This window comes from Diadema antillarum, unplaced genomic scaffold, assembly GCF_040938485.1.
Source record: "Diadema antillarum isolate AM-2024a unplaced genomic scaffold, OU_Dant_1.0 scf00000005, whole genome shotgun sequence".
In the NCBI taxonomy this organism is placed as follows: domain Eukaryota; kingdom Metazoa; phylum Echinodermata; class Echinoidea; order Diadematoida; family Diadematidae; genus Diadema; species Diadema antillarum.
In genome coordinates this window covers 737,526-983,577 of record NW_027270894.1, presented here as the reverse complement: position 1 = coordinate 983,577, position 246,052 = coordinate 737,526, and the positions used below count along the sequence as shown (strand labels likewise).

At 38.1% G+C, this 246,052-nt stretch overlaps 4 protein-coding genes across 4 annotated transcripts; 1 reads left to right on the top strand and 3 right to left on the bottom strand.

The window, feature by feature from the left end:
• Positions 1–24,987: 24,987 nt before the first annotated feature.
• On the top strand, positions 24,988–39,496 carry LOC139712440 (spondin-2-like). The gene is made up of 5 exons (XM_071624294.1): positions 24,988–25,007; positions 25,326–25,522; positions 36,205–36,413; positions 37,797–38,196; positions 39,171–39,496. The coding sequence occupies exons 2-5, from the start codon at positions 25,327–25,329 to the stop codon at positions 39,494–39,496; spliced, it is 1,131 nt and encodes a 376-aa protein (XP_071480395.1). The 5' UTR covers positions 24,988–25,007; position 25,326.
• A 5,129-nt stretch (positions 39,497–44,625) lies between these two features.
• LOC139713801 (lysyl oxidase homolog 2B-like) lies at positions 44,626–69,287 on the bottom strand. The gene is made up of 13 exons (XM_071625542.1): positions 69,162–69,287; positions 59,061–59,495; positions 58,552–58,706; positions 56,910–57,103; positions 55,558–55,750; positions 54,520–54,703; positions 53,776–53,930; positions 49,487–49,645; positions 48,859–49,012; positions 47,986–48,217; positions 46,236–46,485; positions 45,479–45,590; positions 44,626–45,055 (listed from the first exon to the last, which is right to left on the bottom strand). Exons 2-13 carry the CDS (start codon positions 59,488–59,490, stop codon positions 45,042–45,044), a joined length of 2,232 nt encoding a protein of 743 aa, XP_071481643.1. The 5' UTR covers positions 59,491–59,495; positions 69,162–69,287; the 3' UTR covers positions 44,626–45,041.
• A 4,625-nt stretch (positions 69,288–73,912) lies between these two features.
• On the bottom strand, positions 73,913–99,959 carry LOC139714188 (uncharacterized). The gene is made up of 10 exons (XM_071625937.1): positions 99,899–99,959; positions 99,502–99,540; positions 97,424–97,456; positions 96,790–96,819; positions 94,232–94,261; positions 93,040–93,393; positions 86,691–86,705; positions 81,019–81,201; positions 78,203–78,424; positions 73,913–76,174 (listed from the first exon to the last, which is right to left on the bottom strand). Exons 2-10 carry the CDS (start codon positions 99,515–99,517, stop codon positions 76,098–76,100), a joined length of 960 nt encoding a protein of 319 aa, XP_071482038.1. The 5' UTR covers positions 99,518–99,540; positions 99,899–99,959; the 3' UTR covers positions 73,913–76,097.
• Positions 99,960–113,301: 13,342 nt separating this feature from the next.
• LOC139713697 (signal recognition particle subunit SRP72-like) lies at positions 113,302–245,791 on the bottom strand. The gene is made up of 17 exons (XM_071625437.1): positions 245,660–245,791; positions 244,028–244,145; positions 240,069–240,189; positions 239,254–239,319; positions 238,651–238,728; positions 237,741–237,881; positions 236,885–236,997; positions 236,360–236,417; positions 234,682–234,813; positions 233,541–233,669; positions 232,794–232,866; positions 232,111–232,271; positions 230,897–231,000; positions 230,268–230,345; positions 119,337–119,521; positions 114,686–114,842; positions 113,302–113,580 (listed from the first exon to the last, which is right to left on the bottom strand). The coding sequence occupies exons 1-17, from the start codon at positions 245,772–245,774 to the stop codon at positions 113,415–113,417; spliced, it is 1,995 nt and encodes a 664-aa protein (XP_071481538.1). The 5' UTR covers positions 245,775–245,791; the 3' UTR covers positions 113,302–113,414.
• Between the last annotated feature and the right edge of the window lie 261 nt (positions 245,792–246,052).

Below are 246,052 nucleotides of genomic sequence, written 5' to 3'. Positions count from 1 at the left end.
GCATAACCTCTACTTCCTGTCATGACGTAACGTCTCCTTCCGCCAATCAAAACTGATTTTTCCACATACTATTTTAGTACTTCAGTTTAAAGGGTAAAGAGATATTCCAACTTCCTGCTCCCGTCAAGTTCATTGGTAGTCTTTTTGAAAGGCTCTCACGCTGTTGCCAGTGAAGCAAGTCGAACAGTCGATGCCGAGCGCGTCCTCTTGCTGGAGCCTTAATGCTCCTGGCCGATGGCTTGTGTCCGTCTGGCTTGACGGATCGTTTGCTTGCTTCTCTAGCAATTACGATACAGTGTCTTTGAAAAAAGGCTAGATCACTGAGGAGAAGAAAACCCAAAGTGCGGTATGACAATCAAGCATGTAAAGTCTCGCTCTTTGGCCCTCTCTTCCCGTATGATGAGCTGATATTTGATATTACAGATGACTTCCCACCATCCATTTGAGAAGCTGGGAACCTCAGGACCACATCACATGACATCACCTCATAGATCCCCCATCCCTTCCACCTGGTCCCCTGACTACACCATCCGCCTACCCTGTGCCCAGGGATACGGTTGCCTTGGGTCCTGCTGAGACCACCCCAGTGCTCGGATAAATGAATTTGCGGCAGCCGTAATTCCAAAATTTAGACACTGTTCAAGCCGACTACACCCCGCCTGGCGCTATGTTTCGCGAAATTATCCCAACAGTTACAATTCCTGATTGTGGTCCAGATTTTCTCGTCCCTTCGAATCCAAGAGGAAACTAGAGATTGTAATTTGTCATTACTGACAAATTAAGGTGATCCGATTTTTTTTTTCATCAATGATTCGAGTCCTGATCGCAATAGGCATGACCATACAGGTTTCGTCTGTTGCTAAAAACGTTGGCCGTGTGATGTTTGAATTCTCGTTTAGAAAAGGGAGTCATATCTGCCATCTTTGGTACCAAATTCCGTATACACTAGATAACGAAGATACAACAACAAATACATATGACCTTTGACCCACCTTTACACTCCCAAGATGGCATCTGAGGAAAAAGTGGTTATTTTGTGAAATGATTCTTGCGACATCGTCTATACGTGTGCAAAATATGGGAAAGATAGGACAGGAATTCGCCAAGATACAAGATGAAACATTTATGACCTTTGACCCTAATTTACATACCCAAGATGTTGTCCGATCAAGTAGTTGTTATTTTATGAAATAATGTACGTGACATGTACTAGGCATGTGCAAAATATGGGATTGATAGCCATTGTTGTTGTTCATCTATTGCACAGAAAGTAGTAGAAAGAAGAAAAATAAAGAAAAAATTATGTTATTTTATAGAAATTTGAAGGAGAAGCATAAAAAATCAGAAAAAGATAAAGTAAGGAAAGGGAGATTAAGATTAACTAAAGAAAAAGAAGAAAAAAAGTGTTTAAAAAAATTTAAAAAAAATATTGGCAGGAGTGAGCCTCGAACCAGGGACCTTAGGGTTACGAGTCGGATGCGCTACGCAATGACCTATTTCATTCTCCATAGGCCCTGTGTATTAAGCAAAATGACGCTGCATCGAAGCCTCGTGCCATTTTCAACCAAGTTTTTCGAATTGATGCCGACATCGTATGAAAAAACAAAAGGCACACTTACGGTAGCGTAAAGTCTCAGCTATAACATATTAAAATCTGGGAGAAATTTACCGAAGCTTAAGTGAGCTAGTGCTCGATAAAGATAGTCATGTCAATTTTCATTTCCAGAAAAACTGCACTCCCATAGAGATAACACGTAAACTGGTCAAATTTGACAAGATTACTTTTAATCCATTTTTACGAGGTGATACCGTTATCCAATCAGAACATTGTAAGTTTATGTTTGAAAGAACATTAAATAAACTACATCATACTGAAATCTGGGTGAAAATTGACAAAGGACTAGTGAGATACGCTCGAATGAACTTGAAATTTGATGACGTCATTTTGAAAATTTACTTTTTTTACTTTATTAAGAAATTTGATATCTTTTAATCATTTTGTCAGCGTTGCCAACCCATGAAATGACATGTACAACTCATCAGTTTTCAAAATATGTATAGAAAATGGGGGGTCACGGTCCATCCTGACGAGTAAAATCGGATTTAAAATTGGCAGTTTTTTTGGCATAGTTGTACTGCATATCGCCATTGACGCGCGCGCGGAATTTCAACTTTGACGGGCCCGTATGACGTCATATTGAGTCGGATTGACTTGAAACTTGGTAGAAATATTCCTTGACATTTCAGGCAGCCGATACGTGTGAAAAAACGGGAAATTTCTATTGCATATAAGCTGTGCGTGCGTATATGCGCGCGCGCGTACGCGTCCGTCCGATTTTTTCAATTTTTCAAAAAATGCTCCAAATGGTCTGAAACGTGTGCAAAAAAAAATTGAGCTCGATTTGAGCATACAAATATTTCAACGCGCGCGTACGCGCACGTACCAAGAGAAAATGTGAATTTTGAGAATATGAGTAGAATGCGCATAACTTGAAATATATGTGATGTAAATTTCATTGAAAAACTTCATTCCATTAATGAGATATGACTGAAAATGTGTTTTCATATAATGACGTCATAGTGACGTCACGGTCGACTGATCACTTTGATTTTAGTTCGATTGCCGTCTTTGGGACACGATACATACATGGTATAAGTTTGAAATTGATAGGCAGAGTACTTTCTGAGCTAACCTCTGCACAACTTTTGGGGAGAAATAAAGAAAGAAGAAGAAGAAAGAATCCGTACAGATACAATAGGTGATCCGAGAGGATACTCGGATCACCTAATAAGTGCATTGCGGTTTCGCTAATTTGAGTCAAATTAATGTTCAATATGACCCATTAGTTTAGTTTTATATGCCAGATAGAATATCCAGTGTGTAAGTTTCTGATACACCCGCGCGATTCACTTGCGGGCCATCAGCAGCTACAATCATACCGTTTATCTTCAATCCGCAGACAATACAACCCGATTCCATTGGCGACGCAGCGACAGACGCATTATACAAATGAGCAATGACATAGAGATAGATAGATAGATAGATAGATAGATAGATAGATAGATAGATAGATAGATAGATAGATAGATAGATGGATAGATAGATAGATAGAAAAATATATAGATGGATATTATAGATATATAGGTGGGTAACTAAGAGAGGAAGAGAGAAAGATAGGGTATTACTTTGCTTCATTTGGTTTAATCATTCATTAAGTTTCATTTTCGGTGCTATAGTCCAGTCAATGATCAAGTGCTGTTTCCCTTGCGAGCTCTGCTTGAACATATACCGTTACCAGTCGTACAAATAAAACAACAGAGTGACGCCATATTATGCTGAAAACATGGTTTTATAAAATAGAACATTTTATATCGTATTATCAGTGCTATAACCGTACAGGACAATCACATAAAATTACACGAAAATTAACGTAAATGTTCAATGACATAGTGATTTGAAGGATGGCTAGGATGAATTAATTTTTTCGTCAAATTAATATGCTTTGCATTCATTGGATTCATTCTCTTCTTGATTGATCTTAGTGCTTAGTGATCGATATTGGAAACTGTAATCATGAATATAATTTTCGTAACGATTATCACATTGCCTTGTGACGTAATAGAAATTTGACGGTAAGCAAAATAAAAAGGTGCGATGTTACACTTAATGCTCGGGTCTAGGACTGACGGGTGCATTTTTCATAAGCATTGGTGATAAGACAGTCAGTTTTCACCCCATGCCCAAATGGTTATCAATGAATCGCAGACACACAATGAAAAAGAGTTTTAATCCTCTTGTGATATACCCATCCTATCCAATTATCGGCATACACTCTAAGAAAGATAGTTTCAACTCTGCACCTTTACCAGTGTCACACTGGGAGCACCAGTCCTTTACGGGTGTAACTTTGCACCTTTCAGACCAGTGAGCACCTTTAATCATGTAAGCCCAAGGGGGCACATTGTACCCCCTACCATATTTTCATTTGCCACTCCTTCGACCTTAATTCAATTTAAGCCAAAATTGGTGACTTTTCCTGAAATCTTATTGTGAATATTTTGATATGATAATAATATAGCTATGTTTGATATTGCTGATTGCCATGGCAACCGTGAACTGACACCATGTCAGTCAGATTTTGCGTGTTTTTTTTTTCTGTTCCAATTTCGATTAACAATATAATAGTGGAAGGAATGAGCATTTATTTTCTTGTCTGTAATTTGCTGAAGAGGCAAAATAATAAGTAATTATAATGGTTGTGAATGGCCCTGAAATTATGTTAGTGTGCATTCATCCTATAAGGATTAAAGTATTCGAACGGCTTTCTGGTGGTAAGACTGATTACAGTCGATGAAAAGAACCACTGTATTGACTTAATAAAGGTTATAATTGACAAAATGGAATATCAGTGTTCTTATGCGAGGCATAACGTATCCCGCGTGTGTGCTGGATAATTGAGTTAAGGTGAAGAAGCTTTAAAACCACCGCCGCAAATTGAAAGAAAACATTGTCAGAGCATGAGAGGATCTCGGTCTCTTTATTTTTTTTTTCGTCTTCGCGAGTTTTACCAAGGTAAGGTAACGTCAGATATTACAGGTAGAGCGAAGAATTCAAACCAAGCTCTGCTGGAAAAAAAAATCACAAAACAAACAGAACAACAACTAGAGATTGTAATTTGTCATCACTGACAAATTAAGGTGATCCGATTTTTTTTTATCAATGATTCGAGTCCTGATCGCAATAGGCATGACCATACAAGTTTCATCTCTGTTTAGAGACATTGTCCGTGTGATGTTTGCATTCTCATTTAGAAAAGGGAGTCATATCTGCCATCTTTGGTACCAAATTCTGTATACACTGAATAACGAAGATACAGCAATGAATACATATGACCTTTGACCCACCTTTGCACTCCCAAGATTGCATCTGATGAAATAGTGGTTATTTTGTGAAATGATTCTCGCGACATCGTCGATACGTGTGAAAAATATGGGAAAGATAGGACAGGTATTCACTAAGATACAAGATGAAACATTTATGACCTTTGACCCTAATTTACATACCCAAGATGTTGTCCGATCTAGTAGTTGTTATTTTATGAAATAATGTACGAGACATGAACTAAACATGTGCAAAATATGGGGGTGATAGGGCGTGTTTTTCTTGAGTTATTGCAAAGAAAGTTGCAGAAAGAAAGAAATATCTCAATACATAGAAGATAAGCTTTAATTTCAACCAATTTTTTATCGTCATCCCGACATCGTATGAAAAAACAAAGGAAATAAAACGATAGCGCAAAGTCTCAGCTACAACATATTAAAATCTGGGAGAAATTCACCGAAGGGTAAGTGAGCTAGTGCTCGATAAAGACAATCATGTCAATTTTCACATTAAAGAAAATTCCCTCCCATAGAGATAACACGTCATAACGAAGATACAAAAAGAAGTACATATGACCTTTGACCTCAAATTGTACAGACAAGATGGCATCTGAGTAAAAAGTGGTTATTTTGTGAAATGATCCTTGTAACATGGTCTTTGCGTATGCAAAATATGGGAAAGATAGGACATGTATTCACTAAGATACAGGGTGAAACACTTATGACCTTTGACCCTAATTTACATACCCAAGATGGTGTCCGATCAAGTAGTTGTTATTTTATGAAATAATTCACGTGACATGAACTAAACATGTGCAAAATATAGAAGTGATAGAGGCCGTTTTTCTTGAGTTATTGCAAAGAAAGTTGCAGAAAGAAAGAAATATCTCAATACATCGAAGATAAGCCTGAATTTCAACCCAATTTTTTGACGTGATTCTGACATCGTATGAAAAAACAAAGGGCACACTTACGGTAGCGTAAAGTCTCAGCTACAACATATTAAAATCTGGGAGAAATTTACCGAAGCTTAAGTGAGCTAGTGCTCGATAAAGATAGTCATGTCAATTTTCATTTCCAGAAAAACTGCACTCCCATAGAGATAACACGTAAACTGGTCAAATTTGACAAGATTACTTTCAATCCATTTTTACGAGGTGATACCGTTATCCAATCAAAATATTGTAATTTTATGTTTGAAAGAACATTAAATAAGCTACATCATACTGAAATCTGGGTGAAAATTGACAAAGGACTAGTGAGATATGCTCGAATGAACTTGAAATTTGATGACGTCATTTTGAAAATTTACTTTTTTTACTTTATTAAGAAATTTGATATCTTTTAATCATTTTGTCAGCATTGCCACCCCATGAAATGACATGTACAACTCATCAGCTTTCAAAATATGTACAGAAAATGGGGGGTCACCGTCCATCCTGACGAGTAAAATCGGATTTAAAATTGGCAGTTTTTTGGCATAGTTGCACTGTATATCGCCATTGACGCGCGCGCGGAATTTCAACTTTGACGGGCCCGTATGACGTCATATTGAGTCGGATTGATTTGAAACTTGGTATAAATATTCCTTAACATTTCAGACATCCGATCAAAGTGAAAAAACTGGAAATTTCAATTGCACATGAGCTGTGCGTGCGTATATGCGCGCGCGCGTACGCGTCCGTCCGATTTTTTCAATTTTTCAAAAAATGCTCCAAATGGTCTGAAACGTGTGCAAAAAAATTTTGAGCTCGATTGGAGCATACAAATATTTCAACGCGCGCGTACGCGCACGTTTTAAGAGAATATATGAATTTTGAGAACATGAGTAGAATGCGCATAATTTGAAATATATGTGACGTAAATTTCATTGAAAAATTTCATTCCATTAATGAGATATGATTGAGAATGTGTTTTCATATAATGACGTCATAGTGACGTCACGGTCCACTGATCACAATGATACATTAGATTTGTCGTCTTTGGGACATGATGCATACATGGTATAATTTTGAAATTGATAGGCAGCGGACTTTCTGAGCTAACCTCTGCACAACTTTTGCGGAGAAATAAAGAAAGAAAGAAGAAGAAAGAATCCGTACAGATACAGAAGGTGATCCGAAGGATACTCGGATCACCTAATAACAACAAGAACGACAGCACAAAACAAAACGAAAGTTCCTTTGGGTCTCTCAATCATCTCTTTCCCCGGAGATGTGCGGAGAAGTGGGAGTGGTCATGGTGATACGTCGTGCCGGACAGTAAGATCAAGTCATCAGGGACTCTGCGTGGTCTCTATTTAGGTGATCCGAGTATCCTCTCGGATCACCTTCTGTATCTGTACGGATTCTTTGTTAGGTGATCCGAGTATCCTCTCGGATCACCTTCTGTATCTGTACGGATTCTTTGTTTTTCTTCTTCTTCTTCTTTATTTCTCCTCAAAAGTTGTGCAGAGGTTAGCTCAGAAAGTGCATTGCCTCTCAATGTCAGACTTATACCATATATGTATCATGTCGCAAAGACGACAGCGCAAGTAAAATCATAGTGATCAGTCGACCGTGACGTCACTATGACGTCATTATATGAAAACACATTTTCATGCATATCTCATTAATGGAATGGAATATTTCAATGAAATTTACGTCACATATATTTCAAGTCAAGCGCATTCTACTCATATTCTCAAAATTCATTTTTATCTCAAAACGCGCGCGTACGCGCGCGTTGAAATATTTGTATGCTCAAATCCAGCTCAAATTTTTTTTGCACACGTTTCAGACCATTTGGAGCATTTTTTGAAAAATTGAAAAAATTGGACGGACGCGTACGCGCGCGCACATATACGCACGCACAGCTAATATGAAATAGAAATTTTCAATTTTTTCACACGGATCGGATGTCCGAAATTTCAAGGAATATTTCTACCAAGTTTCAAGTCGATCCGACTCAATATGACGTCATACGGGCCCGTCAAATTTAAAATTCCGCGCGTGCGTCAATGGGGATACACAGTGCAACTATGCCAAAAAACCGCCAATTTTAAATCGGATTTTACTCATCAGGATGGACGGTGACCCCCCATTTTCTTTACATATTCTGAAAGGTGATGAGTTGTACATGTCATTTCATGGGCTGGCTATGCTGATAAAATGATTAAAAGATATCAAATTTCTTAATAAAGTAAAAAAAGTAAATTTTCAAAATGACGTCATCAAATTTCAAGTTTACTCGAGCGTATCTCACTAATCCTTTGCCAATTTTCACCCAAATTTCAATATGTTGTAGCTTATGAAATGCTCTTTCATAAATGTAATTAAACAATTTTGATTTGATGGCGACATCACCTCGAAAAAATGGATTGAAGGTAACCTTGTCAAATTTGACTAGTTTACGTGTAATCTCTATGGGAGTGCAATTTTTATGGAAATGAAAATTGACATGACTATCTTTATCGAGCACTAGCTCACTTATGCTTCGGTGAATTTCTCTAAGATTTTAATATGTTGTAGCTGAGATGTAGGGCTATCGTAAATGTGCCCTTCGTTGTTTCATACGTTGTCGGGATCACGTTAAAAAACTTGGTTGAAATTAAAGTTTATCTTCGATGTATTGAAATATTTCTGTCTTTCTGCAACTTTCTTTGCAATAACTCAAGAAAAACAGCCCCTATCACCTTCATATTTTGCACATGTTTAGTTCATGTCACGAAAATTATTTCATAAAATTACAACTACTTGATCAGACGCCATCTTGGGTATGTAAATTAGGGTCAAAGGTCATAGATGTTTCATCCTGTATCTTGGTGAATACATGTCTTATCTTTCCCATATTTTGCACACGTAAAGACCATGTTACAGGGATCATTTCATAAAATAACCACTTTTTGCTCAGATGCCATCTTGTCTGTGCAAAGTGGGGTCAAAGGTCATATGTACTTCTTTTTCTATCTTTGCTATGACGTGTTATCTCTATGGGAGGGAATTTTTTAGATGTGAAAATTGACATGACTCTCTTTATCGAGCACTATCTTACTTATGCTCCGGTGAATTTCTCTCAGATTTTAATAGGTTGTAGCTGAGACTTTGCAGTATCAGGACTCGAATCATTGATTAAAAAAAAGATCGGATCACCTTAATTTGTCAGTGATGACAAATTACAATCTCTAGTTTTTCTTCTTCTTCTTCTTTATTTCTCCTCAAAAGTTGTGCAGAGGTTAGCTCAGAAAGTCCGCTGCCTGTCAATTTCAAAATTATATCATGTATGCATCATGTCCCAAAGACGGCAAATCTAATGTATCATTGTGATCAGTCGACCGTGACGTCACTATGACGTCATTATATGAAAACACATTCTCAATCATATCTCATTAATGAAATAGAATTTTTCAATGAAATTTACGTCACATATATTTAAAGTTATGCGCATTCTACTCATGTTCTCAAAATTCATATTTTCTCTTAAAACGTGCGCGTACGCGCGCGTTGAAATATTTGTATGCTCCAATCGAGCTCAAAATTTTTTTGCACACGTTTCAGACCATTTGGAGCATTTTTTGAAAAATTGAAAAAATCGGACGGACGCGTACGCGCGCGCGCATATACGCACGCACAGCTCATATGCAATTGAAATTTCCAGTTTTTTCACTTTGATCGCATGTCTGAAATGTCAAGGAATATTTATACCACGTTTCAAGTCAATCCGACTCAATATGACGTCATACGGGGCCGTCAAAGTTGAAATTCCGCGCGCGCGTCAATGGCGATATACAGTGCAACTATGCCAAAAAAACTGCCAATTTTAAATCCGATTTTACTCGTCAGAATGGACGGTGACCCCCCATTTTCTTTACATATATTGAAAGCTGATGAGTTGTACATGTCATTTCATGGGTAGGCAATGCTGACAAAATGATTAAAAGATATCAAATTTCTTAATAAAGTAAAAAAAGTAAATTTTCAAAATGACGTCATCAAATTACAAGTTTACTCGAGCGTATCTCACTTATCCTCTGCCAATTTTCTCCCATATTTCATTATGTTGTAGCTTATGAAATGTTCTTTCATTAATGTGAAAACAACCTTTTGATTGGATGACGTCATCGCCTCGTAAAAATGGATTGAATGTATCCTTGTAGAATTTGACCAGTTTACGTGTTATCTCTATGGGAGAGCAGTTTTTCTGGCAGTGAAAATTGACATGACTCTCTTTTTCGAGCACTAGCTCACTTTTGCTTCGGTGAATTTTTCCCAGATTTTAGTATGTTGTAGCTGAGACTTTGGGCTATCGTAAGTGTGCCCTTCATTTTTTCATACGACGTCGGCATCACGTCGAAAAACTTGGTTGAAAATGGCACGTGGCTTCGATGCAGCGTCATTTTGCTTAATACACAGGGCCTATGGAGCATGAAATAGGTCATTGCATAGCGCATCCGACTCGTAATCCTAAGGTCCCTGGTTCGAGGCTCACCCCTGCCAATATTTTTTTTTTCATTTTTTTAAACACTTTTTTTCTTCTTTTTCTTTAGTTAGTCTTAATCTCCCTTCCTAACTTTATCTTTTTCTGATTTTTTTATGCTTCTCCTTCAAATTTCTATAAAATAACATATTTTTTTCTTTATTTTTCTTTCTTTCTACTACTTTCTGTGCAATAGATGAACAACAACAATGGCTATCAATCCCATATTTTGCACATGTTTAGTTCATGTCACGTACATTATTTCATAAAATAACAACTACTTGATCAGACACCATCTTGGGTATGTAAATTAGGGTCAAAGGTCATAAATGTTTCATCCTGTATCTTGGTGAATACATGTCCTATCTTTCCCATATTTTGCACACACAAAGACCATGTAACAAGGATCATTTCACAAAATAACCACTTTTTGCTCAGACGCCATCTTGGGTGTGCAAAGTGAGGTCAAAGGTCATATGTACTTCTTTCTGTATTTTCGTTATGACGTGTTATCTCTATGGGAGGGATTTTTTTTTAATGTGAAAATCGACATGCTTTTCTTTATCGAGCACTAGCTCTCACTTACCCTTCGGTGAATTTCTCCCAGATTTTATGTTGTACCTAAGACTTTGCATTTTGCATCTTGGTGAATACCTGTCCTATCTTTGCCATATTTTGCACACGAATATAGACGATGTCGCAAGAATCATTTCACAAACTAACCACTTTTTCCTCAGATGCCATCTTGGGAGTGTAAAGGTGGGTCAAAGGTCATATGTATTCGTTGCTGTATCTTCGTTATTCAGTGTATACAGAATTGGTACCAAAGATGGCAGATATGACTCCCTTTTCTAAATGAGAATCCAAACCTCACACGGCCAATTTCTCTAAACACAGATGAAACTTGTATTGTCATGCCTATTATGATCAGGACTCGAATCATTGATTAAAAAAAAAAATCGGATCACCTTAATTTGTCAGTGATGACAAATTACAATCTCTAGTTCTTTATTTCTCCCCAAAAGTTGTGCAGAGGTTAGTTCAGAAAGTGCATTGCCTATCAATGTCAAACTTATACCATATATGTATGGTGACCCAAAGACGACAAATCTTGTAAAATCATTGTGATCAGTCGACCGTGACGTCACTATGACGTCATTATATGAAAACACATTTTCATTCATATCTCATTAATGGAATGGAATTTTTCAATCAAATTTACGTCACATATAGTTCAAGTCAAGCGCATTCTACTCACATTCTCAAAGTTCATCTATATCTTAAAACGTGCGCGTACGCGCGCGTTGAAATATTTGTATGCTCAAATCGAGCTCAAATTTTTTTTTGCACACGTTTCAGACCATTTGGAGCATTTTTTGAAAAATTGAAAAAATTGGACGGACGCGTACGCGCGCGCTCATATACGCACGCACAGCTCATATGCAATAGAAATTTCCCGTTTTTTCACACTTATCGGCTGTCTGAAATGTCAAGGAATATTTCTACCAAGTTTCAAGTCAATCCGACTCAATATGAGGTCATACGGGCCCGTCAAAGTTGAAATTCCGCGCGCGCGTCAATGGCGATATACAGTACAACTATGCCAAAAAACTGTCAATTTTAAATCCGATTTTACTCGTCAGGATGGACGGTGACCCTCCATTTTCTGTACATATTTTGAAAGCTGATGAGTTGTACATGTCATTTCATGGGGTGGCAATGCTAACAAAATGATTAAAAGATATCAAATTTCTTAATAAAGTAAAAAAAGTAAATTTTCAAAATGACGTCATCAAATTTCAAGTTCATTCGAGCGTATCTCACTAGTCCTTTGTCAATTTTCACCCAGATTTCAGTATGATGTAGCTTATTTAATGTTCTTTCAAACATAAAATTACAATATTTTGATTGGATAACGGTATCACCTCGTAAAAATGGATTAAAAGTAATCTTGTCAAATTTGACCAGTTTACGTGTTATCTCTATGGGAGTGCAGTTTTTCTGGAAATGAAAATTGACATGACTATCTTTATCGAGCACTAGCTCACTTAAGCTTCGGTAAATTTCTCCCAGATTTTAATATGTTGTAGCTGAGACTTTACCCTACCGTAAGTGTGCCCTTTGTTTTTTCATACGATGTCGGAATCACGTCAAAAAATTGGGTTGAAATTCAGGCTTATCTTCGATGTATTGAGATATTTCTTTCTTTCTGCAACTTTCTTTGCAATAACTCAAGAAAAACGGCCTCTATCACTTCTATATTTTGCACATGTTTAGTTCATGTCACGTACATTATTTCATAAAATAACAACTACTTGATCGGACACCATCTTGGGTATGTAAAGTAGGGTCAAAGGTCATAAGTGTTTCACCCTGTATCTTAGTGAATACATGTCCTATCTTTCCCATATTTTGCACACGCAAAGACCATGTTACAAGGATCATTTCACAAAATAACCACTTTTTACTCAGATGCCATCTTGTTGTTGCAAATTGAGGTCAAAGGTCATATGTACTTCTTTTTGTATCTTCGTTATGACGTGTTATCTCTATGGGAGGGAATTTTCTTTAATGTGAAAATTGACATGATTGTCTTTATCGAGCACTAGCTCACTTACCCTTTGGTGAATTTCTCCCAGATTTTAATATGTTGTAGCTGAGACTTTGCGCTATCGTTTTGTTTCCTTTGTTTTTTCATACGATGTCGGGATTACGATAAAAAATTGGTTGAAATTAAAGCTTATCTTCTATGTATTGAGATATTTCTTTCTCTCTGCAACTCTCTTTGCAATAACTCAAGAAAAACACGCCCTATCACCCCCATATTTTGCACATGTTTAGTTCATGTCTCGTACATTATTTCATAAAATAACAACTACTAGATCAGACAACATCTTGGGTATGTAAATTAGGGTCAAAGGTCATAAATGTTTCATCTTGTATCTTAGTGAATACCTGTCCTATCTTTCCCATATTTTCCACACGTATAGACGATGTCGCGAGAATCATTTCACAAAATAACCACTATTTCATCAGATGCAATCTTGGGAGTGCAAAGGTGGGTCAAAGGTCATATGTATTCATTGCTGTATCTTCGTTATTCAGTGTATACAGAATTTGGTACCAAAGATGGCAGATATGACTCCCTTTTCTAAATGAGAATGCAAACATCACACGGCCAATGTCTCTAAACACAGATGAAACTTGTATGGTCATGCCTATTGCGATCAGGACTCGAATCATTGATAAAAAAAAATCGGATCACCTTAATTTGTCAGTGATGACAAATTACAATCTCTAGTTGAGTTTGAGGGGTCTAAGTTCGCCACCGCTGGTATGCTGGCCGCACGCCAATTCCTAGATAACGGACCACTGCTGATGGAAATCGATCCTAAGTGAATCCGCCACTGTCGAACTTGGGGCGCTTTCTGACATCCATGGACATTAAAATTACCGTACGCAGTATAAACATGCAACGAAATGGCAAATTTCATACACATTGCCCTGCAACTCGGCAATCACAAGTTAGCATTTTAACTACATATAGATATGCCCTGCTGCAAAGTGATGATTACGTAGCAATTGAAACTTATTGGCATTTTAATACGAGTTGGTAACTCATATGGGCGTTGCCACCGTCAGGTAAGCTTTGCACACTTTGTTAATGATGTCCTCACTTCCCCAGCAGTTTTTAAAAGTAGAGGTCAGGTCTTCTCAGTGTACATACTATGACCAAACTACACACAACGATACACAACATACGGTCATGATGACACATCAGCATATGAAAAGGAGGGATACCCGAATGATATTGACGCTCAAAAACTGAGTGAGGCGCTGAATATCTGTATGTCTGTGTATTCACAATAGAAAGCTCGCTGCAGTCAAAATTTACTGTTTTTGTTAGCTTTTAAAGATTAATGTACACAGGAGAGCAATAGATTTACGATCCGAGAAAGAACTAAACGAAATGGTGAATTCCAATTGTATACGTTTGTCGCCTATCAACAAATCAAATGGAGAGTAAAAAAAAAGGTTAAAATTCATAATGAGAGAAAGACAAAAAGGTCCTAGATACTAAAGCAGTTCAGGTTTGCTGTGAATTTTCTTTTTGCTTTTTAAGTGCAACCCATTCTTATCCGCTATATACCAACTTATATCTCCCCCCCCCCCTAGATACTTGTCTCCATCTGTACAATTTCTGGCTACCAAATGTTTTGACCATTACTGATGTTTGGTGTCATCTAATACTCATAATGTGATCGACATGACACTTGACCAACAAAGGCTTCAATTTTTCAATTCAATTCAATTCAATTCAATTCAATTCAAACTTTATTTCATTTTTCGAAAAGAACATGAACGTTTCACTTTCTTTGTTAACAGAGAATAAGGTTACAAAATTATAATCAAAACAAAGTAAATTGAGAAAACATAATTGTGGAACCATGGGGTAACAAATATGTTGTAATGAAAATTGACTGAAGTGATATAGGCGATATAACATTACACAAAATATCGAAAAATTTCTGGACATCTCCTTCATAGGTCAACGACCCTGCTTATGCAATATGAGCCGTCCATATGTAAAATGAGAGATGGGGTTAAGGAGTCCTGACGCCACGGTAAAAATTGACTTCCTGTGGCGAAAGTAAATCAATCAGACATATTATGTTCGCATCTGATTTTTTTCTCCTTCAGATTATCATTGTATTTTGTGAGGAGGGGATAAAACCTTCGGTGACTCTCTGTATTCTGTTTGAATAATGTCAAGATGTGGGAATTGGCAATAAGATCTTGTTAGGACTGTCCTATCACACGCGAAATATATTCATGGCAGCTCAAACATTTCGCGGACAGCATCAACCGAAGTTACACTGAAAATGATCTATTTTATATCAGCACTAATCACTGTACATGGTACGCGGTTTCAGCACTGCTCTACCTAAAAGCACTGTCATTATCACCGCTAGATAATTATGATGATGATGATGATGATGATGATGATGATGACGACGACGATGATGACGACGATGATGAAGCTGGTGATGACGATATAGATGATGATGGTGATGGTGATGGTGATGGTGATGGTGATGATGATGGTGATGGTGATGGTGATGGTGATGGTGATGATGATGATAATAATGACGATTGTAATGATGATGATGATGATGATGATGATAATTTGCAGCATTCGGATGGTGCCATATATCTGTTTAAAAAAAAAAAAACATTCAAGGAGGCAGACTCCTTGAATTAGAAATTGAATGTCTGGTATAAGTGATGCTTGTAAGTGCTCCACGGAGAAATGATAGGAGGGAGTCCCATACATTCGAGAAGCAGTAGAGGAAAATGACCGGTCTCCATATCCCTTGAGATGTGTCATGGGCATCTGGAGAGTAAGGCCAGATGAACGAAGGCTAGGACGAGGTTGACGTCGCTCAATTCGGATGACAGATGTCCTGGGGCCTGACCATGAATGACCTTAAAAGTGAGCAGTTAGATGGGATCTTGAAATCAATTCTTCGTTATATGGGAGCTTGAAATCAATTCTGTTCTTGACCGGAAGCCAATGTAGCTTTGCCTGGACAAGGGTGATGGGATCGTATACTTGCTCAGCCCAGTGAGCAGATGTACCGCTGCATTCTACAATGCTTGAAGTCTGTTTCTGATATCCATGCTGACACCAAGATCACAAGGGGCATAGTAGATAAATTTAAGGTCTTGTCCATAAGCGTTTGCAGTGGGAATGATTCAAGCCAAGGATATCGTGTCTACGGAGTCCGGAGCATCTTCCAGTATACCACAGTGGTCCAAGTATACTTGGGGGTATTTAACGAGCAAATTAGAATATCTATTGTAGGACACTTCCCGGCTAGGATTAATTCATTTTTGAATGTTTCTATGTCTTCACACCGAAGACGTATTTAACATTTATTAGAAATGTATACAGTTACAAGCGAGTTGGCTATAAGTAGTCATTCTGTGTAAATTCAACGACTGGTGAACAAAAATCATGTTTTATGTCTACCTATTATACAAATAGTTCAAGCAACTCAAAGCAATCCTCAGTAATACATGACAATATCTTATACTATAAACGGATATTTCTGCTTCATCTCCTTCTTCTTCCCTTTTCTTTTTCTTCATCTTCATTTCTTCTACTCTTTCTTCTCTTTCTTCTACTTTTAGTTTTCATCTTCATCTTCCTTGTTTCTTGTCCTCTTCTTGTGTAATTTCAATCATTATCATCATTGTCCTGTTGTTGTTGTTGTTGCTATTACTCACATATCATTGTTATCGTTACTTATAGCAAGAAAAGTATTCGAAAGCGGACGCGCTCCCAACTAAACGCATTATTCTGGCAAATCCGGGAAAGTGGGGGGGGGGGGGGGGGGGGGGGAGGGGGGAGGACTTTGTATGAATGATAATAATCATGGTTCCAGTCGACGCGACGCGATGCGCTTCCCACTCTTTCGGTACGAGACAGGCAAGTTGAAGGGCAACTGGCGTACACATTTTGCTCAGTACGTATTGAGACGATTAAATCCTCCTCGCGCTGAAACAAAGAAAAGTCTTGGCAGAATGAGAAGAAAGAGAACATCAGGTTCCTGTGGTGCCCGATGTAGTGTAATTCCTATGGGTCTACTTGGAATCCCCCACACAGAAAAAAGGACGGTAGTTAACGAGCCCAATGAATCAGTTATAACCCGCCGAGACGCCCCGCTATTCCAAACCAGGCACCCCTCTCACACAGGACCTCGAATCCTCCCGCTAATATGACCCGTTCGTCGGTCTAAAATGCCACACAAAGTTGATAATATACCTCAACGTTTCAATTTGAAACACACAAATAGACGGAAGTCGATAATCATGAGCTACTCTATTAAAATCATTAGTGCTATTAGGTAATCACGACGCACCGATAATTTCGATGTGAAGGTCACTGTCACGATATAGACAATGAATCGTCCTTCATCCTTCATTTCGTTCTTCAAATGCATAAAAGCATTAGCATAGAATGCTTGGCAAGTCGCACAGACTCATATTGAAACCGGTAACCTACTTTTGCACGTCAGCCAACTTGACACCAGGACAAAGAGTGAGCATATAAATTGACACACAATACTTTTCTTTGTATGTCCTCATTTCTTCGAAGGAGACACCAAAAGGGCAATTCCACGGCAGCCCATAAATAGACTCTATCGGATCCAAGACAAGGTGTTTCCTTTTATACGCAGTTGACATGACAGACAATTGTCTTCCTATTAAGGGTGTCGGTTAGGTGAAGACGACGTCGCAGTTCGTAAAACGGATGGCGTCATCACCAACATCCTGATTCAGCCGCAAACTAAGAACCTTAGTGTTCTTCCTTCATTTTTATTTCGCAATATTATGACGACATCAGAAAGTCGATACGGTCACTGAGAAGTAACAAGTCTCATGCCTGTGGATTACTAATGGGGGATGTCCACCAGACCACAGAATCGACAAGGAAACAATAGGCTGAACCCACATGATAGAAATATCACGCACTTCTTAATATCATTATAATGTCGAAAAATAATGAAGGGATAGCACTTTTAACGTAGTACAATTTTTTTTTGTCTACATTTCTACTGTTCGTTGACTATACCTCATTGCTGTCTCTACGAAAACAACAATGAAATTTTCTTCTTTATCATTCTTCATAATCAATCCAGCTTAGCGGATGTTTGCTGCAGCGCTTCGTGTTATCTCAAGATAATTGATTGTACAGGAGATGAGTGGGTGCACGTCTTCTTCGAAATTTGTCCGTGGGAGAATCCTCCTTTCATGAGACCATGGATGTTCATAGGAAATGTGATCCACTACTGGGCATAAACATCCTGATTTCGTCATAACGCTGGAGGCAACCATGGGCTATGTTTTCACTCACTTTGAATTCGCGACTTGACAACAGATGACGTTAGAATTCTCAGTCACAGGTTACTCCCCAGAGCTATCTTTCCCCAATCTAAACCGTTGAAGAAAACGAAGCCGGAAAAAGTGAGGCATACAACGTGCTTGCATTAAACAAAGAGGGAAATTTCATGCATCGGATACATTTCCTTTGATACTTTCAACGAATTCACAATGGTAGAGTTCCAATCATCATCATGGGTTTCAAATCCTCCTCACTCGCAATATGAAGTCGATATCAAATTTGAAATTATAGAAATAAAAAAAAAAACACACCCCGGTATATAGTTAACGGGATTTAACTAAAGACAAGTTACCATATTTTGTAAAGTCAGTCACCATGAATAATTTCTTTGGATCCGAAATGCGATGAAAAAATCATGAATTTTGAATTCATAACGGGCAAAATGTGATTTTGTGTTTATGTTTAGTACTTACGATATTTTCCTTACATTCCAACTTCTTTAGGGATTATGTTACGTTCTGAGCATTTCATTAAGCTGTCCCAGACAGTCTGGATATATTTTGAATGTCTGATAATGTTCAGCATTCTTATAGCCAAGTTAAGAATAGAAAATAATATTACAGCAGAAGCACGTTGATAGACACGTGCACCAGCCTACTTAATCGTTTCGAAAGTGTCTAAATTGTTTGATTTGGGGTCAACCGACGTCTAGCATGAGCTGACGTCACGATATACAATATCACAGCACAATTATTATTTTGCTCATTCTTATTTTTCTCCTTCCAAGAGATCGGCACTTTCTTTTGATGCAGTGACCCGAAAGGGCATATTTCATAAAGAAGTGCCGTCAACTAAACATTTTGACAAAGTAGAATGGTGAACAAGGTACAGTGCATCCTTCACTGTCGAGACGCTAACCTGCATTAACCCTAACTGTGCTAGGGACTTTGGAGAGTGCGTACAATGCTATGGCAGTTTCCTCGCCAATCGGCACTCAAAACACACACAAAAGGTTAAGTCACGAGGTAATGCAAGTCATGGCAAATTATTTTCATGACCTGATTGCCCACGTGAATAACTGGCAGCGATATTACTATGGAAGTGCATGTCCAAGTCAACGCACTCTGAAACGTCTAGACCAACCATTTCCACGCAGTTTTAAGACCATCGTTGGAATTGCAAATCGATGGCCCAATTTAGCACTTCTCTGCGTGGAGGTTGTTCTATTGTTTAGGAGCACATGTCATGTAACTTGGTTATCTGTCCAACGGCTTCTTTAAAAGAGATTGTACTAGTTGATAGTTGAAGATACTTTACTGTAAGCTAATCTGACATAATCTGAAAACTTGAAAAGGATACTCTTCTCGTTTTTATTTTCTTTAACGATTTAAGCATCTCGTAAGAATTGCTCAAGCCTATCGCCCAATTTAATTCTGGTGCACACCTTGAATATGTCGTCTGAAATCTTCCCCTATGAACTTCCGTTTTAACAAGGGATAAACCACCGTATGTGAGCGGAAGTTATCCTCCGCACTCGCAGGGAAACTCCCGATCGTTCAGCAATGATTCCGTCATAGGGAGACTTCTTACATAGAATGGGACCTGCATTGGACTGTAGGTGTTTCAATTGATCATAGTTGATGGTGAATTTCTTTTCTTGTGTAAAACGTTATCATTGTTTATAGTGGTTGAACTAAAGATGGAAACATCATGATCGCTAGCCAGGATACTTAAAGCTAATATTGTTCATGACCCACAGCCGATATTGTTTGACGCCGACTGCCGGGGGGGGGGGGGGGAATTATATATATATTAATATTAATGGTATCTTTATTCAACAAATCATTGATCGCAGCCTGAGGCTGAATTACAAATGATTTTACAAAAGTGAGAATATACATACACAGTATTAAATAAATATACAAATGTAAAATTACAAAATCAAAATGACACGCAGGATCACACAAAACAAGAACAATTCGAACAAGAAACTCTCAGACACTGCATACACAAGAAATAATGAAAATTTGAATTGACATGGATCATTGACCCTAAAGTTTCCAAAATAATCACTGCCAATCAGTACATGAATATTCATTAAATTCCATAAAATTACATTATACCTTAAACCATTTCCGGGTATGAGAAAAAAAATTATATCATTTTCACTTTATGTTTGACCTTTAACCGTAATATTTCCAAAACAATTTCTGCCCACCAATACATACATATTCATTTAATTCCATGAAAGTTCCTTGAACCATTTCCCAAATATATATAAACAAAATTATTTTCACTTGGCGTTTGACCTTTGACCTCAAGCCCCCCCCCCCCCCCCGGAAAAAAAAAATTAAGTAATACGAATACACACTAAGTTTCAAAATATACCCTCCAGCATTGCACAAGCATGGGAAAAACAAAGAAAAAGAAATGTACATTTGGCCTTCATCTTTAACCCTAAAATTTCAAATATATTATATATAACATAACATAAACATAAATATTCATTAAGTTACATGAATGTACATTGTACCTTTAACCATTTCCGGGTATGAGAGGAAAAAAATATAACATTTTCACTTTATGTTTGACCTTTAATCCTGATATTTCCAAAACAATTTTTACCCATCAATACATATATATTCACTTGACGGTTAACCTTTGACCTTTGACTTCACGGCCCGAAATATTCTCTCAAAAAACATAATTACACCTCAGGTCATTGATATACAAAACAGGTTTGAAATCAATTTAAAAGAATGTTTGCCATGACAACGCTTTTTGTGACCAACACAATAATCATACCTTTCACATTCACATTTCAATACCGCAATGTACACCAACTTTAATTTCAGTTACTTCACAATTGCCTATAAAAAAAAAATCTCATACAACTATTTCCCTATTTATTGTGAAGTATTCAATAACCCAATAAGATATGGAATTGGGCTTCTCTTGTACCTTTCTGTTCTACACCTCACAGTGGGATATTGTGTTGACCTTCTTAAAGATGAAGAGTACCTGGTCTGTCGAGGTGCTGGTAACCAGTGCCTGAATTGTTGTGACTTTAGCAGTGACTTGGCAAATTTGCAGCATACATCATGCCTGCGAGCCTCAAGAGACTGAAGTTGCGTTATTTCGAGAGCATTGAGATAAGTGCCATAGGATTCGCCTAAGATCATTCGTAGGGCTCGTTTTTGCACCCTTTCAATTTGGAGTGACAGCTGTTGTGTAAGACCCGGATGCCACACCGGGACAGCGTATTCAACCAGGGGTCTGATGTAACCTGTGTACACTTTTAACAAATCTTTCATTGGAAGTTTATAAGATTTCAATGATCTTAACATGAACAATCTCTTACTAACCTTTGACAGCATGGCACTCACGTAGCTGTCCCACTTGAGGTTAGACTGCACAAGTACACCTAGGATTTTTACCACATCCACTTCAGCCAATATTGGACAAGAGATAATATACATACTTTGTTTTGAGAGTCTCTGGTTAAAACTATGGGCAGATGTGACTCTAAAATAGTACTATATTTGGAGTCAACTCTGATCATAATTTTAACCGGAAACTTTTTAACCGGAACAAATTAGGCAGAGTACATTTGTTTTATATTTGGTATTTAAAAAATGACAAAAGAAGGAAAAATGTGAGGGGATGCTGTGAATGTGTGGTGGATGCGATGTTGTGGAGAGATCCTACAGTGACCGCGTGAAGCAGTGTACGATGTCAGAATTGCTTTGTGATGTCACAGTTGCATTGTTAGGTACGACGCAGCACGCGATGTCAGAAGTGTTTTGTGGTGTCACAATTGCACTGTTATAATCATACATTTCACGAAGTGACATACAAAGCAGTGCGCGATATCAAAATTGCTTTGTGACGTCACAATTGCATTGTAAGAAATAATTGTTACATTTCACGAGATGACCGACGAAGCAGTGCGCGCGATGTCAGAATTGTTTTATGATGTCGCAATTGCACTGTTAGAAATAATTACATTTCACGAAGGGACATACAAAGCAGTGCGCGATGTCAAAATTGCTTTGTGATGTCACAATTGCTTCGTAAAAATTCTTACATTTTTCATGAAGTGACTGACGAAGCAGTGCGCGATGTCAGAAATGCTTTGTGATGTCACAATTGCATTGTTAGGAATTGTATTTCACTGAGTGACATACGAAGTAGCGCGCAAAGTCAGAATTGTTTGTGATGTCACAATTGCTTTGCTAAGAATTGTCAAATTTCACGGAGTGACATACAAAGCATGTCAGAATACCTTTGTGATGTCACAATGGCTTTGATAGAAATTGTTACATTTCACAGAGTGACTGTCCGAAATAGTGCGCGATGTCAAAACGGCTTTATTTCATAATTGCTTCGTGACGTCATTTCACAAATAGTGTACTGTTTAGAAAGGGTCGTCATGAGCAGTGACGTCATTTCCGAAATAGTATAGGGCTATTCAATAGAGTGTCAAACAGGACCACGTTCTGAAATGGTTGAAATACATAATCCGCGGAGCTCTTTTAATAAATGACTAAAGGAATAATATTTGATCCAAAATATAAAAAGATAAACATTGTTTCTGATATGCACTATCACCCACACTAGACGAAATGGCGACATCCTATATAAAGTTTATGAAATATATCAACCCAAACAGAACAGAGAAATGTTAGATACTATTTCATTTTTCCCTTTATGTAACCGACATGTAAGTGATCCCCAGACTAATCATTGTTGGTATTATTAATCGTTACAGAGAGAAATTTCTCCTCCATAAACCTCGCCTCTTCCTTTCTCTCTTCTCTGGTTCCAACTCCTTATCAAAATGATGAACACCTCTTACGGATACAAGTATCATATATATTTTTTTTTCACTGGAAGAACAATCAAAAGAAGAACAGCTCATAACTTCTCTTTAAAGACGACACCAAATGCTCTCTTGTCAACCTTTCACCTATTCCATCTCCTTCAACCTTCATCTCGTCATGCATGCAAAGATCTCAGCATCACTCAAAACCTCACGCCAATTCCAAGTTACAACCGATAGTCATTCATGGTGAGATCCCTTCGGTCTCTTCTCTTTCTCTTCTTCATTCCCTCCCTTTCCTCTGCGTCTGTCTTCTTTCCCTCGCCCTTCATTCATTCACTCCCTCTCCCTCCATTCCCTCCTCCCTGTCACAATTATGTCATAGGGGGGTCTCCAACTTCGCTCCCAGGTACGCGAGGCGGGGCAGGGACGTCCAAACCAAGAAGAGTTGCCGGTCGAGTGCATGCTCTGTCAAAACGCAAACTATGCACGTAGGCGTTGATGCAATCAATTAATTTCTTTTCTATACCCTAGTAATACAAAGAGAAAGGTGCGATGTGGAGCTCATTAACTCGTCAAATTGACGTCACTTGACTCATTAGTTGTGAACGCGGGCTATGGCGTACTTAAAAAGGTCATCCGGTGGGGCATGCACGAGGGGTGCGTGCTCCGCGCTTGGAGAAACTCCAGCGAACGATACTTACTGTGTAATGACTGGAAATTATCAACTTGAAGGTCTAGGGCACCGCATGCGGTCTATATACCGGCGAAGTAGGCACTGACTGAGGTTTTGTGACATTTGATGAAGTTCTGCCGACAGTTAATGCGAGGGGAGGTAACCAGGGAACGAAGTGCGCGACTACCCGCCAATTTACCGGGGTGAGAACATTCATAGTGGCCTTGCCATTCAGCAGACCACAGCGGCAGAGCATGTGTTTCTGCTTAACTTTGGAAAATTAATGTGATGCTGTAACTTTCTTTGCCGTTGTCATGGGGTCAAAGTATCGAAAAGACCTCATATGTATCTTATATTGTGTTGATGTGTAGAAAAGGGCAATCTTCAATACATTCATGATAAGGAGAGTGACAGATAAAGAGAGAGAGAGACAGACAGACAGACAGAAAGAAATAAAGAAAGAAAGAGAGAGAGAAAGAGGTGTTTAATTCTGGAGAGGAACTAAAGAAAAAATGCGAAATAATAAATTAGTAAACGTGCAAAAGTCGCAAATGAAATGAGGTGACGACGTAAATACAAACTTACTCACAGGTACAATTTTATCATCGTCACATAAACGATTAACACACGCAATTGGAAGTACCATGGGTATAAGTTTTGTGAGAAGACGAATTCAGTCAGTTTGTAAAATATGCAGAAGAAAATAGGTCACGTAGAAAAGAAGATATAGTGAAACTCCTCAAAAGGTCGGGTGGCATAAATGGAAAGAGATGAAACGAGAAACAGAAAGAACCACACATCAGAAAGGTTACATTACATTCAAACGCCATCCACGGTCTCAGTAGAAGAGGAACTAAACAAAACTCTGGTATCTTTAAACAAGTCTACCTCTCTGCACCCCTGATGTGCCGATCAGATGGCATACGATCGTGTGGCTGGGTTTGATTTCCCGCCTCCCGTCGCCACGGCAACCGTCCCCGATACATATCAAGCCGGACCATATGCACCCGCCCGCTTTCCATTTCAGCTTGGTGGAGATCGAGACATAACTTTTTTCCCCTCTCCCTCGTCGGTATACCAACAAGAGGATGCAAGTAAGGAGTGGGATACGGCGAGACCAGCCGACGGATGGTATATAAAGTCATGATTCGCCTCGTTTCTCTTCAGACCAGGTACAGACACTCTCTGGATTCACATTTCCTGTCACAAGGTTGATTGGCTCTCGCTTTTCTCAGGCCGTCTAGCTCTCACAACTTCATTTCAAGGTAGCACCGCGTTTATACAAATAAACTATCTCAACATTTCCTTTTTTCAACAATCATTGTCAAATAATGTACAGCATGTTTCACTATGGTAACAACATATACTTCGAAGTTTTGGTGGTGTTCCCCTCATCATCATCTTACATATTTACTCGCTTTCTCTGGTTCATTATATTTTTGATCGAGAAATATGGGAAGGACCTGAGACATACTCAATATCGTTTATCTGGGAGGGTTTTTTTTTTTCTCGAAGATTATACAAACTTACCTAGTAAGTTTGATTTTTGTCATCTCCTTCACTTTTTTTGTTGTTGTTGTCAGGATGATCCCATCGACCGTTTCGTTGCTCCCGGCATGGTTCTGTTTGGTGAACTTCCTGAGGGTTGCGAGTGGAGCGTGCACGAGCAGCGAAATCACAGCAACCTATGACATGGTCTTCTTCGGTGACTGGAGTAAAGGGGCATTCCCCAAACAGTATCCAACATTCAGGAAGAGTGCTCAGTGGTCGCCCCTAATGGGTAAGTCTCTGAAAAAATACACCCCAAACACCCCCAAATAGACCAGCAATTCACTACTGAATTATAAGAAATCGTAGGCAAGCTGAAAGCCTCAACATCCCTGAAGAAGTTTACCGCAGAGTAATTCTGCTACGTTTTGTTGTACTGACTTGTGATGTTTTCCGTGACTGTTACGTCGGTTTATAATCCACCGATACTTGCAAGAGCTCTCTTTGGAAGTTACGTTTAAGAATGTATGCTCGGACACATTACGGAGTCTGGAGTAATGTTTCAGTTATCCATTCTTATTAAATTAAGTCACTCTTTTGAACAACAACTACTTTTCATATCAAGTAGTAACCATTGTAAAACTTCATATGTCTTCCTTGTTGCTCTGCCTTTATTCGGTAAAGCGTTTCCAATGGATAGAAAGTAATGTGCCCCTTGTTATCAAGAGGGCATTATCTGAATGGCGTATATTTAGGTAGATATGTCAGTAGTCTTTCTCCTTTCAAATGAATTAATTACGTAGTTTGTTACCTAAGGACTCTATACACTTTGGTATTCTATAGGGTCTTATCACTGACCCTGCATTGATTCATCTGATGACAGAGTAAGTGCTGAAGTATTACCGCTTATCAAGCGGAATAACATGTCAATTTCAACGTGGATAACATTCATTTTGATATTCGATGACATGGAATGTCCTTTCACTTTCTTTCGTTTTTTTTTTTTAAATCCATATTGCCTCTTCACTCAGAATGTCTTTCAGCACATGCAGTGAGTGAGTGATAAGATTCGATTAACTTGTAATATTTGCTGTTGAGTGCACAAATGGGGGATACGTGTATTATAGATCAATCTATGTTGCCCATGCCATCATTTTTACTGAGACACGTGTGCCATTATTGTAAAACCCAAAGTCATCGACATAAATCACGCCACCCGCTGACATTTGGACAAATTAAGAAGTCATATACATGCAGACGAAGCTTACGCTCCAATTTCAGAAAGTTTTGGGTCACCAGAGGCAGGGCGCGTGTGCTTTGTTAGTTCGGCAAGTTGTCCCGTTTCAGGTAGGGTGGAAGGGGGCCCTCCCACGTGTTCTACGTCACATGTCGCAACCGCCCCTATCAGCTAATTTCTGATCAAACTGTCTAAATATTGGCCCTCGTCATCCGATGAGTACCTCATTTAACATCTGACCCCTTACTTACACCCGCTTCGAAGATCAAAATTTCTCTGTCGTCTTTGCACTCTTTGCCCTCTATCATATTAAAACGAAAATATAAAAACAGAACGAAACATCTCCACCACAAATAAAAACAAAAACAAGAAAATCCACCCTCCACAAAGACACGTAAAAAACGTTTAAAGTGTGGTTAGGACGCTCTACCTGCTCCAATGGGAAAGACAGTAGCAGCAAACATTTAGACTTATGGAGCTGGTTGGATATCAACTGCATACTTTAGGGTGTTTGGGTTATTCGTTTTCTTATTTGTGACCAATTCCGCAAGCCCTTCTCTCCGTGTTCGCTGAAAAGCACTGTAAAGCTATTCAAAATCCATGTGGAAGTATTTAACAATTTCCGATTTGCATGTAACAATTTTCGCCTAAACGCGTTTGACTCTGTCAGCAAATATAGAATACATACATCTTGGTATAAAAGAGAAACCTATTTTGAATCCAAGACGCATGCCTATAACAAGCTGTCCTAGTGGACGATCAATTCAAGTTTTTCCACTAGGATGGTGGTTGTAATTTAAAACCTGTGTCTCATTTAGACCACCATTTCAAATTCAGATCAGTTCAAATTTCGGCTAAACGAAAGCCACTACATACTGGTCTTCACTTAAATCAAGATTGGAACCGCAGCGTAAATCGGGTGTTTAAATCATGGTTTGAATTGAAATCGCCTCGAAATTACGGGTCGAGAGGTTAACTGCTCTCATATCAACAGCGACAGAAAGCAAGTTCTACTGTGAACTGATTCATTATTTATGTCCCTGTTTATAAATGGAAAGAAAGTCCCTAGACATAAAACGTCTCTAACAGTTCTTTATCTATCATGGAAGTGTTTGTGTAAAAGAAAAATATGCATATCTTTAAGCTTAAACACATTTTAGTGCTCTATTGCGCGTTCGACTCTCCAATAAATCAGATTAGTCCATGAATATTCGTTAAAACATTGAACGCTTTTTGACAGCATGCATATCTATAGGTTTATTCATAGCATGAATATCCCAGGAAGGTACCAAATAATGTTGACATCAACAATGATTATAAGAAATGATAATATAGCACACTTTGATGTCGCAAAGCGCATACACCCATCCATGAAAGCAGTGTGCTTTAAATTGCTCATGGGATTATGAAGGCAGAATCTTTTCTTCTAACTTGGATATCAACCTTTCGACAGATCCTAAGAGCGCATTATCTGTTAGAATAAGTTATGTCTGTATGTTATTATCATTATACTCTAGAAAGTAATTCAAGGTGGACTTACACAAGATTTCGTGCATCGTGTATACCTGTTGCATAGCAACATCTTATCCCCTCCCCCTTTTTTTCTCGCCATGACAAACCTGGTCAAAGTGAGGAGTAAAAGCCGGTTGTTATACCAACGACGTAGAGAATTTTCCGTGTTGAAATTTGAGCGTCACGCTTGAGGGCTGGTAACCTCCTCACCCCCCATACTGGATAATGAGTACAAATCGTTACTGGTGTCGGAAAATTGTCGACACAACATTTTGTCAACCGCAAGATTTTTGAGATGCGATATTACCCGTCTAAAGCAATCTCTTTCGTAAAGTATCGTGACGAATATGGTGGGCCTCGGGGTGGCATATATTTGTCTTTGATGAAATGAAGCCTTCACGAAATTATAAAAATCCTGCTTTCTAGAGAAAATGGGGTCGTAATGTTTTTACTCCCTTCTTTTTTATCGATGTTAAAGTGTATATTCTGTCTTGAAATACATTATCCTCCAATTAAGTATCTTTGGAAGATTGTAAACTATTATATCAGGATACTCAGCCGGTAAGTGCTACGACTACCAAGTTCGAAGGCATTAACTACATTAAATGTGACACGTGACTTTGACGTCACCTCGAAGGGCTGATACTTTCAATACTGTAAACAAAAACATGAGGCAGACAGGCTTTTGAGTGAGCATGGGTTCATATATGCTCATGTGTGACGTGTAATGGGCACAAACGCACAGATAGGTTTGGGAGTGAATGCTACCGTGTAGACGCCATCACCAATGAGACCCTGTTAAACGTCGTCACCAAGGCGATCGGTTGCGACGTTGCCACGCCCCTCACTGAATCTTGTCTTCCGCTGTCATCTCTTCGGCTTTGATAGGGATATCATTGTGACGTCGTCGAGACGATGAAGCGTCAGTAAAACGTCAGTGACAATGTGCACATTGTTCATTCACGGTAGATTGCACTTCTCGTTTCCATGCCCGCCGGTGCCGCTTCACAACATTATCTTGCTAATGGTGCAAAACAGAGAATGCTCTTCATCTGCGATGTCAACAATGAAAACGCTAAAAAGAAATACTAGTAGTCATTATTCTTAAAATAATAGCAAGATATATCATTGAAATCACAAATGTCTGATTCCAGGTGCACATATTTGATAACCTAGATATCTTGAACGGAGACAACCAACACAGTGTGTTGATTGGCCTACTTACATTGCAGTTGTCATGACGCTTGTGATAGTTGCCTTCATTTCAAAAAAATGGAGAGGAAGGAAAAAGGCCCTCAAGACAAGAAAAACAAAATCTTTCGGCAATTCCTTTCTCCCAGTATGCGATTTAACTCGTTAAAAAGAGGGCACTATATAGGATATCAAGGAACTTTTTGCAGATAAATAGACCAATTTCCGAAATATAACTGAAAGGGTCAGAAACTCTTTTGAGACGTTAGTTTCTGCCGTATACCGAACGAGGTCTTGCCCTGAGGTGACAAAGTCCTATACAAGCTCCCAAAGCCGACCAACTGAAACGAGACTGACAGACAGGCATGGATAAAAATTTCCCCTTTTCTATAAAGCTGACCAGCACCTTGAAGTTGCGGAGGGTAGCCCTATCCCGGTGTCCCTTTAACCTAATCCTGTCAGGGGTCCCCTTGCTACTCGTCGTGACGACCGGCGGGCCCGCCGAGCGACCTGCCTTCCCGAGTGGTTCAGGATGTGTCGTGCTGGGAAATCAAACCAGGCGCGCTGCGCTATCGCTGGCTGTCGGCAAGAGAGTTGTCTCGTAAAGGAGATGTAATCCGAGAAAATCGGGGGGAAATGACATGAAAAAAAAATGAAAAAAAAAGCGAGAAACAAAACGATAGAATAAAGAAGAAGAATAAACTATAGGAAGAGACAGAGGGAAGATGAAATGTGATGATGAAGGAATTGGTCGCTCCCTGGTCTTTGACGTGTCATAGTTGATATTGTTTCTTACAGGGAATTAAAATAAAGACGTCTTCCTAAGTGGTAAAACAGGGACAAATTAACATTACTATTCATTATATATCTCTCTGAAACGAATTTGCAGATAAACCGAAGGTCTGATCTGCAATAATGTGATAAAAGTCTCATTGGAACAGGGAATTTAGTAGATCTCGGTCTAAAGAGATCTGCTATGAGCACAGGGTACAAAACCCTTGAGTCGTATTCACGGAATAGGAAAAACTTACGTGGACACTGATTGAGTGGGCAGGCTTTCTGTGAAGAAGTTTCACAGTCCTCAAGCTTAACACATCTTATCCAGAAACCATATACATGTGGTTCAGTGTTGTATTCTGGTTTTTTTTTTATTTTTTTTCTATTCCTTGTTAGTGTTTCATAAGTAGGGGGAAAAAATGAATCATTTGAGCCTTGTTGAAGTATGCTTGCTGGCGGTTGCATAATTTTCGAAGCTTCTTTGCTTTTGGATTTATGACTGATTCTAAAAGTGACTTTAACCAGTCATCCATGTGCCCCCTACAAGAAGCTGCCGTCACATTTCGGACCTTCACTCAAACAGTCGAAGGCAATACTTAACTCAGCGTCTTCTGTCAGAACCCATCAAGGTGACAAGTAACATCAAAGGTTCGCTTGTATCTTGAGACGAGAGAGCGAGCGGAACGGGAGTGAAGAGAGAAGGGGGAGGGGACTTGTGGCGGAGACTCCAAGTAACATCCATCAAAGGGTCTCATGAAGTTCATACTGAACTCCTCACACCAGAGGGCACATTGACATATTCGTTAGGAACCACTTTTCGTTGGGTAATATGTACAGGGAAGAGATGAGCTTTGGTCCAAACTGTGCTTGTAGATGGTGGCCGAAGTAGTTTTGGTGGAGGTTGATATTACTCGTTCCCAAGATGCGAATTCACAAAATACGCGTCAACGTGGGTACCTGTATACTTGGCTGTGTTCGATCAAACAAAAATCCTCCGCTTCAACGCACTGAATGTTCGATTTCTCGAAAACAGTATAGTTGCTGAAATTCCTAGTTGATCAATCAGAGACGATTGTCACTTCACATCACTGACAACAAAGTTTATCAAATTGAGGATATTGCTGAATAAATCCAAATATATAATTTGAATGGTGGTAAATACTGTCCCCCAAAAAGTTCAAGTGTGTAAAAACAACAACAAACGAGTGAATATGAACTCAAATTGATCATTCTTGCGTCGATATTTTTTTCTTATTACAACGACTGATTGACAAATTGCCGTACATCGACGTGAATAAACATCGATTATTCAGTGTTTCAGTAGTACTAGCCATGATAACAAAATTGTCGGCATGCATACTTGGGTTGGTCTCGAACCAACAACCTCCTGATTGCTGCATAGACAGTCGATCACGTATCCACTGGACTACCGAACGTCCTTCTGGTAGCCAGCGATGGTCCGGATACCTTATAGCAGCGGGTACTGCGTATGTGTTCAAGTTGATTATTATGAACATCATTTCCTCATTAGCAGTAGAAACTAATACTAAACAAATACCAAATTTATAACTTTATTGGTGTATTAGGAGAACTAAAAGAACAAATAATGAGTTCGATGTGTGATTTTGAAAATCCCTTGGGCGACGAAATCCAAAATTAGAACGTCGAAGATCTTCCCTTTTAGTGCCATAATCTCATGATGCATTGTCTCATATATCACCCCGTCAGTCCATCGCAATGTATTGCAAGACGATCTGAGAAAGCCGATGCCAAATTTCTCTAGTCGGCATGATTGAGCTATATACATCCAAGACGTCACGTATCTGTTATATGACACGCGGATGCAGGTTAACGAAAGGTTTATTGTTAAGCGTCTTGATTTTTTTTTTTTTTTGGGGGGGGGGGGGAGGGGGGGCAGGTCACGTCTTAAACCCTTTCTATGTCTAGGACTCTGGACAGTATGTACTGTACTCTTTGTCTTCTGTGCCAATCGTCACTCAAAGCACATGGAATCAATTTTGAATCTATATGACACCGACGTCTGAGAAGAGTTTAACAGCTGGCAATTAAGTGAAGGCTAGATCTTCCTAAAGGTGCATTTATTTCGTTCAGTTGCCCCCTGCTCGCCTTCCAGCCTGTCATAGAACAAGTACATAACATACAGCACATCCGTTTTAGTTGTTCTGGCGGGTGACAACGAAAACCTATGTGCCCTCCCCCTCTCCCTAACTCCCTCAGCCTCCCGCCTTTCCCACCTCGTCTTCTAGATTTCTAACGTCGACCCGAGGCTTGAGGTCTGTCTTCACTCAACTTCCCCTGACCGTTCGAATGTCAGGGTGACCGACGGCCCAAGGCGATAATCACTCCAATTAGAAACCTTTCGATCTTGAACTCCTGACTCTCGATATATTAATCGTTGGACCGGACTCGCGTGCTTTCCCAAGCGATCTGCTCGTAAATGTCGCCTGCGTCCTTTCTACATGAGTTGCATTTTTCGTCGGTCAATTTCGCACCCGCCTTATTCTTCAAGAGACTATAGGCTTTGGTAGGAGTTTGATCGTTAGCTCTCCACGGAAACGCACGATGTTCCACAAAGGAGTAGAAACTTCACTATGAAATCTAATTTTCCCCTAATTTAGCACATACTCCCACGCTTTAGTCTATCCCTACAGCTATAACGCTAAAGCCTGGGTTTGGAGGGGAAAAGGGCAGGTAATGGTTTGGTCAAAACGCACTCCTTGTCACGAGGTACTACACGTAGCTCTGCTCAGCAGGCAATAAACTGTATTATAAAAAAATACTGAACCTGACCGACTGCGCAGAAGCAGTCATCTGATACCACTGAGTCTATTCTTTCTTTGAATGTGCACTCCCACGCTTTAAGATATCCTTGGTTATGGTTTGGAAAGAAACGGTAGATAATAGTCTGGCCAAAACGCGCCCCCTGTTACCAGGTCCTACATGTAGCTCTGCTCAGCGGGCAATCAACTGTCAAAAAAGATACTACTGGCCGTGACCGACGATATGGGAGTTATGGGATTCCACTATATACTTTCTTTGAATTTGTGCATGTTGTACAATAAAATTCCCATGCCTGCCTTTATACTGTTGTGTGTTGTCCGAAAATGAAGATTGATACATGGAGCTACAACACTGTTGTAGCTCCGTGGTTGATGTAAGTACGTAATTGTAATCCTACTATGTCACTCCGCAGGTTTTAATTATACGTTGACCGTAGCCTGCGGAGTGCTGGTGTACAACGAGATGTCCATTGGCCTCTATCCTCGCATGCCCGTGATTGTGGTGGTTTCATGCTGGTCTATCTGTTGAGATCGCAATCCCTATAGCACTCATTAGCAGCATATGTCATCAACTCTAACATGAGATCGGGTGTAGTTCATGGTTCAATACTGATATTTTGTGTCTTGATGAGTGTCATTTATTAGGACTACATGTACGAGGATGACCACGAGAGGATGGGACACGAAATGTTATGACTCGAACGTTATGGTGTTCCTGACCAGGTTTGCTTTGGCTGTCGGAGCAGTCTCCATAAACGCAGCCCCACTCAGTATTCACAACACGATGACTCACTGAGTGAAACTCGAGACTCCTCGCTGGAAGTAATTCTCAATTACTGGCTCAAGGTGATCCAGATTTCCCGGTGGTACTTCATGGGGGAAACCATGGCAACCACTTGGCGCTTTCTCATGAAACCTGTCGAAGTCGGATGCGAGACCAGGAGATGCCTGAACTCGGAGGGAACGAGAAAAGGAAGAAGAACTTCCTTTTTAGTTATCTGTGCAGGGGCCCCACACAGAGAATATAAACACTTGTCCCCGCTTTCCCGCGGCTGCAATGCCGGGTGATTTAGCTTGCTGATTAGCAAATGGTTTTTGAAGTGCCCGACGAGAGGCGGAGGGTCCAGGAGGCACGGAGCGAGCGCTTTTCTCCGCTCCCTGCACGATGCCATTTCCAGAATGAAATTGGCACTTGTCTACAGCGCCGGGGTCATGATTACGATCACAGTGGGTCGTTTGACCGGGACTGCTGTCCATTATAACATGCTTCGCATAAAAAAGAAAAAAATTGAGGTTGGTGATCTACTTGGGTAGCGTCTTGACAGACCACGAGGTCTAACATTCGCAAACTATAAATGCAAGTCTGTTTGGGAAAGTTTGTCGAGGTTAAGCCACCTTTGACAATACCACGTAGAAGGCAGCCCAATCTATACATCGATAAAAGTACCGTATCGGTTTGTTAGAAATGGTATATGGCTCCCGATCCAAGCTATGAATAGACATATGAATACATGTTAGACGCCATAAAACTATACACAGTACCTTCGGTGCGTTACAAATTGGCTGCAGTAGTCAAGGGAGTTCTGGAAGTCAAGTGAAGATCACTCCAAGGCGAGCGAGTCTGGGACTTCGTGTAGCACCCCCATGATTCCTAGCTCATTCTTCAAGCTCGTCGACAGTTTTTTTTTTCCAGGACGATTGCTCTAAGATTGATAGTGCATGCCAGTAAGCACACTGTAAATAAGTATATATCCTTAAATGGTCGGAGTGGGGGGAGAGGGGGGGGGGGTGTAATAAACCTGTTTCGATGTCGGTGGTGTCAGGTAAGGTAATGGTCATCATCAGTGAAGTCGAGGTCATGATGCATCAGTATCAAACAATTGATCTGTCTGGTAAGATGTTCCACCATTGATTGGACGTCAATGAGAATTAAAGATAACAACATCGACTGTACCTCCTGAAATGGCAAATGGCTCAACGTTGAAAATGACAACTTATGTTGGAACACGGAGCTACTAGCTCAGTGGTTGCAATTATCTATCACTCTTCAACTATAGTAGACTTTGAACATCTAACAGTCCCGGTATGAAATAAGTCATGTTCTCCAGCTAAAAAGTTACATAGGGCTAGACCACATTATTGTGGCCTTGTTTCATTTGCCGGTGGCATAATTACAGATGTCGAATGACATATTCGTGTCGTATCAAACTTCGAGGGCGTCTTTTTGTTTTGTTTTTTCTGTGTGCGAGACGCAGAGTGTTAGTACTGTCCTTTCACTTCATTTTGAAGATTTCCGGTCATTGTGAGACACAAACACCGTTTTATCCTGGTCATCCAGTTAAATGAATTAGACTTCAACACCCCACATGTGACTACAGGCTTAATATTCCAACCTACTTTGTGGCAGTTACAGAGATCAGCTGCAAAACCTGTGGCAAGGCCGTCAGTAATAATATCACACGTCGATCATAAGAGACATAAGCGCCTGATCCATTTCTTGTTGGCATGTCTATTAACTTCCGGTCAAGAAAAATGAATCAACAAGAACTCAGAGCAGGAAGAAAAAAAAAGAGAAGCTCTGATGGTTACAACAACACTGGGGTCAGTTAGAAATGGGGTCAGACCACCGCAACAAGGGTCACTTTCTCAGGACAATCAACATTAGGTATCGGTGTAAATTTCGTGATCTGGGTGTCGAACACCTCATTACACGAAAAAGTAGGTGAGTGTGTTCATTACAGCTGACACATACTGCGTAATACGGTAGTTGCCTGTAAGGTTCCTTGGACACAATGACAAACTAAGTACATAGGAACCGTTTGACGCAAAATCTTCACACATTATTATCATTATCAGCCCCATCATTTTGGATTGAACAGCATTATGAAGAAATCGATTACTTTAAACTGATTCATACCGGTGTTTGCAGTGAGATGTTACCATCCAATCTTGAAGAGCCGACGTGTCAATCAGCGCTTCACCAAAATCACCACGAGGTTGTGACATGCCAATTATTGCTCTCGAGAGCTGTACTGAAATGAAGAACAAACACTAAAACATGACGTCGTATTACTCATAATTCTACAATCTAGAGTAGGCGTACATGGTACAGGTCGTGAATCACAGCACTCAAAGGAGAAATTGCATCGTACGAGTTCGAGCTCACAAATCTTACCCAGGGCAGATCGACGCATGATAAATCGATTTAGTATCAATTTAGTGCCTGAAAAATTTTCCTGGTCTCGTCAAGAGCATGCGGCTGCGTTAAATCTTTTACCCTTCTATATCTTCATACTGCGGTATAGACCTGTACATGCATTACTTAATGGCCGACATTTCATCTGCTAAACTTTCTTGACGATGGTAGAAGCACAAGTGACCATGCATACAGTGTTGACCCGGAAGTATTGATAGCACAGTGTTCATGAATTCAATAACTCTGTTCTGTCCCTCCAGGCGTGGTCCACAACAGCCGCTTCACGATGTGGGAAGAGAACCGCGTGTCCAGCGATCCCTTTGCTCACTTCGCCGAGGGTACGGACTTCGGCAGTCTCCGGCGGGCGTTCTCCTCTCCCGACGTCTTCACGACCATAGGCAGCGACAGGATAACACAAGGTGTAGGGACGTCATCAACGCAGTTCAGCGTCAATCGAGAATTTCCCAAGGTGCGGTTTCGCGTCGACTATTTTTGATGAAGGCGCCGTGGCAATGTGCCTTTTCTACGTCAGTAACTTGCTATGATAAGAGCTAGGTACAAACTACAAAAACAATATTGGCACCCACCTTTACTGCAAATTCGACCTGTTGCTAGTCGGGTAATTGTGTTAATATAATGTAGGAGATTTTCAAAGCAACATGATGATTCACATCTACATGCAGGTTTCTTGTATCCGTGCAAGTAGGTCTAGCCGGCACAGACCCTGATACAGAGTGAGAGCAGAGTAAAGATCAAATGTTTCACTTCACACTGCCGTGTACAGTTTACTCGTGTCGTGAAAATTCATCACAAGTGATGTGACACATTGCCAATCGTACTAGTAATTATGCAATTATTTCGTCGGCGTCACACACTATCCTTATCAACGCAATAATAATCTAGCCCATTACCTGTTTTATGTGAGTGTGTGGCAGCAGTGTTTCTACCTTGTATATTCGTGTACGTGTGCTGGTTTTGCCTCATCGGCGTGCGCTCGGTTTATCGCGCTACAATGTATTTGAATAATTGTGGAAATGTAGATATTTTAAGGATCAGTGTATAGATTCACAAATTCACAATCTTTCATTGAAATTTGAAGCTCCGAAACATTCTACTGTTAATCATAGACTGAAACCATAGCTCTTTAATGCCGCATCCCCTAACGATTAAAAATAAAACAAAACTGCAGGCTGGTGGACGGATGCTTATCTATTTCCTTCATCTCCTCCTAGAACAAGAAAAAAAAAAACAACCACACAAACAATATGCATATGCGAGTAAGCCTTTCTGCCTTATGTGTTTCGTTTTATAAATATAGGAACCCTACAGAGACGCTGCACCATCGTACCTGATGTAAACCCCAGAGTGCCAAGTGCTAAACAATACAGCGATTAACAGATTAACGAGGCCCGTATCCACTTTTTCAATTCATTCATTTGGAAAAGAGACGGCGGTGACATAATGGCACACCTGTCCCCCGTCATTTTCCGCTCCACGTCATTCTCTTGCACCTGGAATACCACCCTGGTTGCAGGATTCGCAACACTTCGACGGTTCGAAATGATCAGAAATAATGATCTGGTAATAAATTGTGTGTAGGCGTGGGAGAGCGCGCAGAGGTCAAATCCACGGGGCGAACAGATGCATCGAACTGTTCTAACATCAAAGTTCCCTCTCCCTGTCTCGCTCGTTCTCTCTTTTCTTCATAACTCTCTCATCGTGTTTCTTTCTCGATGGGACTCTTGTTTTGTTGCCTTGGCTACAGCATCATCGAGGTCTCGTTTCATTCTTTTTTTATTCGGCTAGATCGTTTCAATTTATTTCTTTGTCTTTCTGTCCGATGGTTTCACAGATGTCCTTCGCTGTCCGCATTGACCCAAGTCCAGACTGGTTTGTGGGTCTGTCGGGCCTCGACCTCTGCCAGAACGGCGAGTGGCTGCAAGAGTTGACCCTTGACCTATATCCCTACGACGCCGGAACCGACCAAGGGTTCATGTTCACATCGCCGGACTACCCCGAGCCGCACCGCCGCCCGATCACCGAGATCACGTCGAGCAAGCCAAGCCATCCCGCCAACTCTTTCTACTATCCGCGCCTGGCCCATCTGCCAAGGATTGCTCACGTCACGCTCAGACGGGCGCAGAACGCCCAACCTGCCTGGATGACGGTGCTGCGAGACACTGGTATGACGGTCAGCGAAGAGGGCAGCAGAGAGGTTTCGAAGAGCGACAAACAGAGGGGCTCGTCGAAAGGTAAGCAGATTATTACAGTATTTATAACTCTATCCCCAAGGACGAGACAGAGTAACGTCATTTTCAAATTTCAGTGTTTGCGCCATTTGATTATTATCTCTTTTCTTCCATGTTCTGCCAAATTTTGAGGACTAATACCAGAGCTGTCTTACAGCTGCCTCAGCCCAAGCACTGGGCGAGGTGAGAAACAGGTCCCGGAGGCGTTTTTTTTTAAGACGGCACAGATTGGGGCATGGCGCGTGTTAAACCTATGGGAAAAACGTTGGGTTAGGGTTTTTGGTTATGGTTAGGGTTAGGGTTAGGGTCAGGGTTGGGGTTAGGGTTAGGGTTAGGGTTAGGGTTAGGGTTAGGGTTTGATGGTTAGGGTTAGGATTAGGATTAGGGTTAGGTTTAGGGATAGGGTCCCCAATAAATTTTTAGTTTCCCCAATCTGTGCCGTCTAAAAAAAACACGCGTCCCGGAGAGAACATAATGGCCACCCCCACTCGGATTACCCACTGACCCTCAGTGGGATTACCAAGGAATAAGATCTTTCACGCAATTGTTTTGCATTACAGAGGAATAAGATCTTATACGCAAATGTTTTACATTACAAAGGATAAGCAATCATTCATATTTTAATAGTTTCAAATTGTAAGATTATCAAGAAATTTAATAAAAGAGTAGACTTGGTGGTAATAATGTACCTCAATAACGGCCATGTTGTCAAGTTAAAGCTTTATGAAATAATTGTGCAGGTTGAAGTCAAAATAGTTTTGATACGTGTTCTAATGGTATCAAATAGTGCTCGATACTAAATTTGTTTTCAGCAATTGGATTTTGGGTCGTAAGGTTTGGATAAACTTAATTCCCATGACTACCCGCTTCATTCATATTGCACAGCCTACACATCATTCGGCAAGCGGATCGACGTCTTTGCCCGGGTGCTTGAAAATTGAAGTTGTGTTTGTGTTTTGTTTTTATTTCAAAATTAGATCCAAAAGGAGGTGTAATCCCTACGGACGAAGTCCTGACCCCACTGGACTGCGAAGTGACCAACTGGGGCGCCTGGAGCCCTTGCGACCAGACCTGCAAGGTGGGGCTCAAGAGGCGCTTCCGGATCGTTCTGCAGCAGCCGAAGAACGGAGGAGCGGCGTGTCCAGATCTGGTAGACCTGGTCATTTGTGATCAAATGATGGCGCTATTGAAACCGCAGAAGAAGGCATGCGCTAAGAAACACATCGCCAAGGAAAAGAAACGCTACATGAAGCAGATCACGAGGAATTTCAACACCAAGGGCAAGAGAAAATACATCTTTTAGACGCGCAACGAACGCGATAAATTTTAGTCGGGAGAAATAAGGAGTGGTGGGGGGGGGGGTAGAAAAAAGAGAGAATTGAGACAGTGTGTGAATGTATATGACTGTGTGCGTGTTGCAGAGGCTCATCACATAAGCTCGGGAGTTGACAACTATTACAAACATCATAATGAGCAGAATTTGTGTAATTCGAGCAACTGGCAGTGTGCGAACATTATGTGGGAAAAGAAAGAAGACCCAGCAAATTCGAGTTAGAGAAAATGTGAAGAAAGGAGTAAGAGAGTGTGTGATGAAGAGAAAGGGAGGGGCGGTAGGAGAGGGAGAGATAGAGAGTGTGAATCTGTAATCATGCGGAAATATAAGGTCAGATAGACTGACTGATATAGTGTGTGAGACATTATACTGTATAACATCTTGAGCTTCCGGAGTAGAATTGTTTGAACGCCTCGACATCGTGGAGACATCGTGTATCTGAAGACCCTGACAATCCACAGAACTCTTTACTTTGTGACGTCAATACTATCTTGTTTCCTCATCCACACGAGTCATTTACCTGTCATTTCTGATCGGAAGTTAGCAAAACAGCATGCAGTCGAGCTGTTTAGAGAGGCTGCCTGTAAGATTGTGGCGTGGGTTGAAGTTAGGATATACAGTAGTGACCTACTGGTTCTAAGCACTGAACTGCACGACTGTGTGTTTACATCATTTCTTCAGGACGAGAGATGCACATTGAAAACCACAGAAGCAGACACTCTGATTAGATTATTTGGTGCCGACAGCGATAACTGAATTGATTTAGCAATTTTGTACGACATAAAAACATGACTAGCTCGAAACACTGTTTTTGACAGGTAGCGCTCATCAAAACACGAAAACCTTATGTAGTATTTTGTGGGAATGCTGCGTTCATTAGCTTTATCTAGATTCGCGACGCAGGTTCTCACCACTGCCTAGCTTTACTGCGCCCTTACGACCTAAAGGCCCGTAACAAATCTGCTCTTAGTCGCGTGGGTTGATTCCATGTGTTGTTATTATATTGAGAAGAAATCTAGCGACTGTATCACTTATATTCATCGTTTTGAATCTGTGAGCCTTATGCAGCATCAACATAGCATTGTCTGTGATCTTCTCAAGAGTCATAACTGTAGACCGAAGCTCGCTTGAAATGGCACATGATTTTGGCTTCTTTTATATAGGTGGCGTGGACACCTGCAGTCTGTACGGAGACCTTGATAAGTGCCTAGAGGTTGCATTTCGAGTTCCGTCTGTATTTGCATCACAGTTATGTTGGCTTATAGTTGGGAGCCGGCTAAACTTAACAAAAATCGACTAGATTATAATCTGTGGTATAATCTGTGGAACAAGGGCATCAGCTTTTTTTTACGGGAAGGTTGCATGGAGAAAGTATGACTGTAGCTGAAGAAAATGGGTCTTAATTCTGAGTTCTCGTGATTTTATTGAACTCAAGTGCAAGTGCAACCAAGTTGAAAATTACAGATGAAGATGAAATGAAATAATATACAGGAAGATGAAATGAGATATACTTTGTAGAATGATGCAGTTGATGCACATGAAATTAATCTTGACGCAAGAATGCTTTAAGAAGCACTTCCACGCCTGAGTTTTCGCTTTGACGCGGGAAACTCTGAAGCCAAACCATGTGCTTTAGGATCTGTATGCATTCGGCACATTTTGTTATGTATGTTGGTTTGACTGACAGCGAGGGAAAAGTAAATAATTAGATCAGCCACAACTGCATAATGTGTTAAAAGCGAACATTACGCATTTGGGAATAAAGAGTTAAGACTCTGATTTTGTAGGAAGTATGAGTTTGGGAAGAAAGACATTTAAATGAGAAGTAAGTAAATTTGCTAAACACCAAAGATTTTCTTTTTTTCTCTTTGAAATTTTGAAACAGGAATTTATAATAATGTGTTGTCTCATTTGCAGTATTAAATAAATGTGGCTATAAAGATGCGAGTATTGATAACATGGAATGCATTGGGGGAAACTGTGGTGACAACAATATTAAAGCTATGTATATAATGCCTGTAATATACGAAATACGTCTAGGAAAATGAGATTAATTTATATTCTTTGTAAATCTTGTACAGTGTGTTTGCGTGTCCGTATGTCCGTTGCACTTGAAAAGTGAAGCCATAGCATATCATTTGCAAAGTGAATGTAATAAAGAGAATGAAATGCCAAAAAAGACGCGAATTGATGGCCTGTCTCATTGCTTGCTTGTACATTGTGTATGTATGTATGTGTGTATTGTATGAACGTGTGTATGAACAAACTATAATTTTGTGTGAACAGACATACACACATACAGTGCATGTATGCAGAACACAAAAACGATGCATATAATTATATACCTCCATACATTCGTTCATTACACATACATGCATACACCCTAACATACACACACACATACATACACACATACATGCGCACATACATACATAGGCCTACATACATACACATTTTCAAAAATACATTCACACTTCATATATACATTTGTATAAACATGCATAAAAGATTGTGATTGCGCGCGTATGTGTATGAGAGTTTAAGGTAAACGTTGCAATGTCTGGCTGTGCGCTATATACTATAACTTTATGTTTTTATTAGTGAAAGTGTGTGGGTTGTCATATTCGTATAAACGTCGTCGTATTTGAGGGAAAATTAAGCTCTAATCCCTCCAGAGTCTCGACACTTTATATCCATTTACGCAGTCTTGGGAAAGATGTGTCGAAATTTGACAGTAACGGACGTCAACCCGCACCAATATCCTTCAACAGATATACAGCATGCATGTATCGATGTTGACGTTGCGATATAAAAATTCGTACTTTTCTATTCCAAATTAAGAGTGAGTACAACAGCAAAGCGGGCGATGTAAAGGCAAAAGATGCTTTAAAAAGGTCAGGGTAAGACCTCCTTTATTCAGCAATTCGTTCAAATGTTTGATAGCATTCGTTTTAAAGTAGACTATATAGTTCAGTTTTCCAGAACACAACATCATGATGATAAATGCCTTCAGCATGCACCATTTGGTGCTTGCTGGGCGGAAGCATAATACAAATCTCCTTTCAATTTTTAAGAGAAATTATTTCTTGGGCGGGAGCACTTTCTCCTTTTTTTTTCTTATCTCGTTTACATCAACACGTTCACTTTATTGCAGTAGTGATACAATTTAGGAGAACCACTTGATTATGAGCAAAAGTGACGTCGATCAGCAAACGACAAGAACAACCCTAATTTGTCAATAAATTTGTTTGTCGTGACTTGAGCTACACTCCAAACTCACACTAAGACAGTGAACAGAAAAACAGAGAACACAATCCAGAAATATAGGCTAAATGAAAGCCTTTCAAGAGATTTTTTTTTTGCCTCTAAAAATGTTGACAGCATCGGAGAAGTCTACCCTAGTCATCACATCCCACACAGTTGCGTCAGGAGAAAACGCACCCAACGATCAACCCCAACAATATACGGCTAACACATGGCTCAGCACATGCCACATAATTGCACGTGGCAGACCATGCAGTCACTGCGTGTCGGGGAGTAATCGCAGGAGCCGCGGAATCGGGGTGGGGGGGGGGGGGGGGGGGGGAGGCTGGGGAGGTGGATACCATTGACCCCTGATCCCTGCACTAAAAACGTTCAGCGGCCCTTGTTCGGTATATGATATTCATCCCGGTAGACTGTATCTTGTCAGGACTGTCTATATTCACACGTCAGCATCTCGACAGACGATATACTCTGGTAGGTTTATATAGAAGAGATATCGAATTTTGCTTTTGAAGGAGCCTCCTGACGCAGAGTCAGGGAGATATGGTTGATCTTCTCAACCCAAAAAGGAGGGAAAAGAAGGCCAACAAGGAAAAGAGATATTACGAAGAAGAAGATGAAACGATAAAGAAGACGAAAAATGACAAGATATTATGTGGAAAAGAAAAAGTAAAGACGAATAGATGTCGAAAAAAGATACTGTATATACATTTGGAAGGAGAATTACAAAGGAAGAAAAAGACGACGAAAAAAAAGACAAAAGCAGGGAAGGGGTAGAAGAAACAGAGAAAAAACTTACGGACTAATGAGGGGAGGCGGTATAGAGAAAAAGGAGGAGGAGAAGAAGAAGAATTTGGTAGGATTAGGAAATATGAAGAGGAAGAAGAAAAAGAAGGTGATGATGAAAATAAGGGATTCTGTGCTCACTTCAGAACAGGACCGATAGACAGCCCCCTTCTCCCGCAAACAAGATGAAGATCTAGGATTCGAGGAGGGGGGTAAATTTGTCCCCTTCATCCAGAACACCAATCCCATACATGTCCCCGGGACCTTCTCAGATTACACGGTGATATTCTCCTATTGATATTCAAGTCGCACACGCTGGGCGTGTCGCGTTACCGAAGACATACTAGTAGATCGCTTGGATGACGTGAAACATTTCCTGAATCATTAAAGGCTACGCCGCACCTGGGAGTTTGCTATTCTTCTGCCCTCTGGCACCTTCCCTGGTGACACAAAGCCTCAAATGACACCAGCATGAGGTAGATTATGTGGTTGGGATGAATGATATCGTTGTGGTGTATAAGAAGTGTCATAGCAGACGTTTCGTGATGTACAGAACATACTCGATCTCGGAGTACTGAAACAAAACCTAAGTCGAAGTCAAAATGCTACAAATATCCCGTTATCCAAAATGTGAAAGCCAACGTTGATCTCAAGAAAACAGAGCAAAACGTTTGCCTCTCTATCAAGTGTAACATGGAAAATAAAGCAACATTCTAATGGGAAAAAAATTCATACGAATTTGCAAGGCTGAATACTAACAACCATCTACAACATTAGAAACGTTTGATGAGGCAAAAACCATGATTTGCAGCACACACCGTCATGAATATTGAGGCATGATAATGAAAACACAAATGAACGATATACTATCGGAAAAAATAATTCTAATGAATCTTGCAAGACTTCGTTCCAAGTTATTATCCTTCTAGCAAGTTCCACATATAGTTTTGATTATGCGGACATCAGGTACAATTCCGAACATGAACGAGGACTTTAATAAATTGTTTGCTTAACTTAAGTTGGCAAGATACACAAGACAATATAAACAGAGCCCATCTCAGAATACTTCTTCCGTGTACACAAATGCTATTTCTATATCATTATACTTTGTCTTCCATAGCAGTACATTGTATATAAAACTTGCATTGACAATCATTACTTGGCAAGTATGTTGCATATTCAGCACTCAGAAGGAACTGCTCTGTGCCGTGGAAATGCTCTGATATCAACGACTTTTAAATAGTTTGATTTTCTTTCTTTTATTTACAAAACATCTTACAAACAGTGGCTTTATACAATTTACACGCTAATACCGTGGCTAGTACGTGGAGGAGTGCACGGTGAAAGTGGAGAGAATGTTCAGGTATTTACAGGTACCGTTGACTGGTTCAGTAATGACGTCAGTCACTGGCAGTGGTCATAGGTTCGTCGTAGAGGGCGTAACGAAACAATCGCGTCTCGAGGGTTATGAGTCGTCAGCTGTAAATGAATGAAACACACGTAGATATAAGAATCTAATTTACAAACAACAGAAATAACACAACAAAATAACATAAACAGATCCAACATGAGACTAATTCTTCAAGAACGGAGATAATGAACATGATTATGGATCGTATAATAACGTCAAGCAGATAAGACGGGAAGGAAAGAGGAGAAGAAGAAGAAGATAAAAAAGGAAAGGAAGAAAAGGAGAAGGTTAACAAGGAGAAGCAGAATAAGATAAAGGATGGAAAGAAAAAGAAGAAGAAGAAGAAGAAGAAGAAGAAGAAGAAGAAGGAGAAGGAAGCAGATGAGGAAGAAAAGAGACCCTTTACGAGATTAGTTACAATGGCACCTCAGACCATAATTATAAAAGCTAATTGTGTCAAAGGACGTTACAACTCTATCTCTCTCACTCACCATAGCGACAACGTGTGACTCGGGCACGATACACGGAGATGTAGAGATCACAGACAACCTCGTTGTTGGTGTAGTCCGTCTCGCCCACGAGATGGTCAGGGTTGACGTCAATCTACACGAAAACGATGACGATCAAAAAGCTGCACGCTCTGCATCACTACATACTATGTGCACAGATCAAACCGTAAGTTTCCTAGAGCACTCAATACTTTTCCCCTCCCAAAACACACTAACATTACGTAACTGGGCGTAATTTAGGAGTGACACAAACGAAGACCATTTTACTGTAATACATAAGTGACGAGACGGATAAAGTAAACCTTATTCACTGACAGCGACTTCTCGAACTTCACAGATTACCGAGAATCTGCAGGTCTGTCAACACTACAACGTTATTATGTGTGCTTAGTTTACAGTAGGGCAGACGAGAACCTGACCAAAGTTTATTACGCAGGAGGAAGGTACGATATGACTGACATAAAGATTTCTCAACCTTGTAAATCTTCGTTACATTATTGCGCTTTTGACTCCATTAATAGGACTAATATAGATAAAGAAATCGAAGTGTATTATAGACCTATGCATAGCATTTTCATTTTCGTGAACAAAGTAGAGCATGTCTTTCATTCAGTGACTTGTAATGAAGTTTCTCCACAATATTACTGTTACAGGTGAGTGGTGGGTATCTGTATGTCTTAATCACATGTATCTTACACGAGAAGCGATGTACACAATTCTTGCTAATCGTGAGACTCACCCTGAATACGTACGACCCCGACGGTACTCGCGTGATGTCGATCCACTGGCAGTCGAGGTCGTTGCGGTAGATGTCGACGCAGTTGACGCTGATGCCCTGCGCGCCGGTGTCGCAGTCGTACAGCTTCTGCGCGCCGCTGTCGCAGTACACGTCCTCCAGACAGAAGCTGGCCTTGTGGCCCTCCGCCACCCGCTCTCCTTCGTGGTTCAGGAGATCGTAGTGCGAGAAGACCTCCATGCTGTGAAAGTGTCTGCAAACACACAAGGAAGAACATCAGAATATTCCACCTATAAGTCAGTTCAGAGTTAACTCATGAGCATATTGATAAAAAAAATGATTATTTTTTCTCAGTTGGTCAGGTGTTTCACTCGTTTTCAAAGCGGCATAATGCTTACGCTTGCCCCACGTCACGGAATTCGTATTCAAAGAAAGAACGAACTTGCGTACATAGACAATGGTCACCTGGTCTGCTCATGCATAAAGTGGAGGTTTTTTCTTCTACTGAAAAGCTCCAGGTAGAAAAGATAAAAGGAATCCATCTTCTCTAAATCTGGGCTGCCAACATTCGCACATCAAGAGCAAGGACGTTCCAGAGAGAAGTCATGCAAGGTGATACTCGTGTAGGCCTAGTGCATGCATCTAAATGGCACAAAAAAATAATGCCCTAATCAGGGAGACAGTTCTGCTCTCTCGTTTGGACAAGACAAAAATAATCTCAGCTGGCAGGGTGCCTCCAGACCGAGACTTGGCATCTCTGCGCACAAACGTAAAGAGCTCTGAAGCAGAATGTGTATAAGCAACCACTGTTGTTCACGACGCAATTTGCAGTAATCAGCGACATCTTAAGTTTTTTCAGCGTCTTATACATACACATACAAAGTGAAGATGAGGATGGTAAAGTTTATAAGGAGGGGTAAAAGAGAAGATGGAGGAAAAGAAGATGAGTAGATGGAAAGAAAGTTGATTTTTTTTAGTAAGATTATTTATTAAACAAAAGAGATTATTTATGTAAATAAGAACAGAGATGTGAATAATTGTATTTTTTGTTGTTGTTGATGATAAAGGTCAATTTTATTGTGCAATAGTTCATATTTCTAATGTATGTTTGTATATTTGAATGTATTCATGATGATCCTTGTAAAATGTCCGCAATTCAGCCTCCTGGCTGCAAGAGATGTTATTTAATAAATACCTTTCAATCAATAAAAATACCTTTCAATCACATACATACATACCTGTGATGTAGCATATTCTCCTTTTAGAAATGCTTATGATTTAGTAATTTGCTCTTCACATTATCACGATGCAAATGAATCATATTTTTAAACAGTAAAATCGATTTCATCTTCATCAAGTATGAAACAAATACGCGCAACTAAGAATTCACAGCATAAGTGGAAAAGGAAATTGAGGACGTTTAAACGGTTCCAAAAAATTGTCACCATAATCTTTAAAATTTGTTGTTTCGTCATCATCATCATCATCATCACATTTTACAGACATTTTGTGTTCTTCTTATTATGTATAATACAGAAAGAGTAAGTGTATGGAATATAAACAAAGGTGTGGGGCAAGGAAACAATGCAATACCAGCATAAAATCAATAATTGATTTCTAAGAGATACATACAGGGACTATGAAATAGAGAGAGAAAGGAAGCAGGCTATTAAATGGATTTAACCTGCTGACGATGTTAGGAGCAATTTATCATTAGGAAATTTGACGGCCCGATGACTATCCTCGCCTTTACCTGTGACAGGCGTGCCACTCCCAGCTCGACCGGCCGAGCACGGGGAGGAATTCTTCAGTGCCCCGGTTCATAATGGCGCTGGAGAACCTTAGCAGACGACGCACGCCCCTGACGTCCTCCGCGGAAGATAGGCAGCCCTCTTCGGCCGCGCACTGGAGAAGGTAAGTCGGCCAGTCCTGCAGGTAGACGGACGACTGAAGGACATGTACGTCTAGCAGCACGTCGGGGAGAACTGCGCAACAAGACACAGACACACACACATACTTTGTGAATGTTCAGTCGGGGTAAAACACATAGGAAGGTTTCACGTTGTCATCAGGCATAAAAATGTGGAAGAGATGATAAGGTTAGCACGTTGAGGGCGCAGTGAATAAAAAAAAAAATGTGTGCCAGCTTGCGTAATGCATACAAAAAAAAAACACACACACACACACAATCAATGTTGGATTAAATCGAGATAATCTGTCCATCTCACCGTGCTGAGAACTTGAGAAGAAATAAAACAGAGAGAGGAAATTGGATAATAAGACATATATAGGCAGACGGGATGATGGGATGACAAACACTCGTAATCTGAACTAGCAGAAGTGATTCTGTCGTGAACGCAATCAGGCTGGATCTCCTATTAAGGAGGCATGAAAAGAAAATACAGTTTTCTGATTATGAGGAAAAGTAGACAACTAGACAGAAGAAAGAAAATGAGTACAGAGACTTGTCTAGGCAGCATGACAAAAATGGGAAAATTTTGACGACGATAGGACAATGTAATCAACACTTGAAATTGGTAACTCAAGTATTATCTGCACGAGTGGAAAATGAATTCGACAACCTAAGAAAAGAGAACGGAAAGTAAAAACGAAGACTAAGACTTACTATTTGTGCACAGAACACCCGCCTTGAAGTCGCTCGTACACGATCTATTCGATGTCAGTAAATACGGACACTCCAAGAGCGATCTCTCTTGTCCAGTACAGTTCAGCTGGGTGATGAGAATTGGCGCGGAGGCACGACCCATGTACCGCGTACTCTACAATAAAATGAAGAAAGTCGAAGGATAGATGAAGAACGCAATAAGAAAACGTAGTACTCGGAGAACATTTCAGTTCACAAGCTACCTACCGGAATGACCAACCGAACGACATGTTACCAATACATTGATTAACATGGCTATGATAAGTCTCCATGCTTTGATGTCTTTATTTTCAGCTCAATTAGAACAACAGGTGCTTTGATTAAAAATCTCTCAACGACGCAGGTTCTTCGTCATAGCACGAATTTACCTATTCACTACTCTGCCATTACTGCCAGGCTAAAACACCACGTTATCGGACTTGAAAAACAGAATTTTAATTCATCTTGTAAAATCAACATTTATGCAATGCACTATCCAAGCGTCGTCAGGCCAAAACATAGAGGGAAGACGCATCATATTCCTGCTTGGTGTGACTTGTCTATAACTTTCCTTAGAATGACAGACTATCGAACGGCTTTATCGTCTCACCTTCATGGGTTGATGGGCGTAGCCGAGGCCGAGCTGTCTGCAAGCCACCATAGAGTCAGCCATGTCCCAGCTGGGTCCGCCGCACACGTGACCCCACACGCCGTTCAGGCGTATCATGACTCGGCCTTCGGTGTCGAAGCGACCAGACACAAGTCGAATCTACATGGGTACGAAATTTCACGAGAGATACATGGTTAGGCGAGTCAGTGGCATAATTACGTCATGTGCAGCAGTAGACAAGATCATTCCCATCATGTGCAAAACAATAAGCACGGTTTGACAGACTTGATAAAGTAAGTCTCTAATCCTGAACGATCGAACTTCTAGAAAAGGGTAAACTAAGGGTTTAAAAATATTCTTCTTTCGCTCATTCTCCTTTTCCTACTTCTTTGTAGTATCATCATACTTAGTTGTGATAATACTGTAAGGCCAAGTAAAAAAAGAAACCAGTTTCTCGTCCTCGCGCGCATCGATTTTGGCCGCCGCATCGATTTTTTTACTATTTACTATTTTCAAAATGGCGCTGAAAATACCAAGAAATTCATAATTTTCGTCCCAGCCCGCTCCCCGCCCGCATCGATTTTCAGTTGCCGCATCGACTTTTTTGATATTTACTATTTTTTCGGCCGCCGAAAAAAAAAATCAACAATTCACCTACCAATCGTGATGTCTTATTTCTAATTATGCCTTGCGTCCTCTACTTAGCTGTAGTACTGCTGTAGCTTCAGTAGTACGTATGTAATAACGCATGCATTTCACACTGCGAGCTCGGCAAGAAGGAATGACCCTCAAAGCAGTTGAACTGTAGTTGGATGGGGGCGGGCCTGGGCTGTTGTGATGTACAGCGCACTAGCCACTCGGTACGTCGTGATGTAGACAGGACGTTGAGCACCTTCTGTACATTTCTCTCGTGCTGTTGCCCGCTTCATGTGCTGCTAGATTGATTGCGCAATGCAACCACAAACCCCGTTATAACGAGATCCGTGGGACCGGCGATATTACCTCGTTATAACCGGTACCTCGTTATAACCATACTCATTAAAAACAAAGAAAAACATAAGCATGACGTCATATACCCATCAATGAAACTTAAACATATCCTTTGCGTTGTTATTACACAATTATTGAGCGTTATTATTGAGAGAATAAAGGGAGATTATTTGTGAATTAGACGAAGAAATAGAGGCTGAAATGATAAGTTAATTCTTTATTGTAATTCTTGATTGTTAAGCTTTTTCTAAACACCAGCGCAAATATGGGGGCAAATATATACTGTAGAGTAACATACAGGCCTTGTTTACCGTAACTTGCTAGGTATTTTTACGCTGTTGGTGCCCACCGGGAATGCGATGATTTCATGAATCATTTAGGCTGTAATCTTGTACACAATCATGTACAATGTATGACCGTTGCGCCCAAATGGATTAAAAATGCGTTCTTTATTTTCTTCCGAAAATCTCTTCGCGTTTTGTACGACCGTTCTTGAAAATATGTGACAGGATTGAATGTGGGAGGTTGTTATCCTGTTTACGCAAATCTGTACCAGATCTATTCAAACTAATAAATGCGTTTGTTTCTTTTTCTGATTTAGGTTAACATGCGTCATTCAACTTTTATTACGCTGCTGTCACCTGGCGAGATCGCGATGATTTCAGAGTAATACGTGCGTTGTTTACCGCTAACTTGCGAGGTATTTTACGCTGTTGGTACCCAGCGGGAATTCGATAATTTCATGAATCATTTGGCTGTAATTTTATACAATGTATGATCGTTGCGCTCGAAGGGATTAAAAATGCGTTCTTTATTTTCTTCCGAAAATCTCTTCGCGTTTTGTACATCCGTTCTTGAACTGTTGAATGCGTTTGTTTCTATTTCCGAGCACCGATTAAGTAGGTTAACATGCGTTATTCAACAATTTTTACGCTACTGTCACCCGGCGAGATCGCGATGATATCATTCATTATTTCGGCTTTAATCATACACACTCATATTTAAATTATCATTCGTTAAATGATAATGAACACATCCAGATCTATTCAAACTAATACATGCGTTTGTTTCTTTTTCCGAGCACCGATTAAGTAGGTTAACATGCGTTATTCAACTATTTTTACTCTACTGTCACCTGGCAGGATCGCGATGATTTCACTATTTCTGCTTTGATCATACACACTCATATTTAAATTATCATTTGTTAAATGATAATGAACAAATCCAGATCTGTTCAAACTAATAAATGCGTTTGCTTCTTTTTCTGAACACCGATTAAGTATAGGTTAACATGCGTTTATTTACTCAACTATTTTAACGCTACTGTCACTCGGCGGGATCGGGGCGATGATTTTATTATTTCGGCTTTAATCATCCAAACTCATATTTGCTCAAAACCAGCAAAAGAACTGGAAGTCGGAACTAAAATTGGAAAGGATATAATGATGAGTTGCACACGCATTCCAATTGTCCATTTTTGGTCAAATTTTATTGTCGCTACATGAAAAGTTTTTGAATGCGTTATCTATTTTTTTCTCGTTGCGATGTGGTCTGACCTCATATCACGCACGCGTTTCTCGCGAAAAAGAAAACCGAATGATTATGTTTAATAATTAGTAGGAACATCGGAAGGTGTTCCTGTGTCTTATCGCGTGATTAAGAAGAAAACATGGAAGGAACGGTTCTCTGCAAAACGGGAAAAGACGTGGATAGCGAGATTTCGGTTTCCAATGTTTCATTTGTCGCGTGTTTGAAAGCGGCAATTTGGTCAAGAAATGGAACCTCGTTATATCCGATCAAATTGCTTATGTTTTTCTTTATCATGATTTACCGATATTGTCCTCGTTATAACCGGAATCTCGTTATAACCGATTCGTTCTGCCATTACACGCAAAGGAAAACGGGACCGACGCGATCACCTCGTTATAAGCGGTTCCTCGTTATAACCGAACTCGTTATAACGGGGTTTCCCTGTAGGAGAGAAGACCAGCCAGCCAGCATAGCATGCGTTCTGGAGCTGGAAAAAAAAAATCGTGGAGTGATGGAGAGAACCGATCTCAAGCGCACGTGTGCACAGCTAACGGCTTTAAATAGTAAATATAATAGTATTCAGCTGGTTCGTATTCTGTCTTTCAGTAAAAAGGAAATCAGGTGATTGTTTCACAGGGTTGACAATTGGCAGTACTGTCTGCGGCATTTTAAATTCTTGAGCGAATACAGCTGTAAGTTTTCATATGAGAAAAGATCTCACTCAGTAAGTTTGTGTTGTGTTGAAAGGCAAAAATAATGCTATGCATTTCCAGAGATAATGGTTGGATTCGAATAGGTTCAACAAGTGATGCATAAATGTGTATATTTTATGTTTAAATTCCATACCATTGATATGACTGAATGAATACAGTCACAGTGTAGTTAAATTGGTATACTTGTCATGCATAAACAGCAATATACGCAGATTTGGTATTAAATTGTGCATCACTCAAATGATAAGTGGTTTATATCACACATATAAACACATATTGCTTTCATTTTGACAATCCTCGAAAAAATAGTAAGATATCAAATAGTAAGGACCTCCCTCATCGCCTTGCTCAAAAAACCCGGACGAGAAACTACTTTCTTTTTTTACTTGGCCTAACATTAAAGGGGCATTCCAGACGATTTTCATAATTTCACATCATGTAGTACATAAATCAACAGCTCCATGTATAGATTTGTGGAATTTATTGTGGTTCTTGAGCAGAGAAACAGTACTTTGAAAAACTTTAAACAAATTACACTGAACAAAGATGATGACACAGTAGACTCACATATTTCAGAAATGTAGCAGTGTAATTCCATTATAATACCGCTTGCTTGCGAGTTCACCTGTGTATAATCTATGCATGCCATCTTCTTTTGTTGTGCTTCCTTGAGCCCCGACTCATGCATTCTTATGGTGACCCTGCCATGTCATCATCCTTGTTCATTGCAATTTGTTATAAATTTCAAAAATATTCTTATTCTTCATCCCAGTTATCATAAATCCTGAAACTCTGTCCTCAGTATAACTAATTCATAGTTGTGCAAATGTAAAAATCTGAAAATCATCCGGAAGTCTTCTGTATGTATAAGTGATTATATAACAACAACAACCATAGCAGTGGTAGTAATGATATTTAAAAATATAACAATAATGATAATTCTTAATATAATTGATATTACATTATTATCATTATCATCGTTGTCGTCGTAGTCGCTCTCGTCATTGTTGTTTTAACTGTTAGTGTATACTACAAGAGGATGGGAATTAAGTTCACCTCGTCTTTGACACCCAGGTCTGGTATATTGCACCTGATGCCCAGATCCTGAGAATGGTCGCATTTACTGCGATTGAACGCCCCATGACTACACTCCATGATGGAAGATTCGGTTCCCTTACACTCCACGTCCCATAGCCAGATGGGACCCACACCTGTGGCAGAGGGTGGGGGGGGGGGGGAAGAGAAAGAACGATATTGAAAATCAAAACCGCTTGGTCCATCCAAGAAAGTACCTCCTTGGTCATATAAGGTACCTCCTTGATCAAATAAATCAGCTTGAACTTGGTCACGTGATACATGATGAGACCCACGTGTCACAGCAGCAGCTACCAAACAGGAACAAAATTATATTTTCCCAATTCCAGATACCCGTATGAAACATCACAGTTCGAAACATGGTAATTTTACTCTTCAAAAGTTCAACTAATAAAACAATACATGACCAGGCACCTCTTTTCACTATCAGCACATTGTATTCCGAATATAATCTGAATAAGGTGTAAAATCAAATTCTTTACCTATAAATTTAGTAAACGAAAGGGAACAGGCGAAACTAGACAAACAAGAGAACAAACCATGATTCAACCCGGTCATCTTCGTGGAACTTCCATCTCGTCATTTGCTGAAGTTAGTGTTATTTACTTTTCTCATGATTGCGTCTTTGGACGACTTAAGAAAAGAGCATCACTGTTTTTCTATGACATTTAGAAAAACGATGTCATAATTTCACCAAACCCTCACCTTGTCCAAAACCGCTCGCGTCTTCGATGACCTCTGACGCCGTGCCAAATCCCAGCTGTCGACAAACGACGGTAGCCGCGTCGAGATGGAACTCGTCCCCGCACACGGTGCCCCAGTGGCCGTCGTGGAAGACCTCCAGTCGACCCTCGCCGAACTGCGCGCCGGCCTTCAGGCGCACGTCTGGCTTTTCCTGCGATGACCAAACAGCGCGTAATATATCAAAGTAAAAATAACATTGTTGTTGTTTATACCGACAAGAGTCTCGAAAACTTTTATAGATGGCAGCCTTGAACATTGTAATGTTTCATCCCACGTGACAACAAATGGACATGTATAATACAAGTATACTGTAATGTTCATACTACCAGACCACAACCTACACCCCATCTTCTAATAACATGTTCTATGTTCACATTGACCACCAGGCTTTCCCCCTCACTAACTTCTACTGATAACACAATCCTCTCTTTCCGTTCTCAGCTGACCACACAGACTAACTGTCTCCACCTGATTGACAAACAAACCCAAACAAACTTGTTAAATGAGCTCCTACTGCAGACTGTGTACATACTCCCAGTTTCAACAATAGAATCTCACTTATCCTCCCAACTACCACTGAGTGAAGTTCCTGTCCATTGCCTCTGAGTATCCAACTATCTGTACTCTATAGTAATATACACGCAGCGATACAACAAAGATAACGTATCACCGAAACATTACATATACAATTACTCAAATTACATCTTTGACTATAGCTCTCCTCATCTTACTGTACAGAGCAGGGAGGTGGAAGAGCTGGTTTCTTCTCTATTGCCTCCACCAAGGTGGCTATTTGCTTGCGGGCGTTTGTTTTTTATTTGTCTGTCAGTTACAGGGATTTCCTATCTCAACGGGGAGGTGGAAAGGAGCCAATGGTGCTTATTTCTCCCGATACCGATGGAGGGTAAAATCATGATTCACATGCGATATTGTAACGGTATGTGTCACACGTAGGTATTTATTTCTCACCATCTGCGAGCTTGGGACCGTGCTGTTTACAAACGGAGTGACGGCTGGTTTGGGCGCGTCCATGACCAAATGACCACGCTCGCAGCTGACCTCCACTGCGCGCATCGACTGGCATTCCTTGTGTGACTTCATCACCGTGCGCGCGCAGGCACTGACGTTGTGTTCCTTGCCGGTGCATGAGACTTGAGTCATTAGCATGGACTTCTTTCGCTGTCCGGCTTTGCTGCAAACGAAATGAAAGACCGAATTTGATATCAATATATTATGAACAGTGAGTACCATGCTTTCCTTTTCTACAACAGCATAATTAGCATAAAAAACTGAATTGATTAGAAATAAACTCTTATTACTATGTCTCAAGAGTGTGACATTTAAAGGAAACCAAAACCCAAAGAGAAATGTGGATTGAGTGAAAGCAGCAACATTAGTAGAACATATCAGTGAAAGTTTGAGGAAAATTTTACAATGCAAAAGTTACGCTTTTTTAAAGGGATGGTACAGTATTGGTGGAGATGAGAATTGGGCTTTTAACTTTTTTGCGAGATACCAAGAAAACACTTATGAAATAGTACAGAGCATAGCCTTTTAAGAGGAATTCAAAGTTTATTTAATGAAAATCAGGTTTGGAAGTACTGAAACATCCAAAAACAGAGTAAAACAAAGCGATCGTAATAAAGTGTGGGTCCCACACTTATTAGAATTGCTCTGTTTTGGATATCTCAGCCATTTCAAAACCAATTTTCATCAAATAAACGTTGAATTCCTCATGGAATTACATGCTCTTTCATATTTCATAAAAAGTTTCTCATTATCCCACCAAAAATGTTAGAAACCTGAAATTATGTCTCAACCAAAACTATACGATCCCTTTAAGTTCTGGTGTTGGAACCATGCACTGGATAAGGAGACTACTTGAGTTTATGACATCATGACATGTGTGGACAACGACAGAAAGAAAATATAAAGAAATTCAACATGCTTGCACTTTTCTAGAGTATTGAAAGAGCACTTGACTAACCGCTTTCAAAGCAGGGGGAATAATTACTATGTCAGTATCAAGTTGGGGGAATGTGTAATTTTCATTAAAAATGATTTGTGTGTGTGTGTGTGTGGAATTCTCGTTATTTTTCATGACATCGAGAGAAGTGCTCTAATATTCGCTTTGATATAGCAAATATATAATAAGTTGCCTTCCCCTTGTGTATACGAAAAGAAAGAAATGTGTATTCACTGGAATATAAAGGTACATAAAACTTTACTTGATATACTTATTAATTACAACTGATTTATATTCAAACATCAATATTTGACAGTCACTCTTGACACCTCCCCCCCAAAAAAAACACAAAAACAAACAAACCAAAACAAAACAAAAAACTCACTTTGGTTTTGCTGCCTGCGCACTGAGTGCGTCCTTGAATCCCAGGCTTCCGCACAGGACGCGTGCGTCACGCATGTCCCATCCGTCCGAACAGATTGTCCTCCATTTTCCGTTCATGAGCACCTCGGCGATTCCTGACGAAATTGGGTGTGGGGTGGAGTCCCCTACCAGTCGGAACTTGTACTTCTTTAACCTCTATGTAATTACAGAATAGTAAATTGCATACTTGCTTAGACGTACTTTTGCGTTCCACAAGCAAGATGCGACATCAATTACTTTGATTATACTTCACTACCGTTCATATTAAAGTCAATATCATTCATATTATAAAACAAATAGTGCATGCTTCTACGAAGCAGCATTTTAAACCTGTACGCTTTCTATATAAATGCATTGATGCACCTCTCAAAATACAGCGCTGTGCTGTGCTTGGGCTTATAACGCATTTAGCGAGCTTCTGTTCTAACAAAGTGCAACAATGAGCATGCAGTATCAAAGTTCACTGTAACTAGGTCAACTTCAAAGAGGATTTCCATTGCATCTCTGTTCAAGGGTAACAACTTTCCGATTGGTTTGCATTTGAGTAGAAAGTCATTACCAATCATTCGGCAGCTCTATTATGGTGCTCCCTTATAAGTCTCGGACGAATGATCATTGCAACCACGTAATGAACAGCGCGGACGACGAAATTTCTTCCTATAAATTCGTGTCAAAGAGAGAAATTTAGTGAGCTATTTGAGCTTATCCATGAGACACTTATGAGGCGATATTGTACCTTTATAGTTTATTTGCTCACGCGATTGTGAATATAGTATAATAACAGCTTTCTTCATTAAAAAAATAATGCCTCCCGCACCCTTCGGGGGGAGGCATAAGAACAACTCATGACACTTAACAGTACAAGTATCTTTTTTCTGATCACTCTCATTTTACTTTGGGAAACTTCCATATGTAAGGCATTCAGGACAATTTGGCAGGAAAAACATTGAAGGGTAGGAATTTCTGAACTTCGCAGATTTCATGACAACAATGGCTTTCTATTCTGTCATTTGAATACAAAGAAAATTCACCCTTTTTTTTGGGGGGGGGGGGTCGTGTAAAACTTTCAACATCCTATAAATCTCCTCATTTTGTGTGTATGTGATTTCAATTTATTCATTGAAATACACATAAATGCGTAATGATATACGGCATTGCAGTCAGTTTCCACGTGACTCTTCAAGGTGCTAATAAAGATCAAGGTCGCAGCAGAAGAAGAAGGCGATGACGAAAGAGAAGACGAAATTTGGAAGGACAAGGTAGAGAAGAGGAAAAGAAAGAGAAGGAGAAATAAAGATTATGGACATGAAAATGGAATGCAAGAAATACTAAGAGGAGAACAGAATGAGAGATGGTTAGAAGGAAGAAAGAAGGGAAGACGTGAAAGAAGAGGAAGAAGAGGAAGAAAAAAAGGTAGAAGATGAGAAAAGGAGGAAGAATGTGGAGATGGGTAAGAAGAATAACATAAAATCGATCAAGACGATGGAATACTAGAAAGAGCAAGTAAACAGGAGGAGGAGGTGGGGAAGAAAAGGACCAAGAAGAATTCACAAATGATGATAAAAAAAAGAGAAAAACCTCTTCGTGTCGGTATAACTTCTTACTTTTTCTGGTGGCGGGGCTTTCCTCTCCTCGTGGCTACATCTGATGCCTACATCCTCGGAGTGCGAACAGTCGTTGACACCGATGGGGTTGTGCTCGCAGGCCAAGAGGTTCTTCTCCGTCCCCAAACAGCTTATCTCATCGAGCAAAATCCGACCTGGGAGAGAGAGAAAAAAAATTAACATATGCATCGTATTCATGCTCGACACAGTCTGATGAAATAACAGCTACTACAAAGTAAGCGATTAGGCGCAACCACATGCATCAGCATAGAGGAAAATATATCTATGTATCTATGTGTTTTTTATCATGACGATGATAATAATAACGATGCGTTTGTCAATAGCATTTATCATGGCCTTCATCACAGACACATAGCCACCATCATTACCATCATCATAATAACAACGTATTTTGTTTCAGATTTTCTTGATATTGTATACTATCTACTTTTATGGCAGAAACCCTAGAGTTACTGTGTAATTGATAAAAGAGAAAGTTATGTACCCACCTGTTCCACGACCAAACTCGCTGGCTCCAAAAAAGTACTGCATCGCCTTCTTGTACCCGACCATTCGGCACACTACGTTTGCCGCGGTCATGCTGAATCCGTCATCGCACACCGTACCGTACGGCCCTCCGTGTATCGACACCTCTACTCTACCCTCCCAGGGAGATCGTCCTGCCGCCAGCCTCGCCCGAATCTTGGGCGGACGACGCGTGGTGGGCTCCGACGTCGTCGTCGTCGTCGTCGTCATCGGTGACGTGGTCGTTGGATCCTTGGTGGGCTTGGTCGTTGGTTTTGACGTCGACTCCACCTCATCCGCAACTTTTGTCGTGTCAGGGGCCGAGGTGACGTTGTTAGGGAGGCAATTTGTGCCGACAAGGGCGAGGAGGATGAGGCCGAGACAGAGCGGTACTGAACCTACAGAGATCTGCATTGTTCCTGCAATGAAAGAAAGGCAGACTACAAGTCACAAGAGGAAAATCTTTCTTATCCTCAATCACGTCATGCGATAGATTCGATTCCTTAGCTGTACTTTTGCATCGTTTGAAAAAAAACAAATCAAATTTCCCACTTTTCATATTCTCCCAGTGTGTTGATTTAGCCTCCAGTCTCTCCAGCCTCTCCAGTAGTATTCAGAACGGCAAACTAATTTTTCACTCGACCCCCCATGTGCTATATAATTTCAATATGTTCCCTTATTATGTACGATTTCCTTTCTCCGTTTTCCTTCCCTTGTACTCCGCTTCTTTCACTTTTTTCCTGTTTATCCTTATTCTGCGCATTTTCTCGTTCTATTAACTCCTTCTTCTCCCTTTCCTTCGCCTCGCTGTGTTTTTGTCCTCGATAACAACAACTACTACATCATTTTCTTCTATTCCTTCTTCCCTTCTTCTCTACATTCTCTCCTTCTTTTCTTGATTCTTTTGTTGATTCTTTCTCCTACCCTTTCATTTTCTTCTTCTTCTTCTACTTCTTCTTGTTCTCCTTTTTCCTCTTCTTTTTTTCTTCTTCTTCCACTATACTTCTCGGTCTACTTCTACTTTCTCTGCTCCATCTTCTCTGTGCTCCTGCGACAATATTGCTCAACTTTTATTTTCCCCCAGGGACTTAGGGTTAGGGTTATAGGGTTGTGATATGGTTTTAGATTTAGTTCATTGCAGTGGTTTATTGTGAGGATTAGGATTGGGGTTAGTGTTATGTTTGTGGGTATAATTTATGCGCAAGTATTTCATGGGTCATGGAACCCCTATGTACATCCTTGTGATCCCCACAGCAATACATGTACTATGATCAGAATGACACATGCAGACTTCGTCCCCGCTGTCGCAAAATCACTGAAATCACAACCCAACCATATACACGTCGACAAATGAGTACTAGCACGTTGCTCCTCCTCCTCATTACTCTCTAAAAAAATCGAGTGAAAATATTCACTCTAAAAAGAGTGAATACAAAAAAGAGTGAATTTCGAGTGAAATTGGAGTGCATTTTGAGTGAAAATGTTCATTTTCACTCATTTTGGAGTGACGTCAGGGATCACTCCCAAATCTTCGAGTGATCCCTGACGTCACTCCAAAATGAGTGAAAATGAGGATTTTCACTCAAAATTCACTCCAATTTCACTCGAAATTCACTCTTTTTTGTATTCACTCTTTTTAGAGTGAAAATTTTCACTCGATTTTTTTTAGAGAGTAGTCAAGGATAGCATGGACTTGTCAAGGTAAGATATACCTAGCTCGGGCAGACGATTTTGTGAGTTGAAGGTAGCGCTCGTCGTCTTCTTTCCCCCTGCCGACAGCGGAGACGACTGCACGGGTGCGTGACCGAGACACCGTTTAAGATACCGTCGGTGAGGGACCCCTATGACACACGGTCAAAGGGCAAGGGTCCCTCCAGGCTGCCATCCGTGGAAGGCAATCAATTTCAAGGTTTGATTCCTCCTCGCATTTCTCATTGTCATTATACGACGAGTGTTGTGCGACTCGACAAGAAGACATTCAGTTTACGACAGAGGTAGTATCATACCATGTCTCAAGACACTTCACAATTCACCGTAGGGCTCGACGGCACATCTCCATATCTATCTACGTGTATTTTACACACAAGTTTGTGAATATCTACACACATCTGGGGGGGGGGGGGGGGGGGGCGTTCTTACGTTCTTACATGATAAACACAAACGTACATATGAGCAACTTTGCAGGTCCGACTGAGTTGAGGATCACCATTAAAGTGCTTGTAGATTATACAACCTAAAGGTATACAAATCATGAAAGAAATGTTAAGTCTACAATTTAGCTGCTTGCAATCAACCTCGAGGATGTATTTTTTTCTTCTTCTCTGTCTTTCTTGCCTCTCGCACACAATCAAGCATGTACTACAGAGAGAGGTTTGATAAACAACAGAACGTGCACATAACCCTGCACACTTTTTTCGTTATCCACAGCAGAGACATTCGTAACCTATGCGAAAAATAGGAGCTCATGGGCAGAGATGGTAATAAAAAGTGGCAGGGCGATTGTGAAGAAGAATGCGGTGATACACTTTCGTCATCAAAATGGTATCAATTGTTGCAAAACAGGACGCCCATGTACTCACCTTTCGACCCCGACTACCTACTTTCTTGGTCAAAACGTCACGTAAAACGGGCATAGAAGGGACGGTCATCTGCTCTTGCGAGACCAATGTGCTGGAGCTCTCACACCGACGGGGAGAGAGGGCAGTAAGAGAGGCTTCGCTATAGGAGCTCCTCGTTGCGTACGTGCGAAGTGTCCCAACGCTCTGAATTCTGATTTATGGACTGTTTATCAACTCCTGAGTCTTAAAAAAAGTTTCTTTCGTGCAACTTTCCTTGTGTTTTGTTTGCATAAGACTTAAAATTAGAATTTGCGGACGGATTTCAGTAAAACTGGTCTGGATTTAGTTTCAACACCCACGCGTCTAGACCTGGCGGGAGAACTTTGAAACCTGCTTGCCCCATTTCAATGCGGCGTGGATCTGCGTGGCGTGGGATCACAGATGTCCAGGGGAGGGAGGGTTCCCCTTTTGTTTGGGTGTCTCACGTTCTAATTACAAGCACGAGATTCATACCTTTGAGTTTATGTCGCAACAAATGGCTGCGGCGGTTGCCATAGCAACATTCAGCAAATAACCACAAAGCAGAGGGGAAAATAGAATTAGCGTTTGTCAGCACTGGTGTAGTAGGGCCATGCATCTGGAAGTTACACAGCCTTGAAACTTTTCTGGATATCGAACATTTTGTTTGAATGAAACAAACTCTAAATTTGGATTACTTCAAAAAAAAAAAGACTCTGTATGGAAATCGTCCTCTGCACTAACAACGATTGTCAGCCCCGAAAGCAAACTCTTACTCCCCCCCCCCCCCCCTCGGAATTACATTCAAATTCGATATCACTGCATTCCGCAGCTTTTGGGTGACAATGATTGGATCAAAGTATCCCATTTGTTCTCTAGCACTCAACTCGCGGGAGAGTCAGATCCATTGAATTTTTCACGACCCCATGACGCATGCGCAGAAGTGCCTCCATGATTTCATATATTTTGCTGGAACGAAGTGAAGAAATCAATGCTCTACATCTCCGTGAACATATCCAAATATATACTAGTATATCCAAGTAACGAAAGGCGCATTCCGCAGGCGTTACACAGACTTGACCTGACCTATAATTGGACTGCCATTCGCGCATGTTTATAATCGATATATGGTATGCCTGGAAAAGTGAAATGTTTTGTAACTGAGAAACTCCTGCACGGAAACAATTTTATCCGATGTCAATCAAACATTTTCTCCAGCGTTTTCCTTTTCATCAAGGAAATAGAGAAAAAACTTGCCAGCCCACCGCAGACATACCACCCTGCTGCGTTCCAGTTTTGTCCTCTAAAGTAGCGAAAATATTTATACCGTTGCACAGGAAAATACTCAGACCACCATCCTATCAAAGGCAAATGTGGCATGATGATTTCATCTCATTTGCATGCAGGCATGGTCCACTAGGGGGTTGGAGGATTTACGCATTCTACTAAAGATTGCACTAAAATATAGCAATAGTTGTGTAATGTTAAAAACAAAACCAAACACAAATAAACTATTAAAACAATCCCATAAAAAGCAGAACAAACTTAGAATCAAATAAAACACATAAATATAGGAACAACAAAAACAAAATATTGAAAATAGTAACAAACAGATCATTAAACGCGTCTTTGTCAGGTAGCAGAATAAGGAACACATTATTGATTGACGGAAAACACACTTTGCTTACAACACTCGCGACCCGTTGAGCACAATATTCTACACAGTGGTATCAATCAATAGAGTAACATCAAAACAAAGAGATCTTCAAATATCAAAAGAGGTTTTTATAAATATCGGTCTCAGATAAAACGTTGTGGAATTCGAAAGTTAGACAATGACGTTCTCACGAAATTGAAATACTCGCATTAAACCGACATGTAAATTAAAAAATGTTATGTCGCCATGGCCTAACAAGTCTCATATTCCCCCACACAAAAATCTCCACTATACTTTCCTCTTTTTGACAATATGAAAGCAAACGAAGGCAATGTTCCCTGTATGTATCAAATACTTGTTTTGTTTCAATGAATGGTGACTTTAAGCGGGAAAGATCTGGTCACTTAATCATTGTCTAAACCCGTTTTCAATGCCATTATCGTGCAGAGACGAATGCGAGAGTGGTAAAGTTGATGATATTATGACGTCAGCTAATTTGAACATGAGGTTGCGACCAACACCACGATTCGGTCTTAAAGGAACTATGCAATGCAAATGCATGTTTATTTGTGTTATTCCCTGATCATCACTATTGTGACCAAAAATAACATGTAAATATATGCAATATATCTAATAATACACGACAGTTAGGTGGAATCTCTGTAAAAAGCAAGGTCACCTGACTGTTCCCAAGTTTGTTTGAATACACACACACACACACACACACACACACGCACAAATATAAATACATAAAACCCATATATATATATATATATATATATATATATATATACATATATAATATGTATATACATATAAACACACACCAACTAATACACAGAATAAACAAAACAACACAAAACAAAAACAAAAACATAGCAGTTATTGAATAGGTGTGTTCTTGAATTCCTACCACCGAAACAAACAAACAAACTACAGGTATATGAGGGCTGCAAATTTCCCTTACCGAAATCAGGGTGATTAAAAGAAAATAAAGTGTGATACATTTTTCTTGCGTGTTACATGTATCTCAGCAGTGAAAAAAAAAGAAATAAAATAAAACAGATATATATGAAATACATACCCCGATAGATGAAAATATATTTAAATAACGAAATAACTAACTCAACAAAAAATTAATATCTGGAGTCGGGGAGATTTTTGTTAAGGATATGGGAAGAGATTATAATCTAAGTTTCCAGATAGCCTCCTGCCGAATCGGGTAGCTTTGCACCCTTGCTTTATGTATTACCTAAAGCCAAGGGATAATTTGTGAGTTTATGAAGTCTTCATTTCGTCTCATAGACATACTCTGGTTGCTACTGACATAACTAACATTCGTAAAATTATGTGGAATTTCATAATTCCTGAAATATCTCATCGTATGTTGAATTTTGATGAAACCATTCTGTTTCTTTTGATTTCCCTTAATTCATTTGCGCCGACTTGGAACTTCATTTCAGTGGCAAATAGGTCACAAATAACCACAGATTCACAAACACTGGAAGTGGATCTAAAGGTGCAGAGAAAGTGTTCCCTATACAGGAACGCCATAGTGGATGGTGTTACAAAGTAGAGATTTTGAGCAGTGATACGGTGAAGCTGATATGTTGCTTTAACTCTGCTGTTTATCTTGCCCACATTTAGAGTTGGAGACTTTTGGAGTAGCTTCCCATTCAAGCGAGTGAAAGTAGTGCGACGGTATACAGAAGACCCATCGCAGGTTTGTGATGACAATTACATATCAAAACACCAATTCGGCTGCAAGAGCTGCAACAATTTTATAGCCGGAAGTGAACACCGGAAGTCAGAGGAGGAAATTGTCAGTACACGTGCGGGGCTGTGCGGTGAAACTTACCTGCTACAGAGCCGTCTCGAGTATATAGGCATGGAAAGTTCCATGGCAACAGAGTGAAGATAATCCAAACAACGCTTTATTGATGTACCAGTTCCTATCAAGTAGACAGGGCATCAAATGGCGAGTGGAGAGGGTAAAAATCAACCCCAAAACTCATCGAGGCATAACAAAGGTGTTCTTCCGACTCTTACAACATAAACTTACACAGAATCAAGACAGATATAAAGAAGAGCATAAGGTGCAAAAGTTTGAAAAAATAATAGACCCACAAAAACATAGTACGTATATATTGTGTGTGTGTGTGTGTGTGTGTGTGTGTGTGTGTGTGTGTGTGTGTGTGTGTTTACAATGTTACCCAGCTTTTAGATTGAGGTCATTTCGCCCATGAGGAGAAACTATTCCTGTTTCGACAATTTTTAACGAGTGGAAAAAAAATATTGCTCGAATATCAAATGTATATATTTCAATATGAAGAGTTTTGGGTGGGAAGAACACCATTTAATGCAAATTAAGGCCGATTTATTTCATAACAATGATACCACTACTTCTACTACTACTACTATTACTACTACGACTACTACTACTACTACTACTACTACTACTACGACGACGACGACGACGACGACTACTACTACTACTACTACTATTAATACTACTACTACTACTACTACTACTACTACTAATAATAATAATAATAATAAGTAATGATAATAATAATAATAAGGTCTTCTTTGTCCCTGGTAGCCCTTTCAGTGTTGCCATTGCTCTACCAGAGGGCCCTGCCATTATTACTATACCCTGGCATTGCCAGGTACCCATTTATAACCTGGGTCGAGAGGGACATGGTGCTATGGGTAAAAACATCTCGTCCAAGGAAGTAACCACTGCAAGGGAATCGAACTTGGGTCCTTCGATTGGGAATCGGGAGTCTTATCGACTATGCCACAACGCCCCCACGATCGTCTTGTTCTCGTGTTATTTATCGCGTCCTTTCTTTTCTTCTTTCGGTCTTCTCTTTCCCTCACGTCTTCCCTTAATGTCTATTTTCATCTCCTTCGACTCCTTCTTCTTTCATTAGAAGAATATTTTCATGAGGAAACCGGGTGTCGGGGTGGGACAACAAACTTTCTACAAAGTCCCTCTTTATACCAAATAAGATGTATCGTCAACCATATAATATCGTCTATCTATACACATTACTCTTTTGCTTAAAAAAAAGAAGAAATATATTATGTTATGTTCTGTGAATGAAATGCAAAATGAAAGCAAATTTGAATTGAAACATTCAAAGTGCTCGCAACATTAAGTTTGAATCAAAAAGTTGCGAGTGAAGCGACTTATTAATTTAATCATATTCCTGCTCAGAGCACAATTCTACATGTATATCATGTTCATGTTGGCTTATATAAATAAGATCAGCTTTAACAGAGACTATAAGCTTCAATTACAACGTAAATCGAACCCCAAATAGGAATAGTTGTGCAACGTTTAACTTTCGCCAATTTTTCGCTGACTATATAAGGCCTAAGTTACTTCAAAATATGTATTTTGGAGGTCACTTTGTTGTTAATACCATGGCAACTGTTATACATTTTTGGTCCTTGTTGTCTAGATTGGTTAATCTATGAAGAATAGACTGAAACATAGATATGGAATGGCAATCATGCACAGGTTCGAGAAGAGAAGTCATGTCCATGACTTGAGAATGACCTTTCACGTTCGTTTTTCGTCTTCGCTGCACACAACTATTCACGACTCTTTATAGACTACCCGCGGCGCTATTAATGTCGTCGCAAAACTGCAGGCCACAATTCTTCCTTTGGAAATAACTTGAGTTTCAACGGAGTTGTGGTTTAACGTAGGTCCTATATAGCAGAGAGCAGACGACATCATCCCGAATAAACTTTGGTAGAACATCATAGTTCGCGCAGGCATCATTCTACAGTTTTTTAGAAATTACATCTTTCCAAATCTATTTTGAAAATTATTATATGCCGCCTTCTATCAATTGTCCAGGAGGAGACCCATAAACATTCTTGTGAAATTCATCGTTTTAACTCGGTAGGATTAGAGCAAAACACCTAATTCTTCATTTTTACTTGCCAGGAAATCCAACATTCTCAGGAGCATAATAGATAGAATCAAACGTAAGTGGGTGAACTAAGTGTACCCTGAGGAAGACTTATCGAACAATATAGGCCTACACAAGGACAGGAAAGCCACCTATCTTCTTGATACGAGGTAGTGCATTTTCTGCTCTTCAAACCTATCATCGTAAATGAAAGACAATTAGTATATCGTTTCAAACGCCCATGACGACAAAGCAATAGTCGTCATACACTACAGGAATTCCTCTTTTTGGGGTGTCTTGGTACTTCCTATAGACACGATGACATGATTGTGACTTCTAGAATAGGGTCGATGACCCCCATCCACCTGCTCTTACCATACTAGGGGTACCTATCTCTTTCTCGATTTCCCTTCATATTACATAATGAGTTGACGATACTCACACCGACCCATGACATTGGATGGCAGTTTCCTATCATTATAGCATTAGACGACTGGCTTGGAAAGACTAGCCACCCTTATCGCATTAAATGGCATACCAATGTTATCATCACTATCACTGTTCAGATTCACATTGCATGGCTACTATGCCTTCATCTAATGTTATCAACGTGATTTATCAATCATAGTCGGGGCATGGTTGAGTCGAGTTCATTGTTTGGTGCAGGTGTAAGTGATATCACCATCGTGCATGGTGATATTAAATTGTGAAACTTTTTTTCCCCAATATGAGACGTTGCATCAGTGAAATAACGCTCAGGAAATGCATAAAAATGCCAAGGTTTTAATTACTTCCTATTGCAAATCGTGTACACAGTACGCCCTTAGACAATAAAACTGTATAACTGTACGTATATTGCGACAAAAAAAAATACATGTATATGAATTGCTATAGATTAATACACCTGCTATTAACAGAGTAGCTGCATTACCCTCCGCAGAGAATCACACCCTCTAACCATCCCCATACGTTGTAGTGCAAGGAGGGAACTCTTTCAGATATAACATGACATTAAAAAAGATGCAAGTTCTCTTCCGCATGCACTGGCCCAGAGTACAAGAACGAGGATCTAACCATGACCATCGAAGCCCTCTTATCACGAAATGACACATCAGATAGATGAGATTATGTAGTACATCTGCAATAAACAGTAGCAAGGAGACTGTCGTTATCGACATAACACTCCGTAGGCCTACTACCAAACGTACCTGTTAGATAAGAAAAAGAGGTAAATATGATAATCCTCCCAGAATAATAGATTTAAATATAAACTTTATTTTACTTAAGACTTTGTGTGCTGATATTCATCACCTATCATTTGATGCCCAGATCCATTTTACACCGTTATCAATATGGCAATCAATCCCAAGTATTTAAAGAAAAAAAAATTACTATATAAGTGTCTTATTTGACTGGCTTGGCTTCCCGGATTTTAGGGCCAAGAATGAGTATTTGTCAATCTTCAGAGCTCGCCCAGCGTCAATTGACTAACATGCTTCCATCAGTTTCATTGGGCTATTACAACTACCCTATTCTCTCGGCGTCCGTCACACGGCGACAAATATTCACAGTTCAAATCGTGTAAATCCAAGGAGTTCATTTACCTTGGCAAATCTTGCATACTTATAAAAGATATCTTACATCGAGTGCAATCTATACCCGCATACGAACGGACAGATGAGGGTCGGTATATTCTGCTTACGTCTGCACTCGCTGTTTTAGTAGTGATATTGCGACAAACCCCACTGATGTACATGCGGTACGGTCTGTCAGCCCGGTGCTGCACCACATCGCGTTTGCTAAAACTGGGTCTTCCTTCTGTAAAATGTCACTAAAAGTTCATCGAAACAGCAAGCGGCTACAAGAGAGGGAGGGAGAGGCAGTATAAGCTATTCTCGACCCAAAAGTAAATGGTATACTTACTGGAGTGGTTCTCCTAGTTTAGCTCTCCGGTGCGGGCAGGTATACAGGTTATATAGCGAAACAAGCGTGGTACACTGGGTGCTCAGATATGCCAAGGTCCTAGACAGCTCTATCCGTGCTTTCCGGACTGTCTTACCCGACGTGCTGCCGAAAAGTGACTACTTTTTATCTGAAACTAAATGAAAGTCAGCGAACACTGTCACGTAGCACTCGTGTACCGCAGTGGTACCTTGTAATTGCAGGAATTCGGCCAGCCCACACTTGTTTCGTAAATGGCCTCGTGGAAAAAGAGGGGAAAAAAACAACAAAAACGAGAAGAACGAAAAAGACCGAAAGTTCAGTCCTTGCTGTATCTTTGCACGTTGCGCGACTCTACCCTACTTGCCAAAGATCTACCGCACTAATTATTGAACGTTATCAACAGCATGTCTTTGCAAGGGCAGATCATATATAAATTATTCCTAAACCAAGAGATGAAGCATTGCTTCAAAGTTCAAGCTTTTCCCAAAGCAAGCTATGAGAGCCGTAAATGAATGAGCGAATTTTCTTCCGGGGAATAGAACGTATGATTGTGAAAAGGAATCGTGTCCTTCTGCAAAGCTAAACGAATCTATAAAATGTCTTCCGTAACTCGTTGAAAGTTATATAAGAGAGTTCGTTCCTGCATGTGTGTAGACATGTGACTAAATAACTCACTGGCTTGTCTCAGGAGATTTGTATTTTTATAACAATATGTCTAGAAAGGAGGGGCCAACGTCATCTACTGACACGATCTTATTTGTTTGGTCAGAGGTCATCATTTGCACTCAACCCCCCCCCCCCTTTTATAGAAATATACTATGTTCGGCGTTGCAAATGATATTCATAAGATATAATATATGTAATTTGCAAATTCCTAAATCTGCAAATTCCAAAGTAATAATCCTTCCTTTGATTGGTGGAAGTTACAACATATTGCAATTCAAATGGATATCGAATTGATACTTCTGCCTCTTCATCATCTTTTTTTAAGGGGGAGGGTGGGGGTTTTAAAAATCTTTTTCTTTGTTTTTATATACTAATCGTTAGTCAATAGTAACTACTACCTATAGTAGTAGTACATGTGTGTCAGGGTATTGTTTTAACAACCTGAAGTTAAAGGGATGGTAGAGCTTTGGTTGAGACCTAATTTTAGGTTTCTAACATTTTTTGGTGAGATAATGAGAAACCTCTTATGAAATATCGGAAAGAGCATGTAATTTCATGAGGAATTCAATGTTTATTTGATGAAAATTGGTTTTGAAATGGCTGAGATATCCAAAACAGAGCGATTCTAATAAGTGTGGGACCCACAATTTATTACGATCGCTTTGTTTTACTTTGTTTTTGGATGTTTCAGTCATTCCAAACCCGATTTTCTTCAAATAAACTTTGAATTCCTTTTAAATTGATATGCTCTGTACTATTTCAGAAGTGTTTTCTTGGTATCTCGCAAAAAGTTAAAAGCCCAATTCTCATCTCCACCAATACTGTACCATCCCTTTAATCGTGACCAAGTTTGACAAACTTTTGGTTACCCATGTTCATGTTCTCTAAGATTATTCGATTTTTCATACTTACTTTTGTGATTTGTGGGTTTTTTAACCAATAAAAAGACTGGGATATGAATTTGATGCTGTGAGGAATGAGACAAAATTTGTCAGTTCTGGCTTTAAAAGTTTTAAAGAGACTTTGTTTGAATCCTCTTTTGATATAAAAAGGGGTCTGTACCACGGGGTAGAAACTCTTCTTAAACCATGTCAATGGATCTGATGTTAAATGTCAGAGGATGTAAACAGCTTATTTAGTATTACGTCACCATGAAAAATATGATCTCCATATTTCACATTCACGCACACACACACACACACACACACACACACACACACACACGGTGCAAACACAAAGACAAGCACACATACACATCTGACAAAAACAAACAAATAAACATACATAATGATAAACACAGAAATACGCTCACACAACGGATATACAATTTTGTACTAAATATTATTATCTGATTATAGGGACATCGAAATTGCGACATTGCTATATCTAACTTTCTTCTTCTCTTTTTTTTTCTTGTGTTTTTTGGGGTGGAAGATGAGGCTCCTGGCAAGTCTTCGGAGACATAAAAGCAAGTGGATCAACCCGCACGTATTTCTCAATCCTCTGTCACCCCTAGGGATCCACCGGAAACTTTCGTCAATTGTCAACAAGCAAAGAGGTCAGCCGAACTTGACATTGTACAAATCCGTGTCGGTTTCCGTCAATTATCGCCATTGCCCTGCGACACACCGGTAGCCTGGCCCGTTGCTTCGCTCTCCCACCCCGTTCACTTCCCCTCAGCTGATAATATAGGAAATAGCTTTAGATAGATACGTATGCCCTACAGCTGCGTCTTACTTGACATAATTTTAGTTTTCGAGCAAGTTTATAGTGGCGCTGTTTGAATAAAATTACTGGAGAGAAAGAAAAGAAAAAGAAGAGTAAGAAAAAGAATAAAAGAAATAATATGAAGCAACAGTTGAAAAAGCGAAAGGAAGAAGGATGAAGAGGAGGAGGAAGAAGAGGAGAAGGAGGAAAGACAATGCGGATTTGCGTGAAAGGAAGAAGATGAACCGATTGGAAGAAAAATTGATAGTTATACCAGGGCTCGACATTAGCGGTAAATTTGGTGGCCCGATCGGGCAACTAGGATTTATATTGGATTGTCACTTTTGCTTTTATTTCGGGAAACCAAAATGTCAGATTTAAGGATTTTAGTGCCCTGAACGAGCCACCAGACAAAAAAGTAAATGTCGAGCCCTGGGTACATATAAAGTCAGTAAACATTCGAATCATCTCTCTCTCTCTCTCTCTCTCCCTCCCTCCCTCCCTCCCTCCCTCCCTCCCTCCCTCCCTCCCTCCCTCCCTCCCTCCCTCCCTCCCTCCCTGTCTGTCTATCTAGATATCCATCTATATTGTATCTATCTATCTATCTTCCTTTCTATCTATATATATCATAGTTATATACATGTACGTAATCTTATTATGTATTCGTATATTGGGAAGTGTGTGAGCTTGTCTTTATGTTGGCAACTTCTGTAAAACAGCATTATATATAATAAAGTGTCATATTGTGCTCATTATGATAATTATCATGATTATGAATGTAAACAATGATGATAATCAAGACACCTATAATGATGTATATAATTATCTAAACGTAGTGCATTTGCTCTCTATTCTCGGTGCATTTAACCTGCCGGGAATTATGTATTCAAAGAATAAGCAATGCATCCTCACTTCCTGCGGCAGGGATTTTCAGCTCTTTGAATTTCAGTTTCTTGCATATAGACATTGCTATATCGTTTGAGGTTCACGAACAAAAATGTAAAACTCAACTCTCTTTTTTTTTGTTTCTCGAATGATCGAATATTACATCAATACAATAAAGTGTGCATGCGGAACTTACAGCTCTTCATCTGCAATCGTGTTCTTTCATCCTTTCTTTCATTTTTTTCATTCCTCAGACTGAACAAAGATTCCACTCCAACACAATTATATGTTGATCATCAAAATATACCGATATTTAATCAAGAATGTACTGTAAAAATTCAATCAATCGCAAACACAACCAGGCAAATGTATAAGCAAGATGATATAACATTAATGAATGGAATTATTTCTTTTGATAGAGTTGCTTTATTGAAAGAAAGACAGAATTTTAATGAGTACTGATTTTTCGTCTGAATTATCTACCACGAGAAAGTTATTTACAATGAAAGAGCTGTAATGAGAGTAGAGTTGAGACTCAAGAGTAACACTGAGTCGTATTGCTTGGAAGAAATAGAATAACAACAGCCAGTTCGTTATTAGCGCATGTGTACATTTCCCACTATCGTTTTAATATGTCCGTTGGGAGCTTCATGGTTTTTAAAGCAACATGATGGATAACTTTTCCGACTGAACAATGGATGGAGTTCATGTTCAAACAGAGAAAGAACTTGCGTAAAGCCAGGTGACCAGAATGGCCCGTCTATATTAACACTGTGGGAAGCATCCATTTCATTGTTTTGCGCTGAATACATTAACATTTTCTTCCCATAAAAAACTGCATTCACAGTCACTAAGGTACTGTATACCGCGGGATTTCACGCGTTAAGTCGTAATCTGAATTCAAAATACATCGCGAAATACATCGAGAAACTGCGAACTGGCTTATCGTCTCTTTTGTGCCACAGTTACAATTAATACATGCACGAACGTTGAGGGCGGAGTATATATACCTGGACCCAATGACCTGTGATGGGCCAATGGCATCCATAACGTAGATAACTCTGACCGAGCCAGTCATATTATTATTATAATACAGATGATCTGGCACTGACCTGGGCCCTGTTGCATAAAAAAGATGCAGTCAAACATAAGTCCGAAAATCAGAGGCAAGTCAGGTATCAGCCAATCAGAATTGAGAATTCAAAGATTTATGTCTGATTTTCTGGCTTATGACTATTTTCTGACTTATTTCTGACTCTGACTATTTTCTGACTTATGTCTGATCTCAAGTTTTATGCAACAGTGACCACTTATGGAGTAATTACACAAAGCGGATATGCCGGTGTACTCTAACCTACTGAATATTCACAATATACAACATAGTAGCGTGAAAGAAGGAACACAAACTCACTCCCAAACATACAGCCGGAAAGAGAGAGAGAGATCTCTCAAAGAGTAGAAAAAAAAGCTTACGTAAGAAAACATTAATTTTCAACACTATGTATCGGTACTTATTCTCGTTAGAGTTTGCCTTTGATATGCACATTATTTACAATGCAGATGATTAAGCATGATATTGGACCACCGACTCGATAATTGACAAAATATTGCAGCTAAAACATTGAGGTGTGAATTGTCTTTAATTTGCTTCCCTATACAAATAAAATTTTAAAGATTCCAATTGCTCATCTATAATCAAAAAAAAAAAAAAAAATGTCGTAAAAATGGAACCACGGGACTCGGAACCTGTCATCTACTGCTTTTTTTCCCCGACATGTTTGTTAAATTATAGATCAGCTGCGATCTTACAAATTTCATTCGTAGAGGGAGACAACTGAAGAAAATTCACACCTCAACCTTCACCCCTCTATATTCTCTTGCTTTCATCTAAAATATTGTTTGTGACATAATAATTAGTTGAAAAAAGAGACAATCCTCAAAGTTACTACACACACTGCGGATTCTAAACCTGCTTACACTATTAAAAAAAAAAATTACCATAGGTATAGATCACCTTTCTTCATGAAGGAAATAGAGTTACATTCTTATATAGTATTCTAACAGCAAAGCCTAGTATTTCAGATCTAAAAAACGGCAAACGAATCAAGGAAAAGCAAATCATCATCTAAATTTAAAAGTGATTTTTTTTTTCAATCTTCGTTAGAGAAGAAGAGACAACTTCCAAGAAGCAGTTGGAAATAAATAATATCGGACGGACTGGATGAAAAAAAGGAAGGTAAATGAAAATACGAAGCAAGAAGAATAAAATCCTCCCGTCGGACAATAAGACCAAAAAAGATACATTTTCCACAATACAGATAGGGCAATTTCACTCTTTCGCAGAAGGAATTACCTTAAAGCTATTAGAAAGCAAATGATTTAATTCAAACTGCCGTATTTCACCGATGATGAATTTCTTTCTTTTCATGTATTTTAAAGAGACCAGACAAGATATCATACACACTAAAACGAAATCTCTCAATATTCCATCTCGCATGACCCATAATGATTTGATAATTCATATTGGCTAAACATTGCTCTTGCTCGTCATTCATTCATACATCTTTGATGAAAACGACCAATGATCGAGACCCAACCACATATACTAAAATATCAAGTACTAGTGATATCACTGTTCATAGTGTAATATTGACATAGACGTCAGAATTCTCAGTATAAGAGTTATATAACTCTTCCTAAGAATTACGGCGTCTTGTTGATATATTCTTCACTCAACTTGTTTCAATGTACTCAAAAAGTGATTCTAGAGTACTATAGAGTAGGTTTCTGTCAGCTTTGTTGAAGGATGATTAACCTAAAAAAGTTAGAACTAGTGAAATGACATTGTGTGTCGTATATGCAAATTAAGATAGGCACCAACAAAGTCACGTGATGCAGTATCTCGGTATGCCCACGTGACATTACATAATTTGTCACAGCGACATCCAAAAAATATCAGTCTTTACATACACATCCTATATTCGCTTTAATTTTTACTGGACAGCTGCTTCGTATTCCTTCTCTCTCTTTAGTTGTTGATGTTGAAAACATCCTTTTTCGGGGAAAATCATCCTTCAAAGCATCATTCGAAACACTCCCCGCCAAAATGGATACATTTTACGAGCTGCAACATTGAGATTAACTACGTATCCTCTCGGTAATCAACACACACTCAAACTGCACAAGCGATTGTCTGGATCTTGTCTAGTTGTGACCGTCAGTCTAGAAACAAGTGTAGTGCTATATGGTTCCAGTCTTAAGATGTTTATCGTCATAATATGTTTCGCAAAAGTCGGGTGAATTTGCGAATCAACCAAAACAGAAAATTACAAAAATAAACAAATATGGCCCAAACATTGCTAAAATACGATTAAAGTGAAAATTTTCAGTAGTTTGGAACACATCATTTCTTGGAAATTCCTTCATCGCCTTCATAAGCACATTTCGTTTTTGATTTCTGCTGTATATGTTTACCCCATTATCATAATGTAAAGAAACAGATTTCAAAGTCTGATGATTTGACAATTTCTCCAAAAACGCCCTTCGTATTTCTATTCATTATCATATTTTCATACGATTTCATCCCCCCCCCCCCCATTACCTTTCTTATTCCGACCAAGTGCATTTTTGTTTAAGTACAGGTGAGGAAACACGTCATCAATAAACAGACCATCGCGAGATGAAAAGTGCGAGCGCCACCAAGAGGCAGGAGACAGACAGGGCGGAGGCAGCAGCTGTTCAAAGAGAGAGGCCATGATAATAAAGGAATAAAGATATTAGCATCGATTTTTAGAGTCATTTGACATACAGCAAACGAGACAATACCAATATATGAAGACAACACGAGCCAACTCAAACAGTCTCATGTAAGGTCCAATCTCCTCTATTGGCATGTTCCCATATAGAATATGATAGCTTCTCATTGTGCTATTATACAATCGTTTCAGGAATGAATTCGCCTTGTACCAGGATGTGATAATTACTATAGGAAATGCCATCCTCATAACATCTGACGAACCCCCATTTACAATCAGTATATGCCTAACCCTAAATTCAGCATGTACATTTATTTTGAATAGTATTGGAATAGGCTGCTGTTATCCTCCAACCGTAAAAGTGTTATGATACTACAAACTTGTTGCAGTATATCATTTCATTTAATTTCATTTGCTTTACTTTTCATTTCCAACAAAATCATTAATAGCCACAAAACGCAGTATAAGTATATGAATGCGATATATTTCAAATATTTACATCTGTAAGTGATTGTTTGATAAATCTAATAAAATTGAAACTAATTCGAATGGAATCAAGTTAGCTTGTATCATAAAGAGGAAGTTGGAAATGGAGGGAACCGAAAAAAAAAAAAGCTTAGCTTGTACACAATTGCAGTCCTGTCAGAAAAAAAAAAACACTGTAAGCAAACACAATTCTATGGCAAGATATTACAAATTGGCTGGAAACATGCAGAAAATAATTATAGAGAAAGCAGTTGATTGGGTGCGCTATAATGATAATGATGACAGTAACACGGACTAGCTCTTACATGATGGGCGCGTTACAATCCGTAATTTAAAGGGAATTCCAGACGATTTTCATAATTTCACATCATGTAGTACATATATCAACAGCTCCATGTATAGATTTGTGGAATTTGTGGCCCTTGAGCAGAGCAATCTATACTCTGAAAAACCCAAAACAAATTACACTGAATAAAGACGATGACATACCGCCTCACATATTTCAGAAATGTAGCAATGTAATTCTATTACAATACCAGTTGCTAAACAAGTTAACCTGTGTAGAACTTATGCATGCCTTCTCCTTTGTTCTGCTTCCTTGAGCCCAAACTCATGCATTCTTGTTGTGAGGCTGCCATGTCATCATCCTTGTTCATTGTGATTTGCTATAAACTTTGAAAACATTCCTTTTCGTCATCCCAATCACTACAATTTCTGAAACTCTGCACCCAGTGTAACCAATTTATTGTTGTTCATATGTAAAAGTCTGAAAATGATCCGGAGGTCTCCTTTAAGAACATGACGAATTGTCCTTCAGGTGTCAAATTTGTTTGCTTCTTTGCTTTTGAAATCATTGTGTCGTGTCGATCAGAAGTATTTAGATTACGTAGTGATGTAAACAAAATAACATTAATAACAACCACGTTTGTATACTATGAAAAGTAAAATAGTTATTGATTATACAAATGCATCCTTTATTGTGATTAACTTCCCACAAATTTTTCATCTCAATCCAAAGGCATCATGAAATAGCGCCGATAAAAAAAAATGCGGTCTAAAAAGAAATCAACTTCAAAATAAAATATTAACTTGAAACTATAAAACAATAACAACAGAAATGTTACATACAACAGAAAACTTAAAACTGAAAAAAAAATGATACGAATTATTCAGATTATAATTGCAACAGTATTAAAAAAAATAATGACAGCAACTGAAAACAGGAATAATGTGATGATGGTGACAATAATAATGATCAATACAACTGTGATAATGATGAAAACAGTAATGATTATGAAATAAAAAAAAAAATGACAATAATGATAACAACGACAATCATGACGATAACACAGAACAACACTAAAAAGTTAAGAGAAGAAGAGAAGAGAAATTATCACAACAATGATTGTAATAAAAAATGAATTCCGGAGGATAAAATAACAACAAACAAACAAACAAACAAATAGATAAACAAACAAAAACCACGAAAACGTGAAGATGGCGATAACGAAGTTGACTCACATTCGCATGTAATGGTGTCACACTGAGTGTCCGTGCTGCCTTCGGACGACAACATCCACTCTGCGTCGTCGTGTGGCTCGACCCGGACGCAAACCTTGGTGAATTCGTTGCAAGTGACGTCTTCCAGGTTAAGGGTCACGTTCAGCATCGCGAAGTTGAACGATTCTCCTGTACCGAGTCCCTCCGATACATAGGACTCGGGCACTTCTGCTTCGATGGGAGCTATATCACGTGACAGGAAAAAAAGAGTACACACATACACAATAAAAAAGAAGCGATAGAATAGTAGTGCTAGTGTGAAATTATTGGATGTCTCCTAAAGATTACTTTAGACAAAAAATAACTTTAGTGTTAATGTAACTATTGTAGGAATTGCCAATGATGTCCTATGTAATATAAGGTTTTGGGGACAGGCAAATTATCGTCATGATAATTATATATACATTACACGTGAAATACGGTAATAAATATATACAGTATTTCAATATGTTCAATTGTAATTTTTCCTAATTTCTGATACCTTCTGCTTAACTTCATCCTTAGTTCATTTGCAATGTAAACGGTGAAGTAACAAAAACACAGCCTGTAACGAATTCCCTGTAAAATTGTGCTTTTGCATAATCAACCGTCATTAATTTCGCTTTGTTGAAAATAGATGTCCTAGAGGTTTAAACTCCCTTTGCGACATGACTACATTTCTGTCACATAGAGAATTCATTACTCATGTCGTTATCATAATGGCTGATCATAATATACTACCCATCATTCATTATGAAATATAAATCAATACCCCGTTTAGATAAGAGGGGAGCTTTACCTCTTTTGGCAAGCCGTATTATGGCAAGCCTTATTATGTTAATGGCCCTAAATACATTGATGTTTGCTAGATACCTTTGGTCAATTTGTCTCCATTGTTTCAACCTGACAAACGCGTTGCATTATGGATGACAGTCTAAAGTCTGCTCAATTATCCCCTCATCGATGCTAGTGTGGCTCCATTTCAAAATAAGTCAAAGTTTAAAGGGGCACATGAAACATATTCCCTATTTTTTTTTCTTGCTCGTGAACAGACTAAATTGAACTTCACGAGTGATATTGGCAAACCAAACTGATATCAGAGGTTTTCTCTGACCAACACTAGTCTCCGAGCATGACTCTCTTATCTTGTCCTGAAGTAATAAAGCACATTTAATGTTGACAAAGTATACTGTCTCGGGTCCACAGGATTTGCCGCATTTGTTCGCACGTTTGCGTCTGTCGGTGTACTTGAATGTGTGCATTTGCGTGCGTGTGCGTTTGTCAACACGCAAAGATTGTTGAACTTCAACGTGAACCCCTCTACAGCTGCCAGTTTTAAGCGTATCCTTGTTTAAACACACGTCTGTTTGAGCTAAATTAAAGACAGTGCTAGCTAGAATTCGATTGATATAAATTGACATTTTAATTTATTTCAATATCTAATAAGTTGCAATGCGCAGAACTCTTTGTCTCATTATAAGATATTGAAAAGTGGATAAACGCTTTTTTTGCACAGAAGTCAAACGGTATCAGCTGAGATTAAATTTTTAAAGGCAATTGAAAGAATAACCTATCAAGGGAAGTCTGTGTTTGATCCTTGAAAAGCATGCAGAAAAAAAAACAACAACCTAGGTTTGCATTCGTAAATCATCTACACATCAATTATAATGATTGATGCATAAACCTCGAATAAGTGTTATGTTATGATCTCCCTATGACTGCGACAGATTTCTAATTTGCATGTGACATGATGATTGATGCGGCGCCCAGCGATTTGTTTAACCAATTATTTGTATAATACTTCTCTTTTTCCGGTAACCGAAGCCTCTTTGAAGGCATTTCTTCACCTGATTTAAATGACACTGTACATAGAACAATGCAGGTGTCGTGTTGCGGTATAGCTGGCGTATTTCCTCGCATCATAAACACAGATGAAAACATAGCACACTGCCACGATAATCTATCACATCTATAAAAGAGAGACGGCAAAACTTTCCCGCCTGCCGTCATGACGCCTAACTCTCTGCGTGCCACATTCATCCCGTATTCATAAGTTTGTGTGCGAAATTTGTGCACAGTTGACTTATTGGCACATAATGGGTTAAAAGTATATACAGATCGAGCTTCTGCGAGAAATATCCCCCTAGAGCTAAGAATCTGTAACCTCTACCAGTTTTCCTTCTTATTTTATCAGTCACAATGGTAATTACCGTTTTTGATTAGTGCAATGGGGGCCTGTTTCATGAATATTGATCATAAGAGTGATTTTACCACTATAGGATTCAAAATGTTACGCTTGGTCTACTATTAAATCTGTGTTTTAAATCAATTGTTATTGAATGGGCCCGTTTTTCTCTATCCGTCTCGGATCATCAAAATAACTTCATAATGCTAGTAAGAACACGTCGAAAAGAATAAAATTTCTGGCCGTGATGATCATCTTAAGTTTTATTTGGGCTCTTCTTAAGGACCCCGTCATTATCAACCCGCCATTGAAACTAAAGATATATTCTTTAATAACACCAAGTTTTCACTACGCATTCCAGACTATTTTTACGATGCAGAGAGCTACTTGACGCACCGATTATAATACATGGGGGTGCCATTTTATTTTTTATAGGTTGCGTCCTCGTTTAATCTAAAGCTGCTTTCCAACAGGGACGTTCTCCTCGGGGAGAGAGGAGAACGTCCCACGCAATCGTCGTCTCAAACGTCCGCGTCGCAAATCTAAACCTCCTTAATGTCAAGTATGACATGACTTTCCAGTCGTTTTAAAACCGACCTTTCGTCATACTTACTGGCCAGCTCTGTGACGTCATCGTCGGCTGCGAAGACGAGAAACTTCCAGTTGCTCTCCCCATCGACGATGGTTCCGTTCACTACCGATACTGTCACCGATGACGTCACAAGAGCCCCGCCTCCGACCGTTATTTTCTTGTCGTCAGGGTACGTCACAGTTGAGCCAGTTACTTCTAAGGTAACTGTATATTTGCGAAGAGAGAAATACTGAGTATATAGGTTAGGTTTTCCCATCCATTTTCGCACTTTTGTCATTCAATTTCAAAGAATTGTTATTCAATTTCGTCCCGAGAAGAACGTGGAACGCAAATCCTAACTCCAATTTCGTCAATTGTCACTGTAATTCGTTTTTCGTCAAACATTTTCGAAGACATAGCATTCAAAATCGTCAATTGTCATTCAAATTCATCCCTCCCATTGACGGATCGCAGAATGTGAAGATCAAATTCGTTTTTGCTAACACAATTTAATGAATTTTTCATTCCAATTAGCCAGATGGTGTCGTATGCGAAACGGTACGTCTGTTTGTATAGGTTTTCCCATCCATTTTCGCACTTTTGTCATTCAGTTTCAAAGATTCATTATTCAATTTCGTCCCCGAGAAGTACGTGGAACGCAAATCCTAACTTCAATTTCGTCAATTGTCATTATTGTCATACGCATCGGGCTGATGTGAAAACGCCTAATGTAATTCGTTTTTCGTCAAACGTTTTCGAAGACATAGCATTCAAAATCGTCAATTGTCATTCAAATGCACCCCTCCCGCGGACGGATCGCCGAATGTGAAGATCAAATTCGTTTTTGTTCACACAATTTCATGAATTTTTCATTCAAATTAGCCAGATGTTGTCGTATGCGAGACGGTACGTCTGTTTGTATCAGGACACTTGTGTGTATGTTAACCCTAAATGTAAAATGTGAACGGTTACAGAAAAAAATACATGAATGACTGGGAAATCACACCGGATAGAGATATGAGACGAATATGACTGAAAATTTAACGAAAATGATTGACAAAAGACGAAATCGATCCTGCTGTTTTGAGTGCTGCGAGTGAGACTGACGAATTTGAACTGTAAATGACGAAAATGTATGCTAAATGACTAAATTGAATGGACTTTATTTGAAAATGAACGACGAAAGATGAATTTAAAAGTAAGATTGGCCTATTCCCGACATCCCTCGACGAAATTGAAGTAAAAATTTGTCAAATTGAATGAAAAAAGTTTGAAAATGAATGGTAAAACTTATATATTATTAATTTTAATGATTATAATCATGATTACAATAATTTTTATGATTTTATCATTATAAAAATAAAACTGTTAATAATTGTTTTTATTACTGTCAATCAATTGCAAAGAGAAACATTGTGTAATAAAGTGAGATTCATATGCATATTTTTTACATTCATACGAATATATTATGTATACAGTATTCATACATATTATATATAATTTTCTTCTTCATCAGTGTTGTTTAAGTAAAGAACATTATGTGAGACTTGTTACGTAGATTAATTTTTGCTCGATGTGACATTATATATTCTTCTTGTCGTGCACTAAATTTAGCTGCATTAGTGAACGGGTGATAGGGAATTTTAAATGCTTTTGACTATAATTAATGAAACACGCGATGTATGGCATATATCCTTTCCTAGATTAAGTGCAATTCTGTTTTATTGGAGCGGAAGGCCGAGGCAAAACGCCATCGGCCTTTGGGCTGATACTCATGCATTTTATGTGCACATAATGTAGTACCTACATGTTTTAGTGCATTCAGAATCATGCATTATTGATATCATGCCCAAATACACGTGCAGACATGCATACGACTAGAGTATGTATATATATATATATATATATATATATATATATATATATATATATATATTGACATCAAATCTTGCACATTAATAGACGTGGCTGGTGTTGGGTAGCACCCCTTTAATCATCGAGCTTTCGGGCGAAAAGCCCTTCTTCAGGATCTATACAGTCAATGACAACAACGTATAAATAAAATCAACCTAGGTATAAAATCATACTAAACTCAACTAGCCTCATATACTATACATTTCAAAATATACTCAACACAAAACATACCTCAATTCAGCGCATTTTATAACAAAAAACAAATCAACATACTATTACTAAATACAATCGCAAAAACAAAACTTACTGTGTTGGTGCTGAGTGTGGTCTTGTAGTGTTGTCTGTGTGAAGATTGTGGTCGGGTGTATCTTATATGTATTTGTGTATATGGGGGGGGGGGGCGTTCCTGTACTAAGGCTCGTTCTCAATAATCAATCAAAAACTACCAATACTCAAAAATTTTCACCATCCAACAATACAGAAAAACTCCCAAATTACCATTACAATTTCTACATATTAATACACCTCTTGTAATACATACAAACATACATATCCGCATACATAATATAATTTATACACATGAATCTATTTATCCAAATACTTACATACTTACAACCACGTTACTTTAACTACAGTTCAACTTTCCCAATTGAGGTATGTTTTGTGTTGAGTATATTTTGAAATGTATAGTATATGAGGCTAGTTGAGTTTAGTATGATTTTATACCTAGGTTGATTTTATTTATACGTTGTTGTCATTGACTGTATAGATCCTGAAGAAGGGCTTTTCGCCCGAAAGCTCGATGATTAAAGGGGTGCTACCCAACACCAGCCACGTCTATTAATGTGCAAGATTTGATGTCAATAGATTTACTGTTCTTGCACCGCCCGCCATGTTGTGGTTAAGTCTTTTGATGCCAGTATATATATATATATATATATATATATATATATATATATATATATATATATGTATGTGTGTGTGTGTGTGTGTGTGTGTGCTTGTGCGTATTAATGTATTCACACATAGAGACACACAAATACACGCACATGATACAAACAGAATGGACACGTCCCATCTGAGTATATGTCAAGTTTGGGAGCGTTACAAGAAAGTTGCAATCAATGATTGCAAATCCCCCAAATCAATTGCAAATCTTGCAATTGATTGCAACTCGACTTTCTTGCAACACCCACTCAGCCCTTAGCCCTTAGACACCACCTTCGTTTGATTTATTTATTTTTGGTGGGGGAGGAGGGGGACCGACTGCCATCTTCCATAAGAAATATCAGATTTTCTCTGCAGGGTTAGTAAGACATAGGCCCTAACACGCATATATGCACCCATACCCATACCTACATTATACATACATACATATATACATACATACATACATACATACAAACACATATAGCATACACACACACACCCACACCCACACCCACACACACACCACACACACACACATAGCATGCACACATAAACACACCCACAAGTGTGTGCACACACATTCACACACAAACACAAAGTACACAATGCCACATCAACGACGCCATCCTCCAAAATAGCCCGAGACCGAACCAGCTGTTTCCATTATTGATTGTTAAAGCTTGTTCTGCTGGGTATGAGGGTTGGCATATTAATCACACGTGACAGGTGAGAAAACATCAGACCTTCCATCATAATCTTCAATTTCTAAAGTTGTGAGGGACTAACATTTAATGGCAGTGAAGCTGTTTAAACGGCCATTGCTTTCCTTTAAACATCGCATCAAAAAGCGTCGTAGAAAACTAAACATTCTAGTATTTTTTGATACTATGCTGTCATTATTATCTTGCAGGAAACCTAGGGGTAAAAATATTTTCTTATATATTTGGAGAAATTGTTGATTTTTGCTCTACAAGGGACCCATATGCATACGAAATGTGTGACATGACGCTGTGATAACACGATTTCAGTTGGGTAACGATGAAAATGCGAAATATTAGCCAAAAGGTACACCGACAGCATTGCAATCTCAGAGTCTGATTGTGGTTGCTGGTTTATAATGTTTCATAATCTATTATGAATTGAGCCATAGCTGTAGTCATCGATCTTCCGTGCGAGAGTTCCTCTGTGGTTCGTTTGAATAATAAAATGATTCCAGTTGAAGGGAAATCAATTTATAATGAAAATGTGCTGTTGACAAAAAAAACAAAAATGTCTGGACTGGAGCATATAAGACTTGATATGAAAGGGGATTTAAAACCGGTGGCTTATTTTCATGTTAGAAATATGAACTATTGATAACACTTGAGTATTGAAAATGAAATGTGAAGCATGCACTGTCCCTATGGGCGGAAAAGGAAGATAGAGCGTTCAGAGTCAGATAAAGATATAAGTGATGATGAAGTGATTTTTATGGAAAATAGGAGGAAGACCTCTTTACATAAGACTACTTCCAAAGGCGTCTACTTTACATTAGTGAAGAAAATAAGTGTTCATTTACCAGCGAAAGCAAAAGTGAAAAAGCTATATTTTCGTGAGCTTTCCTGAAAAAAAATATCTTCAGTATAAGACATGAAAGAAGCACTTTGAGTTCCACTTTGAGAGATTTTCAATTCAGATTACTGCTTATAAAGCTTATAAATAATAATTTACCTTATGTCATAAAGAGGTAGAGACCAGCAACATATATTTTATACGCTTGAATTTGTTAGGGACGTACAGGAAAGGTGCGGTACTTTTTTATTATGTTAATTTACAAAATTTAAGCCAGGAAGATATTCAAGTTGGAATTGATTTAATCAGATTAAGGAAAGTTTCGATTAGCTTATCATTGTATTAATACTGGTGAAAATTCTTCTTCTTGTTTCTACCTTACATTCGATTAGAGGCCATAGATCAAGACAGGTCCGATGAAAAAAAAAACCACATTGGAATAATTCGTTGCTGCTTCACTAACAAAAAAAAAGGAGAATTGAACAGCGATTTCTTTAAAAAAAATGTTTTTCTAGTGTGTTGCGGTGAGTGATGTGACTGCTGGGTATGTAGAAATATGTGCATGAAAAAATATGCGTCTGTAAATGTGGAATATAATGTCTGGGCAGGTTTCGAAAGCTTATATGAGATTATTGTGTTTTACTTAGTATGTATGAATGATTTGTAACGCAAAGTAAACCATATTATGTATTTTCAGAGGCCGTCATAAAAATCAAGCTTCTGCTGATGACGGTGTCCTTCATAAGTTCCTAATAATTTGATTGAATAACTAACCATCCATTTGTCATGTTTATAACCACAATTTACGTATAATTAATATGTTTTATGATTGACATGTATGCATGATAATACATACATTGTCCAATATAACTATGATTAATTTTGTAAACTTGTTTGTCACATTATATTTACTTTGTCAAAATGCAGAAACAGAATGAAATAAATTCAAAAATTACTTTTGAATAATTATACGGTGTTGTATTATGTGTTTTGATGAAAAGTACCAAGAGGGAAATGATATTTTATTGGCAGTTTGAAAAGCTATAGTAAAGTGTCCCTACTACTCACCCGTGCTGAAAAGTATAAGCTTGTGACATTTCTCTTTGGAAAACTTAAGTATCTGACTAAGTAGTTTACGTGAGTGAGTGTGTGTGTGTGTGTGGGGGGGGGGGGTAGGGAAAATGTAAGGCAAGTTCATAATGTGGGAGTGGAAGGTGGGATGAATATGTTTCTAATTTTTGAAATTTGATTGCAAATATGCAGAATGAATATGTGTTAACATGCATGCAGATTCCGAACATTAAAACAAAGGTACTTACCCTCATCCAAAACAACTATTATGTTTATTGGAAATAGAAAAAATAAACAAACAAAAAGGTATGAAGATACTCATTACCAAGCGCTAACATCACTGTACAGTTTATCATATATTTTTATGTCCTCCTTTTTCTTTCGTGTTCTCTCTCTCTCTCTCTCTCTCTCTCTCTCTATATATATATATATATATACATATGTGTGTGTGAATATATATACATATATATATATATATATATATATATATATATGTATGATTTGTAGGAAAACAAGACTAGTTACAAAGGGATCGCTGCGAGTTATTTCATCGCAGTATATGCCTTACTTCAAAAGATTCAAAGGGATGATATAATTTTAGTTGAGCTGGAGCTTCAGGTTTCTAACTTTTTTGTGAGATAGTGAGAAATTTCTTTAGAAATATGAAAGAGGAAATAATTCTAGGAGGATTTCAAAGTTTATTCAATGAAAATCGGTTTTGAAATTGCTTAGATATCCCAAAACCAAGAGGTCCTAAAGAAAGGTGGGACCCACCTTTTATTAGGACCACTTTGTGTTAGTTTGTTTTCGTACATCTCAGGCATTTCGAAACAAATTTCCATCGATTAAACTTTGAAACCCCCTTAGCTCTTAGTATGCTTAGCTCTTAGCCCCTTAGTATGCTCTTTGATATTTCAAATGTGGTTTCTATTTATCTCCCAAAAAGTAAAAATCTGAATCCCCATTTCTCAACCAAAATTATACCATTCCTTTAAAGATCCTATATGAAGGGAATAAATGTTCGTAAAATTCGTTTGTAGATGAAATATATGTTGGTAATTGACCAATTATGCAAAAAGTTTGGCTCAAATCCCCGCAAGCATCTAGATATCCGCTATTTGCAAGTCCCAAACATCCCCCTCCCTCCCCCTCGAAAACCAGCCACAGTACGGGACTCCAAAAGTTGTGACGTCACGCCAGGGTAGTTAGAGCCACGGGCCCCGGATGCTCTGTAGAAAAGCATTTGGCATCGGGAAAGAATTTCTGTCAATTTTTTTTCAAAGTCTGAAATCTCTGCTATTTATACTTTTGACACCAACTCTTTACTGTTTGTCTACACTTAATAGTATTATCATGAACTGCTTCTTCTCAAACAATTATTTTGTATTACTATGATCTGCAACAAGCCCAAATTTCACACAATTATCACAATTTTCTCCTCATAGTTTTGGTGCGAAAGTAGATCCGGTCGGCCGTCGGTCGGTATGACGTATCACCTCGCAGCTCGTATCGTATGCATTGTACGTACGTACGTGCGGTTCACATTTGTATCATCGTAACTTTTTCATAGCGGTTCGTTTCGAAATTTCGCGTCGATCAATTTTGAGCTTTCACTCCTTCCGAAAATGGCCGAGAACAGTGAGTTATCAGAGTGATCTTTTTATGGACTTTGAGGAGTACGTTAGTGAAGAGGAATGAAGCGACAAAAGCAGAGAAGGGGACGAGAATATAGACGAGGACGATGGAAGTTGGGAAGATGTAAGCTGGGGAGAGGACGATGGAGAAGTGGGAGAGCAAGGTGCTGTCGACGTCAATCCAGCCGGGGAAGCAGCGGCAGGGCCACGGGTGCCGCAACCCTATTGTCATGAGCCGCTGCCTTTCGATGGAGATGGAATGGCAAACGACGGGGATGCTCCTCGTCTCGATTTTAGACATATTCATTAAGACATATTTCAAATTTCATGGCGAAATGATGTTTCTATCTTGAGAAATTTAACTTTGAAATCACAGCAATATCACCCCATTTTTTTACGAGCACGCATGAAAATGTGACCCAAATCATGTTTGCAAACAACGCCGAAAAGCAGCTTGCTGCATTCGCGTGTGGATCTCCAGCGATCAGATAATGAGCGTACAGCGGTTAGAAAATACGCGTAACAAGCGCAGAAGCCACTCCCCCTATGTGTTGTCATACCCTGTGTGCGCTGCGTGCGTACGTACGTGCTCGGTATTCAGTTTACATTCGATTCACATGTACCGTATTGAGCGCCCTACAACACGTACGAACCCCGCGTATGTATGCAGGCGCAGCTAGCTAGCAGCAGCTAGGCAGCCCCGCCGGTAAAATTCGGGGAGCCGAGCGGACGAGAGAGCATCGCGATTGCAAGCCAGGGCAGCCGGCATGGCGAGCATGGTTACGTTCGCACTTTGGCTAAGCGGACATGATTGTATTCACAACCGACTTCTCGGCTTTATAGTGCCAGTGACTCGAGCATCGCGAGTGCACTTTCGAAATATAAATGCCATATAAATGAACAACGATAAGATCATAACCAATCCACAAGTAAACTAATAATAGTAGACAGAAATTTAGTCTGGTTGTTTTGCAAGACGTACGTGATTTGTGAGCGTGACTGTATCCGATATGTACAGTACAGGGTGCGTGCTATGCTGTGATGCGTGTTGTAGGCCTATAGGAGCTATCGCAAGCGACACCAGCCCAGTTTCCTGCCTCGATATGCACATCATACACAACACATACACACACACACGTAGTGACACACACACACAGAGGTAGCTCTTTGCTGGCAGCATCTGGCGTCCGCACCGTACCGCGCGCTGGCACGTACAGAGTCGCATCACTCGCGGATTAATCTTTTACGCGGGACGTTATTTTTCCAACCAAAATAAAACTAAAAAAGTCCTCTCAAAATTCTAAATTTTCTGAATATTATGTGATGTATCAAAAAATCGTTCACTAGAACATTTTTTTCTAATAATTCTTAAACAAATTAGAACATAAAATCCATCATAAGAGAGCGATATGACGCAATTTTAAAGCTTTGACAGCACTGCATTTGCGTGGACATAAGAGGGAATACCCTTACGTGACATCATAATCTAGGGGTCTTGACTCAACGGGGAATAAGGCTTCGATATTTTGACGAAATTTGAACGCATATTCCTCAAAAACCAACCTTTTTAGGGGTTTGAAAGATGTGAGATAGGAAAGTATGGTTAATAAGCCTTTCAAAAACACAAACAGTCCAGTTTTTGGCGATCGGCTTCTTATGTGAACTTTAAGCTTTCATTTCTGTGACCGTTGTAATATGACTTGCCAACTTTGATAAAAACTAAAATTTTGTAATTTCTGGTTTTATCCTTTTTCATTGCTATCTTGATTTCTATCTTTTTGAACGAAGATAAAACTCTGTCACTTTCAAGTAAATTTTGTGCATCATTACAAATGCAATTCGCAGGTGCCAGAAAAAGGAAAGTACATAAGACATATCGCGGCGCTATCGTCTTTATGTTGATCTGATTACAGTGACTGCAATTGTTTGCATGAACTTTACCTGAGTTAAACACGTAGTATTTAATCTGATGTTTATGGGCGCTGGCAAACATGTTTCTCAGAGAAACCGAAGGCTGGCTAGCAAATATGTCTCTCGAGGAAACCAAGAGAAACGCGTTCGCTTCTCGTCGCCAGCGGATACGGACAACAAATCTTAAACCTCTCATCGAAAAATCAACATTGACATCATCTTATTATTTGACTGACCCCACCCCAGAAGTGGGTTATACTGATTGACAGTGACTTGAAAGAATTACACGTGTTGATTCCAAGTAAACTTAAGGAAGATCTCTCTCTCTCTCTCTCTCCCATATATATATATATATATATATATATATATATATATATATCCCTCTCTTTCTCCCTCTCATTCTCTTGTCCTTCCATCTACCTTTTTTATGTCACATTTTTCTACTCCGTCAAAGATAAACTATTTTTCAATACATAGACGATCAACAGACAGATGGATATATTCAGACAGATTGATCAATCTATTGACCAGTATGTCGCTGTTTATATATAAACAAGAAGAGAGATGGATGGATGAATGAATATACGAAGGGATAGATGGAAAAAGAGAGTAGGATGTTAATGAGATATGAGTCCTTGCTCCGCTTCCCTCTGCAATCGTCAATCGCTTTTGGTGGTGTATGTCATGTCCAACTGATATCCGAACCTCTACGTCAGCAAATACATAATTGAATAACTGTGCCTTCAAAACATCGACTGGCGGTGGCTGAGGGATGATCGTTCTAGAGAGGAGATAACTGAACATAGGGGCCCTGAGGTAAAAATCTTTTCTAGATTCAGGGGAAGAGGGCTGAGACTGGCGGTGTTGACATCGGATATAAACGTGACAATTTAATTCGTTGGGGATTTACGTTGTATGTGTGTGCGCATCAGAGAATGTCGCAAAAAGGTTTCTTATGATGATTTCTTCCTTTTTAAACAAAGTGTTAATGATTTTTCCCTTTTTGTATGGGGGGGGGGGGGGTGGTGAGATTAAAGTGGTCAATGCCTACAATCATGATATGGTTTCTTCTTATCCTAAGCTGAATTATTCAAAAAGTTTTAGACAATGCTTGACACCTCCTTTGAGGACCCTTTTTGTTTTATCAAAATGATACACACATGTCTAGACAGATAGAGTAGATTTCCATTGATCAATTATTATTGTACAATACTAAATGTACAGTATAGTATGAGCAGTTGTGAGAACAAAAACAGACAGGTCTGCATTACATTAAGTGTATCAGGTAAGGGTGGCCTTTGGTAATTTTGGCTTGTTGATAGGCAAACCTGATCACCGTAGTAACACAACACTCTATACCAATTCTTTCACGACAAGAGTGCCGAGTAATTCCTATGCAAAATGAACCTGTGATATCAGGCTCGCCTTTGGACTAAAATATAGATACGTGTTTTCTCAGCCAAAAGAAATACAGTTTGCTGGAAATATCCTTATCTGTGACCAAACTGTCCGAACCCTTATTTTCATGCAAAATTGTCTTCACAATGGAAAAAATGCTGATGTTTTTCCTCTCGCACCTCGAACTTCTTGTTCTCATTTCCTGTTTCATTTTTCTTCTTTCCCTTCATGTCGTCTCATCATTCCTTATCTCTTTCCTTTTTCATTTTCCCTACCAAATTATCACAATCATCTTATTATGAAATATCACACTTTTCCATAGCTTAAACTCCTCAGAAGTAAACCCTTAAATTGGCGAATCTAATGCCCGACACCATTTGGGCAAACGACAGCACAAAGAGGTAAACCGCGAACTCTTGAGCAAGTACGAGGTTAAAACGCCCCGATATGAAATAAGGTGTAGACAAATAAAAAACATTCGCGTTATTGACCGTTGCTACGGCAACAACAGATGTCGATGCGACAAGGATATTTATTCTTTCCCCTCTTACAAGCATTGAGTGACGTTTTAGACCAGTCGGCAAACTCCTTCAGACACATAACACAGAAGCACTCCACCATGAGAAAAGGGCGGAAATAACTCTTACGGTAACCAAGAGAGCATTCGAATCGACGAATAGAAAGATTGGTGGAGAAGACGGAGAGGAAGAAGAGGAAGGAGGAGGAGAAGGAAATCAGGAAAAAGAAAGAGAAAAAGATAGTATGAGCAGAAGGAATAAGAGAAAAACAATGCCGACAATAAATGAAAAAAATCTTTATTCCCTAGAGCCGATGGATTAACACAGAAGTAGGGCCTACATCCCAAACAGGTGTAACATTATACACAACCAGACTGTAGTAGCGTGGCTATAGCATTTATATGACTGAAATGGTAACGCTTAGTCAGAGGATCGTTCATTCAATCCAGTGCAGGATTAAATGAGACTTTAACAACATGAAAATTACAAGGATAAGGGTCCATCTCGCCATTCAAAGGGGGAAAAAATCCAGCAACAATGGGAGTGTATGATATTCCTGAAAATTCGCATTTCTATTACATGTGGCGTCTAGTGTGTTGACGTCAATCTACCGAACCTTCCAGATTCGGAGATACTGAACATGCTGAGTGTTTATCATCTGCTTAATTCACTTTATCTTGTAGAATTGATGTTACAAGAAGAATATACCGAAAAGGTAGGTGTTTAAATTTGTATGACCCTATTTTGTGTAGTAGATAAGACTATACTAAACAATATATATACATATATATATATATATATATATATATATATATATATATATATATTGAGCACGTTAGCTATGTGGAATTGGCGCATTATAAGTACCCTGTATTGTTGTTATTATTATCATTATTACTATTATTATTATCATTATTATATATATATATATATATATATATATATATATATATATAGATATATATATATATATATATATATATATATTTATATCGTTTTCATTTCCAAATGGATCTTTCAAATAACATCACACGACACTTGACGTTACTATTGTTTACTACCACTACTACTGCTGCTACCACTAAATTACTACTAAAACGGTTCTAGTTCCACTGCTACTACTACTCGCGACTTACCCTCTTCCGTTGTCATGACTACGGTTGGGATTTCCGTTCCCGGTGTTCCCGGTGTTTCTGTGGTTCCTGGCTCTTCCGTTGCTGCCGTTGCATCCGGGTCATTCGTTGCTCCCGGATCTTCTGTTGCTCCTGGTGTTTCTGTCGCTTCCGCTGCTTCTGTAGTTGCTCCCGGTGTTCCCGGTGTACCCGTTGTTCCCGTCTCTCCACCACTGGTGGTAGCAGCATCCGTGATCCCTGCTCCTGGAGTCCCGGTAGTTCCCGTACCAGTTTCATCCGTTCCTGTGGTACCGTCGGCGTCAGTAGTTGACGTGGCAGGGTCGTCAGTGTTTGAGTCTGTCGTTGGATTGACGGCACCTGTTCCATGTAAATGGTGTATAGAGGCAGTGACCAGTTTTATCATACAAATTAAACTTTTTCAGTAGTTGATGACATGAAATGAAACAGCATTAATATGATCTCTCAATATCATTGTTTTACATGATGAGTAAATCTGACATTACAGCATGTTGAAGTTTAGGAACACCTAATTGTGACATATTGTTTGGTTGACATGTATACGGTATAGAGAGATATTTTCAGTATTCCCGCAAAATGACCCGAGGTCCGAGCAGAGTTGTTCCGCCCTCTCTTTCGCCTCGTTGTAAAATAAAGTACGATCCTCACACGATCGTTTGTCAAAGTGTACTTTCTACTTATACACGTTAAAACTCATGTAGATCAACCATTGACCTACCACGTGCTACCTTCTCAATTTGATACTGGGTCAAATAGCAAGATAGGTAATTGGAGGTGAGGATTCTCTGTTTCATACATTTCCTTAAGCAGTTTGAAATTTGTTAACTACTATGATTATATTGGTCATGCAATATCAGATATTACTAGCTTATTATATCATATCATAATATCATATCATATCATAATTATATCATATCATATCATGTCATGTCATGTCATGTCATGTCATATCATATCATATCATATCATATCATATCATATCATATCATATCATATCATATCATATCATATCATATCACATCATATCATATCATATAATATCATATCATAATCATAATCGTATCATTAGAAAGCATATCATTTCATGCAATACGATACATTTTATCACAATGAAAAACAACGCGTGAAGGTAGACAACTAAAGAAAGTGGCAGGTGCGAGTAGGGAGTGATAAATACCTGGAGTAACTGTATTTGCAGGTGCAGTAGCTAGTAAGTGAGACACAAAAACAATCAATTAACGAAGCGAAAAACAGAAATGGTATAATCATCTTTTAATACCTTGCTGCTGTTTTTGCAAATAATCGCTGTTAAATCAAGAAAAAAAAAATACCGTCAACAAAAGACGCGAAACCAGCTTATGAATATAATAGACACAACATAAATGCACAAAACGCTGCCAACATTATGAGACAACTAATCTGATTAGAGAAATTAAAGCCTTCCAAACAAAAAACAATAATTGGGAATGCATCCTACTTAATAAATTCATTGTAAATAAGTTCGTTAGTAGTTATATCAACTGACTGCTTCGTCGGGGGTATCACATATTCTTTCGTGTGATATATCTTAAAGAGTTTAATAAAAGGGAGAATGTGGTAATTGGAGAGGAATTACATTAATATCACTTCCAAGAATTATATTTGGTGGAGTGATAAGTGACAAGGAATGGAGTGAATAACATGTTGAGGGATGAACAAGCTGGATTCAGAAGAGAGCGAAATATAAGTAAACAGAAAGTTACATTTCGTAACATGATGGAGGAAGCTGCAGAATGGCAGTTTACTTTACAGCATGTTACAATTTTGGACTTTGAGATGGCGTTTGACTAAGTGCATCAAGATGGAAAAGGGGCGCGACACCCACGAGTTATGCAGCCCACGAGTTTGACATTGGAAAAAAAAAAGGTCTATGAGTCATACAGCCCGAGCGCGTCACTTATACGCAGAAAGGCCCATCCCTCGACAGCAGCTACATAAGGCCCATGAGTCTGACCCTAGACAAACAAGGCTCACGAGTCCGAAACTAGGCCAAAAAGGCTCACGAGATCGACGCTGCGAACATAAGCCCATACAGTGATGTAATGTCGGACTCGTGAGCCTTCTTTGCCAAGTGTCGGACTCATGGGCCTTATGTAGCTGCTATCGAGGGATGGGCCTTTCTGCGTCTTGTTGACCTAGTGTCGGACGCATGGGTGGTCGTGGGCCTATTTTGCTTGATGTCGAGCTCATGGGCCTTGTTCATTAGTGTACAGCTGGTGGGCTGCATAACTCGTGGGCTGTACTATTACTCATGGGTTGTATAACCCGTGGCCCGTATGCCATGGTGAAGGACTCATGATTTGCACCTGTGGAATGTAATGGCCAGGTTTTGAATTCCATCAAAAATTATCCAAATGATACAGATTTTGTATGAAGACGGGGAATGAACTGTATTAGGAGAAGGAGAGGATTCTGTATGGCTCAAGGTAAAAATAGGAGTGACGCAAGGTGACGTCACCTCTGGTTTTATCTCTCCGATAGTAGTGAACAGGACTGTGGATACTACAAAGTTCAAAGTAAATAACACAGGGATCTGGTGGAAATTTGTTACAAAATAAGAAGATTTGGAATTTGCCGATGACATTGCATTTTTTCACCAAACATTCAACATATTATGCAGTTAAATGTATCGGAACTAAATGAGTTTGTAGGTAAAACTGGGCTCACATCGAGGTACATACCGAGAAAATAGAAATAGGCCTATGCTGAGAGGAAAAAATGAATCCAACAGTAGACAGGCAGAATAGATACCAGTAGTCGATAATTATACGAAGACGATCACTTTACTTACTATGAAGCGCCAAAGTAAGCAAACAAGGCAGAGGAGATGATCTTTTACAAACAGCAGAATTCAAATGATAATAATGATAATAATAATGATAATGATAATAATAATAATAATAATATTGATAACAACAATAATTGTTATTGTAATAATAACATTAATGATAATAATAATTATAATCATAGTAATGAAGATGGTAATTAATAATATTAATAATAATAATGATAATAATAATGATAATAATAATAATATAATAATAATGATAGCAAAAGGGGAAATTATAATGCCCTTTACTACTCAGTGTGAGTGCTCAAAGTCATGAAAAAAATTTAAGATCAATTATGTTTGTCATCAAACTCAAGAAACTGGATTTCCTTGAGATTCGCTCTAAAAACCAAGATAAGACTATTGAAATCACTCGGGCCTACCAGTCTTGCCATATGGATGAGAGAGATGGAGAATTTAATGAAACTGATAGCAAAAAGCTGGACATATTTGAATTTATATGTTTGTTATATATGTTATATGACATATCCAATGATGACACACTTTAGAAAACCTACATGTCGAGGATCAGTGATAAAGTCAAAAGCAGGAGATAGAAATGGATGACTGACGGACACTGCATGACAGCCCTCACATGGGTACCAGAAGGTAGAAGAAAAGTATAGGGCGCCCTATAGGACAACATGGAGACGAATGATAGAGAAGGAAAAGTAATGAAGTCAATGGGATGGACATTATGGAACGCAGCCAAGTCATTTTTTTGTTGTTGTTGTAAAGACAGGATACACTGAAGAGATAACTTTGTAGCCTTATCATGGGCCACATCATGTCCAGAGAGGATCGATAGATATATATGAAATAATTATGTATGTGAATATATGAAATACAAAGAGTGGTAGGTATACCTCCTGCACCTGTGGTCATAAGTTCTGTGACTATAAGTAGTAATAAAAGCACAAACATGCACATACAAAAAAAAATGTATCAATAAAAGAAACGAAAATTGACGACCGTTGAATTATTTTCTGTAATAGCCTTTCTTCCCTAATGCTCTTTGACGAGCTGGAGCTAAGACTTCGTTCTGCTACTGTGAAGTATACTGCCTAGGGGAAAAATCACCCAACAACAATAAAGAATGCACAAAACAAATAAAAATGAACATTATAAAGTATAATAACATAAACAAAACAAAAGGAAACAAAACAAACATGCAAGAGTCTACGAGTATTTTGCACAGAATATCAACGATTTTCAAACCTTGCGCATATTTCAGGAAATACAAAACAAAACATGACACAAAGCCAACAAACCAGATCGACAACTACAAGACGAAAAAATGCATTTTTGTAAATTAGTACCCAAGATTGCATTCACGAGAAGAAACAAGAAAAACAAACGAAACATTAACACTTGCATTTTATTCCTTTTCATTGCGTTGCAATTTAAACGCATAGTATATGAGGGCAAGTGGAAAGATTTCATGGCAAAAATTTTAAAGAAACAGTTACTTTTAATTAAAAAAAAATTCATGAGATTTACCTGTCGAATCGTCTGTTGTACCTCCCATTGTGCCTATTGATAAAGATATAAACATGATAAATAAATGAATGGCAAAACTCACGCAAATAATTACGTAAAGGAGCATTTTCTGAAATGGACTGTATTTCTCGTGGCGTTTTTGACCACTTTTTACATGCATAAATTCTTGCTTCTGAGTTACCATTAAGTTCCATGTTGGTAAATGACAAAAGCCAAACAACCTGGAATCGTTCGACAGAGGATATTGATCAACGTACAAATATCAGTTTACGTAACTTACGATTATAAATGCACTCCTATATAAACGGAGCAAAACATTACGATACAAAACAAAAGCAAACAAAGAAAAGCAGAGAAGGGAACCAAGAAGAACGTAAAACAATATTTTGGATTTATAACTTAACCTTTCATACACCCAACAAAATGTGGAAGTCGAATCAAATTTATTATTCTCTGGGCTATGTAATTTGACAGCCTATCTGACAAGAATCATGGAGAAAAACCTGGCATTAATTTTGTACCTAATTCATTTCTCCCCCTCTTCTAATCATATATAAAAATGTCATTAATTTAAAGTTCATGCGAATCTTAAATTATTCTACGTTTTTGTTATATTCTTTGTGCAAAACGCTTATACAGTAGAATGCTGTCCATTATTAGGTACAATTTGTTTCGAAAGCTAACTATTAAAATCAGACTGCAGCTTAAGGTGGTGGTCTGCAGTGTTTGTCAACGCAAACCTTTTGTATCTTTTGACTCTTAAAAAAACAAAAACCGTTACAATTATACATGTGTCCTATATCAACATTGACTTATCTGTACTTTGCATTGTTCGTTAAAACTATACACTAGTGCTAAAAATTGCAATTATGAATACAAAATTCAGCTTATATTAAATTCGACTGTATGTTCAGATGCAATGAGAATGATGTTACATTAAGAATTGATTTGCAAAAAGGAAAGAGAATGATTCGTATCTATTGTGGTCGTATCAGGGGCATCTAGTAAGCAAAAGCAAAACGAAAATTAATCAACGGAGGATAAAATATTCTGATAAAAATGTTCAAATCAGTAAATCCTTTTCTTACAGACGATTTATTCACTTATGAGAAATACTATCGATCAATGTTGCTGTAAACCAAGCCTACCGCGAAACGCAGAAAACATTTAGAAGAGCTTAGTAGAAAATGTGGATGGCCTGCAATATAAGTCGGCCTGCAGAACTGAAACTAAAGACTAAAAACAACAACAATAAAATCACACTAAAACAAATGCGAACGAAAGACAAAAAGAATGATGCAACAACAAATGATTATTATTCTTAGTAATTTGAATACTTTTATGCAATGCAATGCAATGGATTTCTAATTTTCTTTTTTTTAAATTCATATTACACAAAATAAAAATTTGTCTTTGAATGTCAGTCGGGAAAAAAATTAATGGAGGAAGCTTTAATTCATTTATTATAGCATTCTCCAGAACAAAACTGCATTAAGATCGAATGTATGGAAAATAAAACCACAGATTCTAGTACCAGTTGTCACAGCAGTTGTGGCTGAATCGGGAGCTAGTGATCAAATATGAGATAGAGATGGATTAACTTGGCCCAAAAAAGGGGCGGGTGATTTATTTATAAAATACAATTTTCATTTTGATACTCTTCTTTTCCCTCGAGGGGTTTTAGTCATATATGATAAAATCATTGCAGGTTAAAGCTGTATGCTAATAAGAAAATATCTTTAAGACGCCAGCAAGTATTAATAAATGTTGATTATTCTAATCCATCGGCTAGCTAAATTTGTTAAAATGAAAGAAATTAAGGGAAGAAAATAAAACGAAAAACTAATAAAGAATTGAACAGTCAATAAATCTATTATTATTTTAACAATTATGTTTATAAAATACACACAAAGTTGAACTTGATTTATTATTGTCAATTTTACGTTATCGGTTTTTTTTCCATCGACAGTGTGGTCGATGTGGTTTGTTAGAATTCTTGGTATAGTGGTCTTTAAAATGAAGTTTTGTTTAAAGTTCTCGCTGGTTAAAAAAAAAGGAAAGAAAAGAAAAAGACTGACCAGTATTTGACGTCATTTGTGTTGTTGCGGCGCCGTCGGCTAGTCATCAAACATAGAAACAAATAGTCATCACAGGCAAACATATAAATAAAATAATTATACGCTGCAACACACATATATACGTATACGCATTGAAGCAACGGACGTGAATGGAAAACAGCAATACATAGCAGTATCAGAATAATCCTCTCGTACGATGGAGAAAAATAAGTATGGACCCTGAAAATCCTGGCAATTTCTCCTTTGTAAAAAGTGTGAACACAAATCAATACAAATTGCGCTGATTTCATGCGAAGAGATATACCGAGCACATCATTTCATAGAAGTTTGCAGAATAAAGTTACATTGAAATCTTTGTTTGGAAATACCAACTTATTCACAGTTTAGTCATACGTACTTGTCGCAGTGGCGGGAGTGCTGTCGGTAGCTAATGACAAAAAACACAAAAATGAAGACGAATCAGAGGGAAACACATACACAACAATATCATATGAAACACCAATGTAGATTGTAGAAGAACGCATATAATACTTTACGGAACAGAAATAGTTATCTTTTCTGACAAGTTTTTCTGTTTGTATTTTTTTTTTACTGAGAGAGAATTGGAATCATTAAATTAAAATCTGCGTGGTGAAACAAAAAAAAAAGAAAATGAAAAGAAGCTGAATTACACATATATAAAAATAAAATTACAAAAAAGGTAAAACAACCCTTCGCAGCTGGGGCAGATTTAGATGGAATTTATAGTTTTATATTCCATACTGATGAGTATGATGATGATAATGATGATGATAATAATAATGATAACAAGCGTGAACCTGTAGTGCACAATTACTGCAGAAAAGATATGTGCATTGTCGCAACTTAAGAATATCATCAGCGAGAAAAATGTTACGTAGAAGATTGCCGAAAGAAATTCGTTTTCAGAAATGTTTGAAATGGCTATTGAATGACTCTAGGCAATATCCATTCCGTCTGATGGCATGTCAAAGATTATTCCAAAGCGTTAAATTGTGCAGCAAACAACAATACTCGGGCAGTAAAGGCATGATTTACCATTTGTAGACGAAATAAAATCCCATCATTAGTGCTTCAAAACAGTTCTAAAAAGTGAGTTAGGGCTAGAAAAAAAAACAATATAAAAATTTGAATTAGTATAATCAATGTTAAGTATTGTTAAATATACAAGATGTGAACAATGGTTATAATAAAGATGTTTCCAAACTTAATCGTCTGCAGTTACGGTTTATTGAGAAAAGTAGTGATATCTCCTTATATTTCAGGTTTTATCGCAAAATTCTTATATGATTGGATGTTTTGTATTACAACTGACCTACACATGTGCATCAAATGTGATTTCTTGAACATTTTTTTTAATCACTGCTCCCAATGGTAAACAGGACCTTTAAGTATTTCACCTGTTTCAATTCAGCTGATTACGTCTTCATAATGGACACTACATTTGATTGGTTTTATTTTTAATGTTTGTGTGTGTGTGTGTGTGTGTGTTCAGAAAATTTGCCACAACTCCTCCCAAATTTATCATGACGTTTTAAAAGTTTTGATGCATTGAACAATTTGTACTCGAGTTTTTTATCACACAAGCAATAACCAGTTCCTATCATAAATATTTCATACTTAATGAATATCAACCATCTTCATGAATAGTGTAACGACGTCACTGAGACAGAGTTCGATGGATGTCGGAGCCACATATTTACAGCAACATTAAAATTTCGTACTTAACCCTTTCCGTGCCACTGACTTTGGACAGTGTGTATAATACTATGGGGTTTTCTGTGCCAATCAGCACTCAGAGCACACTGAGGGTTAGTTCGGTCTGAGGCTAAATGAGTGAATGAGCGAGTCCTATGCAATTAATGCCATCAGCTAAAATCATACTTTATGAATAAGTACGAAGAGCAACGATTAAATATTTACTGCTACGTTCAATTTTTCCCCCTGCATCATGGTCAGAAATTATCTTCAATTTCAAATACTCGCAAGTAACTGCAGTCCATGACTGAATTTAGTTCCAGAGCTATATATCTGCAGCGAAATTAAAGCAATGAGAGAGTGTGAGGGAGGGTGTGTGTGGGAGGGGGGCTATATCAAGTTCTTTGTTTCTTAATTCTATTGCTATGGCTACCGGGTATGACTGCAAATGTCTTGATGTGCTAGACATAATCAATTTATATTTCGATTAGATTTTCATTAGGCCACCAGATCCGTAGGAAGGCGTATCTACTGTATTCTGATGACATTTTTGGATAAAAGAGTTCCAAAACAGGTACAATTTTACATTAAATACTACATGTACCTTTTCATGTAGGGTCATCATAAGAATTATAAATTTTTTGAATAGCCATTGAGCAAAAAAAAAAAAAAAAAAAAAAAATATATATATATATATATATCTTCGCTTAACCAAAATGTCAAACTTGACTACTTGTCATGTGTAACATCACGTTTGGTCAGAAGCAAAGTAAACCAAGTACAAATCTTGAAATGCAGTTAAAATCGTATATTTAGCGGAGTGAGAAATTAATCACTCTTCACAAACAAGACGAGTTAAACTGCCTGACGGCGCCCCACGTATGGACATCCCTTGCCTGCAGCGATGGTAGCTAGCTCATGAAGGACTAATTCATTCCAGTTCCATCTACCGACTCACTAATACTCACTTTGGGACAAAACAACAGGCAGCACTGCAAATATCAGTAGCAATATTCTAAAGAGCTCCATTTCTCCGTTTTGTTTTAAAGTCCTCCCGCGTAGACCGTTCCTGATGAATATTAATCCAACTGAAAAACCCTTGTAGTTTCTTGCGTGGCAGCTTGGCGTGGTGGTTCTGAAGACCAGATAGGTACGATCAACCGATCACGATGATCGCTCTAGATGTTCAAGCGACAAAATATCGGATCGTGACACGAAATCAATGCGCCACATTAAGCGGGGTGTTCCCATAGCAACAATCATTGCGGAGCTGCATACATGACATTGGTTCGACGGGTGTCTCTCCCTCCACCCCCCCTTCTGATAAGCACTATTTTTTTCTAGATCGAGAGATATGTTGACTAAGCCCTGGCGTGCATATTCTATTTGTTGTTGTTTTTTCCTTCTTCGTCGACATTGGACTTGATCAAATTTGTTCAAATTCAGGCGGAGGGAGGCTGTCGGGGTAATTGGAACTGAGACAAGCGTGTAAGACAGCATATTTGAGCTGAGGTCCTCGCATCACCGTGGTGATAACGTGGCGACTACGAGGGATCTTACATGCTTGGTCCCCGTAATGAGGTTTCTTTCGATCAAAATACATAATTATCATGCAGCCAACTCTGACAGGTGATTTTAAGTTCTCAGCTATGCAAGATGAGATTCACATTAACATGAACTTCACTATTTAGCTTTGGCAGGTTTTTTTTTTTCTTTCTGTCTGTCTTATTTTGTTTCTTTTTTTGTAAATATGAAAACAATTAACGTAGGATTGCGAGGAATGCAGTAACAACTATAGCAGGCATCGTCAAAACAAATGCGTTACTCTTTTTAGTATGCAGTATTTATGATATGAGAGACGAGTTTAGCTTGTGTATGATCATACATGTTTTCTTAAGTTGAAACTCGGGAAAGTGATTAGGTGGAATATTTGCAGGTTTTACCTAAAACACAGTGAATAAATGTGTAACTGAAAGTTTATCTATACTGAACAAAATGCAATGAAAAACTGCAAAATCACGAAAATAGACGGGAGAGTATCTTGTCAAAAGGCGAGAAAGAGATAATCTCATTAAAAATGATACAGGGAGAAAAAGATGGCTAAGACTTATAGTTTACAGAGCGGATACAGTTCTGTTTTGCATTTCTCTTTTTCCACATCCTTTCATTATGTAATTAGAGAGCTGTACAAATGTGACATCGAGTCATGCTTTACCAATTAACATGTTCATGGATACTTCAGAAAAAAAAATCGAGCGATAACGATGCAGGGATGAATTAATTTGTGTGCTCGTGCATTACAGGCATTCCAATACAGGACATTCTTCAAATAGGATCTTTCAGATTCCTGCTTCCCAATCATTGGATATCACCTTGAATAAATGAGGTACGATGAACATAGAGATGCTATACGCAAAAGTCGACATTGATAATTAAAAAGGGAACGACAAGTTTTCCCTCATTTCTGATTACTCCCAACTTTACGGAAAGAAATCCATGCAAGGATGATGATGATGATGATGAGGAGGAGGAGGAGGAGGAGGAAGAGGAGGAGGAGGAGGGGGGAAGGAGGAGGACGAGGAGGAGGACGATGACGACGAGGAGGAGAAAGAAGAAAAAAAAGAAGAAGAAGAAGAGGAGGAAGAGGAGGAGGAATTACCCTGTTGTAATGTCCTGTGGTACTGTCCTGTGGTACTGTCCTGTGGTAATGTCCCAAAATACCACAGGACAATTCCTGTTGTACTGTCCTGTGGTACTGTCCTAAAATACCACAGGTCAGTTCCTGTGGTACTGTCCTGTGGTACTGGTCATGTGATACTGTCCTGTGGTAATGCTGCGTGGTACTGCCCTGTGGTAATGATATGGGATACTGTCCTGTGGTACTGGTCCTGTGGTACTGTCCTGTGGTAATGTCCCAAAATACCACAGGACAGTTCTTATGGTACTGTCCTGTAGTACTGGACCTGTGGTACTGTCCTGTGGTAATGTCCTGTGGTTATGTCCTGTGGTACTTTCCCGTGGTAATGTCCTGTGGTAATATCCTGTGGTACTGTCCTGTGGTCTTGTCCCAAACTACCACAGGACAGTTCCTGTGGTAATGTCCTGTGTTACTGTCCTGTGGTACTGTCCTGTGGTACTGTCCTGTACCACACATCAGTGCCTGTGCTGACATATGTTTGTGTTGTACATGTGTGGTACTGAAAAGTACCACAGGGAGTACCACACGAGCCTGTGACACAGTACCACACAGTTCCTGTGGTAACACATATTTGTGTGGCACATTGTGTGGTACCGACAAGTACTACAGGGAGTACCCTACAAGCCTATGGTACAGTACCACACAGTTCCTGTGGTAACATTGTTGTGTGTGGTACATTGTGTGGTACCTACAAGTACCACAGGGAGTACCACAGGACTTTTTTGTTAGGGAAGGGAAGGGGGAAAGGGAAAGAGGTGACGAATAAAATAGGAATTGAGAGAAGGGAGGGAATGTTTACGGGGCCAGGAAATAGGGCATGAGGAATGGAGGATGAGAAAAAGAAAGGTGAGGTTATTGGATGAGAAGAGGAGTGGGGGGGGGGGGGGGGGAGGGGGAGAGAGAATGGGAGGAAAAGTGACATCGGGAATCAGACTTTCTACGCACGGGAAAGGAAAGGGGTGTAAGAGAATAGGGAAAAGGGCAAAAACAAAGTGAAAAGAAGGAGGGAGGGAAAAGAGAACGAGAATGGCAAGGACGACGGGAAGAGATGCGGGAACGGGAAAGGGAAAACAATTGAGGAGGGAAAAATAAAACAAAAGGGGAGAGCTGAAGACCGTGACGCCACGGGAGTGGAAAAGTCATTTCAGCCTATGCGTTTCAGACACGTGCATGAATAAATCGCACGACATAACAGGCACCAGAAGACAGGCGGGTTTATGTCTCTAGTGGGTTAATGATATTAAGATACTCTATATACTGAATCTCTTTTTACAACCTTGCTGTTGCATAGATACAGTGTTTATTTACCATCACAATTCGTGGTGGTATGTTGATTCATTCAGTGACGTAAAAGTGGTTCAGGTGCCTAGGCTATAAAGGCCACACAACTGGGCTTTGTAGGATCATAAACAGCTGATATTGATTTTGAAGCGTTACGTTTACGGTCTCCCTTTTGGTAAACAATGGATTCAAATTTTTGCAATCTTGCGATCTATTGTCGTTAATTCGTGTATATTATCAAATTGTTATTATGTTTTTTCTATAAAGCTATAGATCGGGAACCGCTAGCTGTTAATCTAGTTCTGATATGATGTTGTAAACGATTTGGCGATGCCTGGTATTCCTGTTTTACTGAGTCCTAACACATCACTATATACCGAGACCCCCACCCCCAGCGTTTTCAAAGATTCCAAAGGTTGAAAAGTACGTGAGTGTGAGTCACGTGTGTGTGTGTGTGTGTGTGTGTGTGTGTGTGTGTGTGTGTGTGTGTATCACGTTTGTATACATGGAATGAATTTGCATAAGGTATTTCTCTGTATGCTAAAGGTATACTGTTTACCATCGCGAGCAGTGATTAAACAAGAATGTTTGAGTAATCACATTTAATGCATAATATAGTGACTAGGTCAGTTGTATAAAGAAAAAAATCCTACCATATAAAAAATTCGCAATAAATCCTAAAAAATAAAGATATATCACTAATTTTCTTAATAAAAATAATGATAGATGGTTTATTCTAGAAGCAATTTTATTATAACTATTGTTCACATTTTGTATATTTTACAATACTTAAATTGATTATACACGTACTGATTAAAATTTTTGCAATGATTGTTTCTATCCCTAACTTGCATTTAAGAACTATTTTGAAACACTAAAGCCGGGTTTTTGCTTAATCTGCAAATGGTAAATAATGCCGTTAAAGTGATTTAGCAAACAAGTGCGAATATAGCTGCAAAATTATGTTTATATTCGTTTCATTGTAAACATGACGCAGATATCTAACGTAATTGAAATAAAAAATACCATAAAATAAAAAGAAAGAAATACAATGTATGTGTGTTTTTAGTAAAAAGATTTCATTCATATTTGTTTCGCGTGCTCCTCGACAGGATATATGGTATGTTTGCATATTTATTTTGTTTAGTAGAATATTTGCACATGTTCATCTGAACATTCAAGCAGAATGTTCAAGTGTAGGCCCTACTCCTTGACAGGATATTTATTCCGTATGTTTATTTTGTAAATTTGAACATTCAAGTGGAATGTATAGCAAATGGATAATATCGAAATAAAATAAGGATAGTGAAAAATGTGTGCTCTTTGTGTGTATGTGTGTGAAAAAGTGCGTGTCGGAAACGCATGAGTATATGATAGGCGAAATAGACAGATATAATCATAATGTATCATGAATCTGCGAGTGACGCAAATCAAATATATATAATCGTCACCATGGGCACGATGAGTAATCTCAATACACGGATGTCTTTGCCAAGCATAGCTTACTTTCGGTATGCACGATTTTATTAGGGTACATTAAAATCGTGGATGGATGCTCGCACTGCAATATCCACTCAACAATGGGAGAATTACAGGACGCGTAGATGGGTTTGTGCCCCCCTTCAATCTTTGATAGATTTCGTCCTGTTCTTTTATTACTGCTTTTGTTGTTGTTGTTTTTTCTTTGTTTGGTCTTATCCAGTGAAAATCCCAATTAATTGATTTTTCCCAGTTTCAGTTTGGACCACAAATGAATTGGAGTGATGAATTGGCGATATCTCTGCGCCAGAGCGTCCAAGCTTAATAATATATGATTTTTTTTCTCTATCTCCTTTCTCCCTCTCCCTCTCCCCCCCCCCCCCCCCCTCTCTCTCTCCCTCTCTGGCATTTTCTATCCCCTCCCCCTCCTCTCTGTTTGTTTCTGAGTTTTGCTGATTTGCACTACCAGCAGGTGTGACGAAATCAGAGTATGTGGACACCGTGCCAGCAATTCGATGTTGTTCTTCGCAACAACAAAAACACGAAACAAAGCAAAACGAATGATATCTATCCCAGGTAGCAACGGCAAGGCGGAACTAGCGACATAATGTATGCACCATCAGCCACAATGGCACGACATTGAAAACATGATAAATTCATGATAGGTGCAGCTGTTTTTTTTTTCTCTCGCAATTTATCCCCTTTCCGTAATCATGCTTTTTCTTTCATGTCCGGACGCGCACGACCGCCATTTCGTTGCTACCCAAACATTCTCTACGAATGATTGTAATGCAGTATATGATTGTAATGCAGTATACATAATTATATAGGTCTACTTCCTACTTCACAAGACATCAGCAATAACGTGGCCGAAGTCATGCGGGTTTGATAGGCACCGTCCTGTGTTTTTTCCTCCTTCGACCTCTAAATGAATCCGTCAGTCTTTTGTGTTGCGAAAAAAAAGAGAAGATTGACATTAACTTTTCAGTTCATGGACAAAGTGTGCAAACACAGCTGTTGTAGCAGTGTGGATTTCATGCCATGTCATACCAGGAGGAATTTCAACAACGGAAAAGTAGTTCCTCTCTCATGTACTATAGATATATACCTGTTAATTACATCGGCTGTGATATCAGATTGTTTTGATAAGCTTCAAATTAATAATGTCACACATACATTCACAGTTATAATAATGTTACTACCTACATGTACATACCTATCTATCTATTTATCTATCTATCTATCTATCTATCTATCTATCTATCTATCTATCTATCTATCTATCTATCAGTCTGTCTGTCTATCTATATGTATGTATGCATGTATTCATGTATGTATGTATGAATGCATGTTTGTAAAGTTGCATGTATGTATGTATGTATGTACAGCTGTATGCATGCATGAAGATAGACGCGAAGCATACGCATTGCGAATCACGTACCTCACGATTAGAGGTTGAGCATAGTCTGTTCGCTTTTGTCCTTGTTGTTTGTATGTTCTCACTGAAGTTACAGTGGCTGTAATGACTCGTAACGTATGGTGAATTAATTTATGAGAAATGCTTTCACTGACAAGTTCTTTCATCAACATGCAGGCAGTATGTAATTCATCAAGGTTCGAATTCACTGCAAGCACTGATCAGGTCTATATAGGCTAACATGCTGGAGGTGTTCCATGCATTCCGCTGTTTTTCTTCTATTTCCAGTGGTCCATTTCATGAAATCATCACATAAAAGTCTTTACATAAATCTCAGAATGGCCGACGTCGCTCATATGTAGCTATGAGAGACTTTCAACGTAGACCAAAAAAAAGAGTAAAATCCATTTCAGGAAGTCTGTCGTAAGGCTAACATGTTGGAGGTGTTCCATGCATTCCGCTGTTTTTCTTCTATTTCCAGGGGTCCATTTCATTAAATCATCACATAAAAGTCTTTACATAAATCTCAGAATGGCCTCACTCATAATTCTGTAGTCACTCATAATTATGTAGCTAAGAGAAACTTTCAAAGAGAAGAAAAAATAATTTCATGAAGACTCTCATTAGAGTGTTTTATGGGCAAAAACTGACCCCAGTTTAATTTGACACATTGGAAGCTAACATGTATACTCACTTCTCTTCGAATCAGCTCATTTTTTTTTTTTATAGAAAAAATCTTTTCCAAGTATAGACATTTTTTTATTTACTTTCTCAGGAGTTGAATTTTTGCTCTGCTCACCTCACATTTTGTCAACACGTTGCAGATTCCATTTAGGGTCTTGCCATCGGGCTCTCTGAATTCATCATTAGCAATTCCACATTCTACTTCGTTTCCCTCTCTTCCTCTTTCCCTCTACCCCTCTCTAACCTTCTATGCAGAGCTTGACGGCAGGCACCAAATGGCTTAATAGTTGTACATGTTACTTTTTGTGTCTTACTGATCATATCCTGGTGAAAGTTTTAATGCAACAATAGTTCATAGTATATATACCAAAGTAGGCTGTATAATAATGATGGCTCGGTCACAGTAAGTTCATATTAATGTATAGTTTGTTTGTTTTTCTTCTTCTTCTTTTTCTTCTTCTTTTTTATTACATAAAATTTGGCAACCTTACATCATCATTCTGGTCTTATCTTCTATCCGTTCTCCGTTTCTTTTTCACAAACACTGATTACTCGGGGCTTACAGCCAAACAAGCTAGCTTTCATGTAGGTCCCGTCATACTTCTCCTTGATCAACCCCATTTCGATTTCGATTTTGACCAGTTATCATTACATGTAATTACTGTGTTATCACCATGTATATTGTTTGTTTTCTGCACATTGTTCACAAGGTAAAAGAACTTGTCTGGTTTCTGTTGTAATGTTCATAAATGAGAAGTATGAAAATAAATGAATTGAATTGAAATTCTGCTGGCCTCGAGAAATGAAGTGGCTTTAATGACATTAAGCCGACTTTATCAACCATTTCATTGCTGCACTATGTTGACAAACCATGGTTATTATTCTACTAAGTGACGTACCGTTTGCTGCTGATTAATTTTCTGAGATTAAACAGCATGCTTACACAACCATACACACACACACCATGTTCTTAAATGTGCAGGTAGTATAATATAGTCACATACTGCATGACACGCTCACGGTCATAAAGTTTACGGTGCGAGTATTCTCGTCCTGTTTTTAGAATAGCAGCACGTTGCCGTTGACACATTAAACCGAGGCGGTAGTACGCGAGTTCCATGTTTCAACTAGATTCGAGTCCAGAACACAGCACAGACAAAGTGCAGGACTTTTACTACATGCAGCAGAAAGCAATAAAACGTGTATAAAGAGATCTCACGCGGCAAATATTTGATGTATCCAACATAAACAACTTTTTTTTTTTTTTCTGCTATCCAAGGGATTTTTTTTTTCTTTTTCTAACAAAGACGACCTACATTATAACAAAGTCCTCAGACCCGGCAGTTTTCTTTCATTATGTCAGAATTTTGTTAAAGCTGAACAAACAATGCATACATGTATAAAATGTATAAAGATATAAACGCTGTATACACTGTATATAATCATCTTGGGATCTGAATCTTCATTTCCTTGCAATGAAATTTCGTTACAACCGTATTCTTTTTAACTGATATGCACTGTACATGCATGATAATACCAGGCATGACAAAAACATTCCTGGATCATGTCATGGACTGTTGCATACAGTATGTCCCCAGAAAAATTGCAATCATTTCTGCATTGATAACTTTCAAAATGATGAAACAATCTGAATGCTATTCAGGACATGAAACTACAATGTATAACTTCTTACCTACATCTTGCAGAAAACCCTATTCGATTTGATTGAGTGGTCACAGAGAAATAGGGATCGTTGCAAAGCATGTCATGTGTCCGTTCTTCCAAGTTTAGGACTCGGATGTTCTTGCCATTTTGAAAGGTTTGAGAACAGTAGACAAAATTTGGAGGGAAGAGATTCCTGACATGCTCTACAAAGATCCCAATTTCTCTGTGACGATTGAAGCAAATTGAATGGGGTTTTCTGGAAGATGGACATAATAAGTTATACATGTAGATTCACACGTTGAAATTGCATTTTTATTGATTCACCACTTTTGAAGTTATTATTGTAGAAAGTCTGATTGTAATTTTTTTTTTTTTATTGGGGGGGGGGGGAGGATATACGTTACATCACAAGTTTAAATACTCATAGTGGTTGTTCTGAGCAAATAACAAGAGACAGTGCTCCTATATACACTGTACTGTGGTTTGTCATCATGTCTGGGACTGCCGCTATTAGCTCGAGGGTCATTTCCGGATCCTGGAGCGTCAGTGACACTTGCACACACCAAAATTCGGTCTTCTCCAACATCAGGACTCAAATAAAGCATTAACATAACAAACAAAATATCTTCATTTCCAGGAAACATTTGCCGTCATTTTATTGACTTATGACTTTAACCAATATCCTTTTTATTTCCCAAAACAGTGCATAATGATCTGATTGCGTGGTTTAACAAGTCACACTGAGTGGAGCAAGTGTAAACATAAATGACTTGAACGTATGATACTCTCTTTGGGGCAATGTAAATTGCACTACAGTTACACCTGACTTAGCAGGCACCCCTGTGTAGTAGCCACCTGCTATAAGACACCACCACAAACTTTGCAAGAGCTAGTGTTAAGCACCTGGTGGCGACCTTGTGCATTGCAACCACCTGTCTACAATGGCCACCTGCTATATGCAGCCAGTGCAAACTCCCAAAAGAGAGAGAGTATGTGTAAAAGGCCTTGCATATAATGTTTACCATCTCACAATTCCAGTGGCCACCTACCAATTCTTGCACAGGCATTAAGTCCTCATGTACATGTTTGGTGGCTGCACACTGCAGATTTGGACCTGTTTGAGCCACTGTGCTAATTACTATTTTTCCTGCCACAGCTTGTGTGTCTCAATTAACACCCGTTTGGGATGAACCAACTCTCTACACTAACTAACACAAATGATATACTGTAGGTGACTCCTGTTGCAACAAAGTCCACGGGACCGGCAGAGTTTTTGTTATATAGAAATATCATTATAGCCAATCAGTTAAGTATATGAGATAATACATAGATGATAACTTCAGGACCTGAATTTTTACTTTGTTGTAATGAGGATTTCGTTACAACCATGTTCGTTTTATCTGACAAACGGGAGTTCACTGCACTCTTATGCACTTATTCATTTCTGAGATATGACAGGTTGTAACATCTTTACTGTGTCCTTTTTGCATTCATAAAACATACAGCAGAGACATGTGCTTGGTGAATATCATGGATTTTATTTGATCACATTAAATTGATCAGATAACTTGTCTGTTATAGTCACCTGTGTATAAAAGCCACAATCTATGTGTCCACTGATTGCAGTACACAGGCTTGACTATACCTATATCTTATGCAGTTGGGCATTTTAACACTTGAAAATGCAAACATTTGCAAGACAATTTTCCACCAAGATGACTTCGAAAGTATGCTTGAATGGACGATAAAGAGTTTAGTTTTACCGATGACATTCATACTATGTATTAAAATGAAAGCAAAAGCACAGCATAAAGACACCCCCTTTTGCATATGTTTAAATAAAGCATCTTTCATGAGGCTTTTCATATGTATGAATTTAGTCAGTGGTTCAATGTTTTCTCCATTTCATGCTGGCTGCTATGGGCCTTTGGGTGACTTCTTATCATATTTACTGGACCCAGATATTGGAATGATCTCCCTCTAGATATCACTTCTTCCTTATCTTTATTCACCTTCAAACGCAAATTAAAACAGTTATTACTTAGTGGATACACACTACCAACTTTTAGCAACCTTTTTATGCTCCCAGTCTTTTGTCCTTGTCCGCAGCACCAAGTTATTCAAGTTATTTCATGGTACCGATACATCTTTTAATAATATAGCATTTTTGTTATTCAAACACTGCGATTTGTATGCAGTCTGGTTTGTGCGATATCTATGTGGTTCATTAGTTTATCATAAAATCAAACAGCACACAGATATACCAGTGAATGATGAAAACCAGCTAAAGAAAGAGAACCCTGTAGTAATATGGATTTGACAGTTTGGCTTTTATAAACCCTGGAATATAATGGCCAAAAAAAAAAAAAAAAAGAGGCAAACAAATCGGATAAATCTCTCCACACCTATGCAACATTTGCAATTTTATTGTGGCGCTATTAATTCATTAGACTCAGAAGTCACTGCTTAGTGTACCATATCACGATGACATGCAGTAAAACAGTTTGTATTGACACATAGGAAGGATACCAAAATATCTTTAAACAGGATATCCTTGCAGGGAAAAAGTCAGTTTCAAACTGTTTTAATCACTTGACATAACATGATTGACAATAACTTCTCTTCCAGTTTCTCCATGTCCCTAAATTAAAATATATTGGGAAAAGTCAAAACAAATAAAACAAATAAGACCAAGACCTGAAAGTCAAAAAGTGACCTCTTCCTTTATCCATGAATGATGTATCTTTATCAGTCAACATCTGCCTAAAATTTTGGACACTTGAAGAAAGTACAATAAAATCTCAGGAGAGGTACGGCTGTCATTAATCTCCAACAATTACTTTATGATGGCAATTTTCTGCTAACATTGAGAAATGGGAAAGAGTAAGTGAAGAGTAGACTTAAAAGATAAGAATATATTGATGGAATATATATCTGTAAGACCAGGACATGATGTGAGGAAAAAAGGGATGACTACCACTTTCCTCCTTTCTTCTTTGGTTTCCTCTTCTTAGCACCAGAGGAGGAAGGCTTCTGTTGGCGAGGCGGTATGGCCGCTGAGGGTGACGCGGTTGTGCTGCTGTTGGCCTGGGAGCCAGGCCGGGGAGAATTGGGTACGCTGCTCGGTTTGCTGGCATCCCTGGTGGAGAGAAGTTGGAGGAAGCCATTAAAGAGATAAAGTGCACTCTCATTATAACGAACACGATTATAACATAATTCTTATTAAACAAGGTTAAAATTCGAGTCTCAAAATCATAACTGATAAATCTTTGCATACTTTACTGTTTGGCTAATAAGAAATTTTGATATCACAAACGAAAAGTAGTGGTCTCCAGGACTTAATTTTTACTGGACTTGCCTATATTTCAATGGAGCAACTATCTGTCATACTTTGATATGAAATCTACTAGTGACACATACCTTTCTCTCCTTTCTGTTTTCATGAGTCACATGAATTAATGGCGTAAATCCTATCATTTAACTCAGCATGTGCCGGAGGAAAGATATTTATACATATATTTTTTCTTTTTTCTTTCATAACATGTCCCCACCCATTTCACAAATACAAAGAATCAATCGTTTCAATTTCAACAGATGAAAATTTTGAATTAGGTAGCACTCATGTGCAAAAATACATAGATAGCCTACACTTGAATGCATTCTTTTTTCAGAAAAATTACAATCATCTCTCATGACCATTACTTTAAGAACTTATGTTTATGAGATTGTTTGAATCAATCTTCCTAAAAACAAATGCAAATACGAATCACGCTCTTCAGCTACTTGCAACATAACTTTTAGTTCGTTTCTGAAATGAATGAGACTCTGCAAATATGGTCCGAATCTTCAGTTTTTTATTCAACAATCACACTATAAAATTCCTGATTCCACCGAAAAAAACCCCTTAAACCACGTTATACCTTTCTTAACTTCATTAACTTACTGTAAAACCCCCAATTTTTGCATGTATCAAACATTTGCAAATTTTGCTAGGAGCAAAAGTTTGCAAAAGTAAAATGCACGCAACAGATTTTTGTGAAAGTATAATGCACACAAAAGATCGCATCAAAAGCCATTGGCAATGTGCAAAATTTTTGTATCATGAAAAAGGTTGTCTGCTTAGACTTGTAAAAGATTTATGCCACTAATGTATCTGGTTTGACAGTATTGTCCACATGCAAAGAGCAAATCTCATGGGGGTCTGATGCAACCCATTGAAAGGGACAGTGAAATATGGGACTCACATCTCTCCTGCTCCTCCTGTGGCTCCCTGCGTGCCCTTCCCCACACCACCCTTCTTGTCTCGACGTCGCTTCCCCTTGAAGTACGACCTCTCCCTTATGGGCAGCCACCGCTCGGGGTCGGGGGTCACCGAAGGGTCAAAGTTCTTGGGCAAGTGGGCTGGAAAGAGCAGCAACATGAAAGTAGTGGGAAAAAAAATGAAATGGCAAAAAAAATAGTTTGCTAATAGGAGCTGTCCACTGTAATTTCATGTGATGCAATAATCACAGCTCTACTTTCAAAGGTGCAAAACAAGGTAATTTTGGGTTAAAAATACTGCACGAAACTAGCAGTGATAAAAATGTCCTACTCACAGACTTACGAACACCATTGCCCAAATAATACATATGATTTATTAAAAAACTTGGACCTTTGCAGATTTCATTCTGTTCATGATACATTGGACGCCTAAGGAGTCCTTATAAAACTTTCACAAATGTAACTTCCAATTATGTGCATGAATGTAATATGGACAATTCTTGAAAATTGCTTTTACAAACTCTGAAAATAATGCACACCTTTTTTTTTTCACGAGCACCTTGAAAAATATAAGCTTAGAGGAAAAAAGGACAATCGTCATGGTTACTACACATGCCCCTCAAATGATGCGAGCTTCCCCCCCCCCCCCAAAAAAAAGCTGACTGTTTGAGCGCACCCTGGAAACAACCTCATTTATTTTGAATTGTGTTCATAATCTTGGTTGCAAATGCAGATATTATTTGGACAATAGCAACATCAAAATGGTGTGGATTAATCTGGTCTTGCTCCAATTCCATGTCAAAGTGGTGTGAATGTCATCCGCACAATTGATTTTATGAAAGGCAGGGATCTCGCCAGCGTATATCACCCTTGTCGGCCCCGACAAGCGTGCGGTTTGAAGAAGCAATTGCCGACAAGGGTAAAACTTGCCGACAAGGGTAACACCACGCGTGAACTTGCCGACAAGGGTAACTTGCTTGACGAGCTAAGTTCGGACCAATTTCTCGCCTTTTTCAGTCTTTATTATCTGGCTAGAAAAGAAGCTAGATGTTGAAAGCAGCAGCAGTTTACATACTTATACAAGTGCAAAAATTTACCCACGCAGTCATCGCACCTATCACAACAACGCGGCTCAACAGAGCGACGTACTAGCTGATACCAGGGAGGTCTCACCTCCCTGCTGATACACACCACATCACACACTTGCTCACTCACATGCGCTCTTATTTGGGATTCACACACACATGCACAAGCACCCAGCCGGCCATTTACAGCCGCCTGTGCGTGTACAACGGTACAGTGTATTGTGAGAGGGAGAGAGAGGACGGAAAGAGAGGGTTGGAGGCCGAAGGAGGCTGAGGAAGGCTGACACGTGCTGCTTGTTGTCACGCTTGTTGTCGGGTTACGCAAAAACAAACGATATGAAATGCATGCCCCCCTCCGCCAAAGGTTGTATTTTTTTTTTTTTTTGGCTGCTTTGGTTTGTTTGTTAGTTTGTCTGCCTGTCTGTCTCTTTTTTCGCAAAATAAGTCAAAATTTGGGAACAGATTAGGATGAAATTTTCAGGAACAGTTGGTTGGTAAAACGGCGCAATGAACAGATGATTAAATTTTGATAGTGAGCAGGATTTATAATACCACCGAAATTCACCGCCAGGATCCAGGATCTTTAGACTTTGTTTCGTATATTTGAAAGGATTCCTATCAATTCTTTAGGAAGCTGGCCATCGGCAATGACGCAAAATTAGATGCGTTCAAAGCATTGACCCAGAGAGAAAATTAACTCCATTTTTCGTTAAAAAAAGAAAAGAAAAAAGAACTTGCGATGGAGTTAGCAAATGCAAATTGTTATTTAGGTTTTGGTAGTTTCAGTCGGTTATTTTTTTTTTTAATCTAAAAAGCCATGCATTCCATTTTAGCCTTTTCAATTTCTATGGATTTGTAAACGTCATTCGTGAATATTCCATTTTCCTTCTCCGGGCCGAAATTTATAGTAATTCTGTCATGATGGTCTTTCAAGTTCAACGTATACGTAATGCTCCACGTGCTTCTGGCTTGGGTTTGTTAAAAGGTGGGTTAGGGGGCCTTCACGGGCAGAAAATAAATGATGATCATTCATCAATGTTCCCAGTTGGTTTACATGCTATGTACACGCTGTTTACGACCACTGAAGCAAGGTGGCAGTACGCGCGACATTCTTTATCTGACACCTGGCTTTCGTGGAAATTTCATGGAAATTTCCACAAGCCATGATATCAAGTTTCCCCACTGCTTGAGGTCGTGCTTTTTTTTATTCTTCATTACGAACATCAATTTGTTCAACTTGAAAAGTGTAGATAATTTGCTTTGAGGACGTGTTTCTTTCTTCTTCTTCTTTTTTTTTTCATTGCAGCATCGGTAACATTTTGTTTTGTTCATCGTCCCTGCATGGCAGGGGTTCATGGGAGGGGAACGATAGGAATGACTGGGGAGAAAATAAACTGAAAGAAGGAAGCATCTTTTGAGCGAGCTGTCTTTGTTTTTCTCTACACCAGCATCAGTTATCGCCACCAAGATTCATTTTTTTTTTCGTTACTCCGACAGATTAATGATAAAATGATGCTAGATTCTTTATTCTGAAGGTTCGTTAATCCAAAAATGATTAAGAAAAAATGTCCGTTCATTTCACGACGAAATCAGTTTTGTTATTTCGAACGTTCTGCCAGTGAAATTTCGGAATAAAACGACGGCACAAAACAGCGTGTTTTCGTACTCTAAGGGTCTGTTATTCCGACAGAAGTAGTAATGATGAAATAATAAATTGTAGATTCTTTATTCTGAAGGTTCGTTAACCGAAAATTGAATAAAGAAAAATGTCCGTAAATTTCAAAACGAAATCAGTACGTCATTTCAAACGTTTTGCCAGTGAAATTTGGGAATAAAACGACTGCCCCAAAACACTCAATTGCAGTTTTCTTACTCTGAGGGTTCGTTACTCCGACAGATTAATGATAAAATAATGCTAGATTCCCTATTCTGAAGGTTCGTTAATCCAAAAAATGATTAAGAAAAAATGTCCGTTCATTTCACAACGAAATCAATTTTGTTATTTCGAACGTTTCTGTCAGTGAAATTTCGGAATAAAACGACGGCACAAAACAGCGTGTTTTCGTACTCTATAAGGGTCTCTTATTCCGACAGAAGTAGTAATGATGAAATAATAATAGATTCTTTATTCTGAAGGTTCGTTAACCGAAAATTGAATAAAGAAAAATGTCCGTAAATTTCAAAACGAAATCAGTGCGTCATTTCGAACGTTTTGCCAGTGAAATTTGGAATAAAACTGCCCAAAAAACAGTTGCACTTTTCTTACTCTTAGGGTTCGTTACTCCGACAGATAAATGAAAAAATAATGCTATATTCCTTATTCTGAAGGTTCGTTAATCCAAAAATGATTTTAAAAAATGTCCGTTCATTTCACAACGAAATCAGTTTTGTTATTTCGAACGTTTCCGTCAGTGAAATTTCAGAATAAAACGACGGCCCCAAAACGGTTACAGTTTTCTTTTACTCTGAAGGATCGTTACTGCGAAAGAATAACGATATAATACTTTAGATTCTTAATTCTGAACGATCGTTAATCGGAAAACGATAAAGAAGAAATGAAAACGGTTACAGTTTTCTTACCCTCAGGGTTCGTTACTCCGAAAGAATAATGACAAAATAATACTCTACATTCTTAATTCTGAATGACCGTTAATAGAAAAATTATAAAGGAGAAAATATTCGTTTATATCCAAACGAAATCAGTTTTGTTATTTCGAATGTTCTGCCAGTATAATTTCGGAATACAACAACGGCCCCAAAAGGGTGTTTTCTTATTCTGAAGCAATCACGATGATAGATGATAGATTCCTTTCTGAAGGTTCGTTGACCGGAAAATAAAAAATAAAAAATGTTTGTTAATCTTCGAACGAAATCAGTTTTATTTTGAACATTCATCTGTAGTACCGACCTTTGGTGTTGTTGTTGTTTTCGATTACAAACCTTCAAAGTACTCATGAATCGTTTCATTTTATGATTAAACAAACCTTCGGAATAATGACCATCATTACATTTTTGTATGATATCTCTTTGATGTCACGGCCAAACTACCGCAGTATACCCAGAAAGGAAAGTGCAACCATGTCCCGAAAGTTCTCGATCGCTTCTCGCGCATCTGCATGCAATAGGCCTACCACGTGGTCGAGCAGACGGCGAGAAAGCAACACGGCGCGCGTAGTTGCGATGCAGAGACGGCTAATTATTGCAACAGTGAAACAGGAAAGGCCTAAAAGAAATCGGAACCTCCACCATCGGCACCTACTTCTCTTTCATTTATTATTTAGGAACTGCCGCTAACAAAATGTATGGAGTTTCTGCATTGTGTCTGTGAGAATATGCCCCTCACAACGTTCATTACATCTCCGTGAAAATGTCGCATTTAGTGGCATTTTAGCGGCGATTCATCTGTGTTGTATTGAGCATTAGCGAAGGCTTCCGCGCTTCGCGTACCCACCCCCAGAACAGCGCGCATAAATGCCGACAAGCGTGAAGAAATTCCTGGCGAGAACCCTGAAAGGGGCATCAATGATTGAAGGACACATTTCAAACTCACGCTTTCTCTTTCTTTTCCTTTTCTTGGTCACCTCCTGGAGTGAGGCTGCCGTCCCTGCCTTCTCTGCCTCCCCTTTCCCAGCCTTGCGGAGCTGCCGGGCGCTGAGAGAGAGGGGCGTGCTCTCTAACACGTCTACATCAACGTCCCCAGACAGCTGGGCTACTGACGGGAGTTCCAGGCTTAGTCTGATTCACGGTAAGTCTTGGGTTAAGGAAAAATCCCTGACAGCACTGCATCACTATTTTGTAAAGAAATTCAGAGTAGACCCGAGTGTGTTGCACTGCAAAACACTGAATGTTTTGCTGCATGGAAATGTTTGCAAATTCCATGCTATGCAGATTAATCACAAAAACAAATGTGATTACCAGGTATATAGGAAATATTTACACATATCAACAAATGCTTTTGTCTGCAAAATTATAACCAAATGTACATGCAATCAACGAAATTGGCCTGGCATGGAAAGTCAGTCGAGTGGAATGTTTCCACTTTTACAGTGAAGAATTCAGAGTGTTGCAAGGATGCCAACTTTGAAAATAGCTCTAGAGTATTCTGTATTTTCTATAAACTGTTCTGTAAATTGAAAGGGTATACAGAGATACTGAGAATTAAAGGGTACTGCCATTTGAAAGGGTCTACAAAAGAGCTGGGAATGAAAGGGTTATAGAAACTGTTCTGCAAAATGAAAGGGTAGAGAGAGGTACTGAGAATAAGAGGGTTAGTACAAGGGTACTGCCAACAAAGGGTACTGTCTACAAAAGAGCTGGGATTGAAAGGGTTATAGAAACTGTTCTGTAATTTGAATGGGTATACAGAGATAATGAGAATAAAAGGGTTATTGAAAGGGTACTGCCAAATGAAAGGGTTTACAAAAAAGCTGGGAACGAAAGGGTTATAGAAACTGTTCTGTAATTTGAAAGGGTATACAGAGATACTGAGAATAAAAGGGTAATTGAAAGGGTACTGCCAAATGAAAGGGTTTACAAAAAAGCTGGGAACGAAAGGGTTACAGAAACTGTTCTGTAATTTGAAAGGGTATACAGAGATACTGAGAATAAAAGGGCTATTGAAAGGGTACTGCCAAATGAAAGGGTTTACAAAAAAGCTGGGAACGAAAGGGTTATAGAAACTGTTCTGTAATTTGAATGGGTATACAGAGATAATGAGAATAAAAGGGTTATTGAAAGGGTACTGCCAAATCAAAGGGTCTGCAAAAGAGCTGGGAACAAAAAGGATATATAGAAAATGTTCAGCAAAATGAAAGGGAAGAGAAAGGTACTGAGAATAAGAGGGTTAGTACAAGGGTACTGCCAAATGAAAGGGTCTGCTAAAGAGCTGGGAATGAAAGGATTATAGAAGCTGTTCTGCATATTGAAAGGGTGTACATAGATACTTCAATTTGAAAGGGTATACAGAGATACTGAGAATAAAAGGGTTATTGAAAGGGTACTGCCAAATGAAAGGGTTTACAAAAGAGCTGAAAATGAAAGGGTTATAGAAACTGTTCTTCAATTTGAAAGGGTATACAGAGATACTGAGAATAAAAGGGTTATTGAAAGGGTACTGCCAAATGAAAGGGTTTACAAAAAAGCTGGGAACGAAAGGGTTACAGAAACTGTTCTGTAATTTGAAAGGGTATACAGAGATACTGAGAATAAAAGGGCTATTGAAAGGGTACTGCCAAATGAAAGGGTTTACAAAAAAGCTGGGAACGAAAGGGTTATAGAAACTGTTCTGTAATTTGAATGGGTATACAGAGATAATGAGAATAAAAGGGTTATTGAAAGGGTACTGCCAAATCAAAGGGTCTGCAAAAGAGCTGGGAACAAAAAGGATATATAGAAAATGTTCAGCAAAATGAAAGGGAAGAGAAAGGTACTGAGAATAAGAGGGTTAGTACAAGGGTACTGCCAAATGAAAGGGTCTGCTAAAGAGCTGGGAATGAAAGGATTATAGAAGCTGTTCTGCATATTGAAAGGGTGTACATAGATACTTCAATTTGAAAGGGTATACAGAGATACTGAGAATAAAAGGGTTATTGAAAGGGTACTGCCAAATGAAAGGGTTACAAAAGAGCTGAAAATGAAAGGGTTATAGAAACTGTTCTTCAATTTGAAAGGGTATACAGAGATACTGAGAATAAAAGGGTTATTGAAAGGGTACTGCCAAATGAAAGGGTCTACAAAAGAGGTGGGAATAACATGATTATACAAACTGTAAAGCAAAATGTAAGGGTGTACAGAGGTACTGAGAATAAAAGGGTTATTGAAAAGGTACTGCCAAATCAAAGGGTCTGCAAAAGAGCTGGGAACGAAAAGGATATATAGAAAATGTTCAGCAAAATGAAAGGGTAGAGAAAGGTACTGAGAATAAGAGGGTTAGTACAAGGGTACTGCCAAATGAAAGGGTCTGCTAAAGAGCTGGGAATGAAAGGATTATAGAAGCTGTTCTGCATATTGAAATGGTGTACATAGATACTGAGAATGAAAGGGTTATTGAAAGGGTACTGCCAAATGAAAGGGTCTACAAAAGAGCTGGGATTGAAAAGGCAATAAAAAATGTTCAGGAAAATGAAAGGGTAGAGAAAGGTACTGAGAATAAGAGGGTTAGTACAAGGGTACTGCCAAATGAAAGGGTCTACAAAAGAGCTGGGAATGAGAGGGTTATAGAAACTGTTCTGCATATTGAAAGGGTGTACAGAGATACTGAGAATAAAAGGGTTGTTGAAAGGGTACTGCCAAATGAAAGGGTCTACAAAAGAGCTGGGAATGAAAGGTACAGTTAAACTCGCCTAAGTCGACATCGCATATGTCGAATAATCGCGCAAGTCGATGATTTTAAAAAGTCCCGATTTTTCCCCATTGACTTACGTGTATTAATTCACTCCCAAGTCGAATTTTGTAAGTCGAATACTCGCCTAAGTCGATGAAATATCCAAGAACACTTTTACGGAAAAACCATTAAATTCACTGTGCCTAAGTCGAATACGATTTTATTGTGCAATAAATCACTGTCAAAATCATGAGACGCCAGTTTTTGTTTACATAAGAACTAGCCCGACCAGACAGGTGACAAAAAAATGATCTAAAGTATCAAAATTCAAAGCGATCGCATGCGATTGTTGAACTCTCTTCGTGTTTGGAGGTCCGCTGGTACAGCCCTGTCGCGCTAGCGCTACGTACGTACAGCGACTGGGCTGTGTATATTTGTGCGTACAGCGACTGGGCTGTGTACAGTCTGTGTATGTTAGCAGTCTGCGCTGTGCAGTGGATGGATGAAGCTGCTGAGTTTTCAAAGCGGAAAGTAGGGGGAAAGTTACGGGCACGGGTAAATCAGAATTACACCTCTACACGCATTTCAAGCGACGGTATGGTAAACTGGAATCAATCACTGCTCAAATATTGTTCATATTCACTTCCCCAAGGTTTAACAAGGGTGTAAAGTAATCGGACCTGTGCCAATACTAATGCACTGTCCATGCAAAGTTAGCCGCGGCCCTGCCGGGCGACCCGTGCTGCGGCACACCTCTCCAGCTCTCGGCTCCAGAGTAGACAACATACATGTACATTTATACATTTATGTGTGGTGTAACTGTTGTTAAGTAGATTATTTTCGACTTACGCACAGGTCGAAAATCGCCTAAGTTGATGTGTTTTGCTCAGTCCCGAGAAGATCGACTTATGCGAGTTTAACTGTATACAAAACTGTTCTGCATATTGAATGGTTGTACAGAGACACTGAGAATAAAGTGATTATTGAAATGGTACTGCCAAATGAAAGGGTCTACAAAAGATCTGGGAATGAAAGGGTTATAGAAACTTGTTTGGAAATTGAAAGAGTGTACAGAGATACTGAGCATAAAAGGGTTATTGAAAGGGTACTGCCAAATAAAAGGGTCTATAAAAGAGCTGGGAATGAGAGGATTATAGAAACTGTTCTGTAATTTGAATGGGTATACAGAGATACTGAGAATAAAAGGGTTATTGAAAGGGTACTGCCAAATGAAAGGGTCTACAAAAGAGCTGGGAAAGAAAGGGTTATAGAAACTGTTCTGCAATTTGAAAGGGTATAAAGAGATACTGAGAATAAAAGGGTTATTGAAAGGGTACTGCCAAATGAAAGGTTCTACAAAAAAGCTGGGAACGAAAGGGTTATAGAAACTAGTCTGCAATTTGAAAGGGTATACAGTGATACTGAGAATAAAAGGGCTATTGAAAGGGTACTGCCAAATGAAAGGATCAACAAAAGAGGTGGGAATGAAAGGGTTATAGAAACTTTTCTGCAATTTGAAAGGGTATACAGTGATACTGAGAATTAAAGGGTTACTGAAAGGGTACTGCCAAATGAAAGGGTCTACAAAAGAGCTGGGAATGAAAGGGTTATAGAAACTGTTCTGTTATTTGAATGGGTATACAGAGATACTGAGAATAAAAGGGTTATTGAAAGGGTACTGCCAAATGAAAGGGTCTACAAAAGAGCTGGGAAAGAAAGGGTTATAGAAACTGTTCTGCAATTTGAAAGGGTATAAAGAGATATTGAGAATAAAAGGGTTATTGAAAGGGTACTGCCAAATGAAAGGTTCCACAAAAAAGCTGGTAACGAAAGGGTTATAGAAACTGTCCTGCAATTTCAAAGGGTATACAGTGATACGGAGAATTAAAGGGTTACTGAAAGGGTACTGCCAAATGAAAGGGTCTACAAAAGACCTGGGAATGAAAGGGTTATAGAAACTGTTCTGCTATTTGAAAGGGTATACAGAGATACTGAGAATTAAAGGGCTATTGACAGGGTACTGCCAAATGAAAGGATCAACAAAAGAGCTGGGAATGAAAGGGTTATAGAAACTGTTCTGTAATTTGAAAGGGTATACAGAGATACTGAGCATAAAAAGGTTATTGAAAGGGTACTGCCAAATAAAAGGGTCTATAAAAGAGCTGGGAATGAGAGGGTTATAGAAACTGGTCTGCAAAAATGAAACGGTCTACAAAAGAGCTGGGAATGAGAGGATTATAGAAACTGTTCTGTAATTTGAATGGGTATACAGAGATACTGAGAATAAAAGGGTTATTGAAAGGGTACTGCCAAATGAAAGGGTCTACAAAAGAGCTGGGAAAGAAAGGGTTATAGAAACTGTTCTGCAATTTGAAAGGGTATAAAGAGATACTGAGAATAAAAGGGTTATTGAAAGGGTACTGCCAAATGAAAGGTTCTACAAAAAAGCTAGGAACGAAAGGGTTATAGAAACTAGTCTGCAATTTGAAAGGGTATACAGAGATACTGAGAATAAAAGGGTTATTGAAAGGGTACTGCCAAATGAAAGGATCAACAAAAGAGCTGGGAATGAAAGGGTTATAGAAACTGTTCTGCAATTTGAAAGGGTATACAGTGATACTGAGAATTAAAGGGTTACTGAAAGGGTACTGCCAAATGAAAGGGTCTACAAAAGAGCTGGGAATGAAAGGGTTATAGAAACTGTTCTGTTATTTGAATGGGTATACAGAGATACTGAGAATAAAAGGGTTATTGAAAGGGTACTGCCAAATGAAAGGGTCTACAAAAGAGCTGGGAAAGAAAGGGTTATAGAAACTGCTCTGCAATTTGAAAGGGTATAAAGAGATATTGAGAATAAAAGGGTTATTGAAAGGGTACTGCCAAATGAAAGGGTCTACAAAAGAGCTGGGAAAGAAAGGGTTATAGAAACTGTTCTGCAATTTGAAAGGGTATAAAGAGATATTGAGAATAAAAGGGTTATTGAAAGGGTACTGCCAAATGAAAGGTTCTACAAAAAAGCTGGTAACGAGAGGGTTATAGAAACTGTCCTGCAATTTCAAAGGGTATACAGTGATACTGAGAATTAAAGGGTTACTGAAAGGGTACTGCCAAATGAAAGGATCAACAAAAGAGCTGGGAATGAAAGGGTTATAGAAACTGTTCTGCAATTTGAAAGGGTATACAGAGATACTGAGAATTAAAGGGTTACTGAAAGGGTACTGCCAAATGAAAGGATCAACAAAAGAGCTGGGAATGAAAGGTTATAGAAACTGTTCTGTAATTTGAATGGGTATACAGAGATACTGAGAATAAAAGGGTTATTGAAAGGGTACTGCCAAATGAAAGGTTCTACAAAAAAGCTGGTAACGAAAGGGTTATAGAAACTGTTCTGCAATTTGAAAGGGTATACAGTGATACTGAGAATTAAAGGGTTACTGAAAGGGTACTGCCAAATGAAAGGGTCTACAAAAGACCTGGGAATGAAAGGGTTATAGAAACTGTTCTGTAATTTGAAAGGGTATACAGAGATACTGAGAATAAAAGGGTTATTGAAAGGGTACTGCCAAATGAAAGGGTCTACAAAAGAGCTGGGAAAGAAAGGGTTATAGAAACTGTTCTGCAATTTGAAAGGGTATACAGAGATACTGAGAATAAAATGGTTATTGAAAGGGTACTGCCTCATGAAAGGGTCTACAAAAGAGCTGGGAAAGAAAGGGTTATAGAAACTGTTCTGCAATTTGAAAGGGTATACAGAGATACTGAGAATAAAAGGGTTATTGAAAGGGTACTGCCAAATGAAAGGTTCTACAAAAAAGCTGGTAACGAGAGGGTTATAGAAACTGTCCTGCAATTTCAAAGGGTATACAGTGATACTGAGAATTAAAGGGTTACTGAAAGGGTACTGCCAAATGAAAGGATCAACAAAAGAGCTGGGAATGAAAGGGTTATAGAAACTGTTCTGCAATTTGAAAGGGTATACAGAGATACTGAGAATTAAAGGGTTACTGAAAGGGTACTGCCAAATGAAAGGGTCTACAAAAGAGCTGGGAATGAAAGGGTTATAGAAACTTGTTTGGAAATTGAAAGGGTGCACAGAGATACTGAGCATAAAAGGGTTATTGATAGGGTACTGCCAAATAAAAGGGTCTATAAAAGAGCTGGGAATGAGAGGGTTATAGAAACTGGTCTGCAAAAATGAAACGGTCTACAAAAGAGCTGGGAATGAGAGGATTATAGAAACTGTTCTGTAATTTGAATGGGTATACAGAGATACTGAGAATAAAAGGGTTATTGAAAGGGTACTGCCAAATGAAAGGGTCTACAAAAGAGCTGGGAAAGAAAGGGTTATAGAAACTGTTCTGCAATTTGAAAGGGTATAAAGAGATACTGAGAATAAAAGGGTTATTGAAAGGGTACTGCCAAATGAAAGGTTCTACAAAAAAGCTGGGAACGAAAGGGTTATAGAAACTAGTCTGCAATTTGAAAGGGTATACAGTGATACTGAGAATTAAAGGGCTATTGAAAGGGTACTGCCAAATGAAAGGATCAACAAAAGAGCTGGGAATGAAAGGGTTATAGAAACTTTTCTGCAATTTGAAAGGGTATACAGTGATACTGAGAATTAAAGGGTTACTGAAAGGGTACTGCCAAATGAAAGGGTCTACAAAAGAGCTGGGAATGAAAGGGTTATAGAAACTTCTGTTATTTGAATGGGTATACAGAGATACTGAGAATAAAAGGGTTATTGAAAGGGTACTGCCAAATGAAAGGGTCTACAAAAGAGCTGGGAAAGAAAGGGTTATAGAAACTGTTCTGCAATTTGAAAGGGTATAAAGAGATATTGAGAATAAAAGGGTTATTGAAAGGGTACTGCCAAATGAAAGGTTCTACAAAAAAGCTGGTAACGAAAGGGTTATAGAAACTGTCCTGCAATTTCAAAGGGTATACAGTGATACGGAGAATTAAAGGGTTACTGAAAGGGTACTGCCAAATGAAAGGGTCTACAAAAGACCTGGGAATGAAAGGGTTATAGAAACTGTTCTGCTATTTGAAAGGGTATACAGAGATACTGAGAATTAAAGGGCTATTGACAGGGTACTGCCAAATGAAAGGATCAACAAAAGAGCTGGGAATGAAAGGGTTATAGAAACTGTTCTGTAATTTGAAAGGGTATACAGAGATACTGAGCATAAAAGGGTTATTGAAAGGGTACTGCCAAATAAAAGGGTCTATAAAAGAGCTGGGAATGAGAGGGTTATAGAAACTGGTCTGCAAAAATGAAACGGTCTACAAAAGAGCTGGGAATGAGAGGATTATAGAAACTGTTCTGTAATTTGAATGGGTATACAGAGATACTGAGAATAAAAGGGTTATTGAAAGGGTACTGCCAAATGAAAGGGTCTACAAAAGAGCTGGGAAAGAAAGGGTTATAGAAACTGTTCTGCAATTTGAAAGGGTATAAAGAGATACTGAGAATAAAAGGGTTATTGAAAGGGTACTGCCAAATGAAAGGTTCTACAAAAAAGCTGGGAACGAAAGGGTTATAGAAACTAGTCTGCAATTTGAAAGGGTATACAGTGATACTGAGAATTAAAGGGCTATTGAAAGGGTACTGCCAAATGAAAGGATCAACAAAAGAGGTGGGAATGAAAGGGTTATAGAAACTGTTCTGCAATTTGAAAGGGTATACAGTGATACTGAGAATTAAAGGGTTACTGAAAGGGTACTGCCAAATGAAAGGGTCTACAAAAGAGCTGGGAATGAAAGGGTTATAGAAACTGTTCTGTTATTTGAATGGGTATACAGAGATACTGAGAATAAAAGGGTTATTGAAAGGGTACTGCCAAATGAAAGGGTCTACAAAAGAGCTGGGAAAGAAAGGGTTATAGAAACTGTTCTGCAATTTGAAAGGGTATAAAGAGATATTGAGAATAAAAGGGTTATTGAAAGGGTACTGCCAAATGAAAGGTTCTACAAAAAAGCTGGTAACGAAAGGGTTACAGAAACTGTCCTGCAATTTCAAAGGGTATACAGTGATACTGAGAATTAAAGGGTTACTGAAAGGGTACTGCCAAATGAAAGGATCAACAAAAGAGCTGGGAATGAAAGGGTTATAGAAACTGTTCTGCAATTTGAAAGGGTATACAGAGATACTGAGAATTAAAGGGTTACTGAAAGGGTACTGCCAAATGAAAGGATCAACAAAAGAGCTGGGAATGAAAGGTTATAGAAACTGTTCTGTAATTTGAATGGGTATACAGAGATACTGAGAATAAAAGGGTTATTGAAAGGGTACTGCCAAATGAAAGGGTCTACAAAAGAGCTGGGAAAGAAAGGGTTATAGAAACTGTTCTGCAATTTGAAAGGGTATAAAGAGATATTGAGAATAAAAGGGTTATTGAAAGGGTACTGCCAAATGAAAGGTTCTACAAAAAAGCTGGTAACGAAAGGGTTATAGAAACTGTTCTGCAATTTGAAAGGGTATACAGTGATACTGAGAATTAAAGGGTTACTGAAAGGGTACTGCCAAATGAAAGGGTCTACAAAAGACCTGGGAATGAAAGGGTTATAGAAACTCTTCTGCAATTTGAAAGGGTATACAGAGATACTGAGAATAAAATGGTTATTGAAAGGGTACTGCCTCATGAAAGGGTCTACAAAAGAGCTGGGAATTAAAGGGTTATAGAAACTCTTCTGTCATTTGAAAGGGTATACAGAGATACTGAGAATAAAAGGGTTATTGAAAGGGTACTGCCAAATGAAAGGTTCTACAAAAAAGCTGGGAACGAAAGGGTTATAGAAACTGTTCTGCAATTTGAAAGGGTATACAGTGATACTGAGAATTAAATGGCTATTGAAAGGGTACTGCCAAATGAAAGGATCAACAAAAGAGCTGGGAATGAAAGTGTTATAGAAACTGTTCTGCAATTTGAAAGGCTATACAGAGATACTGAGAATTAAAGGGTTACTGAAAGGGTACTGCCAAATGAAAGGGTCTACAAGAGCTGGGAATGAAAGGTTATAGAAACTGTTCTGTAATTTGAATGGGTATACAGAGATACTGAGAATAAAAGGGTTATTGAAAGGGTACTGCCAAATGAAAGGGTCTACAAAAGAGCTGGGAAAGAAAGGGTTATAGAAACTGTTCTGCAATTTGAAAGGGTATAAAGAGATATTGAGAATAAAAGGGCTATTGAAAGGGTACTGCCAAATGAAAGGTTCTACAAAAGAGCTGGGAAAGAAAGGGTTATAGAAACTGTTCTGCAATTTGAAAGGGTATAAAGAGATACTGAGAATAAAAGGGTTATTGAAAGGGTACTGCCAAATGAAAGGTTCTACAAAAAAGCTAGGAAATGAAAGGGTTATAGAAACTAGTCTGCAATTTGAAAGGGTATACAGAGATACTGAGAATAAAAGGGTTATTGAAAGGGTACTGCCAAATGAAAGGATCAACAAAAGAGCTGGGAATGAAAGGGTTATAGAAACTGTTCTGCAATTTGAAAGGGTATACAGTGATACTGAGAATTAAAGGGTTACTGAAAGGGTACTGCCAAATGAAAGGGTCTACAAAAGAGCTGGGAATGAAAGGGTTATAGAAACTGTTCTGCAATTTGAATGGGTATACAGAGATACTGAGAATAAAAGGGTTATTGAAAGGGTACTGCCAAATGAAAGGGTCTACAAAAAAGCTGGTAACGAGAGGGTTATAGAAAGAGCTGGGAAAGAAAGGGTTGTAGAAACTGTTCTGCAATTTGAAAGGGTATAAAGAGATATTGAGAATAAAAAGGTTATTGAAAGGGTACTGCCAAATGAAAGGTTCTACAAAAAAGCTGGTAACGAGAGGGTTATAGAAACTGTCCTGCAATTTCAAAGGGTATACAGTGATACTGAGAACTAAAGGGTTACTGAAAGGGTACTGCCAAATGAAAGGATCAACAAAAGAGCTGGGAATGAAAGGGTTATAGAAACTGTTCTGCAATTTGAAAGGGTATACAGAGATACTGAGAATTAAAGGGTTACTGAAAGGGTACTGCCAAATGAAAGGATCAACAAAAGAGCTGGGAATGAAAGGTTATAGAAACTGTTCTGTAATTTGAATGGGTATACAGAGATACTGAGAATAAAAGGGTTATTGAAAGGGTACTGCCAAATGAAAGGTTCTACAAAAAAGCTGGTAACGAAAGGGTTATAGAAACTGTTCTGCAATTTGAAAGGGTATACAGTGATACTGAGAATTAAAGGGTTACTGAAAGGGTACTGCCAAATGAAAGGGTCTACAAAAGACCTGGGAATGAAAGGGTTATAGAAACTGTTCTGCAATTTGAAAGGGTATACAGAGATACTGAGAATAAAAGGGTTATTGAAAGGGTACTGCCAAATGAAAGGGTCTACAAAAGAGCTGGGAAAGAAAGGGTTATAGAAACTGTTCTGCAATTTGAAAGGGTATACAGAGATACTGAGAATAAAATGGTTATTGAAAGGGTACTGCCTCATGAAAGGGTCTACAAAAGAGCTGGGAAAGAAAGGGTTATAGAAACTGTTCTGCAATTTGAAAGGGTATACAGAGATACTGAGAATAAAAGGGTTATTGAAAGGGTACTGCCAAATGAAAGGTTCTACAAAAAAGCTGGTAACGAGAGGGTTATAGAAACTGTCCTGCAATTTCAAAGGGTATACAGTGATACTGAGAATTAAAGGGTTACTGAAAGGGTACTGCCAAATGAAAGGATCAACAAAAGAGCTGGGAATGAAAGGGTTATAGAAACTGTTCTGCAATTTGAAAGGGTATACAGAGATACTGAGAATTAAAGGGTTACTGAAAGGGTACTGCCAAATGAAAGGGTCTACAAAAGAGCTGGGAATGAAAGGGTTATAGAAACTTGTTTGGAAATTGAAAGGGTGCACAGAGATACTGAGCATAAAAGGGTTATTGATAGGGTACTGCCAAATAAAAGGGTCTATAAAAGAGCTGGGAATGAGAGGGTTATAGAAACTGGTCTGCAAAAATGAAACGGTCTACAAAAGAGCTGGGAATGAGAGGATTATAGAAACTGTTCTGTAATTTGAATGGGTATACAGAGATACTGAGAATAAAAGGGTTATTGAAAGGGTACTGCCAAATGAAAGGGTCTACAAAAGAGCTGGGAAAGAAAGGGTTATAGAAACTGTTCTGCAATTTGAAAGGGTATAAAGAGATACTGAGAATAAAAGGGTTATTGAAAGGGTACTGCCAAATGAAAGGTTCTACAAAAAAGCTGGGAACGAAAGGGTTATAGAAACTAGTCTGCAATTTGAAAGGGTATACAGTGATACTGAGAATTAAAGGGCTATTGAAAGGGTACTGCCAAATGAAAGGATCAACAAAAGAGGTGGGAATGAAAGGGTTATAGAAACTTTTCTGCAATTTGAAAGGGTATACAGTGATACTGAGAATTAAAGGGTTACTGAAAGGGTACTGCCAAATGAAAGGGTCTACAAAAGAGCTGGGAATGAAAGGGTTATAGAAACTTCTGTTATTTGAATGGGTATACAGAGATACTGAGAATAAAAGGGTTATTGAAAGGGTACTGCCAAATGAAAGGGTCTACAAAAAAGCTGGTAACGAAAGGGTTATAGAAACTGTCCTGCAATTTCAAAGGGTATACAGTGATACGGAGAATTAAAGGGTTACTGAAAGGGTACTGCCAAATGAAAGGGTCTACAAAAGACCTGGGAATGAAAGGGTTATAGAAACTGTTCTGCTATTTGAAAGGGTATACAGAGATACTGAGAATTAAAGGGCTATTGACAGGGTACTGCCAAATGAAAGGATCAACAAAAGAGCTGGGAATGAAAGGGTTATAGAAACTGTTCTGTAATTTGAAAGGGTATACAGAGATACTGAGCATAAAAGGGTTATTGAAAGGGTACTGTCAAATAAAAGGGTCTATAAAAGAGCTGGGAATGAGAGGGTTATAGAAACTGGTCTGCAAAAATGAAACGGTCTACAAAAGAGCTGGGAATGAGAGGATTATAGAAACTGTTCTGTAATTTGAATGGGTATACAGAGATACTGAGAATAAAAGGGTTATTGAAAGGGTACTGCCAAATGAAAGGGTCTACAAAAGAGCTGGGAAAGAAAGGGTTATAGAAACTGTTCTGCAATTTGAAAGGGTATAAAGAGATACTGAGAATAAAAGGGTTATTGAAAGGGTACTGCCAAATGAAAGGTTCTACAAAAAAGCTGGGAACGAAAGGGTTATAGAAACTAGTCTGCAATTTGAAAGGGTATACAGTGATACTGAGAATTAAAGGGCTATTGAAAGGGTACTGCCAAATGAAAGGATCAACAAAAGAGGTGGGAATGAAAGGGTTATAGAAACTGTTCTGCAATTTGAAAGGGTATACAGTGATACTGAGAATTAAAGGGTTACTGAAAGGGTACTGCCAAATGAAAGGGTCTACAAAAGAGCTGGGAATGAAAGGGTTATAGAAACTGTTCTGTTATTTGAATGGGTATACAGAGATACTGAGAATAAAAGGGTTATTGAAAGGGTACTGGCAAATGAAAGGGTCTACAAAAGAGCTGGGAAAGAAAGGGTTATAGAAACTGTTCTGCAATTTGAAAGGGTATAAAGAGATATTGAGAATAAAAGGGTTATTGAAAGGGTACTGCCAAATGAAAGGTTCTACAAAAAAGCTGGTAACGAAAGGGTTACAGAAACTGTCCTGCAATTTCAAAGGGTATACAGTGATACTGAGAATTAAAGGGTTACTGAAAGGGTACTGCCAAATGAAAGGATCAACAAAAGAGCTGGGAATGAAAGGGTTATAGAAACTGTTCTGCAATTTGAAAGGGTATACAGAGATACTGAGAATTAAAGGGTTACTGAAAGGGTACTGCCAAATGAAAGGATCAACAAAAGAGCTGGGAATGAAAGGTTATAGAAACTGTTCTGTAATTTGAATGGGTATACAGAGATACTGAGAATAAAAGGGTTATTGAAAGGGTACTGCCAAATGAAAGGGTCTACAAAAGAGCTGGGAAAGAAAGGGTTATAGAAACTGTTCTGCAATTTGAAAGGGTATAAAGAGATATTGAGAATAAAAGGGTTATTGAAAGGGTACTGCCAAATGAAAGGTTCTACAAAAAAGCTGGTAACGAAAGGGTTATAGAAACTGTTCTGCAATTTGAAAGGGTATACAGTGATACTGAGAATTAAAGGGTTACTGAAAGGGTACTGCCAAATGAAAGGGTCTACAAAAGACCTGGGAATGAAAGGGTTATAGAAACTCTTCTGCAATTTGAAAGGGTATACAGAGATACTGAGAATAAAATGGTTATTGAAAGGGTACTGCCTCATGAAAGGGTCTACAAAAGAGCTGGGAATTAAAGGGTTATAGAAACTCTTCTGTCATTTGAAAGGGTATACAGAGATACTGAGAATAAAAGGGTTATTGAAAGGGTACTGCCAAATGAAAGGTTCTACAAAAAAGCTGGGAACGAAAGGGTTATAGAAACTGTTCTGCAATTTGAAAGGGTATACAGTGATACTGAGAATTAAATGGCTATTGAAAGGGTACTGCCAAATGAAAGGATCAACAAAAGAGCTGGGAATGAAAGTGTTATAGAAACTGTTCTGCAATTTGAAAGGCTATACAGAGATACTGAGAATTAAAGGGTTACTGAAAGGGTACTGCCAAATGAAAGGGTCTACAAGAGCTGGGAATGAAAGGTTATAGAAACTGTTCTGTAATTTGAATGGGTATACAGAGATACTGAGAATAAAAGGGTTATTGAAAGGGTACTGCCAAATGAAAGGGTCTACAAAAGAGCTGGGAAAGAAAGGGTTATAGAAACTGTTCTGCAATTTGAAAGGGTATAAAGAGATATTGAGAATAAAAGGGCTATTGAAAGGGTACTGCCAAATGAAAGGTTCTACAAAAGAGCTGGGAAAGAAAGGGTTATAGAAACTGTTCTGCAATTTGAAAGGGTATAAAAAGCTAGGAACGAAAGGGTTATAGAAACTAGTCTGCAATTTGAAAGGGTATACAGAGATACTGAGAATAAAAGGGTTATTGAAAGGGTACTGCCAAATGAAAGGATCAACAAAAAAGCTGGGAATGAAAGGGTTATAGAAACTGTTCTGCAATTTGAAAGGGTATACAGTGATACTGAGAATTAAAGGGTTACTGAAAGGGTACTGCCAAATGAAAGGGTCTACAAAAGAGCTGGGAATGAAAGGGTTATAGAAACTGTTCTGTTATTTGAATGGGTATACAGAGATACTGAGAATAAAAGGGTTATTGAAAGGGTACTGCCAAATGAAAGGGTCTACAAAAGAGCTGGGAAAGAAAGGGTTGTAGAAACTGTTCTGCAATTTGAAAGGGTATAAAGAGATATTGAGAATAAAAGGGTTATTGAAAGGGTACTGCCAAATGAAAGGTTCTACAAAAAAGCTGGTAACGAGAGGGTTATAGAAACTGTCCTGCAATTTCAAAGGGTATACAGTGATACTGAGAACTAAAGGGTTACCGAAAGGGTACTGCCAAATGAAAGGATCAACAAAAGAGCTGGGAATGAAAGGGTTATAGAAACTGTTCTGCAATTTGAAAGGGTATACAGAGATACTGAGAATTAAAGGGTTACTGAAAGGGTACTGCCAAATGAAAGGATCAGTACTGCCAAATGAAAGGGTCCACAAAAGAGCTGGGAAAGAAAGGGTTATAGAAACTGTTCTGCAATTTGAAAGGGTATACAGAGATACTGAGAATAAAAGGGTTATTGAAAGGGTACTGCCAAATGAAAGGTTCTACAAAAAAGCTGGTAACGAGAGGGTTATAGAAACTGTCCTGCAATTTCAAAGGGTATACAGTGATACTGAGAATTAGAGGGTTACTGAAAGGGTACTGCCAAATGAAAGGATCAACAAAAGAGCTGGGAATGAAAGGGTTATAGAAACTGTTCTGCAATTTGAAAGGGTATACAGAGATACTGAGAATTAAAGGGTTACTGAAAGGGTACTGCCAAATGAAAGGGTCTACAAAAGAGCTGGGAATGAAAGGGTTATAGAAACTTGTTTGGAAATTGAAAGGGTGCACAGAGATACTGAGCATAAAAGGGTTATTGATAGGGTACTGCCAAATAAAAGGGTCTATAAAAGAGCTGGGAATGAGAGGGTTATAGAAACTGGTCTGCAAAAATGAAATGGTCTACAAAAGAGCTGGGAATGAGAGGATTATAGAAACTGTTCTGTAATTTGAATGGGTATACAGAGATACTGAGAATAAAAGGGTTATTGAAAGGGTACTGCCAAATGAAAGGGTCTACAAAAGAGCTGGGAAAGAAAGGGTTATAGAAACTGTTCTGCAATTTGAAAGGGTATAAAGAGATATTGAGAATAAAAGGGCTATTGAAAGGGTACTGCCAAATGAAAGGTTCTACAAAAGAGCTGGGAAAGAAAGGGTTATAGAAACTGTTCTGCAATTTGAAAGGGTATAAAGAGATACTGAGAATAAAAGGGTTATTGAAAGGGTACTGCCAAATGAAAGGTTCTACAAAAAAGCTAGGAACGAAAGGGTTATAGAAACTAGTCTGCAATTTGAAAGGGTATACAGTGATACTGAGAATTAAAGGGCTATTGAAAGGGTACTGCCAAATGAAAGGATCAACAAAAGACAGTGATACTGAGAATAAAAGGGTTATTGAAAGGGTACTGCCAAATGAAAGGGTCTACAAAAGAGCTGGGAAAGAAAGGGTTATAGAAACTGTTCTGCAATTTGAAAGGGTATAAAGAGATACTGAGAATAAAAGGGTTATTGAAAGGGTACTGCCAAATGAAAGGTTCTACAAAAAAGCTGGTAACGAAAGGGTTATAGAAACTGTTCTGCAATTTGAAAGGGTATACAGTGATACTGAGAATTAAAGGGTTACTGAAAGGGTACTGCCAAATGAAAGGGTCTACAAAAGATCTGGGAATGAAAGGGTTATAGAAACTCTTCTGCAATTTGAAAGGGTATACAGAGATACTGAGAATAAAATGGTTATTGAAAGGGTACTGCCTCATGAAAGGGTCTACAAAAGAGCTGGGAATTAAAGGGTTATAGAAACTCTTCTGTCATTTGAAAGGGTATACAGAGATACTGAGAATAAAAGGGTTATTGAAAGGGTACTGCCAAATGAAAGGTTCTACAAAAAAGCTGGGAACGAAAGGGTTATAGAAACTGTTCTGCAATTTGAAAGGGTATACAGTGATACTGAGAATTAAATGGCTATTGAAAGGGTACTGCCAAATGAAAGGATCAACAAAAGAGCTGGGAATGAAAGTGTTATAGAAACTGTTCTGCAATTTGAAAGGCTATACAGAGATACTGAGAATTAAAGGGTTACTGAAAGGGTACTGCCAAATGAAAGGGTCTACAAGAGCTGGGAATGAAAGGTTATAGAAACTGTTCTGTAATTTGAATGGGTATACAGAGATACTGAGAATAAAAGGGTTATTGAAAGGGTACTGCCAAATGAAAGGGTCTACAAAAGAGCTGGGAAAGAAAGGGTTATAGAAACTGTTCTGCAATTTGAAAGGGTATAAAGAGATATTGAGAATAAAAGGGCTATTGAAAGGGTACTGCCAAATGAAAGGTTCTACAAAAGAGCTGGGAAAGAAAGGGTTATAGAAACTGTTCTGCAATTTGAAAGGGTATAAAGAGATACTGAGAATAAAAGGGTTATTGAAAGGGTACTGCCAAATGAAAGGTTCTACAAAAAAGCTAGGAACGAAAGGGTTATAGAAACTAGTCTGCAATTTGAAAGGGTATACAGAGATACTGAGAATAAAAGGGTTATTGAAAGGGTACTGCCAAATGAAAGGATCAACAAAAAAGCTGGGAATGAAAGGGTTATAGAAACTGTTCTGCAATTTGAAAGGGTATACAGTGATACTGAGAATTAAAGGGTTACTGAAAGGGTACTGCCAAATGAAAGGGTCTACAAAAGAGCTGGGAATGAAAGGGTTATAGAAACTGTTCTGTTATTTGAATGGGTATACAGAGATACTGAGAATAAAAGGGTTATTGAAAGGGTACTGCCAAATGAAAGGGTCTACAAAAGAGCTGGGAAAGAAAGGGTTGTAGAAACTGTTCTGCAATTTGAAAGGGTATAAAGAGATATTGAGAATAAAAGGGTTATTGAAAGGGTACTGCCAAATGAAAGGTTCTACAAAAAAGCTGGTAACGAGAGGGTTATAGAAACTGTCCTGCAATTTCAAAGGGTATACAGTGATACTGAGAACTAAAGGGTTACTGAAAGGGTACTGCCAAATGAAAGGATCAACAAAAGAGCTGGGAATGAAAGGGTTATAGAAACTGTTCTGCAATTTGAAAGGGTATACAGAGATACTGAGAATTAAAGGGTTACTGAAAGGGTACTGCCAAATGAAAGGATCAACAAAAGAGCTGGGAATGAAAGGTTATAGAAACTGTTCTGTAATTTGAATGGGTATACAGAGATACTGAGAATAAAAGGGTTATTGAAAGGGTACTGCCAAATGAAAGGTTCTACAAAAAAGCTGGTAACGAAAGGGTTATAGAAACTGTTCTGCAATTTGAAAGGGTATACAGTGATACTGAGAATTAAAGGGTTACTGAAAGGGTACTGCCAAATGAAAGGGTCTACAAAAGACCTGGGAATGAAAGGGTTATAGAAACTGTTCTGTAATTTGAAAGGGTATACAGAGATACTGAGAATAAAAGGGTTATTGAAAGGGTACTGCCAAATGAAAGGGTCTACAAAAGAGCTGGGAAAGAAAGGGTTATAGAAACTGTTCTGCAATTTGAAAGGGTATACAGAGATACTGAGAATAAAATGGTTATTGAAAGGGTACTGCCTCATGAAAGGGTCTACAAGAAAGAAAGGGTTATAGAAACTGTTCTGCAATTTGAAAGGGTATACAGAGATACTGAGAATAAAAGGGTTATTGAAAGGGTACTGCCAAATGAAAGGTTCTACAAAAAAGCTGGTAACGAGAGGGTTAAAGAAACTGTCCTGCAATTTCAAAGGGTATACAGTGATACTGAGAATTAAAGGGTTACTGAAAGGGTACTGCCAAATGAAAGGATCAACAAAAGAGCTGGGAATGAAAGGGTTATAGAAACTGTTCTGCAATTTGAAAGGGTATACAGAGATACTGAGAATTAAAGGGTTACTGAAAGGGTACTGCCAAATGAAAGGGTCTACAAAAGAGCTGGGAATGAAAGGGTTATAGAAACTTGTTTGGAAATTGAAAGGGTGCACAGAGATACTGAGCATAAAAGGGTTATTGATAGGGTACTGCCAAATAAAAGGGTCTATAAAAGAGCTGGGAATGAGAGGGTTATAGAAACTGGTCTGCAAAAATGAAACGGTCTACAAAAGAGCTGGGAATGAGAGGATTATAGAAACTGTTCTGTAATTTGAATGGGTATACAGAGATACTGAGAATAAAAGGGTTATTGAAAGGGTACTGCCAAATGAAAGGGTCTACAAAAGAGCTGGGAAAGAAAGGGTTATAGAAACTGTTCTGCAATTTGAAAGGGTATAAAGAGATACTGAGAATAAAAGGGTTATTGAAAGGGTACTGCCAAATGAAAGGGTCTACAAAAGAGCTGGGAAAGAAAGGGTTATAGAAACTGTTCTGCAATTTGAAAGGGTATAAAGAGATATTTAGAATAAAAGGGTTATTGAAAGGGTACTGCCAAATGAAAGGTTCTACAAAAAAGCTGGTAACGAAAGGGTTACAGAAACTGTCCTGCAATTTCAAAGGGTATACAGTGATACTGAGAATTAAAGGGTTACTGAAAGGGTACTGCCAAATGAAAGGATCAACAAAAGAGCTGGGAATGAAAGGGTTATAGAAACTGTTCTGCAATTTGAAAGGGTATACAGAGATACTGAGAATTAAAGGGTTACTGAAAGGGTACTGCCAAATGAAAGGATCAACAAAAGAGCTGGGAATGAAAGGTTATAGAAACTGTTCTGTAATTTGAATGGGTATACAGAGATACTGAGAATAAAAGGGTTATTGAAAGGGTACTGCCAAATGAAAGGGTCTACAAAAGAGCTGGGAAAGAAAGGGTTATAGAAACTGTTCTGCAATTTGAAAGGGTATAAAGAGATATTGAGAATAAAAGGGTTATTGAAAGGGTACTGCCAAATGAAAGGTTCTACAAAAAAGCTGGTAACGAAAGGGTTATAGAAACTGTTCTGCAATTTGAAAGGGTATACAGTGATACTGAGAATTAAAGGGTTACTGAAAGGGTACTGCCAAATGAAAGGGTCTACAAAAGACCTGGGAATGAAAGGGTTATAGAAACTCTTCTGCAATTTGAAAGGGTATACAGAGATACTGAGAATAAAATGGTTATTGAAAGGGTACTGCCTCATGAAAGGGTCTACAAAAGAGCTGGGAATTAAAGGGTTATAGAAACTCTTCTGTCATTCGAAAGGGTATACAGAGATACTGAGAATAAAAGGGTTATTGAAAGGGTACTGCCAAATGAAAGGTTCTACAAAAAAGCTGGGAACGAAAGGGTTATAGAAACTGTTCTGCAATTTGAAAGGGTATACAGTGATACTGAGAATTAAATGGCTATTGAAAGGGTACTGCCAAATGAAAGGATCAACAAAAGAGCTGGGAATGAAAGTGTTATAGAAACTGTTCTGCAATTTGAAAGGCTATACAGAGATACTGAGAATTAAAGGGTTACTGAAAGGGTACTGCCAAATGAAAGGGTCTACAAGAGCTGGGAATGAAAGGTTATAGAAACTGTTCTGTAATTTGAATGGGTATACAGAGATACTGAGAATAAAAGGGTTATTGAAAGGGTACTGCCAAATGAAAGGGTCTACAAAAGAGCTGGGAAAGAAAGGGTTATAGAAACTGTTCTGCAATTTGAAAGGGTATAAAGAGATATTGAGAATAAAAGGGCTATTGAAAGGGTACTGCCAAATGAAAGGTTCTACAAAAGAGCTGGGAAAGAAAGGGTTATAGAAACTGTTCTGCAATTTGAAAGGGTATAAAGAGATACTGAGAATAAAAGGGTTATTGAAAGGGTACTGCCAAATGAAAGGTTCTACAAAAAAGCTAGGAACGAAAGGGTTATAGAAACTAGTCTGCAATTTGAAAGGGTATACAGTGATACTGAGAATTAAAGGGCTATTGAAAGGGTACTGCCAAATGAAAGGATCAACAAAAGAGGTTGGAATGAAAGGGTTATAGAAACTTTTCTGCAATTTGAAAGGGTATACAGTGATACTGAGAATTAAAGGGTTACTGAAAGGGTACTGCCAAATGAAAGGGTCTACAAAAGAGCTGGGAATGAAAGGGTTATAGAAACTTCTGTTATTTGAATGGGTATACAGAGATACTGAGAATAAAAGGGTTATTGAAAGGGTACTGCCAAATGAAAGGGTCTACAAAAGAGCTGGGAAAGAAAGGGTTATAGAAACTGTTCTGCAATTTGAAAGGGTATAAAGAGATATTGAGAATAAAAGGGTTATTGAAAGGGTACTGCCAAATGAAAGGTTCTACAAAAAAGCTGGTAACGAAAGGGTTATAGAAACTGTTCTGCAATTTGAAAGGGTATACAGTGATACTGAGAATTAAAGGGTTACTGAAAGGGTACTGCCAAATGAAAGGGTCTACAAAAGACCTGGGAATGAAAGGGTTATAGAAACTCTTCTGCAATTTGAAAGGGTATACAGAGATACTGAGAATAAAATGGTTATTGAAAGGGTACTGCCTCATGAAAGGGTCTACAAAAGAGCTGGGAATTAAAGGGTTATAGAAACTCTTCTGTCATTCGAAAGGGTATACAGAGATACTGAGAATAAAAGGGTTATTGAAAGGGTACTGCCAAATGAAAGGTTCTACAAAAAAGCTGGGAACGAAAGGGTTATAGAAACTGTTCTGAAATTTGAAAGGGTATACAGTGATACTGAGAATTAAATGGCTATTGAAAGGGTACTGCCAAATGAAAGGATCAACAAAAGAGCTGGGAATGAAAGTGTTATAGAAACTGTTCTGCAATTTGAAAGGCTATACAGAGATACTGAGAATTAAAGGGTTACTGAAAGGGTACTGCCAAATGAAAGGGTCTACAAGAGCTGGGAATGAAAGGTTATAGAAACTGTTCTGTAATTTGAATGGGTATACAGAGATACTGAGAATAAAAGGGTTATTGAAAGGGTACTGCCAAATGAAAGGGTCTACAAAAGAGCTGGGAAAGAAAGGGTTATAGAAACTGTTCTGCAATTTGAAAGGGTATAAAGAGATTTTGAGAATAAAAGGGCTATTGAAAGGGTACTGCCAAATGAAAGGTTCTACAAAAAAGCTGGTAACGAAAGGGTTATAGAAACTGTTCTGCAATTTGAAAGGGTATACAGTGATACTGAGAATTAAAGGGTTACTGAAAGGGTACTGCCAAATGAAAGGGTCTACAAAAGACCTGGGAATGAAAGGGTTATAGAAACTGTTCTGTAATTTGAATGGGTATACAGAGATACTGAGAATAAAAGGGTTATTGAAAGGGTACTGCCAAATGAAAGGGTCTACAAAAGAGCTGGGAAAGAAAGGGTTATAGAAACTGTTCTGCAATTTGAAAGGGTATAAAGAGATACTGAGAATAAAAGGGTTATTGAAAGGGTACTGCCAAATGAAAGGTTCTACAAAAAAGCTAGGAACGAAAGGGTTATAGAAACTAGTCTGCAATTTGAAAGGGTATACAGAGATACTGAGAATAAAAGGGTTATTGAAAGGGTACTGCCAAATGAAAGGATCAACAAAAGAGCTGGGAATGAAAGGGTTATAGAAACTGTTCTGCAATTTGAAAGGGTATACAGTGATACTGAGAATTAAAGGGTTACTGAAAGGGTACTGCCAAATGAAAGGGTCTACAAAAGAGCTGGGAATGAAAGGGTTATAGAAACTGTTCTGTTATTTGAATGGGTATACAGAGATACTGAGAATAAAAGGGTTATTGAAAGGGTACTGCCAAATGAAAGGGTCTACAAAAGAGCTGGGAAAGAAAGGGTTGTAGAAACTGTTCTGCAATTTGAAAGGGTATAAAGAGATATTGAGAATAAAAGGGTTATTGAAAGGGTACTGCCAAATGAAAGGTTCTACAAAAAAGCTGGTAACGAGAGGGTTATAGAAACTGTCCTGCAATTTCAAAGGGTATACAGTGATACTGAGAATTAAAGGGTTACTGAAAGGGTACTGCCAAATGAAAGGATCAACAAAAGAGCTGGGAATGAAAGGGTTATAGAAACTGTTCTGCAATTTGAAAGGGTATACAGAGATACTGAGAATTAAAGGGTTACTGAAAGGGTACTGCCAAATGAAAGGATCAACAAAAGAGCTGGGAATGAAAGGTTATAGAAACTGTTCTGTAATTTAAATGGGTATACAGAGATACTGAGAATAAAAGGGTTATTGAAAGGGTACTGCCAAATGAAAGGTTCTACAAAAAAGCTGGTAACGAAAGGGTTATAGAAACTGTTCTGCAATTTGAAAGGGTATACAGTGATACTGAGAATTAAAGGGTTACTGAAAGGGTACTGCCAAATGAAAGGATCAACAAAAGAGCTGGGAATGAAAGGGTTATAGAAACTGTTCTGCAATTTGAAAGGGTATACAGAGATACTGAGAATTAAAGGGTTACTGAAAGGGTACTGCCAAATGAAAGGGTCTACAAAAGAGCTGGGAATGAAAGGGTTATAGAAACTTGTTTGGAAATTGAAAGGGTGCACAGAGATACTGAGCATAAAAGGGTTATTGATAGGGTACTGCCAAATAAAAGGGTCTATAAAAGAGCTGGGAATGAGAGGGTTATAGAAACTGGTCTGCAAAAATGAAACGGTCTACAAAAGAGCTGGGAATGAGAGGATTATAGAAACTGTTCTGTAATTTGAATGGGTATACAGAGATACTGAGAATAAAAGGGTTATTGAAAGGGTACTGCCAAATGAAAGGGTCTACAAAAGAGCTGGGAAAGAAAGGGTTATAGAAACTGTTCTGCAATTTGAAAGGGTATAAAGAGATACTGAGAATAAAAGGGTTATTGAAAGGGTACTGCCAAATGAAAGGGTCTACAAAAGAGCTGGGAAAGAAAGGGTTATAGAAACTGTTCTGCAATTTGAAAGGGTATAAAGAGATATTGAGAATAAAAGGGTTATTGAAAGGGTACTGCCAAATGAAAGGTTCTACAAAAAAGCTGGTAACGAAAGGGTTACAGAAACTGTCCTGCAATTTCAAAGGGTATACAGTGATACTGAGAATTAAAGGGTTACTGAAAGGGTACTGCCAAATGAAAGGATCAACAAAAGAGCTGGGAATGAAAGGGTTATAGAAACTGTTCTGCAATTTGAAAGGGTATACAGAGATACTGAGAATTAAAGGGTTACTGAAAGGGTACTGCCAAATGAAAGGATCAACAAAAGAGCTGGGAATGAAAGGTTATAGAAACTGTTCTGTAATTTGAATGGGTATACAGAGATACTGAGAATAAAAGGGTTATTGAAAGGGTACTGCCAAATGAAAGGGTCTACAAAAGAGCTGGGAAAGAAAGGGTTATAGAAACTGTTCTGCAATTTGAAAGGGTATAAAGAGATATTGAGAATAAAAGGGTTATTGAAAGGGTACTGCCAAATGAAAGGTTCTACAAAAAAGCTGGTAACGAAAGGGTTATAGAAACTGTTCTGCAATTTGAAAGGGTATACAGTGATACTGAGAATTAAAGGGTTACTGAAAGGGTACTGCCAAATGAAAGGGTCTACAAAAGACCTGGGAATGAAAGGGTTATAGAAACTCTTCTGCAATTTGAAAGGGTATACAGAGATACTGAGAATAAAATGGTTATTGAAAGGGTACTGCCTCATGAAAGGGTCTACAAAAGAGCTGGGAATTAAAGGGTTATAGAAACTCTTCTGTCATTTGAAAGGGTATACAGAGATACTGAGAATAAAAGGGTTATTGAAAGGGTACTGCCAAATGAAAGGTTCTACAAAAAAGCTGGGAACGAAAGGGTTATAGAAACTGTTCTGCAATTTGAAAGGGTATACAGTGATACTGAGAATTAAATGGCTATTGAAAGGGTACTGCCAAATGAAAGGATCAACAAAAGAGCTGGGAATGAAAGTGTTATAGAAACTGTTCTGCAATTTGAAAGGCTATACAGAGATACTGAGAATTAAAGGGTTACTGAAAGGGTACTGCCAAATGAAAGGGTCTACAAGAGCTGGGAATGAAAGGTTATAGAAACTGTTCTGTAATTTGAATGGGTATACAGAGATACTGAGAATAAAAGGGTTATTGAAAGGGTACTGCCAAATGAAAGGGTCTACAAAAGAGCTGGGAAAGAAAGGGTTATAGAAACTGTTCTGCAATTTGAAAGGGTATAAAGAGATATTGAGAATAAAAGGGCTATTGAAAGGGTACTGCCAAATGAAAGGTTCTACAAAAGAGCTGGGAAAGAAAGGGTTATAGAAACTGTTCTGCAATTTGAAAGGGTATAAAGAGATACTGAGAATAAAAGGGTTATTGAAAGGGTACTGCCAAATGAAAGGTTCTACAAAAAAGCTAGGAACGAAAGGGTTATAGAAACTAGTCTGCAATTTGAAAGGGTATACAGAGATACTGAGAATAAAAGGGTTATTGAAAGGGTACTGCCAAATGAAAGGATCAACAAAAGAGCTGGGAATGAAAGGGTTATAGAAACTGTTCTGCAATTTGAAAGGGTATACAGTGATACTGAGAATTAAAGGGTTACTGAAAGGGTACTGCCAAATGAAAGGGTCTACAAAAGAGCTGGGAATGAAAGGGTTATAGAAACTGTTCTGTTATTTGAATGGGTATACAGAGATACTGAGAATAAAAGGGTTATTGAAAGGGTACTGCCAAATGAAAGGGTCTACAAAAGAGCTGGGAAAGAAAGGGTTGTAGAAACTGTTCTGCAATTTGAAAGGGTATAAAGAGATATTGAGAATAAAAGGGTTATTGAAAGGGTACTGCCAAATGAAAGGTTCTACAAAAAAGCTGGTAACGAGAGGGTTATAGAAACTGTCCTGCAATTTCAAAGGGTATACAGTGATACTGAGAATTAAAGGGTTACTGAAAGGGTACTGCCAAATGAAAGGATCAACAAAAGAGCTGGGAATGAAAGGGTTATAGAAACTGTTCTGCAATTTGAAAGGGTATACAGAGATACTGAGAATTAAAGGGTTACTGAAAGGGTACTGCCAAATGAAAGGAATAAAAGGGTTATTGAAAGGGTACTGCCAAATGAAAGGTTCTACAAAAAAGCTGGGAACGAAAGGGTTATAGAAACTGTTCTGCAATTTGAAAGGGTATACAGTGATACTGAGAATTAAATGGCTATTGAAAGGGTACTGCCAAATGAAAGGATCAACAAAAGAGCTGGGAATGAAAGTGTTATAGAAACTGTTCTGCAATTTGAAAGGCTATACAGAGATACTGAGAATTAAAGGGTTACTGAAAGGGTACTGCCAAATGAAAGGGTCTACAAGAGCTGGGAATGAAAGGTTATAGAAACTGTTCTGTAATTTGAATGGGTATACAGAGATACTGAGAATAAAAGGGTTATTGAAAGGGTACTGCCAAATGAAAGGGTCTACAAAAGAGCTGGGAAAGAAAGGGTTATAGAAACTGTTCTGCAATTTGAAAGGGTATAAAGAGATATTGAGAATAAAAGGGCTATTGAAAGGGTACTGCCAAATGAAAGGTTCTACAAAAGAGCTGGGAAAGAAAGGGTTATAGAAACTGTTCTGCAATTTGAAAGGGTATAAAGAGATACTGAGAATAAAAGGGTTATTGAAAGGGTACTGCCAAATGAAAGGTTCTACAAAAAAGCTAGGAACGAAAGGGTTATAGAAACTAGTCTGCAATTTGAAAGGGTATACAGAGATACTGAGAATAAAAGGGTTATTGAAAGGGTACTGCCAAATGAAAGGATCAACAAAAGAGCTGGGAATGAAAGGGTTATAGAAACTGTTCTGCAATTTGAAAGGGTATACAGTGATACTGAGAATTAAAGGGTTACTGAAAGGGTACTGCCAAATGAAAGGGTCTACAAAAGAGCTGGGAATGAAAGGGTTATAGAAACTGTTCTGTTATTTGAATGGGTATACAGAGATACTGAGAATAAAAGGGTTATTGAAAGGGTACTGCCAAATGAAAGGGTCTACAAAAGAGCTGGGAAAGAAAGGGTTGTAGAAACTGTTCTGCAATTTGAAAGGGTATAAAGAGATATTGAGAATAAAAGGGTTATTGAAAGGGTACTGCCAAATGAAAGGTTCTACAAAAAAGCTGGTAACGAGAGGGTTATAGAAACTGTCCTGCAATTTCAAAGGGTATACAGTGATACTGAGAATTAAAGGGTTACTGAAAGGGTACTGCCAAATGAAAGGATCAACAAAAGAGCTGGGAATGAAAGGGTTATAGAAACTGTTCTGCAATTTGAAAGGGTATACAGAGATACTGAGAATTAAAGGGTTACTGAAAGGGTACTGCCAAATGAAAGGATCAACAAAAGAGCTGGGAATGAAAGGTTATAGAAACTGTTCTGTAATTTAAATGGGTATACAGAGATACTGAGAATAAAAGGGTTATTGAAAGGGTACTGCCAAATGAAAGGTTCTACAAAAAAGCTGGTAACGAAAGGGTTATAGAAACTGTTCTGCAATTTGAAAGGGTATACAGTGATACTGAGAATTAAAGGGTTACTGAAAGGGTACTGCCAAATGAAAGGGTCTACAAAAGACCTGGGAATGAAAGGGTTATAGAAACTGTTCTGTAATTTGAAAGGGTATACAGAGATACTGAGAATAAAAGGGTTATTGAAAGGGTACTGCCAAATGAAAGGGTCTACAAAAGAGCTGGGAAAGAAAGGGTTATAGAAACTGTTCTGCAATTTGAAAGGGTATACAGAGATACTGATACTGAGAATAAAAGAAAGGGTTATAGAAACTGTTCTGCAATTTGAAAGGGTATACTACTGAGAATAAAAGGGTTATTGAAAGGGTACTGCCAAATGAAAGGTTCTACAAAAAAGCTGGGAACGAGAGGGTTATAGAAACTGTCCTGCAATTTCAAAGGGTATACAGTGATACTGAGAATTAAAGGGTTACTGAAAGGGTACTGCCAAATGAAAGGATCAACAAAAGAGCTGGGAATGAAAGGGTTATAGAAACTGTTCTGCAATTTGAAAGGGTATACAGAGATACTGAGAATTAAAGGGTTACTGAAAGGGTACTGCCAAATGAAAGGGTCTACAAAAGAGCTGGGAATGAAAGGGTTATAGAAACTTGTTTGGAAATTGAAAGGGTGCACAGAGATACTGAGCATAAAAGGGTTATTGATAGGGTACTGCCAAATAAAAGGGTCTATAAAAGAGCTGGGAAAGAGAGGGTTATAGAAACTGGTCTGCAAAAATGAAACGGTCTACAAAAGAGCTGGGAATGAGAGGATTATAGAAACTGTTCTGTAATTTGAATGGGTATACAGAGATACTGAGAATAAAAGGGTTATTGAAAGGGTACTGCCAAATGAAAGGGTCTACAAAAGAGCTGGGAAAGAAAGGGTTATAGAAACTGTTCTGCAATTTGAAAGGGTATAAAGAGATACTGAGAATAAAAGGGTTATTGAAAGGGTACTGCCAAATGAAAGGGTCTACAAAAGAGCTGGGAAAGAAAGGGTTATAGAAACTGTTCTGCAATTTGAAAGGGTATAAAGAGATATTGAGAATAAAAGGGTTATTGAAAGGGTACTGCCAAATGAAAGGTTCTACAAAAAAGCTGGTAACGAAAGGGTTACAGAAACTGTCCTGCAATTTCAAAGGGTATACAGTGATACTGAGAATTAAAGGGTTACTGAAAGGGTACTGCCAAATGAAAGGATCAACAAAAGAGCTGGGAATGAAAGGATTATAGAAACTGTTCTGCAATTTGAAAGGGTATACAGAGATACTGAGAATTAAAGGGTTACTGAAAGGGTACTGCCAAATGAAAGGATCAACAAAAGAGCTGGGAATGAAAGGTTATAGAAACTGTTCTGTAATTTGAATGGGTATACAGAGATACTGAGAATAAAAGGGTTATTGAAAGGGTACTGCCAAATGAAAGGGTCTACAAAAGAGCTGGGAAAGAAAGGGTTATAGAAACTGTTCTGCAATTTGAAAGGGTACAAAGAGATATTGAGAATAAAAGGGTTATTGAAAGGGTACTGCCAAATGAAAGGTTCTACAAAAAAGCTGGTAACGAAAGGTTATAGAAACTGTTCTGCAATTTGAAAGGGTATACAGTGATACTGAGAATTAAAGGGTTACTGAAAGGGTACTGCCAAATGAAAGGGTCTACAAAAGACCTGGGAATGAAAGGGTTATAGAAACTCTTCTGCAATTTGAAAGGGTATACAGAGATACTGAGAATAAAATGGTTATTGAAAGGGTACTGCCTCATGAAAGGGTCTACAAAAGAGCTGGGAATTAAAGGGTTATAGAAACTCTTCTGTCATTTGAAAGGGTATACAGAGATACTGAGAATAAAAGGGTTATTGAAAGGGTACTGCCAAATGAAAGGTTCTACAAAAAAGCTGGGAACGAAAGGGTTATAGAAACTGTTCTGCAATTTGAAAGGGTATACAGTGATACTGAGAATTAAATGGCTATTGAAAGGGTACTGCCAAATGAAAGGATCAACAAAAGAGCTGGGAATGAAAGTGTTATAGAAACTGTTCTGCAATTTGAAAGGCTATACAGAGATACTGAGAATTAAAGGGTTACTGAAAGGGTACTGCCAAATGAAAGGGTCTACAAGAGCTGGGAATGAAAGGTTATAGAAACTGTTCTGTAATTTGAATGGGTATACAGAGATACTGAGAATAAAAGGGTTATTGAAAGGGTACTGCCAAATGAAAGGGTCTACAAAAGAGCTGGGAAAGAAAGGGTTATAGAAACTGTTCTGCAATTTGAAAGGGTATAAAGAGATATTGAGAATAAAAGGGCTATTGAAAGGGTACTGCCAAATGAAAGGTTCTACAAAAGAGCTGGGAAAGAAAGGGTTATAGAAACTGTTCTGCAATTTGAAAGGGTATAAAGAGATACTGAGAATAAAAGGGTTATTGAAAGGGTACTGCCAAATGAAAGGTTCTACAAAAAAGCTAGGAACGAAAGGGTTATAGAAACTAGTCTGCAATTTGAAAGGGTATACAGAGATACTGAGAATAAAAGGGTTATTGAAAGGGTACTGCCAAATGAAAGGATCAACAAAAAAGCTGGGAATGAAAGGGTTATAGAAACTGTTCTGCAATTTGAAAGGGTATACAGTGATACTGAGAATTAAAGGGTTACTGAAAGGGTACTGCCAAATGAAAGGGTCTACAAAAGAGCTGGGAATGAAAGGGTTATAGAAACTGTTCTGTTATTTGAATGGGTATACAGAGATACTGAGAATAAAAGGGTTATTGAAAGGGTACTGCCAAATGAAAGGGTCTACAAAAGAGCTGGGAAAGAAAGGGTTGTAGAAACTGTTCTGCAATTTGAAAGGGTATAAAGAGATATTGAGAATAAAAAGGTTATTGAAAGGGTACTGCCAAATGAAAGGTTCTACAAAAAAGCTGGTAACGAGAGGGTTATAGAAACTGTCCTGCAATTTCAAAGGGTATACAGTGATACTGAGAACTAAAGGGTTACTGAAAGGGTACTGCCAAATGAAAGGATCAACAAAAGAGCTGGGAATGAAAGGGTTATAGAAACTGTTCTGCAATTTGAAAGGGTATACAGAGATACTGAGAATTAAAGGGTTACTGAAAGGGTACTGCCAAATGAAAGGATCAACAAAAGAGCTGGGAATGAAAGGTTATAGAAACTGTTCTGTAATTTGAATGGGTATACAGAGATACTGAGAATAAAAGGGTTATTGAAAGGGTACTGCCAAATGAAAGGTTCTACAAAAAAGCTGGTAACGAAAGGGTTATAGAAACTGTTCTGCAATTTGAAAGGGTATACAGTGATACTGAGAATTAAAGGGTTACTGAAAGGGTACTGCCAAATGAAAGGGTCTACAAAAGACCTGGGAATGAAAGGGTTATAGAAACTGTTCTGTAATTTGAAAGGGTATACAGAGATACTGAGAATAAAAGGGTTATTGAAAGGGTACTGCCAAATGAAAGGGTCTACAAAAGAGCTGGGAAAGAAAGGGTTATAGAAACTGTTCTGCAATTTGAAAGGGTATACAGAGATACTGAGAATAAAATGGTTATTGAAAGGGTACTGCCTCATGAAAGGGTCTACAAAAGAGCTGGGAAAGAAAGGGTTATAGAAACTGTTCTGCAATTTGAAAGGGTATACAGAGATACTGAGAATAAAAGGGTTATTGAAAGGGTACTGCCAAATGAAAGGTTCTACAAAAAAGCTGGTAACGAGAGGGTTATAGAAACTGTCCTGCAATTTCAAAGGGTATACAGTGATACTGAGAATTAAAGGGTTACTGAAAGGGTACTGCCAAATGAAAGGATCAACAAAAGAGCTGGGAATGAAAGGGTTATAGAAACTGTTCTGCAATTTGAAAGGGTATACAGAGATACTGAGAATTAAAGGGTTACTGAAAGGGTACTGCCAAATGAAAGGGTCTACAAAAGAGCTGGGAATGAAAGGGTTATAGAAACTTGTTTGGAAATTGAAAGGGTGCACAGAGATACTGAGCATAAAAGGGTTATTGATAGGGTACTGCCAAATAAAAGGGTCTATAAAAGAGCTGGGAATGAGAGGGTTATAGAAACTGGTCTGCAAAAATGAAACGGTCTACAAAAGAGCTGGGAATGAGAGGATTATAGAAACTGTTCTGTAATTTGAATGGGTATACAGAGATACTGAGAATAAAAGGGTTATTGAAAGGGTACTGCCAAATGAAAGGGTCTACAAAAGAGCTGGGAAAGAAAGGGTTATAGAAACTGTTCTGCAATTTGAAAGGGTATAAAGAGATACTGAGAATAAAAGGGTTATTGAAAGGGTACTGCCAAATGAAAGGTTCTACAAAAAAGCTGGGAACGAAAGGGTTATAGAAACTAGTCTGCAATTTGAAAGGGTATACAGTGATACTGAGAATTAAAGGGCTATTGAAAGGGTACTGCCAAATGAAAGGATCAACAAAAGAGGTGGGAATGAAAGGGTTATAGAAACTTTTCTGCAATTTGAAAGGGTATACAGTGATACTGAGAATTAAAGGGTTACTGAAAGGGTACTGCCAAATGAAAGGGTCTACAAAAGAGCTGGGAATGAAAGGGTTATAGAAACTTCTGTTATTTGAATGGGTATACAGAGATACTGAGAATAAAAGGGTTATTGAAAGGGTACTGCCAAATGAAAGGGTCTACAAAAAAGCTGGTAACGAAAGGGTTATAGAAACTGTCCTGCAATTTCAAAGGGTATACAGTGATACGGAGAATTAAAGGGTTACTGAAAGGGTACTGCCAAATGAAAGGGTCTACAAAAGACCTGGGAATGAAAGGGTTATAGAAACTGTTCTGCTATTTGAAAGGGTATACAGAGATACTGAGAATTAAAGGGCTATTGACAGGGTACTGCCAAATGAAAGGATCAACAAAAGAGCTGGGAATGAAAGGGTTATAGAAACTGTTCTGTAATTTGAAAGGGTATACAGAGATACTGAGCATAAAAGGGTTATTGAAAGGGTACTGTCAAATAAAAGGGTCTATAAAAGAGCTGGGAATGAGAGGGTTATAGAAACTGGTCTGCAAAAATGAAACGGTCTACAAAAGAGCTGGGAATGAGAGGATTATAGAAACTGTTCTGTAATTTGAATGGGTATACAGAGATACTGAGAATAAAAGGGTTATTGAAAGGGTACTGCCAAATGAAAGGGTCTACAAAAGAGCTGGGAAAGAAAGGGTTATAGAAACTGTTCTGCAATTTGAAAGGGTATAAAGAGATACTGAGAATAAAAGGGTTATTGAAAGGGTACTGCCAAATGAAAGGTTCTACAAAAAAGCTGGGAACGAAAGGGTTATAGAAACTAGTCTGCAATTTGAAAGGGTATACAGTGATACTGAGAATTAAAGGGCTATTGAAAGGGTACTGCCAAATGAAAGGATCAACAAAAGAGGTGGGAATGAAAGGGTTATAGAAACTGTTCTGCAATTTGAAAGGGTATACAGTGATACTGAGAATTAAAGGGTTACTGAAAGGGTACTGCCAAATGAAAGGGTCTACAAAAGAGCTGGGAATGAAAGGGTTATAGAAACTGTTCTGTTATTTGAATGGGTATACAGAGATACTGAGAATAAAAGGGTTATTGAAAGGGTACTGGCAAATGAAAGGGTCTACAAAAGAGCTGGGAAAGAAAGGGTTATAGAAACTGTTCTGCAATTTGAAAGGGTATAAAGAGATATTGAGAATAAAAGGGTTATTGAAAGGGTACTGCCAAATGAAAGGTTCTACAAAAAAGCTGGTAACGAAAGGGTTACAGAAACTGTCCTGCAATTTCAAAGGGTATACAGTGATACTGAGAATTAAAGGGTTACTGAAAGGGTACTGCCAAATGAAAGGATCAACAAAAGAGCTGGGAATGAAAGGGTTATAGAAACTGTTCTGCAATTTGAAAGGGTATACAGAGATACTAAGAATTAAAGGGTTACTGAAAGGGTACTGCCAAATGAAAGGATCAACAAAAGAGCTGGGAATGAAAGGTTATAGAAACTGTTCTGTAATTTGAATGGGTATACAGAGATACTGAGAATAAAAGGGTTATTGAAAGGGTACTGCCAAATGAAAGGGTCTACAAAAGAGCTGGGAAAGAAAGGGTTATAGAAACTGTTCTGCAATTTGAAAGGGTATAAAGAGATATTGAGAATAAAAGGGTTATTGAAAGGGTACTGCCAAATGAAAGGTTCTACAAAAAAGCTGGTAACGAAAGGGTTATAGAAACTGTTCTGCAATTTGAAAGGGTATACAGTGATACTGAGAATTAAAGGGTTACTGAAAGGGTACTGCCAAATGAAAGGGTCTACAAAAGACCTGGGAATGAAAGGGTTATAGAAACTCTTCTGCAATTTGAAAGGGTATACAGAGATACTGAGAATAAAATGGTTATTGAAAGGGTACTGCCTCATGAAAGGGTCTACAAAAGAGCTGGGAATTAAAGGGTTATAGAAACTGTTCTGCAATTTGAAAGGGTATACAGAGATACTGAGAATAAAAGGGTTATTGAAAGGGTACTGCCAAATGAAAGGTTCTACAAAAAAGCTGGGAACGAAAGGGTTATAGAAACTGTTCTGCAATTTGAAAGGGTATACAGTGATACTGAGAATTAAATGGCTATTGAAAGGGTACTGCCAAATGAAAGGATCAACAAAAGAGCTGGGAATGAAAGTGTTATAGAAACTGTTCTGCAATTTGAAAGGGTATACAGAGATACTGAGAATTAAAGGGTTACTGAAAGGGTACTGCCAAATGAAAGGGTCTACAAGAGCTGGGAATGAAAGGTTATAGAAACTGTTCTGTAATTTGAATGGGTATACAGAGATACTGAGAATAAAAGGGTTATTGAAAGGGTACTGCCAAATGAAAGGGTCTACAAAAGAGCTGGGAAAGAAAGTGTTATAGAAACTGTTCTGCAATTTGAAAGGGTATAAAGAGATATTGAGAATAAAAGGGCTATTGAAAGGGTACTGCCAAATGAAAGGTTCTACAAAAACGCTGGTAACGAAAGGGTTATAGAAACTGTTCTGCAATTTGAAAGGGTATACAGTGATACTGAGAATAAAAGGGTTATTGAAAGGGTACTGCCAAATGAAAGGGTCTACAAAAGAGCTGGGAAAGAAAGGGTTATAGAAACTGTTCTGCAATTTGAAAGGGTATAAAGAGATACTGAGAATAAAAGGGTTATTGAAAGGGTACTGCCAAATGAAAGGTCTACAAAAAAGCTGGGAACGAAAGGGTTATAGAAACTGTTCTGTTATTTGAATGGGTATACAGAGATACTGAGAATAAAAGGGTTATTGAAAGGGTACTGCCAAATGAAAGGGTCTACAAAAGAGCTGGGAAAGAAAGGGTTGTAGAAACTGTTCTGCAATTTGAAAGGGTATAAAGAGATATTGAGAATAAAAGGGTTATTGAAAGGGTACTGCCAAATGAAAGGTTCTACAAAAAAGCTGGTAACGAGAGGGTTATAGAAACTGTCCTGCAATTTCAAAGGGTATACAGTGATACTGAGAATTAAAGGGTTACTGAAAGGGTACTGCCAAATGAAAGGATCAACAAAAGAGCTGGGAATGAAAGGGTTATAGAAACTGTTCTGCAATTTGAAAGGGTATACAGAGATACTGAGAATTAAAGGGTTACTGAAAGGGTACTGCCAAATGAAAGGATCAACAAAAGAGCTGGGAATGAAAGGTTATAGAAACTGTTCTGTAATTTGAATGGGTATACGGAGATACTGAGAATAAAAGGGTTATTGAAAGGGTACTGCCAAATGAAAGGTTCTACAAAAAAGCTGGTAACGAAAGGGTTATAGAAACTGTTCTGCAATTTGAAAGGGTATACAGTGATACTGAGAATTAAAGGGTTACTGAAAGGGTACTGCCAAATGAAAGGATCAACAAAAGAGCTGGGAATGAAAGGGTTATAGAAACTGTTCTGCAATTTGAAAGGGTATACAGAGATACTGAGAATTAAAGGGTTACTGAAAGGGTACTGCCAAATGAAAGGGTCTACAAAAGAGCTGGGAATGAAAGGGTTATAGAAACTTGTCTGGAAATTGAAAGGGTGCACAGAGATACTGAGCATAAAAGGGTTATTGATAGGGTACTGCCAAATAAAAGGGTCTATAAAAGAGCTGGGAATGAGAGGGTTATAGAAACTGGTCTGCAAAAATGAAACGGTCTACAAAAGAGCTGGGAATGAGAGGATTATAGAAACTGTTCTGTAATTTGAATGGGTATACAGAGATACTGAGAATAAAAGGGTTATTGAAAGGGTACTGCCAAATGAAAGGGTCTACAAAAGAGCTGGGAAAGAAAGGGTTATAGAAACTGTTCTGCAATTTGAAAGGGTATAAAGAGATACTGAGAATAAAAGGGTTATTGAAAGGGTACTGCCAAATGAAAGGGTCTACAAAAGAGCTGGGAAAGAAAGGGTTATAGAAACTGTTCTGCAATTTGAAAGGGTATAAAGAGATATTGAGAATAAAAGGGTTATTGAAAGGGTACTGCCAAATGAAAGGTTCTACAAAAAAGCTGGTAACGAAAGGGTTACAGAAACTGTCCTGCAATTTCAAAGGGTATACAGTGATACTGAGAATTAAAGGGTTACTGAAAGGGTACTGCCAAATGAAAGGATCAACAAAAGAGCTGGGAATGAAAGGATTATAGAAACTGTTCTGCAATTTGAAAGGGTATACAGAGATACTGAGAATTAAAGGGTTACTGAAAGGGTACTGCCAAATGAAAGGATCAACAAAAGAGCTGGGAATGAAAGGTTATAGAAACTGTTCTGTAATTTGAATGGGTATACAGAGATACTGAGAATAAAAGGGTTATTGAAAGGGTACTGCCAAATGAAAGGGTCTACAAAAGAGCTGGGAAAGAAAGGGTTATAGAAACTGTTCTGCAATTTGAAAGGGTACAAAGAGATATTGAGAATAAAAGGGTTATTGAAAGGGTACTGCCAAATGAAAGGTTCTACAAAAAAGCTGGTAACGAAAGGTTATAGAAACTGTTCTGCAATTTGAAAGGGTATACAGTGATACTGAGAATTAAAGGGTTACTGAAAGGGTACTGCCAAATGAAAGGGTCTACAAAAGACCTGGGAATGAAAGGGTTATAGAAACTCTTCTGCAATTTGAAAGGGTATACAGAGATACTGAGAATAAAATGGTTATTGAAAGGGTACTGCCTCATGAAAGGGTCTACAAAAGAGCTGGGAATTAAAGGGTTATAGAAACTCTTCTGTCATTTGAAAGGGTATACAGAGATACTGAGAATAAAAGGGTTATTGAAAGGGTACTGCCAAATGAAAGGTTCTACAAAAAAGCTGGGAACGAAAGGGTTATAGAAACTGTTCTGCAATTTGAAAGGGTATACAGTGATACTGAGAATTAAATGGCTATTGAAAGGGTACTGCCAAATGAAAGGATCAACAAAAGAGCTGGGAATGAAAGTGTTATAGAAACTGTTCTGCAATTTGAAAGGCTATACAGAGATACTGAGAATTAAAGGGTTACTGAAAGGGTACTGCCAAATGAAAGGGTCTACAAGAGCTGGGAATGAAAGGTTATAGAAACTGTTCTGTAATTTGAATGGGTATACAGAGATACTGAGAATAAAAGGGTTATTGAAAGGGTACTGCCAAATGAAAGGGTCTACAAAAGAGCTGGGAAAGAAAGGGTTATAGAAACTGTTCTGCAATTTGAAAGGGTATAAAGAGATTTTGAGAATAAAAGGGCTATTGAAAGGGTACTGCCAAATGAAAGGTTCTACAAAAGAGCTGGGAAAGAAAGGGTTATAGAAACTGTTCTGCAATTTGAAAGGGTATAAAGAGATACTGAGAATAAAAGGGTTATTGAAAGGGTACTGCCAAATGAAAGGTTCTACAAAAAAGCTAGGAACGAAAGGGTTATAGAAACTAGTCTGCAATTTGAAAGGGTATACAGAGATACTGAGAATAAAAGGGTTATTGAAAGGGTACTGCCAAATGAAAGGATCAACAAAAAAGCTGGGAATGAAAGGGTTATAGAAACTGTTCTGCAATTTGAAAGGGTATACAGTGATACTGAGAATTAAAGGGTTACTGAAAGGGTACTGCCAAATGAAAGGGTCTACAAAAGAGCTGGGAATGAAAGGGTTATAGAAACTGTTCTGTTATTTGAATGGGTATACAGAGATACTGAGAATAAAAGGGTTATTGAAAGGGTACTGCCAAATGAAAGGGTCTACAAAAGAGCTGGGAAAGAAAGGGTTGTAGAAACTGTTCTGCAATTTGAAAGGGTATAAAGAGATATTGAGAATAAAAGGGTTATTGAAAGGGTACTGCCAAATGAAAGGTTCTACAAAAAAGCTGGTAACGAGAGGGTTATAGAAACTGTCCTGCAATTTCAAAGGGTATACAGTGATACTGAGAACTAAAGGGTTACCGAAAGGGTACTGCCAAATGAAAGGATCAACAAAAGAGCTGGGAATGAAAGGGTTATAGAAACTGTTCTGCAATTTGAAAGGGTATACAGAGATACTGAGAATTAAAGGGTTACTGAAAGGGTACTGCCAAATGAAAGGATCAACAAAAAAGCTGGGAACGAAAGGGTTATAGAAACTGTTCTGCAATTTGAAAGGGTATACAGTGATACTGAGAATTAAATGGCTATTGAAAGGGTACTGCCAAATTGGGAATGAAAGGTTATAGAAACTGTTCTGTAATTTGAATGGGTATACAGAGATACTGAGAATAAAAGGGTTATTGAAAGGGTACTGCCAAATGAAAGGGTCTACAAAAGAGCTGGGAAAGAAAGGGTTATAGAAACTGTTCTGCAATTTGAAAGGGTATAAAGAGATATTGAGAATAAAAGGGCTATTGAAAGGGTACTGCCAAATGAAAGGTTCAACAAAAGAGCTGGGAAAGAAAGGGTTATAGAAACTGTTCTGCAATTTGAAAGGGGATAAAGAGATACTGAGAATAAAAGGGTTATTGAAAGGGTACTGCCAAATGAAAGGTTCTACAAAAAAGCTAGGAAAGAAAGGGTTATAGAAACTAGTCTGCAATTTGAAAGGGTATACAGAGATACTGAGAATAAAAGGGTTATTGAAAGGGTACTGCCAAATGAAAGGATCAACAAAAGAGCTGGGAATGAAAGGGTTATAGAAACTGTTCTGCAATTTGAAAGGGTATACAGTGATACTGAGAATTAAAGGGTTACTGAAAGGGTACTGCCAAATGAAAGGGTCTACAAAAGAGCTGGGAATGAAAGGGTTATAGAAACTGTTCTGTTATTTGAATGGGTATACAGAGATACTGAGAATAAAAGGGTTATTGAAAGGGTACTGCCAAATGAAAGGGTCTACAAAAGAGCTGGGAAAGAAAGGGTTGTAGAAACTGTTCTGCAATTTGAAAGGGTATAAAGAGATATTGAGAATAAAAGGGTTATTGAAAGGGTACTGCCAAATGAAAGGTTCTACAAAAAAGCTGGTAACGAGAGGGTTATAGAAACTGTCCTGCAATTTCAAAGGGTATACAGTGATACTGAGAATTAAAGGGTTACTGAAAGGGTACTGCCAAATGAAAGGATCAACAAAAGAGCTGGGAATGAAAGGGTTATAGAAACTGTTCTGCAATTTGAAAGGGTATACAGAGATACTGAGAATTAAAGGGTTACTGAAAGGGTACTGCCAAATGAAAGGATCAACAAAAGAGCTGGGAATGAAAGGTTATAGAAACTGTTCTGTAATTTGAATGGGTATACAGAGATACTGAGAATAAAAGGGTTATTGAAAGGGTACTGCCAAATGAAAGGTTCTACAAAAAAGCTGGTAACGAAAGGGTTATAGAAACTGTTCTGCAATTTGAAAGGGTATACAGTGATACTGAGAATTAAAGGGTTACTGAAAGGGTACTGCCAAATGAAAGGGTCTACAAAAGACCTGGGAATGAAAGGGTTATAGAAACTGTTCTGTAATTTGAAAGGGTATACAGAGATACTGAGAATAAAAGGGTTATTGAAAGGGTACTGCCAAATGAAAGGGTCTACAAAAGAGCTGGGAAAGAAAGGGTTATAGAAACTGTTCTGCAATTTGAAAGGGTATACAGAGATACTGAGAATAAAATGGTTATTGAAAGGGTACTGCCTCATGAAAGGGTCTACAAAAGAGCTGGGAAAGAAAGGGTTATAGAAACTGTTCTGCAATTTGAAAGGGTATACAGAGATACTGAGAATAAAAGGGTTATTGAAAGGGTACTGCCAAATGAAAGGTTCTACAAAAAAGCTGGTAACGAGAGGGTTATAGAAACTGTCCTGCAATTTCAAAGGGTATACAGTGATACTGAGAATTAAAGGGTTACTGAAAGGGTACTGCCAAATGAAAGGATCAACAAAAGAGCTGGGAATGAAAGGGTTATAGAAACTGTTCTGCAATTTGAAAGGGTATACAGAGATACTGAGAATTAAAGGGTTACTGAAAGGGTACTGCCAAATGAAAGGGTCTACAAAAGAGCTGGGAATGAAAGGGTTATAGAAACTTGTTTGGAAATTGAAAGGGTGCACAGAGATACTGAGCATAAAAGGGTTATTGATAGGGTACTGCCAAATAAAAGGGTCTATAAAAGAGCTGGGAATGAGAGGGTTATAGAAACTGGTCTGCAAAAATGAAACGGTCTACAAAAGAGCTGGGAATGAGAGGATTATAGAAACTGTTCTGTAATTTGAATGGGTATACAGAGATACTGAGAATAAAAGGGTTATTGAAAGGGTACTGCCAAATGAAAGGGTCTACAAAAGAGCTGGGAAAGAAAGGGTTATAGAAACTGTTCTGCAATTTGAAAGGGTATAAAGAGATACTGAGAATAAAAGGGTTATTGAAAGGGTACTGCCAAATGAAAGGGTCTACAAAAGAGTTGGGAAAGAAAGGGTTATAGAAACTGTTCTGCAATTTGAAAGGGTATAAAGAGATATTGAGAATAAAAGGGTTATTGAAAGGGTACTGCCAAATGAAAGGTTCTACAAAAAAGCTGGTAACGAAAGGGTTACAGAAACTGTCCTGCAATTTCAAAGGGTATACAGTGATACTGAGAATTAAAGGGTTACTGAAAGGGTACTGCCAAATGAAAGGATCAACAAAAGAGCTGGGAATGAAAGGGTTATAGAAACTGTTCTGCAATTTGAAAGGGTATACAGAGATACTGAGAATTAAAGGGTTACTGAAAGGGTACTGCCAAATGAAAGGATCAACAAAAGAGCTGGGAATGAAAGGTTATAGAAACTGTTCTGTAATTTGAATGGGTATACAGAGATACTGAGAATAAAAGGGTTATTGAAAGGGTACTGCCAAATGAAAGGGTCTACAAAAGAGCTGGGAAAGAAAGGGTTATAGAAACTGTTCTGCAATTTGAAAGGGTATAAAGAGATATTGAGAATAAAAGGGTTATTGAAAGGGTACTGCCAAATGAAAGGTTCTACAAAAAAGCTGGTAACGAAAGGGTTATAGAAACTGTTCTGCAATTTGAAAGGGTATACAGTGATACTGAGAATTAAAGGGTTACTGAAAGGGTACTGCCAAATGAAAGGGTCTACAAAAGACCTGGGAATGAAAGGGTTATAGAAACTCTTCTGCAATTTGAAAGGGTATACAGAGATACTGAGAATAAAATGGTTATTGAAAGGGTACTGCCTCATGAAAGGGTCTACAAAAGAGCTGGGAATTAAAGGGTTATAGAAACTCTTCTGTCATTCGAAAGGGTATACAGAGATACTGAGAATAAAAGGGTTATTGAAAGGGTACTGCCAAATGAAAGGTTCTACAAAAAAGCTGGGAACGAAAGGGTTATAGAAACTGTTCTGCAATTTGAAAGGGTATACAGTGATACTGAGAATTAAATGGCTATTGAAAGGGTACTGCCAAATGAAAGGATCAACAAAAGAGCTGGGAATGAAAGTGTTATAGAAACTGTTCTGCAATTTGAAAGGCTATACAGAGATACTGAGAATTAAAGGGTTACTGAAAGGGTACTGCCAAATGAAAGGGTCTACAAGAGCTGGGAATGAAAGGTTATAGAAACTGTTCTGTAATTTGAATGGGTATACAGAGATACTGAGAATAAAAGGGTTATTGAAAGGGTACTGCCAAATGAAAGGGTCTACAAAAGAGCTGGGAAAGAAAGGGTTATAGAAACTGTTCTGCAATTTGAAAGGGTATAAAGAGATATTGAGAATAAAAGGGCTATTGAAAGGGTACTGCCAAATGAAAGGTTCTACAAAAGAGCTGGGAAAGAAAGGGTTATAGAAACTGTTCTGCAATTTGAAAGGGTATAAAGAGATACTGAGAATAAAAGGGTTATTGAAAGGGTACTGCCAAATGAAAGGTTCTACAAAAAAGCTAGGAACGAAAGGGTTATAGAAACTAGTCTGCAATTTGAAAGGGTATACAGACTGCCAAATGAAAGGGTCTACAAAAGAGCTGGGAATGAAAGGGTTATAGAAACTTCTGTTATTTGAATGGGTATACAGAGATACTGAGAATAAAAGGGTTATTGAAAGGGTACTGCCAAATGAAAGGGTCTACAAAAGAGCTGGGAAAGAAAGGGTTATAGAAACTGTTCTGCAATTTGAAAGGGTATAAAGAGATATTGAGAATAAAAGGGTTATTGAAAGGGTACTGCCAAATGAAAGGTTCTACAAAAAAGCTGGTAACGAAAGGGTTATAGAAACTGTTCTGCAATTTGAAAGGGTATACAGTGATACTGAGAATTAAAGGGTTACTGAAAGGGTACTGCCAAATGAAAGGGTCTACAAAAGACCTGGGAATGAAAGGGTTATAGAAACTCTTCTGCAATTTGAAAGGGTATACAGAGATACTGAGAATAAAATGGTTATTGAAAGGGTACTGCCTCATGAAAGGGTCTACAAAAGAGCTGGGAATTAAAGGGTTATAGAAACTCTTCTGTCATTCGAAAGGGTATACAGAGATACTGAGAATAAAAGGGTTATTGAAAGGGTACTGCCAAATGAAAGGTTCTACAAAAAAGCTGGGAACGAAAGGGTTATAGAAACTGTTCTGAAATTTGAAAGGGTATACAGTGATACTGAGAATTAAATGGCTATTGAAAGGGTACTGCCAAATGAAAGGATCAACAAAAGAGCTGGGAATGAAAGTGTTATAGAAACTGTTCTGCAATTTGAAAGGCTATACAGAGATACTGAGAATTAAAGGGTTACTGAAAGGGTACTGCCAAATGAAAGGGTCTACAAGAGCTGGGAATGAAAGGTTATAGAAACTGTTCTGTAATTTGAATGGGTATACAGAGATACTGAGAATAAAAGGGTTATTGAAAGGGTACTGCCAAATGAAAGGGTCTACAAAAGAGCTGGGAAAGAAAGGGTTATAGAAACTGTTCTGCAATTTGAAAGGGTATAAAGAGATTTTGAGAATAAAAGGGCTATTGAAAGGGTACTGCCAAATGAAAGGTTCTACAAAAGAGCTGGGAAAGAAAGGGTTATAGAAACTGTTCTGTTATTTGAATGGGTATACAGAGATACTGAGAATAAAAGGATACTGAGAATAAAAGGGTTATTGAAAGGGTACTGCCAAATGAAAGGATCAACAAAAGAGCTGGGAATGAAAGGGTTATAGAAACTGTTCTGCAATTTGAAAGGGTATACAGTGATACTGAGAATTAAAGGGTTACTGAAAGGGTACTGCCAAATGAAAGGGTCTACAAAAGAGCTGGGAATGAAAGGGTTATAGAAACTGTTCTGTTATTTGAATGGGTATACAGAGATACTGAGAATAAAAGGGTTATTGAAAGGGTACTGCCAAATGAAAGGGTCTACAAAAGAGCTGGGAAAGAAAGGGTTGTAGAAACTGTTCTGCAATTTGAAAGGGTATAAAGAGATATTGAGAATAAAAGGGTTATTGAAAGGGTACTGCCAAATGAAAGGTTCTACAAAAAAGCTGGTAACGAGAGGGTTATAGAAACTGTCCTGCAATTTCAAAGGGTATACAGTGATACTGAGAATTAAAGGGTTACTGAAAGGGTACTGCCAAATGAAAGGATCAACAAAAGAGCTGGGAATGAAAGGGTTATAGAAACTGTTCTGCAATTTGAAAGGGTATACAGAGATACTGAGAATTAAAGGGTTACTGAAAGGGTACTGCCAAATGAAAGGATCAACAAAAGAGCTGGGAATGAAAGGTTATAGAAACTGTTCTGTAATTTGAATGGGTATACGGAGATACTGAGAATAAAAGGGTTATTGAAAGGGTACTGCCAAATGAAAGGTTCTACAAAAAAGCTGGTAACGAAAGGGTTATAGAAACTAGTTCTGCAATTTTAAAGGGTATACAGTGATACTGAGAATTAAAGGGCTATTGAAAGGGTACTGCCAAATGAAAGGATCAACAAAAGAGGTGGGAATGAAAGGGTTATAGAAACTGTTCTGCAATTTGAAAGGGTATACAGTGATACTGAGAATTAAAGGGTTACTGAAAGGGTACTGCCAAATGAAAGGGTCTACAAAAGAGCTGGGAATGAAAGGGTTATAGAAACTTGTTTGGAAATTGAAAGGGTGCACAGAGATACTGAGCATAAAAGGGTTATTGATAGGGTACTGCCAAATAAAAGGGTCTATAAAAGAGCTGGGAATGAGAGGGTTATAGAAACTGGTCTGCAAAAATGAAACGGTCTACAAAAGAGCTGGGAATGAGAGGATTATAGAAACTGTTCTGTAATTTGAATGGGTATACAGAGATACTGAGAATAAAAGGGTTATTGAAAGGGTACTGCCAAATGAAAGGGTCTACAAAAGAGCTGGGAAAGAAAGGGTTATAGAAACTGTTCTGCAATTTGAAAGGGTATAAAGAGATACTGAGAATAAAAGGGTTATTGAAAGGGTACTGCCAAATGAAAGGGTCTACAAAAGAGTTGGGAAAGAAAGGGTTATAGAAACTGTTCTGCAATTTGAAAGGGTATAAAGAGATATTGAGAATAAAAGGGTTATTGAAAGGGTACTGCCAAATGAAAGGTTCTACAAAAAAGCTGGTAACGAAAGGGTTACAGAAACTGTCCTGCAATTTCAAAGGGTATACAGTGATACTGAGAATTAAAGGGTTACTGAAAGGGTACTGCCAAATGAAAGGATCAACAAAAGAGCTGGGAATGAAAGGGTTATAGAAACTGTTCTGCAATTTGAAAGGGTATACAGAGATACTGAGAATTAAAGGGTTACTGAAAGGGTACTGCCAAATGAAAGGATCAACAAAAGAGCTGGGAATGAAAGGTTATAGAAACTGTTCTGTAATTTGAATGGGTATACAGAGATACTGAGAATAAAAGGGTTATTGAAAGGGTACTGCCAAATGAAAGGGTCTACAAAAGAGCTGGGAAAGAAAGGGTTATAGAAACTGTTCTGCAATTTGAAAGGGTATAAAGAGATATTGAGAATAAAAGGGTTATTGAAAGGGTACTGCCAAATGAAAGGTTCTACAAAAAAGCTGGTAACGAAAGGGTTATAGAAACTGTTCTGCAATTTGAAAGGGTATACAGTGATACTGAGAATTAAAGGGTTACTGAAAGGGTACTGCCAAATGAAAGGGTCTACAAAAGACCTGGGAATGAAAGGGTTATAGAAACTCTTCTGCAATTTGAAAGGGTATACAGAGATACTGAGAATAAAATGGTTATTGAAAGGGTACTGCCTCATGAAAGGGTCTACAAAAGAGCTGGGAATTAAAGGGTTATAGAAACTCTTCTGTCATTTGAAAGGGTATACAGAGATACTGAGAATAAAAGGGTTATTGAAAGGGTACTGCCAAATGAAAGGTTCTACAAAAAAGCTGGGAACGAAAGGGTTATAGAAACTGTTCTGCAATTTGAAAGGGTATACAGTGATACTGAGAATTAAATGGCTATTGAAAGGGTACTGCCAAATGAAAGGATCAACAAAAGAGCTGGGAATGAAAGTGTTATAGAAACTGTTCTGCAATTTGAAAGGCTATACAGAGATACTGAGAATTAAAGGGTTACTGAAAGGGTACTGCCAAATGAAAGGGTCTACAAGAGCTGGGAATGAAAGGTTATAGAAACTGTTCTGTAATTTGAATGGGTATACAGAGATACTGAGAATAAAAGGGTTATTGAAAGGGTACTGCCAAATGAAAGGGTCTACAAAAGAGCTGGGAAAGAAAGGGTTATAGAAACTGTTCTGCAATTTGAAAGGGTATAAAGAGATATTGAGAATAAAAGGGCTATTGAAAGGGTACTGCCAAATGAAAGGTTCTACAAAAGAGCTGGGAAAGAAAGGGTTATAGAAACTAGTCTGCAATTTGAAAGGGTATACAGAGATACTGAGAATAAAAGGGTTATTGAAAGGGTACTGCCAAATGAAAGGTTCAACAAAAAAGCTAGGAACGAAAGGGTTATAGAAACTAGTCTGCAATTTGAAAGGGTATACAGAGATACTGAGAATTAAAGGGTTACTGAAAGGGTACTGCCAAATGAAAGGATCAACAAAAGAGCTGGGAATGAAAGGGTTATAGAAACTGTTCTGCAATTTGAAAGGGTATACAGAGATACTGAGAATTAAAGGGTTACTGAAAGGGTACTGCCAAATGAAAGGGTCTACAAAAGAGCTGGGAATGAAAGGGTTATAGAAACTGTTCTGTTATTTGAATGGGTATACAGAGATACTGAGAATAAAAGGGTTATTGAAAGGGTACTGCCAAATGAAAGGGTCTACAAAAGAGCTGGGAAAGAAAGGGTTGTAGAAACTGTTCTGCAATTTGAAAGGGTATAAAGAGATATTGAGAATAAAAGGGTTATTGAAAGGGTACTGCCAAATGAAAGGTTCTACAAAAAAGCTGGTAACGAGAGGGTTATAGAAACTGTCCTGCAATTTCAAAGGGTATACAGTGATACTGAGAATTAAAGGGTTACTGAAAGGGTACTGCCAAATGAAAGGATCAACAAAAGAGCTGGGAATGAAAGGGTTATAGAAACTGTTCTGCAATTTGAAAGGGTATACAGAGATACTGAGAATTAAAGGGTTACTGAAAGGGTACTGCCAAATGAAAGGATCAACAAAAGAGCTGGGAATGAAAGGTTATAGAAACTGTTCTGTAATTTGAATGGGTATACAGAGATACTGAGAATAAAAGGGTTATTGAAAGGGTACTGCCAAATGAAAGGTTCTACAAAAAAGCTGGTAACGAAAGGGTTATAGAAACTGTTCTGCAATTTGAAAGGGTATACAGTGATACTGAGAATTAAAGGGTTACTGAAAGGGTACTGCCAAATGAAAGGGTCTACAAAAGACCTGGGAATGAAAGGGTTATAGAAACTGTTCTGTAATTTGAAAGGGTATACAGAGATACTGAGAATAAAAGGGTTATTGAAAGGGTACTGCCAAATGAAAGGGTCTACAAAAGAGCTGGGAAAGAAAGGGTTATAGAAACTGTTCTGCAATTTGAAAGGGTATACAGAGATACTGAGAATAAAATGGTTATTGAAAGGGTACTGCCTCATGAAAGGGTCTACAAAAGAGCTGGGAAAGAAAGGGTTATAGAAACTGTTCTGCAATTTGAAAGGGTATACAGAGATACTGAGAATAAAAGGGTTATTGAAAGGGTACTGCCAAATGAAAGGTTCTACAAAAAAGCTGGTAACGAGAGGGTTATAGAAACTGTCCTGCAATTTCAAAGGGTATACAGTGATACTGAGAATTAAAGGGTTACTGAAAGGGTACTGCCAAATGAAAGGATCAACAAAAGAGCTGGGAATGAAAGGGTTATAGAAACTGTTCTGCAATTTGAAAGGGTATACAGAGATACTGAGAATTAAAGGGTTACTGAAAGGGTACTGCCAAATGAAAGGGTCTACAAAAGAGCTGGGAATGAAAGGGTTATAGAAACTTGTTTGGAAATTGAAAGGGTGCACAGAGATACTGAGCATAAAAGGGTTATTGATAGGGTACTGCCAAATAAAAGGGTCTATAAAAGAGCTGGGAATGAGAGGGTTATAGAAACTGGTCTGCAAAAATGAAACGGTCTACAAAAGAGCTGGGAATGAGAGGATTATAGAAACTGTTCTGTAATTTGAATGGGTATACAGAGATACTGAGAATAAAAGGGTTATTGAAAGGATACTGCCAAATGAAAGGGTCTACAAAAGAGCTGGGAAAGAAAGGGTTATAGAAACTGTTCTGCAATTTGAAAGGGTATAAAGAGATACTGAGAATAAAAGGGTTATTGAAAGGGTACTGCCAAATGAAAGGTTCTACAAAAAAGCTGGGAACGAAAGGGTTATAGAAACTAGTCTGCAATTTGAAAGGGTATACAGTGATACTGAGAATTAAAGGGCTATTGAAAGGGTACTGCCAAATGAAAGGATCAACAAAAGAGCTGGGAATGAAAGGGTTATAGAAACTTTTCTGCAATTTGAAAGGGTATACAGTGATACTGAGAATTAAAGGGTTACTGAAAGGGTACTGCCAAATGAAAGGGTCTACAAAAGAGCTGGGAATGAAAGGGTTATAGAAACTTCTGTTATTTGAATGGGTATACAGAGATACTGAGAATAAAAGGGTTATTGAAAGGGTACTGCCAAATGAAAGGGTCTACAAAAGAGCTGGGAAAGAAAGGGTTATAGAAACTGTTCTGCAATTTGAAAGGGTATAAAGAGATATTGAGAATAAAAGGGTTATTGAAAGGGTACTGCCAAATGAAAGGTTCTACAAAAAAGCTGGTAACGAAAGGGTTATAGAAACTGTCCTGCAATTTCAAAGGGTATACAGTGATACGGAGAATTAAAGGGTTACTGAAAGGGTACTGCCAAATGAAAGGGTCTACAAAAGACCTGGGAATGAAAGGGTTATAGAAACTGTTCTGCTCTTTGAAAGGGTATACAGAGATACTGAGAATTAAAGGGCTATTGACAGGGTACTGCCAAATGAAAGGATCAACAAAAGAGCTGGGAATGAAAGGGTTATAGAAACTGTTCTGTAATTTGAAAGGGTATACAGAGATACTGAGCATAAAAGGGATATTGAAAGGGTACTGCCAAATAAAAGGGTCTATAAAAGAGCTGGGAATGAGAGGGTTATAGAAACTGGTCTGCAAAAATGAAACGGTCTACAAAAGAGCTGGGAATGAGAGGATTATAGAAACTGTTCTGTAATTTGAATGGGTATACAGAGATACTGAGAATAAAAGGGTTATTGAAAGGGTACTGCCAAATGAAAGGGTCTACAAAAGAGCTGGGAAAGAAAGGGTTATAGAAACTGTTCTGCAATTTGAAAGGGTATAAAGAGATACTGAGAATAAAAGGGTTATTGAAAGGGTACTGCCAAATGAAAGGTTCTACAAAAAAGCTGGGAACGAAAGGGTTATAGAAACTAGTCTGCAATTTGAAAGGGTATACAGTGATACTGAGAATTAAAGGGCTATTGAAAGGGTACTGCCAAATGAAAGGATCAACAAAAGAGGTGGGAATGAAAGGGTTATAGAAACTGTTCTGCAATTTGAAAGGGTATACAGTGATACTGAGAATTAAAGGGTTACTGAAAGGGTACTGCCAAATGAAAGGGTCTACAAAAGAGCTGGGAATAAAAGGGTTATAGAAACTGTTCTGTTATTTGAATGGGTATACAGAGATACTGAGAATAAAAGGGTTATTGAAAGGGTACTGCCAAATGAAAGGGTCTACAAAAGAGCTGGGAAAGAAAGGGTTATAGAAACTGTTCTGCAATTTGAAAGGGTATAAAGAGATATTGAGAATAAAAGGGTTATTGAAAGGGTACTGCCAAATGAAAGGTTCTACAAAAAAGCTGGTAACGAAAGGGTTACAGAAACTGTCCTGCAATTTCAAAGGGTATACAGTGATACTGAGAATTAAAGGGTTACTGAAAGGGTACTGCCAAATGAAAGGATCAACAAAAGAGCTGGGAATGAAAGGGTTATAGAAACTGTTCTGCAATTTGAAAGGGTATACAGAGATACTGAGAATTAAAGGGTTACTGAAAGGGTACTGCCAAATGAAAGGATCAACAAAAGAGCTGGGAATGAAAGGTTATAGAAACTGTTCTGTAATTTGAATGGGTATACAGAGATACTGAGAATAAAAGGGTTATTGAAAGGGTACTGCCAAATGAAAGGGTCTACAAAAGAGCTGGGAAAGAAAGGGTTATAGAAACTGTTCTGCAATTTGAAAGGGTATAAAGAGATATTGAGAATAAAAGGGTTATTGAAAGGGTACTGCCAAATGAAAGGTTCTACAAAAAAGCTGGTAACGAAAGGGTTATAGAAACTGTTCTGCAATTTGAAAGGGTATACAGTGATACTGAGAATTAAAGGGTTACTGAAAGGGTACTGCCAAATGAAAGGGTCTACAAAAGACCTGGGAATGAAAGGGTTATAGAAACTCTTCTGCAATTTGAAAGGGTATACAGAGATACTGAGAATAAAATGGTTATTGAAAGGGTACTGCCTCATGAAAGGGTCTACAAAAGAGCTGGGAATTAAAGGGTTATAGAAACTCTTCTGTCATTTGAAAGGGTATACAGAGATACTGAGAATAAAAGGGTTATTGAAAGGGTACTGCCAAATGAAAGGTTCTACAAAAAAGCTGGGAACGAAAGGGTTATAGAAACTGTTCTGCAATTTGAAAGGGTATACAGTGATACTGAGAATTAAATGGCTATTGAAAGGGTACTGCCAAATGAAAGGATCAACAAAAGAGCTGGGAATGAAAGTGTTATAGAAACTGTTCTGCAATTTGAAAGGCTATACAGAGATACTGAGAATTAAAGGGTTACTGAAAGGGTACTGCCAAATGAAAGGGTCTACAAGAGCTGGGAATGAAAGGTTATAGAAACTGTTCTGTAATTTGAATGGGTATACAGAGATACTGAGAATAAAAGGGTTATTGAAAGGGTACTGCCAAATGAAAGGGTCTACAAAAGAGCTGGGAAAGAAAGGGTTATAGAAACTGTTCTGCAATTTGAAAGGGTATAAAGAGATATTGAGAATAAAAGGGCTATTGAAAGGGTACTGCCAAATGAAAGGTTCTACAAAAACGCTGGTAACGAAAGGGTTATAGAAACTGTTCTGCAATTTGAAAGGGTATACAGTGATACTGAGAATAAAAGGGTTATTGAAAGGGTACTGCCAAATGAAAGGGTCTACAAAAGAGCTGGGAAAGAAAGGGTTATAGAAACTGTTCTGCAATTTGAAAGGGTATAAAGAGATACTGAGAATAAAAGGGTTATTGAAAGGGTACTGCCAAATGAAAGGTTCTACAAAAAAGCTAGGAAAGAAAGGGTTATAGAAACTAGTTCTGCAATTTGAAAGGGTATACAGAGATACTGAGAATAAAAGGGTTACTTCTGTCATTTGAAAGGGTATACAGAGATACTGAGAATAAAAGGGTTATTGAAAGGGTACTGCCAAATGAAAGGTTCTACAAAAAAGCTGGGAACGAAAGGGTTATAGAAACTGTTCTGCAATTTGAAAGGGTATACAGTGATACTGAGAATTAAATGGCTATTGAAAGGGTACTGCCAAATGAAAGGATCAACAAAAGAGCTGGGAATGAAAGTGTTATAGAAACTGTTCTGCAATTTGAAAGGCTATACAGAGATACTGAGAATTAAAGGGTTACTGAAAGGGTACTGCCAAATGAAAGGGTCTACAAGAGCTGGGAATGAAAGGTTATAGAAACTGTTCTGTAATTTGAATGGGTATACAGAGATACTGAGAATAAAAGGGTTATTGAAAGGGTACTGCCAAATGAAAGGGTCTACAAAAGAGCTGGGAAAGAAAGGGTTATAGAAACTGTTCTGCAATTTGAAAGGGTATAAAGAGATATTGAGAATAAAAGGGCTATTGAAAGGGTACTGCCAAATGAAAGGTTCAACAAAAGAGCTGGGAAAGAAAGGGTTATAGAAACTGTTCTGCAATTTGAAAGGGTATAAAGAGATACTGAGAATAAAAGGGTTATTGAAAGGGTACTGCCAAATGAAAGGTTCTACAAAAAAGCTAGGAAAGAAAGGGTTATAGAAACTAGTCTGCAATTTGAAAGGGTATACAGAGATACTGAGAATAAAAGGGTTATTGAAAGGGTACTGCCAAATGAAAGGATCAACAAAAGAGCTGGGAATGAAAGGGTTATAGAAACTGTTCTGCAATTTGAAAGGGTATACAGTGATACTGAGAATTAAAGGGTTACTGAAAGGGTACTGCCAAATGAAAGGGTCTACAAAAGAGCTGGGAATGAAAGGGTTATAGAAACTGTTCTGTTATTTGAATGGGTATACAGAGATACTGAGAATAAAAGGGTTATTGAAAGGGTACTGCCAAATGAAAGGGTCTACAAAAGAGCTGGGAAAGAAAGGGTTGTAGAAACTGTTCTGCAATTTGAAAGGGTATAAAGAGATATTGAGAATAAAAGGGTTATTGAAAGGGTACTGCCAAATGAAAGGTTCTACAAAAAAGCTGGTAACGAAAGGGTTATAGAAACTGTCCTGCAATTTCAAAGGGTATACAGTGATACTGAGAATTAAAGGGTTACTGAAAGGGTACTGCCAAATGAAAGGGTCTACAAAAGACTGGGAATGAAAGGGTTATAGAAACTGTTCTGTAATTTGAAAGGGTATACAGAGATACTGAGAATAAAAGGGTTATTGAAAGGGTACTGCCAAATGAAAGGGTCTACAAAAGAGCTGGGAAAGAAAGGGTTATAGAAACTGTTCTGCAATTTGAAAGGGTATACAGAGATACTGAGAATAAAATGGTTATTGAAAGGGTACTGCCTCATGAAAGGGTCTACAAAAGAGCTGGGAAAGAAAGGGTTATAGAAACTGTTCTGCAATTTGAAAGGGTATACAGAGATACTGAGAATAAAAGGGTTATTGAAAGGGTACTGCCAAATGAAAGGTTCTACAAAAAAGCTGGTAACGAGAGGGTTATAGAAACTGTCCTGCAATTTCAAAGGGTATACAGTGATACTGAGAATTAAAGGGTTACTGAAAGGGTACTGCCAAATGAAAGGATCAACAAAAGAGCTGGGAATGAAAGGGTTATAGAAACTGTTCTGCAATTTGAAAGGGTATACAGAGATACTGAGAATTAAAGGGTTACTGAAAGGGTACTGCCAAATGAAAGGGTCTACAAAAGAGCTGGGAATGAAAGGGTTATAGAAACTTGTTCTGGAAATTGAAAGGGTGCACAGAGATACTGAGCATAAAAGGGTTATTGATAGGGTACTGCCAAATAAAAGGGTCTATAAAAGAGCTGGGAATGAGAGGGTTATAGAAACTGGTCTGCAAAAATGAAACGGTCTACAAAAGAGCTGGGAATGAGAGGATTATAGAAACTGTTCTGTAATTTGAATGGGTATACAGAGATACTGAGAATAAAAGGGTTATTGAAAGGGTACTGCCAAATGAAAGGGTCTACAAAAGAGCTGGGAAAGAAAGGGTTATAGAAACTGTTCTGCAATTTGAAAGGGTATAAAGAGATACTGAGAATAAAAGGGTTATTGAAAGGGTACTGCCAAATGAAAGGTTCTACAAAAAAGCTGGGAACGAAAGGGTTATAGAAACTAGTCTGCAATTTGAAAGGGTATACAGTGATACTGAGAATTAAAGGGGCTATTGAAAGGGGTACTGCCAAATGAAAGGATCAACAAAAGAGGTGGGAATGAAAGGGTTATAGAAACTGTTCTGCAATTTGAAAAGGGTATACAGTGATACTGAGAATTAAAGGGTTACTGAAAGGGTACTGCCAAATGAAAGGGTCTACAAAAGAGCTGGGAAATGAAAGGGTTATAGAAACTGTTCTGTTATTTGAATGGGTATACAGAGATACTGAGAATAAAAGGGTTATTGAAAGGGTACTGGCAAATGAAAGGGTCTACAAAAGAGCTGGGAAAGAAAGGGTTATAGAAACTGTTCTGCAATTTGAAAGGGTATAAAGAGATATTGAGAATAAAAGGGTTATTGAAAGGGTACTGCCAAATGAAAGGTTCTACAAAAAAGCTGGTAACGAAAGGGTTACAGAAACTGTCCTGCAATTTCAAAGGGTATACAGTGATACTGAGAATTAAAGGGTTACTGAAAGGGTACTGCCAAATGAAAGGATCAACAAAAGAGCTGGGAATGAAAGGGTTATAGAAACTGTTCTGCAATTTGAAAGGGTATACAGAGATACTAAGAATTAAAGGGTTACTGAAAGGGTACTGCCAAATGAAAGGATCAACAAAAGAGCTGGGAATGAAAGGTTATAGAAACTGTTCTGTAATTTGAATGGGTATACAGAGATACTGAGAATAAAAGGGTTATTGAAAGGGTACTGCCAAATGAAAGGGTCTACAAAAGAGCTGGGAAAGAAAGGGTTATAGAAACTGTTCTGCAATTTGAAAGGGTATAAAGAGATATTGAGAATAAAAGGGTTATTGAAAGGGTACTGCCAAATGAAAGGTTCTACAAAAAAGCTGGTAACGAAAGGGTTATAGAAACTGTTCTGCAATTTGAAAGGGTATACAGTGATACTGAGAATTAAAGGGTTACTGAAAGGGTACTGCCAAATGAAAGGGTCTACAAAAGACCTGGGAATGAAAGGGTTATAGAAACTCTTCTGCAATTTGAAAGGGTATACAGAGATACTGAGAATAAAATGGTTATTGAAAGGGTACTGCCTCATGAAAGGGTCTACAAAAGAGCTGGGAATTAAAGGGTTATAGAAACTGTTCTGCAATTTGAAAGGGTATACAGAGATACTGAGAATAAAAGGGTTATTGAAAGGGTACTGCCAAATGAAAGGTTCTACAAAAAAGCTGGGAACGAAAGGGTTATAGAAACTGTTCTGCAATTTGAAAGGGTATACAGTGATACTGAGAATTAAATGGCTATTGAAAGGGTACTGCCAAATGAAAGGATCAACAAAAGAGCTGGGAATGAAAGTGTTATAGAAACTGTTCTGCAATTTGAAAGGGTATACAGAGATACTGAGAATTAAAGGGTTACTGAAAGGGTACTGCCAAATGAAAGGGTCTACAAGAGCTGGGAATGAAAGGTTATAGAAACTGTTCTGTAATTTGAATGGGTATACAGAGATACTGAGAATAAAAGGGTTATTGAAAGGGTACTGCCAAATGAAAGGGTCTACAAAAGAGCTGCGAAAGAAAGGGTTATAGAAACTGTTCTGCAATTTGAAAGGGTATAAAGAGATATTGAGAATAAAAGGGCTATTGAAAGGGTACTGCCAAATGAAAGGTTCTACAAAAACGCTGGTAACGAAAGGGTTATAGAAACTGTTCTGCAATTTGAAAGGGTATACAGTGATACTGAGAATAAAAGGGTTATTGAAAGGGTACTGCCAAATGAAAGGGTCTACAAAAGAGCTGGGAAAGAAAGGGTTATAGAAACTGTTCTGCAATTTGAAAGGGTATAAAGAGATACTGAGAATAAAAGGGTTATTGAAAGGGTACTGCCAAATGAAAGGTTCTACAAAAAAGCTGGGAACGAAAGGGTTATAGAAACTGTTCTGCAATTTGAAAGGGTATACAGTGATACTGAGAATTAAAGGGCTATTGAAAGGGTACTGCCAAATGAAAGGATCAACAAAAGAGGTGGGAATGAAAGGGTTATAGAAACTGTTCTGCAATTTGAAAGGGGGTATACAGTGATACTGAGAATTAAAGGGTTACTGAAAGGGTACTGCCAAATGAAAGGGTCTACGAAAGAGCTGGGAATGAAAGGGTTATAGAAACTGTTCTTCAATTTGAAAGGGTATACAGAGATACTGAGAATAAAAGGGTTATTGAAAGGGTACTGCCAAATGAAAGGGTCTACAAAAGAGCTGGGAAAGAAAGGGTTATAGAAACTGTTCTGCAATTTGAAAGGGTATAAAGAGATATTGAGAATAAAAAGGGTTATTGAAAGGGTACTGCCAAATGAAAGGGTTTACAAAAGAGTGAAAATGAAAGGGTTATAGAAAACTGTTCTTCAATTTGAAAGGGTATACAGAGATACTGAGAATAAAAGGGTTATTGAAAGGGTACTGCCAAATGAAAGGGTCTACAAAAGAGCTGGGAAAGAAAGGGTTATAGAAACTGTTCTGCAATTTGAAAGGGTATAAAGAGATACTGAGAATAAAAGGGTTATTGAAAGGGTACTGCCAAATGAAAGGTTCTACAAAAAAGCTGGTAACGAGAGGGTTATAGAAACTGTCCTGCAATTTCAAAGGGTATACAGTGATACTGAGAACTAAAGGGTTACTGAAAGGGTACTGCCAAATGAAAGGATCAACAAAAGAGCTGGGAATGAAAGGGTTATAGAAACTGTTCTGCAATTTGAAAGGGTATACAGAGATACTGAGAATTAAAGGGTTACTGAAAGGGTACTGCCAAATGAAAGGATCAACAAAAGAGCTGGGAATGAAAGGTTATAGAAACTGTTCTGTAATTTGAATGGGTATACAGAGATACTGAGAATAAAAGGGTTATTGAAAGGGTACTGCCAAATGAAAGGTTCTACAAAAAAGCTGGTAACGAAAGGGTTATAGAAACTGTTCTGCAATTTGAAAGGGTATACAGTGATACTGAGAATTAAAGGGTTACTGAAAGGGTACTGCCAAATGAAAGGGTCTACAAAAGACCTGGGAATGAAAGGGTTATAGAAACTGTTCTGTAATTTGAAAGGGTATACAGAGATACTGAGAATAAAAGGGTTATTGAAAGGGTACTGCCAAATGAAAGGGTCTACAAAAGAGCTGGGAAAGAAAGGGTTATAGAAACTGTTCTGCAATTTGAAAGGGTATACAGAGATACTGAGAATAAAATGGTTATTGAAAGGGTACTGCCTCATGAAAGGGTCTACAAAAGAGCTGGGAAAGAAAGGGTTATAGAAACTGTTCTGCAATTTGAAAGGGTATACAGAGATACTGAGAATAAAAGGGTTATTGAAAGGGTACTGCCAAATGAAAGGTTCTACAAAAAAGCTGGTAACGAGAGGGTTATAGAAACTGTCCTGCAATTTCAAAGGGTATACAGTGATACTGAGAATTAAAGGGTTACTGAAAGGGTACTGCCAAATGAAAGGATCAACAAAAGAGCTGGGAATGAAAGGGTTATAGAAACTGTTCTGCAATTTGAAAGGGTATACAGAGATACTGAGAATTAAAGGGTTACTGAAAGGGTACTGCCAAATGAAAGGGTCTACAAAAGAGCTGGGAATGAAAGGGTTATAGAAACTTGTTTGGAAATTGAAAGGGTGCACAGAGATACTGAGCATAAAAGGGTTATTGATAGGGTACTGCCAAATAAAAGGGTCTATAAAAGAGCTGGGAATGAGAGGGTTATAGAAACTGGTCTGCAAAAATGAAACGGTCTACAAAAGAGCTGGGAATGAGAGGATTATAGAAACTGTTCTGTAATTTGAATGGGTATACAGAGATACTGAGAATAAAAGGGTTATTGAAAGGGTACTGCCAAATGAAAGGGTCTACAAAAGAGCTGGGAAAGAAAGGGTTATAGAAACTGTTCTGCAATTTGAAAGGGTATACAGAGATACTGAGAATAAAAGGGTTATTGAAAGGGTACTGCCAAATGAAAGGTTCTACAAAAAAGCTGGGAACGAAAGGGTTATAGAAACTAGTCTGCAATTTGAAAGGGTATACAGTGATACTGAGAATTAAAGGGCTATTGAAAGGGTACTGCCAAATGAAAGGATCAACAAAAGAGGTGGGAATGAAAGGGTTATAGAAACTAGTCTGCAATTTGAAAGGGTATACAGTGATACTGAGAATTAAAGGGTTACTGAAAGGGTACTGCCAAATGAAAGGGTCTACAAAAGAGCTGGGAATGAAAGGGTTATAGAAACTTCTGTTCTGCAACAGAGATTGAAAGGGTATACAGAGATACTGAGAATTAAAGGGTTACTGAAAGGGTACTGCCAAATGAAAGGGTCTACAAAAGACCTGGGAATGAAAGGGTTATAGAAACTGTTCTGCTATTTGAAAGGGTATACAGAGATACTGAGAATTAAAGGCTATTGACAGGGTACTGCCAAATGAAAGGATCAACAAAAGAGCTGGGAATGAAAGGGTTATAGAAACTGTTCTGTAATTTGAAAGGGTATACAGAGATACTGAGCATAAAAGGGTTATTGAAAGGGTACTGTCAAATAAAAGGGTCTATAAAAGAGCTGGGAATGAGAGGGTTATAGAAACTGGTCTGCAAAAATGAAACGGTCTACAAAAGAGCTGGGAATGAGAGGATTATAGAAACTGTTCTGTAATTTGAATGGGTATACAGAGATACTGAGAATAAAAGGGTTATTGAAAGGGTACTGCCAAATGAAAGGGTCTACAAAAGAGCTGGGAAAGAAAGGGTTATAGAAACTGTTCTGCAATTTGAAAGGGTATAAAGAGATACTGAGAATAAAAGGGTTATTGAAAGGGTACTGCCAAATGAAAGGTTCTACAAAAAAAGCTGGGAACGAAAGGGTTATAGAAACTAGTCTGCAATTTGAAAGGGTATACAGTGATACTGAGAATTAAAGGGCTATTGAAAGGGTACTGCCAAATGAAAGGATCAACAAAAGAGGTGGGAATGAAAGGGTTATAGAAACTGTTCTGCAATTTGAAAGGGTATACAGTGATACTGAGAATTAAAGGGTTACTGAAAGGGTACTGCCAAATGAAAGGGTCTACAAAAGAGCTGGGAATGAAAGGGTTATAGAAACTGTTCTGTTATTTGAATGGGTATACAGAGATACTGAGAATAAAAGGGTTATTGAAAGGGTACTGGCAAATGAAAGGGTCTACAAAAGAGCTGGGAAAGAAAGGGTTATAGAAACTGTTCTGCAATTTGAAAGGGTATAAAGAGATATTGAGAATAAAAGGGTTATTGAAAGGGTACTGCCAAATGAAAGGTTCTACAAAAAAGCTGGTAACGAAAGGGTTACAGAAACTGTCCTGCAATTTCAAAGGGTATACAGTGATACTGAGAATTAAAGGGTTACTGAAAGGGTACTGCCAAATGAAAGGATCAACAAAAGAGCTGGGAATGAAAGGGTTATAGAAACTGTTCTGCAATTTAAAAGGGTATACAGAGATACTAAGAATTAAAGGGTTACTGAAAGGGTACTGCCAAATGAAAGGATCAACAAAAGAGCTGGGAATGAAAGGTTATAGAAACTGTTCTGTAATTTGAATGGGTATACAGAGATACTGAGAATAAAAGGGTTATTGAAAGGGTACTGCCAAATGAAAGGGTCTACAAAAGAGCTGGGAAAGAAAGGGTTATAGAAACTGTTCTGCAATTTGAAAGGGTATAAAGAGATATTGAGAATAAAAGGGTTATTGAAAGGGTACTGCCAAATGAAAGGTTCTACAAAAAAGCTGGTAACGAAAGGGTTATAGAAACTGTTCTGCAATTTGAAAGGGTATACAGTGATACTGAGAATTAAAGGGTTACTGAAAGGGTACTGCCAAATGAAAGGGTCTACAAAAGACCTGGGAATGAAAGGGTTATAGAAACTCTTCTGCAATTTGAAAGGGTATACAGAGATACTGAGAATAAAATGGTTATTGAAAGGGTACTGCCTCATGAAAGGGTCTACAAAAGAGCTGGGAATTAAAGGGTTATAGAAACTGTTCTGCAATTTGAAAGGGTATACAGAGATACTGAGAATAAAAGGGTTATTGAAAGGGTACTGCCAAATGAAAGGTTCTACAAAAAAGCTGGGAACGAAAGGGTTATAGAAACTGTTCTGCAATTTGAAAGGGTATACAGTGATACTGAGAATTAAATGGCTATTGAAAGGGTACTGCCAAATGAAAGAATCAACAAAAGAGCTGGGAATGAAAGTGTTATAGAAACTGTTCTGCAATTTGAAAGGGTATACAGAGATACTGAGAATTAAAGGGTTACTGAAAGGGTACTGCCAAATGAAAGGGTCTACAAGAGCTGGGAATGAAAGGTTATAGAAACTGTTCTGTAATTTGAATGGGTATACAGAGATACTGAGAATAAAAGGGTTATTGAAAGGGTACTGCCAAATGAAAGGGTCTACAAAAGAGCTGCGAAAGAAAGGGTTATAGAAACTGTTCTGCAATTTGAAAGGGTATAAAGAGATATTGAGAATAAAAGGGCTATTGAAAGGGTACTGCCAAATGAAAGGTTCTACAAAAACGCTGGTAACGAAAGGGTTATAGAAACTGTTCTGCAATTTGAAAGGGTATACAGTGATACTGAGAATAAAAGGGTTATTGAAAGGGTACTGCCAAATGAAAGGGTCTACAAAAGAGCTGGGAAAGAAAGGGTTATAGAAACTGTTCTGCAATTTGAAAGGGTATAAAGAGATACTGAGAATAAAAGGGTTATTGAAAGGGTACTGCCAAATGAAAGGTCCTACAAAAAAGCTGGGAACGAAAGGGTTATAGAAACTGTTCTGCAATTTGAAAGGGTATACAGTGATACTGAGAATTAAAGGGCTATTGAAAGGGTACTGCCAAATGAAAGGATCAACAAAAGAGGTGGGAATGAAAGGGTTATAGAAACTGTTCTGCAATTTGAAAGGGGTATACAGTGATACTGAGAATTAAAGGGTTACTGAAAGGGTACTGCCAAATGAAAGGGTCTACGAAAGAGCTGGGAATGAAAGGGTTATAGAAACTGTTCTTCAATTTGAAAGGGTATACAGAGATACTGAGAATAAAAGGGTTATTGAAAGGGTACTGCCAAATGAAAGGGTCTACAAAAGAGCTGGGAAAGAAAGGGTTATAGAAACTGTTCTGCAATTTGAAAGGGTATAAAGAGATATTGAGAATAAAAGGGTTATTGAAAGGGTACTGCCAAATGAAAGGGTTTACAAAAGAGTTGAAAATGAAAGGGTTATAGAAACTGTTCTTCAATTTGAAAGGGTATACAGAGATACTGAGAATAAAAGGGTTATTGAAAGGGTACTGCCAAATGAAAGGGTCTACAAAAGAGCTGGGAAAGAAAGGGTTATAGAAACTGTTCTGCAATTTGAAAGGGTATAAAGAGATACTGAGAATAAAAGGGTTATTGAAAGGGTACTGCCAAATGAAAGGTTCTACAAAAAAGCTGGTAACGAGAGGGTTATAGAAACTGTCCTGCAATTTCAAAGGGTATACAGTGATACTGAGAACTAAAGGGTTACTGAAAGGGTACTGCCAAATGAAAGGATCAACAAAAGAGCTGGGAATGAAAGGGTTATAGAAACTGTTCTGCAATTTGAAAGGGTATACAGAGATACTGAGAATTAAAGGGTTACTGAAAGGGTACTGCCAAATGAAAGGATCAACAAAAGAGCTGGGAATGAAAGGTTATAGAAACTGTTCTGTAATTTGAATGGGTATACAGAGATACTGAGAATAAAAGGGTTATTGAAAGGGTACTGCCAAATGAAAGGTTCTACAAAAAAGCTGGTAACGAAAGGGTTATAGAAACTGTTCTGCAATTTGAAAGGGTATACAGTGATACTGAGAATTAAAGGGTTACTGAAAGGGTACTGCCAAATGAAAGGGTCTACAAAAGACCTGGGAATGAAAGGGTTATAGAAACTGTTCTGTAATTTGAAAGGGTATACAGAGATACTGAGAATAAAAGGGTTATTGAAAGGGTACTGCCAAATGAAAGGGTCTACAAAAGAGCTGGGAAAGAAAGGGTTATAGAAACTGTTCTGCAATTTGAAAGGGTATACAGAGATACTGAGAATAAAATGGTTATTGAAAGGGTACTGCCTCATGAAAGGGTCTACAAAAGAGCTGGGAAAGAAAGGGTTATAGAAACTGTTCTGCAATTTGAAAGGGTATACAGAGATACTGAGAATAAAAGGGTTATTGAAAGGGTACTGCCAAATGAAAGGTTCTACAAAAAAGCTGGTAACGAGAGGGTTATAGAAACTGTCCTGCAATTTGAAAGGGTATACAGTGATACTGAGAATTAAAGGGTTACTGAAAGGGTACTGCCAAATGAAAGGATCAACAAAAGAGCTGGGAATGAAAGGGTTATAGAAACTGTTCTGCAATTTGAAAGGGTATACAGAGATACTGAGAATTAAAGGGTTACTGAAAGGGTACTGCCAAATGAAAGGGTCTACAAAAGAGCTGGGAATGAAAGGGTTATAGAAACTTGTTTGGAAATTGAAAGGGTGCACAGAGATACTGAGCATAAAAGGGTTATTGATAGGGTACTGCCAAATAAAAGGGTCTATAAAAGAGCTGGGAATGAGAGGGTTATAGAAACTGGTCTGCAAAAATGAAACGGTCTACAAAAGAGCTGGGAATGAGAGGATTATAGAAACTGTTCTGTAATTTGAATGGGTATACAGAGATACTGAGAATAAAAGGGTTATTGAAAGGGTACTGCCAAATGAAAGGGTCTACAAAAGAGCTGGGAAAGAAAGGGTTATAGAAACTGTTCTGCAATTTGAAAGGGTATAAAGAGATACTGAGAATAAAAGGGTTATTGAAAGGGTACTGCCAAATGAAAGGTTCTACAAAAAAGCTGGGAACGAAAGGGTTATAGAAACTAGTCTGCAATTTGAAAGGGTATACAGTGATACTGAGAATTAAAGGGCTATTGAAAGGGTACTGCCAAATGAAAGGATCAACAAAAGAGGTGGGAATGAAAGGGTTATAGAAACTTTTCTGCAATTTGAAAGGGTATACAGTGATACTGAGAATTAAAGGGTTACTGAAAGGGTACTGCCAAATGAAAGGGTCTACAAAAGAGCTGGGAATGAAAGGGTTATAGAAACTTCTGTTATTTGAATGGGTATACAGAGATACTGAGAATAAAAGGGTTATTGAAAGGGTACTGCCAAATGAAAGGGTCTACAAAAAAGCTGGTAACGAAAGGGTTATAGAAACTGTCCTGCAATTTCAAAGGGTATACAGTGATACGGAGAATTAAAGGGTTACTGAAAGGGTACTGCCAAATGAAAGGGTCTACAAAAGACCTGGGAATGAAAGGGTTATAGAAACTGTTCTGCTATTTGAAAGGGTATACAGAGATACTGAGAATTAAAGGGCTATTGACAGGGTACTGCCAAATGAAAGGATCAACAAAAGAGCTGGGAATGAAAGGGTTATAGAAGCTGTTGTGTAATTTGAAAGGGTATACAGAGATACTGAGCATAAAAGGGTTATTGAAAGGGTACTGTCAAATAAAAGGGTCTATAAAAGAGCTGGGAATGAGAGGGTTATAGAAACTGGTCTGCAAAAATGAAACGGTCTACAAAAGAGCTGGGAATGAGAGGATTATAGAAACTGTTCTGTAATTTGAATGGGTATACAGAGATACTGAGAATAAAAGGGTTATTGAAAGGGTACTGCCAAATGAAAGGGTCTACAAAAGAGCTGGGAAAGAAAGGGTTATAGAAACTGTTCTGCAATTTGAAAGGGTATAAAGAGATACTGAGAATAAAAGGGTTATTGAAAGGGTACTGCCAAATGAAAGGTTCTACAAAAAAGCTGGGAACGAAAGTGTTATAGAAACTAGTCTGCAATTTGAAAGGGTATACAGTGATACTGAGAATTAAAGGGCTATTGAAAGGGTACTGCCAAATGAAAGGATCAACAAAAGAGGTGGGAATGAAAGGGTTATAGAAACTGTTCTGCAATTTGAAAGGGTATACAGTGATACTGAGAATTAAAGGGTTACTGAAAGGGTACTGCCAAATGAAAGGGTCTACAAAAGAGCTGGGAATGAAAGGGTTATAGAAACTGTTCTGTTATTTGAATGGGTATACAGAGATACTGAGAATAAAAGGGTTATTGAAAGGGTACTGGCAAATGAAAGGGTCTACAAAAGAGCTGGGAAAGAAAGGGTTATAGAAACTGTTCTGCAATTTGAAAGGGTATAAAGAGATATTGAGAATAAAAGGGTTATTGAAAGGGTACTGCCAAATGAAAGGTTCTACAAAAAAGCTGGTAACGAAAGGGTTACAGAAACTGTCCTGCAATTTCAAAGGGTATACAGTGATACTGAGAATTAAAGGGTTACTGAAAGGGTACTGCCAAATGAAAGGATCAACAAAAGAGCTGGGAATGAAAGGGTTATAGAAACTGTTCTGCAATTTGAAAGGGTATACAGAGATACTAAGAATTAAAGGGTTACTGAAAGGGTACTGCCAAATGAAAGGATCAACAAAAGAGCTGGGAATGAAAGGTTATAGAAACTGTTCTGTAATTTGAATGGGTATACAGAGATACTGAGAATAAAAGGGTTATTGAAAGGGTACTGCCAAATGAAAGGGTCTACAAAAGAGCTGGGAAAGAAAGGGTTATAGAAACTGTTCTGCAATTTGAAAGGGTATAAAGAGATATTGAGAATAAAAGGGTTATTGAAAGGGTACTGCCAAATGAAAGGTTCTACAAAAAAGCTGGTAACGAAAGGGTTATAGAAACTGTTCTGCAATTTGAAAGGGTATACAGTGATACTGAGAATTAAAGGGTTACTGAAAGGGTACTGCCAAATGAAAGGGTCTACAAAAGACCTGGGAATGAAAGGGTTATAGAAACTCTTCTGCAATTTGAAAGGGTATACAGAGATACTGAGAATAAAATGGTTATTGAAAGGGTACTGCCTCATGAAAGGGTCTACAAAAGAGCTGGGAATTAAAGGGTTATAGAAACTGTTCTGCAATTTGAAAGGGTATACAGAGATACTGAGAATAAAAGGGTTATTGAAAGGGTACTGCCAAATGAAAGGTTCTACAAAAAAGCTGGGAACGAAAGGGTTATAGAAACTGTTCTGCAATTTGAAAGGGTATACAGTGATACTGAGAATTAAATGGCTATTGAAAGGGTACTGCCAAATGAAAGGATCAACAAAAGAGCTGGGAATGAAAGTGTTATAGAAACTGTTCTGCAATTTGAAAGGGTATACAGAGATACTGAGAATTAAAGGGTTACTGAAAGGGTACTGCCAAATGAAAGGGTCTACAAGAGCTGGGAATGAAAGGTTATAGAAACTGTTCTGTAATTTGAATGGGTATACAGAGATACTGAGAATAAAAGGGTTATTGAAAGGGTACTGCCAAATGAAAGGGTCTACAAAAGAGCTGCGAAAGAAAGGGTTATAGAAACTGTTCTGCAATTTGAAAGGGTATAAAGAGATATTGAGAATAAAAGGGCTATTGAAAGGGTACTGCCAAATGAAAGGTTCTACAAAAACGCTGGTAACGAAAGGGTTATAGAAACTGTTCTGCAATTTGAAAGGGTATACAGTGATACTGAGAATAAAAGGGTTATTGAAAGGGTACTGCCAAATGAAAGGGTCTACAAAAGAGCTGGGAAAGAAAGGGTTATAGAAACTGTTCTGCAATTTGAAAGGGTATAAAGAGATACTGAGAATAAAAGGGTTATTGAAAGGGTACTGCCAAATGAAAGGTCCTACAAAAAAGCTGGGAACGAAAGGGTTATAGAAACTGTTCTGCAATTTGAAAGGGTATACAGTGATACTGAGAATTAAAGGGCTATTGAAAGGGTACTGCCAAATGAAAGGATCAACAAAAGAGGTGGGAATGAAAGGGTTATAGAAACTGTTCTGCAATTTGAAAGGGGTATACAGTGATACTGAGAATTAAAGGGTTACTGAAAGGGTACTGCCAAATGAAAGGGTCTACGAAAGAGCTGGGAATGAAAGGGTTATAGAAACTGTTCTTCAATTTGAAAGGGTATACAGAGATACTGAGAATAAAAGGGTTATTGAAAGGGTACTGCCAAATGAAAGGGTCTACAAAAGAGCTGGGAAAGAAAGGGTTATAGAAACTGTTCTGCAATTTGAAAGGGTATAAAGAGATATTGAGAATAAAAGGGTTATTGAAAGGGTACTGCCAAATGAAAGGGTTTACAAAAGAGTTGAAAATGAAAGGGTTATAGAAACTGTTCTTCAATTTGAAAGGGTATACAGAGATACTGAGAATAAAAGGGTTATTGAAAGGGTACTGCCAAATGAAAGGGTCTACAAAAGAGCTGGGAAAGAAAGGGTTATAGAAACTGTTCTGCAATTTGAAAGGGTATAAAGAGATACTGAGAATAAAAGGGTTATTGAAAGGGTACTGCCAAATGAAAGGTTCTACAAAAAAGCTGGGAACGAAAGGGTTATAGAAACTGTTCTGCAATTTGAAAGGGTATACAGTGATACTGAGAATTAAAGGGCTATTGAAAGGGTACTGCCAAATGAAAGGATCAACAAAAGAGCTGGGAATGAAAGGGTTATAGAAACTGTTCTGCAATTTGAAAGGGTATACAGAGATACTGAGAATTAAAGGGTTACTGAAAGGGTACTGCCAAATGAAAGGGTCTACAAAAGACCTGGGAATGAAAGGGTTATAGAAACTGTTCTGTAATTTGAAAGGGTATACAGAGATACTGAGAATAAAAGGGTTATTGAAAGGGTACTGCCAAATGAAAGGGTCTACAAAAGAGCTGGGAAAGAAAGGGTTATAGAAACTGTTCTGCAATTTGAAAGGGTATACAGAGATACTGAGAATAAAATGGTTATTGAAAGGGTACTGCCTCATGAAAGGGTCTACAAAAGAGCTGGGAAAGAAAGGGTTATAGAAACTGTTCTGCAATTTGAAAGGGTATACAGAGATACTGAGAATAAAAGGGTTATTGAAAGGGTACTGCCAAATGAAAGGTTCTACAAAAAAGCTGGTAACGAGAGGGTTATAGAAACTGTCCTGCAATTTCAAAGGGTATACAGTGATACTGAGAATTAAAGGGTTACTGAAAGGGTACTGCCAAATGAAAGGATCAACAAAAGAGCTGGGAATGAAAGGGTTGTAGAAACTGTTCTGCAATTTGAAAGGGTATACAGAGATACTGAGAATTAAAGGGTTACTGAAAGGGTACTGCCAAATGAAAGGGTCTACAAAAGAGCTGGGAATGAAAGGGTTATAGAAACTTGTTTGGAAATTGAAAGGGTGCACAGAGATACTGCGCATAAAAGGGTTATTGATAGGGTACTGCCAAATAAAAGGGTCTATAAAAGAGCTGGGAATGAGAGGGTTATAGAAACTGGTCTGCAAAAATGAAACGGTCTACAAAAGAGCTGGGAATGAGAGGATTATAGAAACTGTTCTGTAATTTGAATGGGTATACAGAGATACTGAGAATTAAAGGGTTACTGAAAGGGTACTGCCAAATGAAAGGATCTACAAAAGACCTGGGAATGAAAGGGTTATAGAAACTGTTCTGTAATTTGAAAGGGTATACAGAGATACTGAGAATAAAAGGGTTATTGAAAGGGTACTGCCAAATGAAAGGGTCTACAAAAGAGCTGGGAAAGAAAGGGTTATAGAAACTGTTCTGCAATTTGAAAGGGTATAAAGAGATACTGAGAATAAAAGGGTTATTGAAAGGGTACTGCCAAATGAAAGGTTCTACAAAAAAGCTGGGAACGAAAGGGTTATAGAAACTAGTCTGCAATTTGAAAGGGTATACAGTGATACTGAGAATTAAAGGGCTATTGAAAGGGTACTGCCAAATGAAAGGATCAACAAAAGAGCTGGGAATGAAAGGGTTATAGAAACTGTTCTGCAATTTGAAAGGGTATACAGAGATACTGAGAATTAAAGGGTTACTGAAAGGGTACTGCCAAATGAAAGGGTCTACAAAAGACCTGGGAATGAAAGGGTTATAGAAACTGTTCTGTAATTTGAAAGGGTATACAGAGATACTGAGAATAAAAGGGTTATTGAAAGGGTACTGCCAAATGAAAGGGTCTACAAAAGAGCTGGGAAAGAAAGGGTTATAGAAACTGTTCTGCAATTTGAAAGGGTATAAAGAGATACTGAGAATAAAAGGGTTATTGAAAGGGTACTGCCAAATGAAAGGTTCTACAAAAAAGCTGGGAACGAAAGGGTTATAGAAACTAGTCTGCAATTTGAAAGGGTATACAGTGATACTGAGAATTAAAGGGCTATTGAAAGGGTACTGCCAAATGAAAGGATCAACAAAAGAGGTGGGAATGAAAGGGTTATAGAAACTTTTCTGCAATTTGAAAGGGTATACAGTGATACTGAGAATTAAAGGGTTACTGAAAGGGTACTGCCAAATGAAAGGGTCTACAAAAGAGCTGGGAATGAAAGGGTTATAGAAACTTCTGTTATTTGAATGGGTATACAGAGATACTGAGAATAAAAGGGTTATTGAAAGGGTACTGCCAAATGAAAGGGTCTACAAAAAAAAGCTGGTAACGAAAGGGTTATAGAAACTGTCCTGCAATTTCAAAGGGTATACAGTGATACGGAGAATTAAAGGGTTACTGAAAGGGTACTGCCAAATGAAAGGGTCTACAAAAGACCTGGGAATGAAAGGGTTATAGAAACTGTTCTGCTATTTGAAAGGGTATACAGAGATACTGAGAATTAAAGGGCTATTGACAGGGTACTGCCAAATGAAAGGATCAACAAAAGAGCTGGGAATGAAAGGGTTATAGAAACTGTTCTGTAATTTGAAAGGGTATACAGAGATACTGAGCATAAAAGGGTTATTGAAAGGGTACTGTCAAATAAAAGGGTCTATAAAAGAGCTGGGAATGAGAGGGTTATAGAAACTGGTCTGCAAAAATGAAACGGTCTACAAAAGAGCTGAAACTGTTCTGAATTTGAAAGGGTAGGATTAGCATAGAAACTGTGAAAGGGTCTACAAAAGACCTGGGAATTTGAATGTTCTGTAATTTGAAAGGGTATACAGAGATACTGAGAATAAAAGGGTTATTGAAAGGGTACTGCCAAATGAAAGGGTCTACAAAAGAGCTGGGAAAGAAAGGGTTATAGAAACTGTTCTGCAATTTGAAAGGGTATAAAGATACTGAGAATAAAATGGTTATTGAAAGGGTACTGATGAATACAAAGGGTTATAGAAACTGTTCTGCAAAAAGGGTACAGAGATACTGAGAATAAAAGGGTTATTGAAAGGGTACCAAATGAAAGGTTCTACAAAAAAGCTGGGAACGAAAGGGTTATAGAAACTAGTCTGCAATTTGAAAGGGTATACAGTGATACTGAGAATTAAAGGGTTATTGAAAGGGTACTGCCAAATGAAAGGATCAACAAAAGAGCTGGGAATGAAAGGGTTATAGAAACTGTTCTGCAATTTGAAAGGGTATACAGTGATACTGAGAATTAAAGGGTTACTGAAAGGGTACTGCCAAATGAAAGGGTCTACAAAAGAGCTGGGAATGAAAGGGTTATAGAAACTTGTTTGGAAATTGAAAGGGTGCACAGAGATACTGCGCATAAAAGGGTTATTGATAGGGTACTGCCAAATAAAAGGGTCTATAAAAGAGCTGGGAATGAGAGGGTTATAGAAACTGGTCTGCAAAAATGAAACGGTCTACAAAAGAGCTGGGAATGAGAGGATTATAGAAACTGTTCTGTAATTTGAATGGGTATACAGAGATACTGAGAATTAAAGGGTTACTGAAAGGGTACTGTTCTGTTATTTGAATGGGTATACAGAGATACTGAGAATAAAAGGGTTATTGAAAGGGTACTGCCAAATGAAAGGGTCTACAAAAGAGCTGGGAAAGAAAGGGTTATAGAAACTGTTCTGCAATTTGAAAGGGTATAAAGAGATATTGAGAATAAAAGGGTTATTGAAAGGGTACTGCCAAATGAAAGGTTCTACAAAAAAGCTGGTAACGAAAGGGTTACAGAAACTGTCCTGCAATTTCAAAGGGTATACAGTGATACTGAGAATTAAAGGGTTACTGAAAGGGTACTGCCAAATGAAAGGATCAACAAAAGAGCTGGGAATGAAAGGGTTATAGAAACTGTTCTGCAATTTGAAAGGGTATACAGAGATACTGAGAATTAAAGGGTTACTGAAAGGGTACTGCCAAATGAAAGGATCAACAAAAGAGCTGGGAATGAAAGGTTATAGAAACTGTTCTGTAATTTGAATGGGTATACAGAGATACTGAGAATAAAAGGGTTATTGAAAGGGTACTGCCAAATGAAAGGGTCTACAAAAGAGCTGGGAAAGAAAGGGTTATAGAAACTGTTCTGCAATTTGAAAGGGTATAAAGAGATATTGAGAATAAAAGGGTTATTGAAAGGGTACTGCCAAATGAAAGGTTCTACAAAAAAGCTGGTAACGAAAGGGTTATAGAAACTGTTCTGCAATTTGAAAGGGTATACAGTGATACTGAGAATTAAAGGGTTACTGAAAGGGTACTGCCAAATGAAAGGGTCTACAAAAGACCTGGGAATGAAAGGGTTATAGAAACTCTTCTGCAATTTGAAAGGGTATACAGAGATACTGAGAATAAAATGGTTATTGAAAGGGTACTGCCTCATGAAAGGGTCTACAAAAGAGCTGGGAATTAAAGGGTTATAGAAACTCTTCTGTCATTCGAAAGGGTATACAGAGATACTGAGAATAAAAGGGTTATTGAAAGGGTACTGCCAAATGAAAGGTTCTACAAAAAAGCTGGGAACGAAAGGGTTATAGAAACTGTTCTGCAATTTGAAAGGGTATACAGTGATACTGAGAATTAAATGGCTATTGAAAGGGTACTGCCAAATGAAAGGATCAACAAAAGAGCTGGGAATGAAAGTGTTATAGAAACTGTTCTGCAATTTGAAAGGCTATACAGAGATACTGAGAATTAAAGGGTTACTGAAAGGGTACTGCCAAATGAAAGGGTCTACAAGAGCTGGGAATGAAAGGTTATAGAAACTGTTCTGTAATTTGAATGGGTATACAGAGATACTGAGAATAAAAGGGTTATTGAAAGGGTACTGCCAAATGAAAGGGTCTACAAAAGAGCTGGGAAAGAAAGGGTTATAGAAACTGTTCTGCAATTTGAAAGGGTATAAAGAGATATTGAGAATAAAAGGGCTATTGAAAGGGTACTGCCAAATGAAAGGTTCTACAAAAACGCTGGTAGAAAGGGTTATAGAAACTGTTCTGCAGGGAAAGAAAGGGTTATAGAAACTGTTCTGCAATTTGAAAGGGTATAAAGAGATACTGAGAATAAAAGGGTTATTGAAAGGGTACTGCCAAATGAAAGGTTCTACAAAAAAGCTAGGAACGAAAGGGTTATAGAAACTAGTCTGCAATTTGAAAGGGTATACAGTGATACTGAGAATTAAAGGGCTATTGAAAGGGTACTGCCAAATGAAAGGATCAACAAAAGAGGTTGGAATGAAAGGGTTATAGAAACTTTTCTGCAATTTGAAAGGGTATACAGTGATACTGAGAATTAAAGGGTTACTGAAAGGGTACTGCCAAATGAAAGGGTCTACAAAAGAGCTGGGAATGAAAGGGTTATAGAAACTTCTGTTATTTGAATGGGTATACAGAGATACTGAGAATAAAAGGGTTATTGAAAGGGTACTGCCAAATGAAAGGGTCTACAAAAGAGCTGGGAAAGAAAGGGTTATAGAAACTGTTCTGCAATTTGAAAGGGTATAAAGAGATATTGAGAATAAAAGGGTTATTGAAAGGGTACTGCCAAATGAAAGGTTCTACAAAAAAGCTGGTAACGAAAGGGTTATAGAAACTGTTCTGCAATTTGAAAGGGTATACAGTGATACTGAGAATTAAAGGGTTACTGAAAGGGTACTGCCAAATGAAAGGGTCTACAAAAGACCTGGGAATGAAAGGGTTATAGAAACTCTTCTGCAATTTGAAAGGGTATACAGAGATACTGAGAATAAAATGGTTATTGAAAGGGTACTGCCTCATGAAAGGGTCTACAAAAGAGCTGGGAATTAAAGGGTTATAGAAACTCTTCTGTCATTCGAAAGGGTATACAGAGATACTGAGAATAAAAGGGTTATTGAAAGGGTACTGCCAAATGAAAGGTTCTACAAAAAAGCTGGGAACGAAAGGGTTATAGAAACTGTTCTGAAATTTGAAAGGGTATACAGTGATACTGAGAATTAAATGGCTATTGAAAGGGTACTGCCAAATGAAAGGATCAACAAAAGAGCTGGGAATGAAAGTGTTATAGAAACTGTTCTGCAATTTGAAAGGCTATACAGAGATACTGAGAATTAAAGGGTTACTGAAAGGGTACTGCCAAATGAAAGGGTCTACAAGAGCTGGGAATGAAAGGTTATAGAAACTGTTCTGTAATTTGAATGGGTATACAGAGATACTGAGAATAAAAGGGTTATTGAAAGGGTACTGCCAAATGAAAGGGTCTACAAAAGAGCTGGGAAAGAAAGGGTTATAGAAACTGTTCTGCAATTTGAAAGGGTATAAAGAGATTTTGAGAATAAAAGGGCTATTGAAAGGGTACTGCCAAATGAAAGGTTCTACAAAAGAGCTGGGAAAGAAAGGGTTATAGAAACTGTTCTGTTATTTGAATGGGTATACAGAGATACTGAGAATAAAAGGGTTATTGAAAGGGTACTGCCAAATGAAAGGGAATTAAAGGGTTACTGAAAGGGTACTGCCAAATGAAAGGGTCTACAAAAGAGCTGGAATGAAAGGGTTATAGAAACTACAAAACTGAGCTGGGAAAGAAAGGGTTGTAGAAACTGTTCTGCAATTTGAAAGGGTATAAAGAGATATTGAGAATAAAAGGGTTATTGAAAGGGTACTGCCAAATGAAAGGTTCTACAAAAAAGCTGGTAACGAGAGGGTTATAGAAACTGTCCTGCAATTTCAAAGGGTATACAGTGATACTGAGAATTAAAGGGTTACTGAAAGGGTACTGCCAAATGAAAGGATCAACAAAAGAGCTGGGAATGAAAGGGTTATAGAAACTGTTCTGCAATTTGAAAGGGTATACAGAGATACTGAGAATTAAAGGGTTACTGAAAGGGTACTGCCAAATGAAAGGATCAACAAAAGAGCTGGGAATGAAAGGTTATAGAAACTGTTCTGTAATTTGAATGGGTATACGGAGATACTGAGAATAAAAGGGTTATTGAAAGGGTACTGCCAAATGAAAGGTTCTACAAAAAAGCTGGTAACGAAAGGGTTATAGAAACTGTTCTGCAATTTTAAAGGGTATACAGTGATACTGAGAATTAAAGGGTTACTGAAAGGGTACTGCCAAATGAAAGGATCAACAAAAGAGCTGGGAATGAAAGGGTTATAGAAACTGTTCTGCAATTTGAAAGGGTATACAGAGATACTGAGAATTAAAGGGTTACTGAAAGGGTACTGCCAAATGAAAGGGTCTACAAAAGAGCTGGGAATGAAAGGGTTATAGAAACTTGTTTGGAAATTGAAAGGGTGCACAGAGATACTGAGCATAAAAGGGTTATTGATAGGGTACTGCCAAATAAAAGGGTCTATAAAAGAGCTGGGAAAGAGAGGGTTATAGAAACTGGTCTGCAAAAATGAAACGGTCTACAAAAGAGCTGGGAATGAGAGGATTATAGAAACTGTTCTGTAATTTGAATGGGTATACAGAGATACTGAGAATAAAAGGGTTATTGAAAGGGTACTGCCAAATGAAAGGGTCTACAAAAGAGCTGGGAAAGAAAGGGTTATAGAAACTGTTCTGCAATTTGAAAGGGTATAAAGAGATACTGAGAATAAAAGGGTTATTGAAAGGGTACTGCCAAATGAAAGGGTCTACAAAAGAGCTGGGAAAGAAAGGGTTATAGAAACTGTTCTGCAATTTGAAAGGGTATAAAGAGATATTGAGAATAAAAGGGTTATTGAAAGGGTACTGCCAAATGAAAGGTTCTACAAAAAAGCTGGTAACGAAAGGGTTACAGAAACTGTCCTGCAATTTCAAAGGGTATACAGTGATACTGAGAATTAAAGGGTTACTGAAAGGGTACTGCCAAATGAAAGGATCAACAAAAGAGCTGGGAATGAAAGGATTATAGAAACTGTTCTGCAATTTGAAAGGGTATACAGAGATACTGAGAATTAAAGGGTTACTGAAAGGGTACTGCCAAATGAAAGGATCAACAAAAGAGCTGGGAATGAAAGGTTATAGAAACTGTTCTGTAATTTGAATGGGTATACAGAGATACTGAGAATAAAAGGGTTATTGAAAGGGTACTGCCAAATGAAAGGGTCTACAAAAGAGCTGGGAAAGAAAGGGTTATAGAAACTGTTCTGCAATTTGAAAGGGTACAAAGAGATATTGAGAATAAAAGGGTTATTGAAAGGGTACTGCCAAATGAAAGGTTCTACAAAAAAGCTGGTAACGAAAGGTTATAGAAACTGTTCTGCAATTTGAAAGGGTATACAGTGATACTGAGAATTAAAGGGTTACTGAAAGGGTACTGCCAAATGAAAGGGTCTACAAAAGATCTGGGAATGAAAGGGTTATAGAAACTCTTCTGCAATTTGAAAGGGTATACAGAGATACTGAGAATAAAATGGTTATTGAAAGGGTACTGCCTCATGAAAGGGTCTACAAAAGAGCTGGGAATTAAAGGGTTATAGAAACTCTTCTGTCATTTGAAAGGGTATACAGAGATACTGAGAATAAAAGGGTTATTGAAAGGGTACTGCCAAATGAAAGGTTCTACAAAAAAGCTGGGAACGAAAGGGTTATAGAAACTGTTCTGCAATTTGAAAGGGTATACAGTGATACTGAGAATTAAATGGCTATTGAAAGGGTACTGCCAAATGAAAGGATCAACAAAAGAGCTGGGAATGAAAGTGTTATAGAAACTGTTCTGCAATTTGAAAGGCTATACAGAGATACTGAGAATTAAAGGGTTACTGAAAGGGTACTGCCAAATGAAAGGGTCTACAAGAGCTGGGAATGAAAGGTTATAGAAACTGTTCTGTAATTTGAATGGGTATACAGAGATACTGAGAATAAAAGGGTTATTGAAAGGGTACTGCCAAATGAAAGGGTCTACAAAAGAGCTGGGAAAGAAAGGGTTATAGAAACTGTTCTGCAATTTGAAAGGGTATAAAGAGATTTTGAGAATAAAAGGGCTATTGAAAGGGTACTGCCAAATGAAAGGTTCTACAAAAGAGCTGGGAAAGAAAGGGTTATAGAAACTGTTCTGCAATTTGAAAGGGTATAAAGAGATACTGAGAATAAAAGGGTTATTGAAAGGGTACTGCCAAATGAAAGGTTCTACAAAAAAGCTAGGAACGAAAGGGTTATAGAAACTAGTCTGCAATTTGAAAGGGTATACAGAGATACTGAGAATAAAAGGGTTATTGAAAGGGTACTGCCAAATGAAAGGATCAACAAAAAAGCTGGGAATGAAAGGGTTATAGAAACTGTTCTGCAATTTGAAAGGGTATACAGTGATACTGAGAATTAAAGGGTTACTGAAAGGGTACTGCCAAATGAAAGGGTCTACAAAAGAGCTGGGAATGAAAGGGTTATAGAAACTGTTCTGTTATTTGAATGGGTATACAGAGATACTGAGAATAAAAGGGTTATTGAAAGGGTACTGCCAAATGAAAGGGTCTACAAAAGAGCTGGGAAAGAAAGGGTTGTAGAAACTGTTCTGCAATTTGAAAGGGTATAAAGAGATATTGAGAATAAAAGGGTTATTGAAAGGGTACTGCCAAATGAAAGGTTCTACAAAAAAGCTGGTAACGAGAGGGTTATAGAAACTGTCCTGCAATTTCAAAGGGTATACAGTGATACTGAGAACTAAAGGGTTACCGAAAGGGTACTGCCAAATGAAAGGATCAACAAAAGAGCTGGGAATGAAAGGGTTATAGAAACTGTTCTGCAATTTGAAAGGGTATACAGAGATACTGAGAATTAAAGGGTTACTGAAAGGGTACTGCCAAATGAAAGGATCAACAAAAAAGCTGGGAACGAAAGGGTTATAGAAACTGTTCTGCAATTTGAAAGGGTATACAGTGATACTGAGAATTAAATGGCTATTGAAAGGGTACTGCCAAATGAAAGGATCAACAAAAGAGCTGGGAATGAAAGTGTTATAGAAACTGTTCTGCAATTTGAAAGGCTATACAGAGATACTGAGAATTAAAGGGTTACTGAAAGGGTACTGCCAAATGAAAGGGTCTACAAGAGCTGGGAATGAAAGGTTATAGAAACTGTTCTGTAATTTGAATGGGTATACAGAGATACTGAGAATAAAAGGGTTATTGAAAGGGTACTGCCAAATGAAAGGGTCTACAAAAGAGCTGGGAAAGAAAGGGTTATAGAAACTGTTCTGCAATTTGAAAGGGTATAAAGAGATATTGAGAATAAAAGGGCTATTGAAAGGGTACTGCCAAATGAAAGGTTCTACAAAAGAGCTGGGAAAGAAAGGGTTATAGAAACTGTTCTGCAATTTGAAAGGGTATAAAGAGATACTGAGAATAAAAGGGTTATTGAAAGGGTACTGCCAAATGAAAGGTTCTACAAAAAAGCTAGGAACGAAAGGGTTATAGAAACTAGTCTGCAATTTGAAAGGGTATACAGAGATACTGAGAATAAAAGGGTTATTGAAAGGGTACTGCCAAATGAAAGGATCAACAAAAAAGCTGGGAATGAAAGGGTTATAGAAACTGTTCTGCAATTTGAAAGGGTATACAGTGATACTGAGAATTAAAGGGTTACTGAAAGGGTACTGCCAAATGAAAGGGTCTACAAAAGAGCTGGGAATGAAAGGGTTATAGAAACTGTTCTGTTATTTGAATGGGTATACAGAGATACTGAGAATAAAAGGGTTATTGAAAGGGTACTGCCAAATGAAAGGGTCTACAAAAGAGCTGGGAAAGAAAGGGTTGTAGAAACTGTTCTGCAATTTGAAAGGGTATAAAGAGATATTGAGAATAAAAGGGTTATTGAAAGGGTACTGCCAAATGAAAGGTTCTACAAAAAAGCTGGTAACGAGAGGGTTATAGAAACTGTCCTGCAATTTCAAAGGGTATACAGTGATACTGAGAACTAAAGGGTTACTGAAAGGGTACTGCCAAATGAAAGGATCAACAAAAGAGCTGGGAATGAAAGGGTTATAGAAACTGTTCTGCAATTTGAAAGGGTATACAGAGATACTGAGAATTAAAGGGTTACTGAAAGGGTACTGCCAAATGAAAGGATCAACAAAAGAGCTGGGAATGAAAGGTTATAGAAACTGTTCTGTAATTTGAATGGGTATACAGAGATACTGAGAATAAAAGGGTTATTGAAAGGGTACTGCCAAATGAAAGGTTCTACAAAAAAGCTGGTAACGAAAGGGTTATAGAAACTGTTCTGCAATTTGAAAGGGTATACAGTGATACTGAGAATTAAAGGGTTACTGAAAGGGTACTGCCAAATGAAAGGGTCTACAAAAGACCTGGGAATGAAAGGGTTATAGAAACTGTTCTGTAATTTGAAAGGGTATACAGAGATACTGAGAATAAAAGGGTTATTGAAAGGGTACTGCCAAATGAAAGGGTCTACAAAAGAGCTGGGAAAGAAAGGGTTATAGAAACTGTTCTGCAATTTGAAAGGGTATACAGAGATACTGAGAATAAAATGGTTATTGAAAGGGTACTGCCTCATGAAAGGGTCTACAAGAAAGAAAGGGTTATAGAAACTGTTCTGCAATTTGAAAGGGTATACAGAGATACTGAGAATAAAAGGGTTATTGAAAGGGTACTGCCAAATGAAAGGTTCTACAAAAAAGCTGGTAACGAGAGGGTTAAAGAAACTGTCCTGCAATTTCAAAGGGTATACAGTGATACTGAGAATTAAAGGGTTACTGAAAGGGTACTGCCAAATGAAAGGATCAACAAAAGAGCTGGGAATGAAAGGGTTATAGAAACTGTTCTGCAATTTGAAAGGGTATACAGAGATACTGAGAATTAAAGGGTTACTGAAAGGGTACTGCCAAATGAAAGGGTCTACAAAAGAGCTGGGAATGAAAGGGTTATAGAAACTTGTTTGGAAATTGAAAGGGTGCACAGAGATACTGAGCATAAAAGGGTTATTGATAGGGTACTGCCAAATAAAAGGGTCTATAAAAGAGCTGGGAATGAGAGGGTTATAGAAACTGGTCTGCAAAAATGAAACGGTCTACAAAAGAGCTGGGAATGAGAGGATTATAGAAACTGTTCTGTAATTTGAATGGGTATACAGAGATACTGAGAATAAAAGGGTTATTGAAAGGGTACTGCCAAATGAAAGGGTCTACAAAAGAGCTGGGAAAGAAAGGGTTATAGAAACTGTTCTGCAATTTGAAAGGGTATAAAGAGATACTGAGAATAAAAGGGTTATTGAAAGGGTACTGCCAAATGAAAGGGTCTACAAAAGAGTTGGGAAAGAAAGGGTTATAGAAACTGTTCTGCAATTTGAAAGGGTATAAAGAGATATTGAGAATAAAAGGGTTATTGAAAGGGTACTGCCAAATGAAAGGTTCTACAAAAAAGCTGGTAACGAAAGGGTTACAGAAACTGTCCTGCAATTTCAAAGGGTATACAGTGATACTGAGAATTAAAGGGTTACTGAAAGGGTACTGCCAAATGAAAGGATCAACAAAAGAGCTGGGAATGAAAGGGTTATAGAAACTGTTCTGCAATTTGAAAGGGTATACAGAGATACTGAGAATTAAAGGGTTACTGAAAGGGTACTGCCAAATGAAAGGATCAACAAAAGAGCTGGGAATGAAAGGTTATAGAAACTGTTCTGTAATTTGAATGGGTATACAGAGATACTGAGAATAAAAGGGTTATTGAAAGGGTACTGCCAAATGAAAGGGTCTACAAAAGAGCTGGGAAAGAAAGGGTTATAGAAACTGTTCTGCAATTTGAAAGGGTATAAAGAGATATTGAGAATAAAAGGGTTATTGAAAGGGTACTGCCAAATGAAAGGTTCTACAAAAAAGCTGGTAACGAAAGGGTTATAGAAACTGTTCTGCAATTTGAAAGGGTATACAGTGATACTGAGAATTAAAGGGTTACTGAAAGGGTACTGCCAAATGAAAGGGTCTACAAAAGACCTGGGAATGAAAGGGTTATAGAAACTCTTCTGCAATTTGAAAGGGTATACAGAGATACTGAGAATAAAATGGTTATTGAAAGGGTACTGCCTCATGAAAGGGTCTACAAAAGAGCTGGAATTAAAGGGTTATAGAAACTCTTCTGTCATTCGAAAGGGTATACAGAGATACTGAGAATAAAAGGGTTATTGAAAGGGTACTGCCAAATGAAAGGTTCTACAAAAAAGCTGGGAACGAAAGGGTTATAGAAACTGTTCTGCAATTTGAAAGGGTATACAGTGATACTGAGAATTAAATGGCTATTGAAAGGGTACTGCCAAATGAAAGGATCAACAAAAGAGCTGGGAATGAAAGTGTTATAGAAACTGTTCTGCAATTTGAAAGGCTATACAGAGATACTGAGAATTAAAGGGTTACTGAAAGGGTACTGCCAAATGAAAGGGTCTACAAGAGCTGGGAATGAAAGGTTATAGAAACTGTTCTGTAATTTGAATGGGTATACAGAGATACTGAGAATAAAAGGGTTATTGAAAGGGTACTGCCAAATGAAAGGGTCTACAAAAGAGCTGGAAAGAAAGGGTTATAGAAACTGTTCTGCAATTTGAAAGGGTATAAAGAGATATTGAGAATAAAAGGGCTATTGAAAGGGTACTGCCAAATGAAAGGTTCTACAAAAGAGCTGGGAAAGAAAGGGTTATAGAAACTGTTCTGCAATTTGAAAGGGTATAAAGAGATACTGAGAATAAAAGGGTTATTGAAAGGGTACTGCCAAATGAAAGGTTCTACAAAAAAGCTAGGAACGAAAGGGTTATAGAAACTAGTCTGCAATTTGAAAGGGTATACAGTGATACTGAGAATTAAAGGGCTATTGAAAGGGTACTGCCAAATGAAAGGATCAACAAAAGAGGTTGGAATGAAAGGGTTATAGAAACTTTTCTGCAATTTGAAAGGGTATACAGTGATACTGAGAATTAAAGGGTTACTGAAAGGGTACTGCCAAATGAAAGGGTCTACAAAAGAGCTGGGAATGAAAGGGTTATAGAAACTTCTGTTATTTGAATGGGTATACAGAGATACTGAGAATAAAAGGGTTATTGAAAGGGTACTGCCAAATGAAAGGGTCTACAAAAGAGCTGGGAAAGAAAGGGTTATAGAAACTGTTCTGCAATTTGAAAGGGTATAAAGAGATATTGAGAATAAAAGGGTTATTGAAAGGGTACTGCCAAATGAAAGGTTCTACAAAAAAGCTGGTAACGAAAGGGTTATAGAAACTGTTCTGCAATTTGAAAGGGTATACAGTGATACTGAGAATTAAAGGGTTACTGAAAGGGTACTGCCAAATGAAAGGGTCTACAAAAGACCTGGGAATGAAAGGGTTATAGAAACTCTTCTGCAATTTGAAAGGGTATACAGAGATACTGAGAATAAAATGGTTATTGAAAGGGTACTGCCTCATGAAAGGGTCTACAAAAGAGCTGGGAATTAAAGGGTTATAGAAACTCTTCTGTCATTCGAAAGGGTATACAGAGATACTGAGAATAAAAGGGTTATTGAAAGGGTACTGCCAAATGAAAGGTTCTACAAAAAAGCTGGGAACGAAAGGGTTATAGAAACTGTTCTGAAATTTGAAAGGGTATACAGTGATACTGAGAATTAAATGGCTATTGAAAGGGTACTGCCAAATGAAAGGATCAACAAAAGAGCTGGGAATGAAAGTGTTATAGAAACTGTTCTGCAATTTGAAAGGCTATACAGAGATACTGAGAATTAAAGGGTTACTGAAAGGGTACTGCCAAATGAAAGGGTCTACAAGAGCTGGGAATGAAAGGTTATAGAAACTGTTCTGTAATTTGAATGGGTATACAGAGATACTGAGAATAAAAGGGTTATTGAAAGGGTACTGCCAAATGAAAGGGTCTACAAAAGAGCTGGGAAAGAAAGGGTTATAGAAACTGTTCAGCAATTTGAAAGGGTATAAAGAGATTTTGAGAATAAAAGGGCTATTGAAAGGGTACTGCCAAATGAAAGGTTCTACAAAAGAGCTGGGAAAGAAAGGGTTATAGAAACTGTTCTGCAATTTGAAAGGGTATAAAGAGATACTGAGAATAAAAGGGTTATTGAAAGGGTACTGCCAAATGAAAGGTTCTACAAAAAAGCTAGGAACGAAAGGGTTATAGAAACTAGTCTGCAATTTGAAAGGGTATACAGAGATACTGAGAATAAAAGGGTTATTGAAAGGGTACTGCCAAATGAAAGGATCAACAAAAGAGCTGGGAATGAAAGGGTTATAGAAACTGTTCTGCAATTTGAAAGGGTATACAGTGATACTGAGAATTAAAGGGTTACTGAAAGGGTACTGCCAAATGAAAGGGTCTACAAAAGAGCTGGGAATGAAAGGGTTATAGAAACTGTTCTGTTATTTGAATGGGTATACAGAGATACTGAGAATAAAAGGGTTATTGAAAGGGTACTGCCAAATGAAAGGGTCTACAAAAGAGCTGGGAAAGAAAGGGTTGTAGAAACTGTTCTGCAATTTGAAAGGGTATAAAGAGATATTGAGAATAAAAGGGTTATTGAAAGGGTACTGCCAAATGAAAGGTTCTACAAAAAAGCTGGTAACGAGAGGGTTATAGAAACTGTCCTGCAATTTCAAAGGGTATACAGTGATACTGAGAATTAAAGGGTTACTGAAAGGGTACTGCCAAATGAAAGGATCAACAAAAGAGCTGGGAATGAAAGGGTTATAGAAACTGTTCTGCAATTTGAAAGGGTATACAGAGATACTGAGAATTAAAGGGTTACTGAAAGGGTACTGCCAAATGAAAGGATCAACAAAAGAGCTGGGAATGAAAGGTTATAGAAACTGTTCTGTAATTTAAATGGGTATACAGAGATACTGAGAATAAAAGGGTTATTGAAAGGGTACTGCCAAATGAAAGGTTCTACAAAAAAGCTGGGAACGAAAGGGTTATAGAAACTAGTCTGCAATTTGAAAGGGTATACAGTGATACTGAGAATTAAAGGGCTATTGAAAGGGTACTGCCAAATGAAAGGATCAACAAAAGAGGTGGGAATGAAAGGGTTATAGAAACTGTTCTGCAATTTGAAAGGGTATACAGTGATACTGAGAATTAAAGGGTTACTGAAAGGGTACTGCCAAATGAAAGGGTCTACAAAAGAGCTGGGAATGAAAATAGAAACTTGGGAAATTATGCACAGAGATACTGAGCATTTATTGATAGGGTACTGTTCTATTTTATAGAAACTGGTCTGCAAAAATGATCTACAGAGCTGGGAATGAGAGGATTATAGAAACTGTTCTGTAATTTGAATATACAGAGATACTGAGTTTATTGAAAGGGTACTGCCAAATGAAAGGGTCTACAAAAGAGCTGGGAAAGAAAGGGTTATAGAAACTGTTCTGCAATTTGAAAGGGTATAAAGAGATACTGAGAATGGGTTATTGAAAGGGTACTGCCAAATGAAAGGGTCTACAAAAGAGTTGGGAAAGAAAGGGTTATAGAAACTGTTCTGCAATTTGAAAGGGTATAAAGAGATATTGAGAATAAAAGGGTTATTGAAAGGGTACTGCCAAATGAAAGGTTCTACAAAAAAGCTGGTAACGAAAGGGTTACAGAAACTGTCCTGCAATTTCAAAGGGTATACAGTGATACTGAGAATTAAAGGGTTACTGAAAGGGTACTGCCAAATGAAAGGATCAACAAAAGAGCTGGGAAAGAAAGGGTTATAGAAACTGTTCTGCACTTTGAAAGGGTATACAGAGATACTGAGAATTAAAGGGTTACTGAAAGGGTACTGCCAAATGAAAGGATCAACAAAAGAGCTGGGAATGAAAGGTTATAGAAACTGTTCTGTAATTTGAATGGGTATACAGAGATACTGAGAATAAAAGGGTTATTGAAAGGGTACTGCCAAATGAAAGGGTCTACAAAAGAGCTGGGAAAGAAAGGGTTATAGAAACTGTTCTGCAATTTGAAAGGGTATAAAGAGATATTGAGAATAAAAGGGTTATTGAAAGGGTACTGCCAAATGAAAGGTTCTACAAAAAAGCTGGTAACGAAAGGGTTATAGAAACTGTTCTGCAATTTGAAAGGGTATACAGTGATACTGAGAATTAAAGGGTTACTGAAAGGGTACTGCCAAATGAAAGGGTCTACAAAAGACCTGGGAATGAAAGGGTTATAGAAACTCTTCTGCAATTTGAAAGGGTATACAGAGATACTGAGAATAAAATGGTTATTGAAAGGGTACTGCCTCATGAAAGGGTCTACAAAAGAGCTGGGAATTAAAGGGTTATAGAAACTCTTCTGTCATTTGAAAGGGTATACAGAGATACTGAGAATAAAAGGGTTATTGAAAGGGTACTGCCAAATGAAAGGTTCTACAAAAAAGCTGGGAACGAAAGGGTTATAGAAACTGTTCTGCAATTTGAAAGGGTATACAGTGATACTGAGAATTAAATGGCTATTGAAAGGGTACTGCCAAATGAAAGGATCAACAAAAGAGCTGGGAATGAAAGTGTTATAGAAACTGTTCTGCAATTTGAAAGGCTATACAGAGATACTGAGAATTAAAGGGTTACTGAAAGGGTACTGCCAAATGAAAGGGTCTACAAGAGCTGGGAATGAAAGGTTATAGAAACTGTTCTGTAATTTGAATGGGTATACAGAGATACTGAGAATAAAAGGGTTATTGAAAGGGTACTGCCAAATGAAAGGGTCTACAAAAGAGCTGGGAAAGAAAGGGTTATAGAAACTGTTCTGCAATTTGAAAGGGTATAAAGAGATATTGAGAATAAAAGGGCTATTGAAAGGGTACTGCCAAATGAAAGGTTCAACAAAAGAGCTGGGAAAGAAAGGGTTATAGAAACTAGTCTGCAATTTGAAAGGGTATACAGAGATACTGAGAATAAAAGGGTTATTGAAAGGGTACTGCCAAATGAAAGGATCAACAAAAGAGCTGGGAATGAAAGGGTTATAGAAACTGTTCTGCAATTTGAAAGGGTATACAGTGATACTGAGAATTAAAGGGTTACTGAAAGGGTACTGCCAAATGAAAGGGTCTACAAAAGAGCTGGGAATGAAAGGGTTATAGAAACTGTTCTGTTATTTGAATGGGTATACAGAGATACTGAGAATAAAAGGGTTATTGAAAGGGTACTGCCAAATGAAAGGGTCTACAAAAGAGCTGGGAAAGAAAGGGTTATAGAAACTGTTCTGCAATTTGAAATAAAAGGGTATAAAGGGTACTGCCAGAGATATTGAGAATAAAAGGGTTATTGAAAGGGTACTGCCAAATGAAAGGGTCTACAAAAGAGCTGGGAAAGAAAGGGTTATAGAAACTGTTCTGCAATTTGAAAGGGTATACAGAGATATTGAGAATAAAAGGGTTATTGAAAGGGTACTGCCAAATGAAAGGTTCTACAAAAAAGCTGGTAACGAGAGGGTTATAGAAACTGTCCTGCAATTTCAAAGGGTATACAGTGATACTGAGAATTAAAGGGTTACTGAAAGGGTACTGCCAAATGAAAGGATCAACAAAAGAGCTGGGAATGAAAGGGTTATAGAAACTGTTCTGCAATTTGAAAGGGTATACAGAGATACTGAGAATTAAAGGGTTACTGAAAGGGTACTGCCAAATGAAAGGATCAACAAAAGAGCTGGGAATGAAAGGTTATAGAAACTGTTCTGTAATTTGAATGGGTATACAGAGATACTGAGAATAAAAGGGTTATTGAAAGGGTACTGCCAAATGAAAGGTTCTACAAAAAAGCTGGTAACGAAAGGGTTATAGAAACTGTTCTGCAATTTGAAAGGGTATACAGTGATACTGAGAATTAAAGGGTTACTGAAAGGGTACTGCCAAATGAAAGGGTCTACAAAAGACCTGGGAATGAAAGGGTTATAGAAACTGTTCTGTAATTTGAAAGGGTATACAGAGATACTGAGAATAAAAGGGTTATTGAAAGGGTACTGCCAAATGAAAGGGTCTACAAAAGAGCTGGGAAAGAAAGGGTTATAGAAACTGTTCTGCAATTTGAAAGGGTATACAGAGATACTGAGAATAAAATGGTTATTGAAAGGGTACTGCCTCATGAAAGGGTCTACAAAAGAGCTGGGAAAGAAAGGGTTATAGAAACTGTTCTGCAATTTGAAAGGGTATACAGAGATACTGAGAATAAAAGGGTTATTGAAAGGGTACTGCCAAATGAAAGGTTCTACAAAAAAGCTGGTAACGAGAGGGTTATAGAAACTGTCCTGCAATTTCAAAGGGTATACAGTGATACTGAGAATTAAAGGGTTACTGAAAGGGTACTGCCAAATGAAAGGATCAACAAAAGAGCTGGGAATGAAAGGGTTATAGAAACTGTTCTGCAATTTGAAAGGGTATACAGAGATACTGAGAATTAAAGGGTTACTGAAAGGGTACTGCCAAATGAAAGGGTCTACAAAAGAGCTGGGAATGAAAGGGTTATAGAAACTTGTTTGGAAATTGAAAGGGTGCACAGAGATACTGAGCATAAAAGGGTTATTGATAGGGTACTGCCAAATAAAAGGGTCTATAAAAGAGCTGGGAATGAGAGGGTTATAGAAACTGGTCTGCAAAAATGAAACGGTCTACAAAAGAGCTGGGAATGAGAGGATTATAGAAACTGTTCTGTAATTTGAATGGGTATACAGAGATACTGAGAATAAAAGGGTTATTGAAAGGATACTGCCAAATGAAAGGGTCTACAAAAGAGCTGGGAAAGAAAGGGTTATAGAAACTGTTCTGCAATTTGAAAGGGTATAAAGAGATACTGAGAATAAAAGGGTTATTGAAAGGGTACTGCCAAATGAAAGGTTCTACAAAAAAGCTGGGAACGAAAGGGTTATAGAAACTAGTCTGCAATTTGAAAGGGTATACAGTGATACTGAGAATTAAAGGGCTATTGAAAGGGTACTGCCAAATGAAAGGATCAACAAAAGAGCTGGGAATGAAAGGGTTATAGAAACTTTTCTGCAATTTGAAAGGGTATACAGTGATACTGAGAATTAAAGGGTTACTGAAAGGGTACTGCCAAATGAAAGGGTCTACAAAAGAGCTGGGAATGAAAGGGTTATAGAAACTTCTGTTATTTGAATGGGTATACAGAGATACTGAGAATAAAAGGGTTATTGAAAGGGTACTGCCAAATGAAAGGGTCTACAAAAGAGCTGGGAAAGAAAGGGTTATAGAAACTGTTCTGCAATTTGAAAGGGTATAAAGAGATATTGAGAATAAAAGGGTTATTGAAAGGGTACTGCCAAATGAAAGGTTCTACAAAAAAGCTGGTAACGAAAGGGTTATAGAAACTGTCCTGCAATTTCAAAGGGTATACAGTGATACGGAGAATTAAAGGGTTACTGAAAGGGTACTGCCAAATGAAAGGGTCTACAAAAGACCTGGGAATGAAAGGGTTATAGAAACTGTTCTGCTCTTTGAAAGGGTATACAGAGATACTGAGAATTAAAGGGCTATTGACAGGGTACTGCCAAATGAAAGGATCAACAAAAGAGCTGGGAATGAAAGGGTTATAGAAACTGTTCTGTAATTTGAAAGGGTATACAGAGATACTGAGCATAAAAGGGATATTGAAAGGGTACTGCCAAATAAAAGGGTCTATAAAAGAGCTGGGAATGAGAGGGTTATAGAAACTGGTCTGCAAAAATGAAACGGTCTACAAAAGAGCTGGGAATGAGAGGATTATAGAAACTGTTCTGTAATTTGAATGGGTATACAGAGATACTGAGAATAAAAGGGTTATTGAAAGGGTACTGCCAAATGAAAGGGTCTACAAAAGAGCTGGGAAAGAAAGGGTTATAGAAACTGTTCTGCAATTTGAAAGGGTATAAAGAGATACTGAGAATAAAAGGGTTATTGAAAGGGTACTGCCAAATGAAAGGTTCTACAAAAAAGCTGGGAACGAAAGGGTTATAGAAACTAGTCTGCAATTTGAAAGGGTATACAGTGATACTGAGAATTAAAGGGCTATTGAAAGGGTACTGCCAAATGAAAGGATCAACAAAAGAGGTGGGAATGAAAGGGTTATAGAAACTGTTCTGCAATTTGAAAGGGTATACAGTGATACTGAGAATTAAAGGGTTACTGAAAGGGTACTGCCAAATGAAAGGGTCTACAAAAGAGCTGGGAATAAAAGGGTTATAGAAACTGTTCTGTTATTTGAATGGGTATACAGAGATACTGAGAATAAAAGGGTTATTGAAAGGGTACTGCCAAATGAAAGGGTCTACAAAAGAGCTGGGAAAGAAAGGGTTATAGAAACTGTTCTGCAATTTGAAAGGGTATAAAGAGATATTGAGAATAAAAGGGTTATTGAAAGGGTACTGCCAAATGAAAGGTTCTACAAAAAAGCTGGTAACGAAAGGGTTACAGAAACTGTCCTGCAATTTCAAAGGGTATACAGTGATACTGAGAATTAAAGGGTTACTGAAAGGGTACTGCCAAATGAAAGGATCAACAAAAGAGCTGGGAAAGAAAGGGTTATAGAAACTGTTCTGCACTTTGAAAGGGTATACAGAGATACTGAGAATTAAAGGGTTACTGAAAGGGTACTGCCAAATGAAAGGATCAACAAAAGAGCTGGGAATGAAAGGTTATAGAAACTGTTCTGTAATTTGAATGGGTATACAGAGATACTGAGAATAAAAGGGTTATTGAAAGGGTACTGCCAAATGAAAGGGTCTACAAAAGAGCTGGGAAAGAAAGGGTTATAGAAACTGTTCTGCAATTTGAAAGGGTATAAAGAGATATTGAGAATAAAAGGGTTATTGAAAGGGTACTGCCAAATGAAAGGTTCTACAAAAAAGCTGGTAACGAAAGGGTTATAGAAACTGTTCTGCAATTTGAAAGGGTATACAGTGATACTGAGAATTAAAGGGTTACTGAAAGGGTACTGCCAAATGAAAGGGTCTACAAAAGACCTGGGAATGAAAGGGTTATAGAAACTCTTCTGCAATTTGAAAGGGTATACAGAGATACTGAGAATAAAATGGTTATTGAAAGGGTACTGCCTCATGAAAGGGTCTACAAAAGAGCTGGGAATTAAAGGGTTATAGAAACTGTTCTGCAATTTGAAAGGGTATACAGAGATACTGAGAATAAAAGGGTTATTGAAAGGGTACTGCCAAATGAAAGGTTCTACAAAAAAGCTGGGAACGAAAGGGTTATAGAAACTGTTCTGCAATTTGAAAGGGTATACAGTGATACTGAGAATTAAATGGCTATTGAAAGGGTACTGCCAAATGAAAGAATCAACAAAAGAGCTGGGAATGAAAGTGTTATAGAAACTGTTCTGCAATTTGAAAGGGTATACAGAGATACTGAGAATTAAAGGGTTACTGAAAGGGTACTGCCAAATGAAAGGGTCTACAAGAGCTGGGAATGAAAGGTTATAGAAACTGTTCTGTAATTTGAATGGGTATACAGAGATACTGAGAATAAAAGGGTTATTGAAAGGGTACTGCCAAATGAAAGGGTCTACAAAAGAGCTGCGAAAGAAAGGGTTATAGAAACTGTTCTGCAATTTGAAAGGGTATAAAGAGATATTGAGAATAAAAGGGCTATTGAAAGGGTACTGCCAAATGAAAGGTTCTACAAAAACGCTGGTAACGAAAGGGTTATAGAAACTGTTCTGCAATTTGAAAGGGACAAAAGAGCTGGGAAAGAAAGGGTTATAGAAACTGTTCTGCAATTTGAAAGGGTATAAAGAGATACTGAGAATAAAAGGGTTATTGAAAGGGTACTGCCAAATGAAAGGTCCTACAAAAAAGCTGGGAACGAAAGGGTTATAGAAACTGTTCTGCAATTTGAAAGGGTATACAGTGATACTGAGAATTAAAGGGCTATTGAAAGGGTACTGCCAAATGAAAGGATCAACAAAAGAGGTGGGAATGAAAGGGTTATAGAAACTGTTCTGCAATTTGAAAGGGGTATACAGTGATACTGAGAATTAAAGGGTTACTGAAAGGGTACTGCCAAATGAAAGGGTCTACGAAAGAGCTGGGAATGAAAGGGTTATAGAAACTGTTCTGTCATTTGAAAGGGTATACAGAGATACTGAGAATAAAAGGGTTATTGAAAGGGTACTGCCAAATGAAAGGTTCTACAAAAAAGCTGGGAACGAAAGGGTTATAGAAACTGTTCTGCAATTTGAAAGGGTATACAGTGATACTGAGAATTAAATGGCTATTGAAAGGGTACTGCCAAATGAAAGGATCAACAAAAGAGCTGGGAATGAAAGTGTTATAGAAACTGTTCTGCAATTTGAAAGGCTATACAGAGATACTGAGAATTAAAGGGTTACTGAAAGGGTACTGCCAAATGAAAGGGTCTACAAGAGCTGGGAATGAAAGGTTATAGAAACTGTTCTGTAATTTGAATGGGTATACAGAGATACTGAGAATAAAAGGGTTATTGAAAGGGTACTGCCAAATGAAAGGGTCTACAAAAGAGCTGGGAAAGAAAGGGTTATAGAAACTGTTCTGCAATTTGAAAGGGTATAAAGAGATATTGAGAATAAAAGGGCTATTGAAAGGGTACTGCCAAATGAAAGGTTCAACAAAAGAGCTGGGAAAGAAAGGGTTATAGAAACTGTTCTGCAATTTGAAAGGGTATAAAGAGATACTGAGAATAAAAGGGTTATTGAAAGGGTACTGCCAAATGAAAGGTTCTACAAAAAAGAAAGGGGTTATAGAAACTAGTCCTGCAATTTGAAAGGGTACAGTGATACTGAGAATAAAAGGGTTATTGAAAGGGTACTGCCAAATGAAAGGATCAACAAAAGAGCTGGGAATGAAAGGGTTATAGAAACTGTTCTGCAATTTGAAAGGGTATACAGTGATACTGAGAATTAAAGGGTTACTGAAAGGGTACTGCCAAATGAAAGGGTCTACAAAAGAGCTGGGAATGAAAGGGTTATAGAAACTGTTCTGTTATTTGAATGGGTATACAGAGATACTGAGAATAAAAGGGTTATTGAAAGGGTACTGCCAAATGAAAGGGTCTACAAAAGAGCTGGGAAAGAAAGGGTTGTAGAAACTGTTCTGCAATTTGAAAGGGTATAAAGAGATATTGAGAATAAAAGGGTTATTTCTACAAAAAAGCTGGTAACGAGGGTTATAGAAACTGTCCTGCAATTTCAAAGGGTATACAGTGATACTGAGAATTAAAGGGTTACTGAAAGGGTACTGCCAAATGAAAGGATCTACAAAAGAGCTGGGAATGAAAGGGTTATAGAAACTGTTCTGCAATTTGAAAGGGTATACAGAGATACTGAGAATTAAAGGGTTACTGAAAGGGTACTGCCAAATGAAAGGGTCTACAAAAGAGCTGGGAAAGAAAGGGTTATAGAAACTGTTCTGCAATTTGAAAGGGTATACAGAGATACTGAGAATAAAAGGGTTATTGAAAGGGTACTGCCAAATGAAAGGGTCTACAAAAGAGCTGGGAAAGAAAGGGTTATAGAAACTGTTCTGCAATTTGAAAGGGTATACAGAGATACTGAGAATAAAAGGGTTACTGAAAGGGTACTGCCAAATGAAAGGGTCTACAAAAAAGCTGGTAACGAGAGGGTTATAGAAACTGTCCTGCAATTTCAAAGGGTATACAGTGATACTGAGAATTAAAGGGTTACTGAAAGGGTACTGCCAAATGAAAGGATCAACAAAAGAGCTGGGAATGAAAGGGTTATAGAAACTGTTCTGCAATTTGAAAGGGTATACAGAGATACTGAGAATTAAAGGGTTACTGAAAGGGTACTGCCAAATGAAAGGGTCTACAAAAGAGCTGGGAATGAAAGGGTTATAGAAACTTGTTTGGAAATTGAAAGGGTGCACAGAGATACTGAGCATAAAAGGGTTATTGATAGGGTACTGCCAAATAAAAGGGTCTATAAAAGAGCTGGGAAAGAGAGGGTTATAGAAACTGGTCTGCAAAAATGAAACGGTCTACAAAAGAGCTGGGAATGAGAGGATTATAGAAACTGTTCTGTAATTTGAATGGGTATACAGAGATACTGAGAATAAAAGGGTTATTGAAAGGGTACTGCCAAATGAAAGGGTCTACAAAAGAGCTGGGAAAGAAAGGGTTATAGAAACTGTTCTGCAATTTGAAAGGGTATAAAGAGATACTGAGAATAAAAGGGTTATTGAAAGGGTACTGCCAAATGAAAGGTTCTACAAAAAGCTGGTAACGAAAGGGTTATAGAAACTGTTCTGCAAAGGGTATACAGTGATACTGAGAATTAAAGGGTTACTGAAAGGGTACTGCCAAATGAAAGGGTCTACAAAAGAGGTATAGAAACTACAAAAGAGCTGGGAAAGAAAGGGTTATAGAAACTGTTCTGCAATTTGAAAGGGTATAAAGAGATATTGAGAATAAAAGGGTTATTGAAAGGGTACTGCCAAATGAAAGGTTCTACAAAAAAGCTGGTAACGAAAGGGTTACAGAAACTGTCCTGCAATTTCAAAGGGTATACAGTGATACTGAGAATTAAAGGGTTACTGAAAGGGTACTGCCAAATGAAAGGATCAACAAAAGAGCTGGGAATGAAAGGGTTATAGAAACTGTTCTGCAATTTGAAAGGGTATACAGAGATACTGAGAATTAAAGGGTTACTGAAAGGGTACTGCCAAATGAAAGGATCAACAAAAGAGCTGGGAATGAAAGGTTATAGAAACTGTTCTGTAATTTGAATGGGTATACAGAGATACTGAGAATAAAAGGGTTATTGAAAGGGTACTGCCAAATGAAAGGGTCTACAAAAGAGCTGGGAAAGAAAGGGTTATAGAAACTGTTCTGCAATTTGAAAGGGTATAAAGAGATATTGAGAATAAAAGGGTTATTGAAAGGGTACTGCCAAATGAAAGGTTCTACAAAAAAGCTGGTAACGAAAGGGTTATAGAAACTGTTCTGCAATTTGAAAGGGTATACAGTGATACTGAGAATTAAAGGGTTACTGAAAGGGTACTGCCAAATGAAAGGGTCTACAAAAGACCTGGGAATGAAAGGGTTATAGAAACTCTTCTGCAATTTGAAAGGGTATACAGAGATACTGAGAATAAAATGGTTATTGAAAGGGTACTGCCTCATGAAAGGGTCTACAAAAGAGCTGGGAATTAAAGGGTTATAGAAACTGTTCTGCAATTTGAAAGGGTATACAGAGATACTGAGAATAAAAGGGTTATTGAAAGGGTACTGCCAAATGAAAGGTTCTACAAAAAAGCTGGGAACGAAAGGGTTATAGAAACTGTTCTGCAATTTGAAAGGGTATACAGTGATACTGAGAATTAAATGGCTATTGAAAGGGTACTGCCAAATGAAAGAATCAACAAAAGAGCTGGGAATGAAAGTGTTATAGAAACTGTTCTGCAATTTGAAAGGGTATACAGAGATACTGAGAATTAAAGGGTTACTGAAAGGGTACTGCCAAATGAAAGGGTCTACAAGAGCTGGGAATGAAAGGTTATAGAAACTGTTCTGTAATTTGAATGGGTATACAGAGATACTGAGAATAAAAGGGTTATTGAAAGGGTACTGCCAAATGAAAGGGTCTACAAAAGAGCTGCGAAAGAAAGGGTTATAGAAACTGTTCTGCAATTTGAAAGGGTATAAAGAGATATTGAGAATAAAAGGGCTATTGAAAGGGTACTGCCAAATGAAAGGTTCTACAAAAACGCTGGTAACGAAAGGGTTATAGAAACTGTTCTGCAATTTGAAAGGGTATACAGTGATACTGAGAATAAAAGGGTTATTGAAAGGGTACTGCCAAATGAAAGGGTCTACAAAAGAGCTGGGAAAGAAAGGGTTATAGAAACTGTTCTGCAATTTGAAAGGGTATAAAGAGATACTGAGAATAAAAGGGTTATTGAAAGGGTACTGCCAAATGAAAGGTCCTACAAAAAAGCTGGGAACGAAAGGGTTATAGAAACTGTTCTGCAATTTGAAAGGGTATACAGTGATACTGAGAATTAAAGGGCTATTGAAAGGGTACTGCCAAATGAAAGGATCAACAAAAGAGGTGGGAATGAAAGGGTTATAGAAACTGTTCTGCAATTTGAAAGGGGTATACAGTGATACTGAGAATTAAAGGGTTACTGAAAGGGTACTGCCAAATGAAAGGGTCTACGAAAGAGCTGGGAATGAAAGGGTTATAGAAACTGTTCTTCAATTTGAAAGGGTATACAGAGATACTGAGAATAAAAGGGTTATTGAAAGGGTACTGCCAAATGAAAGGGTCTACAAAAGAGCTGGGAAAGAAAGGGTTATAGAAACTGTTCTGCAATTTGAAAGGGTATAAAGAGATATTGAGAATAAAAGGGTTATTGAAAGGGTACTGCCAAATGAAAGGGTTTACAAAAGAGTTGAAAATGAAAGGGTTATAGAAACTGTTCTTCAATTTGAAAGGGTATACAGAGATACTGAGAATAAAAGGGTTATTGAAAGGGTACTGCCAAATGAAAGGGTCTACAAAAGAGCTGGGAAAGAAAGGGTTATAGAAACTGTTCTGCAATTTGAAAGGGTATAAAGAGATACTGAGAATAAAAGGGTTATTGAAAGGGTACTGCCAAATGAAAGGTTCTACAAAAAAGCTGGTAACGAGAGGGTTATAGAAACTGTCCTGCAATTTCAAAGGGTATACAGTGATACTGAGAACTAAAGGGTTACTGAAAGGGTACTGCCAAATGAAAGGATCAACAAAAGAGCTGGGAATGAAAGGGTTATAGAAACTGTTCTGCAATTTGAAAGGGTATACAGAGATACTGAGAATTAAAGGGTTACTGAAAGGGTACTGCCAAATGAAAGGATCAACAAAAGAGCTGGGAATGAAAGGTTATAGAAACTGTTCTGTAATTTGAATGGGTATACAGAGATACTGAGAATAAAAGGGTTATTGAAAGGGTACTGCCAAATGAAAGGTTCTACAAAAAAGCTGGTAACGAAAGGGTTATAGAAACTGTTCTGCAATTTGAAAGGGTATACAGTGATACTGAGAATTAAAGGGTTACTGAAAGGGTACTGCCAAATGAAAGGGTCTACAAAAGACCTGGGAATGAAAGGGTTATAGAAACTGTTCTGTAATTTGAAAGGGTATACAGAGATACTGAGAATAAAAGGGTTATTGAAAGGGTACTGCCAAATGAAAGGGTCTACAAAAGAGCTGGGAAAGAAAGGGTTATAGAAACTGTTCTGCAATTTGAAAGGGTATACAGAGATACTGAGAATAAAATGGTTATTGAAAGGGTACTGCCTCATGAAAGGGTCTACAAAAGAGCTGGGAAAGAAAGGGTTATAGAAACTGTTCTGCAATTTGAAAGGGTATACAGAGATACTGAGAATAAAAGGGTTATTGAAAGGGTACTGCCAAATGAAAGGTTCTACAAAAAAGCTGGTAACGAGAGGGTTATAGAAACTGTCCTGCAATTTGAAAGGGTATACAGTGATACTGAGAATTAAAGGGTTACTGAAAGGGTACTGCCAAATGAAAGGATCAACAAAAGAGCTGGGAATGAAAGGGTTATAGAAACTGTTCTGCAATTTGAAAGGGTATACAGAGATACTGAGAATTAAAGGGTTACTGAAAGGGTACTGCCAAATGAAAGGGTCTACAAAAGAGCTGGGAATGAAAGGGTTATAGAAACTTGTTTGGAAATTGAAAGGGTGCACAGAGATACTGAGCATAAAAGGGTTATTGATAGGGTACTGCCAAATAAAAGGGTCTATAAAAGAGCTGGGAATGAGAGGGTTATAGAAACTGGTCTGCAAAAATGAAACGGTCTACAAAAGAGCTGGGAATGAGAGGATTATAGAAACTGTTCTGTAATTTGAATGGGTATACAGAGATACTGAGAATAAAAGGGTTATTGAAAGGGTACTGCCAAATGAAAGGGTCTACAAAAGAGCTGGGAAAGAAAGGGTTATAGAAACTGTTCTGCAATTTGAAAGGGTATAAAGAGATACTGAGAATAAAAGGGTTATTGAAAGGGTACTGCCAAATGAAAGGTTCTACAAAAAAGCTGGGAACGAAAGGGTTATAGAAACTAGTCTGCAATTTGAAAGGGTATACAGTGATACTGAGAATTAAAGGGCTATTGAAAGGGTACTGCCAAATGAAAGGATCAACAAAAGAGGTGGGAATGAAAGGGTTATAGAAACTTTTCTGCAATTTGAAAGGGTATACAGTGATACTGAGAATTAAAGGGTTACTGAAAGGGTACTGCCAAATGAAAGGGTCTACAAAAGAGCTGGGAATGAAAGGGTTATAGAAACTTCTGTTATTTGAATGGGTATACAGAGATACTGAGAATAAAAGGGTTATTGAAAGGGTACTGCCAAATGAAAGGGTCTACAAAAAAGCTGGTAACGAAAGGGTTATAGAAACTGTCCTGCAATTTCAAAGGGTATACAGTGATACGGAGAATTAAAGGGTTACTGAAAGGGTACTGCCAAATGAAAGGGTCTACAAAAGACCTGGGAATGAAAGGGTTATAGAAACTGTTCTGCTATTTGAAAGGGTATACAGAGATACTGAGAATTAAAGGGCTATTGACAGGGTACTGCCAAATGAAAGGATCAACAAAAGAGCTGGGAATGAAAGGGTTATAGAAGCTGTTCTGTAATTTGAAAGGGTATACAGAGATACTGAGCATAAAAGGGTTATTGAAAGGGTACTGTCAAATAAAAGGGTCTATAAAAGAGCTGGGAATGAGAGGGTTATAGAAACTGGTCTGCAAAAATGAAACGGTCTACAAAAGAGCTGGGAATGAGAGGATTATAGAAACTGTTCTGTAATTTGAATGGGTATACAGAGATACTGAGAATAAAAGGGTTATTGAAAGGGTACTGCCAAATGAAAGGGTCTACAAAAGAGCTGGGAAAGAAAGGGTTATAGAAACTGTTCTGCAATTTGAAAGGGTATAAAGAGATACTGAGAATAAAAGGGTTATTGAAAGGGTACTGCCAAATGAAAGGTTCTACAAAAAAGCTGGGAACGAAAGGGTTATAGAAACTAGTCTGCAATTTGAAAGGGTATACAGTGATACTGAGAATTAAAGGGCTATTGAAAGGGTACTGCCAAATGAAAGGATCAACAAAAGAGGTGGGAATGAAAGGGTTATAGAAACTGTTCTGCAATTTGAAAGGGTATACAGTGATACTGAGAATTAAAGGGTTACTGAAAGGGTACTGCCAAATGAAAGGGTCTACAAAAGAGCTGGGAATGAAAGGGTTATAGAAACTGTTCTGTTATTTGAATGGGTATACAGAGATACTGAGAATAAAAGGGTTATTGAAAGGGTACTGGCAAATGAAAGGGTCTACAAAAGAGCTGGGAAAGAAAGGGTTATAGAAACTGTTCTGCAATTTGAAAGGGTATAAAGAGATATTGAGAATAAAAGGGTTATTGAAAGGGTACTGCCAAATGAAAGGTTCTACAAAAAAGCTGGTAACGAAAGGGTTACAGAAACTGTCCTGCAATTTCAAAGGGTATACAGTGATACTGAGAATTAAAGGGTTACTGAAAGGGTACTGCCAAATGAAAGGATCAACAAAAGAGCTGGGAATGAAAGGGTTATAGAAACTGTTCTGCAATTTGAAAGGGTATACAGAGATACTAAGAATTAAAGGGTTACTGAAAGGGTACTGCCAAATGAAAGGATCAACAAAAGAGCTGGGAATGAAAGGTTATAGAAACTGTTCTGTAATTTGAATGGGTATACAGAGATACTGAGAATAAAAGGGTTATTGAAAGGGTACTGCCAAATGAAAGGGTCTACAAAAGAGCTGGGAAAGAAAGGGTTATAGAAACTGTTCTGCAATTTGAAAGGGTATAAAGAGATATTGAGAATAAAAGGGTTATTGAAAGGGTACTGCCAAATGAAAGGTTCTACAAAAAAGCTGGTAACGAAAGGGTTATAGAAACTGTTCTGCAATTTGAAAGGGTATACAGTGATACTGAGAATTAAAGGGTTACTGAAAGGGTACTGCCAAATGAAAGGGTCTACAAAAGACCTGGGAATGAAAGGGTTATAGAAACTCTTCTGCAATTTGAAAGGGTATACAGAGATACTGAGAATAAAATGGTTATTGAAAGGGTACTGCCTCATGAAAGGGTCTACAAAAGAGCTGGGAATTAAAGGGTTATAGAAACTGTTCTGCAATTTGAAAGGGTATACAGAGATACTGAGAATAAAAGGGTTATTGAAAGGGTACTGCCAAATGAAAGGTTCTACAAAAAAGCTGGGAACGAAAGGGTTATAGAAACTGTTCTGCAATTTGAAAGGGTATACAGTGATACTGAGAATTAAATGGCTATTGAAAGGGTACTGCCAAATGAAAGGATCAACAAAAGAGCTGGGAATGAAAGTGTTATAGAAACTGTTCTGCAATTTGAAAGGGTATACAGAGATACTGAGAATTAAAGGGTTACTGAAAGGGTACTGCCAAATGAAAGGGTCTACAAGAGCTGGGAATGAAAGGTTATAGAAACTGTTCTGTAATTTGAATGGGTATACAGAGATACTGAGAATAAAAGGGTTATTGAAAGGGTACTGCCAAATGAAAGGGTCTACAAAAGAGCTGCGAAAGAAAGGGTTATAGAAACTGTTCTGCAATTTGAAAGGGTATAAAGAGATATTGAGAATAAAAGGGCTATTGAAAGGGTACTGCCAAATGAAAGGTTCTACAAAAACGCTGGTAACGAAAGGGTTATAGAAACTGTTCTGCAATTTGAAAGGGTATACAGTGATACTGAGAATAAAAGGGTTATTGAAAGGGTACTGCCAAATGAAAGGGTCTACAAAAGAGCTGGGAAAGAAAGGGTTATAGAAACTGTTCTGCAATTTGAAAGGGTATAAAGAGATACTGAGAATAAAAGGGTTATTGAAAGGGTACTGCCAAATGAAAGGTCCTACAAAAAAGCTGGGAACGAAAGGGTTATAGAAACTGTTCTGCAATTTGAAAGGGTATACAGTGATACTGAGAATTAAAGGGCTATTGAAAGGGTACTGCCAAATGAAAGGATCAACAAAAGAGGTGGGAATGAAAGGGTTATAGAAACTGTTCTGCAATTTGAAAGGGGTATACAGTGATACTGAGAATTAAAGGGTTACTGAAAGGGTACTGCCAAATGAAAGGGTCTACGAAAGAGCTGGGAATGAAAGGGTTATAGAAACTGTTCTTCAATTTGAAAGGGTATACAGAGATACTGAGAATAAAAGGGTTATTGAAAGGGTACTGCCAAATGAAAGGGTCTACAAAAGAGCTGGGAAAGAAAGGGTTATAGAAACTGTTCTGCAATTTGAAAGGGTATAAAGAGATATTGAGAATAAAAGGGTTATTGAAAGGGTACTGCCAAATGAAAGGGTTTACAAAAGAGTTGAAAATGAAAGGGTTATAGAAACTGTTCTTCAATTTGAAAGGGTATACAGAGATACTGAGAATAAAAGGGTTATTGAAAGGGTACTGCCAAATGAAAGGGTCTACAAAAGAGCTGGGAAAGAAAGGGTTATAGAAACTGTTCTGCAATTTGAAAGGGTATAAAGAGATACTGAGAATAAAAGGGTTATTGAAAGGGTACTGCCAAATGAAAGGTTCTACAAAAAAGCTGGGAACGAAAGGGTTATAGAAACTGTTCTGCAATTTGAAAGGGTATACAGTGATACTGAGAATTAAAGGGCTATTGAAAGGGTACTGCCAAATGAAAGGATCAACAAAAGAGCTGGGAATGAAAGGGTTATAGAAACTGTTCTGCAATTTGAAAGGGTATACAGAGATACTGAGAATTAAAGGGTTACTGAAAGGGTACTGCCAAATGAAAGGGTCTACAAAAGACCTGGGAATGAAAGGGTTATAGAAACTGTTCTGTAATTTGAAAGGGTATACAGAGATACTGAGAATAAAAGGGTTATTGAAAGGGTACTGCCAAATGAAAGGGTCTACAAAAGAGCTGGGAAAGAAAGGGTTATAGAAACTGTTCTGCAATTTGAAAGGGTATACAGAGATACTGAGAATAAAATGGTTATTGAAAGGGTACTGCCTCATGAAAGGGTCTACAAAAGAGCTGGGAAAGAAAGGGTTATAGAAACTGTTCTGCAATTTGAAAGGGTATACAGAGATACTGAGAATAAAAGGGTTATTGAAAGGGTACTGCCAAATGAAAGGTTCTACAAAAAAGCTGGTAACGAGAGGGTTATAGAAACTGTCCTGCAATTTCAAAGGGTATACAGTGATACTGAGAATTAAAGGGTTACTGAAAGGGTACTGCCAAATGAAAGGATCAACAAAAGAGCTGGGAATGAAAGGGTTGTAGAAACTGTTCTGCAATTTGAAAGGGTATACAGAGATACTGAGAATTAAAGGGTTACTGAAAGGGTACTGCCAAATGAAAGGGTCTACAAAAGAGCTGGGAATGAAAGGGTTATAGAAACTGTTCTGCAATTTGAAAGGGTATAAAGAGATACTGAGAATAAAAGGGTTATTGAAAGGGTACTGCCAAATGAAAGGTTCTACAAAAAAGCTGGGAACGAAAGGGTTATAGAAACTGTCTGCAATTTGAAAGGGTATACAGTGATACTGAGAATTAAAGGGCTATTGAAAGGGTACTGCCAAATGAAAGGATCAACAAAAGAGGTGGGAATGAAAGGGTTATAGAAACTTTTCTGCAATTTGAAAGGGTATACAGTGATACTGAGAATTAAAGGGTTACTGAAAGGGTACTGCCAAATGAAAGGGTCTACAAAAGAGCTGGGAATGAAAGGGTTATAGAAACTGTTCTGTAATTTGAATGGGTATACAGAGATACTGAGAATAAAAGGGTTATTGAATAAAGGGTTACTGAAAGGGTACTGCCAAATGAAAGGGTCTACAAAAGACCTGGGAATGAAAGGGTTATAGAAACTGTTCTGCTATTTGAAAGGGTATACAGAGATACTGAGAATTAAAGGGTTATTGAAAGGGTACTGCCAAATGAAAGGGTCAACAAAAGAGCTGGGAATGAAAGGGTTATAGAAGCTGTTTGGAAATTGAAAGGGTGCACAGAGATACTGAGCATAAAAGGGTTATTGATAGGGTACTGCCAAATAAAAGGGTCTATAAAAGAGCTGGGAATGAGAGGGTTATAGAAACTGGTCTGCAAAAATGAAACGGTCTACAAAAGAGCTGGGAATGAGAGGATTATAGAAACTGTTCTGTAATTTGAATGGGTATACAGAGATACTGAGAATAAAAGGGTTATTGAAAGGGTACTGCCAAATGAAAGGGTCTACAAAAGAGCTGGGAAAGAAAGGGTTATAGAAACTGTTCTGCAATTTGAAAGGGTATAAAGAGATACTGAGAATAAAAGGGTTATTGAAAGGGTACTGCCAAATGAAAGGTTCTACAAAAAAGCTGGGAACGAAAGGGTTATAGAAACTAGTCTGCAATTTGAAAGGGTATACAGTGATACTGAGAATTAAAGGGCTATTGAAAGGGTACTGCCAAATGAAAGGATCAACAAAAGAGGTGGGAATGAAAGGGTTATAGAAACTGTTCTGCAATTTGAAAGGGTATACAGTGATACTGAGAATTAAAGGGTTACTGAAAGGGTACTGCCAAATGAAAGGGTCTACAAAAGAGCTGGGAATGAAAGGGTTATAGAAACTGTTCTGTTATTTGAATGGGTATACAGAGATACTGAGAATAAAAGGGTTATTGAAAGGGTACTGGCAAATGAAAGGGTCTACAAAAGAGCTGGGAAAGAAAGGGTTATAGAAACTGTTCTGCAATTTGAAAGGGTATAAAGAGATATTGAGAATAAAAGGGTTATTGAAAGGGTACTGCCAAATGAAAGGTTCTACAAAAAAGCTGGTAACGAAAGGGTTACAGAAACTGTCCTGCAATTTCAAAGGGTATACAGTGATACTGAGAATTAAAGGGTTACTGAAAGGGTACTGCCAAATGAAAGGATCAACAAAAGAGCTGGGAATGAAAGGGTTATAGAAACTGTTCTGCAATTTGAAAGGGTATACAGAGATACTAAGAATTAAAGGGTTACTGAAAGGGTACTGCCAAATGAAAGGATCAACAAAAGAGCTGGGAATGAAAGGTTATAGAAACTGTTCTGTAATTTGAATGGGTATACAGAGATACTGAGAATAAAAGGGTTATTGAAAGGGTACTGCCAAATGAAAGGGTCTACAAAAGAGCTGGGAAAGAAAGGGTTATAGAAACTGTTCTGCAATTTGAAAGGGTATAAAGAGATATTGAGAATAAAAGGGTTATTGAAAGGGTACTGCCAAATGAAAGGTTCTACAAAAAAGCTGGTAACGAAAGGGTTATAGAAACTGTTCTGCAATTTGAAAGGGTATACAGTGATACTGAGAATTAAAGGGTTACTGAAAGGGTACTGCCAAATGAAAGGGTCTACAAAAGACCTGGGAATGAAAGGGTTATAGAAACTCTTCTGCAATTTGAAAGGGTATACAGAGATACTGAGAATAAAATGGTTATTGAAAGGGTACTGCCTCATGAAAGGGTCTACAAAAGAGCTGGGAATTAAAGGGTTATAGAAACTGTTCTGCAATTTGAAAGGGTATACAGAGATACTGAGAATAAAAGGGTTATTGAAAGGGTACTGCCAAATGAAAGGTTCTACAAAAAAGCTGGGAACGAAAGGGTTATAGAAACTGTTCTGCAATTTGAAAGGGTATACAGTGATACTGAGAATTAAATGGCTATTGAAAGGGTACTGCCAAATGAAAGAATCAACAAAAGAGCTGGGAATGAAAGTGTTATAGAAACTGTTCTGCAATTTGAAAGGGTATACAGAGATACTGAGAATTAAAGGGTTACTGAAAGGGTACTGCCAAATGAAAGGGTCTACAAGAGCTGGGAATGAAAGGTTATAGAAACTGTTCTGTAATTTGAATGGGTATACAGAGATACTGAGAATAAAAGGGTTATTGAAAGGGTACTGCCAAATGAAAGGGTCTACAAAAGAGCTGCGAAAGAAAGGGTTATAGAAACTGTTCTGCAATTTGAAAGGGTATAAAGAGATATTGAGAATAAAAGGGCTATTGAAAGGGTACTGCCAAATGAAAGGTTCTACAAAAACGCTGGTAACGAAAGGGTTATAGAAACTGTTCTGCAATTTGAAAGGGTATACAGTGATACTGAGAATAAAAGGGTTATTGAAAGGGTACTGCCAAATGAAAGGGTCTACAAAAGAGCTGGGAAAGAAAGGGTTATAGAAACTGTTCTGCAATTTGAAAGGGTATAAAGAGATACTGAGAATAAAAGGGTTATTGAAAGGGTACTGCCAAATGAAAGGTCCTACAAAAAAGCTGGGAACGAAAGGGTTATAGAAACTGTTCTGCAATTTGAAAGGGTATACAGTGATACTGAGAATTAAAGGGCTATTGAAAGGGTACTGCCAAATGAAAGGATCAACAAAAGAGGTGGGAATGAAAGGGTTATAGAAACTGTTCTGCAATTTGAAAGGGGTATACAGTGATACTGAGAATTAAAGGGTTACTGAAAGGGTACTGCCAAATGAAAGGGTCTACGAAAGAGCTGGGAATGAAAGGGTTATAGAAACTGTTCTTCAATTTGAAAGGGTATACAGAGATACTGAGAATAAAAGGGTTATTGAAAGGGTACTGCCAAATGAAAGGGTCTACAAAAGAGCTGGGAAAGAAAGGGTTATAGAAACTGTTCTGCAATTTGAAAGGGTATAAAGAGATATTGAGAATAAAAGGGTTATTGAAAGGGTACTGCCAAATGAAAGGGTTTACAAAAGAGTTGAAAATGAAAGGGTTATAGAAACTGTTCTTCAATTTGAAAGGGTATACAGAGATACTGAGAATAAAAGGGTTATTGAAAGGGTACTGCCAAATGAAAGGGTCTACAAAAGAGCTGGGAAAGAAAGGGTTATAGAAACTGTTCTGCAATTTGAAAGGGTATAAAGAGATACTGAGAATAAAAGGGTTATTGAAAGGGTACTGCCAAATGAAAGGTTCTACAAAAAAGCTGGTAACGAGAGGGTTATAGAAACTGTCCTGCAATTTCAAAGGGTATACAGTGATACTGAGAACTAAAGGGTTACTGAAAGGGTACTGCCAAATGAAAGGATCAACAAAAGAGCTGGGAATGAAAGGGTTATAGAAACTGTTCTGCAATTTGAAAGGGTATACAGAGATACTGAGAATTAAAGGGTTACTGAAAGGGTACTGCCAAATGAAAGGATCAACAAAAGAGCTGGGAATGAAAGGTTATAGAAACTGTTCTGTAATTTGAATGGGTATACAGAGATACTGAGAATAAAAGGGTTATTGAAAGGGTACTGCCAAATGAAAGGTTCTACAAAAAAGCTGGTAACGAAAGGGTTATAGAAACTGTTCTGCAATTTGAAAGGGTATACAGTGATACTGAGAATTAAAGGGTTACTGAAAGGGTACTGCCAAATGAAAGGGTCTACAAAAGACCTGGGAATGAAAGGGTTATAGAAACTGTTCTGTAATTTGAAAGGGTATACAGAGATACTGAGAATAAAAGGGTTATTGAAAGGGTACTGCCAAATGAAAGGGTCTACAAAAGAGCTGGGAAAGAAAGGGTTATAGAAACTGTTCTGCAATTTGAAAGGGTATACAGAGATACTGAGAATAAAATGGTTATTGAAAGGGTACTGCCTCATGAAAGGGTCTACAAAAGAGCTGGGAAAGAAAGGGTTATAGAAACTGTTCTGCAATTTGAAAGGGTATACAGAGATACTGAGAATAAAAGGGTTATTGAAAGGGTACTGCCAAATGAAAGGTTCTACAAAAAAGCTGGTAACGAGAGGGTTATAGAAACTGTCCTGCAATTTGAAAGGGTATACAGTGATACTGAGAATTAAAGGGTTACTGAAAGGGTACTGCCAAATGAAAGGATCAACAAAAGAGCTGGGAATGAAAGGGTTATAGAAACTGTTCTGCAATTTGAAAGGGTATACAGAGATACTGAGAATTAAAGGGTTACTGAAAGGGTACTGCCAAATGAAAGGGTCTACAAAAGAGCTGGGAATGAAAGGGTTATAGAAACTTGTTTGGAAATTGAAAGGGTGCACAGAGATACTGAGCATAAAAGGGTTATTGATAGGGTACTGCCAAATAAAAGGGTCTATAAAAGAGCTGGGAATGAGAGGGTTATAGAAACTGGTCTGCAAAAATGAAACGGTCTACAAAAGAGCTGGGAATGAGAGGATTATAGAAACTGTTCTGTAATTTGAATGGGTATACAGAGATACTGAGAATAAAAGGGTTATTGAAAGGGTACTGCCAAATGAAAGGGTCTACAAAAGAGCTGGGAAAGAAAGGGTTATAGAAACTGTTCTGCAATTTGAAAGGGTATAAAGAGATACTGAGAATAAAAGGGTTATTGAAAGGGTACTGCCAAATGAAAGGTTCTACAAAAAAGCTGGGAACGAAAGGGTTATAGAAACTAGTCTGCAATTTGAAAGGGTATACAGTGATACTGAGAATTAAAGGGCTATTGAAAGGGTACTGCCAAATGAAAGGATCAACAAAAGAGGTGGGAATGAAAGGGTTATAGAAACTTTTCTGCAATTTGAAAGGGTATACAGTGATACTGAGAATTAAAGGGTTACTGAAAGGGTACTGCCAAATGAAAGGGTCTACAAAAGAGCTGGGAATGAAAGGGTTATAGAAACTTCTGTTATTTGAATGGGTATACAGAGATACTGAGAATAAAAGGGTTATTGAAAGGGTACTGCCAAATGAAAGGGTCTACAAAAAAGCTGGTAACGAAAGGGTTATAGAAACTGTCCTGCAATTTCAAAGGGTATACAGTGATACGGAGAATTAAAGGGTTACTGAAAGGGTACTGCCAAATGAAAGGGTCTACAAAAGACCTGGGAATGAAAGGGTTATAGAAACTGTTCTGCTATTTGAAAGGGTATACAGAGATACTGAGAATTAAAGGGCTATTGACAGGGTACTGCCAAATGAAAGGATCAACAAAAGAGCTGGGAATGAAAGGGTTATAGAAGCTGTTCTGTAATTTGAAAGGGTATACAGAGATACTGAGCATAAAAGGGTTATTGAAAGGGTACTGTCAAATAAAAGGGTCTATAAAAGAGCTGGGAATGAGAGGGTTATAGAAACTGGTCTGCAAAAATGAAACGGTCTACAAAAAGCTGGGAATGAGAGGATTATAGAAACTGTTCTGTAATTTGAATGGGTATACAGAGATACTGAGAATAAAAGGGTTATTGAAAGGGTACTGCCAAATGAAAGGGTCTACAAAAGAGCTGGGAAAGAAAGGGTTATAGAAACTGTTCTGCAATTTGAAAGGGTATAAAGAGATACTGAGAATAAAAGGGTTATTGAAAGGGTACTGCCAAATGAAAGGTTCTACAAAAAAGCTGGGAACGAAAGTGTTATAGAAACTAGTCTGCAATTTGAAAGGGTATACAGTGATACTGAGAATTAAAGGGCTATTGAAAGGGTACTGCCAAATGAAAGGATCAACAAAAGAGGTGGGAATGAAAGGGTTATAGAAACTGTTCTGCAATTTGAAAGGGTATACAGTGATACTGAGAATTAAAGGGTTACTGAAAGGGTACTGCCAAATGAAAGGGTCTACAAAAGAGCTGGGAATGAAAGGGTTATAGAAACTGTTCTGTTATTTGAATGGGTATACAGAGATACTGAGAATAAAAGGGTTATTGAAAGGGTACTGCCAAATGAAAGGGTCTACAAAAGAGCTGGGAAAGAAAGGGTTATAGAAACTGTTCTGCAATTTGAAAGGGTATAAAGAGATATTGAGAATAAAAGGGTTATTGAAAGGGTACTGCCAAATGAAAGGTTCTACAAAAAAGCTGGTAACGAAAGGGTTACAGAAACTGTCCTGCAATTTCAAAGGGTATACAGTGATACTGAGAATTAAAGGGTTACTGAAAGGGTACTGCCAAATGAAAAGATCAACAAAAGAGCTGGGAATGAAAGGGTTATAGAAACTGTTCTGCAATTTGAAAGGGTATACAGAGATACTGAGAATTAAAGGGTTACTGAAAGGGTACTGCCAAATGAAAGGTTCTACAAAAAAGCTGGTAACGAAAGGGTTATAGAAACTGTTCTGCAATTTGAAAGGGTATACAGTGATACTGAGAATTAAAGGGTTACTGAAAGGGTACTGCCAAATGAAAGGGTCTACAAAAGACCTGAGAATGAAAGGGTTATAGAAACTCTTCTGCAATTTGAAAGGGTATACAGAGATACTGAGAATAAAATGGTTATTGAAAGGGTACTGCCTCATGAAAGGGTCTACAAAAGAGCTGGGAATTAAAGGGTTATAGAAACTCTTCTGTCATTTGAAAGGGTATACAGAGATACTGAGAATAAAAGGGTTATTGAAAGGGTACTGCCAAATGAAAGGTTCTACAAAAAAGCTGGGAACGAAAGGGTTATAGAAACTGTTCTGGAATTTGAAAGGGTATACAGTGATACTGAGAATTAAATGGCTATTGAAAGGGTACTGCCAAATGAAAGGATCAATAAAAGAGCTGGGAATGAAAGTGTTATAGAAACTGTTCTGCAATTTGAAAGGGTATACAGAGATACTGAGAATTAAAGGGTTACTGAAAGGGTACTGCCAAATGAAAGGGTCTACAAGAGCTGGGAATGAAAGGTTATAGAAACTGTTCTGTAATTTGAATGGGTATACAGAGATACTGAGAATAAAAGGGTTATTGAAAGGGTACTGCCAAATGAAAGGGTCTACAAAAGAGCTGCGAAAGAAAGGGTTATAGAAACTGTTCTGCAATTTGAAAGGGTATAAAGAGATATTGAGAATAAAAGGGCTATTGAAAGGGTACTGCCAAATGAAAGGTTCTACAAAAACGCTGGTAACGAAAGGGTTATAGAAACTGTTCTGCAATTTGAAAGGGTATACAGTGATACTGAGAATAAAAGGGTTATTGAAAGGGTACTGCCAAATGAAAGGGTCTACAAAAGAGCTGGGAAAGAAAGGGTTATAGAAACTGTTCTGCAATTTGAAAGGGTATAAAGAGATACTGAGAATAAAAGGGTTATTGAAAGGGTACTGCCAAATGAAAGGTCCTACAAAAAAGCTGGGAACGAAAGGGTTATAGAAACTGTTCTGCAATTTGAAAGGGTATACAGTGATACTGAGAATTAAAGGGCTATTGAAAGGGTACTGCCAAATGAAAGGATCAACAAAAGAGGTGGGAATGAAAGGGTTATAGAAACTGTTCTGCAATTTGAAAGGGGTATACAGTGATACTGAGAATTAAAGGGTTACTGAAAGGGTACTGCCAAATGAAAGGGTCTACGAAAGAGCTGGGAATGAAAGGGTTATAGAAACTGTTCTTCAATTTGAAAGGGTATACAGAGATACTGAGAATAAAAGGGTTATTGAAAGGGTACTGCCAAATGAAAGGGTCTACAAAAGAGCTGGGAAAGAAAGGGTTATAGAAACTGTTCTGCAATTTGAAAGGGTATAAAGAGATATTGAGAATAAAAGGGTTATTGAAAGGGTACTGCCAAATGAAAGGGTTTACAAAAGAGCTGAAAATGAAAGGGTTATAGAAACTGTTCTTCAATTTGAAAGGGTATACAGAGATACTGAGAATAAAAGGGTTATTGAAAGGGTACTGCCAAATGAAAGGGTCTACAAAAGAGCTGGGAAAGAAAGGGTTATAGAAACTGTTCTGCAATTTGAAAGGGTATAAAGAGATACTGAGAATAAAAGGGTTATTGAAAGGGTACTGCCAAATGAAAGGTTCTACAAAAAAGCTGGGAACGAAAGGGTTATAGAAACTGTTCTGCAATTTGAAAGGGTATACAGTGATACTGAGAATTAAAGGGCTATTGAAAGGGTACTGCCAAATGAAAGGATCAACAAAAGAGGTGGGAATGAAAGGGTTATAGAAACTGTTCTGCAATTTGAAAGGGTATACAGAGATACTGAGAATTAAAGGGTTACTGAAAGGGTACTGCCAAATGAAAGGTTCTACAAAAAAAGCTGGGAACGAAAGGGTTATAGAAACTGTTCTGCAATTTGAAAGGGTATACAGTGATACTGAGAATTAAAGGGCTATTGAAAGGGTACTGCCAAATGAAAGGATCAACAAAAGAGCTGGGAATGAAAGGGTTATAGAAACTGTTCTGCAATTTAAAAGGGTATACAGAGATACTGAGAATTAAAGGGTTACTGAAAGGGTACTGCCAAATGAAAGGGTCTACAAAAGAGCTGGGAATGAAAGGTTATAGAAACTGTTCTGTAATTTGAATGGGTATACAGAGATACTGAGAATAAAAGGGTTATTGAAAGGGTACTGCCAAATGAAAGTACTGAATGAAATGAAATGAAATGACCCTTTCATTTGGCAGTACCCTTTCAATAACCCTTTTATTCTCAGTATCTCTGTATACCCATTCAAATTACAGAACAGTTTCTATAACCTTTCAAAGGGTATTTGAAAGGGTATAAAGAGATACTGAGAATAAAAGGGTTATTGAAAGGGTACTGCTAAATGAAAGGGTTTACAAAAGAGCTGAAAATGACAGGGTTATAGAAACTGTTCTTCAATTTGAAAGGGTATACAGAGATAATGAGAATAAAGAATAAGAGGGTATAAAGAATAAGAGGGTATCTTTATTCTCAGAGTTACTGAGAATAAAGAATAAAAGGGTTATAGAAACTGTTCTTCAATTTGAAAGGGTATAACGAGATACTGAGAATAAAAGGGTTATTGAAAGGGTACTGCCAAATGAAAGGGTTTACAAAAGAGCTGAAAATGAAAGGGTTATAGAAACTGTTCTTCAATTTGAAAGGGTATACAGAGATACTGAGAATAAAAGGGTTATTGAAAGGGTACTGCCAAATGAAAGGGTTTACAAAAGAGCTGAAAATGAAAGGGTTATAGAAACTGTTCTTCAATTTGAAAGGGTATACAGAGATACCGAGAATAAAATGGTTATTGAAAGGGTACTGCCAAATGAAAGGGTCTACAAAAGAGCTGGGAATGAAAGGGTTATAGAAACTGTTCTGCAATTTGAATGGGTATACAGAGATAATGAGAATAAAAGGGTTATTGAAAGGGTACTGCCAAATGAAAGGGTTTACAAAAAAGCTGGAAACGAAAGGGTTATAGAAACTGTTCTGTAATTTGAATGGGTATACAGAGATAATGAGAATAAAGGGTTATTGAAAGGGTACTGCCAAATGAAAGGGTTTACAAAAAAGCTGGAAACGAAAGGGTTATAGAAACTGTTCTGCAATTTGAAAGGGTATACAGAGATAATGAGAATAAAAGGGTTATTGAAAGGGTACTGCCAAATGAAAGGGTTTACAAAAAAGCTGGAAACGAAAGGGTTATAGAAACTGTTCTGCAATTTGAAAGGGTATACAGAGATACTGAGAATAAAAGGGTTATTGAAAGGGTACTGCCAAATGAAAGGGTCTACAAAAGAGCTGGGAATGAAAGGGTTATAGAAACTGTTCTTCAATTTAAAAGGGTATACAGAGATACTGAGAATTAAAGGGTTACTGAAAGGGTACTGCCAAATGAAAGGGTCTACAAAAGAGCTGGGAATGAAAGGTTATAGAAACTGTTCTTCAACTTTAAAGGGTATACAGAGATACTGAGAATAAAAGGGTTATTGGAAGGCTACTGCCTAATGAAAGGGTCTACAAAAGAGCTGAGAATGAAAGGATTATAGAAACTGTTCTGCAAAATGAAAGGGTATACAGAGATACTGAGAATTAAAGGGTTACTGAAAGGGTACTGCCAAATGAAAGGGTCTACAAAAGAGCTGGGAATGAAAGGTTATAGAAACTGTTCTGTAATTTGAATGGGTATACAGAGATACTGAGAATAAAAGGGTTATTGAAAGGGTACTGCCAAATGAAAGTACTGAATGAAATGAAATGAAATGACCCTTTCATTTGGCAGTACCCTTTCAATAACCCTTTTATTCTCAGTATCTCTGTATACCCATTCAAATTACAGAACAGTTTCTATAACCTTTCAAAGGGTATTTGAAAGGGTATAAAGAGATACTGAGAATAAAAGGGTTATTGAAAGGGTACTGCTAAATGAAAGGGTTTACAAAAGAGCTGAAAATGACAGGGTTATAGAAACTGTTCTTCAATTTGAAAGGGTATACAGAGATAATGAGAATAAAGAATAAGAGGGTATAAAGAATAAGAGGGTATCTTTATTCTCAGAGTTACTGAGAATAAAGAATAAAAGGGTTATAGAAACTGTTCTTCAATTTGAAAGGGTATAACGAGATACTGAGAATAAAAGGGTTATTGAAAGGGTACTGCCAAATGAAAGGGTTTACAAAAGAGCTGAAAATGAAAGGGTTATAGAAACTGTTCTTCAATTTGAAAGGGTATACAGAGATACTGAGAATAAAAGGGTTATTGAAAGGGTACTGCCAAATGAAAGGGTTTACAAAAGAGCTGAAAATGAAAGGGTTATAGAAACTGTTCTTCAATTTGAAAGGGTATACAGAGATACCGAGAATAAAATGGTTATTGAAAGGGTACTGCCAAATGAAAGGGTCTACAAAAGAGCTGGGAATGAAAGGGTTATAGAAACTGTTCTGCAATTTGAATGGGTATACAGAGATAATGAGAATAAAAGGGTTATTGAAAGGGTACTGCCAAATGAAAGGGTTTACAAAAAAGCTGGAAACGAAAGGGTTATAGAAACTGTTCTGTAATTTGAATGGGTATACAGAGATAATGAGAATAAAGGGTTATTGAAAGGGTACTGCCAAATGAAAGGGTTTACAAAAAAGCTGGAAACGAAAGGGTTATAGAAACTGTTCTGCAATTTGAAAGGGTATACAGAGATAATGAGAATAAAAGGGTTATTGAAAGGGTACTGCCAAATGAAAGGGTTTACAAAAAAGCTGGAAACGAAAGGGTTATAGAAACTGTTCTGCAATTTGAAAGGGTATACAGAGATACTGAGAATAAAAGGGTTATTGAAAGGGTACTGCCAAATGAAAGGGTCTACAAAAGAGCTGGGAATGAAAGGGTTATAGAAACTGTTCTTCAACTTTAAAGGGTATACAGAGATACTGAGAATAAAAGGGTTATTGGAAGGCTACTGCCTAATGAAAGGGTCTACAAAAGAGCTGAGAATGAAAGGATTATAGAAACTGTTCTGCAAAATGAAAGGGTATACAGAGATACTGAGAATTAAAGGGTTGTTGGAAGGGTACTGCCAAATGAAAGGGTCTACAAAAGAGCTGGAAATGAAAGGGTTATAGAAACTGTTCTGCCATTTGGTAAAAAATCTAACCATGTGTTTTCAAGAAGGCGAAAAGGTTTTGAAATGTGAAGAAACATGCCTAATTTGATGACTGCTATTTCTCTTAGTTCTTGGACTCCTTAGGATATTCCCCAAGATGCAAAAGGTTTTTCATGTACATGTTTTCCTTTTCGTGGAGAAAACATGGCCAGTTCAAGGATACTCTTGCGCTCGCTTGGGGTCAAACTTGGAGTAGGCTGAGATGAGTTGGGCTAGTGTCTTGATGTCTCCTGGGTTTGATCTGCACAGAAATGAACGAAATACAGATAGTCCAAATTATCCACAGTAATTTCATAATCTATTGAACAAATCTGCCAAGTCTATGCTAGCCAGTATAAGCTTTTCAGTGAAATGACTTTATGTATATTGAATGGTATAATATTTCATGGAAGTGTCCAGTATTCCATTATTAAAGTCACTTTGATTTTGATGTGACACAATTGAACAAATGTTCAGAATTGTGTGCACCAATTTTTACTACATCATCATCATCATCATCATTATCATAATCGTGATCTACAGGACAGCAGCGCCAAGTTTACGCCTGGAAGTGTAAGCTTTTCAATGAAATGTTGAATATTTTGAATGGTATAGAAGATATTTCATGAAGGGTGTTTAGTATCATACAATTTTTTACAATTGATCTGATTTAAAATGTGACACAAACGAACATATCTTTAGAATTATCAGAGGCAGCTTTCATTTCATCATCACCTCACCTTGTTAGAAGATGAGGTATTTTTCACACGAGATGAGGATAAAGGAAACCTAAGGGGAATTTTTGTCACTCACTTTCTGAGGTCCTCCAGCATGGAAGTGGCTGCCTGGGACTGACCGGTCCTCAACTTGAAAGCTGTGTTCTCTCGTAAGAGAGTGTTTAGCTCACTCTGTGGACCCTGTGGGTGCAAGGACACGAGGAAAGAAATAACATATCATCTAAACATGAGCAGCGCAATTTGTTTCAGCACAGTTCTTTCAACATCATCAAAACACAAGCTAAGATGGTGAAAACTATGGCCTGTAGCTAATTACAGGGCAGCCAATTCATAACTTGTCTGATTTCACCCTAATTTACCATTTGCAGATGAAACAAAAACTGAGCATTTGTGCTTCAAAATAGTTCTTAAATGTGAGTTAGGGATAGAAACAACCAATGTAAAATTTGAACCAGCATAATCGATGTTAAGTATTGTTAAATATACAAAATGTGAATAATAGTTAAATGAAAAAAAAGAGAAAATACAATAAAAATGTTTCCAGACTAAACCGTATACAGTTACGATTTAATAAGAAGAATAGTGATATCTCTGTATATTTTAGACTTTATGGCAAATATTTCATATGGCAGGATGTTTTGTGATACAGCTGACCTACACATATGCATCACATGTGATATCTTGAACATTTTTTGCATCACTGCTCCCAAAGGTAAACAGGACCTTTAACAGCCAGTGAATTGAGCACAAAACAATCACAAGCAGAAACTACCGACAGGGATTATAACTTGGTTGAAGTTAATTTCCTGTGAAGCAGTACATTTGTATGGTATCTCTGCAAAACAATCATAAAAGCAAAGCGGACAAGGTTATTACACCACCTGGGGGCTGTTTCATATAGACTGAACGTAAGTCGCAATCAATCGCAAATTGCATTTCATACACAACTTTGCCATTGATCGTAAGTAACACTCAATCTGCTGAAAGTTCCGCTTGATTTTTCTTGAAATCAAGCGTACATGTCTTTATGAAACAGGACTTAACGCTCAATACTGAACTTACGCTTGATTCAACAAGTTATGCTCTATAAATTGAGTGTAAAATCAACTGCAACTCTTTATGAAACAGGCCCCAGCAGTACTGACCACCAGTACTAGTCATGCTCACAAGTGTACAATGAGAAAATTACTACCAAGTTAGCAAAACTTTTTAAAGATCTGAATTGATCTGTGGATCTAATGTTAATGTTAGCATGATAAGAATGAGCAGGGGGGGGGGGAGGCAGCTTACCCCCTGGGACTTGTACCACTCCACCGCCTCATCTAGCACACCAATGGCTGCCTCACTGTCCTCCATGCCAGTGTAGAGCGCCACCAGTGTTGAGACGATGCCAGGTTTGTACCGGGTGCCGTTCAGTGATTTCAGCATGTCACAGGCCCTGCCAATGTTACCTGCACAACATGAGGGTAACCAAAAAAAAAAAAAAATCAGTTGAGATAAAAAGAAACACATTTCTGAGGATGTTTTAAAAAAAAGAATCAAGAACAGCAGAATATATATGAAAGGAAATAAGTTATAAGAAATAAGTATTCCTGGCATCCGAAAAAGTTTGAATGTATAAGCAGACATCAATGTATCACACTACAATGAAATGATATGAGATTGCTAATTAAACACAAATGACTCTGACGTTTCAAGATACATAACAAGCTTCTTTAGACTTGCATCTTTCCATTTACTTTTTTTTTTAATTGAAATTCTACATCCTTGGCAAAAGAGAACACTTTCTTTGAATTATATCACTGAACTCACAGCAAATGCTTTGTAAAACTTCAAGAAAAAATAGAGAAGTACTAAGTGTGTGATCATGGAGTTATTGAATATGAATTCCCAGGAAGATTACAAAACAGGTGCCTTGGTCAACTGACCATCATTTGTGTAAATCGCGGGGCTGGAATGTCATGAACTCTCACCTTGCAGCAAGAAGAGTTGTACAGCAGTGAGCTGGAGGGGCAGGCTGGCATCATCATGTGAGTCTACGTAATCCTGAGCAAATGAACCAAACGGGAGAAAACATTTTAAGTATGTCAGCGTTTGCCTGTCCAGCAGGAACATGCACAAAAGTGTCCCACTTGATCAGAACTCAAAAGGGACAAAATGAAGAGTTCATCCACAAGACATAGATCATTTTTCAGCATTGATGTCACTGTCTAGAGGAAGGCCAGTCATAGAGGCTTCTGTTTTTAGGCAAACTGGCTTAGTTTGTAAGTAATTGTTCATGAGGGGACTGCAAATTACAAGCCATTTTTCAGCAGTCCCCTTCATTTCCTACAACTTTGTTTTGGCAAAGTCGTAACGGTCACAGCACAGGATTTATTTTCAGTCACAGTATTTTCGTTACAATGTTGTGCTATTTTTTCCCCCAACTATGTAGATGGAAATGTTTTACTGAATTTGCAAAATTTCCTAGAAAAAAAAAGAAAAGAATTAATCAATCAATGAAATCACAAATAGACTTTGCTGTTATATACAGACAATCTTGAACGTAAGGAGCTCATGGATTCTTGGAGCTAGATATTTCTTCTCAATATGCACAGTAACATCTATCAGTAATGGCCAGCGAGTATGATACAATAATCACTGGCTGAACAGAGCACATAAAAGCTCTAGAGTAAAATGACCAGGCAGGTTTGTTGCCTCCTGCATAGTGGCATCCCTACCTGAATCAACTGGATGGCCTTGGGGATGTCTTTCTGTCTGGACAGGAGACTAGCCTGGAGTAGACACAGGATCTCGTCTCCAAAGTCCTCCTCCTTCAGGGTGGCTAGTAGCTTGCGGCACTGCTCAAACTGTGATTCGGAGAGAATGGGATTGCAAATCATGGTTATAATGACAATGACTCTTACTACCATCATCATCACCACCATCAGCTCCAATCAATTCTCCCATCATCATCACCATAATCCTCCTCATCATCATCACTGTCATTATCATCACCTTCATGTCATCATCATCATCATCATCACCACCATCACCATCACCATCACCATCATCATAATCATAATCATCACCATCATCATCATCACCATCACCACCATCATAATCATCACCATCACCATCACCACCATCATAATCATCACCATCACCATCACCATCATCATCACCACCATCATAATCATCACCATCATAATCATCACCATCACCATCATCATCACCATCACCATCATCATCACCATCACCATCATCATCACCATCACCATCATCACGACTGTCACAATCACACTAGCATTGCTATCATTACCACCAGTATCCACTAGCAACAGTATTATCTTCATCAGAATGGTAACTTCTACCATTAAATTTACAAATTAGCCTCATCAACATTACATGCTATTCCCCAATCATATCTCAGAATAATCATGACACTACTGGGGAAAAAAAATCATCATTATTACTGTCAGCATTCTCTTCACCTTCTTAATCATTATCATTATAATAACTGTCTTCATTTTACAATCAATATTGTACTCATCCTCATAACTATCATCTCTCTGTGTCTTTACAATTATACAAACTAATTCATGGATGATTCCAATATAAAATTTCAAGGAACATTTATTGTAACTAAGAGTATTACAGAATACCACCAGGACAGTGCCATTTTTGATGTGACCTAATTTTTGTGAAGGATCATTTATGTAAACATTTTAAGTTAAGAAACATAATCAACATAATTCAGACATGTGTTAAATGGAAACAGTGGCACTGTGCCTGCATCAGTCTCTTTGCACATGGACCTGAGGTCTGGTAACCACACGTGTCATGAACTTCTGAGAATCTGCACACTTTTGTTGGCATTACCTGATTGGTGTAGAGCAAGAGAAGGAACCGGTTGAAGGCGATGGCATTCCTCTGGGCCTTGGCGAGCTTGAACTCCACCCCTGGGGCGGTGGTCGCCTTGACTTTCTTCTTGGAATCAAACACATTCTGGTCCTGCACAGATACAAACATAATTATTCTCATAAGCCTCAAAAAGAATAGTGGTCATTCTCTGTTAGGCACTGTGGCAGAAGTATCGTATGCGAGTTTTGTTTCTTACTATGTTTTTTCATCAAACTGAACATGCATGCGCAGTATTTTAAAGCATACATATCACGGGAATTGAGAATCAGCTAGAGCCCTCATTGGGCAAATAAATACAAATCAGTTGAAAATAATACCTAATAATAACTAAGTGTTTGATCAATTGAGCTGCTTCCATAAAGATGCATTCATGACATTGCTTTGAAGATTGTTTGTTATTGTTTTGTGTGTAACCGTTTGTCCGTCTGTCTCTTAGTGGGCTGCTAAACCTTTTATGCCAAACTTTTCGTGCTGCTTTGTTGCTATATTTAGTCAAATTTTGCATCGAGTTTTTAATACAAGAGGGGCCCACACTCTACAAGCATTGTCTTTTTAGTGGGTCCCTCCGTTTTTTCACACAGTGCATATTGACAATTCTTTCATTTTCGTTACTTCTGCAACAATTGCAATGTATTGATACTATTAGTTTTTCTCATTATTGTTGGTTTCTTTGTACGAATTTACACACATTGTTTCTATCACTCAAGAAAGTGAAATTTATGTCTGTATGATTTTATTGTGGAAAAACAAATAAATTCGAACTTGAACTTGAACTTGAAGATAATACTGAAATGTGCCCCTTACAATAGTCACATGGTAAAGCTGACATTGTATGATACACAATAATCCACCAGTTGAGCAGTGATTCATACCCTAGTGGCAGCCATGTAATGATAATACAGTGGATCCTCATAATAACTACAGTTGAACCTCTCGTATCCGGACAAGTCGGGACCGGGGCTCAGCCGGATAAGGGATTTGGCCGGATACGGGAGACTCAATGCTTTATACATGTACGTATACATACACATGTACTGATGTAGCCCATTGTAGTACCACATGTAGTAATGTGTATACTGCAACCTTTTCATTGTTACATTTGGGGATGTTTCGGGATGTTGAAATGTCTGAAGGTAAGCAATTTGGAAGGAAATTTGATGCAATGTATGTTAATCATATTGGAAGTAATATGTAATTCATGTGTGTTTGGGTAGGAGTTCTCAAGGAGTTGGGAATCCCCCTTTCTTCCCGTAATCATTAAAAAAAATCACGGCGAGATTGCGTCCGGATAATAGAGAGATCCGGATAAAGGGAGGCCGGATAATAGAGGTTCAACTGTACGTCATATATTGAGAAATACCTGTCATAGCGATGTAATTTTGCAGGTCCCACGCTTTCATATTCTTATGTTTTTATCCCTGATATAACAAGATACCCAATATAACAAGGAAATTTCAGTGGTCCCAAGCCAAATGTATGCCAAATCATCTTGATACATTGACAATGCTAGAGAAATGTGTAGGACCCCCCCCCCCCCCAAAAAAAAAAAAAGAAGAAAAGGTTACATGTCTGTGGGCATAGCCCATGCCAACAATAAGGATGGGATAGTATCAAACATCACAAAGTTTTCTCTTACCTTATTCAAAGAGATGATATTTGCAGATGCTACAGCCACCACGCCAATGTCAGATGGTCTGAAATATTGAAAATTCAACAAAACGTTTCATTACATTTTGTACCCTTTCCCCTCAATTAAGTATGGCTCACATTCTTTATTCATGTAAAATACACTCCATACTACCATACACATTGTATTTGAGGAAGAATTCCGTCCATAATAGGTGCTTACGTCACCTCTTTCATGATTTTGAACACCAATTTGATCTGAAGTTCATTGACCTGATCTTGGTACTCTAGCTCTATTCCACACACAGACAAGAAATACCCCAATACTTATCAGTATAAAGAAATAGAAAAACAAACATATTGACTAAATACACCTTCTGTGTAGATGTGGATAATCATACGCATTATCATCTTATCATCTAACAAATGTAGAAATTATTACGACTGATGCTTTTAAAACATTTGCATGCACTTTTGACCCATTCCAGTTTTGGCCAGCAAGAAATGTATGAAATTCCTTTAGTTCTGAACTCACCTGGCCTTGACAAACTGGTTGTAGAGTTTGAGTGCCTCCTCATTCTTTCCCTGCATCTGCAGACAGAAAGCCTTCTGAACACTGATCACTCCAAGCTCCCCCTCAATGTCATCCTGGAGAGGTCAAGTAAAGGTCAAAGGTCAACAATCTATATCAGACCATGGAATTAAAGGTACCTAATTTTGAGTAAAATTGGTTAGTGTGACTGAAAACTAATGTATGTTACTTTATAAAATGCTTTCAGGATTGCCATTAATAATTTGACTCGATAATCCCATAAGCTCAGCAATTTACAGGCTATTTGTAACTTATGAATGACATTACAAACATTTTTCTTTTCTATAGCTCATGACACTGGCTGTACAAATGTCTATGCCTGCTATCTATCAAAGTTATTTCTTTATTTCTTAAAAATTAACAAGATTCTACCTGTTCATAATGCACTGAGTACAGACAACTATGGGCTATAAAAGGTAAGACTCATCTGGTTGTGAACCAACATATTGTTCCTCTCTATTATCTTGTTTTTTAATGAAGGATTCTCTATATATATATATTTTTTTTTTAGTCTGACTCTCTTAATCAAATTATAATGTTGATGAATAATCAATTTGGGGTAGTTTCTCATGCCAGAGACTCCATGAAATCACACAAAATGCTCCTCCTAGAGATAACTCCAGAATGGATTGATGTATGCAGTATGACTATCAATTTTGCTGTAGAAATCTCCTTGGTCACAATTAAATGCCAGGTTCATACAGAAATTGCCAAAGAGCTAGAGTTTGTCTGACACAGGAAGTGTATGGCCAGTGTTCAGTGTCAAAGAAAAAAAGTTGTTGGATTTCCTCACACCTACCCCTTCCTCCTCCATTTCCCTGCACAGCTCCTCGGCACTGTCCAGCTGCTTTAGGGCCTCCTGGTAGCGGCCCTGGCCAATCAGGAGGCAGGCTCTGTTGTAGCTCAGTTCATACGTGTCCTCCTTCAAGCCGAGGTCATCCTACAAGAGAACACACATGGGAATGTATGAACAGGCGGAGTGTTATCACCGAGGTCTACAGCGGCTTATAGTGCGCAGTGTGTATGCCTACACACAACACATCACCTTTGGCTACCCCATGACTCTCCTCTGATACCCCTTTCATAAACCAAATCATCCACATCATTTGGTCCTAAAATTGGAAGAGTCCAGAGCAATGTGCAATTCTATGACACTGCAATTATCTCCATGATATCCGCATTGTAACCAGACTGGGCATTTGTCAATGCAAATCCAAAATAATGAGGATTGTTTCAAAGGTGCGGTCAAAAGATCACCTCTCCCCCCCCTTTTTTTCCCCCTGAATTTCTCTCTGCGACACTGCTGGCTCACCAACTCATATTCTCTCACTGATGTTGGCCTCCCATCCCTGTTGCTGTTGCAGCTTTGTTTGCAGCTTCCTTAAACTGTCCCTTGCATGAAATATCTTTTTGTTTTTGCGAAGGCCTGTGGAGAAGAAAATGTGTCCCTACCACTTCAATTTTCGTTTCTTGACAATTGTAAGGTCATTGTGTTCTGGTTGTTATAGTTCTATGTTACTGCCTCATACACCTCATACATGCCTCATGCATCATTTGCCATGTGAGCCTGGTTGTGCATACAGCATATAGTTTGAGTATTGAGCTACATCCATGATTTGAGACATGATATCGACAACAATGTTTGCAGTTTCAAGAAGAAGCTCTACGAGAGTCTCCAAATCAATTAATGATGACAGGAGGAAACTTACCACATCGGTGTCATTCCAGAGTTTCAGGGCCGCAATGACAGCTGACAGATTGGTTTGTCTCTCCTCTTCATAATCATCCTGAAAGATTGACATAACAGGGGAATGTGATTTGAATGATAATATCACAAAAAATATAATTTCAACACAATGGAGGAAAACTTGTAACAAAACAGGTAAAAGGGTGAGGGAATTTTCTTCATTACAGAAGAATGTGCAGCCCAGACTCTGAAATAAAGGCATTTCCATGCACAAAGTATGGTGATTCTTCTGATTGTGAAACTCTGAAACACACATACCTAAAGTGAAAAGAAATTAGTAATCTTAAGAAAGTACAACATACACAAATGTGCAAAAAACTTAAATTTCTCTCTTTGCATGTCTTTCTGCACAGGTTATAAATCTTATAATAGCATAACACTTTGATAGTTTTAATTGAGCAGTTATACATACACATTACTAGTCTATTCATTTTTTTTTTCACTGACATTTTCTGAACATAATCACATCATTCATCATCTGCTTCCGTTCAAATTCGCTTGAACAAGTAATGTAGAATTCATATTTCACAAAGCAAATGAGTTGGCGTGTCGCTTTAAAACCTACCGAAGTGTTTTTGATAAGTTTCTTGTAGACATCCAAACATTCATCGAATTGATCCAACCGGTACAGCTGTAGAAGAAAGAAAAATAAGAACAAATATTAAATGATATCTAGAAATACACACAATATCATCTGAAAAACAAACTTTGAATATATAGCCTGTTCGAACCCACTAACCTAACAGTTTCTTGTTTTCTTCCTCTTTTCTTTTTCTTCTGGTTAAGGTCTGCCTCCTCCAATAAGCTGAAGATTTTTGCAGACTGTTTGAAGTACTTTTGACAGTATGTAACACTCTAGAAGAGAATGACGGGTATTCTATACATGATTAACTGACCCATTAAAGAGTGAAATGTCTTAATTTACTCATATCCAAAACAGGTTGTGTAATGTCAGACTCTTCCCCAAGCAAGAGACTTTTTCTTTTTTCTTTTTAACTGGGCAGGTGAAAAGGGTGGACTTGAAGATCCGAAATTACATTTAGCATCTCTTGGACAAAGAATGTTTCTCAACACTCTATGAAAGTTCTTTTCTCCCCCCTTTTTTTTTCTAAAGACAAGATGGACACATTTGTGCAAAGTTACATTCGTATTATGACACAAACACAGGCTGCCTGTCGGGTACAGAAACACACACAAAAAAAATTACACAGAAAAACTATAAAACATTTTTATAGTCTGAAACCTTTAAAATCATATTTTATATGCAGTTTTTACATCATGCTAATCTGTATTGACCTGAAATTCTGTAATCAGGTCCAACTCTTTACACATGACACATACCTCATAAATTACATTGAGATTTGGTAAGAAAGTACATACCACTTGTCCAAGCAATTCTTGCAGTTTGGGACTCGGGTCCGACACATTCCTGATGGTGGCCAAGGCTTCCGGGATTTTGTTCTGACGATACTGGCAGTAGGCCTTCTCAAATGATAAACCACTGTTGGTATAAAAAGCGGTTGAAGAATCAGTGTAAATTACCTTGCCATGACAAATCTCCACATAATCTAGGTAATGGTAATGTCTTTTTAGTTCTTAAACTGTCCATTTGTTGTACATCAAGCTGCTGGAGTGTTTGAACCAGCATGACAGTCGTATGGTAGTTTGTACTGAAATGTCTTATTTCACTCATATTTTTATAGATAAGCATCATGCATTATCATCATCCCAGCATATGTAAAGGTGAAAGAAGAGATCTCACACATGACTATTAGATCTTCGCTTTGCAAAGGCGGCAAAATCTGATTACATACGGAGCTCAACAATCTTTATTCTGAGGATACATGTAGTTATGAGTACATGTTGTATGAGCACAGTTTGTATGAGTAGGTATGAGCACAGTGGGTATGAGCACAGTTTGCTACGAAGTATTAGCTCAACACTCTAACCTGTCATGGACGTGATGCAGCTGTGGGTTACCACACTTCGCATCAAGTCTTTTTTCTTCACATTCGGATAATAGTGGTAGTTTTATTTCACAAAGTGTTGTAAAACCTTCAAACAGTAATAGCAGAACAAAGAATACAACTGAGGGAGCTGATAATACCGACCACCTGGTACATACATCATCGCTTGCCACATCCTCACCTCAGAGTCAACCTCCGCAAGGAGATGTAAAGGTACATGTAGGTGGACGTACATTGTAGTTCAGTGAATCTGAACAGAACATACAAACCTATGAAGGTATTGGTTGTGAATTTTCAGTCTATAAGAAACAAAACAGCAGAGTTTAATATATGTCTAGAATTTGACAATCCCGATATTTTATTGGGGACAGAAACGTGGCTGGATGAATTAGTAAGAAATAGTGAAATTTTCCCCAATGGTTATTTGGTTTTTAGGAAGGACAGGAAACCAAACAAGAAGGGACAGACACATGGAGGGGTGCTGATTGCAGTAAAAAACAGCATAAACTGCACACAGAGATTTGATTTTGAGGTAGAAAATGAGGGTGTATGGATAGAGGTAGAGGTGGATGGGTCCAAACTATTGTTGATAGGCTGTTTTTACAGGCCACCCAACACAGACAGAGAATATCTGGCAAGTATCAAGAACTCGCTGGACAAGGTAAAGTTTGATCATTACAGTAATGTTTGTCTAGGAGGGGATTTTAACCTGGGAGACATCGTCTGGGACACACAGACACTCAGACCAGGTACGTAGAAGGCATCAATGTGTAGAGATCTGATTGACATTGCCAACGACTATGGCCTTGCGCAAATAGTCACGGAACCCACTTGTGGTGAGAATACACTTGATTTACTGTTTGTGATGAATTCCTCTCTGGTTATTAGGTCCTCCACAGTACCTGGACTGAGCGACCACGATGGAATACCCATGATTTTGGTAAACACAAAGCCATCACTCAGTAAGTGTAAACCTAGGAGAGTGTTTCTGTATGATAAAGCAGACAAGGAAGAGGTGAAGAATATTAGTAGAGACATACAGAATGAAGCAGATGCCCAGAAAACATCAGGTAAAAGTTCAGTTGAAGATTTGTGGAACAATCTCAAGCAGAGATTACACAAGGCAATAGATGCGACTGTTCCATCCAGGATGGTAAGTAAGAGAGATTCCCATGGATAAATAAGTCAATAAGAAGGTTACACAAACGAAAACAAAGAGCATACAACAAGGCAAGAACGTCAGGTAAAACAGAGGACTGGATGAACTACAGGCAGATACGAAAGGAGACGAAAAAAGCAACAAAGAAAGCACGAAGGAAATACGTACAAAGTAAATGCCTAGCATCAGTTCAACAATTTTGGTCATTTGTTAAATCCCTCAGGAAAGATTCAATGGGAATACCAACACTGGAAGACAAACTTACAGGTGAACTGGTTATGGAAAGTAAACAAAAAGCTGAATTGTTGAGTAGACAATATCAAGAACAATTCACTCAGGAGAGACTGGATGACATGCCTACGACCCAGGAAAACCATGTACCCCCTACATGTATGCCTGAAATTGAAATAAACGCTACTGGTGTGACTAACTTGATAAAAAAAATTAGATCCCCATAAAGCAGCAGGTCCAGACGAAATCTCACCATGGGTCCTACGTGAAACAGCAGAAGAGATAACTACAGCATTAACCACGATTTTTCAATTATCTCTTGAAACAGGGGAGATCCCGGAGGACTGGCGACAAGCAAACGTAACACCCATCTTTAAGAATGGGGACAAAGCTGACTCAGCCAATTATCGTTGAGTTAGTCTCACTTCTGTTTGCAGCAAAATAATTGAACACATCATCCACACTAACATCATGCATCATCTGGATACACACCACTTACTGGACAAAAATCAACACGGGCTCAGGAAAAAACACTCATGTGAAACTCAACTAATTTCTGCTATACAGGACATAGCTGAAGAAGTAGACCACAGAAAACAATTTGATTTGATTGTGTTAGATTTTCAGAAGGCATTCGACAAGGTCCCACATCACAGACTGCTAACAAAACTGCATTTGTATGGTATAACAGGAAAGACTCACAGATGTTGAGATGGATTAAGGAATTTTTTAACCCACAGGAAACAAAGGGTGGTGGTGGAAGGAGAAAGATCAGAATGGGTCACCGTAGACTCAGGAGTCCCGCAAGGTACGGTCACAGGTCCACTCTACTTTCTGTTATACATCAACGATTTGCCAAATGACTTAAACTCCATCTGTCGATTATTCGTTGATGACTGCATCATCTACAAACAGGTCTCGAGAGTAGAAGATGCACAAAACCTACAGAGAGACCTAGATACTCTGACCGAGTGGCAAGATAAGTGGCAGATGAACTTCAACGCCCAAAAAAGTCATGTCCTACACATCACACATGCAAAAAAAACGGTCAAATACCAGTACTCACTAAACCACAGCACATTGACAGAGACAAAGTGTCACAGACACCTGGGGGTTGATATATCATCAGATTTGTCATGGAATGCGCACGTCGACAGACCATGTGCTAAAGCCAATAGAGTTGTAGGATTTTTAAGATGAAACCTTTATGATTGTATCAATGGAATTAAAGATACGACATATATTATAAGACTCTTGTTAGACCATTAATGGATTACTGTTCTACAGTCTGGGACCCCCACACTCAGACTCTAGTAGAGAGACTGGAAGCAGTGCAGAGCAGAGCAGCACGTTTTGTTAGAGGTGATTACTCTAGACACAGTAGCATTACAAAAATGAAGCGTGAGCTGGGCTGGGAGCTGCTGAAACAATCAACGCAGAGTAGGCCGCATTACCACGTTCCACGAAGCGCTTGCGGGTCGCCTATCCATCCCAGTTCGAAAAGCCCTGCGTCCGGTCCGAAGGGTTCTCCGGAAATCATCACTACAAGCTTCATCCCAATCGCCACAAACAAAAAACTGTTATACAATGTGTAAATACTTGTTTATTCCAAGAACAACCATAGACTGGAACTCACTCCTATCAACAGTTTCTAACATCACAAACAAGGACTCTTTTAAAGCAGCAACTCTACAATACTACAATACATTCAGGAGCAAAGCAACTAGACCCCACACTTCTCTCTCCGCGCAATTTAACACCAGCGCACCCCCTGTCCAGTTGGCCCCTACTAAGCGTGTTGGACAGTACAACATGTACATACGAAGAAGTTAAACAAGCAACACCACATTAAAACATTTGAGAATATAAATGACCACTATAAAAGAGAAAGGACAGAATACTGTATGTGAAGAGCAAACTGTTTATGTAAAGACTGGTAGATTTTAAAATATTTCAGCAACCAGTTGAGTGGCATTACAGACCTTGCTAAGGCTGGGTTGTTGACAATCTCCTTGAGGGCTATCTGGAACTGTCCCTGGTGTATGAGACAGACTACTTTGCAGTGAAAGGCCGTTTCATCTTGTCTGGATGCCTTTAGGACTAGGAAAAAAAGCAAAGAAAAGAAAGGAAGACGAGACATAAAGTTTGTTGCATGTCGAAGCACATTCCCACATCATGATTTGGCCATGGTACATGAGACGGACGAGACACTGATTCACTTAATTGTTGGTTTGTGTATTGCTAACATACAAAACCTACACCAAGGTTCGACCTCCCATGCCTGGATTCAACTGTACGCAAAAGCATACACATGTAGCAGGTGGTCAAATTTTGAACGGTGTTATGGTCGAATCATGGGCGGATTGCTTTAATCGTTTAATGTGTATTATAATAATACTGAATTATGGTCTGATGGGACTAGTATGAATGATGTATCATTATTGAGAGTAGAAGTAAAATAAAAAACCAAGCAAACAAACAAACAAAAAAAACACAACAAAGTTCAAACCTCCCGTGCCGAAATTCGACAGCCTACAAAAGCATAAAAGGTTGGTAAAGACATAAAAATCTGTCTGTCCGGATGTTTTTTACTCTTTTTCTTAACATTCATAGCTCTCATTGTAAAGGAGGGGATTCTGTGGAGCAAGAGGTACAAACTTGTAGATAGTTTCTACAAGAAGATCATTGTTTCCCCGACTACAGCTGACCATGAAGCTATAAGTTTAATATAACACATCCATGATGAGCTGACCTTGTTGTAAATAGAACAGATCCCAGGATTCCTAGATCTAGTCATTCACTCATACTAAAATCTCAGCAAAGAACATCTACTAATTTCACAAAATCTGAGTCGTCTAGGACTAGACTCTATACCGGTATATTACTATATTATTAGTTGCCTCCTACCCAATATTACAGTGTAAATCACTGGGACCTCCATGCTGCAGCATTGCAGGTTTGGGATATTTAGCCCGACCAGACGCTGTTAGTACGCTGTGCGAATACGCAACTTAATTACAGGCAATACAGTGACTATGGGCTGTGTATAGTTAGGATATTATTGTCTTCTAAAAACTATGGTGATCGAGGTTGACATTTGCCATGACTGTTTGATAATCAGATTCAAATTGGCTGAAGTCGTAAAGATAACAACTGAACTGAATGCGTAATTACACAAATGTATGCTAAACTGGTACGTGGTAGTGTGAGCTGAGCTGTGCTTTTACATTTCCATTTTATCATATTTTTACAATGATCATGATGATGGCCCCAGATGCATCAATATCGAGCCAGTCGAGGACACAGTTCATAAAACACAAGCATCACCGAACCACTTCATCATCACCACTAACCACACACAGGACACAGCATTCTCCATATAGATGGGTGGGGGGTCTGGGTATTCTGCACCGAGACTGAGTGTAGACTGTAGGCCCTATCGAGCTTTCTATATAGTGTTATGTTATACTAACTACAGTACGACCAGCAGCCGCAGCCCCATACGCATAGCGTGCGAGTGGGGCTGCCAGTATTAGGTCGCATGCTACACAGACTACAGTCACAGACAGACACAGATGGTAAATTTAGCATGACCACATATCGCCTCTACTTACTCTTATTTGCAACGTTGAGGGCCCTTGGATTGCTATATTCGCCATTTTGAGCGAATTTTTGCAATTCGTGGTATAGGTTCGTCAAATTCACTTCAGAACTCTTCTGCTTTGACATTGTCCTCCAGTTTTACACCAGCTACAGATAGTAGTGAGCAACGAAGTGGATTCCCGACATAATAATGCACACGTACAGCATGCATATAGCATGTGCATGCACATCTAGCTAGAGAGTATGGTGTCTGTCGACATCAAACAAGTGCAGAAAATCATACTGGACGCCGCTTGACCTAATTGTACTGTGTATAGGGGTGTGGTCGGGGTGGGGGATGTACGACCCCGCTGGTATATATGCAGGATCCATTTGAATAAACGGTAATGTTTTGTTTCATTTTG

Coding starts and splice junctions, on each gene's coding strand:
- LOC139712440 (XM_071624294.1), top strand. CDS start 25,327: ATGATCCCATCGACCGTTTCGTTGCTCCCGGCATGGTTCTGTTTGGTG. Junction 36,414..37,796: donor TCAATCGAGAATTTCCCAAG/GTGCGGTTTCGC, acceptor ATGGTTTCACAG/ATGTCCTTCGCTGTCCGCAT. Junction 38,197..39,170: donor ACAGAGGGGCTCGTCGAAAG/GTAAGCAGATTA, acceptor TTTCAAAATTAG/ATCCAAAAGGAGGTGTAATC.
- LOC139713801 (XM_071625542.1), bottom strand. CDS start 59,490: ATGCAGATCTCTGTAGGTTCAGTACCGCTCTGTCTCGGCCTCATCCTC. Junction 46,486..47,985: donor GAGTGGCACGCCTGTCACAG/GTAAAGGCGAGG, acceptor GTGTGTTTGCAG/ACACTTTCACAGCATGGAGG. Junction 45,591..46,235: donor CGGGGTCGTACGTATTCAGG/GTGAGTCTCACG, acceptor GTTTTCGTGTAG/ATTGACGTCAACCCTGACCA.
- LOC139714188 (XM_071625937.1), bottom strand. Junction 93,394..94,231: donor TGCAAATACAGTTACTCCAG/GTATTTATCACT, acceptor TACATGGAACAG/GTGCCGTCAATCCAACGACA. Junction 76,175..78,202: donor TGACACCATTACATGCGAAT/GTGAGTCAACTT, acceptor CTCTTTGAACAG/CTGCTGCCTCCGCCCTGTCT.
- LOC139713697 (XM_071625437.1), bottom strand. CDS start 245,774: ATGTCAAAGCAGAAGAGTTCTGAAGTGAATTTGACGAACCTATACCAC. Junction 119,522..230,267: donor GACCCCAAGCGAGCGCAAGA/GTATCCTTGAAC, acceptor ACCGTGAATCAG/ACTAAGCCTGGAACTCCCGT. Junction 114,843..119,336: donor AAGGAAAAGAAAGAGAAAGC/GTGAGTTTGAAA, acceptor TGCTCTTTCCAG/CCCACTTGCCCAAGAACTTT.